This window comes from Furipterus horrens, unplaced genomic scaffold (assembly GCF_987537825.1).
Source record: "Furipterus horrens unplaced genomic scaffold, mFurHor1.1.pri manual_scaffold_13, whole genome shotgun sequence".
NCBI lineage: Eukaryota > Metazoa > Chordata > Mammalia > Chiroptera > Furipteridae > Furipterus > Furipterus horrens.
The window spans coordinates 32,213,029-32,455,472 of NW_028327183.1; the positions used below are offsets into that span (position 1 = coordinate 32,213,029).

The 242,444-nt window shown below is 51.0% G+C and overlaps 8 protein-coding genes, 1 long non-coding RNA gene and 4 pseudogenes across 21 annotated transcripts; 7 read left to right on the plus strand and 6 right to left on the minus strand.

Annotated features, from left to right (window-relative positions):
• The first annotated feature begins 1,371 nt into the window (after positions 1-1,371).
• LOC149994398 (ubiquitin-like protein 5 pseudogene) lies at positions 1,372-2,483 on the plus strand (annotated as a pseudogene).
• Positions 2,484-3,525: 1,042 nt separating this feature from the next.
• On the plus strand, positions 3,526-65,461 carry ZC3H18 (zinc finger CCCH-type containing 18). Of its 2 annotated transcripts, XM_090259005.1 has the most exons (19): positions 3,526-3,708; positions 10,318-10,916; positions 19,555-19,639; positions 20,429-20,500; positions 29,317-29,465; positions 29,694-29,786; positions 30,768-30,925; positions 37,529-37,646; positions 39,053-39,321; positions 53,664-53,855; positions 54,787-54,912; positions 57,369-57,470; positions 58,842-58,985; positions 60,141-60,200; positions 61,335-61,495; positions 61,723-61,922; positions 62,523-62,619; positions 63,744-63,840; positions 64,545-65,461. In XM_090259005.1, exons 2-19 carry the CDS (start codon positions 10,332-10,334, stop codon positions 64,750-64,752), a joined length of 2,916 nt encoding a protein of 971 aa, XP_090115131.1. In that variant the 5' UTR covers positions 3,526-3,708; positions 10,318-10,331; the 3' UTR covers positions 64,753-65,461. The 2 variants fall into 2 exon arrangements, with proteins under 2 accessions (XP_090115131.1, XP_090115132.1); XM_090259006.1 differs by lacking the exon at positions 20,429-20,500.
• A 5,859-nt stretch (positions 65,462-71,320) lies between these two features.
• IL17C (interleukin 17C) lies at positions 71,321-73,746 on the plus strand. Its single transcript, XM_090259554.1, has 4 exons — positions 71,321-71,381; positions 71,739-71,883; positions 72,206-72,540; positions 73,080-73,746. The coding sequence occupies exons 2-4, from the start codon at positions 71,881-71,883 to the stop codon at positions 73,339-73,341; spliced, it is 600 nt and encodes a 199-aa protein (XP_090115680.1). The 5' UTR covers positions 71,321-71,381; positions 71,739-71,880; the 3' UTR covers positions 73,342-73,746.
• A 2,031-nt stretch (positions 73,747-75,777) lies between these two features.
• On the minus strand, positions 75,778-84,365 carry CYBA (cytochrome b-245 alpha chain). Its single transcript, XM_090259555.1, has 6 exons — positions 84,191-84,365; positions 78,446-78,515; positions 77,879-77,953; positions 77,521-77,604; positions 76,836-76,917; positions 75,778-76,204 (listed from the first exon to the last, which is right to left on the minus strand). Exons 1-6 carry the CDS (start codon positions 84,246-84,248, stop codon positions 75,986-75,988), a joined length of 588 nt encoding a protein of 195 aa, XP_090115681.1. The 5' UTR covers positions 84,249-84,365; the 3' UTR covers positions 75,778-75,985.
• Positions 84,366-85,640: 1,275 nt separating this feature from the next.
• On the minus strand, positions 85,641-93,814 carry MVD (mevalonate diphosphate decarboxylase). 2 transcript variants are annotated; one of them, XM_090260358.1, is made up of 10 exons: positions 93,677-93,814; positions 91,546-91,616; positions 91,005-91,119; positions 90,536-90,679; positions 89,350-89,549; positions 88,966-89,040; positions 88,539-88,757; positions 88,049-88,164; positions 87,007-87,115; positions 85,641-86,382 (listed from the first exon to the last, which is right to left on the minus strand). In XM_090260358.1, the coding sequence occupies exons 1-10, from the start codon at positions 93,744-93,746 to the stop codon at positions 86,302-86,304; spliced, it is 1,200 nt and encodes a 399-aa protein (XP_090116484.1). In that variant the 5' UTR covers positions 93,747-93,814; the 3' UTR covers positions 85,641-86,301. The 2 variants fall into 2 exon arrangements, with proteins under 2 accessions (XP_090116484.1, XP_090116485.1); XM_090260359.1 differs by lacking the exon at positions 90,536-90,679 and having other exon boundaries at positions 93,677-93,813.
• A 177-nt stretch (positions 93,815-93,991) lies between these two features.
• On the plus strand, positions 93,992-128,501 carry LOC149994403 (uncharacterized). The gene is made up of 4 exons (XR_016507695.1): positions 93,992-94,716; positions 114,992-115,113; positions 126,138-126,797; positions 128,261-128,501. It is a non-coding gene; the product is annotated as an uncharacterized LOC149994403 (long non-coding RNA).
• LOC149994404 (PRELI domain containing protein 3B pseudogene) lies at positions 112,345-112,968 on the plus strand (annotated as a pseudogene).
• On the minus strand, positions 117,905-118,937 carry LOC149994405 (large ribosomal subunit protein eL43 pseudogene; annotated as a pseudogene).
• Positions 120,935-121,757, plus strand: LOC149994406 (GTP-binding nuclear protein Ran-like; annotated as a pseudogene).
• A 4,441-nt stretch (positions 128,502-132,942) lies between the features above and the next one.
• On the minus strand, positions 132,943-138,645 carry SNAI3 (snail family transcriptional repressor 3). Of its 3 annotated transcripts, none has more exons than XM_090260183.1 (3): positions 138,499-138,645; positions 135,520-136,128; positions 132,943-133,253 (listed from the first exon to the last, which is right to left on the minus strand). In XM_090260183.1, exons 1-3 carry the CDS (start codon positions 138,572-138,574, stop codon positions 133,072-133,074), a joined length of 867 nt encoding a protein of 288 aa, XP_090116309.1. In that variant the 5' UTR covers positions 138,575-138,645; the 3' UTR covers positions 132,943-133,071. The 3 variants fall into 3 exon arrangements, with proteins under 3 accessions (XP_090116309.1, XP_090116310.1, XP_090116308.1); XM_090260184.1 differs by having other exon boundaries at positions 135,520-136,260; positions 138,499-138,555; XM_090260182.1 differs by lacking the exon at positions 138,499-138,645 and adding an exon at positions 138,349-138,492.
• Positions 138,646-147,537: 8,892 nt separating this feature from the next.
• On the minus strand, positions 147,538-158,072 carry RNF166 (ring finger protein 166). 2 transcript variants are annotated; one of them, XM_090261217.1, is made up of 6 exons: positions 157,848-158,072; positions 152,468-152,624; positions 150,525-150,637; positions 149,889-150,003; positions 149,653-149,760; positions 147,538-148,624 (listed from the first exon to the last, which is right to left on the minus strand). In XM_090261217.1, exons 1-6 carry the CDS (start codon positions 158,000-158,002, stop codon positions 148,559-148,561), a joined length of 714 nt encoding a protein of 237 aa, XP_090117343.1. In that variant the 5' UTR covers positions 158,003-158,072; the 3' UTR covers positions 147,538-148,558. The 2 variants fall into 2 exon arrangements, with proteins under 2 accessions (XP_090117343.1, XP_090117345.1); XM_090261219.1 differs by lacking the exon at positions 152,468-152,624 and having other exon boundaries at positions 157,848-157,887.
• Positions 158,073-158,129: 57 nt separating this feature from the next.
• CTU2 (cytosolic thiouridylase subunit 2) lies at positions 158,130-168,597 on the plus strand. 3 transcript variants are annotated; one of them, XM_090261214.1, is made up of 15 exons: positions 158,131-158,248; positions 159,103-159,177; positions 163,743-163,821; positions 164,073-164,132; positions 165,253-165,313; positions 165,807-165,916; positions 166,084-166,346; positions 166,418-166,553; positions 166,738-166,869; positions 167,389-167,480; positions 167,565-167,668; positions 167,760-167,907; positions 168,050-168,116; positions 168,242-168,300; positions 168,393-168,597. In XM_090261214.1, exons 1-15 carry the CDS (start codon positions 158,184-158,186, stop codon positions 168,466-168,468), a joined length of 1,527 nt encoding a protein of 508 aa, XP_090117340.1. In that variant the 5' UTR covers positions 158,131-158,183; the 3' UTR covers positions 168,469-168,597. The 3 variants fall into 3 exon arrangements, with proteins under 3 accessions (XP_090117342.1, XP_090117340.1, XP_090117341.1); XM_090261216.1 differs by lacking the exon at positions 168,393-168,597 and having other exon boundaries at positions 158,130-158,248; positions 167,743-167,907; XM_090261215.1 differs by lacking the exon at positions 158,131-158,248 and having other exon boundaries at positions 159,107-159,190; positions 168,393-168,594.
• PIEZO1 (piezo type mechanosensitive ion channel component 1 (Er blood group)) lies at positions 168,561-233,934 on the minus strand. 6 transcript variants are annotated; one of them, XM_090261210.1, is made up of 51 exons: positions 233,753-233,934; positions 202,617-202,712; positions 195,895-196,017; positions 194,875-194,917; positions 194,622-194,760; positions 191,338-191,506; positions 190,976-191,189; positions 190,696-190,870; positions 190,487-190,576; positions 190,312-190,405; positions 189,508-189,608; positions 188,718-188,978; positions 188,033-188,144; positions 187,761-187,939; positions 187,535-187,587; positions 187,239-187,421; positions 186,713-186,831; positions 186,392-186,552; positions 185,778-185,954; positions 185,138-185,263; positions 184,843-185,043; positions 184,119-184,323; positions 181,081-181,185; positions 180,233-180,386; positions 179,748-179,991; positions 179,558-179,654; positions 179,168-179,339; positions 178,605-178,694; positions 178,433-178,521; positions 178,036-178,110; positions 177,361-177,461; positions 176,737-176,818; positions 176,605-176,661; positions 176,347-176,519; positions 176,048-176,154; positions 175,693-175,884; positions 175,354-175,612; positions 175,068-175,280; positions 174,621-174,924; positions 174,242-174,362; positions 174,003-174,150; positions 173,705-173,919; positions 173,405-173,563; positions 173,179-173,326; positions 170,393-170,581; positions 170,104-170,196; positions 169,833-170,005; positions 169,637-169,759; positions 169,483-169,562; positions 169,203-169,392; positions 168,561-169,117 (listed from the first exon to the last, which is right to left on the minus strand). In XM_090261210.1, the coding sequence occupies exons 1-51, from the start codon at positions 233,814-233,816 to the stop codon at positions 168,868-168,870; spliced, it is 7,488 nt and encodes a 2,495-aa protein (XP_090117336.1). In that variant the 5' UTR covers positions 233,817-233,934; the 3' UTR covers positions 168,561-168,867. The 6 variants fall into 6 exon arrangements, with proteins under 6 accessions (XP_090117336.1, XP_090117339.1, XP_090117333.1 ...); XM_090261213.1 differs by having other exon boundaries at positions 175,092-175,280; positions 187,535-187,683; XM_090261207.1 differs by having other exon boundaries at positions 187,535-187,683.
• Between the last annotated feature and the right edge of the window lie 8,510 nt (positions 233,935-242,444).

Below are 242,444 nucleotides of genomic sequence, written 5' to 3' on the forward strand. Positions count from 1 at the left end.
ATATTTTCATCACTCCTAAAATAAAATGTGTACTCATTTAACCCTATCCCCCCTCCTTCAAACCCTAGTAACCGCTAATCTACTTTGTGACTCTATGGATTTGCCTCTTCTGGATATTTCATGTAAATGAAATGTGTTAACTCAGGCTGCCACAACAAAGTACCATAGACTGGGGGGGGCCTTAAACAACAAAAATTTATTTTCTCACAATTCTGGAACCAGGAGGTCCAAGATCAGGATGATGGCATGATTGGGTTCTGGTGAGAGCCTTCTTCTTGGTTTGCAGACTCCAGCTTCTTGTGTCCTCGCATGAGAGACAGAGGGAGAAGGGTCTCTCTCTGATCTCTCTTCTTATAGACTTCATTCCTTTGTATGGCTGAATAATATTCCATGTATGCATAGACCACATTTTATATATTTACCCATCATCAGTTAATAGGCATCTAGGTTGTTTCCACTTTTGGGCTACTGTGAATAATCCAATGAACAACTGTGTATGAGTTTTTTTGTGCACATGTTTCATTTCTCTCTGGTTAGCTACCTAGAAGTGGCATTGCTGGATTATATGGTAACTCTATGTTAATGCCTTCATTTCTTCCTTTGCTCATTCATTTATTCAGATAACATGGGGCAAACAAATATGAGTTCATTTAGTTTTACTGTGGACCAGAACTCATATTTGTGGGTAGAATGGTGGCGGACTGCACCAAGGAGGACTGTTCCTGGAGGAGGAATTTTCCTGGAGGGGGAACATGGGGTGAGGAAAGGCCTGTCTGCTTACCATCCCCCCAAACCCTTAATTACCCCCCAAGACCAGCTACATAATTTGCAGGATTCAGTGCAAAATAAACACCGGGGCTCCTTGTTCCAAAACGATTAAGAATTTTAAACTGGGGCCCTGACTGGTGTAGCTCAATGGGCTGGGCATCATCCATTCAATTTCCTGGATTGCTGGCCACATCCCTGGTTGGGGGTGTGCAAGAAGCAACCAATCAGTGTTTCCCTCCCTCTTTTTCTCCCTCCTTTCCCCTCTCTCTAAAAAATAAATAAATAAAATATTTTTCAAAAAAATAATTTAAAGGTGATGAGGTTCTAGACGATTTGACATAAGGGGGCTAGGTGGAGTGGTTCAGAGCAGGGGAAAGCCAGTGGCACCCACCCATCTACAGTCCACAGCCCTCTGACAGGCTACTCAAAATTGGGAGACCCGTCTGCCTGTGGTTCAGAGTCCTGAGAACTTGGGGTCCTGGAGGGCTCTGCTCTGGAAGGTTGGGAACTAAACATAAGTCTCAACCCAAAGTCTTGGGGCCTGGGATCCCTGATGTCCTGACTATGCTGCCTCCCAACCCCTGCCCTGTAGCTCCAGACAGAATGATCAAGGCTGTTTACAACAACTGTTTGGGGAAGAAGGTCCATGTGAAGTGAAACACTGATAACACCACTGCAGCCCTTCAAAAGCTGATCACAGCCCACACTGGTACCCATTAGAACAAGATCGTACTAAAGGAGGCTGCATGGTTTTTAAAGGCCACATTTCTCTGGGGGACTATGAAATCCACAGTGGGGTGAACCTGGAGCTTTATCCTTTCCTTTGCTCTGCCCTCCCCTCCCCTCTTCTCTCACTCTCATCTCCCACACTGGTATGGATGTTTTCAAAAAGTCAATTTCATAAAAACTTAGAAGCAAAAAAGAAAGGAACACGAAGTGGGGCGTGAAGAAGGAGGAGAAAAAGAAGAAGAGGAAGAAGATTTTTAAGGCAGGGACAGCAGGGAATTCAATCAAGCCCAGTACTCTTCTAAGTGAGGTAATCTCTAAACGAGGAGCACACCTGTTTGTTCTTCTGCAGGCTGCCTGTACTGCTCCCACTGAGGGTCTGCAAAGGCAGTTGGCAAGCTGTAAAAATACCCCAAATTATGACATAATGTCCTTCCAAGTATGAAAGGTTACACAGAGTTAAGCTAATCACATTTTAATTATTTTTCATCTTCACCTGAAGACATTTTTTCATTGTTTTGAGAGAGAGAGAGAGAGAGAGAGAGAGAGAAAGAGAAACATCAATCAGGGTTCCCTAACTGGGAATCGGCCTGCAACCCTTTGGTCCAACCGAGCCACACCAGACTGGACTAAGCTGATCACATTTAAAAGACAGTGCTATTTAGTCTGATGGAAATAGTTTAAAATTTTTTAGCTTTGATATTTAACTCCACATCTCAAAAACGACTGATTTCGTGTTCTATTTAATAGAGTGGAAACTATTTAGTACTGTGGAAATAGTTTTAAATGTTTAGTCTTTGATGTTTAAATTCAGTATCTCAAAAATGACTAGTTTTTTTGTTTGGAGCTGATTATTATTATTTTATTGAGGGAACATTGGTTTATAACAATATAGCAGTTTCAGGTGTGCCACATTATAATTTGACATCTACATACTACATCCTGCTCACCACCAAAAGTCTGGTTTCCATCTGCTACCACAGAATTGACCGCTTTACCTGTTTTGCTCTCCCTCCACTCCCCTTCCACCCTGGTAACCACCAATCTGTTGTCTGTCTCTATGGGTTTACTTTTTTGTTTTTATTTTATATTGTACATGAGTGAAATCACTGGTCTGACTTACTTCACTTAGCATAATACCCTCAAGGTCCATCCATGTTGTTGAAAATGGCAGGATTTCACATTTTTTATGGCTGAATAATACTCCATTGAATATATATTCCACTAGTTCTTTATCCATCTCTCCACACTTAGGTTTCTCCTATATCGTGGTTACTGTAAATAATGTTGCAAAAACATGCGAATGCAGATTATCTTTTCAAATTAGTATTTTTGAATTCCACAGGTAAATACCAAGAATTGGAATTGCTGGATCATATGTTAGTTCTAATTTTAATTTTTTGAGGACTCTCCATACTGGTTTCCATTGTGGCTGAACCAATTCAAATTTCCACCAATAGTGCAGGAGGGTTCCCAGCTGATTACTTTTGAGAAAGAAGAAATAGTTAAAATTTTTACGTTTTTATATTTAAACTCACTATCTCAAAAATAATTTGTGTTGAACTGATTAACAGAAGGGGAGCTATTTACACCTACGAAAATAGTTAAAAACGTTGAGACTTCCATATCTAAACTTAGAAATATGATTAATTTCTTGTTGGGTGTTACGTTTAACAGAACGGAAGCTCTCTACTCCGACATAACCAGTTAAAATTGTAAACCCCAATAGCAAAGAAACCCACCTCTGCGAAGGATGTACCTCCACAACCTGAACGCACATCCGTGAGACAGGAACTCGGTGTGTCACGTGACTACGCCACGCCGTAAGCCCGCCCCTCAAAACATCGTTCAGCGGCTGGAGGTGCACAGGCTCAGACCCAGCCCCCGGGGCGGGGCCTTATGCGGCGCTTGCGCCGTGAAGGGCTTGGGCGCGCGCCGCGCGGGGATGAGGAGGGGCCGAATGGCCGCTCGGAGGCCGGAAGGAAGCGGACGGAGGGCGGGGTAAGAGAGGGAAGCCCGCCGTCCCGCAGGACGACCGTCGCGGCCTGATGACGTAGCACAATGGCCGGCCCCCGCGGGTAGTGGAGCCCGTTTGTTCCGCCCGCGTCGCGCCTCTAGCCGGGGCCTGTAAGAAGCGGAAAGGCCGAGGGACGTCTTCCCCGCGCCGCCCCGACCCCAGCGGAACGGTGGCCCCCTCCCCGCCCTCGCACTGAGGTAGGCGGCGGGGTGGCTGGGCCGGTGGGGAAAAGGCCTAGGCAGTCAGGCGGGGAGCGTGGTAGCGGCGCGGAGCCCAGGCCCGGGAGCCCTCTACCGCCGCCTCCGGGCAGCGCTCCGGGCTGCCCACACCCGCGGGGCCGAAGCGTGGCTCTTGGATCCGGGGTAGAAGACGCTGAGGTAGCACGATTCCGCGTTCCGTCCGCGGTGAGCTGGCCCGGGGGACCCTGTAACCCCGCGGTGGAGTTGACTTTCCTAGAGCTGTCATTTCTCTTCCTGGATATTCGCGTGGCACATGTTTGCAGCCCACAAAGGTGTGGTGGGGGAGGAACGCAGGTTCGCTCTCCGGAGGCAGCCAGCCCAAACTGAAAGTGGGCTCTTCGGGAACTTTGAGCTCTCTGCCTCCTGGAACTTGCTCTCTCAGCTTCCCGGTGTGCAGCGGTTGGACTTAGTGGCTGTGCCCCGAGACGCACGCCACTCCTAGAAATATGTAACTCCTTTGCCCCTTTGGTTAGGAGCCCAAAGAATGCCCGTCCTTGGTATAAACTTACTGCAGCTACGATGCTGGAAGAACCTACTTCCATCCAGTCTTGCTCCTTCTAAAACTTACGTTTTTCTAAATACTTTATTAACAGCTGAGTTTGTTCGGTAAAGCGGTTGACCATTTTAAATATCAGCAAACTCAATTGCATGAGTATGAGTGTGTTCACATCCATTTGAGGAAAATGGAAATGTGTTTGACATGGGAAGGACTGTACTCTTTAGGAGCATAGAGCAAGGACTCTCATCACTTCTCCCTAGACATTCACCTTCCTCCTATATCCTGTGGAGTGGTCCTTCCCCAGAGCAGAGGTTGGGATTATCAGGGTGAGCCTGGATGCAGGCTGATTCCCATTTCCAAGTCCTGGGAAGGGAGTCTTTGCTTGATAATTTTACAGTGTGAGACGTCTGGAGCCCTGCCAGCTATGGAAACCAATCAGATGTGTCCCTGAGGCTGGCACTCCTCTCCACTTTTGGGTGGGAAGTGCTCAGACTCTGTCAGAAAGCTTTGTAGAATCATTCCAGAGAGCAAACAGGTAAGCTGTGGTCTTGCTCGTGTTTAAAACTTTTTTTTTTTAAACTTCTCCAACAGCTACAGATCATTTCAAGGTGAGTGCTTCCTCCCTGAGTTTTTTTTCGGTGGTCAAACTTTGTTTGAGGGTGGTGTCTTTCACTAACCTTTCCATCTTTCCTTTAGGTGTTGTAAGTATATAAAGTTATGAATCAGAATTCTAACCAAATGTACCAGAACTTAGGCATTCAGATAGGGACTGCTCTATTTGAAGTTGTTATCGTAAGAGGTTATACGTGTATGTCATTGGTACTCCTTGGCCAAAACTTGTGAACTCCTCTGTTTTGGTAGTAAATACATAAGGCATTTGAGAAAATCTATCTTAATGGTTAACACCCTATGTTTGACCTCAAATTGTCTTGCCTGTCATTGTAACTCACCTCACCTCACTTACCAGACCAGGTTCTGAATGTCTTACTGCCCTTTAGCAAAGTGACCCACCTTAAAAGGAAGAAGATTTGTTTTCACTGAAAGCACCAAGAGAATGTCCTGCAGGTTCTAAAGGTCACTCAAAAGAGACATTCCCTAAATGTTCTGGGCTTTGACAGTGCTGTTGGAATCAGTGTGCAGCCTTCCGGGGTGATTGCTGGGACATGAGACAATAGCCACTATGCTTGAGTTCTGGTATAGTCTTCTAAAAATTAAGCACTTATTTCAAAGTTCCTTCTAGTATGCAACAGGTAGTTTATCAAGTAACGAGATTTTGTCATTCTTTCATTCAACAAACATCAGTTACCATCTGCCAAATGCAGTAGGTAGTGGAAGCACAGAGATTAATACTTCTTATCATGTTCTCTGGGCAAGTTGCCATTTTATGGATAAAAGGATTAAAGAATTAGTTCTAAACTGTGCCAAGAATCCTTGATTACTGGGTGATTGTGTGAGAACAAACTGAGTAAAATTTGTGCACTTGGCAGTTGGTGAAGACATAACCAGAGGACCCTCCATTTCATTGGCTATACTTAACAGGCCACATGGTTTTCTTAGCACCTAACAAAGAGCACACACTCAGATATTTGCCAAATTGAATTAACCTCAAGATAATTTAGAACATGGGTGCATAGAGAAACAGTTAACCTGCCCAGAAGAGACCCTGGAAGGCAAGCCATCTTCTGACACTCCTTTTTGGTGCAGCAAGGTATAACTCAGGTTACTTATAATAACAGGGAGATTCTTCCACATATTTCCCTCTGTAAGGTGTTCACCTGTGAGCAGCCTCAGATTGTGAATTCCCAGGTGATCCCACTGGGCCTCCCAGGGTGACTGGATGTCCCCGTGTGCCTAAGAAAGCCCTTATTCATACTTGTTGTAATTGTTAACAGTGCCCCCTTCCAGTCTCTGTCTCAAACATGTCCCAGTTTAGACAGTAAATTACATGGGAGCTCTGCTACTAAGTGTCAGATGTTTGTTTGCTGAGCCCAGGGGACATACAGAGGTGAGTCTGAACCCTTTCACTCAATCGCTTTGTGGGGAGCAGGAGGGCCTCCCAACAGACTTGGAAACAAATAGTCTCACTATAGTGTGGTATCGATACATAATAAAATGTACATTATACTTAGGGTAAGAGTTCTTAATCTGGGGACCACGGGTGGACCTCAGGAGGTTTTGAACTCCCTAAAGTAGAAGATAAATTGGGCGTGTCCAGATTTTACTAGAGAGGCAAGCCATCCCTTCATCTTAATTCTCACAGCAATCCTTGCTCCCTAAGGCTAAGCACCACTGACAGAGAGCCCTGAGCTGCCCCTGATAGTAGCAGGTGCACTCAGGACTTTTGGCTTCGCCACCTCTCATCAGTGCTGAGAACTACCTTCGAGAGTCAGGAAGTTACCTTTGTGTCCTTAGAATGCTGAAGTAATATCCATAATTCAGACTCTGGAGGGCATTCCTGTTTAAGGGTCTAAGATTGAAACTTCAGACAAGTTTAAAATCATAAAATGTGTCACAAGTTGAATCTCTATTAAGTCGTCACTTTTTCAACTAATAGTCTGTGTAAATATGTTAACTTTTCCATTAATATGAAAAGGTATGTCTTTGGTTCTAGAAGGGCTAACTAAGATAGGGTAGCTGGATCAACACAAAACTTTAAGAGGGAGGAAAAAACAGGCAAAATCTGGTGCAATAAAAGTCCCCAATTTACACATGGGCTATGTTCTAAAAGGAATTTATAAAATTAGTTTGAAACTCGGGTCCCATTTTCCTACAGCAACAATGGCAAAAAGGCAGGGGTTAGTTCCTAGACAGGGAGAAGAAGCTCATATCCTGCATAGTCCAGGGCCATGGGACTGAGTACTTGAGGTGCAGCTCCAAGTTGCAGTCCTGGGCTAGCTAATCAGTGGCCATGTGGCCTTGGTTTCCTTATCTGTGAAGAGGACCATCACTTATTGGGAAGGTTGATGTGAGAAAATTGGTCAAGCACCTGACACAGAGTAGTGGTATCTCAGTGGATAGTGGTAGCTATTGAATTTTTGCAGAAGTTGTTTTAATAATATAGTCTTGCATTAAGTAGATTCTCAGGTATTTGCTGAATAAAACAGTGAATAAATTACTCCTGAGTGCACCGAAAGACTTGAACTGAACCTGACAAGTGAGAGGAGTATTATTTTTGGAAGTTGTGAATTACCATTACTCACCTTCACATTAACTCAGTTTAGATTAAAATGTGCCAGGGAGCATTTGAGATCTTGCTCCCGGGCATATATTGTCAGTTTGGCTCAAATAAACTCATAAAAATTATCAAAAAGAAGAAAATTAAAATGTGCCAGGCACATTATCAGGCTCATCTCATCTAATTGTTGCAGTGGCCTTGTACAATAGATATTGTTGTCGCCATATTTTAACGAAGAAACTGAGTTCTGGCAAGTTTACATAATTTCCCCAAGATTCTAAAGCTAGGAAGCAGTAGAGCTGGGAGTTCAAGTTCTGTCTCAGAAGTCAATACTGTTTGCACTAGCCCATGTATCCATAAAGGTACAGCATACTAAGAGGTAAACATCCAACCTTACCCACTTATTCAGTTATTTGAGGTTTGATACTTTTTTTCCATTTCTTATTCTAAGATTGAATTTCAAGTTTACCAAAATATAAAAAGCAATTTGGTTGGATCTAATGAAACAGTAACACCAAAGCAGAAACCAATTTGCACCTGCGGCCAGGAAAAGGGCTGTTAATCAGGTTATGAGGGTTTGTGGCTATGAAAAGGATAGTATGTTGCAAGCCAATCACAGGCTGGGGGTAGGGGGTGCTGCAGACTTAGTTGCATGATTTTTAAACTAGTTTGAGAGAACATTCAAATGTGGTTGATTGATTTAAGAGGTAGCTTTGTGTCAAGGTTGCCATTAGAGTATAACATGTGAAAATTGGAATTTGTTTGGTTTCAAGTAGTGATGTATAAGGCTCAGTAATCGGTACCGTGTGACTGCCTGCCCACAAGGTGCCAGGTGCTAGCTTAAGCAGCTGGAAGATGGAAGTCCCTGCCTTTCTGTGGTGAAGATTTCTTACATACAATGTAATAAAAAGTATACAGAGATAGGCATAGGGTATGATACACAAGGGAAAATCTTAAGGTGTTTTATCAATATCATTAACCAAGGGCAGGGGAGGCTGCCAGTTTGCCAGTGGCCCTTGGCTGATTGCGGTAACTGCCCCCATTCTCTGTCTGGTATAGTTAAGAGTGTAAGGTGCCTTAGGAGCCAGCCGTGTCCTTGGTAGCTTTCTCATCTGCTCAGTGCCCTAGTCATTGAAGTCCGCCCTGTGCAGGGAAGCCACAGACTCACGGGAGTGGCCTTGAATTTTCATTTTCAACAAAGTATGTCATATTAAGACTGACTGTTTAATACTTTTGAATAGTTACCTCTATGTAGTGTAGTTAGAAGACCAGAAATTAAATCATTTTCAAAATTATGTACTTAAATGACTTTGAATGAATTGATTGGTTCATAAATTTATATTGCTGCTAATCATTTAGTTTATTTATAAAGTGGTGAATTTTAAGTGATTTGTCCTAATGTGTGCTCAATTATAATAATTTCCATTAATAGCCAAAACAGTGTTTTTACTTGTAGGTTCAAATACCAACTCTTGGTGTGTGTGTTTTTAAACGCAGGTTCTCCTTTTGAAAATGTAAAATTTTTAAATATGTATTTTTAATCTTTAGTTATATAAATACATAAAACAATTCTATATATTTAAACTTTGTAAATATATGTGTGTATGTTTTCAGATCTTGCTGAGATGCCAAACAGCATGACTGTGACATACATTATTTTAAATAAAAAAATTGGAAGTATCAAGTGACCATTGAACCCTTCACTTTACTATTATTTCAAACTACCTTAATGGTGGTGACTTGCTACACCTTTCATTGGTGAATGTGTTTCCTTATAGACTGGTGTTGGTTTCATGCATTCAACACTCTTATTCCACCTTATGCTACCTATGTTTAAAACAAATGGAACAGTGCACTGTCTTCCTACACTGAGTTGGGAAAACCAAAATATAATTAAATTTAGATTAGTAAAAATAGAAATGAAATCTAAAAATGACATATTGGCTTTTTTTAACCTAAGAAACTACAGTTGACCCTTGAACAACTCTGGGGTTAGGGGTGCTGATCTCCTGACCTGTCTAAAAGCCAAGGATAACTACAGTCGGCCCTTCAGATACTAGGATTTCCAACCACAGAGTTCACCCTAGAACAATGTGGGTGTGAACTCTGTAGGCCAAAAAACCCACATATAAGTGGACCCGTGCAGTTCAAAGCTGTGTGATTCAAGGGTCAACTGTACTTAAATATATAAAAAATTCTGCTAGAATTCTTTTTCACAACATGCCTGTATTAGAGTGGATTGTGACTTTCCTGTGAGAATCACAGGGTACATGAATGCCTTCTCCTGGGCATCTGTTAGTGGCTCCAACATACAGGTCTGTGATGAGGCCCAAGAGTATGCTGAGTGCATCTGATGAGGCAGTCAGGGCCATTCTTGGAGAAATGCATTCAGGAACAGGACACAGCCTACAACCTGGGGACTCCTAAAGATGGGCCAGGTTTCTCTTCCAGGCCCTTCAGGATGACTCCAGAAAAAATGGCTAGATGCATGCCTTCAAACATTGCTGCCTTATTTCTTGAATTTCATCAGCAGTCTAATCCCTTGCAATGCATATCTTATCACCTACTTTCTGTTGACCATTTGGGTAGCACTGGTGAGAAGAAGCAGTGCACCAGGTGTCTTCCTGCTGGGTCGTTGCAGATATGAAGTACTTAACATGCAGCATAGCAAGCACAGTCCATCTTTGTGAAGGTGGCGTGTCCGCCATGGTAGAACAGCCAGCAGTAGTGGTCTATGGAGTGGGGACTGGGGTTTGGAGGAGCTCTGCAGGACCAAGCAAAATGCAGATCCTGGTCCTCCCTGCAGGTCAGGAGTGAGTGTAGGGACAGGAAAACCAGGGCAATATTCTTTCCATTTCAATAAATGTGAATCTCTGGTCTCTTTATTTTGCAGAACTGTGGGTACCGATGGATGTGGCCGAGAGCCCTGAACGGGACCCTCGCTCTCCAGAGGATGAAGAAGAGGAGCGGCAGGGGCTCTCGGATGATGACATTCTGAGAGAAAGTGGGTCCGATCAGGATGTGGACAAAGCTGCGGGGAGGGCTTCTGATGTGGAGGACGAGGAAAATGCCGCCCTTGGACTGAGCCAGGAGGAAGAGGAGAGTCGCTCTGGTGAGGAGGATCAGGACCAGGACTCTGAGCCTCAGGAGCTGAACAGGGGCCCAACGAGCCCCCCACATGCAGAAGAAGGGGATGTGGGGGAGGAAGATCACACAAGTGACCTGAGGGATGAGGCTTCCTCGGTCACCAGGGAATTGGATGAGCATGAGTTAGACTATGACGAGGAGGTACCCGAAGAGCCAGCCCCCACTGGGCAGGAGGACGAAGCCGAGAAGGCTGGGGCCGAGGATGATGAGGAGAAGGGAGAAGGAGCTCCCAGGGAGGAGGGAAAGACAGGTGTCCACAGTGTGGAAGAAAAAGAGCCCCTGGAGGCTACCAAGGAGAAAAAAAAAGAAGATGACGACGGAGAGATTGATGATGGGGAGATCGACGTGAGTATGCCTGAGCTGCAAGTGTATATAGATAGAGCCCAACAACACCTTGGCCTGATAATCAGGAGGAGGGCTCTACCTAAGATTAATTTAGCCTCATCTCAGAACAAGGAGGTGGGATGGAGGAGTGCAGGAAAATGAGAGGATTGTTCTGGTAGCAGTCGCCATGGTAATTAGGAAGTGCTAAAAATCAAAGTGAAGTAGTCTAGATTCAGAAAACTTCTGTCTACCAGTTGGTAGCTGGTAGAATTTCCATGGACCCTCACTCATCTGTCTGATGCTGTTGATGCTATTGATATTAGAATGCCTGGCCCCAGTTTTGTTTTGTAAGTTTGGATTTTTTTTTTTTTTTTTACAAGTGAAGAGGTACTTTCTCCTTTTACCTTTGCTATTTTTAAATTCTGTTTGAGTTGGCATTCAACCTGACCATCATGGATCTTCAGTCCTTGTCAGGTTCTTGAGACTGAAAAGGCTCGAGAGACTTCCTTCCAATATTTATTCTTTTAGGCATTTTTATCTTTGTCCCACAGCCTGTCCTGTGGTGAAGGTCCCAGCTGGGCCAAATAAGACCCTCGAGACTGGATAAAATGGGGATGTGCATCAGAACACCTCCGCTTTTGATCAGACCATCACACTTATAATATATTTAATCTGGTCTTTAGGTTGAGAAAATGTTAAGACTGGTAATATGTCAGATATGGGTAGTTTGGGGGTTTATTACAGATAATCTTTTTTAAAGAACTTTAATCGTGATCTTTAAGAAGTTGAGTTTTGGGGGCAAAGAGCCTGAAGTTCTGCTGAGTAGTGCCTTTACTCAAAGGAGTTGAGAGAGAGACCGAGCAGATTGAAATAATCTGGGTTTTTTAAAAGTGTCCTGGGGAAGAAGATTCTGCTTATCTGACAGTCACCACAGTGAAAGGTGTGTGTAGTATCTCTCAGAAATATTTTGGGTTGGGAGGGAAAAAGTTGCTAGTTAAATACTTAACCAGAGATTTACTGTAAGTACCACACTTCTCTAATAGTGTGTTGGTGCATATGACAGTCGGGTCTAAAATGTGATTTTGGCCTTGGTGTACCCGGGGAATTTGTAGGGTTTTAGACATTGCTTATCTACTTTGTTCATAAGAACAACTTCATGGGGTATGGATGTGGTTAGAAGCTTAGGATTTTATATCTTCTCAAAACTAAGTGTAGATGATCTCTTGAGTTAATAACCCTCATTTAATACGTATTTTCTTCTTTAAAAGGGTGGTGTTGGGACATTATCATGCAGGTTCCCTTAGGTTTTGCCAGCTATGCTTCCGTTCCACTTTGGGAAAGTTCAGTTCTACCACAGGGGTGGTAAAAGGGAAAATAGAGCCATGACACTCCAGTTAATTCAGGTGAAATTTTGAGCAGAAAATGGTCATTGGTTGAGATTGACTATGAATTTGGTTTTTCAACCACCAGGGAATGTTGGGAGGGGGTCCTGATTGTGGTCCAAGGGTTCTAGACTGTTTCTTGTTAAGATGACCAGTTGCAAACTCATTATTTTTAAAGATTTTATTTATTTATTTTTAGAGAGACGAAAAGGGAGGGAGAAAGAGAGGGAATGAAACATCAGTGTGAGAGATAAACACCAATCAGTTGCCTCTCGCACACCCCCATCCAGGGACCTGGCCCACAACCCAGGCATGTGCCCTGACCAGGAATCAAACCGGCCACTTTTCAGTTTGTGGGATGATGCCCAACTGACTAAGCCACACCAGTCAGGGTGCAAACCCTTCTTGATTCAACTGTTGAATAAGGCTTAAGAGGAAATTCATGTACTCTTCTGCCTTTCCACAGTCATATGGGGTCAGATGTCTCCCTGTCAGTCCCGGAGGACCTTGGCATCATCACACCAGTGGGCTTTTCCACTGCATAGATATGATGGCGTGGGTCGTTGAGTTGAATTGAGCTGTCCCTGAAAAACACCCATCTTGTGCAGATTTGCTTTTTTTCAGTAGAAACAGCATGTGAAATAAAAAGCCAATTAGATTTTCTTGTCCACTCAGATCCTCCGGTTTTTTGTTAGATGGTCTGGCTTGTTTTGCCCTGCATGGCACCCTCTTGTAAGGGGCCCCACAGTTGGAAACAGCCTACTGCTGAGGAGGCCTCGAGAGCAGTTTGTTTCTGTTGCAGGAGGTGGTTTTCTTCCTGCACCACAGACCATACCTCCTACTCAAGTCACCCTTGCAGGTCTATTTTCTTGGACACAGCCCTGGTGGGCCCTACATTGTGTCAGGCTCATCCCGATGCTCTGGGGAAGTGACAGGGTAGAGCAGAGCCTGCCCCACCTCTGGGACAGGCAGACCTCACCGTGGTGGGGAGGCTCTGTAAGTGGCAACTTGGGCCTTCTTCACGTGAGCACACCTGCCCTGAGGAGCTCCTCTGGTTGCCTGACATCTTTCTGGTTTCCTTCCCATCCTTTAAGTGTGGACTCTAGCTCCTGCCCCTGCCTCTCTGTTGTGTTTGGCACCCCTGTTGTATCCACACAGTTAAATTAACTGGGTCATCAGTGTGTCTGTTTCCTTGTTTCCGTCGCTTCCCACCTCCCTCTTCCTACCTCCAGGAATACAAGTTTCCTAGTTCTGGGACCCACTCCTCCCTCAGTATCTCCAGACCTGGCACATGGTAGATAGCCAGGAACTTTCTTCTGAGCAGATAGAGAAACCTGTTGCTTTGGGGCACATTTAATTTGAGTGCCATTGAGATGCGGAATGGCAGTGAGCGGAAGGTCTGCACCGGGGAAGCCATTCCCATAGAAAGGGCAGTTTAGGCACAGGTTGTGGGTGACTGGCATCAGCCCTGACCACCATTGGAACAACCCAGTGTTAGACATGTATCAGCTTATATATGAATGACTACTGCTGGTTCACTTTTCCTGCTCTCTGTACCAGTTCTAACCCTTCATTTACTGTCAGCTCTCTGCTCGAGTGTGTGCCCTGTGTCCCCACCAAGCGTACTCTTATTTCTTTCTTTCCCAAGATGCCCTGTCCCCAGCTGCATTTCTCTGATGGAGCAGGAACCAGAGGTGTATACTTGGGTCCATGAATAGCCTGTTTCTGGCAGGCCTTTGGTCTGGTCCCCTTTTGCTTAAATCCGTCTAAAGTAGCTTCTGGTCCTAATGGAAACTATACAGCAGAGAGGGCTTTTTCCTTCTGGCTTTCAAGTGCAGCTCTGTTATCAGGGTGAACCACTTGGATATTCTTATGGAGAGGAAGTGTGCATTCAATGAGGCCCCTGAGCAGTTCCTTGCCCAGCAGGTGTCCTGCCAGCCTGGCTGAATCGAGAGGCTCACGGTTCAGAGGGCCCTTTCTGCATACATGGCTGCTCCCAACTCCTCCCTCAGTGTCTGGCCCTGCGTAGCCGGAAACAGTTGAAGAATCTAGACTGCCATGTGACATGTCCTCCTGTAACTGAGGAGCTCTTCCCTGCTGTCAGGTGCATCGTCCTGCTTTTCCCATTATGTTTTGGGTCACTGGGACAGGTGAACTGATTTTGGGGGGAATCATCCCCACTCTCCCCAACTTTTCCTCTCTAGGAAGCTTCTCTGGTAGTGATGTCAATTTGTACAATAAACTCTTGAAATTCTTTTATCTGAACTATATAATTTGTGACTAAGGTCTTGAATTACCTTTATAATGTTTTTGGGGTATTGCCAGACAGCTTTCAGATAAAAATGCCTTTTTGGAAATGCTGTGGTAGGGGTGGATTTTGCACACAGGGTTGTGGGCCAGCTGTTTCTAGCACCCTGGTTATGTGGAGTGGGGTCAGAGGGTCTCCAACAACTGAACTTGGTATGGGCTTTATTTAATCATTCGTCTATTACCTATTTAGGAAGCCAAACTTAAGAAAATCAGATGCCTCTGTGCTTTTCTTTGTACCTGTGCATCTCTCAGAAGAGTGAACCGAGTCACTGTAGTCAACTCCAACTGTGCAAAGGTCTTCCTTTCCTTCTCCAAACCTCTGGTTAGTCTTATCAGAACCATTCCTTCCTTTTGTGTTTCATGAGCAGATGGGATTCGTGGGTCTTTGATTCACCTTTATAGACCTGCTTCCTCCCATCTTTGGTCTGTCTGTCCTCTCCTTGGCTCATTTACTTGGTTCTGTTTTTATATCTTGTCATTCAGTTAACAGGAACTTCGACCACCTGAAGTATATCATGCTTTTGGGGGTATATGTTTTGTTCCATTCTTCTTTTCACCCATGATTCTCACACTGGTAGGGTAGCCTGTCGGAGACAGCAGGACACGTCCTAAGCGGATGGTCTGTGTGACTCCTTGTTCAGAAGTAGTAGCTCTCAGCCCACTTGCATACAAAAATACTTGGAGCATTTTCTTTGTCGATGGTATTTTAAATTCACTGTTCAAATATTGTTCCTTTTATGTCTGGATATATAGTGTCTTTACAAAAAGGTCCTCCTAAGCTTACCCTCATGGCTGAAGGTTTATTGTCTGCAAGTCCCACTCCTTTCAGGTGGTGCGTCCCCTGTGTCCACTCTCCTCCAAGTCACTTAGGTGAGGGATGGCATTAGTCCTCTACCAAAGCCTAGGAAGCTGGTGCCACATTTGAGAGGAGCCCATGCGTTATCTGGCACCTGAAGGACTGGTCAGCACAGCCACATGAGTAAGCATGGGCCACAGTCCTTATTCTTGGCTAGGAGAACCCAGAAAACCCAGAACCTCTGAGAATAGGTAAGGTTTTTTTCACAGCTGATACCATTCTTTTTTGTGGTCCTATATTTACCCCTTTGTGACACATCACCCCACAGGAAGATTACTGTGACTGTTACAGGGTCTGCTTTGGACCCCACTATATCACCTGTCTAAAACGAAAACATTTCTGAATTCCCAAAACATCTGGCTGCAGGGGTTTGGAGTAAGGGATTATAGACCTGTATAATTATCCCATTTTACAGATGCAGGATCCGGGGTTTAAGGAGGCTGTGGTTGACCCAGCTGGCAGTGTCAAGGTGGCGCCTAGGCTTCTGCTCTGGTGCGTGTGTTCACATGCCTCATCTCCTTCCATGCACAGCTGCACCGTGTGGTGGCCATCTCCCTATCTCCCATTGCTGTGGGAGCTGATAATGTTGGAAACAACTTCTTATATGATTGATATATGTGCTCTTTTTAAGGAAAACAAAAACCTGCTCAAAGTAGAAAGTAAAAATCACTTATGCAACCAAGTGCTTAGAGGTAATTGTATCTCAGCACATTGCCTCTGAGGTATTTTTCCATTAATAGTGATAGCTCACTAAGTGCCCATTGCTCATGGGTCTTTTTTGTTTTTTTTCTGATTCTAGAGGAGAAGGGAGGGAGGGAGGGAGAGAGAACTACCAATGTGAAAGAGAAACATTGATCAGTTGCCTCCTGCACGTGCCCAACCAGAGATCGAGCCACGCCCAGGCATGTGCCCTGACTGGGAATCAAACCAGTGACCTTTCAGTTTGTGGGACGATGCCCAACCAACTGAGCCACACTGGCCAGGACTCGCTACTTGCATTTTATACAAGGCACTACATGAGTGCTGAATGCGGACCTGTTCTGCTAGAGGAAACCAAAGTTCAATGTGGAAGGATGTGTCCACAGTCACACCATCAGGATTTGAACTCAGGCTTTCATGCAGTCAAATGTATTTTATAAAAGCATTGAAGTTGAATGTACTCTGTGCATATTGACCCTAGGAAGTGCCGATGGAGGTATGCCAATGAGCCATGGCTATTCCTTAGATTTGTGAACTGTAAAGGTCTTGTACACACCCCCAAGTTATATTATCTGCCCTGTTTTAGCCATTTGGGGTGATATTTTCTGAGAGCTTCACAGGCGCCATCCTTCTCGTAAACCCACCAGTGTGCTTCTGGCCAGATCAGTAGGGCCTCTCCTTGTCCTCTGCTATCTGCTGCCTCTGCTCTAGGTCACATGATCGGGAGGCCTGAAAGAATTCCCATTACACACTTGGTGGAACAGCCCTCAAAAACTGAACGTTGTGAGTTTGGCTCTAGAAGTACCTTTCTTCCGTTGTACTGGCATGTAACTCTGTAATACAGATTTAAGAACTTGTTTTAATCATTCATCATTTGAAAAATCATGTTAAATGAATGGTTGGTTGAAAATTCAGGATATTATATTGCTGAGTGATCTGTTTATTGTTTTTTGTTTGTTTTAATTAAAGGAGAGCCCATAAACCCAGCACACCAGTAGTATGTACAGCCTTGTCTATTTTGGCAGGTGTGGGGACTAGATGACAGTGGTCAGTGTCATCTAGATGCTGTTCTGTGCTTGTTGGTTTGACATATGTGCTTTACTGTGCATTTCTGGGTCTGTTTACTGATCGTTTTTAGAAGTTGCATATACTCCTTCATATGACTCATGTGACTGCTTACCAATCTTAAGATGGGTAGGTGGTTCTTCTTTTTGCTCTTGCGAATATTGATAGTAACACCTTTGCAGAAACACACACCTCTTTAAATCTGATCTAGTGCACTACTATGAATCCTGACTTCTGGAAAACTATTATTTCACTCCTGTGCATCAGTTTCTAAATGAAGCATCAAGATTTGAATGGGTTCTGACCTTTCAAAAGGGTTTGTTTGTTTTAATGAGAACAAAGAGAGAATATTCTTTAAACTCAGATTTAAGCTCATATAAAATACTACATTAAGACTTCAGTGTAGTAATCGTTACTATGAGAAAAGTCATAAAAAGCAAATACAGGCTAAAGGACTAGAGGAGAGAGGTGTTCTGTCACTTAGCATAAAAAAATAAGCACATGTTCTCTTAAGATTTAAAGAAATCATTCTGAGATTAGGGAAGATGTTCAGAGGATACAAACTTTCAGTTACAAGGTGAATTCTAAGGATTTTAAAAAATGAAGTAGAATACGATACTTAATCTCTCAAAAAAAAAAATCCTGTTGGCTTTCGTAAGGAATATAACTCTCAGGCATCTGTTCTTTTTGTTATAAGATGCTTTTTAGTAACTCAGATTTTCAGAGCAGAGATTGTACAACTATTACTTAAGTTTTAAATATAAGTCATTCTAAATCCAGGGTTTGACTTCAGCATTTCTGCATCCAGCAAATGCTTTCAGTTTACTACAAGCCCAACACTGCACTTGGACTGGCAACACACAGTGAGCAGACAGACACAGTCCTGCCTGGTAGAGCCTCCAGTTCCGTTGGGCAGGCTGTGATGGCCATGACCAGTGTTACAGGAGAGGGGGCTGTGCAGACCCATTGTGAAAGGAGATGGGGGGCCCTGAGGAAGGGGACTCAGCTGCAATCTGAAAATGAGATAAATGATGATGGAAAAGGGGAGGGAAGTTCTAACTGGGGCTCAAAAAAGTCATTGTGCATTGTGGGGAGTGTGTGGGAGAGTTCGAGAGACATTGGTGGGACACCAGTTAGGGAGTACTTTCCCTGACCAGGTTGGACAGGGCCATAGTCTAGAAAATGGTGGTGCTACAGGAGATGGGGGAGAGAGGTCCAGTGACTTCCAGACCTCTGCCCTTCAGGACTTTCTGGATTAATTGCACTAGGGCACGCTGGGACAGGCTGGGATATAGGGCAATGAGGACTTTCATCCTGGACAAACCAACAGAGATGTCAGCAGGTTAGCTGGGTACCTGCTTGGGCTGGGAATAATCCTGGGGGTAGGAGAGGGGGTCTCATCTGAGAGGCACAGGTGAGAGGGAATCTGCAGGTCATTGGTGACCAAGGGGAGCAAGTGGGAGTCTGCAGATCAGTAGTAACTGAGGGCCTGGGACAGAGAGGGCTGGAAAGGGCACCAGACAGTGGTCTAGGTCGTGGCTGCTCTTTAGAATCCCTGGGCTTTGGTCTTTTTAAAACTCCCATGTTACTTTCCCAGCCAACGTATACGAACTGTGGAATAAGAATGAAAAAAGAAGGGCCTAAATCTAAGATGAAAGGTGGGTCCACATACTAGCCAGATGGCATCACCAACCTGAGTCACCTAACTTCCCTCCTCCCCACCCCCAGACCTTTTTTTTCTTTTATTGACTATAGAGAAAGGGGAAGGAAGGTGGAAAGAGAGGGAGAGAAACATTGATTGGTTGCCTCTTGTACATGCCCTGACTGAGGATGGAACCCGCAACCCAGTCATGTGCCCTGACTGGGAATTGAACCCGCGACCTTATGGTTTTCAGGACAACGCCCAACCAACTGAGCCACACCAGCCAGGGCCCCACCTCCAGACTTTAAAATAAGGGAAAATTAGTGCTGAATTTTAAGAACATAAAATATTTTGTTCTAAATGTACAAAATATTTAAAACCTTAAATATAACCATTCCCTACCCAGAATTGCTAATTAAGAAAAATAATATAATGAAACCCAGGTTTGTCCCATGCATTATGTGCTTCACAATGTTTTCTCTGTTCTTTCGTGGAATTCCTTAGTCATTATAGGTAAGCTTTGAGATTTCCCATTGTATAGATGTTTGGAAAATGAACATGAATTGGTGAGTGGCTCAGACATGGGTCTTATGACCATATTTTTTCTGGTTTGGTGAAAGCCATGCCTGCTGGTAGATGCCCCTCTTGCCTCTTCCCTCTTGTGAAGACGATTCCCTCTGCAAGTCACATTGTCCTCTGTTTCAGGATGATGATCTGGAAGAGGGCGAAGTAAAGGACCCCAGTGACAGGAAGGTGAGGCCTCGTCCCACCTGCCGATTCTTCATGAAAGGTAATTGTCTGAGTGAAGGGTCTTTACACGGCCCATTTGTGTGGCCTCAGCTTTTCCTGGGACTGTGGTGGTGGTTCAGCCTTGTCAAGTGCCCTGGAGCCTGTGTTAGGCTGTTCTTGGGCTGAAGTATGACAGTTTGTGGTGGCAGTGGTGGTGGTTTTGATATGAAACAATAGTCTTTTATTGGTCTTTTCATCACTTTAATGACTAACTCTGAGGGAAGCCAGCTTTGTCATTTTCACACATGTGGTTCTAGGCTCAGTTGTTTATAACAGACCCTTGGCTTTAATGTAGACAGTATCAATCATTTTTCTAAGTGGTTCTTTTTATAAGGCCAAATGCCCCAGGCACCAGTTTCGACATTTTCCCACCTCTGTGAGGAAAATTACCACTGTTCCGCAAGATGTATCAGAAGTATATCCTTCTATTGAAATGGATTTCTAAATAACAAAGGGATGGCCTCTGAAAGCAGCAAGGCTCCCTCTCTCCTGAATAGTAAACGGTGTGAGTCAAGAAGCAGTAACAGGTGGCAATATGATAAAACGTTGTTGAAAAGTCTGGGCTGAAGTCTTGAGAGATTTGGAAATGGAAATGAGAAATTCCAATTTTAAGGTTTCTTTGATGTGCAGTAGTAGTTCGGGTATATGTCTTATAATTCAGCATTTTCCTTGGATAGTTAGGAAGATGTTTTTCTCTTAATTTTACTCTGACCCTTGATGACTTTGCTCACTGACCCGGCCTGCATGTACCATCTAAAGTTCACAAGAGCTTCCTGTACTTCTTTTCCAGATGTTGTGACACCATTATCCACTCTTCTTCCACCAATATCAAATTCCATACCATTCAGAGACCAGGTTAAAGGTACAAAATATACAATATTCACTCTCTTTAGTCCCTCAGAGTCCCCCTGCTCCAGAGGCCAGACTTCTTTCCCCTGGACCCAGAGTACTACTGTGAAGCCAGAAGGAAGGGGAGGCTTGGAGGGACAGAAAGCAGTTGTGAGCCTTAATACTTAGAGACACTTGATGAGGCTGGAGGGAACTGTGCGCTGACAGCATGGGGAGGGCAGGGTTGCAGGGGCATGCTGGCATCCCATCTCCTGAAGAGGCAGCTCTGCACTTAAAGTGGTCCTTGAATGACCCTATCCCTGTACTGAGGGATGGCCTGATGATGAGAGTACATGGCAGCTGAGGGACTGGCGCACTTGGCCCAGGTCAGCTCGCTCCTCGGGGCATGTGTACTTGGCCTGTGCTGTTTATGTGCTTATTGTTTCTGCTAAGCCAAAAACAGTTGGACTTGCCTGTGTGCGAGGGGCTCTACTGTGCCCAAGAGAGGGCAGCCAGCATAGTCATGATGTAGAGCAGACGTTACATAACGAGCAGCAGAGCCACCCTAAGGATGCAAATAAGCGTACAATACATTTTAGAAGATATTTGAAGTGTCAGTATTCAGAAAATTTAAACTTAAGCAGAAGACTTTTCCATAATGATTTGGGATCAGATGTCAATATATCTGACATTTTTAGATTAAATCAATGGAGATAAATGTATACATAACATGAATGTACTTACAGTCATTTGTAATTAGCACTGTTCATAAATTGGGGCTCAGAAGCCTGGCCGGCTTGTTAGAACTAGCCAGAGGCTCCCACAGCAGGGGGCAGCAGTGTCCACCATTCATGCCATGGAGGCGCTAGTCCAAGGTGCTGGGGTCACACCACTGGAGTAGTTTCCAGAATTTAGCAAGAGAAGCATGCATACAAATGAAGTGAAGTTGCTGGAACAGCAGATCAGCATCATCAGGAGAATCCCGATGGACAAGGACAGGACATCATCTCCATGGACGTCACGGGGTGACCTCACAATAGGAGTCAGGTGCCTCCAGGGTCAAACTAAGTGCTCATTTTGGATTTCAGGGAGTGAGACCAGTGGGTAAGGCTTTCTGCAGTAGAAAAATCTGAAGCTAGTAGCAAGTGGCCTTTTTGCAGCTTAATTGGGCATGATCAGTAACTTGTTTCAGGAATATTTTTAAAAATACGTATTTACCTTTCCTCCTATACTGTTCATTTATTCTATAGAGAATTGTGATATAGTACAAAAGGAAATGGTTGATTTTTTTCAGTGTTCTAGACATAGCTCTGCCTTTTCTTCGTTATGAGAAAATTTTGAGATATAAATGTTTTTGCTTACCTGCAATCCATTGATATGGATATTTTTACGTTGCCTCTAATTGTAGAAGTCACTTGAAAGATTAAGTTTGTTGTGTTTGGTGAGGATACAGAGAAATGGAACCCTCATACACTGCTGGTGGGTGAAAGATAGACCTACCATGTGACCCAGCAATTCCATTTCTGGGTATCCACGTAGGAGAAATGAAAACATCCACACTAAAACTTGTACATGAACATAATGGCATTATTCATAAGAGCCAAAAAGTGGAAACAACCTAAACGTTCCATCAGCTGATGCTGGATAAATAAAATTTGTTTTAACGATGCAGTGGTGTATGGTTTAGCCATAAAAGGAATGAAGTATTGATACTACAAAATGGATGAACCTTGAGAAGATTATGCCAAGTGGGAGAGAGAGAAGCCAGAAACAAAAGCCTGCATATTGTACATTCTCATTAATGTGAACTCTCCAGAACAGGCAGATCCATAGAGACAGAAAGTAGATTAGTCATTGTATAGGCCAGAGGGTAAGAACAGTAAGGGGGTGATGTCTCATGATACAGGGTTTCCTTTTGTGTTAGTGAAATATTCTAGAATTGGTGCTGATTGCACAACTTTGAATATACTAAAACTCACTGAGTTAAATACTAAGCAGTGATATTTTGTGGTATATAAGTTATATCTTAGTTTGAAAAAATATTTTTAATTTTGTTGGCTATGTTTCTATTACAAGTTGTGATCTTTATTTAATTGCCCAGGTGGACACATCAATATTTATGACCATTAACAACAAAATATACTTAGGAATACAAATTGAAATATTTTAAAGCACCAATACTACTTACCATATGTTTTTACCTCACATGAGGCCTGTCCAGAAAATATCCAGCCGCATAATGTGAAAAATGGAGACATTTATTTAAGAAGGTAGAAGAAACATTGTATGTAGGACAATGGTACCTCAGTCCCCTTCAAAGCAGGCACCTTGGGACGTCACAGTTCTCCCAGTGACCATCAGCTGCCCTGTCATATTTTCCTGAATCTCAGCAGTCTGAAATCTCTTCCCTTTCAAAGGTGATTTTAGCTTTGGGAAAGGCCAGAAGTTGCAGGTCACCAAATCTGGGCAGTAGCGGGGCTGAGTCACTTGAATGATTTGATATTTTGTCAAAAACCTCTACACATTACATGATACATGAGCGGGTGTGTTGTCATGATGAAGCTGCCAGTCATCAGTTGCCCAGAGCTATGGCCTTTGAATCATCTGAATAGTCTCCACTGAGGATTGTTCAAGCTTAATGCAAACTTTGATGCAGATTTGTCGCTGGGTCATTTTGAATGTGACGGCCACACAGTACACATGCTCACTCAACAGCGTCTACCGCCCCCACTGACTAGTACAGTGAAGTCATTTTTCGTGCATGCACATTCCAGTCCACTCTCCTGGGCTGCCAGGTTACATTGATGTCATGCAAACCATTCTCATTATATTAACAATGGCTGGATATTTTTCTGGACAGACCTCGTACTTTTGTTTGAATCATCAATACACAGAGTTATTCACAAAGGCATGAAAAGTATTTTCTTTAAACTGTGTCCTCCCTTGTGTTTCTGAACATCCCAGCTGTCAGTAGGGCCGAGACTGTTCTGTGAGCCAAGCTTCCTTGTTTCAGCTGCTTCCTGTTCTTTTTTTAATTGTAGTAAAATACTCATAAAGTTTACCATCCTGACCATTTTTAAATTTACAATGCAGTGGCATTGAGTACACTCATATTGTGGCCATGACCACCATCCATCTCCAGAACTGTTTTCATCTTATAAAATTGAAATTCTGTCCCCATTAAACACTTCCCTTAGCCCCTCCTCGTCACCACTCTGCTTTCTGTCTCAAAGAATTTGACTATTCTAGGTGCCTAATGTAAATGGAATCATACAGTATTTATCTTTTTATGACTGGCTTATTTTACTTAGAATAATGTTCTTAAGGTTTATCCATGTTGTAGCATGTGTCAGAATTTCCTTTTTAAGGCTTTGAAGTAATGCTCCATTGTGTGTATAGACCACATTTTGTTTATCTGTTCATCAGACAATGGACATTTGAATTGCTTCCACCTTTTAACTATTTTGAGTAATGCTGCTATGAATATAGGTGTACAAATATCTCTTAAGACCCTGCCCTCACATCTTTTGAGTATATACACAGAGCTTGTTGGATCATTTGGTAGTTCTGTTTTTAATTTTTTGAAGCCCTGCCATAACTGTTTTCTACAGTGGCTGTACCATTTTACGTTCTCAACAATATACAAGGGTTCCAGTTTCTCACATCCTCACCAACATTTGTTATTTTCTGATTTTTTTTTCATACTAACCATCCTAATGGATGTGAGGGTGGTATCTCCTCACCTCATTGTGATTTTGATTTGCATTTCCCTAAGGATTAGTGATGTTGAGCATCTTTTTGGGCATTTGAATGTCTTTGGAGAAATTTCTGTTGCCCAATTTTGAATCCCTGTATTCTCTTTTATGTTTAAAGCAGCAGTTCTCAAAGTGCAGTCTTTGGACTTCTAAGAGTCCTAGAGACTTTTTCAGGGGACCCTTGAGGTCAAAACTATTTTCACAATAATGTTAAATCTGTACTAATAGTCAGAATATTGACCATCATGCATTCACAGTTAAGTAGTCCAATTTTACATTAAGTCTGTAATAGAGCAGTAAAAATTAATAATTGTTTTACACTTGCATACTGGTCTTTTTTTAAAAAAAAATACTTTATTGAGGTATAATTTACATGCCATAAGGTCTGCCTGTTTTAATTCAGAAATGTTTTTAATATACCAAGTTGTGCAGCCATCACCACAATTCAGTTTTAGGACATTTTTATCACCCCAGTAAGTGCCCTCAGTATATGTTTTTTTTTATATTCAGTATGATGAAATTGGGAGTGCGCATGGAGCCCTCTGCTGCACGCTGAAGTGCAACAAAGGTTCTCTCTAAGGAGGGCATGTTCGAGGTTTGCACTGTAAGCTTCCCACAGCGCGTGTTCACTTGTGGGAAGGACCATGACACACCAAGGTGATGCAGAACCAAGTCTCCTCAAAGACTCACCAAGTGAGCAAACTGCTTCAGGGAGAATGGCTGACAGTGTCTGTTGCTAATGATGAAATTCGAGCTCTCAAGTGAAAATTGGAACTTTGGAAAGCAAGTATCTCTACTGTGGGATCAACAGCTCTTTAGTGTTTAATGAACTTTTCCAAATGACCACTGGGTGATAGTACAGAATCATACCAGAGTAGAAGATCCATTCACAGTTCAAGATAGACTAGTGCACTTTTGTGGAACAGAGTTGGAAACAATTCAGTATCATGATAGGGTTACTAATCCTGAGCTGTGGCTAACTGAAGAAGCCTTCACTTGTCAAGTTTGGTGCAACATCAGAGAGTGTCCAAGAGTACCTGAAGGGGCTATTAAAATGCCCCTTCCTTGTTTAGTTCTATATCTGCCTACAGCTGGATTTTCAATCAAAACAACCCGGCACAGCAAATTGAGTGCAGAAGCAGACATGAGAACCCAGCTATTTTCTATTCTGTGTCAGCATTAAAGAGATTAGCAAAAAGGAAAATAATGCTATTCATATCACTTAAGTATTTTCTAAATATAGCTATTCTTCATAAAGCATCTATGTTAATATTGTTAAATTACATATGTTAAGTATTGGGTCTTAAATTTTTCTCAGTTTTAATTTCTACAGTAAATGTCACTTGAATCTGTACGGTAAATATCACTTTAACCCATTCCAAGAAAGGCTCTTGGGCTCCTAAGACTAAAAAGTTAGTCAAGTCTATAAGAGGCAGTCCTGAAATTATTTTAATTTTTCAACTACCATAAAGTATTCCTTAAAGAAGTTAAAATATCTCAGAATACTGCTGGATGTGACTGGCTGTCTATCCATGTCTGTCTCAGTTCTCTGTGATATGGGAAAGGAAAGGACACATAAGTTCTTGGCATATTGCAACTTTGTATGCGATGGTTTGTTGGATTTATACCTGTTAGAATATGCATTTGTAGAACTCAAGTTTGTTCTTAGGATTTGATTATTAGACTTAAACATTCTGCCTTCCTGTCATGAAGTAGTTTAAACTGCTTTATTGTATATTCACAATCTGATTATTATCTATTCCTGTCCTTGTTTAGACTAACAGGAAATGGGAGTAAGGTATATTTAAATAAGACCACTATGTCTTATATAGAAATAAGGAGGTCTTTGTTTAAAATTCTAGTGTGAAACAAGTACTTTTGTGTGGAAAAAGAGACAGTGTAAAATTATTTCAACTGATCTAGTAGTATGCATTGCAAGTACGGTGAGTGTACCACCCAAAACCAGTAATCAGCACTGCACTGTGTTGATCACCAGTGGAACCAGCAATCAGAAATTTAAAGTTGTGGTGGTTCTGAACCTCCCACACACACATGCTCAAAAGTATGCCTGTAGACACAGCATGCTTTCTTCTTCTGACATTTCATATCATCGGAGAGATGGATTCCTTGGGCTTGTGTAGTGTGTGGTTGTGACCAGTGGGTTGCTGGCATGGAAGATACGGATTTCATTTCCTGTCATCTCTCTGTCTAGTTTCCTTGATTTCTACTGGGGCCCATTAGGTTTTCTGCATGTATTGTTTGTTTCAGTGATAGGTGTTTGGATTTGTTGCTGTTGAGCTCGCAAGCTCCTTTTTTTATAGAGAGATGTAAATTTTGTAGATATGTTACTTAGTGGGAAAAAAAAAGTAGGGTTCAGCCCAGAGTGTATAATATAACCAGGAAAAAATAGGGATGGGTACAGTGATTGATTGATTTCTTAATAAATTGATAACTGCCTCTGTGGAGGGCCCTGGAGGCATGGAAACCTCATTAAATACCTTTTAGAGTATTTGCATATATATACCTTTTTGTTTACATTTTCCTTTTATTTAGTTTTATTACAAAAAATGTATAATATATACTGTAATGTTTACACAGGCATAAATAATAATAAAAGAATAAAACAATTACTGATGTGCCCACCATCCAGTTAAGAAACGGAATATTATCAATGCCTTTGAAGCCCTGTGTTTGCCAAGATGAAGAAACTTATCCCATTGAACTGCCTGTCACAGTGTTTTCTATTTTCTTCTGTTCCCTTCTGGCTCATATTCCTGTCCTTATATAATTGTGAGCCTATTTATTCATCCAGTCAATCACAATCCTTGTAACTTTTGTGTTTGTGAAGTTTCAGAAGCAGTCCATACAATTTTTTTTTCTTAGTCTTCACCTGAGGATATGTTTATTGATTAGGAAGAGAGAGAAAGAAACATCAGCGGGAGAGAGAAACCTCAATCGGTTGCCTCCTGTACATGCCCCGAATGGGAGTCCTACCCGCAACCTAGGTGTGTACCCTGGCCAGGAATCAAACCCACAGCCTTTTGGGACACAGGACAATTCTCTAACCAACTGAGCCACTCGGCCAGGGAAACCAGCATACAATTTTAAAACCAGAAGATTAATTTTTGCTTCCATCTCCCAAAGAATTTTTTTTCCAAATAAATTTCTTTTAATTATGAAAGTAATATGCGCTAATGAGAATCAAGACAAAAGATAAAGGTCTTTCTCCTCCCACAGTCCCAACAGTTTGCGGTGTATGCTTCCAGACTTTTCTACACAGATCAGAATTCACTTCAAAATGGCTAATGGAGCTGTACTATTTTGACTGCTGTCTTTTGGGCTGTGCTTACTAGATATCTGTCCTCCTCTTTGGTGGCCAGGGGTGCAGACATATGCTCAGCATATCCAGGAGCAGGAGGTTCCAAAGGGTCGGGCTTCTGTCACCCACCAGTGTCTCCAAGAGGCATGTGCCCCTGCTCTTGCCTCTCACTTTCCTCATGTGTTTCTTCTCGTCCACCTGTTCCTCTTTCCTCCCCCTTCCAATATGGGTATAAGAGATCTTTTATATGAGTGGCTAGCTCATGGGCAATGTTTTGTTTTGAATTTTTTAAAAATAAAAACAGAATAGCAAATACCCATTTATATACCATCCAGATATATATATCAGATTAAAAAGTTACAGAAAAGTGGTTTATATTGTTATTACTTTTCTGTATGTGCAAATTTTCTACAATGAGCTTTTACTTTTTTAACTACAAAAGCAACATAGAATGCAATGAGTTTTGTAGGAGTCGAATAGCGAAGTTGGTAGTGTTTTGAAGTTTATTTAGTTGTGTGGCCACATAGTCTTTTTTTCTTTCAAACCCCCTATAGTACAGTATTTCCTCTTTGACTTATATGTGATTTCTCAAACACTCTTAGGCACTTTAAAAGTTAATCTGTCATTTTTGCATTCTCAGAGAAGCAATTTTACTCGTACTTTATTTCATATTTAACTTAATCAGTATATTAGTTCAGTTTTAATACGAGTTTACGTATTCATGTTTAAAAGGTAAAATTTTGTTTTTTTCCTAAATACCAAATGAGTACTTCTTTTTAATTTACCTTGTACAAGGAAAATCATGTTTTGTTGACAGAAATGTTCAAGTGGAGTATTTTAAATAGTTTAAAATTTAGCTACATGTTAACCCATTAAAAATGTTTTTTGAAACTAATATATTGTGTACCATATTTATTTTTGAGCTAAGTGATTTACCCACTGATTAGATTTAAAGCTTTGACTTCTTGCCTTCTGTGTTGAAAGGTAAGTGGTTACCTTGAATAACCATGATGTTCTCATCACTGAATAATACTAAATGATGATTCCTTCTTTTTTCTTGTAAAGTATAAACACCTAATTTATTCTAATTATGTGTTTTAAGTACCAGAAATATACTGAAATTGTTTGTGAGGCTTTTGATAGGAGAATTGCAAATTTAAAGAGCTGGTAAAGACTACCATGGGACAAGCTTTCAGAATTATGTTCATTTTTATGCTTCTTACTTTTTATTTCATTATGATCAGGTTTTAAGTCAGAATCATGGTATTGTATGTATGTGCACCTGTGAGCCTCACTGGGGATATAGTGTCTTTTCTCTGAGCAGTAAACCCACAGAGCAGGGGCCACCCCTGTTTGGGAAGCTCTTGAACTTTTCTGTTTTGAGGGGCTGTATTTTCTCTTAACACATGGCCGGCCCCCTTCTGGAATCCTATGGCAAGTACTGCTCATTCCCTGGCTGAGGGTCTGGCCTGCAACTGACTGTTCAGTCCTGCCTGCCAAAGACCTGGGTGTGTGTGCAGGTGAGGGTCGAGGGCTCAGGTGTGATGAGTGAGCCCACACACACTTGCACTGCAGCCAGTTGGCTTTGGCCTGTCCGTACTCAGGCTCATGTACCTTACAGGGTGGAGGGTGTCACCGGTCACCTGTAAGTGTGTTCAGCACACTGTCTAGCATATCATAGGCCCTTGGGGAAAACCCAAGCAAAGCATGCAGGAAGCTGGCCTCATGCATATGGGCTCTTGTAGACATATTCTGACCTAACTTTTGTTTTCTTAGGGAACTGTACCTGGGGAATGAATTGTAGATTTATACACCCTGGAGTCAACGACAAGGGCAACTATTCCCTAATCACCAAAGCCGAACCTTTCCCACCTAATGGTGCCCCGCCTCTTGGACCTCACCCACTGATGCCTGCCAACCCTTGGGTGCGTGAATATCTTTTTTTTAGTTGCTAGCAAATCAGACATCTAAACCGTTGTGGTTGTGGCTCTCTAGTTAAAAACACATTAATATGCTTGTGTAAAAGATATTTTTGTGGCATCATAGTCACAGAGCTGCCTTCCAGATGCTTCCAGGTATTTTTGTTCTCGTTTCTTTATGGATTTTAAAGTTTTGCTTGCTTTCTCAACTTTTCCCTTTTCGTTTTTTAATAGGGTGGGCCAGTCGTTGATGAAATTTTGCCTCCGCCCCCTCCAGAACCCCCTACAGAGAGTGCCTGGGAACGAGGACTTCGGCATGCAAAGGAGGTAACAGACTTCAGCAGAAAACCTGAGAAGAAAAATACTAGTGATGGTCCTTGCACAAAACTAGCATTTCCTTGATCCAAAGACAGAGATCAAAAACTCATAAAGCCTCCTAAGTGAGGTATATTTCTGCAATTTATTTGAAGAGCTAGAGAATGGAAAATGATTTCTAATTGTCTATCTGAGGCATGCTAGGCCATGACCAAGCTGAGAGAAACAAGGGAGTCCCAGTGTAGAACACAGGCCCCCTATCACTGTCTTCATGTGGCCTGGGCAGCATTGGACCACACCCAACTGGTGCTACAGCCCCTGACCACTCACTCAGAGCCACTCCCCAGAGTTAGTGCACACTGCCACCCATGAATGGCCTGTCTCCTGGAGAAGTCATCTTCTCCCTTGAGATCCACGAGGCGAACATAGGCCTCCCCTCTTCCTGCTCTTTTTCTCCAAGCCACACTTTGGCCCTGGATGTCCAGGCTACTTTCTTGAGCTCCCTACGTTGGTTGCTCTTCAGTGAAATGATAGACTAAAATAAAACCATTCTCCCTCCGATAGCACATACTTCACCACCCCTCCTTTCCTCTGAGACTTGAATGGCTCTTCTGCTGTGAGCAGACTTACCTTCCTCTCCACACTTGGTCATCATCACTGAATGAGTATCTGTGGTTCCTGAGTTGAATGCCAGGACTATTATTAGGAAGCGACCACCTTCATCACCCTTCCCAGAATGAGTAAGTCCCATGATGCTGCTTAGTGGGCCTGTCCTGACTGTCAGGTGCAGCTGTGTACAATGACAGAGTGCTCCAGTCCCACAGAAAGGCAGATGGGGTCCTGTGTCCACTCCAGGCATAGAGCTTGGGCACACTTGGCCTGCTAAGCACTCAGCTGTGCCACACTGGCCAAGCTTCCATGGGTCAAATCAGGACAGGCTTCCCTTTGTTTTTCCTAACAGTAACTGGTGTTGGCTTCTTCTCACAACGGTAGGTTTTAAAAAAAGCAACCATTCTAAAAGAACAGGAGCCTGATTTTGAAGAGAAAAGGTTTACTGTGACCATTGGTGAAGATGAACGGGAGTTTGACAAGGAAAATGAAGTTTTCCGAGATTGGAATTATCGGATCACAAGAGATGTCAGAGATACCACGTAAGGAATGGTTTATCTCTTCATTCCCCTTTGCAAGAGAATTAAGTTGTCCCCAGCTGTGTGGGGCTCAGGTCCCGGAGGGCAGTAGCACATGGGTCCACCGTCGTGTGGGGACAGGTACCTGTCCACACTCCCAGGACTGAGAACGACATCCCTGAGATCATGCCAGACGTCTTACAGTTGACTTTCCCTCAGTATTTTGCTTCCCTGGAGGAAACATTTTAGTTTTGTGTCAGTGCCTTGTCACTGGGAAGGGCTCACGTTCATTTGGCCTGTCTCCTCACCTCTTCCCAAGTTACCCAGGAACCAGGAAAGGCTATGAAATTCGTCACTAAATCCAGGAGCAAGGGAGATATGACCCTTTTCATTGTGAATGCTGTCTTTGTTATTTATTCTACCAGATGTTTTAATTACTGGTCTTTTAAAAAAATAATTACAGAGCTTTCACCAGGTGGCTCGGTTAAAGCATTGTCCCATGCACCAAAGGGTTGTGGGTTTGATTTCATGTCAGCCCATACATAGACTGTGGGTTCAATCCCTGGTCAGGTCGCATATGGGAGGCAACTGATAGGTGTTTCTCTCTCCGTCTTTCTCTCCCTTCCCTCTTCTCCGCCCCCCCCCCCAACCTCTCCCTTCCTCTCTCTCTACAATCAGTAAACATATCCTCAGGTGAGGACTAAAATAATGATTGCAGAGGAAGTACACGTAGTTAAAAAATGTAAGTCAAGTCTTTAGAAATTGTGTAACAGACTTCCAGCCAAGATGGAGGCATAGGTAAACATGCTTCACCTCCTTCCACAACCATAAGAAGGATCACATCTGCCTCAAAACAGAAAACAACCAGAACTGCCAGAACATCGAACTGCATGGAAGTTCAATAAAGATATAAAGAATCAATACTCATCCAGACAGGTAGATAGAAAGCTGAGGCAGAGAGTACATGGTGTGGCAGGCGGGCGCCTGCAGAAAGAGCAGTCACACAGTATAAAAGCTGGGAGAGACACCTGGGTAGCAATCCCAATTCCAAGCCACACTGCATAGCTCACAGTTCCAGTGCTGGGAAAATAAAGCCTCATTATTTCTGACTGAAAATCTGGGTGGTGGGGCAGCAGAAGAAATTCCTGGTGTCTCAGGAGAGTTTGTTTAGAGGGCCCCCGTGGTCCTAGACTATACACAAACCCACCTACTCTGGGAGCCATCACCAGGACAACAGCTAGAGGGGCGCTAGTTGCATACGGGAAGTGGGTAAAGTGACTGGAAAAGGGATGAGTGCCCAGCAAGCAGCACTGTTCTCTCGCTGATCCCTCCCCTACATCAAGCACCACAATATGATGAATCAGGTCACCCCACACCAAGGAATACCTAAGGCTCCATCCCTTACAACATAACAGGTGTGGCAGCTCTACCTAAGACACAGGCAAACACAGGAGGCTGTCAGATTGAGACAGAAGTATGGCCCAAAAGAGAGCAGATCAAGGCTTTAGAGAGAAAACTAAGCAACGAGGAGATAGCCAACCTAACAGATGCAAAGCTCAAAACACTGGTGATAATGATATTCACAGACATGATTGAGTACAGCAAACAGGGAAGAAGCGAAGGCTACACTAAGTGAAATGAAGAAAAATCCACATGAAACCAGTGGTGAAGGGAAGGAAGCTGGGGTTCAAATCAACGATTTGGCACATAAAGAAGAAATAAACAACCAGTACAGAATGAAGAAACAAGAATTGAGAAAACAAGGAGAGGCTTAGGAACCTCTAGGACAACTTTAAGTGTACCAACATCCAAATTGTAGGGGTACCAAAAGGAGAAAAGGAAGAGCAAGAAATTGTAAACTTACGTGAAAAAATAATGAAGGAAAACTTCCCTAATTTGGTGAAGGAAATAGACATACAAGTCCAGGAAGCACAGAGAGTCCCAAACAAGCTAGACCCAAAGAGATCACACCAAGACACATCATAATTAAAATGCTAAAGTTTAAAGATAAAGATAATGTTAAAAGCAGCAAAAGAAAAGCAGAGAGTTACCTACAAAGAAGTCCCCATAAGACTTGTTGACTGGTTTCTCAAAAGAAACTTTGCAGGCAAGAAGGGACTGGTAAGAAGTATTCAAAGTGATGAAAAGCAAGGACCTGCAACCAAGATTACTCTATCCGGCAAAGCTATTATTTGGAATAGAAGGGCAGGTAAAGTGCTTCCCAGACAAGGTAAGGTTAAAGGGGTTCATCATCACCAAGCCCTTATTACATGAAATATTAAAGGTACACATTTAAGAAAAAGAAGATCAAAACTATGAACATTAAAAGACAACAAACACAACTATCAACAACTAAATCTAAAAACACAAAAATTCAGCAAACAACTATAACAGGAACAGAACTATAGATTTGGGGATCATATGGAGGATTTATCAGTGGGGAGATGGAAGAGGAAGAATGGGGGGAAAGGTGCAGGGATTGAGAAGCATAACTGGTAGATACAAAATGAACAGGAAAGTTATGAATAGTACAGGAAATTGAGAAACCGAAGAACTTACGGGTGTGAACTAAGGGAGGAAGTGATTGCTGGAGGGAAGGGTGGTATGGGACAGAGCAGGGCAAAGGGGAAAAAATTGAGGACAACTGTGATAGCATAATCAATAAAATATACTTAAAAAACAAAAAGAAATTGTGCAACAATAAATACAGCACTTGCCTCCCAGTGCTCCCACTCCTGGGAGAAAGCCCAGGTTTGTTGCACTTACCTCAAAGGGAACAGAAACTGGCCAAGTTTTTCCTGAGAAGCCAGTTTAGTGTGAGCTCAGGTCACGGGACAACACGACCTGCGCCCACACTGCCGTCAGTGATCTGAACTTGCTGTAGCGCCCTGTTAGTCTTATAGCAACATTTGATTTATTTACATTTGCTACTGGAAAGTCACAATCTGGCTTCTGGCTGAAATGACGGTAAAAGGTGCACAGTAAAAAGGAGCACATACAATGCTTGTGTTTCAGGATTCAGTCATGTTGACTGGACCCACTAGGCTGTCTCCTGGCCCCCTGTTCCTTATTTACGCTCCTCTGGGCTTTCTGCTTACAGAGAGGAGAGGGGAGGATGCTCTAGTGTTCACGCCTGTCATATAGCTATCAGCTCAGAGGTCGAAGGGTAGAGATTTAAAGAGTAATTAAAACTTGGTTTTCTAATTTTGTATGTGGGAAAAGTACTCGATCACAGGAGTGTCTGAGTCGGGAGCGGTTGCCAAGAGCATATTGCCACAAGTCTTGAGGCCTCACCTCTTTACAATGTCAGTGAAGGTGATGACACTGTCCTCCTTGCCTCGGAGGTGTTTGTTAGAGTCACAGGAGCTAGTTTTTACAGAACCTTCTCTGAGTGTGGTTCTTGTGAGTGGTGAAAGAAAAGGCTGTAGAACCTCAGGGTGCATCCTTGACACTCTTGTTTCCTGTCCTGACTGGAGCATGGACCCAGAAAATGTGTTCAATGGGGAGCAGTCTGGCGGGTCTGGTTCTGTGGCGGCCTCAGCTGCGCAAGCAGCTGTGCTCTAGCCCTGTCCCATGTTTGGTGCCAGGCTGCCGATGGCTGCTGTGTCTGTTGGGGAAGGTCAGTGCGACAGGGCTCTCAGACTGAAGCTTCTGTAACGGACCTTAGAGCCAGGTTTTACTTGTGTTTTGTTTGTTTTTTCAACATCTGCTGTGCATCAGAATTAACCAAGGCTTTTGTAATATACACATGCCAGGCCCCACCCAGACCTGGTCCAGACCTCCGGGAACAGGGCCTGGTGTGTGTATCAGGTGAGAAAGTGCCCCGGCTATTTCTGATGGCACTCAGTGCAAGGGCTGTGTCAGCCAGGGTCCACCCAGCAGAAACCACCTGGCTATTTTAATGGAGAGCATTTAACATAAAGACATGCTTTCTAGGTGGCTACAGAAGTAGAAAGGGTAGCTGCCATGGTGGAGAGTGGGGAGGCGCTATTAAAACTGAAAAGCTGGGAGTCGGGCCTAGAATTCAGACCTCTGAGGAGGGGATGTGGGCCAGCTATGTTGGCATCTTCGAGGTGGGCGATGAGTCTGGGCCTGGAGAAGCGGAAGGGCGCTGCTGCTGTTGGCTGCAGAAGGAAGCCAGGGCAGAGCGGGCCTCTTCCCCACCCAAGTTGGCCAGCCCTCGTGTAACAGCTGGGAAAGCAGGGTGTGCTTTGCAGTGTGGAAGGGTGACTGAGAAACTAAATCAGAATTTTACAACAGGCTCAAAATGACCAAGCCTTAGTGATTCTCATCTACTGGGACCCTGCATGTGACTGCATTGTGCCCAGGTGCTCCTTACCTCGTGACACAGCAAACCTGTGATCAGCATTACAGCTCAAGTAGGGAAAGTTGGCAAAATAACTGAAAGGTGTGGCTCTCCAGAGGTGGTCTCTGGACCACCAGCAGCATCACATGGGAATTTGTTGGGAATGTATTCTTTCAAAGCTATCCTATCAGAAGTTCTAGGAGGGTGGAGCCCAGCACCCCCCAGGTGATTCTGGTGCCCACCAAAGTGTGAGAACCACTGATTTCAATTCCAGATATATAGGCCATCAGAGGTCCTGCTGCTGAGTTTTAGAGAAAAACTGAATAGTTGTCATGTAGAACCTCCTTAATGTGATAATGTTCTGGTTTTGTGGAGCTAGGTATTGGTTGTAGAAGCTGTGGAAAAGCTACCCATTCAAGAACTCCTGAGAAAGTATTCTGAAATGGTATAGAGAATGGGAAAATTGGTTTTTTCTTTATATTTATTTGGAATTAAACAATTTACCTAGCAGGATCACTTAGTAAAAGTAATGCTTTTTAGACAGACACATACCAGTTCGTAGCTTTTAAAGTTCTATTTCCACCCCCTCAGGCACTTTAGACACCACCTGACTTGCAAGACTTCATGTGTAGGAGTCATTAAGAAATGTCATCTTTGAATGGGGCTGTGGGGCACTGTACCAGGAGTACTCGACTGAGTCCCAAACAGCCTGTGATTCAGAAGACACAAGAGGCTCCCAAGGTGCACAGGGAGTCATCTTCAAGGAATGAGGTCATTGGCAGTTGCTCTGTCTAGAACAGAGCTGCATAGTAAACCAGGGCCAGACTGTCAGGCCACACCCCCCAGGCCTAGGAATGCACCCTTGCCAGATTTCATCCTTTGATATCTGGGCCCAAAGAGGCAGTGATTGCCAGGTTGAGTTCATGACAGCATTTTATGAACTCCTGCAGACCCAGACCCTGTGGGCTGGTGGGCAGCCCAGGCTTGGTTCTGAGGGAAGGAGGCCGAGAGAATGCCGCATGCCCTTTCCCTGTCCACTGTATCCTAAGACTGAAAAATCCTGAAGGAGAGAGGCCATTGTTATTTTGCTTAACCAGTTTCCGTCAGACAAAGTTGCTTGCACTCCCTCCTTTGATAGAATACGTACCCTCAGAGCACGTACCCTCAACACCCTTTTGGAAAAGTGTTTTCTGGGGTCTTCATTGGCTATGTATTGTGTTGGTTTTATCTTTTTAAGGTCACAGGATAAGTCTCTGCCCCAGGGACTGTATTCTCTCCTTTCTGTGTAGCAGATGCAGTCCTGCAAGCCTTTTCTCATAATTCCTGGTTGTTGTCATTAAATATTGTCTGAGTGGTGTGAGGGTTAGATTGTTAGAAAGATGTTTGGCTGTTTAGGATGAAAAAGAATGGTTTCATTTGGCAGAGCCAGCCTTGGGTTATCTCTGCCAGGGCCACTGGAAACACCAGAGGAGAGATTTCCTAGAAAGCAGCCAGCAGAGAAGGCCATGAAGATGAGTGGAGATGGCAGCGACTTTTGTGTCTTTCAAGAGCGTTTTAAAGTTTTTCTCAAATAGGTTCAACATATTTCTGGTTAAATGTATTTTGTTCCCAAGTCCTGTCTTTTCTTCTTTCTGCTGAAATGAAGTATTCTCTACCCTCTGTCTCCTAACTGGTTAATATTTGTGTATATGAAGGTGTTGGTTTCTTGATGTTAATTTTTCTCTGTCTGCCTTACTGGGTCCTTCTGGCTGTTTGAATTGGCTTTATCATCCAGCCTCAATCTTTCAGGCATAACATTATTCAGTTTGCAAATTGAGATAATATCTCTACTTTTCCCATAATGCCTCTCTAGGACACCTCGAGTCCGATGTCATTGGCAGTGCCTCCAGTATGATGGTGGGTCACTGGGGAGGCTGCAGTGACCCACCATCCCAGTCTTACAGAAATACTTCCCCTGTTCCCTCAAGTGAGATGTTAGCTTTATTCTAAAGTGTATACATATATTTTATCACACTAAGAAAGTATTTTTTCCTGTTTCCTTGAGTATTTTTATCAGGAAGTGGTATTGAATTTTTGTCACAGATGTTCTTATTATCTGTAGATAGAATTCTATGACTTTTCTCTCTAGGTCTATTATCATATGAGGTATACTCATAAATTTCCTAATACTGATTCACCCTTGCATTGCTGAAATAAATCCCACTTAGTAATGATATATTATTTTCTTAACGTGGTTTTGGATTCAGTTTGCCAACATTTTATGTAGTATATTTACTATACTATTTTTAAGTGAAAAGATTTACTTTTTATTTGTTTTTCAGACTTGAGCCTTATGCAGATCCTTATTATGACTATGAAATAGAACGGTTCTGGCGTGGTGGACAGTACGAGAATTTCAGGGTGCAATATACAGAAACAGAACCGTATCACAACTACCGGGTAAGTAGGACTTAGATTTGCAGATCTGAACTTTACCGATTGATTTGTTAAAATCACCTTCTTTTTCTACATATAGAACTTTATGTGAGCTTAATTATGTGGGCACAGTGTAGTAACTCAAGCCCAAAGTGACTCTGAAGAACTGATTCAGATCCACAGACTAAATTTGTGGTGATTTGAACAGAGACTTCCTTGGGTTTATCTGTGTTCTTGCTATATATTTTCTTTGGGGTTTTTTTTTGTTGTTGTTGTTGAATTAGATTTGCTGATTGGGTTGTTGATACAAGTTGGTAGGGAAGTGTGTTCCACCCCCTTAAGAGTGTTATTTTTTCAGACTCCTTAGTAATACCATTTGTCATGCTTAACCAATTAAGTACATTCTTTTGGTCCTCTACCAACCATGCCTTAGTCTAATAGAGAACTAGTCTATATTGGTAATTTTCTTGAGTTTAGTACATTTGTGAATATATGCCCTTCAGCCTTTGAGTCCCTAATCTTATGCTTTTAGCATGGTAGGAAAAATCTTCCACTAGGAAGAGATCCGTTAGACAATTTAGTAGTTTTTAGGCTATGACTTGTGTGACAGAGTCATGTGTTTTTAGGAAGGTGACAGGCCTGGGAACTCATCAGATGATGAGCTTGTAGAGAGATGAGGATCCTGGTTGACCATCTGTGCCCCTCTCCCCAGTACAGCAGATTCCTCACTTGGGTTGGGGTACAGGGGTGCAGTGCCTCGTGCCAGGCAGGGAAGCCTTGAAAGTAGCAGGGACCTGTTAGAGTCCCTTTCCACCACATTTCCTCACTGTGTCCAGGGGGGCCAGCATGAAGGTCAGGAGTGCGTTTCATTTCTTCGCAGGCCACCTAAAGCTCAAAACCTGTCAGTGTACTGTGATTTGGGCATTATTTACTTTTAACTGTGAATATTAGAGCAAATAAATGAATGAGAACAGAGTAATAGTTCAAAAAGGTGTTCAAGGATTGTTTTAGAAAAACAAGAACCACCATTTGTGGGTGTCCATACAGTTCCAGATACCACTATGCAGCTGGAGATGTCCAGGGTCTGAGCCTTTGCAAAGCCTATGTTGTCTCTACCCTACATACAGAGAGCTGAGCCAGGGAGGCCCATGGGATCATATGCTGGCAGCCAGAACTTACACCAGCCCTTGAAGCTGATTTATCTAGAATTAGTAGATAGAAGAGTTCACTCTTAGGTTGTGTTCCATTCTAATTTGTCATAGAATTCATTTTTTAACATTGTGTTTTAAGGAGAAACTGAAACAAAATTACCACCCAAGATTGTTCCCTAATCTTCATTTGCTTGCTCTTTTGCATTTTCTCTATAATTTCCATTATAAGAGTTTAAATTGCAGCTGGTGAGTCTATGTGTATTTGGCTTTTCAACAAAGGAACGGGAAAGGGAAAGAGAGCGAGAGAACAGACAGCGAGAGCGTGAGCGGGAGCGAGACCGAGAGCGGGAGCGCCGGCAACGGGAGCGTGAGCGGGAACGGGAGCGTGAGCGCGAGCGAGACAAGGAACGCCAGCGGAGGAAAGAGGAGTGGGAGCGAGAGCGAGCCAAGCGGGACGAGAAGGACAGACAGCACAGAGACCGAGACAGAGAAAAAGAGCGGGAGAAGGAAAAGGAGAAGCCAAAGCCCCGCTCCCCACAGCCACCAAGGTAGGCCACCCACCATCGGGTTCCGTGCTGGGGTCTTGCAGGCCAGGTTGTGGGGTCTCAAGAGGAGGAACCTCCAGCTCCACTGTGTTGGCCCTGCCTCCTTCCCACAGCTCTGTGCCCACAGTCTCAAAGTCAGTCGCTAAAGAAATGTTAATGTGTTTTGATGTGTAGTTGCTGCCCCATCATGTAACGTGTGTTATGAAACATGCACTGTGTACACCATCATATGTCCTAAATCAGGAAAGTGTTGGCTTCATAGTTCACCTGGGGCTTGGAAGAAGCAATTAGGAACTGTAGGGTGTGCATGTTACTGACCACAGTGTGGCACTCTAGCAGCTTGAATGCAGGACCATAGTCCCCAGGTGGACTGCTGGCCTCTCCACTTAGCTTGTCCTGTGTGGCAGGTTCCATGCTGCTCTGTGAGTTGCCAGTTGGACTGCTGTGGTGGGCAGTGAGGACATGCCCCACAGCAAAGAAAGGCCTGAGGGGCGAGGCAGGCTCTGAGGCTTCACACAGCTTTTCTTTCTTTTTAAACATATTTAAATCCGGAGCAGGACAGGTGGTCCTCATTAGACATCATAGAACTTGATGAACTGTGTGTGTGTGTGTGTGTTTTAGTTTTATTGAGATACAATTTACAGACCATGCAATACACCCATTTAAAATGTACAAATTCAGTGGTTATAGAGTATTCATAGACTTGTGGGACCATCACCACAATTTTAAAACACCTGTGTCCCCAAAAAAGAAACCTTATACCCATTAGTAGTAACTCCCCATTTTCCCCCAAACGTCCATCTGGCTCCTGGCAGCCACTAATTCACTTTCTGTCTCTGGATTTTTTTATCATAGATATTTCATATAAATGGAATCATATGGACATTTGGGTTGTTCCTCCCTTTTGGCTATCACAAATATGAACGTTAATGTACAAGTTGATATGTGAACATAGTTTTCATTTCTCTTGGATGAAAACCTAGGAGTGGAATTGCTGGATCATGTGGTAACTTTTTAACTTTTTGGGGAACTCTAGACTTTTCCAAAGTATAATAGCTACAACATTTCCCATTCCCACCAGAAATGTCTGAGGTTCCAATTTCTTCTTTATCCTTGCCAGCACTTAACTTTTTGATGATAGGTATTCTGTTGGGTATGAAATGCTATCTCATTGTAGTTTAATTTGCTTTTCTCTGATAACTAAGGATGTTGAGCATCTTTTCATGTGCTTATTGGCCATATGTACATCACCTTTGGAAAAATATTAATTCAGATCCTTTGACATTTTTAAATTTAGTAATATTTATTACTGAGTTGTAAAAGTTCTGTATATATTCTAGGTACAAGTCCCTTATCAGATATCTAGTTTGCACATACATTCTTCCATTCTCTGGGTTGCCATTTTCACTTTCACGATCATGTTCATTTTCTTTCTTTTTTTTTAAAGGAGTGGTCTCTTATTTTTTCCAGCTTTATTTAGTTACAGTTGACATACAATGTTACATGATTTAAAGGTATATAATGTGATAATTTGATACATTTATATTGTGAAATGATTACCATACTACGGTTAGTTAATATCAGCATCACTTCACATAATTACTTTTTGTGTGTGTGGTGATAAGATTTGAGGTTTACTCTCGTAGCAACTTATATATACAATGTAGTATTGTTAACTCTAACATATGCTAAATGTTAGATCCCAGAACTTATTTATTTTATAACTGAAAATCTGTATCATTTGAGTAACATCTCATTTGCCCCATGCCTTAGCACATGGCAACCACCATTCTACTCTGTCTCTGTGAGTTTGGCTTTTTTAAATTTCAATATGAGAACATACAGTGAGTCTTTGTCTGGCTTATTTCACTTAGCATACTGCCCTTAAAATCTTTCCATGTTGTCACAGATGTCAGGGTGTCCTTTTTCATGGCTGAATAATGTTCCATTGAGAGTGATTTCATCTCCTTTGGATATATACCCAGAAATGGGATTGGATTGGTGAACCATATTGTGGTTTTATTTTTAATGTCTTGAGGAACCTAAATATAGTTTTTCATAGTGGCTGCACGAATTTACATTCCCACCAGTAGTGCAACAGGGTTCCCCATCTCTCCACATTCTTTTTAGTTAGTTAGTTTGTTTGTATAATAGCCATCTTAGCAGGTGGGAGGAGATAGCACGTTGTGTTTTTGATTTGCATTTCTATGATGATTAGTGATGTAGAGCATTTTTTCATATCTTGATTGTATGTCTTCTTTGGGAAAATATCTAATCAGATCCTTTGCCCATTTTTTAAAAGTTTTTTGGGGGATGTTTATAAGATTTATTTATTTTTAGAGAGAAGGAAAGGGAGCAAGAAAGAGAGGGGGAGAAACCTCAATCGGTTGCCTCTCATATATGCCTCTCATATTTAGCCTTTCCACAGTGCAGACAAGTGCTCTGACTGGAAAGTGAACTAATAACCTTTTGGCTTTGCAGAATGACACCCAAAGAACTGAGCCACACTGGTCAGAGCTGTTCTTTACTTATTCAGTATTTATGGCTCCCTTGTAAAATATAAGTTGACCTTATATGCAAGAATTTATTTCTGGGCTCTCAGTTGTAGTCCATTGATCTATGTGTCTGTTTTTATGTCAATACCATACTGTTTTGATTACTATAGCCCTGTGGTATAGTTTGAAATTGGGAAGTGTGCTGCCTCCAACTTTGCTATTCTTATTTAGGATTGCTTGACTATTCGGGGGTATTTTGTGGTTCTATACAAATTTTAGGGTTGTTTTTCTATTTCTATCAAAAATGACATTGAAATGTTGATAGGAATTGAATTGAATCTGTAGATCACTTTGGGTAATATGGGCATTTTAACAGCATTAGTTCTTCCAATACATGAGCACAGAATATCTATTTACTTGTGCCTTTCATCAATGTCTGGTATTTTTATTGTAGATATTCTTCATCTCCTTGGTTAAATTTTATTCCTAAGTATTTTGTTTTGGATGCAATTTTAAACAGAGTTGTTTGTTTCATTTTCAGATAGTTTGTTGTTAGTGTATAGAGAGGCAGCTAATTTTTGTATGTTGACTTCGTATCTTGCAACTGTACTGAATTCGTTTATTAATTCTAACCGGTTTTTGATGGATGAATCCAGGTGGTCATCCCTCTTTCTCGACATTTTGATTAGACAAGCTCCTTTCTTGTGTATAGTTGTGTTTCTGAAAGTAAATGTCAGGACAGTAGTCATTCATTTTAGGGTTATTTATGGCTGCAGAAGGACACTCAGTTGTGATAAGTGCTAGTTTTGACTGTTTTCATCTAAATTGCAATGAGTTGGCCTCCCTAAATTAGTTGGGTTTTTTTTGTTTTTGTTTTTTTTTATGCTTTCCTGACTTTGGGCAAAGTAATGTTCTTAAAGGCCTTCCAGGGTAAATCACATATTTTAGGTACACTGAGAGGGTTTGTTCTTTAAAAGGCTGCTTTGTTGAATCTTTCTGTTACAGTAATCACTCTTTAAATTTGAATAGAAAAGCTTGATGTTGATCTTTCTATTGTTGGTTCTTTTGAAGCTCCTTACGGATATGCACGGTGTTCCCAGATTGGATTCAGGCCTAGGGCTGCGTTCCCACTGGGGCACTTCTGGGAGATGAGGCCTGGTGCCCTTCTGCTCATATCCACCAGCGACTCCCACCTCTCTGCTGTTCATCAAACGCATTCTAAGTCTCAGCCTTTGCTCTGCCATTCCCTCTGCCCCAGTGTCTTCAGGGCTTTGCTCAAATCCCACTACTCAGAGAGGTCCCCCCACTCACTCTACCTGTCTTCCCACGCTGCTTTAATGTCCGTCATAGCTCTTACCACTTTCTCATTCACTTACCGGTTATCACCTGTTTCCCTTCTAGAATGTAATCCCCGGTGGACGCTTCAGTCTCAGGGCTGGCACAAAGCTGGCACTCATGAACATTTGATGGAGCCATAAATGAGTTGGATTTGGTAGCAGCCAGCATTTTTACCTTATGTGACACAAGTGAGTGCTGTAGTGTTGGTAAAATTACAGACTGAGTTCTACAAACAGGACTAACTCAGTCTGCTTTCCAGATTCATAAATGGTTCTTCTCATGCATATCCAGATTCCTGGTCTTTGAATCAGAGGCACAAAGAGACTGACCCTGTGGCTCCGTGGTTTCCTAATCATATCAGCTAGTCCACTTCTGTGGTTTTGTAGTTTACAAACATATTTATAGTCAGGCTACAGACCCCTTCCCCAGCTCTTACTAACATGTTAGTCTTGCTTATTTCTAAGAAGCCAAGCAGTTTTTCCAAGTCAGGTGTCTGTATTTCCAGCTGAGGGACCCAGGAGGGGGATTTTATACCTACGAGGGTCCATTTTAGAGAACCATGTTGTAGGACAGCCACACAGTCAGCTCTGTTTCTCTGCTTGTTACTAATTCATGGTACAGATGCCCGTCTAGCGCTCACTCGTATCTCCAATGTCACCTGACCGTTTTAGAGGAAAGTACAGTACTCCCTCTCTATATTGCGGTTCACTTATCGCGGACTCACTGTATCACGGGATTTTAAAAAATATTCTATTTAATTATTTATCGCGATTTTTGCTATCTCGCAGGATTTTGCGGTACATATACATATGTTGTTAGAGTTACGTAGGTTTAAGAGTGTAAAATATGTTTAAGAACATAAGTAGTGTTTATAAAAGTGTGGAAAAGGTTAATAAGGGAGTGGGAAAAGTTAATAAGGGCCTGGGAACGGTTTATAAGTGTGTGGGAAGGGTTTATAAAGCCTTAAAATATATATAAATACTAAAATAAATGTAAGGTGCCTACTTCGCAGATTTTTACCTATCGTGGGGGGTGGGGGAGTCTAGAACATAATACCCGCAATAAGTGAGGGAATACTGTACATACGAATCCAAAAAAAAAGTGTTTTAAAAGCAGTGGCATTTATTGGTTTGGTCCCCAAACAGCAGATTGCTGTGAGTAGCCTTCAGATCCTACGTTTGCACAATCACAAGACTCTCAAGCAAGGAAAGTAAGAACTTGGCTGAACTAGTAGGTCAGGGTTCAGGAAGCCTAAGTGAGTTCTTCCTAAAATCAGATGCAGCTTTTCTCACCAAACTAGACAGGTCTGTTCTCCACCCTACACCCCCTTTCTGACCTAGTTTGTGCCTTCTTTTCCTCTCCAAACTCTTAGTTATGCTTCTGTGGGTCTCCACCTCCAGTGCCTACTGCCATCAGCAAAAGTGGGGCGCTCCCATCACTTGGTCTGGATTCAGCCTGTCTGACTGCTGATAGGGAACCTTGAACTCCATGTTTGATTTCCCCTGCCTGGAGCCCCATCAGCCTCACTACCAGCTTAAGGGCTGGGGTTTCACCAGAGCAGAACTTCCAGCTCACCCTCTAGTGTCTTTGCCTTGACCAGCCCGAGCTGGCATGACCACTTCAGGAGATGGCTGAGTTTCCCTGCAGTAATACTTTTATATGATCTCCTTTTTATAGAAGTTTATTTATTTAACCTTTGACAGGCTGGGAATTTTCATCAGTAGCTAGACGAAAAGAATTTTGTTCACCTAAAATGGGAGTACGACGTAACTACATTCAGAAAGAGCCACTTGTGCAGCTTTTGTCCTTAGCTGCTGTGTGAGGACAGAATCTGCCCTGGAGGTCTTACTCGCAGGGTCTAAGTGACCTACACAGGAATGGACAGTGATAAACTTTAATGAAGTATAGTGGTTCTTCCATTTCATCTGTAACCAGCAAGAGCTTTAAGGCCAGACACCCCATTACCAGGAGAGAGAGGCACAAACCAGCAAGATAACAGACACCCCCTTCTTCTTCCCCACCTGCCAGCTCTCTTTCCTGTGGTTTTCCCTCACCTGCCCAGTCTGTAGGTCTGTAGCTGTCTTCTGTCACACCTCTACCTCAGGGATTTCTCAGCCTTTCTGTAGTCCTCCTAGGCTAGATGCAGTGTCACTGTATTTAGTGACAGTATCACCCTTCACCCAGGTTTGCCTTTTGAGAACTTTCGTGTACTCCTATACTGCTGCTATTTTTAAATAGATCAGAAATTCCTTTATGAAACTTCTGTCTACTCTTCACAGCCAAGCCAGTGACTATGCTTTCTGTGTGGCATAGGCAAATTAATTTCATTCTAGATATAAGTAGTGACTGGGACCTTGCTGGAGGAATTTCTCAGACTGCCTGTGTGTTTGAGGTTTGGTGCCTCTTGAGGTTGAAATGGCAGGCTCTTCATTTCCTAGGAGATTTGCTTAATCCTTATAAGGAAGCACCTGTTCCCACCCCTTTTTTCATACTCACTGAAGCCTGGTTGTTTCCTGGTTTCCCAGATGGGTTTCTGGTCACCTCGGGCTGCCAGTGTCCCTTGCAAGGCCTGTCAGTTCCGGTGTTTGGTGGGCTGTCAATTCACCCTCACGGTTGCCCTGCTGTTAGCATGCTAACCTGTGGATCTCCAGTTTGAGGCACACCAAGGGTGTGTTGAGGAGCATGTATAGCCTTCTTCAAAGGGGTTTGTAACTGCCCCCACAAAGGCTTGGAACCACTGTTCTAGGGTCACCCTCGGGGGCAGGGAATACCTGAGGTCAGGGATGGTAACGGCAGATCACTACCCTGTGTGTTTTTGTCCAGCTCAGACTCGCCCTTATGGCTGTGACTGAGGTTGTGTAGCCTTCTGCCACTCTAGAGAGAAGTCACTTGAGTCTGCTCTGACTGGTCTATGAGACTGCTTTTTAAAGTATACGCACACACACACTCTTGGTTTCTTTGCTTTTTAACGTTTTCTCTCTCTCTCTCTCTCTCTCTCTCTCTCTCTCTCTCTCTCTCTCTCTCTCTCTCTCTCTCTTTCTCTCTCCCTCTCTCCCTCCCTCCCTCCCTCTCTTTCTCCCTCTCTCTCTCCCTCTCTCTCTCTCGCACTGCCCCCCTTCCCCGGTTTTCCCTCAACTTATAGTGACTTCTTTCCTCCCTGTTTTCTTGGGCCTCTGGCCATGCCTAGCATGATGCTGGTCCTCTGGGTTTTCTCTGCTTTGTCTCAGCAGTAGACAACTGATCACCACCTTTCAGTGCCATTCCATTGATATGCACATCTTAAATGGTGAAATTCATTGACTCCCTGAATTTGAGCACTAGGAGTTGGGAGCCCAGGTACAACCTAGGCTCACATGTTGGTGTCGCATGCATTTGCTGACACTGATTGCATCAGACAACCACACCTGGACTGTCGTCAGCAACCACACAGGATGTGCGTAACCTGAGGAAGCAGGACAGTGCTGTCCTGAAGCCTTGTGATGAGCAGGTTGCCGGGCACCCACTCCACTCAGACTGCTCAGGGCTAATTCCTCCGCACTTAGACTGGGCTTTAAAATAGTCACTGATCTTTCTATTAGCACAAAAGACACTCCCCTGAGGATTTAATAAACCTGTTTTACCTTTCTAATCTCTCATTCTGCTGTGTCCTGGACAGGGCTTAATTGCTTGACTTGGAGAAAGTTTTGTGCCCACAGCTTTTTTGAGAAAAAGTGTATCCTGTTTAATTTATTGACTCCTTACACACTGAACTGTCCAAAAGAGGCCTATTTGATAAAGATGAAAAGATAAATAGTTGTCTCTCATCCTCTAAAGCTGAGTATAGACATCTGATATGGGTAGGAATTAGATAAGTACAGATGAATACAAATACAATCCTGAATTAGAAAAAAGCATTGTTGAGCCTGTTTCCCTTACTCTGTTTATAGTTATAGCTGTGTATTCACTGTGGGGACCAAGGGTGGAAGTGGAGAAATGCCATAAAGTACCTAAGCTCGTGTTCAGAGTCTTAGAAATTCAGAAAATGTATTCAGATGACAAGTCCTCACCATGGAAACAGGAAGTCTTAATACCCACCACTTGAAACAGTATGGATTGTTGTTCTTGACCCAGAAATTAAAATGTAAGTTGTTAGTAGTTAGTTTTCTCAGGTTTACCTGCTTGTAATTAAGTTTAAATATGTTTTCAAAATCTAAGGATTGAAGTGATGGGTCTTTTCATCCCCAGGTGCCCCCTCACTGGGGAAAGCCTGTCTGTCCTGCCCCGACTTTCTCAAGCCTCACTTGGAAGGACTGTCACCTGCGATGGCAGTCCTTAGTGTAAGTCCACGGGCACTAGGAAAGCCGCACTCAATCAGGACCTCCCAGGCAGGGTTCTGGGACTTGCTCTGGGCCTCGTTGATTCAGTATGCATTGGCATGTGCTGCAGGCCTTCTCAGTCCTCTGAGGGACGCACCGTTGAGAAATGTGAGTAGGAAATACAAGTTAGATCACATTCTTACCTGTGTGTAGGTCCCTAAGAGAAGGCCATGCATCATAGTGGAGGTTGGAGGAAGGTTTACAGCCAGCTGGGTGGATCATAAAAAATAATGATAGTCTTGGGTGGGGAGTGCGCGGGACTTCACGCAAGATGGACATTCCAGAGGAAGGGAGGGATTGGGGTTCAGAGTGTCTTCTATTGGCAGGTGTCCACCCAGGTGAGCTGGGAATGGGAGCCTCCTGCCTTGTATGGCATGGGGCAGGAAGGGATTCAGAGGCTGTGTGCACTTGGGGTCCAGGCAGGAGGGACCAGTGGGGTATAGTCCAGGGAAGGGGCAGGGCAGCCCCAAGCGTATTTGGGGACTTCTGTGGGCAGTTCTGCTCAGTGTTAAGGGAAGTGAGCAGTGTAATTCTCCACAAAGGTTCCCGGATGAACTAGCAGAGAAGAATTGCTACAAAAGGTGTTCTCTTTCTCCAGACGTGGCTATGAGTGAGTTCAGTCGAGAAAGTCCATGTGCTTCAAATTCCCTTTTCTTGTATTTTTATTAGATAGTTAACCCTTTTGATTTCAGAAGAGAACCTTTATCCTTTTATCCTTTTATTTTTTTACCTTTGACCTCAAATCTGGCAGCCGCCCAGGTTGGAGTTTCCAGACACGCTTGCTGTGATGACCTTGCATCATTGGCAGTAACACCTCTGGCACTGTAAGATGTGAGCTCCTCCTGAGCTGACTCAAGGCCCCTTTATTGTGTTTTGTTGTGACATTTTTGTTTGACAGTCATAGAACAGCTGACCTCTGCTCCTTGGAGACTCTCTGTGGCCTTGAACAAGGATTAGGTGCCCGGGAGATAAGATTGTGTCTTAGCTGTGCCTGGTTAAGATCGTTTCCCCATCAGAGATTACTGAAGGGTTTTTTCCCTGTCTCTGTTTAGAAGTGTTTATGCAAATTCCAAATCTATTCTGCCAGCTCTTAATGCAAGTATTTCCTGACTGAGGTCTTACCTAGCCAGCTCTTTCCATTGAGCTGGTTCCTGTCCATGTCTTCAGCTTTGGTGGGTGGCATGTGTGGAAATGGTGGCAAGCCTGCTCTTTCACATTTGGGTGTAGTTTGTTTCTCTCTAGTTTTCAAGGCTATCCTCTGGGGTGTTGTCATTCAGTGAGAGTAGGGCTTCGGCCTTGAGTGTCTTGGGCTCTCTCAGAACACAGCAGCAGCCCCACTTCTCTGCCAGTGGGTGGAGGCACCAGCATGACCCCACTGCCTGAGCAAACCTGTCTGGCCACCCAAGGACAGGGCTGTGTATTCCATGGTCAGAAGTGCCAACCTCACCAGGATTTCCAGGGCACATCAGCCTAAGTCCTGTTTCCTAGTTACTGTTCCCTTAGTAACTGGGCCATGCTTAATTTGCTATGGTACACATGAGGACTTCTGCTGGCCCTGATGGTGTTTCATTTAGAAACTGTGAGGAGACTGACATCTGTGGCATTGTGCTCTTTATGAGCTACTTGACACTCCAGTGCCTCTAGTCAGCGGGCAGGGGCACTTTCCTACTACTTTGAGGTTCCTGTAAGAGATGAGAATACATCACTAAAACCAATTACTAGTAAAATTCCCGAGAGCATGTACTTGTCAACAGTATTAAAAGATTTTCTTTGGAGAAGTGGAAAAAATTTTAAATAACAGTTGGGGTGTTTTCTGTGATAAATGTAAGCCATGATGATTTAAGAAAGTTTGGAAAACTCCCTAAAGAATAATGAGAAATAGAAGAAAAGCTGACCTGTTGATAACTCCTGCTGTTACAGCTTGGCCACACTCCCGTACTGACTGACTGAGAGTTTGGGAGCATACCCGATCTTACCTCTTCCCCTTCTGCCCTTCCCTGATAACAATGTGAACATTTTTCCCAAATGGAATTTTATTGAAGTTTGTATTGATTATTAGTTTATTCAGTCATTCTTTTCAAAACATCTACCATTAAAATAGATACTTTAAGTTTTGCATCCAAGTCTGAAAACATTCTTTCTGGTTTGGGTGCCCCAAGTCTAGGGAGAGAAACTGCTTGAGGCTCAGCTCATTAGTATTTAACTTTGATGGTCTACAGAGTGACTTACTAACACAGTGATCCCTAAACTTCCATTTTGTGCCAACTGCATGATTTTCTATATCCAGTTACCAACAATATTATTAAAATATTTTCCCTTTTAAAGTGCAGTCACTGCCAGCCTTGTTAGGTCAGGGGGAAGGTGGCACCAGCTGTTTGCTCCATCTGTTTATGGCCTTTACCAGAGTAATGTGCATGTTCAGGCCCATCCATGGCACCAGCCCAGAAAATTAGAAACTTTAGGGACATCTCCAGGCCTTGTTCTAGCACTGTTAAAGAAGCCAGCTCATTTTGACACTCATAGTCAAATGAGTGAATGAAAAATTCTTTCTGGTAAGGAAACGTTGCCTCTAAAAGATAATGGACACCTGTGTTGGTTGCCTCTGTGTGACCTGAAGTGGTTTTTCCATTATGTGATGGGGTGAGGGTTCAGCATTCTTTCTCCTTTCTCGTCGCTACAGCAGAGACTTTCAGTACAGTCATGCTGTGTCATGAATCATTCCCTTGATTTCCATCTCTTCTCTCCCTGTGTGAGAAGGGCTGCCAGTTGACAGAGCTGGACCACTTTGATGACTAATGAAAAACCTAGTGACCAAGGTATTCTTTTCCTGTTGCATTTTTAGAACAGAAATAATACAGGAAGTATAAAGGTGAAAGCAGCTCCCAATGGCCTGTGACAGGCTGGATTTGTCAGACAGGTTTCACCTCCTTCCTGGATTACTCTTCCAGGCGGACACGTTTATGAGCTTATGTGGTAATAGTTCTCAGGGTTTGGGCCAAAGTAACAGGGATTTTATGCCTCAGTGTAGGGTGTCCTTAGGGCAGTTTTTAAATGTTGGGCATTGCTCCTGGTTTGGGACTCTTGGCAAATAGTAGGTATAGAACTTCTAGTTGGTGAATTGATTGATTAAACATATCAAGCAGTCATTTTTATATGCTACAATATAATACTAAGTAGATGCTAGTCATAGCAAGGCCAAGTATAACCCAAGATGCTGAAATGCTGGTGGTGGTGAATTCATAAGTAACTATTATAAAATTTACCCCCCAGAAGTAGAAAACTATTATTTCTATGCTGACACTCATAAAAGAAGACATGAATAATAGCAAGATGCTATTAATAAGTTTAATAACATTCTAACCCAAAGCCCAGTGGGACTGGGGGAACAGGGTCTGATTGTGTTACTAAGGATCTTCTGTAGATAAAAATAGGCAGGACATACCAAGAAATCTTTGCAAAGTAAGAGTATAGGGAATTTTAACTACAGATGTTCCTTGATAAACTCATTATAAATTGAAAATATCACAAGTCAGAATTGCATGTAATACATCTAACCTACCAAACATCTAGCCCAGCCTGCCTTAAACCTGCTTAGAACACTCACATTAGCCTACAGTTGGGTACAGTCATTTAACAAAATGAATACACTGTAATGTCTTGGTTGTTGACCCTCAAAATTTCATGGCTGACTAGGACCTGCCCCTGCCCAGCATTACAAGAGAATGATACGAAATATCACTAGCCTGAGAAAAGATAAAAATTCGAAGTACAGTTTCTCTTGAATGCATATTTCACACCACTGTGAAGTTGAAAAATAATAAGTTGAACCATTATAACTTGGGGATCATCTGTATATTGGGGACCTATCTGCAGATATGACTAGAGAATTGAGAGTAAATAGATTAAGGGGAGAGCTCAGCCCATGAGCACTCCCCCCACAGAATAAGAATTTATATTCATCAAAGGTGGCATCACGTCGCAAACCATGTGGAAAAGAGAAGCTGGTCAGTCAGTGCTCCAGGAGTGGTTGAAAGAAAGAAACTTCAGGGCACCTAGAAGAAAAATGCAGATGAATGTGACTTGCAATGGAGGAGGACTCTCTCTGTAAGCCTAAAAGAAGCTACACAAAAGAAGAAAAAGGAATTGCTTTGACAGTTAAAATGTTACATTCCATATGTCAAAGACAACCACCAAATACCTTAAAAAGCAAATAGCCTAGGGAGGTGTTCCAGTTCTTCATAAATGAAGAGCTTACTAGAAAACTTGCCAAGAACAAGGCAGATGACCAGAACTCACAGGTGGCAGGAAGCACAGAAGTCAGAGCCCTCTGGCCATTGGAGGTGCCACCCGGAGCAAACGGAAGCCCATTTCTGTGTGTGCAGTTGTTGGGATCCAGTCAAGCTCATCAGGTTACAGCTCCATCTGCAAACTACTGTGCTGCATTTTAACATTTAGCGAGAATCGCATTTAGTGTGAACCACCCAGACCTTGGAACCCTCATCCTGTCTTACAGTTTCCAGGATTTGGGGGTTATTTTTATCTGGTAGTGCTTATGGTGTTTCGCTGGTGACACAGGAGCCCAGCATTGTTGAGAAAGGTAAAATCAGCACCTCATACTGGTGGGGTTATTACAAGTCACTTTGACTTTAGGGGAAAATATTTGACAATTTACCACAAAATTGTAAAATGTTCATCTCTTTTGACCCACTGGTTTTACTTCTTAGGAATTGACCCTTAAAAAAAAAAAAGATGTCCATAAGATTTGTTTATAAAGAGTCATTTCAATGTTATTTGTGGTTTTTAAAAGTTAGAAACAGCTAACAGTGTAGAAATGTTCAGATTACATAACACCTGACAGTGATTACCACACAGTCGAGAAAGACCACGTCTCCACCAATGGACAGTGCGGAAGAGATGCTCCCGCTGACGACTGAGCAGTCACAGGCAGGTCCCCGCTGTGCTGAGCGTGAGCCATGTGTGAGTGTGCATCGTGGAAAATAAAAGGAGAGGTGGACGGGAAAGGCAGAAGTGCTAACTGTTGACTGTCCCTGGACAGTAAGATAGCAGGATTTTTATTTCTTTGTCTTTACTTTCTGTATTTTTTAAAAATTTCAAATGAACTTAAATTTTTTTAATTAATAAAAAATCACAGGGCCAGCAAATACACTGTTAGCAGTTCTGGGACTCTGCAGATTGGGTCGTGTTTAAGTGGGGATGTTTAGGTTGTAGGCGTTTCTGTTTCTGTGGGTGTTTGTGGCTTGGTGCTGAGCATCCTCTCAAAAGCTGCTTAGCCTCCTGCTCCCACTTTCTCTCCACCCTGAGCTCCTGGGCAGCGGTGGGTGGGCTTCCACAGTCAGGACTCAGTGACTGCCGCCTCCCTCCACTCCCAGGTTCTCCAGTGCAGTGTGACTTCGCCTTTAGGCCTTGATTCATTTGCAGGTAGTCTCATCTGCCCACCTGTACTCAGCGTTTACATAGTCCTGCCTGGATATGGGGCAAATTGCACTTGAGTCCAGCATTTCTTCTCCTGCTAAGCCACCAGTCCTCAGCCTGGACATTTGCAGTTAGTGGCTATTGTATAGGAGCCCCAGCGACTTTCTCTGGGCTGCTTTCTCATCTCTCTCTCTCTCTGGGTTTTAATAGGGATGTTCTCTGGGTGAATTAAATTAATCTTTTTTAAGACTCGGGTTTGATATTTCTCAAAATTTCTAATGCATTTGAAAAAAATATTTTATTACCCTTTAATTTTATACATGTTTATTGTGTACCCATTGTGTGCCAGCTCTAGAGAATACGTGTTGGATAAGGCTGTCTCCTTCCCTATCCTCCCCTAGAGCTTACAGTATAGTGGGGAAGATAGGAATTCAATAAGTAATTATCCTCAGAAAAGGAAACACCAGTATGGTTGGGTAGGGTAAAGAAAGACGGATGTTCCCCTGAAAAATACACATGTGAGCAGAAACCATTTATGGAGAGAGCTATGCTTGTCTTGTTCAAGGTGTATATTGTTCTAAGCGGAATATCTGCTACTTCTTGTAGGTGACCTTTTATTTTTCAGGCATTCCTCAAAAATCTCACTTCTCAGTTTCTTTCACAAAATAATAATACTGTCAAATGGAAGGTGACCTGAGAATTGCTAACTCCTCTGTGTTTTTAGCCGTCAAGCTGAGCCACCAAAGAAGGAGGCAGCCTCCACTGGGCCACAGGTGAAGCGAGCAGATGAGTGGAAGGACCCTTGGCGCCGGTCCAAGTCTCCCAAGAAGAAACTTGGGGTATCAGTCTCCCCTAGCCGTGCACGAAGGCGTCGAAAAACATCAGCCTCATCAGCCTCTGCCTCCAATTCCTCCAGGTAAGGAGACAGGCTGGTGCAAATGCCTGGTTCAAAAACACCGCAGGAGTTAAGTACTATAGTGGTCTGGGGAAAAGTCAGTAGGACTAAACAGGCGTTTGTTAGTTTAGCTGAACTTGCCAAGTACCTGGGAGCTGGAGCATCAGCAGCAAACAAGACTGGCGCTTAGAACCTCAGTACAGCTTTACATGCTGAGATCAGCTAGGATGCGGGCGACTCAGAGTGGAACACAGACCTGGCTGGTGAACCAGGGTGGGGGTGGGAGGTGTTTGTGAGGGGAGAACGCTTGCCTGGGTCACTCCTGGAGAAACACCGAGAGGAGAGACCAGCACAACAACACAAATCCCGTCATCCAATCCGTCAGTCTGTTTCTCCTATGAGTTAGGGTTAGCAGCTCTGAAATCTGTATGTACACTAGCTCTGCACAAACCAGTGAGGACGTTGTGGATGGTGATAGCAGGATCTCTCCCTGCCCAAGAAAGGCATTACAGATCAGGAAGGGGCGTCCAGGGCAGCCGCAGGGTGAAACGAGAACTGGAGATACCGGTGTGGATTCAGGGTTCGCTACATGCACAGATAGAGAAATTCACATACGTGTGTCTGCAGAGTCAGACACCTGCACGCATGGCACCATGTCCTGGCTCTGAAGACCTGGGAGCTGTGTACAGCAACAGTGGGTTACCCAGCATCCAGGTCTTGGTCTTTAAACACCATTCCCACTAGGGCAGAATGGGACTGCAGCATGTCCACAAAGGTGTCCGAAAGGCTGGTGTCTGTGTGAAAGTGGGGGGTATATCTGTGTGGGTGTGTCCGTGTGTGAGTGTAGCCATGTCATTCTGGGGCCTGCACCGAGGACAAGCAGGCCTGGCATCGGTGGGTAGGGCAGGGGTGGAGGAAGACCTGGCTTCTCTCTCCCCCTTGGACATTCTAGGTCGTCTTCACAGTCTTCATCCTACTCGGGCTCTGGTTCATCCCGGTCTCGGTCCAGGTCCTCATCCTACAGCTCCTACTCCAGCCGGTCTTCCAGACATAGCTCCTTCTCAGGCAGCCGGTCCAGGTACGTCCCCGAGGATCAGCAGGTGTGGTGAATGTGGGCACCTCTGGGTGTGGCCCAAGTCATCCCAAGTTGCCTACATGATGGCAGATCTCTTATCCTGACTAGGTTCTTCCCGGTACTGTTGTTTCTAGAACAGTCTCACCAAGCTACGTATCTTGTGGCAAATTCGGAAGAATATAGAGCCACATGCCAGCTAACTAACTGTGAGCTCTGGGAGAGCTTAACACACAGTGCATATCAGGAGACAGTTCAGAAACAGCACCTGTGTTAGCTTGTTTGGGGGTGTGCCAAAATCAGAAATAAGGCATCATACACAGAAATCCATCTACACTCACACGTATGCTTCTTTGGGAAACATCACCAGATATTTGGGGAATAGGCCAGTTTATCTTGCGGTGGCCTGTTTTCCCACAGTGACACCCCTTCCTGACAGCTGGTCTTACTTTAGGAAAGTTGTAGAGTGGATCAGAGCAGTATTAGGTCATTGGAGCTATTGAATCTCGTGGTCAGGTGAACACTTAAGTGGGCTGTGGGACAAACAGTAGATGATATGTGGGCCTGTTTTCCATGAATGTTGAATCTTGTGTATAGCAATAGCCTTGAAAAAGAAAAGCAAGCCTTTTTCTAAGGGTGTCTAGAAGGTCAACTGTGGGGCCTGAGCCTCACGATTTTCTTGCCAGAAGTCGAAGTAGTACCCAGGGATTATAGAACAGTTGCTGATCATAGGGCAGTCATAGAACGCTGCCTGTAGGAGGTGAGGGGAAAGGCAGAAAAGATACTGAGCAAGGCATCAACAGTGGGAAAAATCTTATGTGTGGCTTCATTTAAGAAACAAGGCTGGTGAGTTATGGGGCCAAGCTGGGCAAGTTGGAAATTTTGGAAATCACAATATGTGGAAGTTATCTACAGTTTTTCCTGTGTGTATGCAGTGGACCCTGGGAGAGATTGAAAAGAAGACCCCATAGCATAGAGTCCCTACGGTCAGGGACCGGGGCTGGGATAGCCAGGGCAAGGCCCAAGGCTACAGCAGTGGGGGAAAGAACCATCATCAGCCTGTTGGGCTTGCAAGGCTCCTCACGCTGAGTCAGGCACAGGACCGGGAGGCCTCAGCAGCAAGGAGGAGAGAGTGGGTGGGAACCGGCTCTCCCTTCAGGAGATGGACTCAAAGGAGGATGCTCAGCCTCCTCCTCACCCAGCTCTAAAGAAAGCCCACTCAGGACCCAGCCCTGTGTCCCAAACCTGTTCCAGGATATTTTCAGTTTGGACATGAACTTTTTAGCCATTTCCACAAAATCAGATACACTTTCTTCAACACTTAACCTTCCCCTTGGCTTGTGTTTGCACTGTGCTGATGTGTGGCTGGGGCCCCATTTCGTTGTCTGTCACTCAGCAGACCTTGTCCCCAGCTCCACACCTCACCTGGCTCCTGGGCTGGCCCTGTGGTCCCTAAGAACCTGAGCACAGCGCCTCCCCGCAGCACCGCGTGTGGGCACTGGCTCCACAGCAGCCTTCTGGGGAACGGGAACAGGGAGAAGGTGACGCTGTGGAAGCAACCCCCAAGTGGTGACTTGGGGCTGCACAGTGTTACAGAAGCTTCTTGGAAGTGAGCGTGGCATTCCTTCCTGTCCCTCCTGCGGGCAGCAGCGAGGGCAGAGAGGGTGAGCACTGGGGGGAGAAGCGGGCATTTCTCCCGTGCGACTCTGTCTGAAATGTCGAGTATCTTACAGGACAGTTTCTAAGGAGAGGGAAAACCAGCAAACCTATAAGCCTTTCAAAGGGTTGCCTCCTGTGTGATGTCGCGTGAACCCCTGGGACTGTGGGGTAGCAGCCTGGCCAGGCCGTAGCTCCTGGAACTCCACCCAGCCCAGCTCCCCTTTCCCAGCGCTTTGTCCATCCTACTGGCCCCTGCAACTTGTGTCCAAATGAGCTCATCACCGTGTCCTCAGGCCGGGCACTCCCCTGCCCGGGCCTGTCTCTGCCTCATAGCACTGCCATGTCTGCTCGTGGGCCTGTGCTGCTGGCGCCTCCAGGGGCCACCCTCACTGCCCCCACCCTCCAGCCCACTGGGTCTCAGGTGCCCCGCTTGGCCTTCCGTTGTTCAGGTGCCGCCACGGCCCGCTCAGGCTGTGTGTCTCCTCGTTGGGGTTTCAGAGCAGCCCAGAGGGCAGATCCTGTGCCCTTCCCATGCTGCCCACACAGCTCGCACGCCCCAGGGCTCAGGGCCTCAGGAGGGCTCACCGGTGTGGGTACCGGCTGTCACCTCAACATGCTCCTGTCCCTCTGGCGATGTAGTTTATGAAATGATCTAGAGATGTCTGAAGCCCATGTTTAAATGGAGGCAAACAAGTAGAAACTCATGGCACCTGCTCTGTGAATTGGAGGCAGCGTCCGAGGGTGCCCAGACTCGGTCCAGGGCACTGTGGTGCTCCCTCCTCACACCTCTTTTTGTTCCCTAGGTCCCGGTCCTTTTCCTCATCCCCGTCCCCATCTCCAACGCCATCCCCACACAGACCTGTCAGAACCAAGGGCGAGCCAGTGCTGCCTCCTGGGAAAACAGGGTAAGTGCCCAGCGGTCAGGCAGCTGGCAGCATCCAGCCTTCTCCCTCCCTCCTATCACTTGTATGGAGAAACCTGGTGGGAACTGTAGACAGGACCCCTGGAGGTGCATGTGTGGACCTATGGGCCACGTACAACATTTAGGCTCCGGCACCCCTGCTTGGAGTGTGGTAATGGCCGTGCTCCTTGGGGTTCCGAGCGAGCGCAGCACAGAGAAGCCACCAGCTCCGCTCTTACTGCTTTTACCAGGCAGGCAGGTGGGAGGGGGTCCCCTCCATGCTCAGCCCTGGGGCTGCGTCTGAGATGCATAGAAAGGAGCAGCCTCCAGACTGTCTCGTCTTCACCTTCTTTGCTGCTCCTGGAATAGGTCACAGTGATTCTTCTCAATGGATGTGACAAATGGAAGAAGTTAGAAACTAGCACTTATACAAACACCTGACATATACAGTACCTAAGGGGCAACACAGCCTCTGTGTGAGCAGAATGGAGCTGTCTGCCTGCCCTGGGGCCGTCCTTGCCATTGCAGGCCCTGTTTCCTCACTTGTTCTTAGGGTAGTTACTTGTTTAGCAGGAAATAGCCCCGACCTACCATATGGCGAGCACTGAAGATTTGCACACTGCAGGTTTTCATCCTAAATGAGTGAGCTAACAGGCCTCAGAAACATTTAGGGAATCCTGAGCAGCGCACTTTTTAAATGAATTGTGTTGAGGTATAATTTATGCCTAATGCACCGCATCCATCTGAGTGCTGTTGTTCAGTGGATTTAACAAACCTGTGAGACCACACAGTCCAGACACTCCGCGCCTTTTGCAGCTGCACCCCCACTGACTTCATACTGGGAGTTGCGCCGACTCATACTTCATTTCTGCATTTTCATCGGCACAAATTTGATTTACCCCCATCACTGGGCTGAGCAGCTTGCTTTTGACCAAGACTTTGTTTCCTGCTGAGGTCACTTTGTTGACAGAGTCTCTGACAGGACCATGCTCCATGCTCTCTCTGAATCAGATGTGCTCACCAGCACAAAAAAAAATTGACAGAGGGTTTTCCCACCTTTAGAGGCTGTTTTCTTTACTGCAGTGTGGTTTCCACATGTGAGCTGCCCCAGCACCCTCGAGGGGCCACCCCGACTTGGAGGCCAGAGGTCTGGGGGTGCACAGCACCAGCTCTCGGCTATTCTCGAGAGCTCTCAGATGAGCCTTCTTCTTGCTGCCTGTGAGGGGGAAGTGGGCTGATACTCTAGTTTCCAAAACATTCCAAGAGCCTGGTGTGATATGGGATCAGCAGCCCACCTGGCCTCCCGGTGGTATGTCCTGAGGTCGTTGACTGGGCCCCTCCACCAGGTCTGACCTCCTTCCATCTTATCAAACAGGGAGAAAACAGTGAAGAAGCCAGCCCCACCTCCAGCCCCGCCACAGGCCCCCAAGACTACTGCTCCTGCCCCTGAGCCTGTCAAGCCAGGAGACCCTCGGGAAGCCAGGAGGAGGGAGCGGCAAGCCAGGACCCCGCCCAGGAGGTGAGTACACCACTCTCTAGAACCATTGTGGGAATTTCCTCATCTCTGGTGCCAGGGCTGGGGTAGGGGACACTCCTGGGCAAAACAGCCCAGGCTAGGGTCCCTGTTTGTGAGGTTTTGTCTAGTCACCTCACCTCACTGAGCCTCAGTTTCCCCGTGAGCACAATGAGAGGCGTGAGCCCATCTCACTGCTCCACCTGAGGCTCCCTTGATATCTAGAATCTGCCCTGGAAAGAAGTGGTGTGGGGTTGCTGAAGAGAAGTTTGTTTTTTCAGTCTTAATTTATTGTTTTTCTATTACAGTTGTCCTTCTTCCCTCATTGCTCCCCCCCACCCATTCCCACCCCTTCTTCCACAGTCAGTCCCCACCCCATTGTCCATGTCCATGGGCCATTTATACATGTTCCATGACTAGACCATTCCCCTTCTTTCCTCCCTTCTCCCTCCACTCCCACAATCACTGTCAGTCTGCTCCCTGTTTACATGCCTCTGGTTCTGTTTTGCTCGTTTGTTTGTGTTGTTCATTAGTCTCCTGTATTATGTGGTATTTGTCTTTTGCTGCCTGGCTTATTTTGCCAAGCATAATACTCGCTATTTCCATCCATGTTATCACAAATGGTAAAAGTTCCTTCATTCTTTCTGCTACATAGTACTCCATTGTGTAAATGTACCACAGTTATTTGATCCACTCATCTGCAGATGGGCACTTAGGTTGTTTCCAGCATTTGGCTATTGTAACTAGCGCTGCTATGAACATAGGGGTGCATAAGTTTTTTTGAATTGGTGTTTCAGGATTCTTTGAGTATAATCCCAGCATGGAATTGCTGGATCAAAAGGCAGTTCCATTTTTAGTTTTTTGAGGTATCTCCATACTGTTTTCCACAGTGGCTGCACCAGTCTGCATTCCCACCAACAGTGCACTAGGGTCCCCGTTTCTCTACATCCTTGCCAGCACTTGTTGTTTGTTAATTATTTTTATTTTAAGAAAAAAGGTACACTTAAAAGAAAATACAGCCCAACCCACTCCCAAGTCTGTGGCAAAGTACTGGTTAAACATCTGTCTTAGGGCAATGATCTGCCCTGGTTTTGAGAAGAGGCTCTGCCCTCTGTCAATTTTGCAGAGATGTGAGTGCCAGGACTTTTGTTTGTGTTGCAGGCGGACCATCAGTGGAAGTGGCAGTGGCAGCAGCTACAGCGGCTCTAGTTCCAGATCCAGGTCATTGTCAGCATCTCTCCGGCTCCAGTCCCCATCAGCTTTTGCCCCTCTTCCTGCCCCCAGTCAGGGTCTGGGGACCTCAGGTGTGCGCTCTCCTTCTCCCTTGGGGAGCCCATGGCCAACTGCTGATAGCCCATTAGTCAGTGCTGTTCAGGAGCAGTGTGGCTGGCTGTCTCCACCTGGACTGACACTCACGTAGTAGGGAGCCTGGCCCAATGGCTCCAAGCATTTGAAGGGCCCAGGCGCCTTCTGCCCCATAAGTACCCGATGGGCTGGAGGAAGCCAGGGCACTTCCAGTTCAGTGGGACTCAGAGAGGTTGGCGCGGAGGCTTCATGCTCGTCCTTGTACAGAGGGCTGAGTCCTGCCCTGGCCTGTTGTGCCTCAGGCAGCCAGGACAGCTAACTTGTTAAAATATGAGAAAATAAGTAGAAAAGAATTCTGCTATTTAAGCATTTAAAAAGAAGACAGTATTGAACCAGGCCTTAGATTCCTTGAATCAAACTTTCTTTTATTTCTAGGCTAGCAGGTGGTTTCTATACATTTGACCAAATCTTTCTAAATAGGTTTTAAAGACCTAACTTTTAAAATAATGTTGGGTGTCTGATGACCTTAGGACACTGTGATGGGGGTTTTCTCAGAGCTTAAGACATAGTGCTCAGCAGAAACTGATGCATCAGCTTGTGCATTTCAAGTCCTTGTACCACTTGAGCTGTGACAGAGCCATGGTCCCATGAGGCTGGCTGTCATTTTCGTGCTTTCCTGAGACATGCCATGGGTTAATATGGTCTCCCATCTAGTGTCTGGTGTCACTACAGGTTGAAGCTCTCCCTTTGTTGTACGTATGTCATTAACTGGGACTCTCAGTTCTGTCCTCACTAACTCTCGGGTCACACTTAGTCACATGTCCCTGCCCGGCAAACAGCGTGAGCAGCTCTATACTATGTAGCACCTTTAAACTACCTAGAGTCCCCTCTGAAGTTTAAGGTTTGGTGGGTACACAAGGCTTAAAATCAAGAGTTGCAGAAAGTAGACATAGAAACTCTGCATCAGTACCCGCCCCCCACCAAGCCTCCAGCCCCAGCCGGTCTTCTGTTTGAGGACACGCGGGCACACACAGGCTCGTACATGTCTAGGTCCCTGAGTGTGAGCAGCGTCTCCTCGGTGTCCAGCGCCACATCGAGCAGCAGTTCAGTGCACAGCGTGGACTCGGATGACATGTACGCAGACTTGGCCAGCCCCGTGTCCTCAGCCAGCTCACGGTCCCCCACCCCAGCCCAGACCAAGAAGGAGAAAGGTATGGGGGCTCCTTGTGTCGTGGGTGTTGTAGCTGCAGAGGAGAGGCTGCATCTGTGGGGAGAGGGTGCATGTAGCCTTGATCAGCACTGCGTGCAGCTGGTCAGAGAAGGTGGTGACCTCCCAGTTTTGTCCCTGTTCACACGTTGCCTGCCTCCGTCCATCAAGTGGCACTTGGAAACTACTATGAGGTGTCGGTGATCGTGACCAAGAATTTCTTGTCGGCAGGAAAATCTAAAAAAGAAGATGGTGTTAAAGAGGATAAGCGGAAAAGGGATTCATCCACACAGCCACCCAAATCCTCAAAACCTTCCACAGGCAGTAAATCCTCCCAGCAGCCCACAACCCCCCAGCAGGCGCCCCCCGGGCAGCCCCAACAGGGTACATTTGTGGCGCACAAGGAGATCAAGTTGACACTGCTGAACAAGGTGAGGCTGTAGGCACTTCTGGTGGGAGCTCCAGGGAACCACACGCCTCGGGGTCATCCTAGGACTGAGACTGAGTGAGGGCCAGGACTTGGTGGCTGGATGGAAATCACCCCTGCTCATCCTCCTGCCTTGATGGACAGCCCTGTGGGAAATGGAGGGGCACATGGGCATGGGGTGGACAGCTTCCTACAGCACATGCTGAGACATCAGAGCATCTGGGAGTGAGTGTTGTCCCTGTTCCTGAGGGCCCACCAAGCCGGCCAGTTCCCACAGGGCAGCACTGGGGTAGAGAGCAAATCAGACCTGGCCTCTGTGAGATGATGTCCCCAAGGCCCCAGGAGACTGGAAGTCTGCTGGAGTCCTGTCCGTCTCGTGGCCCCCACAGGAGCACAGCAACCCTGCTGGCACCTTCGCCTCAGAGAGTAAGGACCCCAAATCCATGAGCCTCACTTCACTCAGGGCCACAAGGGTGAAGAGGGAGCCTAGAAGAGGGGCCTGTGGGAGCAGAGAGGTCACCACTCTGCTCTTTCACTGTGTGTTCCACCTGGAGCCCAGTACCTCAGACCCTGTGTCCTCACTGTGCTCCCTCCATTGTTTCAGGCTGCTGATAAAGGGAGCAGGAAACGGTATGAGCCCTCAGACAAGGACAGGCCAAGCCCTCCTCCAGCCAAGCGAGCCAACTTATCCCCAGACCGAGGTGAGCTCTTTCCCTGCAGGGTCCCAACAGGTGGACAGACCAGGAACTCGTCTGTTCTTTAAAAATATTAAGGACTCCTTCCCTAGCCAGTGTGGCTCACTTGGTTGGAGTGTCATCCCATAAACCTGAAGGTTGCAGGTTCAGTCCCCAACGGGTCCCTGTGGGGGTGCATATGAGATGGCCCTGGTCTACAGGAAGCAACCAATCGATGTTTCCCTGTCTCCAACCCCCTCTCTAAAATCAATGAATGTGTCCTTGGGTGATGATTTTTTTAAGTTACCAAAATATATGGGGGCGGGGGGGGGGGGGGGCTCAAGGAACTTCTGCTCTTTATTTACAGCATTAGAAGTCAAAACTAAGAAAAATGTTTAATATTTATTTTTAAATAAAAGATAAGCCACTATATTTTAGCACAAATAACATTTTTTATGAAAAATAACTATTTCCCAAAACAAAAATTAGTAGGTATGGCATCAGAGTTTTTCCATTTGTTTTTATTTTTTATTTATTGATTTAGAGAAGAGAGAGAGAGAAAAACATCGATTTGTTGTTCCACTTTTTGCATTCCTTGGTTGATTCTTGTATGTGCTTTGACTGGACATCAAACCTACAACCTTGATATATCAGGACGACTAACCAACTGAGCTACCCTATGAGGATGGCACTGGGTTTTGTTTTTGTTTCTTTTGGCACAAATTTCTAAAAGCCTGGCTGAGAGACAACAGCCGGGTTCTCATCTCTTGTGATAGCACAAAACACGGGCTCTGGAAAACCCCACCCTAGGCTGTGAGAACATGAGAGAGCGAAGGGTGGGCAGGATCTTCGTGTTACTGTGAAAACAGTCTTGACTGCTCCGTGGTCTGTTAGACACTGGCTCAAGAAACCTGGAACCAGTTTGAAGCTCAGCTTTCAGGGATTTCCTGGGCCTCACTCTCTGACACGATCAGTGTGCCCCCTTCCTCCCTTCTCAGCGGCTCTGCCCTTCTGCCTCTTCCTGTAAAAATGAGGAGGCTGTGCTGAGATGTCACGATAGAACGGTGTCACTAGCATCCTGTAAGGCTGCACCAGCCCTCTTTGCTGCCAGCCCCACGTATAACTGGGACCCTGGTCTTACATTGCTCCAGGTTCTCGGGACCGGAAGTCAGGTGGGAGACTTGGCTCCCCAAAGCCAGAGCGGCAGAGAGGCCAGAATTCCAAGGCTCCTGTGGCCCTGCCAGACAGGTGAGTGCCCCACCTGTGCCACAGACACACTAGAGGAGCTCCTTGGCCTTGGGGAGGGCCAGCAGACCCAGAGGCAGCTGGGGGATGTCTTAGATCTGGAGGTGAGAGGGCAGCCCCACTCATGTCTCACTCTACCCTATGGCTGGGCCCTGGAATGAGGAATGGCCTGAGGTGGGGGTGGGGGGGTGGGGGGTTGGGGAAAAGTGGAGTTGGTCGCAACTCTTCTGTATCTTCCATTTCCGGCACAGGGAGTAGGAGCATAATTTCCTTTTCCCAGGAAGTTGGCTCTGAGTCCCTGTGCACCTGCAGCTCGGTGTCAAAGGTCGGGTGAGGGAGGATATGGGGAGGGTAGGCACAGGAGTCAGAGTGTATACAAGCCTCAGTACACACCTGGGCACACACAGCCTCAGGGGTCCTCCTGAGTCTGTAGTGTGGGTTTTCCCTCACCACAGAGGGAGGTTGCATGCAAGGACCAGAAGCAGGAGGGGCAGGTTAGCAGGGTGCTGGGCTGGGGCCTGGTGCTCATCCACCATGGGGTGGAGGCCTCCATTCACTGGGGAGAGGGTGCCTTCTGCTTGGCAGGTACAGTTTATATATGGGGTCCAGGCCCCCAGACTGGACCTCATGTCCTCCGTCTGGCAGGAAGCTCACGGCAGAGAGGGAGAGGCACTCAGACCCCTCTAATGGCCTCCCCACCCCTGCAGGAAACGCCAGTTGTCACCCCAGTCCAAGAGTTCCAGCAAGGTCACAAGTGTGCCTGGTAAAGCCTCAGATGCCAGCACCGCCACCTCCACTGGCACCAAATCAGGGAAGGCCAGCACGCTGTCAAGGCGGGAGGAGCTCCTAAAACAGCTCAAAGCCGTGGAGGACGCCATCGCTCGCAAGCGGGCCAAGATTCCTGGGAAAGTGTAATGGGCCCTGCGGGCTCGGCTCCCCTAACAGAGGCAAAGACTCACGTGTTTTTATAAATAGGGTAAGCGCAGCCATTTTGGATTTTGCAGTCAATGTCTTATTTTGGCTGTGATTCTTTTTAAATATTAAAAAAGAAAAGAAGTTTCTCAGCTGGAAAAGAAGCCACACACATGTTATGAAGATGATGCTGAACCCCAGCCTTCCCCTGACCACACTGACCAGTCCCTTCCCAGAGCAGAGCCAGACAAACAGGCAGACAGGCAGATAGCACCAAGCGAGGACGTGGCACACTTTTATGTAAACTTGAAGTCCCAGACGCCTGCATCAGCCGGCCCATACATTGTCCTCCCCATCTTCTTTTCCTCCCTCTGCTAGTGAGGCCAGTTCTCGCCCTGCTGTCTGTCGTGTCCTCACCACGCGGCTCTCGTGCTGTCGACGGGAACACCGAGTGCTTCTGAGCAACCTCTTCCCTGTCCCTGCCCGTCCCCAGGATCAAAAAGTATATATATTCTTCACTAAAGTCTGACTGGGAAATATTTCCTGTCTTTTATTTTAAGCATCAATTTGTTTTAGTTGATTTGAAAATGAACAAAATACAAAAAAGACCAAAAAAAAAAAAAAAAAGGGCCAAGGGTATTGTTGGGCGTCTGTCTAATGTGGAGGGTCTTTTTTTTGAGGGGTCTCCTAAAATAAAATATTTTGATAAGCAGCTGTCTTGCCCAGGTGGTGGTGTTTGCATGTGCCTGGACCCCATACTCTTCCTCCCTCCCCCCACCCCATAGCACAGGGCGGCCACCTCAGGACACAACATCCACTATTTAGGGCTGATGGAGGCTGGGGACATGGAGTCTCCCCTGACACCCCTGTGCGATTCCCTGGGAGCCTTCAGCCTAGAACAGTAATTGCTCCTCACCCATTAGCACAGGCACTCTGCCCTCCAACCCGCACCCGCAGGGAGCACTGTGCCTCAGTTTCCTGGTGGTGGAACTGGCCCGGGTAGGGCTTCATGAATGCAAACCCATGGTCACCTCTCCCAGCAGAGGGCCCTGGGCTGGAGAGGTCAGAAAGGATGCTCCTTGGGCCAGGCCAACACCCATCCCCAAAGTCAGTTCCCCACTCAGAGCCTTAATTTGCCATCCAGCCCCCACACAGCTGTGCACGTATCAAAGCCTGAGAAGTCCTGGGCCCAGGACCACTGTCTGTCCACTGCAGAGCAGAAATGTCAGCCATTATGACAGCAGCAGGTTTTGTGGTGCCCACTGCAGCCTGGAGAGCCCCAGCAGGGCCATGACCACTTGGTGGGGGGACCCCAGTGCTCTCTTGGGGTCATTTCTGGTCAGATTAAACTCACAGTGGTACCATGGATTTCACGGTACCCCGTCACCCTCAGGTTACCATAAAGCAAGTACCACAAGGACTTGGGGACAAAACACCCCTCCCCCTCCCCAGAGCCCACGCTACTGCCCCCAATTCCAATTCTGCAGGAGAGCCCTGTGAAGCCAGTGGCGGGAGGCAGCAGTCTGGGGTCTTCGTCTGGTTACGTGACCTACTGAGCTGCGGCCAGCTTGCAGGGTGAGCTTCATGGCACTCTGCCCCACAGCTGTGTAGTAGTTAAACTGGAGAGGAGAGCTTGGAGGGAGCTCGTGCTGTGGACTGGCCACCCTCCTGAGCGCACCATTTTCCATTCCATGTCCACATCCCTCTTACAGCACAGGACACCGGGTTCCTCTTCCACCACAGCAGCCTCAGTCAAGTGTGTCCACAATTTTTTTTAAGATTTATTTATTTCTTCGAGGGGAAGGGAGGGAGACAAAGAGGAAGAGAAACATTGATCAGTTGTCTCTTGCAAGTCCTCAACTGGAGACCTGGCCTGCAACCCAGGCACATGCCCTGACTGAGAACTGAACCAGCAATATTTTGATTCACTGTCCCGCGCTCAATTCACTGAGGCGCACCAGCCCGGGCTCTGTTTAAAGGTTTATCTGGTTTGCCATCAGGTCAAAGCCAGGTGCAAATGGAACTCACATTTTCTGAATGCATGGCTTTCAAAGACATGGAATCAGAATCCAGGACATTTTGAGTGCCAGCCTGTCCCTGAGTGTGTGTCCCCAAGCCACTGGGCCCTGCAACCCAGCTGGGCAGCGACTGCTCCTCTAAAGCCAGGAGCTCACATTTGAACCCATTACACAGGTCTCTGCACTCAGCCCTCCTTAATCACATGACCAGCCCCTTCTGAAGGGTCCCAAGAGGCTGACATGACCCTGACCTCTAACATCTAGGCTGGAGCCACAGCACTAGGTACCCTTGACCCACTGTTTAAACTGTCTAGGGTTGTGGCTCACCTAGGCTAGGCTGGGGCAAGTGCCTGTCCTGGGAGGGGTGAGGGCCACACCCTGAGCCAACTCTCCCCTCCCAAGGTCTAGTGGAAAGAACATTCCAGGCCAGGCATCTGAGAAAAGGAAAACCTCTGTTGACTGAGATCTTGACAGATGGTTACCATGCCAATAGTGGGGATAATTATGAGTTTCTCAAGTTCCATTTCTGCCCACCACATGGCTTGAGTGTCCAGGTAACTGGGTTCCCCTGCCCTCCATCCTCACCCCACAGCTAGAGCAACCCTGCCGTACTGCAGATGCTAAGCCCTCACCCACCTGCTTGCCCTTCTCCCACCGAAGGGCCTTTGCACCTGGAACTCTTAATCTGGCTGATTCCTCCCACTTCCACTCACAGCTCAGGCAAGCTGGCCCCATTCTCTCAGTCCCTCCATTGTCTGCTGCCACAGTGCTGTCCTCAAGCTGTCACCTTGTTTTTCCTCAATTGTAACCCAGGGGAAGTGCTTGGCTCCAAGCTCCTAACACTGGTCTTTGTCAAGGGAAGGGACCAGATCTTGGTTTTCATCTCTCAGCCCCAGGGTCAGGCCCCTGCTGTTCCCCTCAAAGCTAGGGCCTCCACCTTCGCCTTCTGCCCCCAGATTTGGCTTCCCTCCCTCCACTTTCTACCATCCTCCCAGCTCCATGGCAGTTTCCCTGCGAGCCTTTAAGCCCCTCAGAGCAGAAATCATCCTCGTCAGCAGGAGAGGCTCAGGAGCTCTGGCTGAGGAAAGCCAGGCCCTGCCTTGGCCCTGGGAGAACAAGCAGAGAAACCCCCTCCCCTGGACAGTCCCTTGGACAGGGCCATGGACAAGGACGAGGTAAAAAGTCATTCCTGACAGTGCAAAGTGATGTGGGAACAAGAAGACTGGGCTGTGTGATAAACTGACCGCAGGCAGGGCTGCTTGGGGCCCAGTGGTCAAGGAGGCCACAGCCTCTAAAGAAGAGGGAGACAGTATTGTCACCCCCACTTAACATGAGGGGACTGAGCCCTGCTGCTGCCCTCCCCCCCCAGAATGAGTGAAAACTTCAAGCCTGGAGCCCCCAAGAGTCTGGAGCAAACCACTCCTGCAGGCCACCTCCCAACCCAGGCCCAGTGGCTGCTTCTATCCAGCCAGGGCTGTAAGGGCTCTGAGTCACAGGTTGGGCCACACAAGAAGGACCTGGTGTGTCTGTCCCTGTGTCTCCCGTGTTTTGCCTTCTCTACCTCAGCCTCTGCCTTTTTCTCTCTCCCCCACTTCCCTCTGCCAGTCTCTGTTCCTGGATCTGTCTGTTGTGACTCTCCCCTCCTGCACTGAAGTGCCCTCACAAGTCCTTCTGCAACTCCATCCTCTTGATTTGTCTCTGGGAGTTGGGGGCGTGGTGATCAGAGGTGTGGTCCTGTAGGCGTGGTTGGGGGGGGGTCTTCCCAGACATCACCTCCAGGATGCCCTCAGACTTTCCACTGGCGGTGCCTTTCCAGTCTTGCCCAACCTGGGACTTCTGTGCTTGCTTCAGCAGCCCAGGAATGAGGCTCCGCCCCTGCCTGCCCTTCCGGCCTCCCCCCACCCCAACTCCCAGTCCTTGTGCTGGCTTCCTTGGGGGTGGGGGCGGCCACTGGCGTTGGGGATGCCCCAGTCTTATGGTCAGGAAGAATAAGTGTGAAGTCAGGGTCCCAGTTTCCTCAACCCAGGACTGTGTGCGCCTGGTCAGCTGTTTAGAACAGACACGGGAACACGGAAAATGCAGACACCCCACAGGGGTTGGCCTGGGCGGGAGATGACTGTCCTTAACCCCTCCGCTGGACCCAAGCATCCAGTGCGTTCCTGCGGGGTGGGAACCCCCAGGAGCCCCTGTGCAAGCAACAGCTTTACAGCCATTTTTTCCCTCATTGAACACCTGTGTGAATGCAGCTGGACTTTGCAGCTCAAAGGAAGCGATGCTGCTGCCCACTGATCTCCCTAGGTTCTGGGCCTTCCTGCCTCCCCAGCGTGGACCTCCTAGGGGCCCAGCATGGGGGACATTGTCACCCTGTTTTCCCATGAGGTCATCCAGGCTTATCTCCTCTTTGTTCTGCTGTATGAATGGAGCACCTAGGTGCCAGGACAGGGAGTGCTGGGGCCATGGTCCCTGCCATCAAGGGGCTCACACTGCATTTTTTGGGGTGGCCGGAGGGGCTGTAATTTTTCTGAGACCTCCAGAAGCCCTGGCAGGGAGGCAGGTCTCGGTTCTCTCAACCTGACCTAATCTGCAATACAAGCACCCAGTACTCGAGGGTGTACTGGACTCAACTATGTCCCCCAGAAATTATGCTGAAGTCCTAGCCTTGGTATCGATCGGCAAGGAATGTGTCCTTATCCGAGAAAAGAACCGTTGCAGATATAATTAAGCTATGGTTCTTGAAACAAGATCATCCTGGATGAGGGTGCATGTCCTCATAAAAAGACACAGACACACAAGGGAGGGCCAAGTGAACGCAAAGGCAAAGGTTGGAGTGATGAGTCTACAAGCCAAGGACTCTTTAAGGATCACCAGCAGCCACACACGGCTGGAAGAGGCAGCAAGGATCCTGCTGACACTGTTTTTGGACTTCTGGTCTCCAGAACTGTGAGAGAATAACTTTCTGTTGCTTTAAACCTCTTAGTTTCTGGTAGTTTATTATGGAAGCCCTAGCAAATGAATGCAGTGGGTAAGTTCCACATTGCAGGAAGCTTGCAAGCAGAGGGTGAATAGGTAGGGGCATTAGAGGGGTAGTCCTGGGGACTCAATGTGTCCATCCATCCATCCATCCATCCATTGTTCAAAATAAGCAAAGAAAACAGTCAATGCACAGCACCTGTTGCAGGGGCATTTCCATCCAGCAATGTAGGGTAGAACCTGCTTTCCAGGAGGGCAGCTTAGCCCTGCTTACAAGTGAAAATACTGAGACCCACAGAGGGCAAGTCCTTGCCCAGAGTCACACACTGCTGTGTGGAGGAGCTGCCCAGGTGTCCCACTGCCTTCTCCAACACTACCCCTCTCAGCGGGTCTTCATGTCCATCAGATTTGTGGTTTTAAACTTAGAGAACAGTGCCCGTCGTAAGGGTATATACGTTCTGGCACCCACCAGCAGGCAAAGAAAGACACCTTTTCTTCACCCCCCCCAGACCCTCCAGCTGGACATTTTAGAATCTGATTTGAGAAGACCAGGACAGACAGGGCCCTCAGCCTTGGAGAGTGCCCAGGTGTCCAGGGATCCCTAGGCAGTATCTCCCCAGGGTGGCATTCAGACCCCATTCAAAGTTTTGCAAGATCTGGCTCCAAATTCTCTCTTTTTCCAAATAACAAAGGCATCCCCTAGGTCCTCTCTTCCCAGCCAGCAGCATGCGTGGGTGGGACACAGGTGGGCTCCTGGGGCCTCCTTAAACACAGCTTCCTAGGGTGCACTGCACTTTAAAGTTTCCAAGACATTTTCAACCCCTCCACCTCAGACATTTTAGCTTGAATTTTTGTTTAAAACACACACACACACACAGACACACAGAAGCCCGAAGGCAGAGTGGGACAAAAGTAAATTTACAGTAGTGAGTACAGTATTCCCTCACTTATTGCGGGTATTTTGTTCTAGACACCGCCCCCCCCACCCCCTGCGATAGGTAAAAATCTGCGAAATAGGAACCTTACATTTATTTTAGTACTTATATATATTTTAAGGCTTTATAAACCCTACCCACATACTTATAAACCATTCCCAGTCCCTTATTAACCTTTCCCACTCCCTTATTAACCTTTTCCACACTTTTATAAACACTACTTATGTTCTTAAACGTATTTTACACTCTTAAACCTACGTAACTTTAACAACATATGTATACGTACCGCAAAATCCCGCGATATAGCAAAAAATCCGCAATAAATAATTAAATAGAATATTTTTTTAAATCCCGCGATACAGTGAGCCCGCGATAAGTGAACCGCGATATAGAGGGACAACTGTATTTGAAACATAGTTTATTTTTGTTTTACTATTTTTTAATTGTTATATTATTTTTCATATTAACAACTGTAAACCTACTTTTGCCCCTACCTGATGACACCTAAAGGTGCTCACTGGCCCTGACTCCCCAAGTCTCTCTTGGTACTTCCCCCGCCCATGCAGATGGAGGCAGACACTGATGTTCACCTTATCTTGATCATCTTGGTAAAAAATGAAACCAACCTCATATCCACTGACGGGGACAGGAGAAAGCAACCCTGGAGGAGCGCTGTGCTGCCACGTGGGATGCATGAGCCCCGCCCCAGGTACTGGGTCACCAGGTCCAGATAGCAAAAACATACAGGTGGAATCAGAGAAGCAAGCTGAAGAATACTCAGCAAAAACCCTTTTACAGAAGGTTCCAGAATGTTACATAGGCAGGACCTGTTTGCAGCTCCATCACAAGTGCTTAGCCTGGGGTGGGGTGCCTCTGGGTGGGGGAGGGAAGGAAACAGGATGGGGTGACAGTTAGGGTGGCAGTGAGAGCGGGGCTGGAGGGAGGGGTGGGCTTCATCTGCCCTGGGTTGGGGAGAAGGGGACAGTCTCTAGGGACCAGAAGGGAGAGGAGGAGGAAGCGGCAGCTGGGCACTTCCCAAGGAGGAAGCTTGCCGGATTTTCCCTAGGTGTGGCCAGAGGTATAAAGGGTGCTGACAGCCAGCCACGGCCAGGTCTGCCACCTAGTGCACCCCAGGACCACAGCCAGGTGTGCCTGGGACTGCCGCCAGGCACACACGAGCCGCTCTGAACCCAGCTGCTGCCACTGAAATGGTGAGCCACCTCTCCCCACGCCCCGACCTGGACGGTGCCATTTGGCCCAGAAGGATTGGCAGTTCCCTGAGCTCTGGGCTAATGATGTTGCGATGCGGTCCAGGAAGTCCCCCCAAATCTTGGGACAAGAGGGAGCCAGGACTCAGGAACTCTGGTTTACTGGGGAACGTGGGCTGAAGGGCTAGCCCCTCTGGGCCTCAGTTTCCCCAACTGTAAAAGTGGGCTGTACCCCATCTTCTACAGGGAACAGGGCAAGCTGAGGTGGCAGTGAGGTGCCCCCTTCACTCGGTATACCCTGACTATCCATTGCCTGTTCCACCAGGTCCTCCTTGGCCTTCTGCTTCTGCTCTGGCTGTCTGCCAGTCTGGCTCTCCATGGTCCCCCACTCTGGGGAGGCCCCCACATCCACACCCATGGGACCCCACGCTGCTACTCAGCTGAGGAGTTGACCCTGGGACAGGCCCCCGCACACCTGCTGACTCGAGCTGCCAAGTGGGAGCAGGCTTTGCCAGTAGCCCTGGTGTCCAGCCTGGAGGCAGTGGGCCGCAGGAAGCGGCACGAGGGGCCCTCAGCTGCAACCCAGTGCCCAGTACTGCAGCCTGAGAAGGTATTGGAAGCCGACATCCACCAGCGCTCCATCTCTCCCTGGAGATACCGGTGAGGGCTGAGGGGCCCCCTGGGCACTGAGATCCCCGCTGTGTGGCATTGGGCTGCTCCCTCCCTTCTCTGAGCAGTAGCTTCCTGAAGTGCTCTCTGAGGCTCCCTGTGGTCACCAGTTACATGAAAAAGCATCCTGACCTCCGTCCAGCCTGCCCTGTGCCTCGGGGTGCGGGGGGGTGGGTACGGATCTCTTGTCTGAGATAGCCCAGACCTTGGGTACCAGGGTCCCCTGGGAAGATTCTGGGGTCCCCACTGCAGAGGTTGGGCTGGGCCCAGAGGTAGGGAGGAAGAGAGGCTCCTGGAAGTCCCCTACCCCCACTTCTGTACTCTGAGAGGGCACTGGAGACGTGGGCAGTCATCACTTATTGAGCACCGACTGCTTGCCAGCCCTCTGGGCTCCCTGCAGCCTGGTACCTCAGCTCCCACTCAGGCCAGGAATGCCCCTGAGTATGTGGGGCTGCCACGGGGTGAAGACAGGGAAGGAGGAACACGCCTGCTGAGGCTCTCAGCGGGGCCTCGCCATTCTGTCCCTGCAGTGTGGACACAGACGAGAACCGCTACCCACAGAAGCTGGCCGTCGCCGAGTGTCTGTGCAGGGGCTGCATCAGCACCCGGACCGGCCATGAAACAGCCGCGCTCAACTCCGTCCCGCTGCACCAGAGCCTGTTGGTGCTGCGCAGACGGCCCTGCTCTCGGGACGCAACGGAGGTGCCCACGCCTGGGGCCTTCGAATTCCATGTAGAGTCCATCCGAGTGCCCGTCGGCTGCACCTGTGTCCTGCCCAGGGTGGTACGGTGACCACTGGCCTCAGCTGTCCTTGCTGCACTGTGGCAGGGATCACCTCCCAGACTGGACAGTGGGGCCCCCTCTGCAGAGAGAGCCCCTCCTATTTATGTGTATTTATTAGTTATTTATATGCCCTGGGTGACCCTGCTTCCCTTACCCAGAGTCCCTGGGCAGGTACCAGGGCTCCAGGCCTCTAGTCGGAGGAAGAACAGTGGAGACCGGGCACTCGCTGGAAGGGCCAGGTGATCCTGCCCTAATCAGCCCCCTCTCAACACTCAGTTACCCTTTCACACTAACAGTGGACTAGAAAGAACCTTATTGCTCTCTAGAACTTCTTAAAACAAAAACAGAAAAGTGTTCTGATGGCCTCCGCCTTGGTGGTCCCAATGTAAATGCGTGTCATTAAATTGATAAACACCCCAAAAGCACAGCATCGGGTGTCAAAGAAACAGGGGTGAAGGCATGCTCCTCACCCTCGCCCCAGCTTGGCCCTCACACTCAGCTGGCCCTGCAGGGGTAGCCACAGGCCCCATATTCTGGTGTGTCCAGAAAGGTCTATGCATGAACCCCAAGTACATCCTGACAATGGCGCTGGGGCCTAGGGGTGAGCCCCGCTCCCACAGCCCAGCCATGATGTAGGTAGGCCCTCCTCTACCCACAGGCCCAGGACATGGCCAGACCTATGCTATGACAGTGAGCATCCTCCCCACCCCTGGGACAGACATATTTGAAGGTAACTCCCAGGGAATATCAGCTCAGGGAGGGCCATCACCTTCGGCGATCTGAGCCATGTTCCCCCAGCCCCCGCAGAGGCCCAGGCAGCTACAAAGGCCATCCCAGGGCCCTGATATCCCCTTGGGCTACTGTCCACCACAAGTGACAGACCAGGGGCAGCCAAGCTGGCCAGCATCCCCCAGCCAGGTGCCCGCTGGCCAGCTGACAATCCGGCCTGTGTTCTCACTGCAGAAGTCCTAAATCTGCACTTCAGGCGTGTTATTGTTGGAGGCATTTAGTTAAGTGGCCCAGGGGCGATTGGCCTCAGCAGATGTGGAAGGGGCCCTGGGGCAGTTGTGGCTCTGCTACAACCCCCACAGAAGCCCAGCTGGCTCTAAGGGTTGACCTTGGGCTGTGGGGTTTGCGGGGCAGTTGTTAGCACCTCCCTGCCTGACCAGTCATTCTTATCCATTGATTGATGCCTACTGTGTGCAGGACCAGGAAGGAGGGGGGTGACCTTGGTCTTGAGCCTGGAAGGACTGTGGGATCAACACATATTTGCTCAGTTTCTATGTGCCTAGTGCTGGGAATAGAGCAGTGAACAAAACGGATAGATCTCTGCTGCCCACATGTGGGGTGACTGACAACCACAGAACAAGCAGTAAAGTGCTCTGTCCGGAGGTGGTAAAGGAATTAAGGACAGTAATGGAGGTAAGGGGGAGGGGCAGCAATTGCAAACAGAGGGTCAGCACAGCCATGGAGGCCACCTGAGCCAAGGTCCGGATGGCCAGCCAGGGACCCACATTCCAGGCAGAAGGAATAGACTGTGCAAAGGCCCTGAGATGGCAGCGTGCCTGTGTGAGGGTCAGGGGTGGTCTGTGTGGCTGTAGTGACTGTGGGGCCAGGGTGCACAGGGTGTCTGTTCTGAACTGTGTGTGGGAGTCTGTGGGTTCTGAGTTGGGTGCCTGGCAGGTAAACTGCAGTGCTGGAAATGGCCTGCAGGGGACAGGGCAGAGTGGGGAGGTGACAAGTAACAGATTTATAAGACAGAGCCCTCATGGGGTGTGGGGGTGCATTGAGGGGGGTCAGGGGCCTGAAGTCTTATTGTCCTTCTGGGAGGCTGGAGCGGCCTTTCCTGGCGCAGGGCTGGAACCATGCCAAGTTGGCCCTGGAACATTAGAGGACCCCTAGTTCTGAGAGCAGGATTTGCTGAGAGCTGGTGGGGCAAACGGGAGGCAAGGGATTTAAGAACTTTTCCAGACTTTGGGGGAGTGGGTGCTTGGGGAAAGCCCATCAAGGAGGCTTCCCAGGCTGGGATGTGAGCTGAAGCCAGGCAAAGCTTGTGGGTCACAAGGCTCCCCACTGGGGAGCAACAGGCAGTGGCCAGGGGGACTACACCTGGCCCTGTCCTGGAGGGAGGGAGAAAGAGAGAGAGAGAGAGAGAGAGAGAGAGAGATGCCTGGTGTGTGTGTTTGCAGCCTCAGAAATGGAGGCAAGGGCAGGCCTGAAGCCTCCCACAGCTGGCCTGGCCATCCTGGGTGACACCAAAGTGAAGGGACGACAGGGAGAAGGCCTGCTGGGCTCTCTGGGGCTTCCCCTCTGCACTCAGCTCCTTGTGTGGGACTAGGGAGCTCCAGAAGGTGAGGCTGGCAGGTCCAGGAGAGCTGGTGGGGGGACACACACTCCCTCCTCCCAGGCCTGGTAACTTCATTTCTAGGTAGAAACTCAAAATACTTGGAATTCCAGATACTGTATTTCATGGAATAGAAGATACTCCATGATTTCAGGTGCCATGGAGAAAGATGACAGGCTTCTGGGAATGACACCAGAAGAAGGCCTGTGGTTCTGCCGGGCAGGAAATGGAGTGCTCTTGGGGTCTGGGTGGTGCCCCTGAAAAGCTACACAAGACAGCAGCCACTCGGGGAGCAATCTGAGACACCGGTCACACGACCTCATCGGTCACTGGGACAGGGTTTTCCTGGGGGCCGCTGGGGACCCCTGCTGCTGCTGCCTCCTCTTCCTGCTCACTGGGTTTCTTGCGGGCCTCAGCTGGGGGCCTGGGTGGGGGGTTGCTGGGTGGCTGCTTGATGGTACCCCCCACCTGCGGCCGTTCCTTGGGCTTGGACTCGATGGGTGTCCACTGCTCACCACGGGTGGCCGCCTGCCACAAACAGAGAGGCTGAGCCATAGGGGCCTCCAGGGTCCACCCCCAACCGGGCCCCTACCCCTGTATTCCCCGACCCCTACCAGGGGATAGGGCAGGACCCAGTCTGAATCTAATAAACCCTGAAGGGACTGTGGCTCAGAGGTTAAGCGACAGGCCAGGACCGAGCTCTGCCTGACCCCAAACTAGAACTATTTTACCACAACAGCAGGGGCCCCACAAGGCAGAGGGGCATAGAATCCCTGGGTTTTTGAAAGATCCCCTGGAAGCCACTTCCGGGTGCACATTCCCAGACTCCCCCCAGGAGCAGGACAGGGAGGTCAGGCAGCCTGTCCATCATGCCAAGTCAAGAGGCCTGCAGGGTGGGAGGGGTCCAGGAAGGGCAGGGGCCCACTCAGCCTGGACCCACCCTGGCCTGGAGCCTCCCCAAGCGCTCCCAGGCCTGTTGGGGAGTGAAGAGTGTGCAGCCCAGGGAACTTGCTAAACTGCAGGTTCCTTGACCTCTGGGTCACCCCCGTCCCCATCACATGAGCAAGGACATAGCCTCCTGGTCTCAGCTCAGCCTACAGGCAGCTGCAGGGACTGAGGTCGAGCATCAGCAGGGCTGACCACAGACGACACCACTCACCAGCAGGTAGATGCCACTCGCTATGGCCAAGCAGGCTGTCCCCAAGATGGTGGCAAGGAGGAAGCCGGCTGGTACTGCTAGCCTGGGGAGGGGGTGGAAGGATAGGAGACTCAAAAGAGCAGTCAAAGGGGGTCTGCAGGGGCTCCAGGTCTAGGGCAGAGGCCATAAGATCTCAGGACTAAACAGATCATAAGTGTGCTGTCCCCAGGACCCTGGACAGAGGGGGCACATGGCCCCGCCAAGGCTGGGCTTTTATGTTTGGGTCTCTGGAGCTGTCCTCTGCCTTGGCTTGTACCCTAACCACCTTGAGACCCTTGCTCTTGGCCCCACCCCCATGCTAGAGGCAGTCCAAGCAGCTACAGAGACATGAGGGTGATATGGTCTCTCTGCAGTCACCACCAGACATGTGTATGAGGTAGCAGACGACCCAGTTGGGCCATGTCAACCCCAGAACCCTGACTGATCCTGATTTAAGTCACTAAGTTTGGGGTGAACTGTTACATAGAAAGAGATGATAGATACAGGTTTGGGGGACCTCTGGCAGAGCCTGGGACCTGGATTTTTTTTTAAAAAACAGCTGGGCTGAGAGGGACCTAACTTGCCCCAGTGCTTCTGCCCAGGTAGCCAGACCCATGGGGAGGATCTGCTCCTGGCTGTCGTGCGCCCGAAAGCAGGCAGGACTCACCCCAGGTGCAGGAAGGCCCGGATGTAGTAATTCCTGGAGAGGGGCCCAAACAACTTCACCACTTTCGTCATGTACTTCTGTCCGCTAGGCCAAGTGAGGGAGGAAAGAGTTTGGGTCCTGCTCAGCAATCCCACCACCCACCCTGCCCCAGAGCCCCCCAGCTTCTTTCCATTCAGGGACCATGGGGCCACAGCAGCTGTGCAGGCACCAGCCTTGGTTTGCCAGGAGGATAAATGTGTTGGTGCTGGAGCTTCAGAAGGACAGGTCCAGGCTCCCTCAGTGCCCCCAGCCCAGAATCACGCCCATGTGGGTTCCACCCAGCCCCTGAGTTGAACCCCAGAGCAGGTAGAGGACTCACCATCTCTCCATGGTGGAGCCCTTCTTCCTCTTCCCCCGGGGATACTCCAGCAGGCAGACAAACACTCCTGCTGCACTGAGGCTGTGGTTAAGGAACAGCCCAGCTCAGCCCGAGGGGCCACAGTGAGCGCCTCTGCTGAGAAACAAGGAGGCTCAGCTGCCACCTGGACCACATAGTGGGGAGACTGCCAGGTGGGATCCCACAGGTCTAGCCACCTCACTGCCCTTCCTGCATCCTCCCTCCCCCATGCCCGTCTTGGGTTTCAAAATGCCTGGAACTGCCAGGCAACAGGGTGGCTGACAAAAGAGGATACAGACTGGATCCCTGGGGGTGTGACACCTCCCACTCCCTGCCAGGCACCAGACCTGTCACTTCCCTGCTGAGCCTGCTTCCAAAACTGCAGCTGAGTCTATCCTGCTGAGAGTCTAAAGGGCCCAGGGATATGAGCAGCACTCTGCTAGCTGTGAAGTGCTGAGCCCCAGAGGCTGTGGCATCTCTACTCTTAGCCCACTAGCGCTGCCCCTGGCAGTGCCGCCCTCCCCCGAGGAGTCTACGATGGGAGGATACATGGAATAGGCGCCAAAGTACCACTGGGTGAACTGGCCAGCAGTAGCCACGATGCCGCCTGAGATGAGGACTGTGGGCAGAAGAAAAGTGGGTTAGTAGGAGCCTCTGACTCAGGGGAGAGACATGCCCCCACCCTATCCCTGCAGGGCTGCGGTCCACATGAGGCTCTGACCACCTCCCCTTGTGCTCCCCCGTTCCATGGCTGGGTCGCCAGCCCACCACAGAGCTTCTCTTGAGTCTGTCAATCCTGTTGTCCAGGAGGTGGACCCAGGCAGCTGCAGACACGCAGATAATAAAGGGTGCATGAGCTGGGGGCCGAACCTGGTGGAGCTGGGCCTGTGTCCCTGGAGCTGTGGGGTGTGGGGACAGGCAACTTTGCAGACCTGGGCAGGAGCCTGGACTCAGGCCTGGACACTCACTCTTGAGCTCTGTGACGCCCTGTCCTTCTGGGTTTTGCATTTTAAGGCCACATTGTTGACTGTGGATTTTGTGTCGGCTCCACGGACTTCCTCTCCTCACTGCGCGGTGTTCCTGGTTGTCCCTCTTCCTGTGTTTCACCTTAGTTTCAGTTTGTCTGACGTGATAGCCCTACACCCTTCTTTGGTTTGGATTTGTCAGCTATTCCATCCCTTTATTTTCAGTTCAGTGTGGTTCTGCTGGATCTTTTCTCCCCAGTCATTTTTTTATTGTGATAAAATATACACACCATTTTCCATTTTAGCCATTTTAAAGTGAACAGTTCAGTGGCATTAAGTACACTCACTTTGTTCTGTATCCATCCCCAGGATTTCTAGCAATTTATTGAGGTATAATTATTACATACAATAAAATAAAGGTGTAAGGTTCTTGACTTTTCACACATGTACCCCAAATGACCTCCACCCAGGTCAAGATTCCCATCTTCCCAGAAAGTTCTCTGTGCCCCCATCCAGTCAACTCTGGAAACCTAGATCTGGCTTCTACTCTCATTCGAAGGTTGTCAAGGTCATTTGTGTGGTTTGGATGGATCACTAGCTCACTCTTTTTGTGAAGTTTTCTATTGTGTGACTCAACCACAATTTATCTACCCTTCTGTCTTTGGGAAATTTTTGTTACTTCCAGTTTTTGGCTATTACAAATAAGCTGATATAACTGAATTGTTAATATTTTAACCAATCTGAGAGTGAATTTAACAATTGGCTATGATTGCAGACAATTGGAACTTATTTTATCTTATTTTGTGTTTTCTCTTTAACAAGTGTTTTTGTTGTTCCTCCTGCTGACTTGATTAAACTTTAATTTTAAAATTCCTTTCCCTGAACCACAAGTGGACTTCAAAATGTTTAACTTCAATATCACCCCTAAATTACCCATTATTATTAATTATTTACAGTCAATACTTGGTTACCAATGCCTTCATTCTTGCATCCCAGTCCTTTCTTCTGGATTCAATTCAGCCCTCTTGCTGAAGTACATCCTTTAGTAGTCCTTTCCATGAGGGTTTATTAGCAGCAACTCTCTGGATACCTGAAAATTCCCTCATTCTGGAATAATAGTTTATCTGGACACTAAATTCATGTTTTTGCTCAACACCAAATTTATTATGCCATTGTCTTCTGGCACCTATTATTGATGATGGAAAGTCTGAAATCAGTCTGATACTTTATTCTCTGGTAAGTTTTAGGATTTCCTTTAATGGACTGTAGTTCCATTACAATGTGTCCCAGAAGAGATTTAAACAAATCCCTTTATTCTATAAGGAACTTTGTTTCCTCCTTCGATTCTGGAATTTCCCTTTTATATTGCCTCTTTCCATTCTATTGATTCTTTCCTCTGGAAATACCATTATATAGATGTGGGATCTCCTTGTACTATTGTACAGGATTCAACTTCTTTCAGCTACATTCTGTGGTTTCCTCAGATCCATCTTGCATGTCACTATTTCTCTCTTCATCTCTATATAGTACTTAATACAATCATTAACCTTCAGTGACTTTTTATTTTTGCACATCCTATATTAGTCATTTTTTGCATTGCCCTGTATAATTTTCTATTCGTTTACCTCCTTGAACAATTTTAAACATACCCACATGTTTGGTGTTTGTGCCCATATTCTCAAGTCTCTTCTTTTTTTTTAAGATTTTATTTATTGATTTTTAGAGAGAGGGAAGGGAGGGAGAAAGGGAGAGATACATCAATTGGTTGCCTCTCTCACGTCCCCAGCTGGGGACCTGGCCCGCAACCCAGGCATGTGCCCTGCCTGGGAATTGAACCAGCAACATTCTGGTTCACAGGCCAGCACTCAACCCACTGAGCCACACCAGCAAGGGCTCAAGTCTCTTCTTAATGGCACTAGAAGTTCTGGTGCTAAGGAGGCACATTCTTCTGTTTGTTGTCTGCTTCCTCAAATGGTGGGTGTTTGTGAGCTGTGCCCAACAGGGTCTGTCTGTCTTCCTGTGGCAGTCTGTGGGCCCTGGTTGAGGAAATGCTCTTACAAAATACTTTCATATTTGCCTTTTCTGAAGGCCTATGGGTTTCTCCAGTCCTGGATCGAGTTTACCTGAATTTCTTGGTCAGTGGTCCCAGTAACCCTGGCTGGTTTGGCTCAGTGGATTGAGCGTCGGCCTGCGAGCTAAGTGTCGCTGGTTCGATCTTCCAGTCAGGGCACATCAGAGAAGGAAAACTCTGTCTCCAAAAAACCTCCGCTGCCTTGCGGCATACCTCTTCAGGGGAAAGGCTAAGGGAGTAAACCCCGACAGAAAATCCGGAGCCGGAGTCCCTAAGGCGGTTTGACGTTGTAGTCAACACCGGCAACTCCTGCGGCGCACCTGAAGCCAAGCTGTATTGACTCCGTCTTTCCCTTGGACCCTTCAGCTGCGAAGAGAGGGGGGGTCTGCTGCATGGGCAACAGCAGACCCTCCATATCACCCTGCCCAGGCTCTGTAGCTTCAGCTTCACTGGAGAGGACACTCCAGCGTCATCGCAAGATGTCGATTCAACACGGGAGGAGACAGATACCGTGTCACTCCCGAGTTGGACTGCACAGCCATTCTCGGCGGTGCAGATAGACTCTTGAGAAGCTACACCATCGTCTCTCGAGACGGACGGCTGCCGACGACGACGATGGTCCCAGTAGCACATGGTAAGATTCAGCCCTCACCCCATGCACAGCACAGGCTTGAGTTTCTGGGGGTTTTGTCTTGTTTGTGACTTTCTTCATTAGGGGCCTGGCAGCAAATGACAAGCTTCCTTGGATGGGCCAGTTTTCTAGTCAGTTTCCTGTGCTGGCAACCTTTCCTGGTTCTGGCCTGAGGCATGCAGCTCTATTTCAGTCTTTTTCTTTTTACACAGAGGCCCCCGAAATCCCACTGGGTAAAAGCTGAGGCCCTGTTTGTCCCAGTTCCCTAGGCGCCCCTTCCTTTTGCTCCAGCCCCACCTCCTTGAAAGCTCATTGTGCTTTTGTTGCCAGCAGATTTCCTGTTCTTGGGGTTGAGCTCAGCTATGTGATTACTCTTTTGCTCATTAGCACTCCTATGAGTTAGAAAAGGAAAGGGTGCTTTCCCTATATATTCAGTCAGCATGCCTCTACTTGTCTTTAAGAGCATAATTTTCTCGTCCTGAGCAAAGACACCACTGGCATAAGAGCTGATAACTCTACTGTGTACTGGGTCTCTTACAGATGCAGGGAATGAGACAGGTAAGGAAGGCCTCAGCTCTCATGGGGCTTACGATCCAGGTGGGGACAAAAATAAACATCAGAGAGTAGTGAAGTAGAACAGAGGACTGTGACAGAGATACCTAGGTGCTCTGGAAGGACTTCTCAGAAATAAATGGAGGAGCCAGCCACAGATGCTTCAGACAGAGGAAGACCTGCAAAGGCCTGGGGTATTGGGAACAGAAAGGAGGCCTGGGCAGCTCGAATGAGAGTGAAGGGTGGGGGCAGGGGCACAACAGTCAGAATCTGTCTTTTACACTTCACAATGGGATCCACCGCAGTTTGACATGCTGATTAGATGGGATTTTCTACAATAAAAAAGAAGTCTGTTGGATGCACCTGCTAGTAGAGCCTAGCCAGTCCTGAGCAGCCCCAGGTGGCTGCAATCTATTCTGAGTAAGGAGAAAAAGTCAGCAAGAGGGGAACTCAGAGTGGTAAGGGCCCTGGGAGACCTTCCAACACACTGCCTCCTTTGACGGTGGAGGAAGCAGGGCTAGAGCTTATAAGTTCTCTAGGACCCGACTTCACTGTGTGTAACGTGGATGTAAGAACAGCTCCAGCCTCACAACACTGCGAATGTTAGCTAAGGCAACACAGTGGGCATGCCATGAACAGGGACACTGGGAGCGTCACTGTCTGCACCCCCTGGGACTAGAACCCAGGCCTCTCAGAGAGCTCCCAGTTTGGTGCCCTCTGTCACCTTCTACTTCCTGGGAGTGGAGCAGGGTTGGGGAGCTGTGGGAGGAAGGGAGGCTGGTCTGCAGCAGTCTAAGGCCTCACAGACTGTGTCAGGCAGGGGAGCAGCCTGTGGACAGCCTGTGGACAGCCTGGGGAGAAGTGAGAAGGACCCGACTCACTGAGTTCTCAGTTACTCTAGGTGCCAATAGGGTGATGACCAGCCTGGATACAGAACAGACCACTGGGCCTCATGCCCCAAAGTTGCCCACCTCACAATGTGATCTTACAGTTTGGGGCCAGAGGGACTTCCTCCATATTTACCCACTTCCCTCCCAGAGCTTCGCCAGGCTCCTCCAGTCCCCAGCAGGCATGAAGGGGCTCAGACTGGGTCTCAAGGGAAAGGTGGTGGGCTGGGACCCTCCTCATCACTACATTACCAACAGTCCTTCCTGGGACTGCCAGGTCCCCCGAGGTGGGCAGAGCCTCTGGGCAGCTTCCTCTTGCTTCAGACCTGCCTCAGACCTTGCCTCTTGCCTCAGTCTCACCCACGCCTCCTGAGCGGTTCCCCTTTCCAGTACACCACAGGGATGCAGACCCCACTGGGCCTTCACCAGGGCTCCTGAGCACAGGCTCAGGGTGACTGGGGGCCTACCGTACTTCCCCTGAGGCAGTCTCTGGAGGACGAGCTGGGAGGGGTCCCTCTGAGCAGGTGTCCGGTGGAAACTCAGGGCTGGGAGAGAGCCCCTGGCAACCCCTTGGAGGAAGCCCACTCCAGGGTTGGAGGAGCGGTGGGAGCAGGTGATCCTGCACAGTTTTCCCAATCCTGCAGGGCAGTGACTCACTGGAAACCACCCTGGACGACAGCCTCTTCCCCCCACGGCTGCAACTTCCTCTATTAGGGGGTGGGGGTGGGGGGTCCGGGTGGGGTAGAGGGATGAAGAGGGAACAGCAGACGGGGGAGAAGACGGAGCACACGACTGTGCAGGGGCAGGAGAGTCTCTAGACAACCTCTGCAGCCCTAGGTCTCCCACAGCCTGGCCACCCTCTAGGCCCAGCTCGCTCCAGGCCTGCCTCCTAGTCATGCAGCCGCAGGTGTCTGTAGGAGTCTCGAGGCCCCCACCTCCAGGCTTCAGCTTCCGCCTCCCGGCCCGCAGCCTGCAGCCTCTGACCCCTCAAGACTCTGGATCCCTGCCCCGTTTCCAGCCCACCCTGTCCCTCGGCCGTAGCCTGAGGTCCCGGCGCCCCAACTGCCCCAGCCTTCAGTCTTGTGTCCCTAATTCCCCACGTCCCTATCTCCAGCCCACCCCGTTCCGTTCTCGCAGCCTGAGTTCTCAGTGCCCCGCCCCACCCCATCCCGACCTCCGGGCACTCACTCAGGCCGGACGCCAGCGCCTGCTCGTTGGCCCACATGGCCCACTCGATCTGTCCCATGGCGGCAGCCGACACGGCTCGGCTCAGACACTGAATTCTGCGCGCCCGCTGCCTCCCAGCCCCAAGTTCCGGCACCACCTCGAGTCCCCTAGCTTCCCGGGGGCTGCCCCGCCCCACGGAATAACTTTGCCTCCCGAGTTCCGGCCCCGCCCCCTGGAGAGAGGACTGGCGCGAATCAGATAGAGGTTAGTGGGGTGCTCAGGACGCCGGCCCAGGCCCCCAGACCTGGCTTGCGTGTCTGAAGGGCCCTCGCCTCACCTCCTCCAGCACCCTCGGGCGCACCTCGGGCCCTACCCTCTTGGATGCCTGCTTGGTGCCAGGCGCCGGTCCTGCCAGCTTCACCCCCAGTTAACCTGGAGCATCCTAAGATATCTCATGTGGGGCTGGACACGGGGCAACCCAGTGAGATGGACACCCATTCATTAGGCAGAGACCCCACCCCCCACCCCCCGAATGCTTAATTCCCTCCTGTGCTAACAGGGGCTTCTTTGGAGGTGTGAGCAGAGCAGGTTCCTAGAGGGGCTTAAAGGTCCAGAGCCTTCACCATGCCCATTTGGGAGCTCCCCTCCAGGGAGAAGGCCTCAGACCAGGAGCCCCTGGGCCTGGGGGCTCCTCCATGGAAGTCAATGCCTCCTACTAAGGACAGTGGGAGGCCCAACCTCACTTCATTTGGCCCTGGGCTAGCAGGGGTGGTGTGCAACCCTCTGCTCACAGGACTCAGGGGGGTGGAACAAGGTGTGCAGAGATGGGAAAACCCAGAATGTAGGAGTGCTGGCTCCTGTCCCTTTGCCATCTTCCCCCTCTGTTCACCCCATTAAGGGTCAGTAGCAGCAGCATCTGACCCTCCAGCGGGAGAGACAGGAGGCAGGTCAAAGGGCACAGGTATCCACCCCTCCTCTTCCTTCAGGCTGACTGCACTGAAGCTGGCAGAGTGGAGGAGTGCGTTGACCTTCACACTAATGGGAACACTCATATAAGTACCAGCCAATCCTTGGTTGCAGAACCCGTAAGCTTCTGGGCTGAGGGGAATGGTCCCGAATCAGTGTTCCTGCCTGCAAATGCGCTTCCTACTTATGTGGACTAGGAGCTTAAGGCCAGACCCAAACCACATCTTCACACCTGTCAGAGCCCTGGTGACCCTGTCAGCCACGTAGTGTGGCCCATGGCCATGGGGGTGGCTGTGTGCTGAGCACCCCATCACAAGGTTGGGCAACTGAAGGGGAGCTTCGGTTCAGAAGGCAGCTTCTTCAGGAGCAAGTCAGCAAGTGGGCAAGTTCCAAGTTCTCCCGTCCTGCAGGAGAGGAGGCACATGGCCGTGGCCTCCCCGCTCCCGATGAGTGCTGCCTGCTGCCCACACAGAACACTGGTCACATAGAAGCACACCACGCCCAATTAGCAACCCTGGATTTATTCCCAGTGGCCAATTGATGGGGCTCCTGTGTGACAACGCATCTTGGGCTACTCTCCCACCTCCCACTGGAGACGCACTCCTGGTCTTTTTATGAAGAGACATTCTATTCTATCTGTACCCAGTGGCCTGAGTGCTGGCAGAGGAGCTACAATGACCGTCACGCTCAAAGCACATTCTGAGGGATCCTGAGCCTGCAGAGGTTGTTCCCTAAGCAGTGACTGGTCTTCCAGCTCCAGAGGCACACCCACTCCCCATCCTCTCAGGTGGAATAGTTCCCGTTTCGGGCAGTGGAAGTGGTCCCAGAGCTCAGGGTCAGAGATCCTTCATGGGGGGGGGGGAAATATCAGCAGCTCACCCCTACCAGCTGGAGCCACTGGGTCCCACATCCCATCCCAGTCCTCAGCACAGCACTGGCAGGGGAACTGAGGCACTTTGTGGGAGGCCTGCTCCTGGCCACCTGGGAGCCTGCAGGTGGTCACCCCACTGTCCCTACTCAGCCACGGCACACTTCCTGGCCTGGGGCCAGGTGGCCACCCACCAGTCCCAATAAGCACGGCACAGCCGCCACCACACCCAGCTCCCTAGTCCCAGCAAAGCAGTCCCTTCTGCAAGTGGCAGCCAGGGCTCCTGTTGAGGATGCAGTCAAGCAGTTGCCTTCAGGAGGCCATCGGGGCCCAGAAGGTGAGCATGAGGCTGGTCCAGGATTTGAGGCCCGGGCCCCACCTGGCAGGTAGAGAAATCCATGTTAGATTGTCGGGGTGACAGGGAGGGACAGGTGTACCCCTGCCCTCCCAGGGAAGCTGACCACTGTGTGGTGATGCCCTGGCACTGTGCCCAACTCCCATGTGGTCTCAGCCTCCATTACCCAGACTTGTATGAAAGATAGAGACCGGGGCCGGGACACAGGGTGTCATGAGGACTTAGAATCAGACGATCTGAGTGAAATCCCGGCTCACCCACTCTGAGCAAGGATCCTGATCTACTTTCGGTGGGTGAGGCCTGAGGCTCCCCAGGATCCGCAAGTCTCCATTCCCAGCCCCGCCCTCTCCCCTCAGTTCCATGATTCACAGTGTGTCCTGAAATGTCCACTTTGAGAGCAAGTGAGCAAAACAAACCAGTGGAGCAGATACCTTGAAAACACAAGGGTGGTGCTCCTCTTACTTTGCTGTCATTCTTAACAACTTTGCTTCCCACCTCAGATGAAGTAGAGGTGATGGGAATCCCTTCACCTGGTGCATACACTGCATCTGAGCCCGAGAAACCCGTGTGCTGGACAGGGACTTCCCCAGGTAGGCTGGGCCATGGGGCCCCAGGACCTTGGGGCTGAGGGCCAGTGCCAGGACTCACCTGAGTGGCAATGATGTATTTGATGCTGCCAGGGGTGGGATCCATGCCTAGTGCAGCTTTAAGCTCATCTGAGAGTGGGGCAGGCCTCACAGGCAGCCCCTTCAGAAACCTGGGGAAAGGAAGGCAGGAGGGTGCTGTGTGTCCATTGACAGGTGTGCAGGAGATGCCGACCTGACCAGAAGGGATGTGACTGCCAATGGGTACTGGGCTTCTTTTGGGGTGACTAAAAATTCTGGAACCAAACAGAAATGCTGGTTGCACCATAATCAGTGTACTTAATGCTGCTGAATTGTACGTGTCAAAGTGTTTCTCACCACCCACCCAAAAAACTGAGCAGGGATGACCAAGGGCTGGGCTGGGGTCACCATGAAGGGAGGGTTTCAGGAACCTCCCTGAGGTCTAGGGTTCATCCATGGCCCATGGCTATTGCTCTGCCCAGTGGGGTAACAACTTAAGAAGAAAATGCCTCAGTTCGAGCATGAGTCCATCACCCTGTCCCTCTGCACACCACCCACTGGGGTGACAAGGGCAGTGAGCACAGAGCTTCCAATGAGGGCCCTACTGGCCTCCAAGGTGATCTTGGCTGTCCCACGTGGTAAGGAAGTTAGTATCAGGCCTCCCACCCACTAGCCATCAGTACTGTGCCGATTGCAGGGACAGGTAAAACCACCTCTCCACTGCCAGCACCCTGAGCAAGAGGGTGTCCCTGCATTGAAAAGGGACCATTAAAACAACTAGTAGGAAGAAATCCAAATGGAAATCCAAATGCTCTGTCTCCACAGTAGGGCCACACAGGATCCAAGAGGCTGTGTGTGTGTGTATGTATCTCTGTGAACACGGGGTTGGGACATGTGCTGGGAAAGCGTTCACGGTCACTGCAAGGCGCATTGGTGACATACTGCCTGTGGGCCCCAGGGGGATCAACACTTCCTGCAAGACTCCCCACTCAGCACCACAGCCTTATGTGCAGCCGTCCCTGATCCCAGCAGGAGACCCTGCTCTTCCCTTCATGGCTTCCCAAATGGGGGGACCCACAACTCACTTGTCTCCATCTGGCTCAGGGGGGAAGCTGTGCTTCACAGCAGCCACAAACTCAGCCACAGTGTCGTCCAGGGTAAAGATCACGGCGTTGGGGCCTGCATCAAATGTGTATGCCACCTGAAACCCACGAGGTCAACATGAATGTCTGCACAGTGGCTCTGCCCAGGTCAGAACTTTTCGTCTGCTCAGAGACCCAGGGCCTCCCACAGTGCCCACAGGGCCAACCTGGAGTGAAAAAGTGGCTCTACCCAACAACTCAGGACCAGGTTGGGGCTCGGGGTCCCCACCCCAGTGCTTTGAAGTGCAGGGTGCGATCCCACAGTCACGGAACCAAAATGAAAGTGAGATAGAAACTCTTGGTGCTCTGGACGCAAACGCATAAAGCAGGTTCTGTGGCACTTTGTCACAGACAAGTGCATGCTGGCTTTACTGACGCTCACGGCCTGAGGCCCACCCTGTGGGTTTCCGGCGCTACCCTGGCCCCACCTTGCCTTGGTCTGCCCATGGTGGGCATTGAAGCGGTGCACCAGGTGTATGATACGCCTGGAAGTGTCGTTGAGGTAAGAGATGGGCGGGAAGGTGTCCAGGCAGGTGGCATGGAACTGGTTGCTGTCCTTCATGGTTAGCTGGCCAAAGCCATGAAAGTTTCTCTCTTTGACACAGCGGATCATCTCTGCCATGCGCGCTGGCACCACCACCTCAGCCCGGAACTGCAAGGCAAAAGTGCTTCCCAGTGAGGCACCTACAACTTCACAACACAGGCTCTGGGGCAGAGCCTCCCCCAGGCCTCAGCGTCCATTCACAAGTCCAGCAGAGCAGATGAGCTCAGCTTTGGAGGATGTGGGTGGAGCCTGGCGTGTGTGCCGACATGCACGTTGTGCCCTGGGAGGCTGGCACCTGCCCCAGTCCCAACCTTACCCTGAGCAGGGCACTGGTCTCCACGCTGGTCTGCATGCCCACTGTGCTGCCAGTCAGCTTCTTCTCAGCGCTCACCTGCACAGAGGGACAGGTGGCCCTGGATCTTACACCCAGGCCTCTGCCCTAAACACCCATGCGGTCCTGTCCATCCCCTGGGCTGGCACAGAGTAGGGTGGGGACTCCTGACTGTGGCAGGGATGACACAGTTCTGGGGAAAGAAGTATACAGATCTGCAGCCCCTTCACTGCATGGGAGTCATTCCTGAATGCTCCACAGAGAGCCATTTCATCACCTGCAGCAAGCTTGAGAGGCAGGTGAAGCCTTATCTCCTTCGGCTCCCAGTTGGCCCAAGAGGACCCCTCACTCCATGGCTGTCTCACTCACCACAAGAATGAGGACTCGGAGTTCAGGCCAGTGTGATTCAGGGGCCACCTGCCGGGCCACGCTGTCCTTCCCGTCAGCCCGCTCCCCCATCTGCCACTCCACGAAGCCTCCATATAGGCTCCGGCAGGCGCTGCCCGAGCCCTGGCGAGCCACTTCAGAAAGGTCACTCTCAACCCCATAGACTTGGGCCAGGGTGTACGCTGTGGGTACAGGAGGGAAGGTGAGCGGGGAAGGGGAAGTAAGGCATGCAGAGGATGGGGGTCCCAGTCCAGGCTGTGCTCAGCACCCTACAAGAATGCGCCCCATGGGAAACAAAAATTCTGAAATGAAAGACCGACTCTCACCGTTAGCACTCACCTACTCACCCACGCACCCATCCCCGTGCTCACGCACTCAGCATTCCCGAAGGCGCGCATCGGACATACAAAGTCCACTAGAGCCTGTGGGGCTTAGGTGGGGGGAGCCACGCCTGGGGACTGAAGGACTGAGTGCTGAGGGGCTGGAGTTTCTCCAAGGGGCGGTACAAAATTGGGCTTTTAGGGGGTGCTGTTTGGGGCAGAAACCAAGGCACAGAGGCCTGAAGAATGAACACACTTGGGGTAGCCAGCATGTTGGGCATGAAGCAGGGCTGGGTCTGGTCAAGGGTCTGATGTCAGGATGCACTGCTGGGGTCCATGAGGCAAGAGCTTTGCCGTGGACACTGGCACCCCTCCTGGCTTGGCTCATCCATCCCCTGTCCTGATGGTGGTTCAGGTGGGGATACATAAGCCAGTTAGCATCGTCCCTGGGGTTTCCACTGGGCCACTGTGGCTATGAGGACAGTGTGAGCCCACTGCCCACCACTCTGGTGACCAGCTTTGTGCCTAAGTGTGAGGGGATCCTACCAGAGAGCGAGCCAACACAGAGAACAAGCCAGGGTTTCAAGGGAGAGAAATGGATGCCCAATGAGGCTGTGGGAGAGTCTGGAAACAGCTACACCTGAAGCCAGCTGTGCCCCTTGGAATTCTGTTACATGAACCAAGAAATTGTCCCTACTTTCGGCTTCAGCCAGTCTGAGGTGGGCTTCTGTCACATACAACCTAGGGAGATTTTAATACTCAGCTGTGTGAGATGACCAAAGCCTGAGCCTCTGTGATGAGGGCTCCTGGAAGGCTGCAGGAGTAGGGGTCTCCCTGTAGGCACCCACCTAGGCAGGCATAGCCTGCAGCTGAGGAGGCCAGGCCTGCGGCTGTGGGGAAATTGTTCACTGATGCGATGTGAACCTTGTAGCTGAGGCTGAGAGGCGGCTCCTCCTCCTCACCACTCCTCTGCTTTCGGGCCAGGCGGCGTACTGTGGAGGGGGAGACAGCCACTGGGCAGAGCTGCCTTACCTGCTCCGGGCAACTTGCCTGCCGTGGGTCATAGGCACAGCTGACACCAGGCCTCTGCCCCAAGTTTCTGCAGACCTTCTTCTTGGGGAAAGTTCCAGACCTCAGACCCATATCTGGCTGGGCTAACAGGTGTCGCCACATCCGCTGGGGGCTCTTGAAGCCGGGTGGGTAGGGAAGAGGGAGCAGTACCTACTGTGTTCAGAGTCCTCCCAGAGCAAGGAAGGGATGAAGAGGAAGAAACAGGCTGTGACGGGCCCCCCTGACCCACACGGGACTCCCACTCACTCTCCCTCAGGCAGGCCTGGATGCGCGGCTGCCCTATGTCCTCCTCCTGGCCATTAAGCCAAATCTGGTCCTCAGTGAAGTCCTTGCTAATGACAGCTGTTGTAGTGGTTTTCAACTGAGGAAGAAAATGGACCACCTCAGGGGCAAAGCACCCCTTTCTGATGGGGAGGCCTTTCCTGCTGTGGCCCATCACTGTCATCCATTCAGGGGCAGAGAAGACTTGCTAGGAACAGGAGGTTGAGGCCAAGGCGGGGGGGGTGGGGGTGTACAGGGTCAGGCTGTGGGCAGGCTTGGCCCCAAGCATGGTCTCCCTATACAGGATGGGGCCAATGCTTCCCTCTCCCACAGCAGAGCCACTGGGCGGGGCCCAAGAGCGAAGGGACAGAACCTCAGAGGAGACCTGGTGGGGGGGCATTCTGATAAGCATTCCTAACACTGAGGCATGGTACACTGTTCATGGACTGGGGATTTATTGCTATCGATTGTTAAACGAAAGTTCAGTAACTTTTTATTTTGGTGTTCATTGCCAGTCCATACTAACCTGGTCCTGGTGCAAAGTGACACTCAGAGAGGAGTTGATGGGCAGGATCAACTCCTCATCTCGCTTTCCCCCTGGAACAGACAACCCAAGGCAAAGCCAGTCAGTTTCCCAGCCCTGCGAACCAGGGCACTGTTGCCCCCACCCACCAAAGCCCCACTCCTCTCCATCGTGTTCCATAGTCACCTCCACTCCCATCCCACAGTTCCCCCATCTGCCTAGACCCTGCTTTCTCACTGCAAATCTAAGTCCCCTTTCTGCTGTACCCACACCTTCAGGAAGCTCTCCTGGATTGCTCTGTACTTCACTGAGCTCCAGGTCTCAGAGCAGAGCTGGAGGCTTGTCATCTCCAGCTTCATTGTTTCTGTTTTATCTCCTTTCACTTACTGGACAAATCACCTTGGAGTGCCTACCAGGTACTGAACACTTGATTGTTAGGCTTTGCCTTCTCCTCCCAAACAGAAGGAGCCTCAGTTACTGAAAACACCTCAAATATGCCTGCTCGTACTCCCTGGAGACCCTCAAAATTGCCCCTACTTCTGCCAAGCACTTCTACTCCTGACATCTCATGGCAAATAAAGTAAATTTTCCGGAAATTTCAACACTCTGTTAAGCACACACAGTATGCTGTGCTTTTGGTTTGGGGTGCTGGCAGAGTTACAGGCGATTATAAAGATTCACATCTGGCAGGTGATCTATGAGAGCCCAGAAAGAGGCTCCATATATATGCCATACTGAATTCTGACAAAGGTGCAAAAGCAATTTCGTAGAGGACCAGCCTTTCTGGCAAACGCTACAAGAATAACTGGACATTCAAGGTCACCAAATGAACCTCGACCCAAGTCTCATTATACGAAAAATAACTCAAAACGGATCACAGAGTTAAATTAAAAATGTAAACCTTTTAGGAGAAAATCTTCAGGATGTAAGGCTAGGGAAAGAGATCTTAGACTTAACACCAAAAGCATAATCCATAAACGGTATAATACACTGGACTTCGCCAAAATTTTTTAAACTTTGGCTGTTTGGGAGACCCTGTTAGGCGGATGAAAAGACAAACTACAGAATGGGAGGAAATATTTGCAAACCATATATTATCCAATAAATGATTAGTATCTAAAATATAAAATGAACTCTCAAAAACTCAATAGTAAAAACAACAAACAATCCAATTAAGACATGGACAAAAAACATGAAGAGACATTTCACCAGAGGACAGAGAGAGAGAGCAAATAAGCCCATGAAGGTGTTCGGCATCATTGGCCTGTAGAAAAATATGCACTAAAACCACAATGAGGTATCACTTAAAACAAAAACCAGTGACAACACCAAATGCTAAAAAACAATATACATTGTTGGTGGAAATGTAAAATGGTACGGCCACTTGGGAAAACAATTTAACAGTTTCTTGCAACTACCCTAGGACCCAGCAATTGCACTCCTGGGCATTTATCCTAGAATGAAAATTTATGTCCATACAAAAACCCATACACAACAGTTTATAGCAGCTTTATTCCTAATAGACCAAAGCTGGAAGCAACCCAGATGCTTTTCAAAGGGTGTATGACCTGTAGCCAGCCCATCCTGATGCCACTACCACCTTAACGAACCTCCAGAAATTATAGTGAGTGAAATGAGCCAATCCCAAAATGCTATAAGCCGAACGATTCCATTTATGACGCGTTCTTGGAAAGAGAACATACTAAAAATGAAGAGCAGGACCCAGGCGGGTGAGGAGGGCGTGACCATGGGAGCTGAGCGCCCCACTTAGGGATGGACATCTAGTGTGGACCACATCCTCCGACCCGGGCCCCTGAGGGGATGGATGTCTTGTGTGGACCATGTCCATCAAGTGTCCCAGGACGCGCGAGGATGTACGTCCTATGTGAGCTGTGTCCCCACCCTGACGGGGACGGACTTCCTGTGTGGCCAGCGTCCCTCAAGTATCCTGACTGCAGCATGGGTCCGTGACTCCGCAATCACACTACCCGGCCTGAGGGAGGGCTAGGGGGTAGGGCTGCGGTGAGTGCTCACAACTGCACGTGGACCTCCAACCGCGTCATCACTTCGTCCATCTGCCACCCGCGCCGGGTTGATGACCCCCAACGCCTGCGCCCCCAGCCCGCGCACTCACAGTACTTGATGACCGCGATGTTAACCGGCGCGCTGCAGGTCACTGCCACAACCGGCTTCTCCGAGGCCATTGCTGAAGAACACTGCGAAACCAGCCCACAGCCGCCAGGTGTCGGAACGGGCGCGCAAGCAGGCCGTGCTATAGGCCCACTCGGTGCCCCCTGTTTGCGCGTCGTCCAATCAGTAGCGGGTCCTGCCCTCGCTCCAACTCTCAGCCAATGAGCGGGATCGAACGATAGGCTGCCGACGCTGAGCCCGCCCCCCCCACCCCCCGGACAGACCCGCGCAGACTCTGCATTGCACGGAGTGTGCGCAGGCGCGGGACCTTCTTTGGCCTTCTGTCGGGTGGGCGTGGGGTGTGCGGAGGTGAGGGGTGGCCGCCTTCCCGGAGCGCCGCGGACTTCGCTGAGGAACTTTTACCCCGGCGAGTGGGCAGGTGGCCGCACGCGGTGGTGAGGTTGGACCCAGAGCGTGTTCTTGACTAAGGGGAGGCTAAGTGGGGCGCCGGACGCCAGGTATCACAGCAGCTCGGGTCGAAAGGCTCGAGTGACCGTGCCGGAGTGCTCCCACCAGCACGGCAACTCACGACTCCCCGGGTCTTTCCCGCTGCCTGGGGTCTCCTGCTCCCCGCCATCCGGTGTCCCGCGGCCCATGTTTCCTCACAGGCCCCGTCACTTGGGGTTCCAGGGCTCCGCATTCTCGGGGCTTACTAGCGCAGCTAGGTGGCGGCGCTGAAGGATGAACTGCTTCAGGGACAGGCGCTTTCAAACCCCACACTCCGTGTTAAAGCCCCATATAAGCAAGAATTTTTTCAGGGGTTGAAATGGATCGCCCTATTTATACGTACATTGGCCTTTTAAATGTAGTAAAATACACATAACGTGCCCGGTTGTGGAGCGTAATGCACAAAAAAATAAAAAATAAAATTATGTTGCCGGGTGGGTTCCCCAGTCAGTGCACATACCGGGACTGCGGGTTCCATCCCGTCTGACGCAAACGGGAGGCAACCGATGGATGTTTCCCTGCCAGCTCTTGGCTACTGTGAGTAATGCTGCTGGGAACATGGGTGTGCAAATACCTGTTTATGTCCCTGCTTTCATTTCCTATGGTAATTGCTATTTTCAGTTGTTTTAGGAACTTCCGTAGTGTTTTCCACAGCAGCTGTACCATTTTACATTCTCACTAGCAATGTAGGGGGGTTCTGATTTCTCCACATCCTTGCTAACACTTGTCTCCTCCTCCTCCTTCTAGCCCTCATGAGTGTTTAGTGGGATCATTGTAGTTTTGCTTTGCATTCCCAGTTTTTGTTTTATTTAAGGAATTCTCCCAATGTTGATGAGAGAAAGTGTTGCGTTGGTTGTGATTTCGGACGCTGAAATAAATCCGGCAGGCAGGATGATTAGCCAGTAACGAACGGAGGGCTGTGGCTCGCTCAGACCATCAGCGGAGAGCGGGAAGCCTCATCCTCTTTTTATTAGGGTTTCAAAAGTTACTAAAAATAGAACGGGGGGGTGTGACATTCCAGCCAACAACAGGAGAATTTTACAAGTGAAAGAATTCTTACAGTGTCATTAATATGTAAAATACGGCCAGGGTAACTCCTGGTTTAGCTAGCACCTATCAAGGAAGCAAGGCAGATCCACTAATCCTCAAGGCCAGCTCCATTTTAAGACTTCATTAACAAGGAAGCAGATGGAGTACACAACAGAACCTGTTTTACCCAGGATTCCACGACTCAGTGGCCTCGACAGCCTAAAGCCGAAGGCGGAGACGAGAGTTGCTCATCGTCTCCTGAGTCACGGGATGCCACCTGGGTGGTGGGGCATGAGAATGCCCCTACCCAGAGATCTGTCTTCCTGCAACATCTCTCCCTTTTTGTTTTACAGACGTCTTATGGAGCATGACTGAGGAGATAGCAGACTTAACTTTCTGTCTTTTCTTATAGCGCAAAAACGCAATAACAATTACTAAAATGAAAATAAGGAATAAAGAAATTGTTCCAACATGAGTTCCAATGAACCCATTAATATAGGGAACAGGATCCATTTTATCAATTCCACTCATAACATCTTCAAAAATACTTTGACCAGATAATTGTTCTAAATGTTTCTCAAAAGTAGTATGAATTTTAGTTTGTAAGGTAATAATATGCTGGGTTAGATTATCATGATTTAACAAATGCTTACGAACCCGTTCCCAAGGGAATTCAGTTTCATTATAAGGAACAGGAGTAATACAATAAGAAGATTGGTTCCAATCACATTTTAACAATAACTGTCTTTTAACACTTTGTAGTTGATCACCTACTAAAACAACTGCTTGGTTTAAATCAGCTAACTCAGACTGCATTTCAGCATCAATTTGGCTTTGAGCAGTCCATAATTGTTCAGAATTCTGATGCCAAGTCCTTACAAAATCCGCAGTCTGCACAGACTGATGAAGAGCAACACCCGCAGTCGCAGCGGTAGCGGTGACAGCAATTAGTCCCATGATGACTGCAATAAGGAGGCCAATAAAGCGCTTGCTCCGGCGAAGCAGTCGTTCAGCCACCTTATGAAGGAGTCCAGAGGTAGGGCTGTCTTGCCATGCACGGCCAAGCTGAACAGGCATCCAGACTCCAGTTCGGGCTCTCAGGAGGTAGAGACTTTCCTTGGGAGACAAACTCATAGTATGATTAATACAGGTATGCAGAGTACAATTAAAACAAGAGATTTCGCCGGTCTCAGGAACTCAGGTAACTTTCCCTTTGAGTAGTAAATAGGGAAGTTTAACACAAGCCTGAAAATATCTGGTAACATTTTGTACAAAAATAAGGTTATGAAAACCATTGGCCTGATATAGCCGTCCCGTCCAGACATTAAGAGGTTCAAAAGCTGCACTTAATTTCCACAAATGAGGTTGAGAATAAAAGCCTTTCATATAGGGTAATGGTGGTGAAAAACCACTTTCTTGCCAAACAATGGAATCTCTGGCAATACCGATCATCCAAGTAATGTTATTGGTCCATTGTATATTTTGCTTAGGATCTGCCGTACGAGCGGAGCCATACGGACTCCAAGTAATGACGCTTCCATAGGAAGTATTAACAATAACTCGTACTTGTTCTCCCCTGCACTGAGTCCAATGGACCCAACCAGTTACTGAGAGGAACGTTGGCATTTTACAGAGTGGCTCATTCGATGGAGAACAAAATTCACAATGATTTGGAATATAACCAGTAGGAGTATAAGCAGAGAGCATTATTAACAGCTTATTGTATAACTCGGTGGTATTTCCTTCTACTGTAAGCCACTTTTGGAGACCAATATTAAAGCAGTGATAACCGGCACCAAAACAAATAGGTGGACCAGAAACTCCTGTAACATAATATGGAACCATTGTTCCTTCCTCATCAGGCTTTAAAGGACCACGTATATCAAAAGGACCGGGAAGCCAACCTGTTTCATTATGATATATAGGAACAGTAGGGTCCCACCATGAGACCCCTCTCATTAAAGGTGGATTAGCAATATAAGCCCAGTAAGTATAATTTTCAGCATTAGCTCCAGGGGCCTGAATAGATAAAATGGCAAGCATTGCCAAAAACAAGGCCTCAGCTGTAAGTGGGCTATGATTAGCTCGGACTAAGGCTTTTCCTTCATTTACTAAATGTTTAATTTGATTCCAAGTTGGTGGGTTTGTTCCTTGATTTCGTCTCTGGGCTGTGCGGAGGTGTCTCCTTCTCCGTTTTAGAGTCTTTTTCTGCACCCCGTCTGGCAGGTTCCTCCAGTCCTCCTCGCTGCTGTCCTCTCGTCCCCTCTTCTGGGAGGACATGACGCAGCTTAAGGCATTTGTCAGGAATTCATATATTCTGAGTGCCTGTGGAAATATAAGCATAGCCTCGGCCCCATCGAATAACAGTTGCTGGGAGCCAATTGGAGGTTAAAACATAATAATAATAAACAGGTTGATTTATTGGTGAAACGGTTTTCATTGCCCAATGCCTTTGAGCTGGAACGAGAGAATCATCACCAATTTGCAAAAAATTTAGAGTAAATACTGCATTCATTAATCTTTTCTTTGGGGAGTCCATACTATATCCCCCTTTTTGTTTTTCAAGAAGCTCTTTTAATGTTCGATTATGACGTTCAATGAGAGCTTGTCCAGTGCTGTTATATGGAATACCAGTAACATGTTTAACATCATGTTGAGGAAAAAATTACTGACATTTTTTAGAGAGATAAGCTGGAGCATTATCTGTTTTAATAGTTTCTGGCTTTCCAAGAACAGCGAAAGCTTCGAGGAGGTGTGTAATAACACATCCTGCACGTTCAGAAGACATTGCTGTAGCCCATGAAAATTTAGAGCAAGTATCAATAGAATGATGAACAAATTTAAGCTTTCCAAAACTAGGTACAATAGTAACATCCATTTGCCAGATTTGATTAGGTAGCAAACCTTTAGGATTAACACCTATTGGTAAGGAAGGTTGGTTAATAAGTTGACATGTAGAACAGTCCCTAATAATTTGACGTGCTTGACGCCAGGTAATGTTATGCCGGTATCTAAGCGACCGAGCATTATCATGATGGAGCTGATGTTCAGCTTGAGCTTTGATAACAGAACCAACTAGAGTGTCTATATAATTGTTGCCTTTAGTTAAGGGTCCTGGCAAACCTGTATGGGATCGAATATGGGTTATGTAGATTAAATGATGGCGAGTTCGAAGGAGGAACTGCAACTGTAAGAAAAGAGTATTAAGTTCAGAACCATTCTGAGGTATGGTTACAGTTTCCAGGGCTTGAACAGTATGGGCAGCTTACTGTGAATCTGTAATGATGTTTAAAGGAACTGAAAGTACATCAGTTAGAAGCATAACAATAGCAAATAACTCTGCCTTTTGTACAGAAGTTTAAGGGCTTTGAATAGTTTTGTTATTTTTCAGGTTACTATAACCAGCAACACCAAATTTATTAGCATCAGTAAAATATGTCTCTGCCTCAGATAAAGGTTGTGAGACAACATGTTTAGGAAGTATCCACTGAGTCCGCTTTAAAAACTGAAACCTTTTGGAGGAAGGATATGAATTATGAATTTTACCTAGAAAGTCAAAAAAGGCATTTTGCCATTCTTTGTGTCCCAATGCTTTGGCCAATGTTCCAAAGATATAATGGATACATCAGCTCCGGTATCTGCTAATCCAGTAATAGAAGTTCCATCCTCAAATTGTACAGTTAATTCGGGCCTCTGATCATTAATCAGAGTGTGCCAAAAAACTTGTTTATCAGTACTTCCAAATCCCCCAGTGCGTGTAGCAGTAACAAATTTTCCGGGGATGTATGGAAGAATTAACAATTGGGCAATGCGCTGCCCTTGCTCAAAAGAGCAAGGCTTTTCTGCTGTCATCATAACCTCAATTTCTCCCGTAAAATCAGCATCAATTACTCCTAAATGTACTATAATTCCTTTACTAGTCAGGCTGCTTCTTCCTATTAGCAAGCCAACACTGCCAGCCGGTAGTGGGCCATAAACACCTGTAGGAATTCTCTGGATTCCTTTGTCGGGAGACAAAGAAAATGTGGCAGGAGCTGGTATATCTAAGGCCGCGCTCGACCTGGTCGAGTGGTATAATTCTGAGATAAATAATTTAGATTTAGGTTTTAATTCATCAGCTGATGGGTTTGCCCCGAGCTGACAGGAAACTGAGTAGTTAGGCTCGTACTGTTTGATGGGCCCCGAGCTGGGCCCTGCTGCCAGTTTCCCGACCCTGCTGAAGGGAGGGGCGGCAAAGGATTGCCCTGTTTATCTTTTTTGGAATGGCATTCATTGGTCCAGTTGTTACAGAAACAGGGGAGTCCAAAAATCCCCAGAGTTTGCTGCTGGGGGATGGGGAGAAGTAAGCAGCTTTTCAAATGCTTCCACATGCCTGAGGCTGGTGGCTACTGTCTTTCTTATGCAAATGGCTTTAATGCATCCAAAGCCTCAGGCAGATGGGAGGAGTCTTGAACCAGGGGACGGTATGGAAAGCACACAGAGCCTACTGTAAGGTTCTGTGAATGGTCAGAACTGTTTGCAACGCCCACTGCGTCAGATGACGCAGTCGGGGATATATAAGCAGCTGCACACATTTTAGCTCAGACTCTCTGTGGCACGCTCGGGCTCTCACTCGCGCTCTGGCTCTGGCGCTCTGACTCTCTCTCACTCGCGTGCTCGCGCTCGCTCTTGCTCTCTCGCTCTCTCGTGTGCTCCCTCCACGTGGCTTGGTGAAGGGGCCTTCTCCATGTGGCTTGGAGAAGGGGTCTCCAGGCTGCTTTAAGAGACTCTCGCCATGCAGTTTTGAGAAGGAGAGAAGATCCACGCGGTTTTGCAGGAAGAAGGCAGTTTGCAAGGAGGCTGAGAATCCAGGTGGTTCTGCATTGAGAGCTGGAGGGCACCACAGCACAGAAAGGACCTCCCCAATCAGGATTGAATGATTGGCAGCTGCTGGTAAAGCTGAACTGTGTTTGGGAAGTAGGGAAACGGTTTCTCTGACTTTCCTAAAACTAGCCTGGTTTAGTAGTGGGGAGGCAAGGATATGTGTTTGTGGGTGTTTTAAAGAGCATAAGACTTAACAACAGAAATCCGCAAATAACTAAATCTGTATAACTGTTAAATAAACAATTCTTTTTCTTTTCACTAAACTCTGGTATTGAGAGTTATAATTTTGGCGGCGGGCAATCGGGCCCCTAACTAAAGAGCCCGTGGGTTTGTTTTCAACTGGAGCAGCCCAGGGGTTCTGTAACAATTTGGCGACCCAGATGGGACGTTAATAATTGCCCGTGGCAGGTCGACCCCCTTGAGAGACACCTTCTGAGGGCGCCGACCGCCTAAGTATGCCAGTGTGGTGAAAAGGAAATAGAACTGAGAAGGGATTAGAGAAGTAAGATTGTTTGCTAAAACTTATTTCTGTGTGTTTCTAAAATAATAGCATCGTGGATACTAGATTTGTTTGTCCGATTAGGAGAATTCCTGGACGTAAAAGAATTATGGATGCCGGAGTGGTATATATGTTTTCTAGTCCTTGGGATTGTTTTGGTTATAGCCATTAGCATGTATGTCTGGGTTAATAAGAGCAGTTCTGGGCAAGTCCCTGATGGCAGCCCACTGGAGAGAATTTTGGAAAATTGGGATATGTACTGTCGTTATCCTATGACTAAGAAAATATTAATTTATTACTGTAACACTGTTTGACCTGAGTATGTTCTGGGTGGTAAGAAAAGGTGGCCTGTGAATGGTTCTCTGAATTACCTTATGATTAATCAATTAAAGAGGTACTGTTTGCAATCGGGAAATTGGGAAGATGTATATTATCTAGATGCATTTGTAGAGTTGTATAATAAGGTCGTAACAGAAATGGAGGGCCGAATAATGATGCAGAGGGAAGAAGAGGCCAAAAAGCCTTTTCCTGAGAGTCAAACGCCGGAAGAAAGGGAGAATGAGGAAGTAGCCCTCTTTAACTCTCTAAATCCGGGAGACAAAGGCCCTAATTTGGCACCAAGCTAGGCACAGGTGGGGGCGGTTCAGGAGGCCCTAGCTCCACCTCCTCTGCAGGTGGCCCAGGCTTCCGGGGCGGCGGTTCCTGTGGCGCAGCGCCCTCTGCAGGCGGCCGCAGCTCCTGCAACGCCAGTGGCGACAGCACAGCACCCTCTGCAGGTCGAGGTTGCTTCCACCATGCCACCTCCAGAGATGGAAGTGGCTTCCGCGGTGCCCGCCCTTTTTCAAACTCAAGGGACTTCTCTCACACCACCCTTTTTGGAGCCAGCCTCTGAAGTGACTGCAAAGTCAATGACTCCACCCTTACAGGAGGAGGAGAGGGTCTCCCCCGCCAGAACCCGCCAAGGAACTCAGTATAGTCAGGGGGCCTCCCAATTCAGAGCAAGCCAATTCCCTCTACGGCAGTACCCAATAGGTGGAATAAATCAGCAAGGCCAGCCCTCTGGCTACTATTGGGCCCATACTCTGTTTTCCACTTCAGATTTGCTAAATTGGAAAAATTCTAACCCCTCATATAAGGAAGATCCTCAGAAAATGGCAGAGCTTGTTGCCTCCATTTTTGCCACTCATAACCCGAACTGGGCAGATGTACAGGCTCTCCTAAATATTCTGCTAACTGGGGATGAGAAGCGACTGGTTACAAGTAAGGCTAATGAAGAGGCTCAGCATCTCCATGGAGAGGATCCCCATGGGACCCCCGACCCAACTGTGGCAATTCCTTGGACAGAGCTTAACTGGGACCCAAATGGTGGAGGCCTAGTTCCTTTGAAACATTACAGGAAGTGTATATTGGAAGGACTTAGAAAAGGGGTACCCAAGCCAAAAAGCCTGAATATGGTACAGACTATTCAGCAAAAACCAGATGAGGATCCTTCTGAGTTCTTAGAGAGGATCTATCAAGCCTACAGTAAGTACACTGATGTTGATCCACAGGCACAAGAGAACTTAAGAATGGTGAACATGACATTTATTGGGCAGAGTGCCCCAGATATTAGACGGAAACTCCAGCATATAGATGGAGTATTAGGAATGAGCCCCTCTCAGTTAGTAGACATAGCATTTAAAGTTTACCATGCAAGGGGAGTAGAAAAGAGAAGACAGAACTTAATGTTCGTTAAAACAGGCTGGAGAGGCCAAAGGAAGAGACAGGACCCTAAAGAGAGGAGGAAAGAGCTGTTGGGCAAGGACCAGTGTGCCTATTGCAGAAAGAAAGGCCACTGGAAAAATGAGTGTCCAAATCGTAAGAAGGGAAGTAGAAATGAAAACCCTTGCACCCATTCGGACCTGGGGACAGAGTCTTACTGAAGACCTGGAAGACGCAAGGTCCTGAACAGCAGCTGGCTGAACAATGGACTGGTCCCTATGATGTTTTGCTAACGACACATTCTTCGCTGAAGCTGGTAGGAATCAAGTCCTGGATACACCACACACGGGTAAAACAAGCACCGCCTGAGGAGGACACAGACCCTGCTGCTGTGACTGACACCGAAAAGGAAAGTTGGACCTGCACTCCGGAAGAAGATTTGAAATTACTCTTTCGAAAAAAAGGACAGTGAACTGAAACACAGATTAAAAGTGTTTCTTTTGCTTTGGGCATGTGCTTGCAAATCTAGGGAATTTTAACTGCCAAATACTGAGTTTGGGTAGAGTCCTTTACAGTGTGGAAAAGAATTGGAAATGGGTTATGGTTAAATCTGAATGGGTAAATATATAGAAAGGTTGTGAAAGTTTTTAAACCTGGGAAAAGGGAAACCTCAACTACTTGTGGTCTAATTGTATGGTTACTGTACCTCTGTATTGGCATTTAGCCATTGGGGGCCTATGAAAGGTCATTTGGAATTCTCTGTGTTGGCATTTAGCCTTGGGACCTATGAAAGGTCATTTGGAATTCCCTGTATTGGTTTGGCATTAGCCACTGGAGACCTATGTAAGGTCTAGAATTCTCTGAGACCTAGGAAGTGTCTGGAATTCTTTGGTTTGGCATTAGCCATTGGTGACCTAGGAAAGGTTGTCTGGAATTCCCTGCATTGGCATTTAGCCTTGGGACCTATGAAAGGTCATTTGGAATTCCCTGTATTGGTTTGGCATTAGCCACTGGAGACCTATGTAAGGTCTAGAATTCTCTGAGACCTAGGAGAGGTCTGGAATTCTCTGTATTGGTACTGGCCATATAATCTGAAAGGAAAATTGAGGTTTCCCAGAGAAAGTTAAGAAAACTTCACATGTAGGAAAGTGAACAAAAGAAAGTATAAGGCATGGAAATGCAATTTTGGGAATATTAGAAGGACAAGGATTTTCCTTCACACTGTGTATTTTTCTCCTACCTGACCCCTCCAGAATTTGGCAATTTAAAGGAGTAAGTAATTACGTTAGGTTTCTTTGCATAAAACTAAAAAGACCAGTTGTTAATGAAGGTATTGTTAACTAAGACTTTGACTGGAATGACATGCCTGAAGGAGGCATGCTTAGGCTCTGGTTGTTACCAGAAAGTCCTGAGGAACTGGACTTGACTTTTGAAGCTAAGGAAAGCCCAGAAGGAAAAAGGCCTGACACCTTGGTTGGTTGTGCGGTTCATGGCAGTCTTTCCAGGGAAGGAACGAAGGTTGCTTTCCTGAAAGATGGCTAGAAAGAACCTTAAGGCACAATGGAAAACTCAGAGGACTTGGGAAAGCAGGTGTTTACAGGCAAGGCTGAATGGCAGGTGTGTGGCTCAGCTTCTGTGCCCTGATGGGCAAACTAAAAGTCAACATGAAGGTTCCTTGCGTAAGTTCCAGCATAGTAGACTTAAAGATCATATGTGATCAATCACTGCTCTTGTTGTGTTTATGCAAATGAACAGGCTAAATTAAAACTGGACTTAATGCAGTCCCTTTACTGGCAAGGAGGGTAATCTTAAGGAGAAAAATCGTGACTCAAGGAAAATCGCAATGCTCAGTGCAGCTAACTGTCTATAAAGTTTGTTTTCCATTTGAAAGTTAAACCAAGTCTGTGACATTATAAAGGATGCTTTATTTACAGGCAAGAAGAATGTCAAATGCCTTGCAACTGGAGGTCTTCCCAATAAGACAGTCTCTCAGATTAAGAGACTGGTTTGTGAACTGTGTTGTGTAAATTAACATGCATGTTCTTTCTGTTTTCATAGGACATAAGCCTATGATCTCTACCTGAGTGATTATCTGTACATATAGGCCTCACTTAAGAAGCCCATCTGCATTGCCACCTCCTGAGACTCAACGGTTTGGCTGAACTAAGTGGCTGAGTTGGTGAAGTATGGGGTGGTCTGCAGGCTTCACTTTAAAACTGGTTTCTTTTCTGTCCTAATGGCTTGGACAGAAAGGGCCCAGAGGTTTGAGAGGGGGGAAATCCAAAATTTATACCCCTCAGCCCAAGCTAAGTATGGTGGGCAAAAGGGCTTTGGACAGGTGTGACATGCCCTGCACACCTTCCTCCAAAGAAGCCATTTCTTTTTTTCTAATGTGGGACATTGAAAAATTAATCCCTGCCTTTTGTATATAGTGGTTGTAGGTTGAATTGTGTTTTTTAACCCTGTTGCCAAATCTGTTGCCCTCAGAATACGACAAGAATGCCAGCTTGTCCAGCAGTACCAGCCCTTGGAAACCAAGCATGCTGCTACCCAGGAATAGCCAACTGACCTGGACTCTGCAAGATTCTTCCCCATGTGGGAAGGGTACCCTCCCCTACATCCCCACTCTTATTAGGGATTTCTAGACCCAAGGGTAGGTAGGACGACGACCAAGTTCAGCAGGAAGCAGTTAGAGGAGCATGAGACCTTCGCCCATTGTCCTTTATAAGATTATAAAGGGTCTTAGTCTGAAAGGGGGGAAACTGTTACAGAAACAGGGGAGTCCAAAAATCCCCAGAGTTTGCTGCTGGGGGATGGGGAGAAGTAAGCAGCTTTTCAAATGCTTCCACATGCCTGAGGCTGGTGGCTACTGTCTTTCTTATGCAAATGGCTTTAATGCATCCAAAGCCTCAGGCAGATGGGAGGAGTCTTGAACCAGGGGATGGTATGGAAAGCACACAGAGCCTACGTAAGGTTCTGTGAATGGTCAGAACTGTTTGCAACGCCCACTGCGTCAGATGACGCAGTCGGGGATATATAAGCAGCTGCAGACATTTTAGCTCAGACTCTCTGTGGCACGCTCGGGCTCTCACTCGCGCTCTGGCTCTGGCGCTCTGACTCTCTCTCACTCGCGTGCTCGCGCTCGCTCTTGCTCTCTCGCTCTCTCGTGTGCTCCCTCCACGTGGCTTGGTGAAGGGGCCTTCTCCATGTGGCTTGGAGAAGGGGTCTCCAGGCTGCTTTAAGAGGCTCTCGCCATGCAGTTTTGAGAAGGAGAGAAGATCCACGCGGTTTTGCAGGAAGAAGGCAGTTTGCAAGGAGGCTGAGAATCCAGGTGGTTCTGCATTGAGAGCTGGAGGGCACCACAGCACAGAAAGGACCTCCCCAATCAGGATTGAATGATTGGCAGCTGCTGGTAAAGCTGAACTGTGTTTGGAAAGTAGGGAAACGGTTTCTCTGACTTTCCTAAAACTAGCCTGGTTTGGTAGTGGGGAGGCAAGGATATGTGTTTGTGGGTGTTTTAAAGAGCATAAGACTTAACAACAGAAATCCGCAAATAACTAAATCTGTATAACTGTTAAATAAACAATTCTTTTTCTTTTCACTAAACTCTGGTATTGAGAGTTATAATTTTGGCGGCGGGCAATCGGGCCCCTAACTAAAGAGCCCGTGGGTTTGTTTTCAACTGGAGCAGCCCAGGGGTTCTGTAACACAGTGCCTTCCTTTGTAACACCTTCGGCACAGTCCCGGAGGCTGGGAGGATTTTTCTACCCCCTTTTCTCCTTTTCCTTTCCTGCAATCTTTTCTAGTATGCCCAATTTTACCACAATTAAAACACCTAGTTTTAGAATTCTGAGAGTTTTCTTTCATAACCGAGGCTAACAAATTAATACCATAAGTCTGAGATCCAATTTCTCTACATGCTCTGATATAATCTTCAACCGTTCCACCCTTTTGTTTCACAGGAGCCAACACCCTTTTACAATCCGCATTAGCATTTTCATAGGCAAGGGTTAAGAATAACATATCCTGTGCTTCAATGCCAGTAGTGGCCTTTTTAATAGCACTTTGGAGTCTGGCAAGAAATTCAATATAGGGCTCATTGGCCTCTTGGAGGATTTTTACAAAAGATTTTGCCACCTCCCCAGGATTTTGTAATTGTTGCCAAGCAAAGAGGCAAATATCCTTCACTTGCGCAAGAGTCTGATTAGATAATTGAATTTGATTGTTAACCGCAGAAAAGGCCCCGGTACCCTAAGTTGCTCAAATGTCGCCCCAGGCGGCTGAAGGGCGGCGTTCTCACGGCTGACCCGCCTGGCCTCCTCGCTATACCAAGATTTAAATTGTAAAAATTGCGCGGGCTCCAGGGAGGACCGAGAAAGAACATCCCAATCTGCTGGGATTAAAAGATTATCATTAGCAAATGAGGAAATGAGACCGTACACGTAAGGAGAATTCGGTCCATAACTAGAAACAGAGGATTTAAGAATTTTTAAAAACTGAAACTCAACATTGCGATGGGCAACAACAACCTGGCCCTGTGGATGTTGATTATTCGGAGGTTGTTGAATTCTTAATACTGGGAATATTGAAGAAGTATTAGTCCACATTTTCGAGGGAGGTGTTTCCTCCTCTACCTGAAGCATGACCCTTGTTAAATTTGGAGGCTTAGCGAAACAAAAGGTTGAATCGGTATAATCAGAAGGATTTTTTGGAACAAAAGATGCTGTAGTGGCAGCTGGAGGCAACGTCGGAACAAAGGGCGGAGCCTCCTGAGCCAGAAATGCAGCAGGAGGAGCAGTAGGCTCCTTAGAATCCAAATGATTAACAAGTTTTTCAAACTTAGTATCTAGATTAACAGCAAACTTCTCAAACAATTTAGACATGTTGTTAAAGGCAACCAACAGCTGGGCATTCTCACCAGGAAATGTTGGAAGTGGCGACAAAGGAGGATACCGGGGTGGAGCCTCATCTGATTCAAAATCTGAAAGCGGGACTGGAGCCGCTGCCAGCGGGGGGCTGGGCGCAGCGGCTGCAGTCAGCGTGGGAGCAGGGCTATTGTTCCCGGTATCCTCTGCCGGAACAGACGGGGCCAAGACGGCACCCTGCATATCTCCCGGAGTTTCATTGTTAATTATCTCTGACTGGTCATAAATTGGAGGCGAGGGCTGACTACTACAAGCTTTTACTGAATCTGCCTCAGAGTCCGATTGAAATGGCTGCAAGGCCACAGCCACCTGGTTAAAGGCCGCCCATGTTTCGCCTGCTATAGGATGACCAGTCTGGTGTGCTCTTTTAAGAGCTTTACCAACTTGTTTCCACACCCTTAAATTTAACTGATTTCTTCTCTCTGGAGTAAACCAATAACAGTGTTTCTTGACCTGCAAGAATAAATCTGTTAAGGCACTCTCTTTTATTTGTACACCTGAACTTCTAAGTAAAGACTTTAAAAGCCTAATATATTCTTCCTTAACTGAAGGATTATTTCCCATTACTCCGAAGTGTTTTTCCGAAAAGTTTGCTTAGACCCGTGCGATTTCCTTTTCGGTCCTACCGGTCCCGGTTTTTACCTTCTGGTCCCTGTTCGGGCGCCAGATGTTGCGTTGGTTGTGATTTCGGACGCTGAAATAAATCCGGCAGGCAGGATGATTGGCCAGTAACAAACGGAGGGCTGTGGCTCGCTCAGACCATCAGCGGAGAGCGGGAAGCCTCATCCTCTTTTTATTAGGGTTTCAAAAGTTACTAAAAATAGAACGGGGGGTGTGACATTCCAGCCAACAACAGGAGAATTTTACAAGTGAAAGAATTCTTACAGTGTCATTAATATGTAAAATACGGCCAGGGTAACTCCTGATTTAGCTAGCACCTATCAAGGAAGCAAGGCAGATCCACTAATCCTCAAGGCCAGCTCCATTTTAAGACTTCATTAACAAGGAAGCAGATGGAGTACACAACAGAACCTGTTTTACCCAGGATTCCACGACTCAGTGGCCTCGACAGCCTAAAGCCGAAGGCGGAGACGAGAGTTGCTCATCGTCTCCTGAGTCACGGGATGCCACCTGGGTGGTGGGGCATGAGAATGCCCCTACCCAGAGATCTGTCTTCCTGCAACAAGAAAGTATAAGATCTTATTTCTCAAATATTAATGGAAATATGAATCATCTAGGGAACTTTTTAAAATGCAAATTCTGATTCAGGCAGTCTGGGGTGGAGCCTGAGAGTGTGCATTCCTATCAAGCACCCAGGGGATGTCAATGGCAGGAGCTGCTCACCCAGGGGTCACACCCTGAAGAGTAAAGATAGATGACAGTGAGCACCTGGGCTCTGGAGTCTGGCAGACCTGGTGTATAAATGGGTGTCAACTGTAGTGTACCTCAGTCTCCTGACCTGTGAAATGGCAGTAATGCTCCCTACAGACTTATACATTGCCAGTGCAAGGCTCTGACACCAGCACAGAATAAATGAGGAGCTTCATCACAGCTGCTATCTGGCCCATCCGTGTTGAGGTGAGAGATGAGACAGAGCTGCTGAGGCACAGATTAAGAAATGGGGGTCCTCGTGTGCCATTATCAAGCACCATGTGATGGGGCACTTCTGACTTGTTCCTTGAGCGTTTCGTGCCTTGGAAATACAGAGGATGTGAGGAAGGCTTTCTGCCCATTCTGTAAACATTCGTCACGTGTCTGCCATGCTTCATGGTACTTTGCTAAGTGCAGGTACACAGTGTGATGAGCAAGGATGGATTATAAAGCAGAAACAGGCAAGTTTGCCCAGGGCCTGAGTGCTGTCACGCAGCTGTCCCCCTTCCTCCCACCCGGGGGCTGTCGGGACAGCCAGCAGAGGGGACCAGAGAGCGGTGCTGCTGCAAGGCACCCTGCGTCTGATCCTCAGTGGCTTTGGCTACCTCACCCGTCCCTCTCTGGACACTTTGCCCCAGCCTAGGCATCAGGAACTAAAAAGACAGGAGATGACTTGAAAGGAAAGCCTGCATTTGTACATAGATTTCTTTCCTTTCATTTAAACTTAGTCTACTCCAGAGTGTTTCTGGAACCCAGCAGATGTGGAACACCACTGAGCTAGGCAACACCAGAGGGAAAGAAAGAAATGTTTCCTCTCCAGGGGTTTGCAGTTTGTGTGTGTGTGTGTGTGTGTGTGTGTGTGTGTGGAAATTTGATACTTATGTAAATGTTATATTGTAGATGTGATGGCACAGAGATAAACTGCAACTCAAGATCATACAAATGGTAGATAGCAGACAAACCAGTCCAGGACAAATATGTAAACAGGTGCTAAAGTGTGAAAGGAATTGGGGTGGGGGCCAAGGTAACCATGATGTAACACGGGTGTGATATGTGGATGGCAGAAGGTAGGGAAGGAACATTCTGGTGGTGTAGGAGGGTGGTAGCAGAATAATCTTCCCTCCAGGAGGAAATTCCTCTCCCTTTCTTTTTAAAAAAAATTTTATTGATTGATTTTAGAGAGGGAGAGAGAGAGAATTTGCAGGACAGATTCCCCTCTCTCTCTCTTCCAGGCAAGGCTAGGAGGGAGGAGGTAGCCAAGACCCTTATGTGTGCTGGTTGGAAGACATTCTGTTCCGAATGAGAAGGCCCAGTTCCTAGAAGGAGGTACCCCAAAATTTTATCCCCCTACCTTACTTCTCATTTTCCTCCTAATCATTCTTCTAAATTCCTTTGGGGTGTATTATCTTGGCCCTGGAGATAAAGTGTTTGAACTAGACCTCCAAAGGCCCAATACTCTGATCCTGTGCCTGCTTAGCGACCACAGACTCTCCCATAGGTTTCCCAAGCTGGCTTCTAGAACAGGCATTGCAGACTTTTCTGTAAAGGGCTAGATTGTAAGTATTGTTGGCTTTGTGGACCACACAGACTCGGCCTCAACCACGCACCTTTGCAGTGGCAGATCCAAATCAGCCATACAAGGTGGGTTAATGAATACAACTTTATTCGTGGACACTAAAATGTGAATTTCACATAATTTTTGGGTCAGGAAATCTTCCTCTTTTGATGTTTTGGTATATTTTTATGGTGGTAAAATATAAATAACACAAAATTTCCATTTTAACAATTTTTAAGTGTCCAGTTCAGTGGCATCAGGTACATTCATTGTTGTGCAACCATCACCACCAGACATCCCCAGACTTTCTCATCTTCTCAAACTGAAACTCTGCCCCCACAAAACACTAACTCCCCATTTCCCTCCCTCAAGCCCTTGTACTCACCATTCTACTTTCTGTGTCTGTGAATTCAGCTACTGTAGGAACCTCACAAATGGAATCATGCAGTTTTTGTCATTTTGTGACTGGCTTATTTTACTTAGCATAATGTCCTCAAGGCTCATTCATGTTGTAGCATGTGTCAAAATGTCCTTCCTTTTTATGGCTGAATAATATTCCATTGAGTGGATAGACCAGATTTCAGTTATCCATTCATCCATTAGCAGACACTTGTGTTGTTTTTACCTTTTGGCTATTGCGAATAATACTGCTATATCTTTTGGTTGTCTTTGACCCAACCATTCTTAACCCTTGGGCTATACAAAAACAGGTAGAGCCTGGCTTTGGCCCTGAGCCATGTTTTACCGAACCCTGTCTCAAACACAACGGTACCAAATCACCTTCACCAGTCAGCTCTCTTTCCTAGCTTGGTGTTATTTTTTATTTTTTTGGTACATTGAACTTCATTGATGGCGCATGACAGGTAGGACTCCATAAGCCCGTCCCCTTATTCAGGGTTCTGGGATGGAAACTGTTGAGGTCAGGAGCTTCTCAGTATGTTGGGGGATTGATTTGTGGCAAGGACTCTTCAACAGCTGAGGACCTCTCTTTGTCTTGCTGGGGCTAGTGGTCCAGGGGTTCTTATTGCTTGGAGGCCATGTGGACTCTAAGGTCCACCACTTTGTTGCTGTAGCCAAAATCATTGTCATACCAGGAAATGAGCTTAACAAAGTGGTCATCAAGGGCAATGCCAGCCGCAGCATCGAAGGTGGAGAGGTTGGTGTCATTGTTAAAGTAACAGGAGACAGCCTGTTCCTCAGTATAGCCCAGGATGCTATTGAGGGGGCCATCTGATGCCTGCTTCACTACCTTCTTGATTTCATCATATTTGGCAGCTCTTTCTAAGTGGCTGGTCAGATTCACAACCGACATATTGGGGGTGGGGACATGGAAGGCCATGCCAGTGACGTTGCCCACAGCCTTGGCAGTGCCAGTAGAAGCAGGGTTTATGTTCTTGACAGCCCCTCAGCCATCACACCACAGCTTCCCAGAGGGTCCATCCACGGTCTTCTGGGTGGCAGTGATGGCATGGAGTGTGGTCATGAGTCCCTCCACAATGTAAAAGTTGTCATGAATGACCTTGGTGAGGGGGGCTAAGCAGTTGGTGATGGGAAAAAAACATGAGATAACATCGAATGTTGAGAGCTTGCAGGTAGAGACCGAGGGAAAGAGATAGATAAAAGAGCATGGCAATTCCACTCATAAAAATTCTAAGAAATGCTAAACTAACCTGTAGTGGTAGAAAGTGGATCAGTGGTTACCTGCAGTGTGGCTGAAGGCACAGATGGATAATGAGGGGCACAAGGAAACTTACTGGGGGTGGATGTGTCTGTTATGTCGATTGGGCTGATGGCCTTACACATGTGTACAGATGCAAAGCTCATCAAATTGTACACATAACGTGCACTTGATTGTATGCCCGTTACACCCCAGTAAAGCTGTGTTATTAAGACTTGATGTCTGAGCTACCTGGTGGATGGCTATGAATTGAGGGCTTGGAGAAGCGAGGGAATCTGGTGAATGGCTGACTTTAGATTCACCGCCTTGAATGGGTTCTGAGAACATCCAATATGCTCATCATGTCTGAGCTGTAGGCATTGTCTTTGCTCAACTGCTCATCTAAAAATATTTTCCCTTCAAGTTTTGGAACCAAATATACTGTTTGAACCTGATATAAACACATTGAAAATGGCATTTTGGAACAAGGATCAAAGGACAATAAAAGCAACACAAGTGCTTTGCCTCTTTGCACCACCAAGACAACACACAGGTCGCCGACACCATGAAGGTGTAGACTTCAGAACACACCTTTGACCACCCATGGAAAACTGTTACAACAGCTGCAATGCAGAAATACCCTAACGCTAGGAACCCAAGTGTGGTAGGAGTTGATGTACTGGACAGACATATAGATACTACTGGAAAGTTACACAGCAGACTTCTCAGCACTGAGTAGGGACTGCCTTCTATTGTGAAAGCTCTTATTGGTGCAGCAAGAATCAAAATATATGTGTGAGAAATTCTGTAGTTGATTCTATAAACAATGGAACTTGAGTCCAATAATAGTTCATTTACAAATATGGTTTCAGGAGATGAGAGACCTATAAAACCACATCCTCAGGACCCAGCAAAAATTGTTTTGACTCATGGGGCCATAATCACCATGAAAAGAGTCAGTCTCAGTAGCTATCTTGAAGGTCTGATGGGAAGTACAATATTTTCAAATGAGAGTAAAGGCTGAGAAGCAGTGGAATGGGTAAATTAAATAAATTAAATGATGAGACTGAAGAATTGACGGCTTCAGCAAGAGGGAGCTTAAGGACACCGATGGCGGCAGCAGCATTTGTGGAGAAATGATGACAGTTGGTATGCAACACCTAGTCCTTCTGATCTCTGCTAGCTGGCATTATATCTATTTGTTATTTGAAAAATACAACTCTAAAAAAATTTAATAAACTGAAGAAAGGCTATGTGACTTGATCAAAACAAAGAGTACATGATTTCTAAATAAAACATCATCTGAAATTATTACTGTTTTGAAATGACTGGTTTTAAGGATTCCACTATTTATGTGAAAATTTAACAATTTTTGAAAGGTACAAAAAAAAGGAAAATACTTAGAAATTGGTGTTAGCATATTAAATCTCCTTATGGTAGAATTTTAAACCTTTTCATGCATTGGAACTCTACCTGGCTTTGGACCAACCACAGACAAAGCAGAGCCACCTCTAAATGGACACAATTGCCCTACTGTGATAAACTTCAAGAGAGAGCTCACTTTAAAAGGAGAAATTGTATACTTTTAAAAGATATATTAATTTGTATAAAATAACTTGCTCTGCTATAAATGACCATTAAAAACTACAGTGTTTTAATTTGGTCCTTAAAGGACATTTTTGGAGTGAAAATGATCACTAAAGTAATATATAATTCCAACAAAATATGATTTTATTGTATTAAAGAATACTGTGTTGATTTGCCAAAGTTCTGTATGTAACTTAGTGAAGGTATTACCTTTCTTGGATTCGTACTTTAATTAGTATGCTGTATTGTGGGCTGGTTATCCCACCTGAAAAAATAAAGTTACTACTGGAATTTTGCAGCACTCTAAACTTAAATGGAAGAACTATTTACATCTTTTAGCATTTCACATTTGCCTAACTTATAAATTGCCATTGTCAAAAACCTTGGTTCTGTAGCACTGGCTGTAGTGGCTCAGGTGGAGACAAACCAAAGGGTTGCTGGTTTGATTCCTCATCAGAGCACATGACAGGATTGCAGGTTCATTCCCCGTCAGAGCGTGAGGGGGGAGGGCAGCTGATCAATGTTTCTGTCTCACTTCAGTATTTCTCTCCCTCTCTCTCTCTCTCAAAAAAGAAAAGAAAAGAAAAATATCATGGTCTATAATTACTAAAGCATGTTGTCAGGTTATTTGAATATAATTACTTTTTGAAGTAATTGTGACCACAAAATATCTTTTTTACACGAGGAGCTATACATCATTTGAAATTACTCAAATGATGTCTTGATCTGAATCATAAATCCCAGGTACTTAATGTATTTAATAATAGGGTGCCACTGTGGGGTGTGGGGCTGAGGAAAAAGAACAATAGAGAGGAAAAAGCATTGACTTAAACTGACCACTATGTGAATTACTTTGCAGCTTTTATTTATGGGAAATCCTTATTTTGGGTGCCAAAGGGCAGCTGTCCTCTGAAAAACAATCCAGTAAATGTATTTTGTTTCTTATTTTGTAGTAGCCAATTATCAACCAGTAAATAATATCTTTGATACTTTCAACTGTTGCATATAGAGTATTTTTGTTAAAAAGTGGTTAGCTCTTGCCCTTATTTTACAATGGTTAATGTGATAAAATGCTAATAAGGTTTCCTATAAAAGAAACTAGGTAATATATATACATAAACCACACATATAGTATATACCAAACTTTAAAAAATAGTGATTTTTATATTTAAAATATTGTTTAGCTTAAGATGTTTTATAACAGTGGTTCTCAACTTTCCTTTAATACAGTTCTTTATGTTGTGGTGACCCCCACGCCCTTTAATACAGTTCTTCATGTTGTGGTGACCCCCAATCATAAAATTATTTTTGTTGCTATTTCATAACTGTAATTTTGCTACTGTTATGAATTGTAATGTAAGTATCTGATATGCAGGATGTATTTTTCATTGTTACAAATTGAACATAATTAAAGCATAGTGATTAATCACAAAAGCAATATGTAATTATATATGTGTTTTCCGATGGTCTTAGGCGACCCCTGTGAAAGGGTCATTCGACCCCCAAAGGGGTCGCGCGACCCACAGGTTGAGAACTGCTGTTTTAGGATATTTGTTAAAGCAAGTGAAATTTCAATAAGGTTTTTTTTTTATCCTCACCTGAGGACACTTTTTCATTGCTTTTAGGGAGAGAGAGAAGAGAGAGAGAGAAACATTGATTCAAGAGAGAAGCACTGATTGATTGCCTCCCTACACATCCAGACTGTGGATCGTGCACACTCGGACCAGGAATCAAACCCGCAATCCAGGTATGTCTCCTGACCAGGAATCAAACCCACAACTTTACAGTTAAAGGACAACGTTCCAGCCAACTGAGCCACACTGGCCAGGGCTCAATAAGGTTTTTGGTTATCTTTTTTTTTTAATATGCTTTATTGTTTATGCTGTTACCATTGACCCAATTTCTTTTCCCTTTGTTCCGCTCCACCCAGTGACCCCTCTCCCTCCACTTGTCCCCCCCCACCTTAGTCCATGCCCATTAGCTGTGCATATACTTCTTCTCAACATCTTCCTATCTACTCCAACCACTCCTACTATGCTTCTTAATTCCTGTACCATCTCCCTCTTTTCCCCTCTTCCCCCTCCCCTCTGACCTCCCTCCAAAATGTTCCCCATACCTATAATTCTTTTCCCACTCTCGTTGCCTACTTAGTTTGCCTTTGTTTCGATTCCCTAGCTTCTGTTGTTCGTTGTTGTGATACAGTTTTCATTTTAATGTTCAGTTTTGATCCTCTTTCTCCTAAACAAGTCCTTTTGACATTTCATGTAACAGTGGTTTGGATCCGATGAACTCCTTCAGTTTCACTTTGTCCTGGAAGCACTTTCTCTGCCCTTCTATTCTGAATGACAGCTTCGCTGGATAGTGTAATCGTGGTTGTAGGTTTTTGCTTTTCATTACTTTGAATATTTCTTGCCAGCCCCTTCTTGCCTGCCAAGTTTCTTTAGAGAAATCAGCTGATAGTCTTATTGGGACCCCTTTGTACGTAATTCTCTTCTTCTCTCTTGCTACTTTTAAGATTCTCTCTTTATCCTTAATTTTTGACATTTTGATTATAATGTGTCTTGGTGTGGTTCTCCCTGGGTCCAGTTTTTTTGGAATTCTCTGTGCTTCCTGGACCTGTAAGTCTATTTCCTTCCCCAAGTTAGGAAAGTTCTGCTTCATTATTTTTTCACATAATTTTTCAATTTCTAGCTCTTCTTCACCTTCTGGCAACCCTGTGATTCGGATGTTGGTCTGCTTATAGCTGTCCCATAGGTTTCTGAGCCCTCTCCTCATTTTTCTTACTTTTCGTTTCCTCTTTCTGCACTGGTTGACTGTTTGTTCCTTCCTTATGTTCCGATTTGTTGATTTGATCCCTGGTTTTCTTTCCCTCACCATTTGTTTTGTATGTGTTTTTGTTCATTTCAGCAGGACTAGCCATCATTCCTTCCCCATCTTGTTTAAGATCTGCTGTCAGATCTGTAAGCATTCTTATAACCAAAGCTCTGAACTGTGCCTCAGAAAGATTTCCTATCTGCTAAGCCAGTATATTAGACATTCGATGTCTGGTCAGCTGCATGATTGGGATCTCTATCATGATCTCTGTCATCCTGACAGTTTTGTGTTTACCTTTGCTTCCTGGGTGGGGCTGTCACACCTACGCTACAGGGGGCAGAGCCCCATGCGCTCATCACTACCGGGCGACCCTTCTCACCATGCTGTGACATTTTGCGTGAGGGTGGGGTCCAAGATGGATTCTTGCCGTTTACTCTCCGTTGAGAGACTGGGAGCTTCTTCCTCTGTTCTCACCCCCTCTGGCCTTCACATTCCAAGGCAATGGGGGTTTGCCTTCCCTGGCATTGGAATTGCAAGCTGACAGGTCTGGTCTACAACCAGAGTGCTCCCCAGGTGTTTCTTGCCTCTTTTTAAATACGGGTGTCTGTGATTATTGCTTTCCCACTGCCGTCGCCGCTGCTGCCGCCAACAGCACAGCTTGACTCCTTCGCCCCAGCTTCACCCCTCCTACCTGTCCAGACGAGCACCACTTCTTTATAACTTCATACATTGGACTTCCATGTGACTTTATTTTCTGGAACTTCTGGTTATTTCTGGTTTTGCGGTAGATGTAGTCCTTCTTAGTTGTGGAGGGAGACGGAGTGTGTCAGTCTAGGCCTCCATCTTGGCCAGAAGTCCATCTGGTTATCTTTTGTAACCAGAGGTTTTTTTTTTTTTAAAGGAGGGATTTATTTATTGCACCACCTCATACCTTTGAGGTAACCCACATGACTAAATTATTGATTTTTGATACACTAGAAAGTGATATTTGGGGGCAAGCAAGGAAGACAAACTGAACTCTACTGATTCTGAAATCTTCTCTGAGTCAGCCATACTGAATTACTGAATAGCTGCCACAGGTCATATTCTGAAGTTTTCCTTTCTGTCATGTCAATAGTCTGGGAGGATGTTCACATTAAAATGTTATAATATACATCACTATAAAAACTGATAGATGTTCCGTTACCATTGCTGGTATTACTACTACTATCACTACTCAGTACAAACTCTTGATAAGTTTGCCTTTTGTAAAAATATATGCCCACGTGGTGAGTTGGCTGGGAATAGCTGTATATCACTTCCTCTGGCCCCAAGGAAACCATTTAGAGCATTGCTACAAACCCTATGTCATCTCCAGATCCTGTCTAATCACATGGTTCTATAAAAAACATGATTCTATAAAAACAGTGTGTCATCTGGAGTAGTATTCCATTTCATCCAATCAGATTCTGTGCCATTTAGTATTCTGACTATACATTCTATTTCTTTTTTAATAGTATTTTTATTGATTATGCTATAACAGTTCTGATTTTTCCCCCTTTGACTCCTCCACCTGGTACCCTCCTTCCCTCCAGCAATCCCCTCCTTAATTCATGTCCATGGGTTGTGCGTGTAAGTTCTTTGGTTTCTCCACTTCCTATACTATTCTTAACATCCCCCTGTCTTTTTTGTTCCTACCAATTATGCTTCTTTTTTTTTATATGAATTAACCCATTTATTATAGGCTAACAATGTTTCAAATTGTGGAGCTTCAACTGATCTTTCAATTACTTCAGTCTTCTGATGGCAGACTTCACTGTGACAGAAGTGGTGTTGTAGGTTTGTTACAGAACCCCTGGGCTGCTCCAACTGAAAACAAACCCACGGGCTCTTTAGTTAGGGGTCCGATTGCCCGCTGCCAGAATTACAACTCTTAATACTCCAGTTGAGTGAAAAGAAAATTGTTTATTTAACAGTTACACATATCCTTGCCTCCCCCCCTACCAAACCTAGCCAGTTTTAGGAAGGTCAGAAACACCGTTTCCCTACTTTCCAAACACAGTTCAGCTTTACCAGCGGCTGCCAATCATTCAATCTGATTGGGGAGGTCCTTTCTGTGCTGTGGTGCCCTTCAGCTCTCAATACAAAACCGCCGGGATTCTCAGCCTCCTTGCAAACTGTCTTCTTTCTGTAAACCGCGTGGATCTCCTTCTCCAGAGCACCCCTGTGAACACCCGCCAGTGAGGGAGACAGCCCCAGAGCACGCCCCCGCAAGTGTTCGCAGCTGCCTATATATCCCTGACTGCGTCCTCTGACACAGTGGGTGTTGCCAACAGTTCTGACCATTCACAGAACCCCACGTAGGCTCTGTGTGCTTTCCATACTGTGCCCTGGTTCAAAACTCCTCCCATCCACCTGAGGCCTTGGAAGCATCCAAGCAATTTTGCATAAGAAAGACACCAGCGACCAGCCTCAGGCATGCGGAGGCATTCTGAAAGCTGCTTCCTTTTCCTTATCTCCCAGCCACAAACTCTGGGGTTTGTTTTTGGACTCCCCTGTTTCTGTAACAGGTTCAGTACCACTGGTGACTGTTTTCATGCAGGAACCACAGTGCCAGATCCCCACAGCTCACCTCTTCATCTTGGTTTTGCCACAAAAGGAGCAAGTGTACTTGGCATGCTAGCTGATCTCAATTTTCTTCACCATTTTCCTGAGGGAGGCGCCATTACAGGTGTCATATTTACTGACGATTCCAACCTTCTTGGTGCATTTAGCCATTTCCCTATAAAGTAGGTTGGAACCCAAGAGGACACAGTTATGCTTCTTAATCCCTGCACCATTTCCCCATTCTTCCCTTTCCCCACTCCCAGCTGATAACCCTCCAAATGATCTCCATATCTATGAGTCTCTTCCTGTTCTGGTTGTTTGCTTAGTTTGTTTGTTTGTTTGTTTCCTAGATTCATTTTTTGATAGTTGTGAATTTGTTGCCTTTTTAATGTTCATGGTTTACTTCTTTTTCTTAAGTATGTCCCTTTAACATTTCATATAATAATGGCTTGGTGATGGTGAACTTCTTTAACTTTACCTTGTCTGGGAGGCACTTTATTTGCCCTTCCATTCCAAATGATAGCTTTGCTGGAAAAAGTAATCTAAGTTGTAGGTCCTTGCTTTTCATCACTTTGAATAGTTCTTACCAGTCCCTTCTTGCCTGAAAAGTTTCTTTTGAGAAATCAGCTGATAGTTTTATGGGGACTCCTTTGTAGGTAACTCTCTGCTTTTCTCCTGCTGCTTTTAAGATTCTCTCTTTATCTTTAACCTTTGGCATTTTAATTATGATATGTCTTGAGTGGTCCTTTTGTGGGTCTGACTTGTTTGGGACTCTGTGCTTCCTGGACTTGTATGTCTAGTTCCTTTGCCAAATTAGGGAAATTTTCTTCTATTGTTTTTTCAAATAAGTTTTTAATTTTTTGCTCTTCCTCTTATCCTTTGGCATCTCTATGATTTGGATGTTGGCACATTTGGAGATGTCCCAGAGTCTTCTTATACTCTCCTCATTTTTTGGTGTTTTCTTTTTAAGTTCTTGTTTCTTCTTTCTGTTCTGGTTGAATGTTTATTTATTTCTTATGTTTGAAATCATAGATTTGAATCCCAGCTTCCTTCCCTTCACAGTTGGTTCCCTGTAGATTCTAATTTATTTCACTTAGTGTAACCTTCATTTCCTCCTTTGTGTTGTTGCCGTACTCAATGAGTTCTCTGAGCATCCTGATTAACAGTGTTTTGAACTCTTCATCTGGTAGGTTGACTATCTTTGTTTCATTTAGTTTTTCTGGAGGGTTTTGTTCTGTTCTTTCATTTGGGCCATATTTCTTTGTCTCTTCAATTTAGCAGCCTCCTTGTGTTTGTTTCTGTATATTAGGTGGAGCTGCTTTTCTCTCTGTCTTAGTAGTGTGGTCTATGTAGAAAAGGCACCTGTATATTGTGTGGGGCAGAGCCTTAGGTAATTGCCAGGGCAGGACAACCTGCTTCACCACTTTGTGGCTCTGTGTGGTGGGGGAGGACTCAGGCTTCTGGAGGTTTGCTCGTCACTTGCCCCATTTCCAATCACTTCACCCACTTCCAGTATGTAACTGGCACCGTTCCAGGTGCTGCCCTGGTGGTAAAGTCGAGAGTGGTGGGTTTGCATATGTTTTAAGTCTGTGTGAGCCCTTTAAGTGGCGAAAATCTGGCAGTTTCTTCTGCCACCCCAACCCCCACTGGCTTTTACAGCTCGCGGTAACAGGGATTTACCTTCCCAGTGCTGAAACCTTGGGCTGTGTGGTCTGGCCTGGGGCTGGGAGTGCTCACTCCCAAGGTATTCCTCCCAATTTTTATCCACCATGTGTGAATGTGGGACCATCTATTCTACCCTCCGCTGTCTCTCAGTACCACACCGCCTCTCTGCCCCTCTTGTGGCTCTGCCCCTCCTACCCATATGGATGAATGTTTCTTCTTTAAATCATTGGTTGACGGACCTCCATATATAGCTCAATTTTGTGATGGTTCTGGGTGTTATTAGTTTTGAGATTTGGTTGTAATTCTTTCTATGGTTGCACAAGGAGGCAAAGTGTGTCTACCTATGCCTCCATCTTGTTTAGAAGTCCACAGATGGATTTCACAACTGAACTAACATTTCAGCTAATCAAAACATTGCTACATACTGATATTTAGTGAAAAGTTGCCTTGAAAAAGGCAGAATGCCCTGATGATAAAAGATTTCTTAACAAAAACAACTTAAGATGGCCGCACAAGGAGAACCCCAAGTTTAGTTCAAACTTGTATTGGCTGCTGATGGTGGGACTGGGAAAACTACATTTGTGAAATGACATCTGGCTGGTGAATTTGAGATGTAGCTACCCTGGGTGTTGAGGTCCATCCCCTTGTGTGGGTCAGAAGTTCTGCAGGCTGAGAGATGGCTGTTATATTCAAGCCCAGTGTGCCATTATAATGTTTGAAGTAACTTCAAGAGTAACTTACAAGAATGTGCCTAGCCCTGGCTGGTGTGGCTCAGAGGATTGAGTGCCGGCCTGTGAACCAAAGGGTCGCTGGTTTGATTCCCAGTCAGGGCACATGCCTGGGATGCAGGCCAGGTCCCCAGTTGGGGGCACATGAGGGGCAACCACACACTGATGTTACTCTCCCTCTCTTTCTCCCTCACTTTCCCTCTCTCTAAAAGTAAATAAACAAAATCTAAGAAAAAATAATAATAATGTGCCCAACTGGTATAGAGATCTGGTATGAGGCCGTGAAAACATGCCCATTGTGTTGTGTGGCAACAAAGTGGATATTAAGGACAAGAAAGTTAAGGCGAAATCAATTGTCTTTCACTGAAAGAAGAATCTTCAGTACTCCAACATCTCTGCCAAAAATAACTACAACTTTAAAAAGCCCTTCCTCTGGCTTGCTAGAAAACTAATTGGAGACCTTAACTTGGAGTTTGTCACCCTGCCCGCTCTTGCCTCACCAGAGGTTGTCATGGCCCCAGCTCTGGCAGCACAGTATGACCACGGTCTAAAGGTTGCTCAGACCACCACTCTCCTGGGTGAGGATGACAACCTGTGAGAAAGGGAAGATGGAGCCCAGCGTCAGAAGTCAGTTTTATAGGCAACTGTCCTGTGATGTTAGTGGTGTAGTGTGTTTGCCACTTCATTGTATAGCTAAGCAGAACCTGTGCTTGATCTTTGGGATGCTGAAAGAGATGATAGGGCTTCAGAGTGAGTGTGGCAATTAAAAGATGCCTTGATTATTTTGGACCTGCATGTTTAGCTGTTTTGAGTACAGTTGTTTCCTTATTGGGTTTCAACTATAAGACTGCAGCATTTGCATCACAATATTCAGTGGTGAAACCTTGTTTGTTACTATCATTCCCATTCCTTTTCATTTAGAGTTAGAATAAAGTTATATTTTTAAAAAAGGGGCAGCACAAGAGTAAGTTCCATGAATGGGGACATGAAGATGATTTTGGAGGAGGGAAGAATACAAGGTCTGTTCAGAAGGTATCCGGCCATGTAATATGAAAAATAGAGACATTTATTGAAGAAGATAAAAGATATAAGATACCTGTATTTAAAATAATTACACTATCCTTTTAAACTTCAAGAGAACGAAGTTGTAGCATATTTACATGATGGCATTATGTTGTCAAACGTTTTAGTTTTTACATTAAGCTGAACTTTCCTTTGACTGATGGTGAGATAAACCTCTGTACATTATGTCTTTCTGTAGCCTCTGCAGACTACTGGCTTTCATCACACCAGCATACAGTAGCTAAATTTTTGGTGCAGTTATAGCAAATGATGTTCCCTTTTAAGCATATACATTTTGGCATGATATTTCAGAGTATTGTGGGACCATGAGACAAAATTTAATAAGTAGAATCATGTCCTTTATATCTTATTTTTTAAAAAATTATGTTGATTTACTTTTTTCCTTGTTGAAGATAGTAATTAGGTTTATCAACTGTATACTGTGTTTATTGGTGGCAGTGACACTAAAGATAGAGGCAATGGATAGAAATTTTTAAACTGGAAAGAAGCCATGAATAACGCTATATTTTCAAAGTCTCTTGTAATTATGTAGGATATTAAAAATTTGATTCATTTGTCTTATTCCACTATTAGTCTTTTAAATATGTCTTTAACACATTGTATCCTTTAATTTTTCATTAAAATCGATATAAGCAGGAAAAAAAAAAAAGGAACATTGTACATAGGACTGTGATGCCTCAGTCCCCTTCAAAGTAGGCACCTTGGGACCTCACACAGTTCTCCCACTCACCAACAACTGCCCCATCATATTTTCCTGAATTTCATCTATGGTCTGAAATCTCCTCCTTTTCAAAGGTGATATTAGTTTTGGGAAAAGCCAGAAGTCGCAGGGCGTCAAATCTGGGCTGTAGCGGGGCTGAGTCACCTGGGTGATTTGATAATTTACTAAAAAACTCTGCATGGGACATGATGCATAAGTGGGAACATTGTTGTGACGAACCCTCCAATCACCAGTTCCCCAGAGCTACAGCCTTCTGAATCATCCGAATAGTTTCTGCTGAGGAATGTTCAAGCTTAATGCAAAATTTGATGCAGATTCATTGCTGTACTTGCTCAGTCATTTTAAATGTGTCAGCCACCCAGTACACATGCTCTCCCAATGGCAGCTACCACCCCCACTGACTAGTACAGTGAAGTTGTCATTGTTCATGCATGCACATTCTAGTTCACTCTCCTTGCCTGCCAGGTTAAATCAATGTCATGCAAACTATTCTTGTTATATCAATAATAGCTAGAGTTTTTCTGGACAGACCTCATATTATACTGATGAAGTATTGAGCAGTCATTTGATTATTCATGTCTTTGTTAATTCATTCTTTTTTTATTATTATTTTTCAATTACAGTTGTCCCATTTTTCCCCCATTGCGCCCCCCCACCCAGCACACCCCTTCTCCCAGTCATATCGCCCCCATGTTGTCCATTTCCATGGGTTATTTGTACTAGTTCCTTTACTAAACCCTTCCCTTACTTACCCCCCTTCTCTCCCTCCCCCCTCCCCCCTGATAACTGTTATTCTGTTCCTTGTTCAATTTAGTTCATTTGTTCATCTTGTTCCTTAGTCTTCTGTATCAGGTGATATCATATGGCATTTTTCTTTCATTGCCTGGCTTATTTCACTAAGCATAATTCTCTCTAGTTCCATCCATGTTGTTGCAATGTTAATTCATTCTTGAGTGCAGAGACATCATTTGCAGTACCCATTGCAAATTGAAAATGTGGTTTCCTTGTTTAAAAATATGAAGAATTTGAAGATGACAATAGTGGAACATTTACCCAAGTGCAGCATGCCCTCTGCATGGCCTGTTACACTAAAGAAGAGATTTGAAGAAACTGTTTCTGTCAGTACCTTGGCCTGAGGCCTAACTCTGCCTGTTTGTAGAGTCCCTACTCCTCTCTCTTTCAAAATTATTTACATTTTTTCAGTACTTCAGGTGCCTCTTTGTTCCACTTCTAGATTCCATTCATAGCTACCTTGTCTGCCTCATTGGACTAAAGGAGGCTGGAGTTTGAATCCCTGCTCTGCCATTGGCCGGTGAGCCTTTCCTAGGTCGCAGCTTCTAAGCACTCCTGTTTCCCACTGAATCTTTTTTCTTGTGAGTTTGTTAGGAGGTGACATACCTGACAGGGAGCAAGGACTCAGCAAATGTCAATTGTCTCCCTTTCTCTCCATTAGCAGAAAAAGAACGGTAGAAGAGCGGACTTTATTTCTAGATTTTTAATTCCCTTTTTATTTATTTATGCTTAGGAATTGGTCCTGGGTACATGTGTTGGGCATGGAATTGATGTTCTAGTCAGAGCCTCCAGGGAACATCTGGGACAGGGTGGAGCAGCCAGGAGGCTGTGGTGGTGGCTCTCTCTCCTGAAGAGCAGAACTCCTGGAGGAGCTGCTGGAGAAGAGGAGGGAGGGCTAGACTAGAGGCTTCTAAATCTGCTCCAGAGAAGGCAAGTGACATACTATTGTAAAGATGAGAAACATCCAGGAGTCCGCCTGATCAGAGTCCACCCATCCTCTGAAAGAGCTGCTGTTCCCAGCAGGAAAGAGAAATGAGAAGGATTCCCGAGTCTGGAGGAGGCTGCTGGGTTCAAGTCTCAATCCCGCCACTGTAGCAGGGAGACCCTGGACAGGTTAGTTCACTGCCTATGCCAGTGTGTCCACCCCTGACGTGGGACTAGAACAGCACCACCCTCAGAGAGCTGAAGGGACTGACTCCTTGAAAGGAGCCTGGGGGCCATGCCAGTGCTTGGGAGGCCATGTCAGTGATTCATTTTTAAAATAAGATGAGCCCTGGCTGGGTAGCTCAGTTGGTCAGAGCATCATCCCGATATGCCAAGGTTACAGGTACAATCCTTGGTGAATGTATAAGTGGAACAACAGATCGATGTCTCTCTCTCTCTCTCTCTCTCTCTCTCTCTCTCTCTCTCTCTCTCTCTCTCTCTCTCTCTCCCCTCTTCCTTCCTTTTTCTCTCTAAAAATCAATAAATTAAAACAAAATTAAGATTAAATGGTTCTGAAAGGAAGCTCTTATTGGCTGAATTGTACCCCTGAAAGTTCATATGTTGAAGTTCTAACCCCCCAGGATTTCAGAATGTGGCTGTGTTTGGAGACAGGGTCTTTAAAGGGGTAATTAAGTTAAAAATGAGGTCGGTAGGGTGGGTTCTAAAGCAACCTGAGGGGGGAATAAAACAAGATACAGATATGCATAGAGGGATGATAACAGGAAGACACCTGAAGAAGACATCTGTCTACAAGGCAAGGAAAGAGGCCTCAGGAGAAACCAGCTAAGAGCAGGCATGTTGGCACACACTTAACTATAGACAGTGACAGGGATCCTCTGTAGTATCTCTACCGGCCTTGAGGTGGCCCCTTACTGTCCCTGCTCTTGCAATATTTTGGCAATCATCAGAGGTGCCTTCCAGCCACCTGTTAGCATTTAGCTGCTGATCTTTCCTTGAAAGGTTTGTGGTTCCAAAGGAAATGGCTGAAGGTCTCTTTCACTGTAAACTGGAAAGACTGGAACTGTGAGTCATAGAGTGCAGAGCACTGAACATTTATTAAGCACCAGTTGCATGCCAGGTGGTTCACTGGGCCTGTTATTTAGCTCCAAGCCGAGCTGTTAGTGGCTCTGGAGAAATCCTTTCCAAACACACCTTTGGAGCCATTGCTCCACTGCTGCCCTTTGACTTCCTTCTCTCCTTTGTTCTTTGCCGTTTTCTCTCTTGTTTCTCAAAATTCTGGTCAGCTCTATAACATTTTGAGCATTTCCTGTTTCTTAAACTTCCTTCCAACCCTATTTTCTTTCTGTTTATCACACCTTCTTTCCCCCCTCACCAGCAGATGAAGGAAAACCAGCTTCCCACTCTTGAATTCCAGAGCTCCGGAATGCTTTCTTCCAGGTCCAGGCAGCTGCCCTTCATGCACATCCTCATGGTTGCCCTGGACCATCTCACCGCATGCCCTGGCTCCAGTCTGAAATACAGGAGCTGCCATCCTGACCTGGCTCCCCAGTTCTGATTTCCAAGTGAAAGGAAAGCTCAGAATTTCTTACCGGGCGACAAAGATGACACTGTCTGGATCCAGAGTGCTTTATGCTTAAATCCCAGCTCTGCCACTGACCTGCTGTGTGACTTTGGACAAGTTGCTTAACCTCTATGTACCTCAGTCTCCTCACCTGTAGGAGAGGATAAAGCCTTAGCAGTGCCATGTCAGTGTCAAGCCCGTGTCAGTCCACAGGAAGGGCTGATTATTATTGGTCCCAAAAGAAGCTCTGGGACAAGTTCCATTCAGAAGAAGTAGCATGTTCATTTGGTTAAAGTAGTAAGTAACTCACATGGTTTATATAGTTTCCAGTTTTGTAAAACGTGGGCTCCAAACATGCCCTCATTGACTGTACACATGTGGGGAGGAAACCTCGCCAGCTGGGGCTGGCGAGCTGGCATCACCGCTCTGCACTTGCCTTGGCATCTTTCTGCCTGAGCCACTCACCCTGGAAAGTTTTTCCTTTATTAAGGAGACATGCACCCAGCTCATCTGCCTTCAAACACGTGCACCAATGGGTAAGTCGATCCAGGGCTTGGTTCACACAAGCCTGGATAAACAGGAGGCTGCTTGCCTCCTGGGGTTGATGTGGTCATTAAGTTGGTGCTAAAGAGAGCAGATTTCTTTCCAAGGGTAGGAAAAAGCCATGATTGTGAGATTAGCCCTGGAGATGGACTAAAGAAAAAAAAGTCTGGTTTAGATTGAGCCTTGCCATGTTCCCTGTTGAGTTTCCTTTATTCCCTTGATATTTGTCGAGTGTCTGTCCTGGATCAGATACAGGTTGGGCACGTGGGAGATGGAGGTTGCTACAATATGGTGGGGGTTTGTGGAAGAAAGTGACCTTGTGCTCAATGCCAAGGATTATGGGCTTGAACTTGAGACTGCAGGTAGTAGAGCTGCACTCGGGGTGCAGGATGGAAGGTGAATCAAAGATGGACCTTGTAAGAGTGTGAACTAAGGTGACAACCCTGAGGATCAAGATGAAGAGGCTGGTCTGAAAGACTCAGAGGTGAATTGACTGGACATTGGTGTTAGGAATGTAGAACCTCCTAGCAGTGGATATCAGGCCACTCCCACTGATGCAGTGGGTCTGTGATGAAGTTCCAGAATTCGAGGACAAAGCAGAATACACACATAGAGTTACCCCTAATAACCCCTGAAGTCACCCATGAGACAGAGAGCAGAACCGTCTCTCTGAGGCTGGAGCAAGCTTTTCTTCCAGCACTGGGCTGGATGGCTGTTTCTTTGGCATCAGTGGGTTCATGTGATCTTCTTGATTGAGATCAGCAGCTGGGCTCTCATGTCTGCTTCTGCCTGTGGATGCAGTGTAGCCTCCACTGTGTTTGCACTTTCAATATGTGTGCCAAACCGTAAGAAGTGTCCTTAAGCATAGCCCCCTGGATAGGCGTTTGAAGGCACAGGTGTGCTGGTTCTGTGAGAGGAGGTGATAGAGCCACAGAACAGCAGGCCACGCCTCACCCATGTGTGCCGGAGAGAGTCCTGGGGGACAGCAGGCCATCCTTCATTCCATGCTCAGTAAAGGAATGGCAGTGGGATCTGGCCCTGACTGCCTCAATCTCAGCCTCTCTTTTTGGCCGACTCAAAACATTTCGAAAGATAAATATGTAGATTTCACAGAAAAAGTCATCTTTGATTTCATGACCACCTTCATGCCTCTCATTTGACTAACCCATAAAGATGTCACTTGTGTTCTGGTGGAAGGAAATGGGGGCTGGGTGTTTTGAGCTGAATAAGCAAAACTGAAGTGATTAAGGACCAGTTACAGTTGATGGTTTCAGGGAGAACCAAGGAAAGCAAACAAGGGGCTCCCTGAGGAACAGAGGTGAGGGGAAGGGGAGGTGCGCTGTGCTCCAGTGCTCGGGTCCTTGTGAGGGAGAGCTGGCTATAAAACTGAGCGCGGGAGGAGGGGCAGCATTGATTTACGGGCAATACCTAAAGATGGCACACATTCACTCAAGAGGAGGGACCCTGTCTGAATTCCTGCCCCTCACCCCTCTCGCCCTCCGCACTATCCATATACTTCAGCTCTATCCAGAGCTGTGCTGGCACCTGTGGATGCCCTGGACAGGGGCCAGACCAGCTCTCAGGCAACTCATGGACTGGGCCTGGGCAGCAGGGAGCAGAGAGTTACTTCAGCCAGAACTTGGTGATCAAGAAATGGACAGATTGTATGAGGAGTTAAAGTTGAGGGTTTGTCTGAAGTTGGCAATTATATCTTATTTTCAGTATCCCAAGTGTCTGTTTTTGCTTTTATGTTTATTTGGCACTTTTTCTTGAATGCTGAAATAGAGATAAGCACAATTCATAGATGAGGAACCCATGTCTTCGTGATGGAATTGGCTCAATCCCCACAGACTCCCAGCGCTGGAATCAGAGCACTCCCCCTTCTGGATCTGGCAAGGACACCCTTGTCTGCTAAGGGCCCTGCAAGGGAGAAGGAGGGTGTTTCCCACGCCCCACATCAGGTCTAGCCTTTCTCTGAGCTCCTCTGAGTCTTGGCTGCTGAGGTGCTCTCCCTGGAATGTTCCGCCATCCACAAGGTGATGAAGGCCTGGAAACTTTTGTTCCATTAAACTTTGCCAGGGAGCTATACTTAGCAATCAGCTGGGGCCAAGAGTGGGTTCTCTGAATATAGATAGTAACAAGTGGGCTATTTTCAAACTTCCAGAGAACCCCCAAAATACTCAGGGCCTAAGTGATATTTATAGAGCCCTCTGGGGTCTGGAAGGGAAGGCATAGCCTTAGTGCATCTGTGGTTTCAAGAGAGATGTTTCTTTCAACAGGGAGTGCGGGAAGGGACCCAGCCACTGAGAGACTAGGTGTCCCTCTCACAGCTGTTTCCAGGGCTTGAGCTCATAGAGGCCAGGCACTCGCATCTGTGTCAGGAAAGAGTGGAAGCCTGCTGTGTCTAGTAATTTTCTTTCCTGTGCACACTGGTGGCATCCTGTCTGCCCATCACATGCCACCCTGGGAGCACTTTTTGTACTAGGAAACTGCTGTCCCCAAACTTGGAGAGCCCATTACATAGTTTTTCTCTTGTCCAGAATCCTCTTGATTTCTTAGGCTCCTGATTTTGCCCAGACTTAATGAAGCTGCAGTCAAAACACCTGCTTCCAATTCCATAGGTCCCAGACTCCCACCTTGGAGAGGATTCCAACAACATGCGTGGAGTAGTGCAGTCGAAAGGCTCTCTTTAGGGAGAGGAGTGGGAATGTGATGAGTAAAGATTTGAGTAGGAGGGGGGCCAAATAGCTGTCCCCCAAGAATAGAGTTGGTCATGCCAACATCACCTGGGAATGAATGTGAACAAGCCTTAGACCCCTTTCTGATTCTCATTCTGTAGGTGTGGAGAGAGGGCTCCAGAAACCCAAATGTTAAGTGGGCATCCTGGATTAATTCTAATGATCAGGCTAAATAATGAAGAAAGGCAGGTCAGGGTGGGAAGTTGTGAGCCCCGAGTGTGTAGCAGGCAGTGTGGCCTGTGGGGGACACGGTGGCCTCATGGTCTGACTGTAGCCAACTAGCTTTGAGTGGGGTGTCCCCCCCATTCATTGCAAGTCAGTTTCTTGGCAGGTGCCTGGGCCTTTCCTCACCCCTCTGCCAACCGATGCTCCACTACCCTGCCCTACACCAGATCAGACATAAATATAAGAGCATTTTCCATGGGCCAGCACAGAAGGGCAAACATTCAACTTTATTTTAGGCCTGTGAAATTCCCTTCCTTCATACCCAACAGGTGCATTGCCTCATTTAGATATTGGGGCCCAGAAATAGAACACAATTTACAATATAGCTTCCTTCAGGCATTTGGATGCTATTCAGGAAAAAAAAAAAAAAAAAAAAAAAAAAAAGCCTCCTGCTAGCTGGCCAGGAGCAGCACAAAGGCTGGCTGGAGCTTTCACCTTTCCCAGGCTTGGGGAGAGGCACCACCGGCAAGCAGTTTGACCCCCTCAGCAGAGGGGCCAGGCACCTCGAGAGACAGTTTGGGGCAGGATCATCCTGTCAGGGCACAGGCCTGTTCTGAGCCCTGCAGGACTCCCTGACATGGTGGAGAGGAAGAGAGGCACAGGCACAGACACTAGAGAGGGGCCAGGTACTGAGCACGGGGCCTCGGATCTTTGGAGGAGGTGTTTCTAGGAGCTCTGTCAGTAAGAATCCACTGACCCCCTCGGTGCTTTGTGGATTGGGGGAGGATAGGATTCAGCTCTCCTCACCTTAAGCCCAAGCAAATGGCCCACCTGGCATCTCTTGGCAAATCGCGTGTTCTCATCAGCTGTTGGGGGTGCGGTGAATGTTGTCCTTCAATTTATATGTTGATGTCTTAACCCTCAAGTACCTCAGAACATCGCCTTATTTGGAAATAGGGAAATTGCAGATGTAGTCAAGATGAGCTCATTACAGGGTGCGTCCTGACCCAATATGTCTGGTTCCCTTATAAAAAGGGGTAATTTGGACAAGGCAGACATGTATACAGGGAAGACGCCATGTGCAGATGGAGGCAGAGATGGGGTGATGCTCTACAAGCTGAGGAACATCAAAGACAGCCAGCAGACCAGCAGGACTGGGAGATGTCTGGACACATTCTCCTCACAGTGCCAGGAGGAACCAGCAGCCCTGCTGGCTCCTTGGTCTTGAACTTCTAGCCTCCAGGACTGTGGGAGGTTAAATTTCTGCTGTTTAAGATGCCCAGTGTGTGGGACTTTGTTACAGTAGCAAACTGATACATTAACTAAATTCCTAGTCTCAAAAGCACCTGTATCCCACCGGCTGAGATGGTCTGGTATAGGTTAGGCAGGGGCTCTCTTGGGTGGTCTGCTTCATCAAGGTCACCTTGATCCAAAGAAGCCCAAGACCAAGGTCAAGTTTCCTCTGGGATGCCCCAAGGCCCCTCCACAGGCTGTCATTAAACCAGCCACCCAGGTCCCTTCATCCTCTGAGGAGCATAAGGTAGAATCTACAGTGGGGGCCACCAGCGCTGGGACTGCGGCAGAGGTTACTGCAGGGTAAGATACTTGGCACCCAGTGTGGTCCTGGTAAATGCTCCCAAATATTCTCACATGCAGAGGAGGCTCAGCAGGTCTGGTGGCTCAGGGCCGAGAGGGGGAACTCTGCAGCTTGCTATGTGGCTCCATTCAAGGCCAGAACCAAGGGGCTTAACACTCCCTTTTGGTCCCAACCAAAAGTGGAGCTGCTGACAGCAGGCCATCCTTCCTGCAGAGAGGAGCAGGTGTCCCCTCTCAACCGTCAAGGACTCAGTCAGTCTCCATGGGACATAGGTCTCTTTCAGTCCTGGATGCCACCCTCCCTGAAGGGTCCTGCTGGAGACGGTTAAGACAGACTGGCAAAAAGCAGGACCAGTTCACGAGGTGATCGCCCAGAGGCCTGGGGATGAAAGGAGGCCACCTATGAGAAGGAAATAACACTACCATACTGGGGTAGTGGACACAGGACACTGGGGCCATGGGGGGTGGGTGCTTATGTGTTGGCATCTGAGTTGGTTTGGGAAGGCATGTATGTCTGGGGCAGGGTCAAAGGTCTGGGCCACTCACTTAGTTCATAAATACCTGTGGCCTCAAGAGAGGGGTGCAGAAAAAAGGTGACAGTGCTGTTGCAGACACAAAGATGTGGCCCTTTGGTGAGATGGTGCAATGAAGACATATCCTTTTGGTGACAGTGGAGAGGTGTGCAGATACAGCACTGGTTCTCTCTTCTTAGACCTTGGGGAAAATGAACACCCAGCCATGCAGCACTCACAGCCCTCTCCTGGCTCTTTCCCCCCACTGTGGTTTCCTCACACTTCTCTTGCAAGCCCTCACTCATCCCCAGGCCAAATTCATGTCCCTTAGTTATTCTTCCATGCTGTTTGATACCGTCCCCATCACCCGTCTCTTTCTTTCCGAGGAAGGCACCCCTGCTCACCCGGACCCTGCCTCCTGCAGCCTCACTCCCCCACACATAACATTGCAGCTTGGTGCTGTGACCCCTAGTCTCCTCCTCCTCTGTGGCCAGGAATCCTGCTACCTCTGGAAATTTCTGAGAACTTGGCCTCCTTTGTAGATGCAGAGGACTGGGAAAACGTAGACCCTCAGAGGACATAACAGCCCTGAGTGCACAGACTTTATTGCCCTGCAACTGTGGGTGGGGACCTAGCTGTAGGCCCTCCTGGTGCTGCTCCATGTCAGGAGATGGGGAGGGTGTGGGTGCGCACGTATGACATGAGGCAGCATGGCCCAGAATCCAAACAGCCAGGGGAGGTGAGCTTTGAGGTAGCTCTCCCCATGCAGGCTAGACTGTGCAATGTGCTCAACACAAGTCAGACTGTTCACGTGGAGCTGTGAAGAGATCCAAAGGCAGCCCTATTTGTCATCTTAATGGCAGGATTGTCCATGCTGGTGACAGTACCCCAACAGTCTTTAACTCTTAAAGGAACAGAAACTGAAACCAGAGCAAGTAGAAAACTAACTGGTGGTTCTTGTTTTGCTGAAAGTCGTCCCTTGGAGACAAGTCCCCTCCAAGTGGGCAGAGCACAGTGGGAGATCTGCACGAGCCCCTGCTCACCCTGACAGCCCTCTGGGCTGCACTGGGTCGGAATAGAAGCATGCTGTGGCAAACAGGGGAACACACCTGAGCGGGGGGGACTGAGCTCCTGCCCTCCAGGAACTTCTGGCTCCTCTGAGCATACCAGGCAGCATGAGGCTGCCAAGAAGGGTGCCAGCCGTGGTCTCTGGGATTGAGGTTCTGTCCCTCCTGCCTGTACTGAAACCATGCCTTTCAGGGACCGGGGCAGCATCCAGATTCCTCATGCCTCGCCAGGAGTGACATGCGGGAGAAGGTCTTGGCGCAGCTCTTACACTGGTACTTCTTGGTGTCAGAATGTGTCTGCAGGTGAGCTCGGAGATTTGAGCGGTCAGCAAAGGCCCTGCTGCAGTGAGAGCAGGCATAGGGCTTCTCACCTGGGGAGGAAAAGGGAAGGGACAGGTGAGTGACTACCTGGGGTGTACTGGGAAGGTGGCCTCAGGGTTCCAGTGTCCCTGTTTATAAATGAATAACCCATCCCTCTCCCTCTAAGTGCTCACTCAATTCCAATTCATCTATCTTCATCACCCCCTCCCTCAGACATAAGTGGTAGGGGCCTTAGCCCCAAACCCAGGAGGAGACTCTAAGGCCAAGAGGCCATACAAGCACCCAAGGTTGGGGCAGCTTGGAAACAGGGTGAAACGACATACCTAACCCTTCCTAAGAGGAAAGGTCCAATGCAGCTCTTTGCTACATCTGCCACAGCTGCTAGACCTTCCTCTGTTTCTGCCAGAGCTCTCCTGGGGACCTTTGCCACCCAGATCTGGATGTGGGAAGCATGGGCACCTTCTGGCAGCTGAGCCTGCCTACAGAAAACCAGGAGTAGAGACCAGCCAGCCTCCCACAGAAAGCAGACTGGAAGGAGTGAGCCCTCCTCCTGCACAAAAGGGCATTTAGGAATGACTAAAATCCTTGTATCCTTCAGGCCACCTCCAATCAGGGACCAGGGATTTGGACAAAGTCCTTCTGTTGGGACCTTGGCCCCAGAATGATTCTGACAAGTGTAAAAGGAAGTGTCATCGAGAGTCACCTGTTCACTGTGCAGAGTGGCTTCCAGTCCTGCAGCCCTACAGAGTCCTGAGAGACACCAGCCTTCAGTCCCCACTGCGCAACACTCAGGCATGCTCCCAGCCAGGCCACCCTCCTGCAGGGACTCCCACCCTCCTGGCTCCTAGAATAAGAGCACTGAGCCTCTGATGATGTGTGACATCCTTAGTGAAGGGTCAAGGAAAATGGCCCTTTCCAGTAAAACCCTTCTTTCCAGCCTCCACCCACATGTGACTCAGAAGATTCTAGTCATAGAGCTGTGACAGGATTAGGAAGGCTCCAGTTACAGAAAGTGTGTGTTGCAACTGTGGGTCTGTGATCAGGACCAAACAGTTATTCTGGGAGCTCTGTCTCTCTGTTTCTGTCTCCCACTCTGCACTGTGTGCTTGACGAAGTCCAGGCTCCAGGCGATGCCCCGGGCTGAGATCCATTTCAGCTACGGGCTGCTCCTGTATGTAGCAGGACCCTTTTGCTTTTTCTGGGCAGTGTATTTTGGGGGGGCCTCCTTCAGCTTCCTGTCCACATCCCTCTCTTTTCTCTGTTTCTTACTTTGTCTCCTGTCCACAGCTACTCTTCTCTCCTTTGTTTCCTGTAGGTTCCTGGGCATCCTCTTACCCATGGACAGGTTTGCTCCAGGTCTCGAACTTCTGAGTGAAGTCCCAGCTGTCATCTCTGCCCTTCAGATAGGCTATGACCCCTATGGTTCTTACCCTCAGACCAGGTCTTTCTCACTCCCGTCTCTTCCTTCCAGAATTCTGGAAGACTGTGGAATGTGAGAAGTCAGACCCTGCTGAAGCCCTGTGCATCCTATGCTTTGCTGGGTGTTATGGGTTGAATTATGTCCTCCAAAAAAGAGACCTAACCCCTGGTATCTGTAGATGTGACCTTATTTGGAAATAGGGGCTTTGCAGATGTCATCAGGTTAAAATGAGGTTATGCTGCAGTTTGTGGGCCCTGATTCAATATGACTAGTGTCCTTACAACAAGAGGGAAATTTAGACACAGACACACTGGGAGGGGAGGCCATGTGAGGTCAGAAACAGAGGTTGGAGTGATGTGGCCACAAGCCAAGGATGCCAGCAGCCTCCAGGAGCTGGAGGAGGCAGAAAGAATTCAGCCCTGGGACACCTGGACTTCCAGCTTCCAGACAGTGAGAGAGGACATTTCTGATGTTTTGAGCCCCCCAGATTGAGGGACTTTGTGCTGTAGCCCCAAGACACGGACACACTGGAAAGCAAAAGCTGCATCAATGTCCATCCTCTTGTTCATAAAATTTCCCCTTCTGCCATGGCTGGTGTGGCTCGGTGGATTGAGCGGCAGCCTGCAAACCAAAAGGTCTCTGGCTTGATTCCAGTCAGGGCACATGCCTGGGTTGCGGGCCAGGTCTCCAGTTGCGGGCACGTGAAAGGCAATCAATTGATGTTTCTCTCACACATCAATGTTTCTCTCTCTTTCTCCCTCCCTCCCCCTCTCTCTGAAAATAAGTAAATTTAAAAAACAGAAAAATAAAACAAGCCTCCCTTTCCCTCTTTCTAACTTCCAGGTTCTGCTCTTGCCTTTACCCAGATCTCTTTCGTGGACCCAATGCTGTCCTACCTGTGTGGGTCCGAATGTGGCCCTGAAGCAGCCAGGGCCTAGAGAAGGCCTTTCCACAGATGGTGCAAATGCATGGCAGCGTGTGCGTGCGGATGTGCATTTTGAGGGCACCCAGACTGGAGTACTCCTTGTCGCAGTACTTGCAGGTGAAGTAGCGCTGAGCCTGCAGGTGGCAATGCAGCTGCCGGTGCCTGGCCAACCCAGCCAGTGTGTGGTAGGGCTTGTAGCAGTGGGTGCACCGGAAGCCACCTGGGGAGCAGGGGGCCTGCTCAGCCTCCAGCAATCTGTCTGGAGCCCTATCCCCATCTGGGCCCAGTATTGGAGGCCACCGCATGGGCAGAACCAGCAGTGGGGGCAGATTGAGGTGGTTCAGGCTGTCTTTGAGGGATATGCTGGGAGCCTGGCCAACACGAGGGTCCATTAAGCTGACTTCCAAGGGGTCTGGCTCAGCAGCCCTCTGAGCTTCTGGGATGAGCAGGGAGATGCAAGTGATGACAGAGGTGCGGTCCCAGGGCTGGGCTGGGTCACCAGCCATGGGACGAGCTACCCTGTCTGGGAGGAGGAGGGGCACCACCAGTCCCCCACAGGCAGAACAGGAGCCATTGATTTCTAGAAGGGCAGAAGGAGAGAGAATGGAAAGGTGAAGACTCAGTCCCAAAATGTGGTGTTCTCAAACTTCATCTTGGGTCCAATTTCAAGCCCATCTTTAGGCCATCAGCAGCTTGGCATGAAGGGAAAGGCCTGAAAGATAGAGGTGTCAGCAGGGGAAGTGATGACAGCCCAGAAACCATGGGGTCTAAAGGAGGAATCTCAGTTCCTCTTTAGGAACAAAAAAGGAAAAATACCTTACAGAATCCCAAAACAGCCTTCATGGGGCCAAGGAAGGCTCCCTCACTGCCAGGCAAGGTGGACCCTCTCTCTGAGCTCCTCCCTGTCCCACATCAGGACCAGCTCACAGTGCACCTCCAGACTCCCACACAGCATTGATTCAGAACACTTGGCAGCAGGTCACCACATGTAAAACAACCAATTAACCTCCAGTCACCTCCCGATTACCCCTTGATATCCTGACATTGGTACACATAGCCTTCTGCCAATTCTCTTGGTCCAGTGGGGCTGGTCCTCTGCCCTCATCCTGTTGTGCCCATATTTGTGAGCCAGCACACCCCATGCTTGATCTGGAATGGCAGGCCCCCAAAGTAAACAGGTTAGTAGGTGAGAGTTAAATTCTGTATCTCCCAAAAGCCCAAATCTCCGAACACTCTGCAACCCATTTCTTATTCCTTATGTGTTAAAATAAATCTGTGCCCTCAGATTGGTGGGGGTGGGGAGGCAAGCAGAGAGAGCTAATGGGCTGCGAGGCTGTTCTTGGACAGTCCATCACTGGGCCTCGCAGAGCTGCCCATATTTGCATATTCAAATAGCGAAGTGGGTGCACTGTATGACTGGACTCTACACAATGGTGGTTCAACTTTTATAACTATGACCAATGAAAATTAAGTTTTCCATCATATATATATGAAACAGAAGTTTTCTTAGACAACCAAAGTGTCCTTTCGTAGGGGGAGAACTGAATAAAGATGTGGTACATATACACTATGGAATACTACTCAGCCATAAGAAAAGATAAAATACTGCCATTTGCAAAAACATGGATGGACCTTGAGAATACTATGCTAAGTGAAATAAGTTAGAAAAAGCCAAGAACCATATGATTTCACTCAGATGTGGGATATTAAACTGAAACTCATAGATACAACAGTATGGTGGTTATCAGAGGGAAGGGGGTGGGAGTAATTAAGGGTAAACGGAGCCAAATATGCGGTGATGGAAGATGATTTGACTTTGGGTGGTGGGAACACATTGCAATATATGGAGCATGTATCAGAGAAATGGACACGACACCAATATGACCCTATTAAGCAATGTCACCCCAATAAATTTAATACAAAATAAAGCTAGAAAAAATGTTTCCTTTATCAGGAGCACTGCACTCTGGTGGTTTCTATTCTATTTTATTTTATAAAATCGCTGGTGGTGACTCTACCTTGATTTCAGCACCCAGAAGTGAGACTCCTGGTCCTGGAAGGTGCCCCCTGGTGGTGGCCCTGTCTCGGTGCTGGTCAGAGAGTCCCCACGCTGGATTCTGAGAGCTCTAAAGGCTCTGAGGTGCCCTGGCCACCACAGTGTCCCTCCTTCCCCTCTCTCACTCTGACTCAGGAAGCAGCCCTCCAGGGGGTCTTCACCCCAAGAAGCTGCTGAGCTAGGAGGGACAGCTCTGACTACTGGAGTCCTTTACCCTGGGGCCTCTGCGTGTCTGCATGCCCAGTAGGGAATGGGAACGAGGGAACAGTGCTGGGTCCTGGACTCCCATTTCCTTACCAAGCCCTTTGGGGATAGGATTGAAGTCTCTTAGCCCAGCCTGCCTGGGCAACCTCCACTGAGGGGAGGGGAGGCCAGAGGGAAGGAGACCCTCAGGAGGAATGAGGAGGCACAGGAGGAGCCCTCGCAACGCTGGACAAGCTGGGCCTTGGCACTAGAGAGCCCATGGTCACTCTTCCCCGCCCCTGTGCTCACCACCCAAAACAGGATGTTCCTCGGGAGCCCTTGGACGTCAGCCCCCGGTGGCCCTCCGGCTCTCTTCCCACCATCCCTGGGACCCTCCCAAACCTCCTGCAGCAGGAAGATAGCTCCAGGTTCCCTTAGCTGGGATGGGCGCGCCAGGCCATAGGGGGACAGCCCAGAGTGATTGGGGGCCTAGAAACTTCTCTAAGTGGGGAGAGAATGCCCACGCGCTCTGCTGGACTCAGACTCGGACCACCAACCTACCTCCAGCCTCGGGGCCTCGGCCCCAGCCGTGCTGGTGAGTTAACGCCTCTCCTACCTGGGACAGGTGTCCCCGGCTCCCAGGGGCTTCCCCCTCCTGCCCCACGGGAGCTCGAGCCATGGGCGGAGGCTGGGGAGCCCGGCAGCCCCTACCTCTCTGCGTCTCCAGCTCCCCGTAGTTAGGGACTCTGTGGCTGGAGTGCGTTTTCACCAGGAAGGAGCGCGGCATTGTTCCTCGCGGGTGCGGGTCCCACTTGCGAGTCCACAGAACGCGGGCCCGCAGCGCCGCGGCAGGTGCGAGCAGGGTCAGGCTCATTAGCATAGCGCGCCTCCTCGGCCAACCAGCACGCTGCGCGGCCGGGGCGGGGTGGGGCGGGACCGCTGGACTGGGCTTTGGGGCCCCGCCCAGGACAGGTGCGCGGCGTGAGGGCAGAAGCGCGTGGCCGGCGTGTCGTGCCCACGGGATCTCCCTGGCGCGCGCCTGGAGTCACGTCGACCCCTGGGGCCTCACGCACCCACTCTCCGCCGACTAAATGGCGGAGGTCAGGACCGGGTGGGAGCCCCACCAGATCCAGTGCACAGGGCATAGGAGCGTGCTCGGAGCCCAGCCTGGGATAACCCTCGCTCCAGTCTGTTTGACCCGCCCCACCTCCTGCTCAAACCTGCAACTATAGGACTGATGAGCACAAGCCCTGAACTCCAAAGCTGACCCAGCTGATCAGCCATAATGGTAACCAGTGTGGTCAGCCGGCCTGGGGGAGCGGGGACCCTTTTCCAGTGGGCCCATTCCCTCTGGAGACAATATTTAGGAGTTGGCCCTAGGCATCCAGAAAGCTCATTTGGTGCAAGAAAGGCCACAGCCTGGAATTCTGGAATTCCAAGGGGTCAGACATGTAGTTACAGGAAATTTAATCAAAGAGGGCAAAGTGTGTACACTTTCCAACAGCCTGTCTGTGACTCTGGGCAGCCATGTTCCTCCTTCAGTGTCCTTTGGAATCCTCAGTGCCACAAAGAGCTAGGTGAATCCGTTCTGGGTGTCTGGTCCCTTTTGATGTGCACATTTCATGAATTCACTGGTCAGATGGGGCAGTCTCTGAGTGGGTGGACACAGCACCTGGCCAGCCCCCTGAGGACCACAAGGTGTTTTTATGGCTGTGCAGCAAGCCTGCCTTCCCAGGAGAGCCTTTGGGGCCCAGGTGCCGTGTTGGTGCTTTGGTGCTTTGGGGGAGGCATGATAGTTATGGGAGTGAGTCTGTAGAAGAACCTGTGCAGACAGAGGGAGGGAGGGCCATGTTTGCAGATGAGAAACAGGCTCTGAGAAGCTGGGAAGTGGTACAGCTGGGACCTGGGCCCACACTTCCAGCCTTACCAGAGGTGTGTGTGCCCCATCTGTTGCTTGGTGAGGGCATATGGGAGGTCAGATCAGGCACAGACAGAAGACACGAGTCTCTCCTATGTGCTACAGCCTGGCACCATGCTGCCACACATGTGGCTTTCAGAGGACACGTGACTGCCTTCTGCTTATTCACCTGTTCCTGGACCTCGAAATATTTCTATTTATACTCTCTCTTCCTTCTCTCTTCCCCTCCAAGACATAGATAACACTTTGCAGATACCTGGGTCAACCCTTTGCCCACACTGTTCTTCCTCACTCAGCCACCCATTGTGTGGCCACCGGCCAAGATGACCTCCTTAGTCCCCAGAGAGACACTCTGTTATTTAGGGAAGCTGGAGCCTGTGGAGAATCTGCTGATCTCATCTTGGAAACTCACCAGGGACCCAAGGGTCCTGAGAGAGCCTTCAGGTAGGGGCAGTTGATTCTTTTCCTGGGGCTGCCGTAACAGATGACCCAAAGGCAAGTTTTCAGTTCTTGCTAACATCTCAGAACTGCCCTCCCTTGGTGGCACAGACTGACTTTTGGCTGTAGGAGCCCAAGTGGTACCAACAGAGGAAAACCTCAGCATCTACCTGTCCCTTCCTCTGCAGCCCAGGGAGAGGTGCAGCTGTCCCCCTCTGCTCTGTTCTATGTCCTTCTGTCCTTAATGCAGCCACTGTGCCTGGTGGTGAGGTCTTACGCCCCGCCCTGTGGTGGGAAATACACTTCTCACCATCCCCCTCTCTCACCCAGCACAGGACTCACTGGAAACTGAGGTCTACCTTTCCTACAGAAACCACAGCAGTCTTCCCTAGGCACCTAGGCCCTGGGGGATGTCAGCTTCCAAGAGACGGGCTGCTGCCCCTCCCATCTGCCTCTCTCACTGTGGGAACCCCTATCCCCCTGGGCCAAATGGGAGTCAGCCCTCGTTCCTGCACAGCATCCATATGCACTCAGGTCCACAGTGGGTGTTCAGCAATACTTGTCAGACTAGATGGAAAAGCATTAAGTCCCCAGGTAATACCACCCCGGGCACGCATGTCCCTGAGGGTTTGGGAGTGAGCCCTTGTTTGTGCTCTGGAGTACAGACATATGTGTGAAGGTACCAGGAGACAGCCTGGCTCCAGGATGCTTGGAACAGAGCTCAGAACTTGGCCTTGAAGCTGGAGCTTGTCTGTCCCAGGACCCAAGCATCATGGCCCTCATACTGGGGGCACCAGGCACTGTGACAGTGAACCCTAGCATCAGTGTGTGGAGCATTCATTGAAGGAGGGTGGGCATCATTGGGAAATCCTGATGTGAGGTAACCCCATGCTGTCCAAGGTGATGGGTTTGTGAAAACCTGGATCCAGTGCTCCAGCTCCCAACAACTGATCAGATTGGTGGCCAGCGTGTGCTTTGTCACCCCCAGTGAAGGCAAACTCACTACTGCTTGCAGCTGCTCATTCCATTTTGGGGCCTGATTGTTAAAGGTGACACTGGATCTTAAACAGAGGTTCCGTGGACACATCCTGTGTGATATGGAGGTAACTGAGAGGGGACATTGTCCATCTTGTAAGATAAGCAATACAGGCCTAGATACCTTAGGGCGTGCCTGACAGTATGATGTTGGATGCTGAGGAGGGTCCTGGGGGCTGAGGCAGGAAAGGTGAGAACTGAGCAGTGACCAGGCAGGGATGTGCTGTGTGCACCTGTGTCAGTATGTGTGCATGCTTATATGTGCATGTGTGCAGACCTGTATCCTGTACATGCACACATACAATGCATGTGTATATGTATATATACATGTGTGCATGTGTGAGGTCGCAGGAGCTGTTCTCATGTGATAGAGATCAGACATCAGCAGGTGAGCCCTGGCCTTGAAGGGAGGGTCTGTTTGGTCCATAGCTTGGTTTCCAGCTCCTTACCCCACTGAATCCTTTCTGCACTCTTCTCTATCCACACAGTAGAGCTGGCCTCTAGTCCCCAGCAGGTTGTTGGAGAGACTCAAAAGGCCACGCGTTGGGTGGTTCTCTCTCACAGTGATGGACTGGACCTCTTGATGTGCTGATCCATCCTCAGCGCAGCGCCCGAACCTCGACACTCACAGTCTCGAGTTCACTTGGTCAGTGCGCTGTACTTCTCTTGCTCACCCAGCCACCAAGGCACAGAGAGCAGCAAGGTCTGTCCTGCCCTTGAGATTTGCTGGAGAATCATCCCAGCTGGCTCTAACCTCTGCAGCAGCTTCTAGGCAGGAGCTGAGCCCTGCCAGCCAGAACATGCCCAGGACTCCAGGATGTGCCTCCTGGTCCTGGGAATCCTGTTGACATTCGGCCAGGCCAAGACAGGCTCTCTCGAAGCTGCTGACTGCAGGGTCTGGAGTGCCTTCAAGGCACACCCCAAAGAAGCCAGCAGTGGGTCTGACAGGGTCACTGGCCTGGCATGCTGGTCACCACATTCAGCAGGACACCTGTGCAGAGCCCCATGGCTCTGTCCCGGGGCAGGGGCAGGGCAATGGGTCAAACTCTCAAGGGGACCTCAGCAACTCTGATGCCAAGTGGTGGCTCCAGCACACTCCAGAAATCCACAAGGCAATGGAAAGCAGGTGTAGTAAGATTACAACTACCAGTTGCCACCCCTTTCCAGGTGGCACCTAGCTGGAGCCCAAGCCTGGTTCTTCCCTATTTGGCGTGTGCTGACAATGAACTGGTAGACAGCATTAGGGATTGAAGCTATTGTCCTGCAAGGATGTTGAATGTTGAAGTCCTAATGCCAGAACCTGTGGTTGTGGTCTTATTTGGATACAGGGTCTTTGTAGGTGTAGTCAAGATGTCATTAAGGTGGCCCCAGTCTGATGACTTGTGTTCTGATAAAAGGGGGAATTTGGACACAGACACACACACAGGGCAGATGACGTGAAGGCTCAGGGAGAATGCTGTGTGAAGCCAACGGGCCAGTGATGCATCAATCTGTGAGCTAAGGATGCTGGTGGCTGCCTGCCAGAGCCAGATAGCAGCCGTCAGAAGGAACCAACCCTTCCAATACCTGGACCCCAGCTTCTGGCCTCCTGAGGTGTGGGAGAATTCATGTCTGTTGTGGAAGCCACACAGCTGTGGGGTTTTTTATAGCGGCCCAGCACACTCACCCAGTGGCCTCACTCTCCCCTATTTGCTGTGAGGGCCCAGTTGATGAAGAAGAACTAACTCAGCACAGTGCCACTAACCCACTCACCAAATGTGCTCAGAGTTTCTAGAAAAATACCACATTGTTGCTATTTGCACTTCCCAGTGACCTGTTCTTGCGCCCTCCTGCCCCTTCCTCTCTAACCGTTTCCGGAGGTTGGATGGCGTAGACTCGTGAGGGAGGTGCAGGCCCACGGAACAGCCTGCTGGCTCCTGCCTCTTCTGCTCCTCACTTGGAGAGAAGCTCGTCCCAGTAGCCCAGCCGCTGGCCGGACCTGTGGCTCTGAGGGGAGCACTCAGAGGAACTGACTTGTTCCAGGCCACCTTGTTCCCACTGGTCCATCTGTCCTTTTCCTGGCTGAAGCCCAGGCTGTGGCCAGGCGGCCAGCCTCCCCTGGTCCCTTCTGACTGACAGAGAGTGTGTGGCTAGAGATGCACTCCCGAGGCTGGTTGTGAGGGGGCACCTCGGACCCCATCAGTCCTGGATGTTTTGTCGTGAGTTTAAGGCCCCCTTCCCCATGAGCAGGCACACTGCAACTGTGTCATGAGGAAGTGCCCTTCCTGACACCAGACCCTGGAGGCAGAGGCATTTTGTCCCCCACAGATGCCTCAGGATTGTCAAGGTACCCCAGTAGGAAGAGTCCGTGTTGGAGCCATGGCTGTGGCATGTTAGGCCTTTTGCCTCTTGTGACAGGTTCTTGGAATTTCTTTCTTCATTCAGGAAACGGGACAGTGATTTCAACCAATCCCCCTGGGGCACCACACACCATGTCCCAGGGATTGGGGGAGGGTACAGGTCTGTGTGGCAGGTGTGCTGGGCCCCTGATGATGACGTGAAGCAGGTAGTCCACTTGTTTTCTGGTGCCAGGCCCCTGTACACATCTGTATTTCTGAAAGAACTAGCCTAGAGTCCCGCAGACCCAGGCTGAGCCACAGCTGCCAGGACGCTGCCCAGCAGCGGGCCTGCGTAGCTCTGCCAGCCATGCCCTGGATGTCCGCCCTGTGCCCAGAGCTTGTGGCCAATTCTCAGGAGCCCAGATACCAGGGAACCTAGAGTCACTTTCTAGAGGTGCCTAACATGAAAGAAAGGGCATGACATCTCCAGTCAGGGACACTCCAGCGCATAGGCATAAGGGGGCCCTGAACATAAGGACTCTTTGGCTTTGTGCAGAGAAGAAAAGCTGCTGGGGATTGTCCCTCCCTGCGTTTGTCGTGGAGGAGGGGACCCTGGCTTCCCCCTTAAAGCAGTGGGTTCCTGAGTCTGAGCTCACATGCTGGGCAGTAGGAAACCTGGGATGCAGCTGTGTGGCGGCTCTGGCTCTGGCTGCCCTGTGGCTTTGTGGTGAGACCTGGGGGAGGACACAAGGGGCTGGCCTGCGTGTATGGCTTTTATCCCAGCTGCCCTCTAGGACCCCATCCTCATTGGGAAGCCCCACTGAATGGATTTCAGACATTTGGCTCCACTTCAAATTTTATCCAAAGTAAGAGGAGGCTATTGGTGCCTCAGCTTCGCGCTGAGGTGTCCCCGATGCCTCATGGCAAGTCCACTGATCTAGGTCGCATGTGCCCCCACCACATGGGGTTCACAGGAATGCTCTCTCCCGGGAAGACTGTCTTGGACATCGTTTTGCAGCAATGGTGTGGCCAGTGTGGCCCCTGTGCCCCGTGTGCCTCATGTGTCCGTATGCCCCATGTGTTCTGTGTGCTCCATGTGGCTGTCTGGCCCCATCTGGCCCCATCACACAGCCATCTCCCTGATGGGCAGACAGCAAGCAAGGGCATGGTGAGGTCAGGACCCGCTGAGATGCCCTAAAGCCACCTCCAGGGCTCCTAGGCACTGAGGGCCATGACAACTAAGTGGCCTGGGCCTGTGGGAGCAGCACCGTCCTATCCCCCAGGAGGTGGTGGGTGGTGAGCTGCCCAGGTGAGGACAGGCCTGGCCGGTGGCCAGGTGGGGAACACACATGCTGGCAGCAGCCCTGCTCTGAGGCTTAAGGCCTAACTGGGGGCAGGACACATACCCCTTAGCCCAGAACCGCAGCTACTGTGTGTCCAGGCAGCTCTGGGGGAAGAAGGGACAAGGGTCCTGCAAGGGAAGGCTTGGCTGGCCCTGGAGGTTAGTGTTGGGTTCGCAAAAACTCCGTTTAGTTTCTTCTGTAAAATAAAAGACACATTTTTCATTTTCACCAATAACTTCATTGATTTGGATATTTTGACTATGTCGGCTATCTCCCACTATTGGCTTCCCGTGGGTAGAGGCCAAGGGTTCTGCTAAACATCTTCCAATGCATTAGCCCCACAGCAAAGAATTACTTGACCAAAATGTCAACAGTACCAAGAAACTTTGCAAACCACTTCTGACATGTACAATCAGTCACAGCACCTTCTCCACATACACTGCACAAATATTTTTTTGTATTTTAGTTGCGTTTTTACCTTTCTTGAAATAATAAAGCATAATATGCCAAAAATATGTATCTTCTTCCATCTTCAATATTAAAATGGCTGCACAACAATTCACCAATTTTTGGTAAGTTTATTTTTAATGCACACTGATATGAGAGCTGTCACGATACAATCTAACAAAATTGTTTCCAATGAAGTTAAAGACAGCTAAACACTACTAGAGCCATTGTATGGAAAAAACTAGATGACATTTTTGGCCAACTCAATACTGAGATCATCAGGTGCTGGGGGGAGGTTCTGGGAAGAGGAAGGTGCTGTGTTAGAGGGTGGAGCAGAGAGGGGACAGCAGGAGGGAGGGGAAGCACCAGCACTGAGTCTGCAGCCCAGCTGGCTCCACAACCCGATGAGCTGACTGGCCCCGGTCCTTTCCCCCTCAGGGAGGCCAGGGAACGAGGTCCTGGGTCTGAGTGCCTGGTGGGCCATTCAGCAGTGTGGGGCAAGAGGGCCTCACTGGAGCCATGGTCCTGGGGTTCCAGCCCTCCAGGCTCCTACAGGGGGGGGACCTTCGCTGCTGCACCGCCTTCCTTTGCTGCCAGCCCTGGGGGAAGCTGATGCTGGATGTAGACAGTGTCTCTGGGGCACACTGCAGCACAGGCCTCCTCCTGAAGGCGATGGAAAGGACAGGCTGGCAGGCGCCTGGAACCTGGCATCCTCGGCCAGTGCGGTCTAAGATTGGTCAGAGGGGAGGGTAGCTCCTAACGAAGGTGCCTGAGGCTGACCAAGTTATACTGCCCTCAAGTGACTGCTTGTGGAAACGTGTGCTTGCCCTGCCCTGCCACAGCTGTAAGCTCAGGAGACCCACCTCCTCCACAGAGGAATGGTCCAGAACACAGGCCTGCCTGGGTAAACAGCCTGGTGACAAATGGGTGAGAGCAAGGCAGGTGCAGGGCTCAGCTCTGATGACCAGCCTCCAGGTACTGGCTGGCAGGTGATTTTTGTCAGCTTTGAAAGGCCCACAGTGACTTGGGGAATAGCAGAGGCTGTGGCACCGATGGTGGCCCTGGAGTGCCAGTCCCTTGGTAGATGTTTCAGTGGAGGAAGGCGGGGTGCTAATGTCTAAATGGTTCCTCGTGACCCTCCAGTGGCTGAGTGAGGCTCCGGGGCCAAGGTCACTCTTGGGGGTACCAAGCAGGCTATGGGGTACGCTGCAGGGTGCCAAGAGACAGCAGCAAGGAGAGTGGCCACTGCATGGGGACTGCAGAAAGACCGCGGGGCTTCACCCCAAGGGTATCCTGAACACCACCCCAAAGGCTGCCATGGCTATCTCTGGGCTCCAGAACAGGCCCCATTCTGATCAGCCTTGGCCAGGGAGCCTGGGCAGGTGCCCAGCCAGCCTGCTGGCCTCAGTGAACCCCATCTTAGGACCAAGAAGGAGGTGAAAGCCACCAACATCCAGCAAACCTTTGCCTGGGTTTGTCGCAAGGGACCAGATGCAGTTCAAGAACTTGCTCTGACAGAGGCAAAACCAGGCCAGGGAGAGGGTCATGTACTGAGAAACCTCCAGGGCCCTAGGGAAGCACTGCACTCATGGGAAGACCTGGTCTTCCCAGTGACTGCTAGTGGCCTAGACCAGTAAGATGACTGATCCATGGCACTCCTCCCAGCCAGTGTCCTCTTCACGGGTGACCCCAAGGCCAGCTTCACTCTGAGCTGGACATGCCTGGGGACAGAAACACACCTGCAAAGGAAGGCCATGATGATTCCACCCAAGCCCTCCACTTTTTTTTTTTTTAAAGGTTTTATTTACTTATTTTTAGAGAGGGGAAGGGAAGGAGAAAGAGAGGGAGAGAAACATCAATGTGAGAAACAGATTGGTTGCCATTCATACCCCAACTGGGGACCAAACCTGCAACCTAGGCATGTACCGACTGGGAATCAAACCCGTGACCTTTTGGTTTGTGGGATGACATCCAACTGAGCCACACTGGACAAGGGCAATCCTCCGCTTTTTAATTAATATATTTTGAGAGAGAAGGAGCGAGAAAGAGAGGGAGAGAAACATGAATGTGTGGTTGCTTCTTGTGCACCCCCAAACTGGAGACCTGGCATGCAACTCAGGCATGTGCCCTGAGAATTGAACCAGTGACCCTTTGGTTCACAGGCCGGCATTCAATCCACTGAGCCACACCAGACAGTGCCAGCTCTCCGCTTTTAATATTCGCAGAATGAAACCTACCAGGCTGCTACAGATGCTTTGAAACATTTTATTTAAAATTTTTTTTAAAGACAGCAATAATTTATGCCATGAACCAAACAAGAGTACTGACAAGCATTTTCTGGCCCAGCCCACTATTGCACAGCTGCCCCAAGCTCTATCACTGCTGGGGTGGCCCTGCCTGAGGCAGGATGTGGTCAGCTTTGGAAAGGTGACAGCAGGGCTGAAGCCAGGACCTTGGGCAGGAGGAGGCCCCAGGACAGCCCAGCAGCCAGTGAAGTGGCCAAGGCGCTGGGATTTCTTCCAGGTCGTTATCAAAGGGAAATGACAAACCAACCACAGGAACCCTGGAAAACACTGCGATGACCTGGGACATGGCCTCCTCCCCCGTGCGCACAAGCAAAACACCATGGTTCATTTTCGCTCCAGCGTTTGCCCCATCTTTCTTTCCCTCCCCAGCTTGATCCCACAACTGTTTTTGAATTTTTTTAAAAAATATAATTTTGTAAATGTTCCATAAAAATACTATTATTCCTAGTCAAACACAGATATTGCAATATGAAGAGAACTGCTTTGTCTTTGCTCTATAAAATGTGAAAAGGTTATCACACTGGAATATATAGAAAAATGCCAGAATTTCTAGGTATCACAAAGCCAGTACCAGGTGCACAGGGGAAGCGTTGCCAGACGCCGGCGGCCAGCCGGATGTCGCTGGGGCTCCCCCTCTGCCTGGGGAGGACATCATGGCTTTGAGAGAGACAGATAGCTGACTGCTCTCAGTCCTAACAGGCTGACCCTGAGAGGGCCGCCTGCTTGGCCCGAAGCACCGAAGAAACCAGCCATGCTTGGCCAGGAGCACAGGCGGCCATCCTCTGATGGCGAGGGGACGTTGGTCTCTCCTGGGCCCTGGCAACGGACCACCTCTCTTTCTGACATGATGGAGGCCCCACCTGGCCCCGCAAGGTGCATTCAAGTGCAGGTGCCAGGCCACGGAGAGCACGGATGGCCCTGTCCCTTGAGGCCAGAGGGCTGGGTCCTAGCCGCTGGGCTGAACCTTCAGTTCTCAGAGAGAGACAGGGCCAAGGCGGCCTGGAAGGCGGCTTCCTCATCGATGCTGTAGTCCTGAAAGACAGGAAGTAGAGATGGGCTGGGGGATCAAGGCCTCAGACAAGAGGGCCAGCTGTGCTAGTGACCTCTCAGGACCTCTTCCTCTGTCGTTACCCCAAACAGACCAGTGCTACCACTTCCAGTCTCCCCACCTCCCTTCAGCATGACCCAGGACAAGAATGAGGCCATGCACAGTCATGGGGTCACAGGATCACCGCTGTCCTGCAGTGAAAGGTCCACTGGAGGTTAAGGTGGAGCCCACGCTGGGATCACTATCTGGCTTCTCCCAAGTTCTCTACCCTGAGGGCTGCACGGGGTCCCTGCAGCTGCCCAGTGGACACCTTGTCCAGCAGACACCTTGCCCAGTGGGCCTGTGGGAGGGGCACACACTCAGAGAAAGAGCTGTCCTTTTGCCTCAGATGTGAAAACTGGGTTCTGAGATGAGCAGTGAAGACAGAGAGCTCCATGCCTCCAACCACCAGGGCCCCAGGGGGCAAAGAGGAGGAAAAGTGATCATCCAGCACAGTCCAGGGACCTGGAGACTGGAGGCTGGCAGGGACAGGATGACAGGGCTAGGTGTGGAGGGACTGAGCAGGAGGAAGAGCGGCATGGTTCCAACACAAGCAGGTAGGAGAGGGAGAGCGAGCTGGAGGTTTTCAAGGTGGTGAAATCCCTCTGGCTTTTCCCCAGCAAGCACCCGAGGCCAGGCCGCACCCCCCCATGCAGCTCTCTGTTCTGGCAGGGCTGAGGAGACGGTGCCCTGTGACAGTCACCACACCTGTGGCTGCCTCTCCAGGAGCAGCTCCCCCACCCCCCGCAGCATGAAGAGAGCTTGTGGTGAGGGACCCTGAAAAACCTAGGAGCCCTCTAGAACTGCTCTGTGCAGTGCCAGAGCCCCTCAGGCCATCTAGCGGCCTGTGGACCTGACTGCTGTGAGACCCCGGCCTGTGGGCTCCCATAGGGATCCAGGGAGGCCTTTGAATTGTGGGCCTTAGGCTAGTTAAGGGCGGGTGGGGGTGGGGGTGGAGATGTAGGACACGCACCACGAAGGTGTCGTACGAGAACTTGTGCCGGTGGAGCAGGTGCTGCAAGAAGTTGGCACTCTTGTAGCTGGGGTCACCCCAGGGCATCGCCGAGCAGATGGGACACACCTGGAACAGGGGGTGCTGGGGTGAAGCTGAGCCAGAGTGAAGAGAGGCCCCCACCCCAGGATCCCAGGAAGGGACTGTGGAGGACAGTGGGGCCCGGGCACCCGGGCAGGCTGGCAACAGGAGCTCACCACACGGTTGGGATCGCTGCGGTGGTTGTCCACACAGTGCTTCACCAGCTCTTGCTGGTCCAGGTTGCGGGCGCCACAGTAAGGGCAGGTGAAGGTGGACCTGTTGGGGACGGCGCTGGGGCAGGGAGGGGAGGGGTGAGTCGGCTGGGTACTGCCAACCTTGTTCAGGCCTGGACCCACTTGCCCCAGTACCGGCATGCCCTGCCCTCCCCTGGGCAGTGGGCAGGAAGGAGGCCCAGCCAGAGTCCTGAGGACCTTGGCTGTCCAGGGACCGTCTGCCCTGCTCACCCCACTGCAACTGCTCTGAAGCCGTTCACTACCTCGTAAACTCCCGGTGCCTCTCCTTCCATAACGCGCTGGGAAAGCAGAGCGAGGACAGGCTGCCTGCCCTGACAGGAGATGTCTCCAGACCCAGCTATGCTGGGGACTGCACTCCCCTGTTGGGAGGTGATGCAGGAGCCTGGCATGGAACCTCCTGGGTTCCCCTTACTGCAGAGCAGTGAGACTCTCCCCAGAGGAAATGCAGAGCCCCTCCCACTTCCTCAGGGCAGAGCAGTGCTGCCCCCACCTAGTGATGCAGAACAGGAATTGCTCTAACAGGGACAGGGACTGAGTGCCCCCACGCGGGTAGCCTACCTGGGAATGGGCTGGGATGTGGGCACTACAGGGACAAACTTGGGACAGTTGGCCATCTGCTCCTGGACCTTGATGCAGGAAGAAACGTGCACCCTCATCTTGGCCAGCGTCACCTAGGAAGAGAGGCAGGGCAGGTGACAGGCAGTCAGGGAGTTGGGGGGCAGGCAAAGCCTCAGGCTCTGTTGGACCAAAGAACAATAAGCAAAAGCAGGGCTGGTCCTGCTCCTGCCATTCACAGCCCAGCAGCTCAGTATGCAGATTCTGGGGCTTCTTTCAGGGGCCCAGAGTCTCTGCTGGAGAAAAGGCCCTGAGGAAAGGAGACCGATTCTAGCCCCCAAGGACATGCTGCTGAGCTGTGCCCAGCAGCACATGTTCACTGCTTCAGCTGGGACCTCTCAGAGGGCAGGCCTCAGCCATCAGCCCCTGGATGGGAGAACACCCCAGCGAGGCTCCCTGAGGAGCTGCAGAAGGGCAGAGACAGTCCCTGGGGGAACAGGGAGTATGTTCATTCAGGAAAAATGTCCCTTGTAACAGGAACCAATAGATCAAAATCTTTTAGACCGTCAAACATCTGACAAAACTCCCTACCAAACCAAGCATAGCACAACCTTCTCCTTGGCTGCCTGAGTCACAAACTCTGGGGGAAGAGGGGGAAAGGGGTCCCAGCTCAGATCAGGGTTGGGGGAAGGGGGCACTGACAAGGAACCTTGCTCAACCCTCCCTGGGGAGTGGACACCACCTTCCTGCAATGTTGCCAACACCAAGGCTAAACATTTCACAAATAGGAGAGTAGTTCACAGAACTGAGGAAGTAGCCAAGGAGAGTGTGCGAAGGACAGCTGCCTCCATGAGACAGGGCAGGTCCCCAGGGCTGAGGTCTGACCCAGTGTCCAGGGTAACAGAGCAGCCTTCTGATACCAGCTCTGCCCAGGGCGGGGGACGTGGAGTGAACGGCAGGGCCACTTCACATGTGAAACTACAGGAGGATCGAGGGGAGAAGCAGGGAAGGGGCTACATGGGCTTGAAAGAAGCCCTAGCAGCGCCTCCCGGAGAGTCTCAGGGTGGCCCCAGCAGTTCAGAGCTTTGACCTTTAGGCAAAGCAATCAGGGGCTGTTTTCCATTGTGCTAAATTGGTACAACTGTTAACCAGACAGATTGCAAAGTCTCAAAATGTAAATTCAAAATCAGTTCCAGCTCCATCCACCAGGAAGGAGGGCCTCCCAGTCCTGGAGGAGCAGTGGGGTGTAGTAAGGGCGGTAGTGGGGTGAGCTCTGGGGCAGGATTCTAAGGCAGGCCAGGGTAGGTGACAGAGACCAGAAAGCTATGTGCTCCATTCAGCCCATGGCCCCAGCTGCCCTCCTCTCTCTCCCCTGCATCAATGACTGCAGCAGGCAAAAGATTCCTGGAGTGTCAAGGCTGTGTCTGGGGTGGGTTTCAGCCCAGCCTCTGTCCCTGTATCAGCTACAATGCACATAAGCAACCCAGGGCCCAGGCCAGGCAGTGGAGTGCGGGGGAGGAGGGATGCAACATGGGACAAGAGGCAGGGCCACCTAGAAGTGCTTGGTGTTGTGGGGGAGGGGCCGAGCAGAGCTTCAGGTTCTCAGCAGAAAAGGGAAGAGCCCAGCTCCTCTGCTGGGGGGCAGAACCAGGGCCCCAAGCACTCAATCACATCACTCTTCTGGCCCTGACTGGTGTGGCTCAGTTGGCTGAGTGTTGTCCTGCAAAGTGAAAGGTCTCTGGATCGATTCCAGTGAAGGTACATGTGGGTTAAGGGACCCAGTTAGTCCCTGGTTGAGATGTGTGTCAGAGGCAACCAATCAATGTTTCTCTCACATCGACATTTCTCTCTCTTTCCCCCTCCCTTTCCCTCTCTCTAAAAATAAATAAAATCTTAAAAAAATAAAGCCCCCTCCTGGGCCCAGAAAGCCCCTTGGGGTGGGGTACCTTCTTGTTGCAGCCCCGGCAGGGTGCTTTATAAGATGAGAGCTGCTTCTCCACCTGGGTGGCCTTGTCCACCTTCTTGGGGTCGAAGGGCAGGCGGCACAGCGGACACAGGGGAGATGGTACCTGCAGGCAAGGCTGGAGGCACTCCCCGCAGAACCTGCAGTGAGTGGGGCAGGGGACATGGGCCCGACGTCACAGGCCAGCCTGCTCCAGCACACGCAGGGCAACTGTGAGTTTCTGGAGACAAGCACTTCTGAGCCTGAGTCCCACTGGCTGGATTGGGTACCATTTGGCTAAACGATGACCCCAGGTCCCCTCCCAGCCATGGGCTCTTGGGACCCTCTGCTGTACCCTGAAACTGGGCAGAGCTGCAGCTGTAGCTCTCTAGGACCTGTGCTGACCCCATGGCAGTTACCAGCAAGAGCTCTGGCTACAGCAGGAGGCCTGGGCTCAGCCTGCCAGTCTTACACCACATGGTAATTACACCTCAGAGAGTTCAAAGGCCACAGGGACAGTACAGGAGACCCTGGAGACTCTCCACCCACTAAGCTCGTGGGTGTAAAATCACTCACAATGGTGGCAGAGGAAGCTGCAGGCCCCGAGGGCCCAGGACTCACTGGATGGGGCAGGGCCAAAGCTGGCAGGTGGTCAGCAGCAGCCTTGGAACGGCGCCCCGTCCTGAGGCAGGAAGGGCCCCTGACAGGCCTGCCTGGAGGCACAGTGACAGGTGGAACTGTGCTTGGGCTCCTGACTGTCCCACAGTGATTCTCCTGGCCCTGGGCATGCACTTGGGCACCTGAGGCTTCTTGTGGCCCTGAGCCCTCAGCACCGTCCCTGGAGATGCCCCGTCCTGTGCTGCATGCGCAGTGAGCACTCCTGCCCATGCGCCCTCAGCAGGAATTCACAACCATCCTCCACGCTGCAAAGGAGGATGCTGCTCATTAGAGAGCAAAGCTGGTCAGAGTTGGTGAGAGGGAAGGGGAGCTGGATTGTAGGACCCCATCAATCCTGCTTCATAGCAAGTGCTATGGGGACCACTTAGCTGTGACATGGGACCTGGAAGCGGAGACAGTGAAATGGAACCTCCACAGCCCCAGAAGAGCATGTGCTCAGTCTGATCACAGGGGCTCAGCCCAGATGCATGAGAGAGGTGGTAACTCTACCGACTGCAAGGAATCGGCAAGAAACCAGGAGGCGCACCCCTCTACTCTCTCCTGTGTATGTCAGGCAGGCTGGGCCATGGTGGGGACATGAGCTGTACGGGGCACAGGGGCATGAAAATGTTCCTGAATGTACAGAGAATGCAGCTAAGCTAAGGGGTCAGAGTTCCTTTTGTCATATTTTCACCTCGTTCTCCAAAAAAAGCAGCCAAGGGGGATTAAGAGTCCCTCATGCTGTCCAACCCAAGGCCCTCCTCCTATGTACTGGCCTCTGGTGCTGCCACCACCTGGCTGGTAACCTCTCACATTAACGTTTGTACCTAAGAGAAGTCCCAGCTAGGCCTTGTCCTGCAGAGTAAGGAGGTGGGCACATCCTGCACCTGGGGGGGGGGGGGGGGGGGGCAGGGCTCACCAGGCCTCACAGCAGGCATGCAAAGGAGACACCACGCACCCAGCCCTGGTGCTTCAGTGCGGAGTCTCAGCATATGCTTAGCCTAACAGCTGGGGGAAGCCTCTTACTTCACCCTGTCTCTGGAGGAAAGTGCTGGTGAGATTGTCACGACGAGGAAGCTGGTGGGGGGGGGACTCATACAAGTGTTTACCCAGCACCAGTCACAACAGCCAAGTGAGAACAACCCCGTGTCCATTGACAGGTGTCGGACATGCAGATCATGGACTATCCCTGCAATGGACTACAACTTAGCCATAAGGGGTGTGTGTGGTGACGGATGTGACCCCTGGAGGAACCTTGAAAATGTCATACTCAATGAAAGGAGCCAATCACAAAGGACCAGAGTATGATTCTATTTATGTGAACTGTCCAGAACAGGCAAATCCACCAACACAAAAAGCAGGTTAGTGGTTGTGGGGTTGGGGGGTATAGAGTTTGACTGTCAATGGAGATGAGGTTTCTTTTTGGGGTGATCAGAATGTAATAATCTTGGTTGCAGTAATGGTTGCTCAGTGCTGTGGATACAGTATGAACCACTGACTAACACACTTTTAGTCAGGGAACTGTGTCTCAGTAAAGCTGTAAAAACACATGCAGAAGGAAAGGGCGCAGGACCACACGTGGGGACGAGCCGTTACATCATCAGGAGAATGCAGGGTCCAGTGCGGGCCTCCAGAGGAGCAAGTCTCTGATGAGAGACACAGAGGCTGGGGTGAAAAGTGCCCCACTGTCTTCTGGTAGGAGGCAAGGGAACTTTGGGAGTCTCAAGAAGGCATACACTGACCCCCTACAAGATCCTGGACGCACCTGCCAACCCCACAGCACTGCTGTCTCCATGCCACAGTCCCTGAGGAGCTGGAGGCAGAACCAGGTGTCCACACAGTAGCTCAGCCCACGGCCTAGTTTTCAGCAGCATCACTGTGCTGTGCTGAGAGCCACACAGACGAAGAGTGCCTGCTTCTTCCACAGAACGTTCCTGCCCAAGAGGCTGGTGCTGGGCAGCTGCTCAGCTGAAGGATGCAGCGGAGGGGTCTGCTCTCTCACGTCAGGCCTGCAGGCACAGCTGCAACAGTCTGACAACCACTGCATGGACTGCAGGCTACAGCAGCACCACTCAGGAGCACCAGGGCAGGTCACTGTTTCAGAGACCCAGGAAGGCAAGCAGGTTGCGCCTGGAGCTGTCCTGAGCACGGAGGCCAGACGGTCACTCAATGGCTCCCATCCTGACCCTCTTCACTTGGCTCACCCACACACAGATCCGGGTGGGCCACCTGTGGGCCCAGGCCTCCATGGGTCTGTCTGAGGCCTAGGCTCTCAGGAAGCTGAGCAGGGAGTGACAGAAACTCCTGGGGCCTCTGGGACACCACCCAGAGAAGCCAGCTCATTGGCCTGGGGGCAGCTGGGCAGAGGGTTGTAAAGGCTCATTGGTCTCCAGGTCTGCAGTCACTCCTACAAAATTGCACAGGGAGGGTTGCTGAAGGTGGTGTGGGGAGAGTGGCTAAGAGGAGGGTGGGCCTGGCTACCCAAGCTCAAACCCTGGCTTTGCTGTGACACTTAGGAACTTTACTCAGTCCCTCTACCTCATTTTCCTTATACAAAAGGAATCATGACAGCACCTGCCTCACAGGGCTGTGGCATCCAGGGAGTACTCAAAAAACACTATTATTATTCCTTACAGTTCCCCTTAAACATGAGTTTGAAATTGTTTTATGACTTCTGTTCATTGACAAACTGTATTTAAGGATACTTTGACGCAGGGACAGATGTGACAGCACTGACTAGAGGGGATGAAAGAAGAGATATAGAGGCCAGAAGTAGCCTGGGCTGAACCTTGCCCCAAACAAACACAGGCCCTTGGGGGAGGGTCCATCAGAGAGTTAGAAACAGTCATGCAGTTTCTGTTTCCGGATGTGGCTCACTGCCCAGAATGTCCCTTGGGCGTGACAGAGAACTGGCTTCCTCTGGGGCCCCTGGGGAGTTCCTGGGAGCTCTTTCACAAGCTCCACTGAGGGGGCTGCTTCTGGAAAGCCCTGTAACTCCTCCTTCTTTTTGGGTGCTGGAGCAGGGGTATCTGTCCTATACAAAGCTGCTCTCACTGCCAGAAAATTTATTTTGCAGAAGGAAATTGCTTAGTCAGATAGCTGGGGGTTAGGGGGAATAACTAAACCACCAGCAATGTTTTCAAAAGGAAAAGCAGAACCTTTAAACCTTAGCTCATCTCCACAAAAGCCTTCACAACCCCAGGGAAAAGTTAGGGAAAGTAAGAAGTAGAGACAGAATAGCTAGGAACACAAGCCAGCAAGGAGAGCCAGGGAGTAAGTCTTTTTTTAAGGCAGAAGCTGTAGAAAAGGTTCTTGCAGGACAAGTCTTAGAAATAGGAGGAGTCAGATTATGCCCCAAAAAAGCATGGGGGGAGGAGTGTTTATAAGATGTTTCTCAACAATTCTGTGTAGTTCTGTATTCTGGAAACCACATTTTAAGAAAAGACGTGCTTGGAAAAGACAGATTTGTACAGACCAGAACACTGGCCCAGAGCTGGGTGAGCACTGGTGCCAAGGGGACACCACCTGAAGCCTAGGGAAGGCTTTCTAAAATTAGAAGCCCTACAGCTCTCTCAATAAGGAAATGAAAGATGCAGAACACACATTAAAACACCCCCTGGTATGTGTTTTTAAGAAACAAGTCCTGTTCAGAGGCTGCCTCTAAATGTCACAAGAAGCTTGAAAAAGTGAGGTGCAGTGCCCTTCAAGACAAGTCTGCTGTGCTCTCCTGTGCTGCCTGACAAGGGGGCGTGGGAACGGAAGCAAAGGCTTCCTGGATCCTGACCACTATCTCTGCCACCTCTCTGGGTGATGAAGAGTCACACACCCACCCAGCAGTTCCAGCTACCACTTTGTATCAAAAACCTCCCAAGTCAGCTATCTTTGTTTGCAAAATGTTCTAGGCCCTCCTACCAGCCTGGGTGCACCTCCGCTCAATCCCTTGGAGTGAAAGACCTGCGCGCTCCGCAGCCAAGCTCTCTAGCCTCCTCTCCCCATCTTGCTGATTTCAGTGGATACTCTGATCTCAGCTCCCTCCCAACCAGGCTGGCGGCACCGATTAGACTTGAGTGCAGCTCTCAGCTGGGAGGAGAACCACATCCCCAGGTTTCTGTTCCTGAAACACCCCGCAGAAGCCCGCTGTGGGCCCTGGTGCAGCAAGGTGCTTAGGGACTGGTCCCTTGAGGGCCAGCCTGCTTGGCTGCTCGTTAATCGATGTGACCCAAGTTCTCCATCAAAACAAAACAGCATCAGACTCCAAACAAGCCCCCCTCTTAACTTTAGGGAACTCCTCTCCTGAGCAGTCTAAACAGACAGCAGGTTCGAAAAAGAGTTGACAGCAAAAGCCAGGCATTTATTTACAACTGCCCACTCCAGTCTTCACGGGACCGAATCCAAGGCAGCTGGCGCAGAGGTCGCGCCTGCTGCCCTCTCACGACCCAGGGAGGCCCACTGAGGCCGTCAGCAGCCCCAGGGACCCCGGGACTCAGAGACGAGACAGGGTTGCGATCGCCCCCGTGTGCCGAAGAGGTGGTGGGGTCGAGCGCCCAGGACCGGCGGAGCCTTGGCTAAGGCGGATGAAGGCGTTGGGAGCGCAGGGCCGGCGCTGCGTAGGAAGCCCCACGCCTCACCCCCGCGTCCTCCGCGCAACGAGCCCTTCTCGGCTGGCCACGACCCCTCCCCGCGGCGGAGTTCAGACCCCGCGGCCGCCCCGAGGCCGGCGCACTCACGTGTGGCCACAGCTGCCGATGGCCACGGGCCGGTGGTACACCTCTAGGCAGATGGGGCAGCTGTACTGCGCCTCCAGGCCACTGTCACCGCTTGCAGGCCCGCCCGGCGGCTGCCGCTGCTGAGCCGAGGCCACCAGGCTGCGGAACATCGCCATCCCGGGGCCAGGCCCGCCGCTGCCGCCACCGCTGTCCCGGCCGGCCCGGCCCGGCCCGGCCTGCGCGTCACGGCCGCGACGGCGCCGCGCTGACGTCTGAGAGAGTCACGGCTGCGACGGGGCTGCGGCAACGTCATCAGTGTGCGCTGCGCCTCCGGGGGCAGCTCAATCCTGTGAAGCCATGTGCCAGGTGGGCGAGGACTATGGGATACCTGCAGCGAAGGGACCGCTGCTGCCGCGGTCTAGGTAAGAGCTGGACGCCACACCCGTCCCTCCGGTACCCGGCGCCCACACCCGGCAGCGAATCCTGCCCTGAGGGCCCCGTCGCTCTTTGCCATCAGTCCTGGGCACTGCGCCGCAGAAAGCCCAGAGACCGCTAAGGCCGAGCCCAGGAGCCCAGGACCTCGCTCTGCAGCACCCGGGGAGTGCCTGTCAAGCCTGTGGTGAACACCGGCAGGAAGGGGCTCCCTTTGCTCGCCCGCACCTCAAATTATTGCAGTCATTGTGACAGCTCTGCCACTGACCATACTGTCTGCCCTTACGGAGAGGTGAAGTCGGCTTCCCCGTCGTTGTCACCGAGTGGCTCCCTGTCTCCCGTCCAGAGCCACACAGAGCAAGTTGTCGCTTTTCTCGTGCCAGCCATGGAGGGATTGAGAGGTGGCCTTTATGTGCCCCCTGAGCTGGCTTTAACAGATTGACAATCTCCAGGGCCATTGTCTTTCTCTCAAATTGGTAGTTTGGATAAGACACAAGCCGTGGTTTATGTGTGTACAGCCCCCCACATTGCCTCTCTTCTATACCAGGTTAGGGTGAGAAATAGGACTCTGTCTTTCTGAAGCCTGCTGAGAGGTGTGTGTGTGTAATATGTGTTCTTTATTCTTTAAATTTTTTTATTTATTAATTTTTAGAGAGAGAGAGAGAGGGAAACATCAATTTGTTGCTCCACCCATTTATGCACTCATTGGTTGATTCTTGTATGTGCCCTGATGGAGGATCAAACCCGCGACCTTCGCATATCAGGACAATTCTCTAACCAACTGAGCTAACTGGCTAGGGCTAATCTACATTCTTGTTCTCTCTTCCCACACACGTCTCCAAAGCTGTGACCTAAAGTGTGTGAAGTGCAAGGAAGGCCTGCCTGTGGTGGTGATCCGAGCAGGAGATGCTTTCTGCAGGTGAGGCCTGGAGGTAGGTAGGAAAACCTGGCAAATGGTCTTGCTTAACCCCCAGGATTGCCTCCATTTCTGTGGCTTTAGTTCTTGCTTTTAGGAGCATGTAATATTAATTCTGCTTCTAATGGCACTCCGGGTGACTCTGGTGTTGGTGGGGGAAGTATTGGTTTCCTGTGTGGGTAACATTCTCCCATCATTCAGCTATGGATCAGGTGGCAGGAAGGTATGTGATGAACTTATCAGGAGAGTTGGCAGCGAGAGTGAGTCAACTGTAGGTGGGATGAGCATTTCTGGGCAGCTAAAACACATCTAGGAGTAATTTGGAGCATCCTGGGATCTTGGGCAGGTGCTCTGCTTGATGCCTGTTTCACTGGGTTGGTCAAAAAGTCCATATGGTTTTTTCTGTAAAATAAAAGACACATTTTTTATTTCCCCCAATAATTTTATTGATTTGGATATTTTGAATATGTCAGCTAGCACCTGCATAGTATAACATTGATTGTTCTCAATTAATGTCTCAATTTGATCACTATCAACTTCAACTGGTGTACCTGACCCTGGAGCGTCGTCCAGTGAGAAATATCCAGCATGAAACTTTGCAAACCACTTTTGACACATTTGATTAGTCATAGCACCTTCTCCATACACTGCACAACATTTTTTTGTGTGTTTCAGTTGCCTTTTTATCTTTGTTGAAATAATAAAGCATAATAATATGTTGAAAATGTTGGGTAATTTCTTCCATATTCAATATTAAAATGGCTACACAAAAATTCACCAATTTTGATTTTTTTAATGCACACTGAGATGACAGCTGTCACAATACAATCTATAACAAAATTGTTTCAAATGAAGTTAAAGACAACTAGGCTCTACTAGAGCCATCTTATGGAGAAAAAATATACACAGACTTTTTGACCAACTCAATACTTGTGAGGGACAGAGGAGTGGAAGGCAGACCTAGCCTTCGTCCATTCCTGGGGTCCTTTGGACAGGAGCAGAGGCTTATTCTCAGAGGGCCCTGGCCACCCCCATCAGGTTCTGTTTTATCTGAAGCTCTTTTGTGCCCCTGTCACATCGCACTTGAATCATAACTTCTATGTCTGATCACTTTTACTAGAGTCATAGCTCCATGATAGCAGGGCCAGTCACCCACTTTGTCCCTGTTAATTCCTGGTAATGTTGCATGCTTTGTATAGCAAATGAACATTTGCTGAATGAGTGACTGGCTTACATCTTTAAACTGGTCTCCAAGAGTCTGCTTTCTAAAATGTTCCAAAAAGGAAACTGAAGGGACTGAGTAAATTGTTTTCCAAAAACTTCCTCATCCCCAAACATCTTTTTCCCAAAAAGAGCCTAGTGGACTTGGTGTGTGCTTAGTAGAACGAGGTATAGTATATGCCACCAGGAAATACATTTTAGGCAAGGAAGCCACAGCTTTAATCACTTCAGAGCATCTAAAAATGATCATCTCTCCAATCTGCTTGGAGAACTCGCTGATGAGAGGAGAGGATGCAGGGCTCCTTTGGGCCCAGAGCTCCCCCACCTGTGCTTGCTCTATTCTTTTTTTTTTTTTTCAGATTTAATGTGTTTTATTGATTAAAATATTACATTTGTGCCAATTTCCCTTCCCTCTGCTCCCCTCCACCCGGTGGCCCCCCTCCCTCCAGTTGTCCCCCCCTTTTAGATTATGTCCATTAGTTGTGCATACAGTTCCTCCCAACCTCTTTCCGTCTATTCCATTCCCTCCTACCATGATCACCAATTCCTATATCATCTCCCTCCCTCTCCCCACTCCCCCTCCCTGTTGACCTCCCCCCAATATGCTTCCCGTACCCACAGTTCCTTTTCCACTCTCGTTGCCTGTTTAGTTTGCCTTTGTTTCATCTCCCTAGCTTCTGTTTTTTAAACCAGTCCCTTTAACATCTCATATAACAGTGGTTTGGATCTAATGAACTCTTTCAGTTTTATTTTGTCCTGGAAACACTTTCTCTGTCCTTCTATTCTGAATGACAATTTCGCTGGATAGAGTATTCGTGGTTGTAGGTTTTGGATTTTCATTACTTTGAATATTTCTTGCCAGTCCCTTCTTGCTTGTAGGGTCTCCCTTGAGAAGTCAGCTGATAGTCTAATTGGGACCCCTTTGTACATAATTCTTTTCTTCTCTCTTGCTGCTTTTAAGATTCTCTCTTTATCTTTAATTTTTGACATTTTGATTATAATGTGTCTTGGAGTGGTTCTCCCTGGGTCCAGTCTCTTGGGAACTCTCCTTGCTTCCTGGACCTGCAAGTCTATTCCCTTCCCCAAGTCTGGGAAGTTCTCCTTTATTATATTTTCACTCAATTTTTCAAGTTCTAGTTCATCTTCCTCACTCTCTGGCAAACCAATGATTCTTATGTTGGGCCTTTTATAGCTGTCCCAGAGGTTTCTGATCCTCTCATCGTTGCTTCCCATTTCCTCTCGCTGCATTGGTTGACTGCTTGTTCCTTCTCCATATTCCAGTTTGTTGAAATGAACTCTGGATTTTTTTTCCTCACCATCTGTCTCGTATGTGGTTTTGTTCCTTTCGTTATGAATGTTTTTCGCTTCTTTCTTATCTTTTTCCTGCTCTTTTGTGAATTCTGTAAGCCACCTGATAACAATGGCCCAGAACTGAGCCTCTGACAGGTTTCTTATCTGTTCATCTGTCAGGTTCTCTATCTGTTGCCTGGTGAGTTGTGTCACCGGGATTTCTATAGTTGTCTGCCTCATTTTGACAGATGCGTTTTGTTTTCTTGGGCTGGCTATAGGGGGCAGTGCCTGCGTACGCGTCACAAATCAGCGACCGGCGCCTGTCTGCGACCTATTTCGCAGCCCTGTGGTGCTTTCTTTGGGGGCGGGGGTCCAAGATGGATTCACACAGTTATTCAGCTAGGAGACCGGGATCCGTCCTCCCGCCCCCCTGGGCCTCACTGTTCAAGGCGATGCGGTGGCTGCTCTCCCCAGTGCTGGGGTCGCGCACTGCCAGGGGCTTGACTGCCGCCGGGATTTTTCGCCGCCCGCCGCTGTCTCAGGTGCGACCGCAAACAGCACTGCCCTCTTTAACTCTTACCTGCCCAAATGGCACCGCTGGTTTATAACTTCATATGTTGGGCTTCCGTGTAGTTTTATTTTCTGGAATTTCTAGTTATCCTTTGTTTTGAAGTAGTTGTATTCCTCTCTAGTTGTAGAGGGAGACCTAGCGTGTCCGTCTAAGCCTCCATCTTGGCCGGAAGTCCCGTGCTTGCTCTATTCTACGAAAAGGTGGGAGGCTGACTTTCTGGTTGTAGCTGTTGTCAGTCTAGGTTTTGAGATGTTCTCTCGGTGACTGTGAGGGTCAACACAAGTGGGAAACCGTGGCTGAGCCAGAGGGAGAGTGGTTTCAGGACACTAGTTGTGCAGAGAGGACACGGAGTGGGGCAGCCACAGGGTGATCCCCCCGCCCCCACCAGTGAGCATCTGTGTTTGCTGGGGGAGCCTCACCGCACCCGAGCTTCCTGGGAGTCACTTCCCATGGCTGGTCACTTGGGGTCCCTAGAGCTCCAGCATTTTCAACACTGGATTGAGTTACTGTCCTCAGAGGACCTATGGGGTGTTTGGTCGGCCCCTTAAAAAGAGTTTCTGTCCTGTGTAGGAGGCATTGCTGTGGACACAAAGATGTCTGAGCAGGTAGAAGGAAGCAGATGGGGCAGAGTCCCAGGCTGGGGCAGTGTTGCCCCTCTGCTCAGGGTGCTGGTCTCCACCCTGACTGCTGGAGTTGCCAGGCGTGTTTTAAAATGCAGGTGCCTCGGCCTTATCTCCAATATACTGTGACATAGTTGGTGATTCTAATGTGCAGTTAAGGCTGACAGCCTCTGACCTAGTGAGCCCAGGAATCAGCTGGAAGGTTTATCGGAAACACAGGTTTCCAGGACCTATCCTGGAAGTTCTGACCGATGAGTTTGGGGAAGAGCCCAGGACTCTGGTTTTGCAGGAGCTTCCCGGGCATTTCTGGTCCTGGTGGGATCAGAGAACTAGAGAAAGGCCTGTGTGGAGCTTCAGGATGCTGGGTCCTCACAGCCTGCCCAGTGCTTCCCCATCCACTCCAAGAGGTAGCACTTCTCTCTGTGGGAGTCTTGGAAGGGGTCATCAGCTCTGCTTAGGAGAAGGTTGGGGTGGCCGTGTCCTGCACATGCCTGTGTCCATCTGTTCACCAGCTGGGCCTTTCAAAGTGCCTGTGGGTGCAGGGGGCACCAGGCTCCTGGCCCCTTAGACATCAGTTCACACTGGTAAGGATTGTGGGGGTGACTCAGGTGGGCCTTCCCATGTGGTGTGAGGCTCATCCTGGGGCAACCATACCTGGTGAGAACCCCTTCACGCTGGCATCTGGGCAGAGCCTCAGTGTCAAGATGCTGCTTTTAGAGATGGAAGTTGGTACAAGAAGGAAAAGGTAAGTGAGCAAGCACCAGACTGCTGCCCTGCAGAGGCCAGTATAAGCAGCTTCCCCAGCTCGGCATGGAGGGTGGGAAGCCTGAGCCATGTGGCCGCAGCCAACGATGCTTTTGTTGCAGGGACTGTTTCAAGGCATTCTATGTCCATAAGTTCAGAGCTGTGCTTGGAAAGAACCGGCTGATCTTCCCAGGAGAGAAGGTATAGTGTGAGCCGACTCCTCTGTGGAGTCCCTGACTAGGCAGCCTGGCCACCTGGGCCCTGGCTCTGTGCCTTTGCCACCCTGTTTGCAGGCAGCCTGTTTCAGCTGCACCTTGCCAGCTCTTCCCTGCTGTCCTGCGCCTGGACTCTGAGGATGAACCCATGTTTGGGGCCGCCCACAGTGGTGGGGGTGGGCGAGCATGCTCATGTTGGAGATGTGGCATGCTCTAGCGATGTTCCTTCTCTCCCAGGTGCTCCTGGCGTGGTCTGGGGGGCCTTCTTCCAGCTCCATGGTCTGGCAGGTCCTTGAGGTGCGTCTCCATGCCATTCTCCTAGGCCTAGGCCACCGCCCAGCCCTGCTTGAGGGCGGGGGGTCAGCCCTGGAGGGTTCTCGGATGTGTATACAAGAGGTACACTAGCCAGGAGCTGCATCCAGAGTACCCAGCTGTGTCCCAGTTTAGCGCCCTGTCCATTTGTTCTACTATAGAAAAGTAATCACTGGGAAACGGATGTCTCAGGGGTCAGGCGGAGCATCACTCAAGGTAGCTCTGAAGCCATGGGCTTCCCCTCAGCCTGGGAGTGTGTCGGGGTCAAGATGTGGAAATAGGAGCAGGTGCCTTGGGAGATAAAAAGTGGCTTGGCCCTGGCAGGTCTGTTGAGAAGAGGGCATGGCAAGGGTGTTGCCAGGTGAAGCAGTGTTGCTGGAGAAAGCAGCTTATGTCAAGGTGGGGAGGGAAGAAGGAGGGCGCAGATGAGAGACAGCATGGGGCCTCTGTGCCGGCTGTGTCAGCCTGCCCAGATCCCAGCGCTGGGGGCAGTTATGGCTTCCCCCGGTGGTGCTGGGGCATCTTGGAGGCCTTGACCTAGGGGTGGGACACACAAGGACCTTCTGCACTCCCTGTGAGGGTTGCAGACTGGAGGTACTGGCAACATGGCTGCAGCCATGGGGTGGTGGTCTGTGCTGGGTCCTGGAGGTGCCCAGGGCTCTAGCGTGACACATCTGCTCTCACTTTGTGTCTCCTAAGCCTGGCCAGGTGACGCGAGATAAGCACCTCCTCCCCCAAACGTTTGGCATTGCTCTTCCTTCTGATTAGTGATGCCTTGCTTTTGTTGTCCTGTTCTATACTGAGCAGCCAGAGGGGCTGGGGCAGGGGGCACAGATGGCTGTGTGGGCCCAGCTGCTTTTCAGGGCCTTGCCAGGAGCAGGGACAAACTGGGACGGGCGGGTTTTACAAGGGAGAGCTCAGCTGCCCAGGCAGGGCCAGTCTGAAGTGAGTCGGCCACATGGCTTCCCTGAGCTGCCTGTCCACTGCAGGCGGGGGCCACTGCCCCTTCCCTGAGGGCACTCAATCCAGAAGAGAAGGGTCTTCATAGGCAAAGTGTCTGTGGCTTCAGGCTGTGAGGCTGAGGACCAGTCCCTTTCCTTTTCAGGGCCTGAGTCGAGATTCTGCCAAGAGACTGCGTTTTGTGCCAGGGGTCATCTACATTGATGGTACGTGTGGCCATTTTTTCTCCCAGGCCTCAGCTGCTTGGGGCGGGCCTTCTGAAACAGCTGGCTCTGTGCCCGGGTCGAGGCCCCCGTGGGGGCATTTCTCTGGAGACAATGCACATGTCCAACAACAGATGGCACTGCTGTTGTCATAAGTCAGACCATCAGAGAATCAGGCAGGAGCATCTGCCTGGCCTCCTCTGCAGGGTCTGGGGCAATCAGTGAGTGAGGCAGGCAAGTTCACTGCCCAAGGGGCCGGATGCTAACCTTCCCCACCCTTTCCCTCCCCGCCCTGCTCAGCCCCTCAGCCACTGCACAGAACCCAACACCCACTCAGAAAATGCTCCTCCAAGGAGAAGTTCTGCAGCCTGTGGTTTTTACAGAAACCTCTACCCTGCAGAGCACAGCCTTGAGGAGTTTCTGCTGTGTTGGCCTGTCCTGCCTGCCAGGGCACTTCTCCTGTAAGCCGTGACTCCATTCTGCCTGCCTGTTTCAGAGGGCGCAGCCTGTGGACAGAGCCTGGAGGACAGAGCCAAAATCCTTGCTGAGATGAAGCTAATCCTGCAGACAGTTGGCTTCCCCTGGCACATTGTTGCCTTAGAAGAGGTGTGTGGGCCTGCCCACGAGAAGGGCCCCTGGAGGATGTCCACGATGGGTGCCTGCCTACTTGTTGGGGTGTGGCTACAGGTCTCCTGCTGGGGCCCATTCCTCAGTATGTACAGAGGTGGGCCTGGGCCTCATACGACCTTCTCCGCCCTCCCCCGCCCTGCAAGGTGTTCAGCCTGCCACCATCTGTGCTTCGCTGCTTTGCCCAGGAGTCCTTGGGGACCAAGGGGGCCTACAAGGCAGCCGTGGACAGTTTCCTCCAGCAGCAGCATGCACCAACCCAGGGGGAGGTTCAGCTGAGCCAGCATGGTGCCCTGAACCCCCAGAACCCAGCTGTACCACCCTCAGCTGCCCAGACCGAGGGTCTGTCTAGGCTGTTCAACTCAGTGAAGACACTGACAGCCAAGGAGGAGCTTCTGCAGACCCTGCGGTGAGCCTCCCTCACCCCCTGGTCCTGGCCCTGCCCAACCTGGGTCTGAGATGCCTTGCTCTGCTCTGCAGGACCCACTTGATTCTGCACGTGGCCCGGACCCATGGCTACTCCAAGGTGATGACGGGGGACAGCTGCACCCGCCTGGCCATCAAGCTCATGACTAGCCTCGCACTGGGGAGAGGGGCCTTCCTGGCCTGGGACACGGTACTTGGGGGCAGGTTGCATAGGAGCCCCTCCCACCCTACCCCTTAGGCCTCACTTGAAAGTAGTCTTGTAAATCAGTCTTGGGGTCTCCCTCATGGAGGAGGAGGCTGTGACTCCCCAGCTGGCAGGGAGGGAGGGGGGCCGGGAGCTTGTCAGCTGGGTACCGTGAACAATATTCCCCCAGGGTTTCTCCGATGAGCGGCACGGTGACGTGGTGGTGGTGCGGCCCATGCGCGACCACACACTGAAGGAGGTTGCTTTCTACAACCACCTGTTCGCTGTCCCCTCTGTATTCACACCGGCCATTGACACCAAGGTAATGTGCAGGGACAGGACAGAGGTCACTGGCACAGCTTCAGTGGCCTAAGCTGTGTCCACACCAGTCCTCTGGCCTCAGTGCTTGCCACCTGATACCATAGAGGCGTCCCTGTGCCATAGTGGTGTCCCTGTGTCCCCCAGCATCCTTGGGCATGCCTTTGACTTGGAGGACAGACTGGTGCCCTCGAGGGGGTGGGGGCTCACAAAGAGAGGAAATTGCTGCCCCCAGGTGCTCCTGTCCCTGGGAAGGTAAGGTGCCCAGCTGGGGGGTCATGGACATGATGGAGGGGCAGGATGACCTTTGTCAGAAACTTGAATTTTTTTATGTAACTTAATTTTTAATAATGGCTGTGTATAGTAACAGGGACACCGTAGAAGTGTATGCCCTGGTTTGCTGCAGCCCCAACACGGCAGACTCTTGGGAGCTGACTGTGTGGAGAAACTTACGGTTGGGCCTGGGGGCTGTCCCTCTACACCAGGGCTGCTGCTGCAGCCCCCTCCCTCTGATTGTTCCTAGGCCCCCGAAAAGGCCAGCATCCATCGGCTCATGGAAGCCTTCATGCTCAGGCTGCAGGCCCAATTCCCGTCCACAGTCAGCACTGTGTACAGGTCTGTGTGTGGACCCATGGAGGGTGGGCAAGAGCAAGGTCCTGGCCCACCAGTGGTGAATTTATGCCGTCCCCACGCTTCCAGGACAAGTGAGAAGCTGGTCAAGGCCCCTAGGGATAATGATGCTGGTGGCCACCCAGACCCCCGCTGCCTGCTCTGCATGTGTACACTGGACATCGACACTGCTGGTCTGTGTCACAGCTGCTCGGGGCGCTTGGGTGGAGAGGGTATTGGGGTTCAGCAGTCCCTGAGGTCTCCTCAGTTCACCTCTGCTTGCAGATAGTGCCACGGCTTTCGGGGCCCAGACCTTACACCTCTCCCAGATGCAGCCCCCCACCCCACCAAGTGAGGCACCCACAACACCCTGCTGCTCTGCAAGCATGGGCAGAGCCCAGGGCTGCTGCCAGGGGGCTCGGCCCTGTGGGAGGTGAGTCCCTTCCCAGACCCTCCCACCCCACAGCTGGTCCCTTGCAGCTACACAGAGGGCGGTAGCACACCCTGGTACCAAGTCCTCAGGCCCTTTGCTGAAGGGCCAGGGCCAGGCACACAGGTCCACTCTGCTCTCACAGGGAGGAGCCCCGGGCCCGTGTCATCGAGCAGCTTTGCTATGGGTGCCGTGTGAACGTGAAGGACTTGGTGAGTGGACGCCTGTCCTGTGTTGGTAACAGGAGCCCTCCCACCCCTTGGGGTGAGGTGGCAGGGTGGCACTGGCTTGGCTTTGTGCCAAGCAGCCCCTTGCTCATGCCAGTTCTTTCTTGCAGCCCTCCCTGGACCCCCTGCCACCCTACATCCTGACGGAGGCCCACCTCCGCAGCCAGAGGTGCTGGTACCTGCTATGCTGGGAGAACCTGGGAGGGGCTCTTCTGGGCATCAGTACCTTCGGCCTGATTCCCACTGTGTGGCTTCTCCCAGGGCCTGGGTCTTGCAGGAGATGCAAGAGTATCTGGTTGAGGACAGTGATAATGATGTGCCGACTGGTGAGAGCTGAGCCTGAGGATGGACACCCAGGACCACAATGCTGAGACCTCTGACCTACTGGAGCGAGATGGCAAGGACAGGCAGGCAGCTTATTATCATCCATTTGTATAAATAAAAATGATTTTAATTAAAAAACTCTACAGTACGTGTGGGGGAAGGAGGGCTGGGCCCCCTGGCCCAGTGTGTCTGGGCCCGGGCCCAGCAGGGACGACGGAAAGGGACAGCAGCCCCGCGCTGGGCCACGGAGGGGCCACAGCTTCTTTCTGACAGCAGCATCAGGGCTCAGTGGGCCAGAAGGACCTGTCACAGCTCGCGGCCTTGGACTAGGGTATCTGCTCTGCGGCCCAAGGAGCACTGCCCTGCGTGCCAGGCCGGCTCCTTCATTCACGATGTGCAAGGAGCCTGGCTCCTACTCCTTCTCGCGTGTCCATTTGATCATGGTCTCCGGTGAGCGGTACAGGAAGATGAGCTTGGCATATAGCTCCTCTTCTAGCTCCAGCTCCCGCGTCTCCCGCACCAGGAAGATGTCCTGGCAGAGCTTGAGGATTCGGTCCACACACGGCAGCTCCTCGAACATGATGGAGTGCGATATCTCACTGAAGAAGCCGCGCACAAACTTGCCGATGACCAACACAATGGACACGTAGAGCCCCATGATCCTGCCAGGCAGGGGTGAGTGAGTCCTGGGGGCTGCTGCCCACAGCCATACCCCAGCCCCTAGGCCCCATGTCACCACATACTCACCCATAGCCAGCCAGGAAGCCTAGGCTGGGTGGGCTGACCTTGTCGTTGAAGATGACCATGGGCAGCAGGTTACAGTCAGTCTGGCAGTCCTGGAGCTCGATGACCCACCACTCAAGGAAGCCAGCAGCCCCCGAGCCCACACGCTCCCTCCGCAGCTGGATGCGCACACCGAGGTAGTCAGCCTCCTCATCTGGGTCAGAGTGGTGAGACAGTAAGGGCCACCACCCTCCTCCAGGACAGTGGCTGCAGCCCAGCACCACCCTCCCCTAAACACACTCACTGGGCTGCAGCTGCTTCACAGGGTTGGCTTCAGGCCCATTGGGGGCACGGATGTACTTGGGGAAGAGGTTAGGGATGACCCTATGGGAGGAGTCCAGCGGGTTAGGTCTGGCCCAGCCTTCCTGGTGCCCCCAGGCCCCCTGTTCTCCACTCACACTGACTGGTCCGAAGTGCCCTCCAGCAGGCTGGCCAGCTGCCGCCGCTCAGTGCTATTAGGAGCCAAGTCCAGGGTGTGCTTCTCGTTGGTGTATTCTACAGTGCCTCCCTTGGCCAGGTCCCTGCAAGCAGGGGTGCAGCGTGAACCACCCAGGGGCACACCCCACCCCGCCTCAGCCCAAGCCCAGGACATACCTCTGGAAATTCCAGGTGAAGCGCAGGGTGATGTCGGCAGTGCCGTTGTACAGCTCCCGCTTCATCTGGGCCCGGCTGGGTGGGCTGATGCGCCACAGCGCCCCGGAACTGCCCTCGATCTGTGCTATGACAATGTCCTCAGGGCTGTACTGGCTGATGAACTGCATGGCCAGCTGGGTGCAGGGCGGTACCTCAGTGGGGTGAAGCCAGGCCAACCCTCCCCCCAAGCCATCCAGTCCCCCGTGGGGCAGTCAGTGTGGGAGCTGCTTACCGGGTGGGGGTCAAACTGCCTGGACAGCTCCTCATAGGCCTGGGGTGTGAAGGGCACAATCGATGGCTGCTGGGCACTCATGGTGAACAGGGGCTGGGGGTGAAAACAGTGATGTGGTGCTGGCTCCTAACCCCCCAGGTTGCCAGCACCCAGGCCCAGCTCTGCACAGCTCATGAGGACTAGAAAGCAGAGGAGTGGGGTGGGGACTGGCTGGCCAGAGCCCTCAGTGTGCCAGCAGAGGCTGCACCTGCACTGCTTCCCCTGGCTGGAGCAGAAGGTGGCTGCTCACCTCATAGCCACCCAGCTTGAGGGTGACGGTGACATCAATGGGCTGGTTGACGACGCCAACAACAGAGCGCACCAGGGACATAAAGAGCAGTGGGAACCAGATGATGGCCACGAGGAACAGGATGATGAGGCCACCCATGCCATACTTAACAATCTTCTTCTTCTTCTGCCCCTTGGGCTGTGGGTATTTCTGGTGGGGGGCAAGATGCAGGTCACCTGCTCAGCTCTGCCCTTGCCCTGCCCTCCTTGTGCAGGTATCCATCCCTGCTCCCGGGCCACAAGCACTGCCCCAAACCCCTCCCTCCCTGCTGCTCCCAGAGCTGTCCTCCATGCCCTGCCACATCCATCCTCAAGGCCATGGTCTTGGGCTCACCCAGGGGCCCCATAAAGTCAAGCCTTGATTGAACAACCAAACTGGCTGCAGAGCTATAGCAGCTAAGACTGGTTTTGAACAGGACAGGCAGACATCAGTGGAATGGAGATTTTGAGCCCAGAAACAAACTTGCACATAGAGACAAAGGTGCCAACCACTCAGTGGGGAAAGGACAGCTGGACATTCACATGCAGAAGAATAAAGGTGGACCTTCATCTAACACTGTGTACAAAAATTAACTGTAAGACCTAAATCAATGAAACTCTTAAGGGCAAATCTTTGCTACCTTGTATCTGGCAAAAGTTCCTCAGATCTAACGCCAAAAGCATGAGCAACAATAGAAAAAAAATTAAACTAGACATTATAAAAAATAGACTTTTGTGCTTCAGGGGACTCCATCAAAAAAGTAAAAAGACAACTTCCAGAATGGAAGAAAATACTTGCAAATCGTGTATCTGATAGTCTAGTATCTAGACTATCTATAGAACTCTCAACTCAATGAAAGGTATCGATGTGCCCCCTTTTGTTTATCCAACAGTTGTTTAACACAAGGGAAAAAATGGGCAAAGGATCTGAACAGATATTTCTCCCAAAGATGGACATGGTCAATAAGCACATGAAAAGATGCTCATCATTAGCCAATAGGGAAATGCAAACCAAAACCACAAGGATGGGTAATAAAAAGACAATTAACAAGTGTTGGCAAGGATGTGGAAGAGACTGGTGGGATGGAAGTGGTGTTGTCACCATGAAAAACAACTACTTGAAAGTGAAACTGAGAGTTACCTCACGACCCAGCAATCCCACTCTTATGTGTCTATCCAGAAGAAATGGAAACTTGTGTTCACAATTTCGTAGGTGAATATCTATAGCAGCACTTTTTATAATAAGCCCAAATGTCCATCACCATTTGGAACTGTTGGACAAACAAAAGGTGGCATGAACCCTAGCCACAGACCAAGCCCCAGCGTTAACTGTAACCTGGGCGCTAACACTAGACTTAGCCCTTATCCAACACTAACACTAACCTTAACTCTAGCCCTAACCCTAACCTTAGATTTTGCCTTAGCCATAGCCCTAGCTCTAACTCTATCCCAAACGCTAAAAATAACTAACCCTAGCACTATCCCTAGCTCTAAACCTAACTCCAGTGCTATCCCTACCCATAACACCAAAAAAAAAAAAAAAAGAAAAAAAAACGGGTAGGAGGGAGTTGGCATATTTACACAATCAGCCATAAAAAGAGATGGGATTCTGACACAAAGTACAACATGGATGAATCTTGATAACACACTGAGTCAAAGAAGCCAGTCAGAAAAGGCCAGACATTGTGGATTTTGTTCATATGAATGTCCAGTACAGGCAAATCCATGTTAGAAACTAGATGGTGGCTGCCAGGAGCAGAGCCATGAGGGGACTGGAGAGCAACTGCTCATGGGTACATGTTTCTTTTTAGAGTAATGAGCATGTTCTAAAATTGACTGTGGTGATGGTTGCCCTGGCTGGTTTGGCTCAGTGGATTGAGCGTGGGCCTGCGAGCTAAGTGTCGCTGGTTCGATCTTCCAGTCAGGGTACATCAGAGAAGGAAAACTCTGACTCCAAAAAACCTCCGCTGCCTTGCGGCATACCTCTTCAGGGGAAAGGCTAAGGGAGTAAACCCCGACAGAAAATCCGGAGCCGGAGTCCCTAAGGTGGTTTGACGTTGTAGTCAACACCGGCAACTCCTGCGGCGCACCTGAAGCCAAGCAGTATTGACTCTGTCTTTCCCTTGGACCCTTCAGCTGCGAAGAGAGGGGGGGTCTGCTGCATGGGCAACAGCAGACCCTCCATATCACCCTGCCCAGGCTCTGTAGCTTCAGCTTCACTGGAGAGGACACCCCAGCGTCATCGCAAGATGTCGATTCAACACGGGAGGAGACAGATACCGTGTCACTCCCGAGTCGGACTGCACAGCCATTCTCGGCGGTGCAGATAGACTCTTAAGAAGCTACACCATCGTCTCTCGAGACGGACGGCTGCCGACGACGATGGTTGCACAACTCTCAATATACTAGAAACCACCAAATTGTACCCTTTCAACAAATGAATCTTGTGGTGTATGAATTCTCTCTCAACAAAGCTGCTAAAAAAGAACAAAAATTCAGCTAACATTATGGAGAGGCCTCTTCCACTGCGCATTTGCTCAGACCACTCTGCTGACTGTCCCTAACAGGGCTGAAGTTGCTCTCCCCTCTCTAAGAAGCCCCTTCTGGCTGTGAGGAAGAGTTCTAGAAATGTTCTGTGGCCACACAGTGGCTTTCTGGCCTCAGGTTGTGAACCCAGGGAGGGGCCACCAGTGTTGTCTGGTTCTCGCAGTGCCCGTCTGCCCCAATGGGGAGACCAGTATTCCCTCTCTACTGCCTTTGGCCTGGCACCTTTTCTGTCTCTCGGCTGCATTTGATGATGAAGATGTTGGCATAGATGTCCTCCACGCACATCCAGTTGGACAGAGACAGTGTGGTGTCTGTCCATACCCAGTCCATCACGGCCCGCAGCTCCACCAGGAACGGCACCAGCCGAAACCTGTCCGAGACCAGGAGACCCATCAGGAGGGGCCGAGAGAGGGCAGCCTGGATCCTCCCTGGGCCAGCCCACACTCACCCCTGGAAGAGGAAGAGGTTGAGGTGGTTGTACTTCTTGGTGAGGAAGTTGCCGAGGATGCGGGTAGGGTAGCCACAGCGGATTTGGTAGGCAGACAGGGCGAAGTAGATGCACTTCACGAAGTACCACAGCTGGGCCACTGCGTTCTGGCTGAACATCCTAGGGGGGGGCAGGAAGCCCAGATTAGGGCACCCCCACCTGAGTCCAGCAGCTGGAGCCCCACGGTCCCTGAACCCAACTCAGGCTCTGCCAGGCACCACAAGCATGTCTGCAGATTGGGCCTGACCCCCCGGCACCCACCTCTCAGTGACTGCTGGCAGGATGAAGAACATCCAGAGGTGGATGGCCAGCACCAGGACCACCTGGAAGGCCAGCTTGCCCAGCACGGTCTTGCGTAGGTAGAGGGCACGGTCAACGACCATAGTGCTGAACTGGACCAGCAGCATGACCAGGAAGGCCTCAGGTACCTGGTCATCCGACAGGGAAGACGTGATGTCCGTAGCCGCTGAGTGCTTCTGTGGCCGGGAAAGAAAAGGTCAGGGAGAGCTGCGGTGGCCTCTCAGCTCCGTGCTCACTGGGGCCCCTGAGCCTTGCTCACCCCAAAGGCCCAGAAGCCAAAGATGATGATGATGAAGTCGACCACATCCGCGAGGAACATGAGGGCATAGACATCAGTGGCTGCGCGGTACTTGGTGTGCAGGATATCGTGGAAGAAACGTCGCAGGGGCCGGTACACACTCTGGGCCCTGCAGGCGGGTGGAAGGGAGCTCAGCTCAGTGCCACCTTGATGGCTCCCATGCACCGCTCCCCTCAGCCGCTCCCAGGTCGGTCACTCACAGGGACAGGCAGAAGGTCTGCAGCTGGATGCCCACTGCCCTCACTCTTTCCCGGGGGCGACTCCGCCTCTTCTTTCTCTGAGAGGCAGCTGCTGGCTCCTCCTCGTCCTCAGTCTCAGCTTCTGTGGGGGAGCAGTCACCACTGATGGGGTTGGGCCTAGCTCAGCTGCTGACCACCCTGAGAGCCCCCAAAAGGGCTGCCATCACCCAATTTCATAGGCCAGCAAACTAAGCACAAGGCCTCCCAGGGCCACCAGTAGTGGGCCAGCTGGGGCTGCGTCATCTGGACTCAGAAGGTGTGGTTGGAATGTGGCTGGGTGGTGATTCTGGCCTGAGAGCTGGGTGTGCTGGGGCGGTTGTGGCTTGACAAGGACATGTACCAATGGCTGCCGATCCCCTGGGTTCTGCACTCTCCTTCCTCCTCTTCCTGAAGCGCAGACTAATGCGTCTCGTGTCATGGGGCTTGAGCTCCACTTGTGGCTCTGGGGGCCCATCCCTCACATCTTCTGGGATGTCATCGTTGGTGGCGGCCCCAGCCACTCCCAGCTCCTCCTGGGGCCCTGCACCTTCCTCGGTCTGGAGTCCCAGCAGGGCTGAATTCTCCCCAGGCTCCTTCTCCTTCCCGTGGCCCCCATCAGGCTCCTTGGAGAGCGGGTCCTCCTCGTGGTCCCAGAGGCCATAGCACTGTGGAGGGAAGGAAGAAGGGTGGTGGGCAGGCAGGCGGCCACCCTGGGCAGCTCTTGGACCAGGCGAGATGGCCAGGCCCCCCATGCAGCCCACAGCATCCAGCCTCGCCTCCGAGAACAAGACGACTGAGAGGTGCCCACCTGCCCCTGGACCCGGGCGCTCACCAGCAGCTGGGAACGGTGGAAGAAGAGGGCCAGGAGCTGCACCAGGTCGTACTTGATGTAGCCGTCAGTCTTCTCCAGGCCCAGGATGCGAGGCGGGAAGTAGGGCTTGTTTTCGTAGCGCCGCAGCACCGTGTGGCTGTTCCAGGGGAAGAAGCCAAACTGGAACAGGTACTTGGTGACCACCATGACCTGCAGGGCAGGGGGGCTCAGCACGGTGCACCAGGCCCACACCCCACCCACATAACCCCGGGCACCTGCTCACCTCAGTGAAGACAATGGCCGTCATCCAGAAGCGCTTGCTGGGCCGCGGGATAGACAGCATGGCCCATAAGAAGACTAGCACAGGCAGCACAAGGGAGGCGGCTGAGGCAGTGACCATGTGGTTGAGGACAATGATGAAGTAGCAGAGCAGCTCAGAGTGTGCGGCTACGCACTGGTACACGGCCTGAAGCAGCCGCAGCGTGCGGCCCTGCCCGGCCTCAAACTGCTCAGCCTCCTCCAGCTCTGGGATGCGCAGGCGCCTGCAGGGATCACGTTCAGGCAGGTCCTGGCCCCTGGCCTTGGCCCACCTGCCCCCCCACCAGCCACCCTTCGCACATACCTGTCAAGGATCAGCTCGCTGGCTGTGCGCATCCGGGTTCGAGCGCTGGCGGGAAGCTCCTGGGAGCCATGGAGGGAAGCCCTGGGCTCGGTGACTATCTCCTCACTGCCACTGCGGGTGTTGTAGCCTGTGCTCAGGGGGCTGCTGATGTCCTCGGGTGTGCTGCTTGTCGGGTCCTCGGCCCCCAGCCCACTGTGGCGAGAGGAGGCTGGTCACAGAGGCAGTGGGAGGGCCTCAAGGCTGCGTGCCCTTTAGTGCAGTGGCTAGGACAGCCCTGGCCCTGGGCCTGAGAACAGGCCCAGTGGGTGGGTCCTGGGTCCTGGCTCCTGCTTCAGCCCCTACGGCCCACACCTACCTGGAGCCTATGCTCGGTGCATCACGTGCCTCTGAGGGCCCTGTTGATGTGGCCTCAGCTTCACTTGAATACAGCTGGTCCAGCACGCCCCGGTCCACTGCTCCGCCCTGCAGGGCACACAACGGGGCTCAGGGCAGTGGAGCGGGTCCCAGTGTGGCTCCAGCTCCCAGCACAGGCGAGGCGGGGGCAGGGCATGCACAGAGTGGGGGTAGTGTGGCATGGCAGTGTGGCAGGGTATGGTGGCAGGGCTGAGGTGTGGTAGGGTAGGGTATGATGGGGTCAGGTGTGGTGGCACCCACCCGGAGCAGCTCCTGTGTGAGCAGGTAGCGCTCAGCGCGCAGCACGTCACTTATGGCTCTGTGGTGCCGTGTGAAGGTGTGCAGCCAGCACGTCAGCTCGTCCACCAGTGCCTGTCCCAGCACCCACAACAACTGCATGGTGCTCAGCACCCGCTGCATCACATGGCTGCGGCCTGCAGGAAGAAGGGTTGGCAAAAGGGCGCTGTAGGGGCAGCCAATGGGAGAACCCCAGCCCTCAACCCCTGGGGGCCCACACACCTGCCACCTGGTTCTCTGGACCTCCCGCCAGCTCCGCCTCCAGGCTCAGGCCACCTCCTAGGCATGAGGCTGGTGGTCAGCAACTTGCAGCCCTGCATTCCCCACCCCCTCCCCACACTCAGCCTAACTCACCCACAGGCCGTTGTTGTGCCTGTTCCTGTCGCCGCCCCCTTAGCACCGTCTGGGCATTGGTCACCCATGCCTGGTACGCCATCTGCAGAACAGGGTCTCGGGGTTAGCACCCTCCCTCCCAGACCATCTCCTCCCACTGGGCCACCTCTGAGCTCCTGAGAAGGAAAAGCCGTGGGTCAGACAGCCCAACTGGGGACCTTCAGCCTGAGCCTGGGCAGGAAATAGGCATCGTGGGACTGTTGTGGGAGGACAGGGCAGTTCACACGGCCCACCCAGCACATCATGGTTCTCACTTAGCACCTGGGCCCCATGCTAGGACCGGGGACCCAAAGGTAGATGAGAGGCTGCTGGCTCAGGAAACAGATGTGTGGCCAGCAAGCCTAATGAGCCCTGCTCAAAGGCCAGGCCACCAGTGGCCACCATAGGCCTGGGTGGTCAGAGTTGGGACCTCGGGAGGAGGTGGGCAACGGCACAGCTGCCATGACCTATGCCCAAAACAGACTGCTGGTGCATCTGACTTGTAGACTTGTGAGGTCTGGGTGGGGCTGGGCAGGCTCCCCAGGCCCTAGGGGCATCTGTACTCCATGCACAGGGGCAGGCAGGCAGAGGACCCTCCCACCTTACCTGGAAGGCACTCTGTGCCGATGGCCTGGGGTCCTCAGGCTGGGCCTCCTCTTCCTCCTCACTGTCGGACTCGAACAGGAAGTAGTCCCCAGAGTGGATGACTGTGGGCAGGGTGGGGCTGAGAGCTGGCCTCCCCAACACAGGGTTGGGCTCTACAAGACCCTCAAGTTCATGGGTTTGGGTGGGCCCAGTAACAGGCCTGGCTGTGCTCCCTAGCTGGGGTTCCATTAGCATCCTGTGACCCCTCAGGCCAAGGCCCACATGCCACCCTCCCCACCAGGGACAGCCACAGTGGCTGGAAGCAGGGAGTGGCAGGCTAAGGGGCGGAGGTGCATGCACAGGACACAGGCCAGAGCGGTGGGACGAGACCAAACTGGGCAAGAGGAACACAGAGGGAGCAAGGACCAAGAAGGGAGAGGGGCTGTGAAGATTCAGACTTCCGAATCCCCAAGTTAGAAGAGTACACAGCCTGCTGTGAAGGGCTCAGTTAAATCGAGACCCAGCCCCTTATTACTGCATGGCTCGGAGTGAGGCGTGACAGCCTGCACACAGGCTGGCGGTCAGCACTGGCAAGCTCTGTCCGCCCCAAATGTGGGCAGCAACTGAGAGAGGGGGACACTACCCAGCACACAACAACTTGACAATGTGGTCATGGCAGCCAGAGTGGGGCAGTACCTGTGGCGTGGTCCAGCCAGGGCCGCCACCACTGTCTCCGTGGCAGGGAGGAGCCCCCCCCTGGACTGCCGGGCCCTGTGGAGGGGAGGGGGTGGCAAGCATGAGCTAGCAGGGAGAAACACAGGAGAATGAGGGTGGCCCCTCAGCAGAGAATGACACAGAGCCACTTCAGTGACGAGCACCCTCTTGTGGCGCTATGGGGTAGAGACAGCCCACAAGTGCAGACGGACAATCACTGGCAGGTTGTGTGGGCCTGCGGGGACAGAGAGTGACCACATGGCACAGGACAGATGGGCTGGAAGCCCTATGTGACGTCACATGGCACATAATGCGGGCAGGCTCCAGCGGCACAGATACGCCAGTGCTCAGGGGCCCTTGAGGCTCCGTCCACACTCACCTGGTTCCTGGCCAGGGTCCGGGGGATCCTGGGGGTGGCCCGCCGGGCCCTGCCTGTGCTTTTCCTGCTTGGCACGGATACGTTCCATCCTGCGGGGGGGAGACAACTCTGAGCGCCAAGCCAGTCAGGAAGACACCCCTACACCCACCCTGGTGCCCCAGATGGCACCTACTGTCTTTTCAGCTGGGCCAGGGACTTCTCCTCAGCCTTGCGGTGGTAAGCAATGCTTTTGAGGTTGGCAGCGTTGTACAGGGCGAAGCCACTGTGGGGAGGTCAGTGAGGTCAGGGATGCCGAGCTCCATCTGCCCTCCCCCTCCTGTGGGCTTAGCCTACCCACCCACCCGGGCTCTAGCCCAGCCCAGCCCAGCTGCCCAGGTCCTCCCTGCTCACAGGGCTAGCTCTCCAACACGACACCCCCATCATGTGCTACAGTGAGAGGGAGGGGATGCCTCCTGCCACCTCCAGTCTCATGGAGTAGAAAATATGCAGATGAACAGGTGGCCACAGGAGCTGCAGAGGCCAGGGATAGGGGGACCTGCTGGCTCTCAGGCTAGAGTGCAGGATGAGGGGAGCAGGCCCTCCGGCGGGGTACACCTCAGACCATCACGGGGGCAATAACTGGACTGAAACACCAGCCACGCAGAGCCAGGGCTGAGGACCTCAGTTCTCAGGTGTCACATCAGGGAGGAGTGCCCTGCCCTAGAAGGGCCCAGGGCGCCCAAGTTCGGGGCTAACCTGGAAGCCTGCAGGGAAATGGACTGGAGCTCGGTCCTGACGTGTAGGAAGTAGTAGCTGAGGAAGATGCGGCGCTGCAGCAGCAGGAACAGGAAACAGACACTGTCCCAGAGGACGCCTGCCTCCTCTACAGGCAGCAGGCAGTCCTGATCCCTGCCCAGCATCTCCTTGGCTGTGGGACAGGCACCAGCATGGTCAGGGGTATGATCGGGGCAGGAGTATGGACTGGGGACCCAAGTCAGAGGCAGGGGTCAAGCGCTTTTGTTGGGGGTCAGTGTCAAGATGCGGGCCAGGGATACAGGGCAGGGGTGTGGGGAAGAGATAGGGGTTTGGGTCCTGGAAGCAGTGTGCGTCCCTGATGCCCCCAGCCACCTGCCCTCTCCCACTCACGGTCGTAGTAGCCTTTGACTGTGCACACAAGGCTGAAGAGCTGGATGACCCAGCAGAAGCTGTTCTGCATTTGCTCCACGAAGACACAGGACAGGAGCTGGGGGCAGGAGGAGGGTCAGCCAGCCTATGGGATTGAGCTTGGGGCTAGGGCTGGGGCTGGGGCTGTTGCTGGGCAGGCTGACCAGCTCACCGAGAGCATGTTCTTGGAGATGATGACAGTGATGTTGTAGAGAATGAGGCAGTCCCACAGCACGAGGCGGGTACGCGTCTCCTTCTGCAGCAGGGAGGTGCCGAAGAGCAGCAGGTAGAAACAGGCCAGCAGGTAACCCAGCCCGAAGACACTGATGCGCGTGGCCCCTGTGACGAACACCACCACCAGCACCAGCCAGAAGAGGTAGCGGAAGACGGCGACTTTCAGCATGTCGAGGTAGGACCTGCCAGGCAGGGTGTCACTGTGGGCCCCCTGTAGCCTTGGGCCAGAGGAACTCCAGAAAGCACCTCTGCTGCAAGGTCAGCATCTACCCCTTGTCTTGCCATACGACACCACTGGTAGCACCTGTCCCAGGCTCAATCCTAGCAGGTGTGTCTGACAGCCCTGCTGACCTGCTGCCTGCTGCCCCTGCAGCCCCAGTGAGCCCCGACCCTGACCAGCCTCTGCCACACCCTGGGACCCACCTGCAGTGGATGAAGTTGGGCACAGGATTGGGCTCCCCCCGAAGAGGCTCCAGGTGGTCCGTGTTGACACCGGCCATGTGCTGCCACTCCTCGGTGCACTCTGCCGAGAACACCTGCCACTGCTGGGAGGCGCAGAGCAGCAGGAGGAAGTCACCTGCGGATACCAGGAGGCCATTGCTTCACTAAGCCCAGGAACCACTGGCCAAGTGGAGGCCTGGGACATGACGGGCGCAGGGCACTGAACTTGTACCCAATCAGAAAGAAGCATGGTGTGTGTTGGGGGTGGGGGGCAGACACATATCTATGAGTGTGAAACCAGCAAGTGATGTCCATACATGGACATAGATATCAGGGACCACACCTGCCTGTGTACATGTTCTGCATATCTGTGTATGTACATGTGACTCTACGCACATCAGGAAATGAGGCAACAAGTGCCTGACTGCATACCCTGCAGGCATCAGTCTGCATACACCTGCATCTGTCCCTCTGCACACCCTGTACACACCTGTGTCCACAGCAGCATCTACCCCCACACCCACACCTATAACTGCCTCTGTACCCACACCTACATGCAAACAGGCAAGCAAATGGGCATCTGATGGCAGGGTATGCACATGAGAGGTAGCCTCAGTCCCATTGGGATATCCTGTAGGACTAGACACACTCATGAAAAAAGCCCCCCAGTCTGCTGTGGATCCACAGGGCTGGACTAGCTGGCAAGGCCTGGACAATATGCCCCTCTCTGGCTTGCCTGCTGTGCATCCCCATGGAGAACCTCCTTCACCTTCCATGGGACAGGCAGGCAGTGTGTGTGGACATGGGGCCCAGCTGGCACGGACACTCACTGATGAGGTTAGTTGAGTTGGGGGCCCTGAAGAAGTCAGGCAGGTAGAGCCACTTGATGAGCCCCGAATTCATGGGGATGGCCTGGCTCCAGCGCCATGGATAGTCTGTGGGTAGAGGGTGTGAGTCAGATTTCCCGATGTCCTGCCCCTTTCCCCACTTGCTGGCCCGCAGCCTCCAGGGGTCCAGTGTCTACAGAAGCGTCCTTACACCCCCACACACATTCACAGTCAGCCTCAGAAACACACCCACTCTCATTTGCAGTCCCGAGAGCATACAGGTCCAGAACTACCAGCACATGCTTTACATACACATTTCCCAGGCATGAACGCTGCCCCAGGACACTGTGGGAGGAAGTGAGTGGCATCTAGAGGGCAGGGCAGCCTCCCTGAGTGGTGGGCCACAGTATGGACAGACCAGAGTGAGATGTCGTTGTATACCTCTCAGAATGGCCAAAATAAAGAATAGTGACCATAGCAAATACTGGCGAGGATGTGGGGAACTGGGTCACACATATGTTGCGGGGGGGTAGGGGGGTGGGCGGGACGTAAAATGTGCATTTATCCCAGAGATATGAAAACTATGCCCCCACAAAAACCTATACACCAACGTTCACAGCTCCATACTAGAAACAACCAGGTGTCTCCCATGGGTGAAAGGTCAAACCAATTATGGTACATCCAAACAGATACTACCCAGAATGGAAAAAGAACAAAGCATTGATACATGCAACAACACAGATGCACCTTGAATGCTATGTGAAAGAAGCCAGATTCAAAGGCTACATGTTGTACAATTCCACTTGTATGACACCCTGGAAAAGGCAAAACTATAGGGACAGGAAATGCATTTGCTTGCCGGTGGGGTGGCTGGGGCGGGCCGACAGCAAAGGAACCAAAGCCAAGGAGCTCCCTGGGGCAATGCTGGGGCTATGCAAGAGGCCGCCAACCGCAACAGGACTGGAGCAGAACCCAAAGAACAACCTCCGGAGTCCGTACAGACTGAACTAAATAACTAAACAAATAAAAAATGGGGCGAAAAAGCAGCTCTTTTTCACAGAAGGTGCCAATTAATAACTATAAGAGAAATAGGGAAATAGTCACCATTAGAAAGCCAATGAATAATAATTCCAGCAGCAGGATCCACCAGGGGATGTGAAAATGTGTGGGTGAGAGCTTAAGGAGAAAAAGACATTTGTACAGTCTTAGGTATCTCCTCCCAAGTAAATACGTATTAGTCATAATGAGGAAAATACTAGCTTCACAGCAGAGAACCCTGCTGACAGCTCTGTAACCCAGTGATAGAGGGAAGTGTCACTGTGAAAAAGTGTCACACTGACCCTATATGATGCCCTGAGGTAGCCATGTCACAACCATGATATTCATGCCAAAAATGCATAACCTGGTCTAATGAAAACACACCAAACAATCCCAGATTGAGGAATGTTCTACAAAATAACAGCCCAGTCTTCCTCAAAAGTTTCAAGGTCATGACAGACGGAAAAAGGGAGAGGAGACAGCATGATGAAATGCACTGTGGGACCTGCATGGGGTCCCAGGACAGAAAGCAAGCAGCAGCAGCCAAGCAGGGGGGGCAAGGCCTGTGGTTCTGTCAGTAGTCGGTGGCACTGCACCCATGTTCTGCTTTCGGTTCTGGTCACTGGACCTGGTTGTGTCAGAGGCTAATGGCAGGGAAACTGGGCAAAGGGTGCTTGGGAACTCTGTGTGACCTCTTGACTGTAAGCCTGTATAAAAAGCTAAAAAACAAAACCAAGCAATCAAGGAATGAAGTGCTGATACAACACTGAATGTATTCTGCTGAGAGCAGCCAGACTCAAAGGCAACACAGTCTGACGCTGTTTGAAAGGTGCTCCAGGAAAGGCAGAAGTGGTCACTTCAGTGGTTGCCAGAGGTAGGCAGCAGGGAAGAGTGGGGGCCGAACACTTCTGTGTCAGACTGCTAGTGGTCACGTGACTGCAAAACTCAGGCCCGTGCACTAAAAAGGGGGCATTTTCCTGGGTCTGGATAGAGCCCCAATGAACCTGACATTCAAAGGCAGTGGTGGAGCACGTCAGAAGTGCCTGCATGAGGGCTCCCACGGGCCACATCTGAGATGCTCCGAATGTAAAAGGAATAACAGAAATGGGTTATGTGTAACACTTTTAAACAACTGTGGATCTGCTGATAAAAACAAACAGAAATGGGGAGGGTGAGAAATAAAGCCCTTTTCATGGCAAAGCCAACTAACAAGTGTACTAGGAATAATGGAAATGAAAACGTCCATTTTATAAAGTCCCACCAATGGAAGAAGTCAGTGAGTGGACGAGGACACCGCACATGTTGATGGCGGAAGTTAGAGCTCTGCCCCTCCACAGGGTGGGGTGGGGACCCAAGAACAGGCCACATGGCCAACTGGATTCCCACTCGTGGCCTGCATGAGGACAGCACCAAGTGTCATCTATGCATTTGGGAACCTGGCAAACCCACACTCAGAGCTTTCTGAAAATCCTCTGGCTTGGCCAGGGAAACTTTATGACAGATAGGCTAGGACAGTCAGGGCGAGAGGAGAGGGAGAGGGAGGGGGAGGGGGAGGGGGAGGGGAGGGGAGGGGGAGGGGAGGGGAGGGGAGGGGAGGGGAGGGGAGAGGAGGGGAGGGGAGAGGAGGGGAGAGGACAGCTAAATGCCAACGCCAGGTCCTGCATCAAAGCAAACAGCCATCAGGGACCTGGTCATGAGGACGGGCCACTGAGTAGGATGCACCTCTGATCAGCATATTGTCCAGGGATGGATAGCGCACATGGTCACATCCTGGGGCACAGAGAGCACCAGGGGCACCTGGGTGTGGCTGGGGGCTAAATGGGGATGGACTCAGGAGGCCAGGCTAGGGAATGGTGAGGGGGACTGAGGCCAACTCCAGGACCTCCAAGAGCCCAAGGTAGGTGGGAAATGCCCCTGTGCACTTCCATGCGGCCACAGCCACACACACAGGCTCACTTAATATGCATGCCCCACCTCCTGCCCACAACCCATGCTCTGCTCACCGATGCACAGCGCTGGGGGCATGCCCAGGCACAGCAGGTACTGGTACAGCAGGAAGAGCGTCAGGAAGAGGCAGTATTTGGGCCAGAGGCGGGCGATGGCCCTGCGGCGCCGGCGGGTGAGGATGGCCACCAGCCAGCAGCCATGCAGGATGACCATGAAATTCATGCGCTGCCCAATAACATTCACAGCCATCAGGAAGCAGATCTGGGGATGGTAGAAGGGGGAGGAGGAGATGAGAATGGGAGACGAAGGGAACCGGTGGAAGGGACCTTCTTGGACCTGCCTCTAGCAGTGTCGGGCCCAGCAGGCTGGCTCAGAGGGCCACAGCGTGGTCGGGCAGGCTGGGAGCAAAGCACCGCTGCTGCAAGCAAGTAAGTGTTGTACACAGAGTAGGGAGCTGTAGCCCAGACTCCAGGCCGCCCACGCCACCCTCCTGGAGGGATGGAGAAGCTGGACAAGTCTCCACCGTGCAGGGGGAAAATCAAGGCTAGAGGGCTCTGTGGCAAAGTCAACACTCAGTCTCCAGCCTGTGTCCTGGTCCCCCCGTCCTCACTCTACAGGCTGACTTCGCCTGGGAAAACCCAGTGCCCTTGGTGGGACCCTTCTGTACTCCCATGCAGCCCCTGTAGGCCTGCACATTATAGGTGCTCAGCCCAGGCCGCACAGACCTACAATGGCTGAGCCCCACCTGGGGAGGGGGTGAGGGCTGACGCCCAGCCTCACCTCTAGCCCAAATTTGTAGAAAAAGAAGTTGACGAAGTACTTGATGCAGCTAAGCAGGTCCCGGTCCAGCTGCTGTCGGGTGCCTTCAATGCAGACAGCCTGGGCAGGCAGCGGGGCCAGCTGGTGCTGCCGGCGGTGGTGCTCCTGGCGCCGGTACACAATGGCCTCGAACACCAGCAGCAGCAGGATCTGCAGATGGTTCTGGGGAGGGGGACAGTCAGAACACTCCAGCCCTGTCCCAGCATGCTCCAGTCCCCTTGGTACCACCCCCACCGCTCCTTGGCCCTGCTCTCACCTGGATGTAGCCGAGGTTTGGGAAGCCCTTCCGCACCCCAAACCAGTTGGCTGGGTCAACAGGCCCCCGGTATAGCAAGGACTGGCTGATCTCCGTCTTCTGCAGGTTGGTGCTATTGGGGAGGGGCTAGGGGACAGGGGCAGTGTCAGCAGCTGCTCCCCAGCTGGTAACTGGATGCTGATGCCAGGGACCACCAGCCTGGCCCACCTTGGGTCCCTGCTCCCAACAACATCTCCAGAACAGGTGTGTGGCAGACCACAGCTGCCCCCACCAGGGATATGGAGTTGCCCTCAGCCTCCAACCCACCTTAATGGAGTAGGGGCCAGGGCAACTAGGGGTGGGAAGCTTGTAGCAGGGGCTGAGCGGGGAGTAAAGAGAAAGCTCAGCACCACCTTACTCCATGACCTGTATTTCATCAGGGGCTTAGCAGAGTCAGGATACTTCTCTAGTCCAGGCACCTTGGCATGGTGAGTGGGTCCTCCATACACCAGGCTGAATGACACCTCCTCTAGGAAGCCCCTGGCCCTGGGGATGGCCCTCTGCATCTGTCTCTAACACCCTGAGCTAAGGAAGCAGCCCCTGCAATCCCCCACCTGCGGGAGGCTTACACAGATGGGGACACACTGCCCAGTGGCCGTACCTCAGTGCAGTTGCTGGAGTACTCGTGGGGGTTGACAACCTTGAGCTGGTAGAGCATCTTACACACGATGATGATGCAGGTCCACACAGTGGACAGACAGGAGGCCATGGGCCGGAAGCGGGAGTAGGGCAGGGCAAAGGCCCAGAGCACAACCAGCAGGAGGTTCATCACTGACACCTGTGAGACAGCCAGGGAGGTGGGGCTGAGCGAGGGCAGGAGGCACTGAGCCAGGGCAGAGGGCGCTGCTGAGCCAGGGCAGATGGGGCTGAGTCAGGGCAGGTGGGGCTGAGCGAGGGCAGGGGCTGCTGAGCCAGGGCAGGTGGGGCTGAGCCAGGCAGGGGGTGCTGAGCCAGGGCAGGGGTGCTGAGCCAGGGCAGATGGGGCTGAGCCAGGCAGGGGGTGCTGAGACAGACAGGGGGTGCTGAGTGAGGGCAGGGGTGCTAAGCCAGGGCAGGTGAGGCTGAGTCAGGGCAGGGGCTGCTGAGCCAAGGCAGGTGGGGCTGAGCCAGGCAGATGGGACAGCTCCCTCTCCTATGGACCTCGAGATCCAGGGAAGCCAATGAGGTGCTCTGAGACCCCACTGCAGACAAGGAGGGGGTGTGTCCTACTCGCACCTCCTTTAGGGCCACCCAGACAGTGTAGAGGGCCACCAGCTTAAAGATGTGCAGCTCCAGCAGGCGCCGTACAAACACCTGCACGCGGGTGAGGACGTTCGAGAAGCTAGTGGACAAGTCCAGCAGTCGCTCCGCCACGAGGCCCCATTTGCTGGCTGCAGCTGTGGGGCAGCAGGTGGTGAGAAGGGAACAGGCGCTCTGGGTCTGGGGCTGTTCTGTGCTGTATGACAAGGCTCCGGGGCTCACAGGGGACCCAGTGGCCCGGCTCCTTGGCACCCCACACTCACCTCTCAGGGGCTGTACTCTGCCCTTCCGACTTACCTTCCGGGACCTGCGTGGCCTGGTGGGGCCAAGCCGTGCCCAGCCTCTCATCCCTGGGGTCCCCCTCCTCTTCCTCCTCCTCCAGCTGCAACAATGGGGTCCTGGTCACTGCGTCCTGCCTAGGACAGGGCCCAAAAGTGTCACTTTCTAACCAGTGCTCCTGCCCTCTTGGGCTAAGAGAAAACCCTGCCTGCAACCCCTCCTGCCTCCGCTGGGTGAACCGTTATTTGTGCTGTAACTGCTAGGTGAGAGCATGCAGCCCAGCTGACATTCCACTGCAGAGATCTCCTGGGTCGGAGAAAACATCCCCTACCTGAGGCCCCCCAGTATTTGAAGGTGATGGCCAAGGACTTTCCACTGCCCTGGGTCCTCCCATCTGAATGCCACCAGCCTCCTCTCCCCTCCCAGATGAAGCCCTTCTCTGTGCTGGTTCAAGGTGGGGACCCTCTGCAAACACCACTGTGCCCCACCCCGCGCCAGCCAAGCCCCAGAGCCCACGCAACCTCAGAAGCAGGGGCAGGTGCACCTGTGAACCCAGCGCGGGCGGCAGGCGCCAGGCAGTGGGACGTGCTCCAGGTCTGTGAGCTTCATGAAGGGCTGGTGGAAGTAGTGCAGCTGCAGGATGCAGGCGAGCAGGAAGAAGCCAGGAATGAGGATGCTGGAGAAGAGCTCGGACACGCTGAACTGCTCCAGGCCCAGGTCCTCCAGCCTGGGGAGGGGGCACCATCAGCACCATCAGCCCCTGGGGCCCCCGACACAGCCTTGGCCAGAGGAGGTGAAGTGCCCATACCTCACCCACCTGCCCACCCGGCCGTGACTCACTGCTCATCAGTGAAGCCCGTCAGGTTTCGCCAGTACATGGGGAAGTCCTGGAACTGGAAGGTGTAGACAGCGATGAGCACCAGCATGGTGTAGGCCACCACCAGCCACCAGAACATCTTGAGCAGCTTCCGCCACAGGCTGTAGTAGACCTACAGGACAAGGTGTGTGAGGCCCCTCTGCAGTAAGGCAGGCTGCTTGAGAGTCCCACCCCGCCCACCCCAGGTACCTGGAAGAGAGTGAGGCAGAGCAGGAAGAGGAACATATAGACGATCTTATAGACGACAAGACGGCCTGCAAAGCTGACGACAATGAACATGCCCGCGCACACGTAGATCCAGTACTTGGCAGAGAGGCCCGTGACCAGCTTCTCCAGACTCTGGAGCAGTGTCCAAGTCTGTGTATGCTCTGCGGGCCAAGCCAGGGAATAGTGTGGGGGCAGGGTGTGTGTGACTTAAGGACCAAGCAGAAGGGGACTTGCCCAGCTGCCCGCCCACTCACCTGTGTCTGCAACAGTGACCTCCATCAGCTCAGAGTTGGTCTTTTTCCCCTTCAGCAGCTTCTCCTTGACAAACTGGCGCAGCAGGAGCCAGAAGGTCAGGGTGTACAGCAACTGAGATGGGGTGGGGCAGAGTCACTGAGGGGTGGGCAGCCTGGCACCTCTCTCAAAGGCAGGGTCCAGCCCAAGAAGATGTGGGCAAGGGAGAGACCCTCAGCAGGGAGGTGGTCAGCCAGGCCCCCTTCAGGGACCAGCTGACCCTGTAACATACACACCTGCACACAAATTCACACAGAATGCACACATTTACACATTAGGCTCATATATCTGCATGTGTTCACACATATGTGTGCAGAGGTCCACATATTTGCCCCACATCTACATGCACATGCTTGCACACTCACACATCTCACACAGTGAGATATGACCCACTGAGGTCCAGGGGCAGTGTGCAACACTAACAGAACCTGTGTTGGGCAGACAGGGATAGCACCCCCCAAAACACAAGGTTATCACTCATTCACTTAAGCAACTACTCTGGGCTGTTCAATAGGGACCCCGTGGTGACCACTAGACAAGGGCCTGCCCTCCTGGACTCCCACTGGACTGGCACCATCGCAGGTCCTCATATAGAAACTCAAGGCATCAGCACATGCTCACAGATGCCCTGGGGTGAGGGGCACTCACCATGGCACCAAGGTCCAGGCAGGGATAGCGGGTGTGCTCCAGCCCCAGCTGGCGCAGCCTGACAGGACCCAGGGCGGTGGGCAGCTCAGAACGCAGGTCCATGGCCCACACGTAGCGCAGGCTGCACAGTGCCAGCCCATAGAGCAGGATGAAGGGCGAGCAGAGCATGGCCAGCTGGTGGCGGCTGCGCACAGTCCAGATGAGGCAGGCCCAGAGCAGCAGCACGAAGGTCAGCCAGCTGTGGTAGGTGATGCTCCACACCTGGATGGCAGGGGCTGGTGGGCATGGCTGCACAGTCCCCCTGGCCCAGTCCCAGTCTGCTCCCCCAGGGTGTCAAGGGGGCAGGGCCCCCAGGGAGGGGATCAGATAGGAAGGCAAACATGCCCTATCAGCCTGGAGCACAGCAGTACAGAACTCATGACACCACCACCACACATATACACACATGATCACATGAGTCTACACACAACCCATAAATGCACTCATACACACTCACGTTCACACACACACATGTTCACATGCATCACACATGTACATGTTCACAACACAATTCACTCACACGTTAACGTATACATGCTCACACGTACACATACATTCACACATGCTGACACTCACACACATGCTCACATACACAGCTATGCACTGGCCAGGGTGGCTCTTGGCCCAACAGGACACAGTTCCATCCATTTCTGGGGAAGAAGCATCAGGCTGTGAAACATGGGCCACCATCCACCTCTCGCTACATATGTGGGAACCCAGGGAAGGGCCACCGAGGCCAGCTGCTACTTACCATCATGGCAATAAGGGCACACACGTAGCTCTGGTTCATGATGATGTGGCCCAGGCCATGAAGCGGGGATGTTGCTCTTGGTTCAGCCAGCCTGGAGCACACTGCAGGGTGGGGCAGGAGTCACCTTGGGAGCTCCCACATCAGTAGGCCAGAGCCCCTCACCCACACTTCGCCCTACAATGTGGCTAGGGTATAAAGCAGCAGCCCACTGGGAGGAGGGAGCCACTCGCCAGCCAGCGCTTGGTAGGCACCATGAGCAGAAAAGGTAGGCTCCTATATGACACTGCCCTCAACTGTCATGGGACCCTGGGCAGTCCTTGACACTCTTCAGGCGTCAGTTTCCAAGACTCTGAAAGGACCGATGAACCAGATGGCCCTGACTGCCTTCCAGCTCTGTGGGTATGCAAGTCCCCAGGGCACCATATCCTGAGGCCAGCGACTCAGCTGCTGCTTTGTGCAGGGGCAATTCACAAAATGGAAATCGAGGCTTAGTACAAAAAAAAAAAAAAAGATCGCCCAGAAAATTTCCCAGCCCTCCCCATCTGGCATCTGCCCAGATGATAGCCACCCTAGGTCTCTGGGCCAGCCCAAGGCACAACAGTCAAGTCCTCCAGAAACTAGAAGGCAGGTGGGGAGAGCATGAGAGACCTGGGGTCCCCCCACCCCCTGCAGGTCAGCAGCGTGGATTCAGACTAGAGCAGCTGGAGGCCAACGTGGTGAGACAACCCAAGGGCCACTAGGGGGCAGCAGCAGCATGCCCACGAAAGGAGGTGTCCCTAGGCTGCCACGAAGTGTGGTACTCACAGGGGCGCTGCTGCACAGGGCTATGGCTGGTCAGGTCATGCACGATGCAGTTGTCAGCCTCAGGGTCAGGCCCCGTGGGTGTGGGCATCATGCCCTGAAGAGATGAGCCAAGATCCAGTGAGCTAAGCCCGTGGGCTGGTGGGTTTAGCCCCACCACTCAACCCAGTCTCCTCACCTGGGCAGCCCTGGCCTGGCCCTGGGGCCACTGGTCCACTTCGGTCAGCTCCACCTCCCGCTCTTTGACACCACCAGCTGCCACTTCTGTCTGCAGAGACCAGAGCAGAGCTCAGTTTACCGCCCAGCCCAAGAGCCATGGCCTGAAGGAGGAAGGGGTGTCCAGAGGTGCGAAGACAGAGAAGGAGGGGTGCTGGCCTGGGCACCCACCTGGTCTGGGGCGTGGTATGTGCGGAGCTTCAGGAGTGAGGTCACAGTGTAATACAGGAGCAGCAGGATGCCAGGGCTCACGTACACAGGCCAGTCATGGCTGGTGTTGAGGACCAGCTTGTTGTTGGAACTGGAGCAGTTCACGTAGGCCACAAAGTCCTTAAGACCGAAAACCCTGCCCAGAGAAGGCACAGCACTGACCTCTGGCTGGGGAGGAGGGGCCAAGTGGGCAGGACCAGGATGAGGGGACAGAATGGGACCTGTTTAGGTGAGCTCTCACCTGGCCCAGATGCCAGCAGGTGGGAGCATATCCTGAGCGAAGGGCATCTGGTAGCAGTAGAGGCAGATGAGGTGGCCAGCACCAAAGCAGCCCACGATGACACAGAGTGTGCTGAAGCCCAGGGAGCTGATGGGAAAATGGCAGGCCCACCAGGTGCAGATGCCCAGGAAGAACAGGAAGTACACGCTGGAGAAGGCTGAGGGGTGGGCAATGCCTGCAGAACCGGACAGAGGCAGGCAGGGTCATGCCTAGCTGGGGCTGTGTGACCTCGTCTCATTGCTCAGCAGGGAGCTCGGCAGGTGCCAAAACCCCTCTCGGTGTGACATTTGGTGCTGGGATTCCCACTCCCTGCCCAGTGGTACCTGCCAGCGCAAGCAGCACTATGGCCAGGGTCCTCCCAGCAGCCACAAGCAGCCAGTGAGCCGTGATCCGGAACCGGGCGGCCAGCCTCGACCTCCTCTTGGAGGCCAGCACAGGGGCTCCACGCAGCCCTCCTGGGCAGCTGATGTCCACTTCCCTGTCATCATCATCCTGCCAAGGTCACGGAGAGGGATGGAGGTCAGGGGCATGGCACTCAAGTCACCAGGGAGGAAGGGAGGCTGCCCTACTGAGGGCGAGGGGCTGCCAGCCTGAGTTCAGGCCTGTGCTGCCCTTCTTGCCCAAGGTCACTCACCGCCCTCCCGCGGCCTCACTCAAGTTTACAGCCTGCAGGCCTTCCTGGGGGCAGCCCGCCCAGCCCCAGAACATGCTCCTGCCCAGGCCTGGCACCCACGATGACCAACCATGGGGGCTGACTGTAGACTATTCTAGAACCCCTCAAGGGTCTCTTCTTTATCTCCCCATCTAGACCAGGGGGCTCTTAAGGACAGGCAGTCCCCACAGATTACTGCATGAGTCCTCAAAGCCCTTGGCCTTGCTCAGTTTGGCTCCTGAGGGCCTGAGTAGGGATTTTTAGGAAAAAGGAAAGCAGTGCACGCATAAATGTGCACTTCACTTCACAGTATACAGAGCATCTTTACACCACCACACTTGGTTCCATGGGCTGAAGTAGCACTTTCCATACAAGGAAGTGGAGGTTCAAAGGGGACCCCCAAATTACACAGCTGTTTGCACCCTGCTCCCTCTTCAATGCCCATGGGGCCTCCCAAGAGTGATGGCTAGGTCCCCAGGAGCAGGGCCAGGGGCTGGAGTTTCCTGGTGCCCCCTCCCAATTCTTCTGGTGGCCAACCCTTTGGACAGACGGAGGTGGCCACTGGACAGGAGGAAACAGAACAGCCCTTCCAGGCCTCCCCTGCCCATGGTGGGGACAGAGATGAAACAGGGCCTTTTTTTCTCGCCCTACCTTAAGGTTTCCCAGAATGGAGCTGTTTCCTGGACAACAGGAAGAGCCAGGAAGAGGCAGAAAGAACCTGGATTCTTGACAGATGCCCTGGCCGTGCCCCAGGTCCCCATCTGTAAAATGTGCAGCCTTCCTGTGCCTTTCCCAGCCGTTGAGGCAGCACTAGGCATCTGGGCTGAGAGCACAGGCTCTGGAGCCAGGTAACCTGGTCACATTCCAGCTCTGGTCTCCGATCTGTGCAGCCTTGGGCAAATCACCTAACCTCTCTGAGTCTGTTTCCTATCCATCAAATGCAAATGGGGGAACCAGACAGGAGAGATGAACCAGACAGGTCCTATCATCACAGAACCTGGGGGCAGCGGTGGGGAGGCCCCAAGGAGGTGCAGTTGAGCTGTGCTTGGAAGGAGAGGGTGCAGGCTAGGAGAATAAGGCTACAAGATATCTAGGACCCTGGGTATCAGAACAGGACCCAGGGTGCTGAGGTCAGAACGCATAACCAGGGTTCCCTCTAGACCCCAGAATGCATACAATAGGAGGCACCAGCCAGCCGAGAAGGGGGAGATAGCTGCTGGAAGGTGGGGCAGCCAGGCCTGAGCTCAGCCCTGCCCACAGCCTGGCCCCAGCCCTGGGAAAGCTTCTGAGAAGACCCATGAGAAATGAGTATATCTGGGAGTGGAAAAACCAGAGGCAGCTGCTGGGTGGAAGGACAGGTGCTTGGGCTGCCCGTGGTGTCCAGCCTGGCCAGGCCTGACTCCAGCCCAACCCAGCTCCCAAAGGCCATCCTGGGAGGCTGGGCAGAAACATCCACCCGTCCCCTCACCCCCACCACAGCCCATCTTACCCTCTCAGAGCACGCCTGTACGTGGGTGTGACAATCAGGATGTGTATGTGCACATGATGTGTGCACCACGTATGAGCATGGGCCACTCCTAGCTCTGGGCTTTAAAACTGGGCATCTGAGAAGGGTGACCCCACCGCCCTGCTTCCAGGTCTGTCTATACCTGTCGCCCCTAGGTCGGCAGAGTGGCACAGGCTCTATGTCACTGAGGACACTTGGGTGAAGCTGACCTGTTCTGGTTGCCTGGCAGACCAGAGCCAGCCGTGATGGGCAGGATGGAGTGAAGGGCCCACACCCCTGCCCACCCACAAATTTCTGGAATAACCCAGCCCCTTCCTGGCAAAGTTGTTCCGGGAAGCTCTAGCTCTGCTAATGAGGAAACCAGAGGCAGCCCTGGCCCATGTGCCTGCTGGTGCCCACGTGCCCCTGTGGGAAGAAGGAGGCCGACCCAAGGGCAGGCAGGAGGGTAGTTCCAGCCCTGGCTCTACCCCTCAACGAAGGCCTGGAAAAGCGACTTGACCTCCAGCTCCTTGTTTCCCCTTGAAACGAAGGTGTCAGCCTTGACCTGCAGGTGGAGTGGCAATGGGTGGGGCAATAGGCTGGGTCGGTTGCAGGCTGAGTCACCCTGACCTGCTGTGGGAAGTCCCCGCCTCTCTAAGGGCTCTTCTGCAGGTCAAGACCCTCATGTCCCCAAAGCCTTAGCTATTGGACAAAGGAATGCTGGGGCTGGGGGTGGGGGGGAGCCCCCAGAAGGTTCTTGTGCCAGGACCCCTGCATGGTCACAGACCTTGCCCAGCCCTGGAGACCAGGCCCTACTGAGGGGAGAGCCCAGGCTGGCTCTTGACTGTAGCCCTTGTACAGGACAGAAGGGTGCTGAGCCTTCAACTGAGGAGAACATCAAGGACCCTATACTCACACCCTGCCCCTGAAGACCCCCCTCACCCATGGCAGGACCCTCCAAGGACAGTCTCTGATTTAGGGCCTTGCTGGCCTAAACCCATACAGCCCCCACCTTGCCCACAAGCCCACTGATGCTGTTGTGGGAGTGGCTTCTCAAATTTCCACCCCTATGTCCATCAGTCCATCTGTCTGTCAGTCCCTAGGTCTCCCTGATGGTTGGCATAGACCATCCTTCAGCACTGCTGACTCCCTACTGCCCGTGGCCACAAAGAATCTCCCCTAGGATGGTCTCTAAGGGCACAGACACCACCTGAATTCCCCGTATGTGTCCCCCAAGAGTGGGCCCTGCCAGAACCACACTATATTGCTAGTGCTCCCTGCCATGGGACAGGCATTTCTCTCCCCTCTGGTACCCTATTTTTCACTAACATTAGCACATACTGACTCTTACAAGTAAAAGTCCATATTTGTTATACAAGAAAAAAAAGAAAAGTAGTCTTCAACGGTCCAGGTTTCAGCTCTAGAAAGCCCCTTCCCCATGCAAGTGCACCCTGCCCACCACCGCTCACCGGCTCCTGGAGGCACTGGCTCCGCCGGGCTTCCTGTGTGAGGCGCCCACAGAGGCCAAGGCACACAGCAGAGACCACCAGGATGCCCAGGTCCGGGGCCACCAGACGCACGGCATTTGGGATGTCCTTCAGGTCCAGCCTGTGAGGGGCAAGAGAACCCATTGGTCAGCCCAGGAGGGCAGGTGCCAGCAGGGAGGGTGTGGACCCTCCCCTTGGGCCTGGAAAATCCCAGAGGGAGTCAGGGGCATCTTACCTCATGACCCCTATGTGTCGGGAAAGGTTCTCCCAGTGGCTGCCTGAAGAGAAATGCACATGGAACCAGGTCAGGCAGGTGGGCTCTGAACAACCCCCACCTGTCACCAGGAGGCCCTTGGAGCCTCAGAGTCATGAAACACCTGGTCTCGGGGGCACCCATGGTGGGCCTCAGGGCTGCTCAAAAAAAAACAAAAACTCTTTACTGATAGGGAAACTGAAGCCCAGCAGGGAAGCCAGGTGGGTCAAAGGTCCTTCAATTCTGCCTAAGTGGCTAGGAGGCTGGGCCAGGCTCTCAGGCCCATCAGCAGAAGCCAGCTGCTCACTGGTGGCTGGGGTTGGGAGGCCAGTCCTCAGAGCCACCAGGACCAGTACACCTGAGAGGCACCTGACTTCCCTCCAGTTTCTAAACTGCAGAATGACATGGGAAGAGGGGTGCTGCACCATGCCCGCCCATGTGGCTGAGTGTGGTGTCAGGAGGGAGCCTAGGGGACTTGGAGGTGGGAGACCCCAGCCAAGTGGGAGGACTAGGAGCCTAAGGCTCCCTCACCTGCAGACTGGGGTGTGGACGTCAATGGAGTCAGAGGGTTGGGTGCCAGCTGGAGATACCCACTGAGGGGTGAAAGGGGGAAGGGCAGTGGGGCTGAGTCTCTGAACCCCAGCAGGCATGGGGGGAAGATGCTGACAGAGGGAGAGGGGTCTGAGACCAGGGTTGGCCCAGAAGCTGGACTCCATGTTCTTGATCAGTACCACACCAATGCTTGGCCCAGCCCCACGGCTGGCCATTACGGGGGAAGCACGTTACTCAGGTCCTCTCGGCTGGACAGAGATCAGAGAGAGGCACTTGGATGGCCTTATTAGGCAAAGCCTGGGTGGGACAGGGCAGCCAACCTCCCCGAGAGGATGTGAGGTTCCTGAAGGGCTGCGGTGACTCTGTCCCCCTCTACCTTACAGTTAGCTGCTAGCTCTCCCCCAGGCCTGCTGCCCCTAGGCACCCCTGCCCCACCCCTCAGTAACTCACAGTTTGACCCCAGAAGCTGCTCCAGGCCAGGCACAGTATGTAGGCATATCTGGAAGGTGAGGTGGGCTGCCAGGAAGAGGAGGCTGATGGCCAACAAGGCTCGGAGGAGGCGGCCAGTGTGACCTGTGGGCAGAGGGGGAGGGGTGAGACCAGCATGCAGTCCTGGTCATTAGCCCTGAGCCAGGCCCCATCAACCAGCCCTGGACACACACTGAGCGTGTACATGGGGTCCCGTGGGGCTCCAGCAGCTGGTCTCATGCAGTGCTCTGTACCACTCTCCTGACTGCTCACAGTAGCCCCATGTGTAGGCACTGTCATGAATCTCAATTTCTAGACACAGAGAGGTGAGGTGACGTGACCACAGTCACAAAGCAGGGAATCAGCAGAGCACAGCACATCAGCCCACCTGCTGCCTGGGGGTACGGGACAGTTTGGGGCTGGAGCCAGCACAGAAGGGAAAGGCCCCTCATGCTTGGGGAGACACCTTCAGGTCTGTTCACGTGTCCAGCAAGCATCTGAGTCACTCTGCTCAGCCTTGGCCAGAGTGCTGGTTCACCTCACAGTGTGGACTGAAAACATACCCCAGAATCGGTGGGTGAAGGGGGACAGGACTGGGACTCTGGCTCTTCAAGAAAAGTGGGGAGAGAGCCTCACCTTCCTGGGGATTGTCATGGAGCTAAATGCTTCCCATATGGGAGGGGGGACGAGTCACTGCAGACAGGAATGATGGCTGCCTATGTGCCAGCACCGCTCTGCAGGTGGTGGGAGCGGGGCTGAGAGCCCATGAGCACAGGTAGGGGCAGTCCTAGACAAGCGCCCTCTGCTCCTCACACCTGGTGGGACATGGCACTCGTAACCAGGGCTGCACCCTGCTCCCTGGCAAGCAGGGCTTGGAAAGTCCTGGAGTCGCTTCTGCCCTGTGAGTGGGTGGGCAGCTCCCACTTGGTGCACAGGCCAGGACCAGAGACAACCACTTGGTTCTTATTGCTGTACTCTGAGCTCTGAATCCTGGGTTCAGAAACCCGCTGTGGGCAGCTTCCTCCTCAGCCCCTGGCCTTTTGGCAGGAGCCCGCAGTCCTCACCCTTGCTGGCAGGCTGATTTGCTAATGACAACTCAGCAGAGCAGCTGGCCCCTCTTTCAACTTCCTGGAGCACGGGGACAGTTGGGGTCACCATCAGACCAGCTCTTTTTCTCCTGCACAGAGGCTGACAAGCTCAGGGCCCATGTTTGTTTCATTCACTGTCTTTCAGCACAATCACTATTTGTTGCATAGCCTCAGAATGGGCCCATCTCCCGTCCCCTAGGGCTGGTCCAGCAGGTGATGCTTATGGACTGACATGCAAGTGCCTACGATGAAGGCTGAATCCTTCATCATTCACCTGCTATCTCATCTGATTTTACCAAGGGAACCTGGGCCCAGAGAGGGCCAGGGGCTCCTTCAGGCAGCGCAGAGAGGTCCCCAGCAGGGTCTAGACACCTTCTTTGCCTCACTCATTTCTAGTCCCTCCTAGCCCTGAGATTCTGACCCTTCAATTACAGCCTCTGACCTGTAGTGGCCAGGTGTGAGTGGGGTGAGTGAGAGGGAAAGCTGGGTGGAGCTGGTGAAAGAAACAGCCCACTGGAAGGAAGGAGAAATGGAAAATGAATGCGAGAGTCTGGCCCTGGGCCCTGGCTGGGCCCCTCTACTCAGAGCCCCAGCCAAGGGGAGAGAGAGGCCGCAGAAAGAACCTTCCAGGGGCCAGCCTGCTCCACCTCCCTACCAGGAGCCCATAGGAGCCACAGGGTGCAAAGGCAACACTTCCCCCCACCCCTGCTCAGCCTTCCCTCTGCCTGGCTGGCCTACATGGCTCCTCTCTTACAGATCTGGGAAGTCCCAATGGGTGATGTGGTGGGAGGGCACCTGCCCAGGGCCACCCCTGTCCTACTCCATGGACTCACCCTGCTCCCAAGCCACAAAGACCTGTGGCTGCCCCTGATGGCACTGTAAAGACTGATGGGCTCCTCGTACACGCCAAGGCCCATGGGTCAGGGAGGGAGCAGCAGTAGTAAGGCCCCTGGGCAGGAGAGGGACACCACCCCCTACCTGGATCACTCCTGACAGCCTTCCTATCCAGCACCCTGGACGTCTGTCCATCTGCAGGCACATCAGATAATCAGCACTTCCCAGGGTCCTCCCTCCCCTTCCCACTTCATTTCTCGGTTGGCCGCAGTGTCCCGGACCCTGTGACAGCTCTGCAGCTGTAGCTCCTCCTTCCCATCTGGGAGAGGCAGAGAGGGTCTGAGAAGCACCACTGATCTGTGGGGTCAGACGGAGGCCAAGGCCCTCTTCTTGGCGGTTGGCTGTGGACCCACATCTGCTTGCCAACACCCAAAATGTCCATTTCTAACACCACCCCCCACCACCCCAGCCCTAAGCTCCTGATGCCTCCTTGGGAGTCTGGTGGCATCTTGAATTCATCCATGAATTCATCCCTCTCGGGGCCCTGCTGAGCCCCTGCTCTTCCACCTCTAATGCTGGTCTCATGACCAGGAAGCGGGGGTGGAGATGGAGAGGGGGGAGGGCCTGCTTCGTCCAGGGGAGGCCTTGCCAGGCACTCAACACACCACTTCTCAAAGCTGGGATGCTCTCTTGCCTGCCCAGCCCCACTGAGCTGGGAGGGGGATGGCCGGCAGCAGGGATGGGCCAGCCCAGAGGACAGCTCTGGCTCTGGGTGAGCAGGGGGTCAGGCAGGCAAAAGGGGTGTGGCTGGGACCCATTAGAGGTGCTGGAAACGGGTCCCTGTAGACTCCGAGGTTCGGCCCTGACTACTGGAGGAATGAGCAGCTACCATTAGTGAGCAGAGAAGGAGGGAGCCGAGGGGAGCGGGGTGGAGGTCGCTGGCGCCCATCCGGTACAGCTATTGGAAGGTGCTGCCTGCCCTCTCCCCTGGGGACCTTAGTGTCATTCACTTGCCGCACAAGGCCTGCACAGGCAGGTGCCCTTGGGAAACAGGTGCCCCTGACCCCTGTCCATGGCAAGGGAGGGGTGGGCACAGAAATTATCCATTCTGGAGGTCCTGGGGCTTCCATTTAAGGGCCTCATGCTCAGGCAGGAAGTTCCAGAAAAACAGGAAGAGGGGCTGGGAGACTGAGGGCCCCAAAAGCACAGGAATGGGAGCTCCTCCCAGAGAGGTGGTTTCTAAAAGACCATCTGTCTGACCTAGAGTGGGAGCCCTGGGTCTGAGTCCCCCCAGATTAGTCTGATGGTGGCTGCTCAGTCTGCAAAGGCTCCAGAGTGTACCTGCCCTCAGCAGGGCCTTGACTCCCACTGCGCACCCCTCAGCCACAGTTCATGGACCCCTGGCCTTCTACCCTTGGCTTCCCCCTGAACTTCTGTCCACAAAGGCCCCACTCACACTCCCCTCTTCTGGGGCAGCCCAGGTCCCTTGCAGATGTGGTGCCAACCCCAGTGCTAAGTTCCTGGGCTGTGATGAGCCCCCCACACACACACTAACACACACGCAGTCTGGACAAGGGCCAAGCGGGGCTGGCGGGACACACATAGGGCTCCCTCGGGGTGGCACAGGGGTGTCCCAGGAAGTGCTCTGAGGAGCCAAGGGACGAAGAAGCGTCCCCCAGTCATCTGAGGTTGCATCTCACTGAGGAGGGTCCAGAGAGGTGAGGGCAAGGGGCAAACCAAAGTCCAAGCCACAAGACCCTCTACAGGGGGGTGGAGGGTGTATCACCTGCTAGGCTGACACCTGGGGGTAGGGCACCATCTGCTCTGCTAAGACCTGGAAAGGGACATCGCCTGCCCTACTGAGAGCTTGGCAGGGAGCATCTTCTGTTCACAGGCACGAGACTGTAAGATGTGTTGCCTGGGCACGGATGACGAGAATTACACGCAGGGGCTCCTCATCCCATCACCCAGCAGATGTCAGGGAGACTCAGGTGCACTGCTCTGTGACTTAGTCCATGCATGCGAGGCCCTCCGCAGAAGCACCTCCATTAAGGCAAAGCCCAGGGGCCCACAGGGCAGGGCAGCATGAGGTGGGTTTTGTTCTAAGGCAGGTATGGTCCTCCTTGGGTCCCGGGAGCTGACTCTGCAGTCTCCCTGAAGCTTCTGTTGCACCTCTGCCCTGCCCTGACCTTCCTGGGCACGTGGCCCACGCCCACCAACCCCGCCCCTGCTTGGCGACCCCTAGTGACTAATGTAGGAATTGCAACTTCCCTGAGGAAACACTGAGGCGGACACCTCTGGAGTCCTCCCCTTCCTGCACTGGGAGCTCCACCCTGGGCTCCCCTTGCATCAGGCTGACGCCCACGTGGGGGTGGGGACAGGGGTCAGCGCCCACATGGGCCCGGGGCAGCATCAGACCTCCATCCAGGTGCCAGCGCCAAGGCCCAGTGCTGTGCAATTCATGACGCATGGCCAGGCGCTCAGGCCTGGGCAGTCCTCCCACTTTCCTCTTTCCCACCCAGAAAAACCCAGTCTCTCTGTCCCTGAAGGGCCTCTGAGGCCGGTAGATGGACAGACAGAGGCCAGGAGGGAAGTCCCCCTAGTGCCCCTCCCTCTGTATCCTAACCCTCCCTACTTCAGACCCCTCTGGCCTAGGCTCTGGCATCAGCCTGCGCTCCCTCCGCTGCCAACCAGAGGAAAGTGTTTCCAGTCATGTAAAGGGCATGAAATATTTACTGAAATACTTACGGGACAAGCAGCTTTTAGCCAAGATCCTGGGAACAAACAGAACTGGCTCCACAGAGAAAAGAGGATGGCCCGGGTAGCAGACTCTGCCCAGCAGATCCTCCCCGGGGGAGGAGAGGGGAGAGGGGCCAGCTGGCCTGAGCAGGGAGTCTTGGGCAGACAGCTGAGTCAGCCTGGGAGGGGTCTGGCTTCATCCCCAGAAGCTCCCCAAACTGTGCTTGTGCTGGGGCCCCTCCCCTTTACGCACCTGAACTAACCCTGTCTTCCAAGACCAGTACTCTCTGCAAACGCCCTGAGCAAGGAGGCAGCATGATAGAGCAGTTAGAGCCAGTGTGACAGGCAAGAAAGGGAGTGACCTGTCCCCCTCTGGGAGGCAGAATGCTGCCTCACGGGGCATCCACGCCCCCGTGCCTGGACCCGTGAATAAGTTTCCTTACACAGCGAAGGGGGAATCAGACTGCCAACCGTTAGCTGACCTTAGAACAAGCTGATCCTGGGACCCTGGGTGTGCTCACTGTAATCACAGGGTCCTACAGGGAGAGGGGCAGGAGGGCCAGAGTCAGGGTGACAGGGTGACAATTGGGAGGCCATTGCCAGCTTGGAGGATGGAGAGAGGAGGTGAAGGACAAGAAGCAAGAAAAGACAAGGAAACGGGTTCTCCCCCTGAGTCTCCAGGGGGAACCAGCCCGGTGGCACCTGATTTTAGCCACGAGAGACGGTGCTGGACTTCCAACCTCCAGACTGAGAGAACCGAGGTATGTGGTTCCCGCCCCTCAGTGCAGTAACTGTGCCAGCAGCCACAGGACTCAGAGGCCCCAGGGCCCCCAAGCAGCCAGTCCGCTGCAGCCAGCACCCCTGAGGACAGTGCCTGGCCCCCTTCGCAGCCTGAGCCAAACCGTCAGGTGTCTGGTGGGCCCACTTTTCACCCATGTGACAGGCATTGGGGCTCGTGCTGCAGACCACCCACTTCCCTGGGACCCTCTTTGAAGCCTGGGTGCCTCTCTTCACCCTCTGAAACCTAAGGGTCCTTCCCACCAAGGGACACAGGACAATGACCTTTAGGGACAGGTCCCAGAACACATGCCCTGACTGGAAAGCTGGGACAAAATGGACACTGAAGGCTGAAGTACCCAGAGAGTGGGTGGCAGGAGTCCCTGAATGAAAGGGTGGGGCTCTTCCTGCCACCTGTCCCCATGTAACCCTGCTGCAGCTCAGCATCCCCAGCATGCAGGACCAGCCTCAGGGCATCTGCTGGGCAGGGAGGAGGGAGCCTGCACTTACTCTGTCCCCCTCTGACCCGGGATCCTGAGATGGGGCAAGAGCCTGCCGGGTCACAGCCCCTCTTGCAGGGGTCCATGCTGTGGGCCCCACTGTCTAACCCCTCCAGTGGGCAAAGCTCCCTGATGGGCTTTCCTACCTCTGTCTGTGTGGTGGACACAAAAGCCTGAGACAGTGCCCACCGTCCAGGAGCTCAGGTATGCTACGCTTCCTGAACTATGAGGTGGCTGGAGGTAAACCAAGGCCCTACAGAGCGCCAAGTGAACACAGATGGAGCCTGACTACGCGCGGGGGCAGGAAGGGCCGATACAGTGGCTGGACTTAAGGGTTGGCTGGAGCCTCATGGGGCAGAGGGGATGCACAGAGGGTGCTGAAGGCAGGGCAGGGGGTGGGAGAAGGAGCTGGTGGGGAGACTGGCCGGCCCACAGTCCTGGGCCTGAGCCTCCAATGTGGAGGGCACCTCAGGGTCAGAGGAATCCACCCAGTGCCCCCCACCCTATTACCTTCAGCATGCCCCTTTAAAACATAGTCAGAAAAGAGGCTCTGAAGTTAACAGGGGTCTGTGATGAAAATTAGACTTGGGACCCCAGCCTCTACCCACAGTTGTTAAACCACAGAGAAAGTTCTTTGCTGCCCAGTGTTTCTGAGGAGTACTCAATGCCTCCCTCCCACTGGGTGCCTGGGCTGGGGGCACAGAGACAAAGAGCTCTGAGCCCTGCGCCTCCTGCCTCCAGGCAGGGGCCACTGCCTGGTGCTCACCTCGGATGCTGTGCTGGGAGGGGCCCGGGAACCAGGGCAGCAGCAGCAGGAACAGCAAGTAGACCAGCGAGAGCGCGTTGGAGCGGAGCAGACAGGCTGCAGGGGGGAGACGCATGGTTAGCATGGCTGCTTGCAGGGGATGGCCACCCCACACCCCCACACCATCCCCTGGACAAAGGCCCCTGAACATCACCCCCCAAGAACATCACCCCATACCATCGTCCACCTCCATGCTGTGCTCATCATCCCTGCATGGATGAGCCACCCTGTTCCACCTGTGATACGTCACCTGTCACTTGGTACTCACATGCTGTCACACTGTGTCCTGACAACATACAACATGCCACCTGTTACTCAGCGCATGTCCACTGTCACATTATGTCCCCAGACAACGTGTGACACTTTCCATCACTCACTGCATGCACTGTCACTCAGTCCTTCTAATAGTCTGCTCACCAATGTTACATTTTAGCAAATGTTCCCTACAGAAACGTGTGGCTCTCATCATGCCGGTATGTCTCAGGCACACACCAGAGAGCCGTATCCATCCTCCTGTGGGCAGACACGGAGATGGTGACTGATCTTCCTAACTTGCTTTTTCTCCTTTTCAAAATTTTATATTTTTAATTAACATAGAGCACAATTGACTTTTGGGGTCTAGCTCTCTGAGCCTTCACTTGTGTATAGCCATGGGGACTGTCCCCTGCCCTCCCCAGAGGCAGGGAGCCACCTCTCCAGCAGCCCTGACCCTACTGCTCAGTCCCTCTGTGGCTGTGCCTTCCCCAGCACATCCCCCATCACACGAGTGGATGCCTGGCGTGGAGCGTTTGGCCTGGCTCCTGCCTCTGTCTCTGTGTCATTAGCTTGCTCCTGCCTTTCCTCTTATTAACTCGACATGTCTTTCCACCCCGTGGGCAGTTTGTTGAGTCTCACCCTGTTTGATGCTATCTTGACAAAGTGCAGCAGGGTGGCCAGGGGAACATCCTTTGCCCCCCAGGAATTGAGAGTTATCAGGAGATAATGGGGACATGCAACATATTCGAAGCTGGTCTCATCACAGGAATTGAGGGCCCACTCAGCCTTTCCTGGGATGCCTGAGAGGTACTGCACACTACCCAAGGGGCCAGCAGCACACAGGCACCACTGGTGAGGCACCCCAGGCCACAGCCCCCTCTGCCCGTTACCACCGATAACGAGCAGGCCCATGCTGACCCCAGCACTGCCCACCCAGGCCCAGGAGGACAGCACAGAACTTGGCAGGCGCCAGCACCCTCCACAAATCTGTGACCTCTTTAATAGCCCAGCACCATGGCCCAGATGTCTGTGACTGAGCAGGGGAACCTGACTCCTCTCCTTCCCACCGGGGGAGGCAGCAGGGCCAGGTGCAGTGTGCTAAAAATAAACCAGGGCCGGGTGGTCTCCCCCAGGGACAGAATGGACCAGAATAACAGGCCTCTAGGGAGAGGCCTCTGCACCCCACCCACACCTTCCAAGCACGGGGGCTCCCAGGGGGTGTGACCCAGGCCTGCCTGCTCCACAGCTTCTGGCCTCCCAGATCACAGCGACCTCCCTAGGGGCTTCCGAACAAGGGGTGTGAACCACTCTGAAGGCAGCACTGTTGCAGACACAGCGCTATTTGCTGCCAATCACTAGCTGGTGATGATGGCTTCCCCTCCTGTGCTGGAAAGCTTTGGTTCTTGGGGTCCCTGCAATTAGGACAGGCTGTAGCCGTCCTACCCCAGAGGTGGGGACAAAGGAAGAACTCCTCCCTGAAGAACTCAGACCACCAAAATCCCAGCAGCCTGCCTGCCAACATGCAACGCCACACCCAGGCCCATGGTTGCTGGCAGTGCCAAGGGGGTGCTGTCCACACCTTTTCCTGCCCCCCGTCCTTGCCAGGACTTGGGACCCCAGGACGTCTTCTAGAGGGAGCACAGCCTGGCTCACACACACACTCCTCCCTCCTTGATCTCCACCTTCACCAGAGCCCCCTGGACCAAGTCCCTCACCCAAACCAGCAGCTCAGGCATCTCACAGGAAGTGAGAGGACAAGCCAGCGCTCCCTCGGCAGAGCTGCTGAGTCGGGAGCCAGGGCTGCAGCCCACACGAGGCCAACTCTTATCCCCAGCCCTGTGGCCCCTGTGGTCAGCTCGCCGTCCCTCAGACCTGTTTCCACATCTGTTTAATGGGGTTAAAGCGACCTGTCATCAAGGGGGTTAAAGGGAACCACAGATGTGAGGTGCCCAGAGCAGGGCTGAGATGCAGGGCTTTAGCTCCTTCCCACCAACCCTTTAACTAAGCCCCTTCTATGACCACAGTAACATGGGAACCCAGAAGATCCACATGGTCAGCCCTGTGGTTCCAAGTTCTGGGTCACCCCCCTTCCTCTCTGGACACTGCAGCACGCTCCAGTCCCTGGGGAGCTGTCCATGAAGTTAAGACACCTCCTCTTTCCATTACACACACGAGCTATAACAATCAGCTCAACTCTAAATCTAAAGTTTATCAATAATTATACATTTTCATTAAAAAAAATCAATCTGATCTGGCCCAAGAGGCAGAAGGGAAATGCACTTATGGAAAAGGCTTCTAAAGTTCCTTTTTGTTTTCTAGAGCTGTGCTGTTCAGGCCACTGGACTCTGCCACTTTCTGCAGCACAGCACCAGCACCAGCCCCAGCCTGTCCCCAGAGGTGGCACCCTTCCCCCTCTGTCCCAGCCTGGTGAAAGCTTCCCCAGCCAGGTGCTATCCATCCAGCCGCCCACCTACCCATCCATCCACCCTCCATCCATCTGCTCCTCCATACACTTACCCACCTAGCCATCAGAGTCACCTTCTCCCGAGGACCTATTCTGCAGGTCCCTGCCCTATGGCACTCATGTCCTGGTCTGCCAGGAACACCAGGCACTGAGCCAGTATACATGCACCAAGGGTGGCTGGCATTCAAAGCCCATGACAGGGCACCTAATGTGAAGTAGGCAACGGGGAGGCTTCTGGAGGCAAAGGCACAGCTTCTGAGGAGGAGGAGGGACAAGCCCTCACCTCCAGAAGTCTCCTACAGTCTCCCCAGCCTGGCTCTCTAAGAGGCCCTGAGGCTGGGACAGGGGGAATGCATTCAGTGTTTAATGGATACAGAATTTCAGTTTAGGCTGATGACAAAGTCCTGTGGGTGGATGATGGTGATGGTGGTGCAATACTGAGAACATATTTTATGCCAATGAACTATACACTTAGAAATGATTAAGATGAGCCCTGGCTGGTGTGGCTCAGTAGATTGAGCACCGACCTGTGAACCAAAGGGTTGCTGGATTGATTCCCAGTCAGGGCACATGCCTGGGTTGTAGGCCAGGTCCCCAGCTGGGGGAGCACGGGAGGCAACTAACTACACAATGTTTCTCTCCCTTTCTCCCTCCCTTCCGCTCTCTCTAAAAATAAATAAATAAGATATTTTAAAAAACGGTTAAGATGATACATTTTATGTTATGGGTATTCTACCAAAATAAACAAATGACCCCTGAAATCAGTGAAAGGTTTCAGAAGCCAGAGCCCAAGGGGCAGGGCTGCTGCCAGTGGAGCCATGAGCAGGCCTTGCCTCTCCCCACTCCCAGGCTGAGCAGGAGGAAAAGAACCTCCGAGAAGCTCTGTCTGCCAAAAGCGGGAAATGGGAGATGAAGAGGCAGAGGGGAGTATGCGGAAAGCACTTTGGGACAGACTGCCCACCAGCCCTGTCAGCTGCATCCTGCATGGGCTGCTGCCCCACCCCCCTTCCACAGGGAGGGACCCCCGTGGGCCCAGCATGGGGCCTGCCATGGCATGAGGAACAATGTGCCCAGCAGAGTCCTTCATTCTTTCACTTATTCATTCACCACACAGCTGACCTGCTCCTCGGAAGATACCATCAAAGCTGCAGGAGCACATCGCACAGTCAAACAGACAAAGGCAGTGCGTGCTCTGAGAGGTGGGTATTCACCCACACAGATGAGGAAACTGGGGCTCCAGCCCTCCAAGGGGCCCCAGGATGTCTTCAAGCGCAGCCTGTCCAAGCCCTGCTGCCTCACCAGAGCATGCCAGATCGGCCGAGACAGGCTGCGAGAGGGCCGGCACTGGCTGGCTGGTCTCCCTGACTCCATCTGTCATCAGCCCTGCCAGGGAGCTGCCACTGGGCAGGCAAGTGATGCCCGGACAGCCCTAGACGCTGGCCTACAGGATGTGAGCTGGGAAAGCTGGGCAGCTGGATACCAGCCCCAGCAGAGCAGGCAGGGGGAGCAGGCTAAGAGAAGGGGCTGGCTTAGGTTCCCATCCTGTAGCCCTCCCCGTCATCAGGAACTGAGGACAGGGCGAGAGGCCAACCAGCAGAGCAAGAGTGACCTCGGGCCAGCACGGGAGCAGAGGCAAACGGGCCTCAACAGCAGAACCTTGGCCAACTCTCAAACTCCCCTATTGTTCGGATGAGGAAACAGAGGCTCTCGGAGGGAGGGCCTCAGTGGTGGGTGGTGCAGCCAGGCCTTAGCTCCAGAATCCTAGCTCCACATCCCAGGCTTTCACAACACTCCGAGTCTGCCCACTGAGGTAGCTGGTCTAAGGGCCATGAACATGGCTTCAGTGTGACTGTGCATGCCAAGGAGGCCCAGGACGTCAGAGCAGGCTGCCCGAGGAGGTGGTGCTGCTTCTGGCCTTGAAGCCAGGCTAAGACTCAGGGAAGGCTAGAGGAGGTTTCTGTCAGCCCCAGGCTCCAGCAGAGAAAGAACTCAGCTGGGGAGGGGGTGGGAGCCAGAGACATCGGAGAAGGGCGAACAGGGCCTGGCCTGCCCAGACAGCTCCCACCTCCTCTCCAGGAGCTGCTGGTGGCCAGGATGGTGACCTCATGGGGGAAATATGCCTCTTCCTGAGCCAGGAACAATAGGATAGAGGTGGGAGGAGAGAGAAAGCCATGCTGGGCAGGAAAGGGCTCCCTTACCCCCACCCATCAGCACAAACTTAACCCCTCCCAGACCCTCACCCAGCACACAAATCCACGTCCGGTAGATGAGGAAACTGAGGTCTGGAGAGGGGACAGGCGGCCCCCTGGTCTCTGCTGGTGCCAGGTGGGGATGGGAAGCGGGGGAGGTCTAGGGACAGTCACAAGAATCCGGGACAACTCAGCCAGGAAGGACATTCCATGCAGAGGAATGGACACCACAGCCAGGGCCCAAAGGGAGAAAGGAGCCTGCCAACGGGATGTTGACATCCAAGACCCCCAGGTCACATGCAGCTCCTGGGACAGTCTGCCAAAGTCTCGCCTATGCCTCAGGGAGCCAGGCCCTGGAATCCGCTTGAATCTTCCGAGCCCAGTCCTATGAGAGCTCAGGAGAGGGCTACCTGCTCTGAACCTCAGTTTCCGCATCTATAAAGTGGCAGGAACCACAGCACAGAGGCTCCGGTGGAGATGGGGAGGCACCTCACCCGCAGCTGCTCACAGGGTGGACGTTTTTAGCACGATTTGTAGGGAGGCCCCAGGGAAGTAGAACCAGCAGCCTGGCATGCCACCACACTGTTCTGCAACTCACAGGGTGGGACAGTGGCCCTGGAAGAGATGGCTAGAGCTGCCAGTGTCCCAGGGGCAGGTGATGAGGCTTGGATGAGAGGCGGACACACACACCATGGCCATCACTGTCACTGTCCCCACATACCTGTGAGGGGCACTGTTGTTAACTCTACTTTGCAGGTGAGGAAGCTGAGGGAGTCCCTGGGACTGGGGCTGACACCCCCTGGAAATGGCGTGGGTCTAGGCGGCCCAAGTGCAGAAGGCACTGGGACAAGGCTCATCCCAGGCCAGGGTATAGTGGCCACCAAACTGGCCCCAGACAGATAAGGAGGGTTGGTCCAGGACTAGCAGGGTGAGCAGGGGACCCAGCCAGCAGGCCCAGCGTAGGAAACCAGGACCAGGGCATAGCTTCCCACACTCCCACCTGTCTAGGGGGACAACCATGCCCTCCCAGAGGCAGCAGGGCCTCGGCACAGAGGGGGAAGGGAGTCGAGGAAGCAAAGGAGGACCCAAGGGCTGCTACCCATCACACGTCACTCCCTCCGCTTCCCACTGTGCTCCTGTTGGGGTGCTCCAATGGCCCCAATGGCCAGGGCCTGGCCTTCTGGATCAGAGAGAGAAGGGCTGATTGTCAAGGCGTAAGTAGTCAGGAGGAGGCCCTGTAAGGAGGTGGCCTAGGGGCACATAGCCCATGCCAGGAACCAGAAAACATCACAGCCTTCCACCAGGCCTCAATTTCCTCCTCTGTGATCTGGGGGTTCTGCCCAGCTTTCAGGAGATGCGGGCCTCTCTGTGCCTCACTTCCCTCAGCTGTTAAGTGGGAGGGTCACAACCTTTGCCTGTCAGGGGCTGCAGCTGATACGAGTGCCTGGCACATATTAGGGAGAACTAACATAGACCAATTGCTAAGGCGCTGCTAGCCGCCACAAGCCACAGACACCCATTATGCACAGTATGATTCTTCCTGTGCAAACCTAAAGTGAAAACACAAGCAGTGTTGCTGTATGTAGACTATAAAAGGGCCCAGAGCTCTGCCCAGGTGGCTCAGTTGGTTGGAGTGTCATCCTGTACACCAATTTCGGCTTCCATTCCCGGTCAGGGCACTTGCGGGAGGCAATCAATCAATCAATCAATCAATCTCTCTCTCTCTTTCTCTTTCTCTCTCTCTCTCTCTCTTCTACCCCCACCTTCCTCTCTCTGAAAATCAATAAACATATCCTCAGGTGAGGATTTTTTTTAAAAAGGCCCAGAAAGATCAACACCAAGCTGATGTCAGTGTTCACTTGTGAACACTTGGCCCTACCTGTGAGGTTCCCATTTTTATAAGAACATTCTCATGTGATACTGGAGTCATTACCAAGCAGAAGGGGGGAATGGGGCACGAGAGAACTGGAGGAAATATACCACAAAAGGGGATGGGGTCGCACAGCCCAGGCCCTCCTTTCACAGAAGGGGCTGGAGGCTGGGAAGGACACCAGTCATCTGTATCTCCCCAGGCCGTGACAGCAGCAGGACAGGACTGGGATTTCCTGACTAGGCAGGCACCTTGCAGGCCTATGTTCTGCCACCAGCCAGGTGAGGCTCCTCGGAGGCCAAGTAGGGCCCAGAAATGGGAGGCCCAGGGTCCCCAGATGACAGCTGTCAGGCCAGGGCAGCTGCCGGGGGTGAGGGTCCCGGTTCCAGCCCCTCCCCCAGCCTGCTGCATCTCCTGAGTGCTCCCTCTGCCTTATTTGGCTTGGAGGAGAAACACATAAACACTTCCTGGCTAGCTCCTGCCAGCAGGCAGGCGGGGCAAGGAGAAGAGGAAGAGGGAAGACAGATGTGGCAGAGGGGGCACTGGGCAGTGACTGGCTTCCCCCTGCCCTCCACCAGAGTTGGCCAGGCAGTTGGGCCATATACTCCCACAGTGGCCCTCACAGCACCCAGGCAATCACACCTGCTATGGGCCCAGGCAGGGTGCAAAGACTGGACCCAGACCAAGAGGTGACCCAGGACTTAGAGCAGCCCCACTTTCCTGGAAGAGGAAGCTGGCAAGGTTGGCCTAGAGCCCAGGGGGTAATCAAGTGTCCCTTACCCTTAGGGATAAGAACGATGCTTGGGGTCAGCATGGGCAGTGAGGCCTCGCGTCTCAGAGCTCCAGGCACGCAGGGACCCTTCAGGAGCACACAGACTGTGGAGGGTGGGATGCGGAGCCAAGGGGGCCTGGCCAGCCTAGACCCTCCCTCACCCACCATGCCCACAGCTCAAACAAAGCCTGCCAGTCTACCTGAAACACCGGCACTTCATCCTTCACCCTTCAAATCCTGCTCTTCGCCCTCTGTGACCCACTTTGCAGCACATGCCCGCCCAAGCCCATGTTTGTGAGGGGCTGGGCCCTCTGTCCCCTTGGCAACTCCAGCACTGGCCACACACTGGCATTCCTGGGGGCTTAACTCCCGCAGCTGCTGGGCCGTCAGTGGGGAGGGACCCCGCGTGGCAGTCCCACCCCCCCGCCCAGCCCAGTTTCACAGGACAAGGAGAGTTGAGAGGAACAAGGGCAGTGTCCCCCGCACACCCCTCTTAGAGCACAGCACAGACATGGGCGCGGAGAGAACCAGAGTCTACAGCACTTCACGGTTTACAAAGCTCTGAAAACTCGAAGATCTTCACAGGAACCTCTTTCATTCCACAGGAGAGAAGACTGAGGCCCGTGGCAGAAAAGAGGTCTGTCTGCCTGAAGTCAACAGAAGATGAGGATGAAGGAGCCCACACGGCGGGGGCGGGGGCAGGGGCGCGGGGCGGGGGGGGGGGGAGGCCAGGGCAGGGGGCGGGGCCCTGGGACAGGGCCAAGGGACATGTTATCTACTTGGAGCCAGGCCACAAAGCCTGGGCGCCGAGGCTTGGGTTTAATTAGCACATGTCCAAGTTAATTAGTATGGCGCCTGGGACACCTGGCCCATACAGGGGAGGACAGCCACCCCTTCTCTGTGAAACACGGTGAGTGCCCAGGGCCTGGGAGGCCACAGGAGCACCACAAGAGGAAGGAGGCAGCCATAGTGCCCACCACAGTCCTCCCGCTCAATCCCCGCAGGTTTGGAGATCGCCTGCGGTGCCGCCTCCCAGCCACACTCGGCCCCAGGCTGTTGGCAGACCACCTATTTGAGGGGTTGGGGGGGCAGTGCTGACAGGTGACAGTGCAAGGGACAAAGGGACAAAGTGAGTGATAGGAGAGGATGGCCACCTGCCCAGGAGCCCAGTAGACATTACAAGGCCAACACTTTGCAGAACGGGGGCCAAGAGGCCCAGGGGTTAGGTACTGTTCCGGCAATAGCCCAAAAAGGGGGAAGGGAGACTAAACCAAGTCTTGGGGGTTTCGACAGCCCACCAGCAACACCACAGGCACCACCTGCGAGACTCCCACACCAGCACAGGCCAACACTATTATGCCCATTTCACAGATGAGCAGGTTGAGGCTGAGAGGAGCTGGTTCCCAGAGGTGTGGCAGGTGGAGCAGGGGAATGTGAACACCTGAGCCCCAGCTCTCAGCCTGCGCGGCCTCCTGAGGAGCCCAGGCGGGGGTGATGTGTGCTGATGAGAGCCGCCTCTCGGGGGTGCAGGCACCCTGGCCTCACTAACTATTTACAGGCCTCCCAACCCAAAAGTGTCCACAAGTGAGGTTGCCTCCTCCTCCCCCATGGCAGGCAGGTGGACACTGCATAAGCGAACAAGGAAGGGCACTTTGTACTCCTCAAGGCTGCTCAGACCCCCCTCCTCAGCACTGCCAGGAGCCCTCTTCCCTGCCTGTAAAACATTCCCCTCCCGTCAGACCCACCCTGCTTTCCTAGGACGCTCCCCACTGCCAGCATTCCTCCCCTAGAGCAGCGATGAGCAGCCACGCCCACTGTTGGAAGCGCAGTCTTCATGGGCTGCGTTCCCCTGCAGGGTCAGCACTGGGTGCCCTGCCGCAGCAGCCGCAGCGGATTCCGGGATTCCAGGGCAGGGGTGGGGCCCCTTCCACAGGGAGGGATCTCCGTCCGCCAGTGCAGAGACCCCACCACCACCCCCGCCTCCCAGGGCAGGCGGAGACCAGGCTCTTATCTGCCTGGACATCTCTGCAGCTGACACAGGTAAACAGGCGGAAGGCAGGGTGCCCAGGAAGGGAGTAGTTTACGGTGGGGCCCTGATGTGTGGTGGGCCCCGCCTCTGCATGGGCTGTGGTTTTGAACAGGCCACCGCTGGGGCCTGTATGGAGGGCCACATTGCTGGGGTGACACAGTCAGCCTACATAGTGGGGCCCCAAGGCCAGCCACCAGCACAGGGAGCCTTCCTGCCACACGAGGGAGGTAGGAAGCTGGGGCCCTCCACCTCTCCAAGTGGGTCAGCCCTGTTCAGGGCCTCAGCCAGATCCCAGGTCACTGCCCTAAGGCTCCCCAGGGACAGATAGGACCCTCCACTAGCCTTAAGAAAAGGGGCTCCCACCTGAACTGTACCCCCAGGCCATGAAGGGCAGCCCCCATGCACGGTGACTCTCACCAGGTCATATGGGTCCTCACTGCTCCCTCATGAGCGCTTCCATGCCTGACCCTGGGCTCTGTGCCAGCAAGGGGCTCCTCTTGTGTCATTTGCCAGAGCATCCACAGGTGGCCTTGTCACAGAGGGTGCCAACCTGGGAGGCGTGCAGCCAGAAACAGACGAGGTGACAGGACAGTTGGTCCTCTCCTCCAATGAGGTTGCAACAGGGTGCAGCCCCTTGGGTAGGTGGGGCCTTGGTGGCAGTTGGTGTGTGTGCAAATGGCTCCTCTCTGAGAGGCCAAGGCCAGGAAAGGTCCACGGCCGGCTGACAGCACGGCTGGCCGTGAGCAGAGCTGGACTCAGGCCCCAGGCAAGTACCTGCTTCTCCCCTACGACCCTCCTTCTCTCATGTAGAAAGTGGAGACATTTCTGGCCCTGCCCCCCCCCCCCTCAGGTGACTGTGACGACCTAATGGGATAGACCACACGTGTGCTCATGTGCTTGTCCGGGATTAATGGTGGGAATCTTTCAAGCACGAGGGTGGATATGGGTGGATATGGGTGGATAGGTGAGAGGGGCGTGCTGGCTTCAGCAATTAGTTCACGGTAAAACCTGGTTTCTGGAGTGTGCAGAGGAGGCGGTCTGGACAGTCCTCTCACACTACCTCTGACCCCATGAGGGCAGAGGCCTCTAGGACCACGCTGATAAGCAGAGAGGGACTGGCATTAGGCTCTAGGTCAATAAAGACCTGTTCATGACCTGGAGCCACTCCCACACCCACCCTGGCCCCTGAATTCCAGGCTAAATGATATGATTGGGTTCCTACAGAGGTGGCCCCATTCCACAGCATGGAGATTCCTACAGAGGCAGTGTCATCAATAGCACCTGAAATGATGGGCATGATGAGGACACGCTGCACAGAGGACTCTCCTGGGAGAGGACACAGGCCTCTCACCCAAGCTGCACACCTCGAGGCCACATGCCCAGGATCCTCTCACACAGACAGAACCCACCCAGCACTGACTACCAGAGAGGGCCTCTTTGGCCCTCAACAACTACCCTACCCAGAGCCATTCAGGGCCCGGGGCAAGGGCAGCCACTTCGCTCCTCCTCAAAGAGGACAGAGGACAAGAGAGGGTGACACAGAGCTCCTACAAGAGCACCCACAGCCAGTCCAGTGAGCTGGCTGTTATGCAGGCATGTATAAGCTGAGAGTTAGGACAAGGGTCCAGATCTGCTGCAGGTCCCCAATAACAAGCACATGGACCAGCCCGCAAGTGTCAGGTGTGGTCATAAACCCAGTAATGCAAAGAGATGGGACCTGAGCTAGGGAATCCACAGAAGAATGTCCAATGCAAAGGCCCTGGGGTGGAAATGCACTGGGAGCTGTCAGGGGACTCGGAGGAGGGCAGGGGCAAGCAATGAGGCAGGACATGCTGTGACACTTGGCACAGGCCATATATAGTCTCTGGGTCTCCATCACAGGAGATGGGACCCTCCCAAAGCCCCCATCAGCCAGCAGGCCACTGCGTTTTCCCAACAAGTTCTTTATTGTGACAAAATTTAGCGTGACCCATCTCATAGAGCTGTGGCCATCAAAGTGGGGTTCCGAGGCCACAGCATTAGTATCCCCTAGGAATTTGGTGGCAATGCAGATTCTCAGGCTCACCAGACCTGTGGGGGTGGGCCCTGCAATCTGCGTTGTAACGCACCCCCAAGGAGACATGGAGAGCCCTACAGAGGGAAGATGACCTCAGGAACTGGAGGGATGCGGGTGCATGCCTCTTCCAACTCAGAAGGAACAAGTAACATAATTATTCATCACAATCAATTTGCCACAACCTTTCTTTTGATGGGTGGTGTCCAACCTGACAGCGTGACCTGGGCCTCCCCTCTCAAGACAACAACCTTCTGTGCTGATTATATGGTAGGGGGCCCCTGTCCCTTTGGCTCTCTGTCTGCTGCCTTCTCACAAGTCTCACCTCTCCACAGAGTGGACACATGTCCTCTTTAAGGACAGCCCACAGCAGCCAGGCCCAGAAGCAGCAGGGGCTTCCAAAGAACTTCTGGGCTGCTTAGCCCTTCCAGTGGCCACCTGCCCAAATGGGGGGGTCCACCCCAGGCAGAGCCGGTCTCCCCCATCTCCTCCCCAGCTCAGGACACAAGGTTGGGGTGCTGACTCAGAGCCCTGCCCTGTGACTCAGCAGGCCCCAGCACCCCAAGTCCCTTGGCCTGTCAGGTATGGCAGGCCCTGTTCTCTAAGGTCCCTAACAACACCAAGGGAGGAATGCCACCTGGCCACCTCCTGCTGGCAGGTGGAGGCGGGGTCACAGGCTCCTGAGAGCAGCCTGGCCAGGCAGGAAAGGGGAATGGCAGGCCCCTTCAGAACCCTGACCTGCCCAGGGATGAAGAAGCTGGGTGGGGCAGGTGTCTCTGTCTGGCTGTGAGGAAGTGGCTGTCATCACTTGTGCGTATTTCAACAGGAGACTCAGCCTGACTGCCCTGTGCCATGGTTTTCCCTTTGGTAAAACAGGACATTGATAGGACACTTGCCCTTTGACCATCATGCTCCCCAGCAGATGCCCACCTCAGCACAGCACATGTCCCCAGGAGTCACCCCACAAAGATGTGACTGAGAGAGCACCTTGTGGAGGCAGTGTGAGCACCAGATGATAGGTGACACCTGGGTGTCCTTAGAGAACCTAATAGGCCACCTCCATTCTGGATGAGGGCATGGGGTCAAAGGACTTGCCTGAAAGCTTGGAGGCATGGCCAGAGATGTCACGTGCAGATCAGCTGATAGTCTGTGTTTCTTAGAGTAGCAGGCTGGGTGCCTTTATAATGGAGCAGCCTGAGTGTGGTGGTTCATTGTACATGTCAACTTAGGTACCAAGTTTAGTCCAACACGTCTGTGTTTGCTGCAAAAGTATGTTTTAGTTGGGATTAACATTGCCCTGGCTGGTGTGGCTCAGTGGATTGAGTGTCAACTTGCAAACCAAAGGGTTACTGGTTCGATTCCTAGTCAGGGCACATGCCTGGGTTGCGGGCCGGATCCCCAGTTGGAGGCACACAAGACGCAAATGCACATTGATGTTTCTCTTCCTCTCTTTCTCCCTCCCTTCCCCCCCCTCTAAAAATAAGTAAATAAAAAATATTTTTTAATTAAAATTAAAAAAATAAATCTGTCATTCTAAGTAAAGCAGGTGACCCTCCGTAAGATGGGTAGCTCATAATCAGGATGAAAGCCTTGAAAACAGACTGAGGCCCCTTGAGGAAAAAGGAAAACTCCAGGAGGCTGCCTTGCAGAATTCGAACTCAAGATTGCAACATCAATTCTTGCCTAGATTTCCAGCCTGCTGGGCTGCCCTGTGTATTTCAGACTTGCCAGCCCTGCAACTGTGTGAGCCAATTCTTTACAATAAATCTCCTTTCTGTCCCGTGCGTTTATAGGTATGTATACACACATATAAATGTATACGTATGTATCTATACCTTACTTAAGACATCATAACTATCTGTATCCTCTTGGTTCTGCTTCTCTGATGAGCCCTGATTGAGTCTGTTGATCTCAAGGTTCTGCATTGTGAACACCAGCCTGGCCCACCTGCCTCTGAGGTTCAGGCCCAGGTGGCAGCTCTGGACAGCTGTGAGGCTTCGGGGCCCGGGGTGGGAGGGGTGCCAGGGGCCCCACACGTTCTCTGGAAATTCAACAAGCTCATGAAGTGACCAAGGGAAAAATCAACACAGTCTGCTCATAACAACCAGCGTGGCCCCACCCCCAGGAAACCAGCCCCTGGAACAGAGACCCAACCCTTGCCACTCTGAGCATCTGAAGGCATGACCAGCAAAGGCCTGGAAAAATGGCTGGTGGCCTCCCCAGGCTTGAACCCTGGACTGCGTCAGGCCAGAAGTGGGCCTCAGTTTCCCTTCTGCAGGAAAGGTCACGGACCAGCTCATATAACATCCACTTTCCTTCTCAAAAATTTTTTTTAGATGCAGAGAATTACAATAAGTAATAAAAATTCAGTCCCACTCCTACTGGAACCATCTGTCTGTCTCACAAGATTCTCCCCCTAATGGATATTTTACCAAATGAAACATCACTGATTACACTGCAGTTCCCTTTGCTCATCTCCCCACAGTTCCTCTCCCCTCCTCTAGAAAAGAACAGTCATGAATTTTGGGATGATGTTCCAGGACAGAGCCACTTCTGAGCTCTGGAATTCCACCCGGGGACATTTCTATGGGGCATTGCTGGCCTGCGCTGTGGTCTCTCTGGAGCCACAGAGCACGCTGGCCTTCCTGAGCCAGGCCCCATGCCACCAAGGAGGTGCCAACCTCGCCCAGGTTCCTGCGAACCCAGCTTGGTCACTCCCAATTTTTGAGAGACTAGAACACAGAGGCCCCAGCTGGCTGCCCAATGAAGTCCTGCTGAGGGGGCAGAGGTCCGGACAGCTCAGGAAGAAAGCAGAAGCGGGGCAGGCCCTGTCCTTCTGCATAAGCAGGCCACAGGGCTTTCTCCCCTCTTAAATCAGCTTTGAAACTTCCAGAGGCACGAAGGCTGGGCCTGCTGAGAAGCGGCTGAGGGGGAGCTGGCTTTGCTGGAAAACACACTCCTCTCCCCTCATTGCTCTCATATCCTTGAAAGTGCAAGGCCAACAGCCCTCAGCCTAGGCAAGGCACTGGGCCCCGCACTTACCAGAGGAGCCTGTGGTGGAGGAAGGCCCCATGGCTATCTGCTCATAAGTGGGGACTGTGTTTGGGGAGGGAAAGGCCCCACAGATCACAAGCCAAGGGCACACAGCCCGTGAGTGACAGAGCCAGGCTAAACCAGCTCCCTCTGAGTTGGGTCTTTAACTGGGGGACAATCACCCTCATGGGACACAGAGTGAAGAGGGAAGCCCCAGGATCTGACAGCTTCCATCATGGAATGACAAAATCCACACTCCCTAATAGGTCCCCCACCCCTCACCAGCCTTCCCATACATGCCCATGGCTCCCCAACAACTGGACTCTTTCCTAAAGCGGCCATGCAGCTCCCACATGGGCCCCGTCCCTGCATTAGCATACCCCTCACCCCGCCTAGCTCTCCACCATCTCCTCAATTCAATGAACCCTCCAGACTAAGACTTGCAAAGTGGGACCCACGAACCCCTGAAGTTCTCTGTTGTCTTGGGACTGTGCTCCTGGGGGGAGGGGCCAAGGTGCCTGCTAGCTCCCACAGACCATCATCACACAAGGAATGGTCCAGCATCGCAGACTTCCAGACAGGGCCAGCACAGGGTCCTCTCCTCAGGCGCAGCTCGTTTCAGTGCTTCCCAGGAGCAGGAGTGGGAGCCTGCAGCCCCTCCTCCCACACCCTCCTGGGCTCTAAGACAAAACCACCATGGAAGTGCTGGCTCTTGGGGCTAGAATAAGCTCCCCAGATAGAGGAGAAGCTGATTAAGCAGCCACTTAAGAGCAGAGAGCGACATTCCCTCCACCCTGGGGGAGGCAGCGGGTGGGGACAGGGCAGTCCTGGCTAAAGCTATACATTCAATTCCTGGAAAAAGAGAGAGAAAAAAGATCGACAGAGCCATCTCACCCACCACATCCTGTTTTTATGGAAAACTAATCTAATTCCTAACAGCAAAGCAAGCAGTAGGCATCCTCAAGGGTCCCAGGAGGCCATGATGAACGGGACCCAAGAGATGGGAGGGCTCCCTTGGTTTAGTGTGGCAGAGCCAGCCTCCCTCTCCTGCCAGCCCCACCCCATGCTCAGAGCCCCCACACCAGGGAGGCCAGTGATCAATGGCCTCTTCCCAGCAGCAAGGACCAGACCAGCTCTCATCCACACACTCCAATCTCAGCTAGACCCTGCTCCCAAAAGGCCTCTGTCCTTTCGGGGCTGTTCCCCACAATGGCAGGTCAGAAAGCACCAGAGGTGCCACAAGTCCTGAGGACCTGCTTCTGAACTGGGTGGCCTAGTGGCTACAGGACTTGGGCTTTGGAGTCAGAATAGCCTTGGCTGGAGGCCTGGCCCCACTTCCGTGGGCTGTGTGACCTCTCTGAGCCTCAGTTTCCTCACCTGTAATATAGGAATGCTAACCCCGTCCAGCTCCGAGGCGCCAAATGTGATGCCCTGGAAAGAGCGGGGGGGCACGCTGGTGGTATTTGCTCCAGCATCAGTGTTATTTTCATTATTAACACGAAGAGTACTCTCTGTCCCCAACCTAGGGCTGGGGCTGAACCTGAGTTCCATCTTGGAGGCTGAAGACTGGACTCAGAAACGGCCACCTGCCCAAAGCCCCAGAGCCCTGGGACTGGAGTCAGGCCTCATGCCCACACGCCCATCACTGCCCCTGACCACAGACACCCTTCCAGGCCCCTTCTTCTCCTGCAGGGCAGGGACAAGCCTTCGTAAACTTGCAGATACCAGTCAACAGGAGGACAGAGGCCGAAAGTGGCAGTGGCTGGCCCCCGCCCCTGGCCTGCAGGGTGTTCCTGGAGTCTCCGTGAATGCAAGGACAGGACACGTGCTTCCTGTGCGCCTCCTCCAGCTGCTGCAGCTGATGGCAGGAAACCCATGAGGGACAGAAAACAGGAGGGCCAGTGAGCCCAAGACGGGGGCCAGGGAGGCCTGGCATCTCCTACACTCACTGGGCGCCCAGAAGGCCACAGAAACCCACTCCCAACACTTCCCCAGGTCGTCCCTCTCACCTGGGGAGGTGCTTGAGGCCAGGGACAACCCCCATCTACACGCAGACATGCTCACTGGCAGCAGCCCCACTGGCTGGGGTCCTTCTCCACCCACTCTGCCGGCCAAATGTGACATTTCCATCCTCAGTCTTGATCTGAGCAAGCCCATGGAAACTGCGCAGGAGCCTGCAGGCAAACAACTCACAGGGACAGCGTGGCACCCATTCCCAGTGAGGAGCCCCCTGGTCCTCTGTGCCCTGATCCAACCACACAGCCACCCTCCTAGGACCAGCCACACAGGCCCCAGAGCTGACTTCTGGCTCCTGTCCTTCCCAGCCGTGAGACTTAGAACTTGCTTAACCTCTTCAAGATGTGACCTTCGTCCCTATAACACAGCTGACTCAGCAGCTTCCCTAAGAGGCCATAGGAGGACTTCATGGCTGACAGGCTGAGAAGCTGAGAGGAGGGCTTACCCTCACTCAGCCAGGGGCCCACTGATGGCAGGGGGGCCTATGGGGGTTGTACAGGCCACCCCTGATTCATTCTTTCCATCAGCCAATGTCCAACCCTGTCCTGGGAGCAGGGACCTGCCTTGTGAGGCCTCATTCTTTGCCCTGGAGCTTCCCAGCCAAAGCTGGTGATGGTCCCCAGGGTGTGGAGCCAGGTGTCTTTCTTCAAGGAGGGCATAAGAAAACACTCTCCTGCTCTAAGGAGCCAGGAGAGGTGGCCCTCAACACCACGGCTCCAGGTCATGGGCGGGACGAGCTCACCTGAACCACTCCCGTCCTGCCTGGGCTGGGGAGGACCCTCTGCCAGCAGCCCACAAAGTGGGCCCCTCAGTGCCTTCCCCGCTGTCCTGGCAGAACATCCAGCAGCCTGTGACTCAGACAGACCGATCCAACTCCACTGTTCCTGCCTCAGCAGGCCTAAAGCTGGGTGCCATCACCCCACCAGCCCCTGCCTTGGCAGCAGGACGTCACCAAGCTGCTGGACAACTCTGCCTCAGATTATTCACTGGTGAGGCCACTGACATGCCCAAGGGCTCCGAGGAAGGGTTCCTTGGTCACGGGACATGGTGTGCAGCTGCATCGTAGCCGGGCTTCATGATGATGTGGGACGCAGCCCTGTGGTTCTGAGAGGTGAGTGACTAAGCGGCTGGTCATCACATTTTCAGCAAATGCAGTGAAGGTATGGGAGAGGCAGCTCCTCCCCCGCCTCTCACTCAGGTGAGCTTCACAAGGTACCTCTACCCACAGCACCTGACAGGTTGCTCCCAGGGCCACAAGGCTAAGCAGAGCAGACACTAATCTTATAAGTGGGCATTAAAACAACTTGGCCTCAGAAAGACCGCTTGGATGGAAGGGTAGCTGCTGGTCCTGGGGGCCTGATGGAGCAGGCCGAGCAAGGCCCACCCGCAGCACAGCAGGCAGAGGAAGACATGTGGTCTCTTAAATCACTGATTCTGAGACTCTCTCCCTGCTCAGCCACTGCTGGACATACAGACCATACATACTCAAGCCTGAATCCCAACATGGCCAAACCCTGGAGTGCCCTTAGTGACCATTGTAGGGTTTTAGAATGAGTCACCCCAAGATGTGCCTCTATGGTATGTGGATTATTTTGAGCTAAAGGCAAGTGAGACCCTGGAAGTTCAATAGAAACTTCTATCTCCCCTTAACTACTTAGAAGAATTTAAATTAGGGGCCTTGCCCATAATAGAATATCAGAGGTAACCTTTTTGACCTATCTATATGCAGGGCAAACTTCTTATTACTGACTATCTATGCTTATCATCTGGCAATGACCTTCCTCCCCTCTGAAGCTCCAAGGTGCCTTACCTCATCCTTAGCTCAGAATATCATATATACATTATTCTCCCTTTCTGTCTCTGAACCTCTCATGTATGTAGGGTCTCTGACTCCCTCGTGTGCAACATGTGGGGTTCCTGTACATACATATCTAATTACATTTGTTGTTTTCTCTTATTAATCTGTCTCACGTTGATTTAATTATTAGACCAGCTGAAAAAATCTAGGAGTGTAGAAAAGTTACTTCCTCCCCCTGTTCAGGATGAGGCAGAAGTCGGGATCAGCTGAGGTCCCAAGGCTGCCCCAGTGGGCTGCCACTCCCCACCTGTGCACAGAGCGGGCCAGGCCAGCAAGGATCCACAGAAGTGGCACAGGCGGTGACTAGGATCAAACAGCTGATGCCCTGGGGCGATCCTGGCTGGAGAACTGACTCCCCTCATGGCCACCAGAATGACCATCCCACTACAGGTGAGACCCGAGATCCAGCATCTCTGTCCCCACAGGCTGACATCGCTCATCTGTGATGAGAGTTGGGTAAAATTCCGGCCCTCGGCAGGGTGGCAAGTGAGGAAGCTATTGATGCTCCTATTGCCTGGTGCCTAGGACAGCCAGGCGGGCTTCTAGGACCGGCCACCAGCAGGACCTGCCACTAAGAACACAGTGCAACAAAGAACCAGCCTCAGGTTGCAAGTAACCAGCCTATAAGGAGATGCTAGGGCCTGAGTCCCCTGGAGGCTGGCTCACACCACCAGGCCCCTGGCTTCCAGGCAGGCCCCAGTCTGGGGGGAGGGGCAAGGAAGGAAGCACAATTCCAGGCTTTCCCCATGAAATGACTCCAGCAACCTGTCACCTCCTCCTACTCTGAAGGCTGACCTTCAGCAGCTCCAGCCCACATCATTACAGTCACCCTGTGCAAAGGCCAGCTCCTGAGGCTGCCCTGGCTGAGAAGTGTCAGCAGCACAGCCCCCCAACAGGGGCCACTTCATCTCAAAAGCCCTCAGCCCTCCTGCACAGGGCACTGCCCCACAGACACACAGGCAACAGCACACACATTCTGACCCAGGCACCCAGCCCCTGGGAATGCCTGGAAGTGTCTCTCAGGCTCTGGAATGTGATGCAGCCTGTCCAGCCCAGAAGCTTGTCCAGCCTCCTCAGGAGGCAGCAATTAATCACTCCTCCATTTCCTCCACCACATCCAGTCCTGGAGGGTCAGGGGGTCTCCTCCAAGTGGGTCTCTTCGACTCAGAGTGGACCTCCAAGAGAGCACTTTCCCCTCTGGTCCTTACAAAAAACTCTTGGCTTCCAGCCTCCATCCCTTGCTCTCCAAGGCAGGGACCTGAGGGGTGGTGGGGTCCACAGAGATAAGAGTGGAATAGCATAGTGGTCCAACAGCAGAGAACTAAGAGGGATGCCCAAACAGGGAACCATGGGAAGCAAGATTTACCCACCCAGTTTGGGGGCAAGGGAGGAGATAGGCGGGAGAAGAGAGGCCTGGCTCTGAGAAAATGGCTGAGCGGGTGGAAGTCAGGCAGGAGGCCAGGCTCTGGTGAGTGGAGCAGACTCCCTCTGTGTGTGGTCTCCCAAAAGCCTAGGTTTTGTTTACTTTGTTTACTCAGAATAAGCCAGGCCTCACTCTGGAGGGACTGGGACAGCACCCCCCTCCTCCCCATCCCCAGCTGGAGTGTCTCCACCTGTCACCCCAGGGGTGCAAAGCAACAAGGGCAAGAGTCTAACAGGGCAGAACAGAGCAGTGGGTTGGGAGGTGGGCACCGCTCCATGGGAAGGAAGAGCGCTCGGTGTCCCTTGGCTTCTTTAGGCAGAGGATACATGGACAGAGGGACCTTAAGTTTACCACCCACCCTCCAGATCCAAGGCCCATGCAGAGTGACCTGCAAGCTGGACAACACTCTGTACTTTGCTTCTGCCCTAATCTCATCATCATGAGGTCACATATGTGCCCATTTGCCAGGAGGAGGAAAGAGGCAGGACAGGTTGTTGCTAAGGTCACAGAGCAAACAAGCTCAGGTGCCGGGTCACACAGCCAGCCCCTGAAAAACTGGGGCTGCTGCCCTGAGTGTCCCCTCGACCTCCACCCCTGGGCCCACAGGGGGCCTCAAGCCCCTGTCCCTGGCTCACTCATCCCTCCAGCACTGACAAACCCCTGCACCTGACCTTCGGAGATTAGGGCACAGCCTAGCCGCCTCTCCCCTCCTCGGAAGGTGTGCGCTGGCTGATAGGCCTGGGACGCAGCTCCTGCCGTGAGATTGGGGGCGCCCCAGGCGGGCTCTGGAGCCAGTGCAGCTGGTGTGAGTATCAGGAAGCACAGTCCCTGCCTATGTTCCACTCCCACCCCCCCACCAGGCCTGACAAAGCCATAATAACATCAGCAAGGACATGCGTGTGCCCAAGGGGAGCCACCAAGACCTCTAGGGGTGAGAAAACCCAACCCAGGCACTGGTCTCTGGGAAGCAGGTGGGTGTCTCTCTGCACAAAGTGGAAGAGAAACAGGTGCAAGTGTTTGCTGTGCCACTGGGTGCTGGGAGGACAGAAGAGGAAGCAGGACGTGCAGTGCTGACCCCAGGGAGGTGCGCCACCCTAGACAAGGACAGGCCCCAAGAACTCACATGGCAGCTCACATACTAGGGAGATGCCGGAGAGTGTTCGGGCCGCACAGGGCTCCCTGGAGGATCAAACAAGACCAGGCATCCAGGGCTAGGTGGAGGTGCACTCGTCAAGCACCGGGCACAGCATCTACTTGGGCACTGTTTCTGAGGGGAAACAGTCAGAAGGAAATTTGAGCAGCACAAAAAGATGGGTGCTGCACCCCTGAGAACCACAGGGGAGGGTAGGCCAGGAGGCCCAGCCCATCACTTTGCAGAGACTGAAAGGAACCCATTTCATCCAACAGGTAGCCCAGGGGAGGCCATGCTGAAGACAACACAGAGAGTCCCAGCCATGCCCATGACACCCAGGACAAGGGTGGGTGAGCAAAGAGTGGTCCCCACAGACAGCAGAACAAAGACCCTGGGAGGGGTCCTGAGAGCTGAGGGTGAGGGATGAACAGAGGGCAGAGGCGAAGGAAGGAAGCAGGATGCTCGGGAGCGGATCAGCTCCGCTGTCGCAGCAGGCCCACCCGTCAGGAAACACTGAAAGACGCCTCCATGACAGGTGCCCAGCCACAGCTGCCCTCGCAATGTTCTGGCATGGGAAGCTGGCCATCTAAACAAAGTATGTGATAAGCTAACGGTACTTCCAATTAAAACACCTGCTCTTAAAAAGACGTCATTCAGAAAATGATTAGAATCAGTAAGCCACAGGTGGGGAAGACACAGGAGTGGGCAAAAGTAGGTTTATAGTTGTTTGTATGGAAAATAATACAACCAACTGTGTTTCACATACTCACAACTGTAGACCTACTTTTGTCTCACCCTGTATTTGCAGTGCATATAGATGGTAAAGACCTAACACCTAGACTCCCATGAGTCAGGTATAGAAAGACAAACAACAAATTTTTAAAAGTGGGTGAAAGACTTTCAGACTCATCACAAAAGATATCACCAATATATCAAAGGTCATTAACATCAGGGTGATAGAGATTAAAGATACTACCTCAACCTACAAACCAGCTAAAATTAGAGGCCACGTGTGTGGGAGTGGAAACAGTGTGACCTGGAGAACTAGGCAACCCCACGCCCAGGAGTGTAGGAGCGAATGAAATTCAGCGTATGTTCACAGAGAGACATATACAACCAGCAGCCTTGCCCACAACCGCCAGCCCAGAACAGAAGAATGGACAGCCGTGGCATGCGCAACAGGAACACTAACGAGCACTAAAATAGAAGGTACCGCTGACAGCCTGGGCCAACTGCAGAAGCTGCGCTGAGCAACGGCACCAGACACAGAAGCATACAGCCCTGGTGGTCCCTCGAACATGAACCCCAAATATAGGCAAAACTGACCTAGGGAGACAGAAGGCAAAGAGTCGTGGGAGATGACCAGAGGAGGGCATGGGGCAGAGGTGACCCCTATCTTATTTGGGGAAGTGGTTATACGAATGTACTCAGCTGTCAAAACTCACCACACAGGACACATAGGGTTTGGGCACTTCACTGTTACTCACGATATCATGGCTAAAAACACAATACATGGATTAAGTGCTGACCTCCACTGGGGACTGTGTCAAGACCCCCAAAGCTTAAAGCAGGACCTGGCTTAAAGCAGTCCCCAAACACATTTGCCAAGTGAATAAAGGTGGCAGAAGGCATCAGAGTGCCCCAGTGACTGGAAGGAAGGAGGGGCAGCCACAAGAAGATGGTGGCAAAGGGAACAGCCGGCAGGGTCCCAGGGCAAGAATGAGCTCAGGGTGTTGAGGGGCAAGACAGAAGCTGGGTTTTTGTAGGGGAGGAGGCACAGACGGATGAAGGAACTGGGGAGTCACCCAATACATGGACAGGTTGAAGGCACAGGGGCCAGGGCTCCATGAGAAGCAGGAGTGTCACGGCAAGAATCCTGGCTCTGGGGACAGGCAGACCTGTTGCCAACTACCATCTGCCTCTAAGACCTCACCGCCATGTCCTCATCCATGAGATGGGGTCACTACCTGCCACTGTTACGAGAAGTGAGCATGCTCACTGACTGCAGAGTGCCGATACCAGCAGGCAGGGAGTGGGGATGCACTCTGAGTGGAGACTAGAAAACCGGGAGCTGTGTCCCAGGCTGAGCATCAGGGCTTCCATGTGGGCAGTGGGCAGTCCTCAGGGCTGGATGTGGAGGAACCACTACCAGATATCTCAATGAGGCCATCTGGAATGAATCTGGATACAGAGCCAGAGCCTGGGGCGGGGAGGGCAGAGGCTGCCATGTGCGTCCCAGCCTAGGGTGTGATGGCAGCGGACATGAATGGAGGTTGCAGGAGACATGTGGCACTGGGTTAGAGAAACGGTGCCAAGGTTTGTGCCCAAGTGGCCCGCCAGCTGGAGGAGGCAGCAAGACAACTTCAGGGGCTCAGAGACAGAGCGAGGTCAGGTCCAGGCTGCTCACACGGCAGATGGAGAGCAAGGCCAGGGAGTTTGGGAGGGGCTGGGGAGCTGCTGCACTGTGGAGACCTCACGAAGAGGCTCCTGGCCCACTGGGTCCCAACTGCTCCTGGACTGTACGTTGCCAGGGCACAGTCACACCTGTGGGCAGACCTCAGGCAGTTTGGGAGACCAGCTCCTTTGCGAAAGAGCACAAGAGCACCCCCCACACCAGGAGGGGAGACAGGCACACACATAGCACAAAACCTGGTGCTCAGGAGCTCCTGACAGCCACTGGACTGTAGTGGTCCTTCCTATCCCTGGCCATCAGGAAAGGAAAGAGAGAGATAAACAGCTTAGTTAAGAGTAGTGAATGGATGGTTTAGTTTCCCTTTTAAAAACTCCTTTCAGGCCATGGCTGATGTGACTCAGTAGAGTAAGCATTGGCCTATGAACCGAAAGGTCACTGGTTCGATTCCCAGTCAGGGCATACGCCTGGGTTGTGGGCCAAGTCCCAGGCTGGGGGCCTTTGAGAGGCAGCCAACTTTTGTTTCTCTCCCTCTCTTTCTCCCTCCCATCCCCTCTCTCTGAAAATAAATAATAAAAATTTTTAAAAACTCCTTTCAGGTTGTTATAATGACATGCTGTTTTAATGGTGTTTTAACCATAAACAGAAATCAAGTGAATGCGAGGGAGGAAGGGAGGTGGCAGCAATGCCTGCACAGAGGCAGCACTGGGGTGTGATGGGAGTCCCAGCAGATAGGCCACAAGCGCTAATGGTTCCAAGAGGTGAGACTGAGACCCAGGCCTGAGGCCACTCAGTGGGACTCCTCCTCAGAGGGTCCCCTTCCCGGGGATCCCACACCTGGCCCTCTCCTGCTCTGCCCTCTGGTCCTGGCTATAATCACAAGCCTTTGGTTGCTTCTGGAGGCCTGAGGAATCCATTTATGTGACAATTTTATTATTTTGTTTCCTTCAGAGGATATAAAGGAAGGCCTTCAAAGGGCAGGGGAGGCAGGGAGAGCTGGGGGAGGGACAGGCCTAGCTGGCACACCTGGGCGCTGCTGGGTCTGAGCTGAGCTAAGCTGGGAGCAGCCTATATTCGGCCTGAGGAAGCATGTCCCGCCCCAGTCTCTGCTCTCAACTCCCTGCTCCCTGCTCCCTGTATGGGCCAGCTGCTCCCCACCTGGTGGCTCATGGACCTGAGATGGAGGCATGGCACCCCGAGCCCCTGCCTGCTCTGCAGAGGCTGGCTGGCTCTTGGGCCCATCTCAGCTGCCCATTCACTGGCAAAGGAAACCACAGGAGGTGGCTGAGGTGGCCACAGTCCCTCTTTAGCCTGAAGCCAAGGAAGGAGAAGTGGCTTCAGCTATATATACTTCCAGAGAAAACAGTGTGCAGATAGAAGCCTGGTAAACAGCTGGCTTGTTGGAAGGAACCTAAAAATACTCCCTATAATTATGTTATTAAAACACACCAGAAAAATGGACCCACCCCACTGAGCAAAGGCCCCCAGGCGACTGCAGGGAAGCAGGAGGCCACGCACGTCAGCCTGAGGGTGCCCTGGCATCACCCGGGCGCTGGTCTGGGCCCGGGCGCTGCCCCATTTTGCTCCCAGCCAGCGCTCACCTCCCGCAATGGGCAGCCCACCAAGCCAGCCAGTGTCAGCCTGCAGCTGCTCATCTACAAAGTAGGAAGCTCCTGGCCCCGTGTTCACCTCCAAAAAACATGCAGAGCAAAAGGGGGCACTGCTGTGATTTCAAAGGGCCAGGAGCAACCTCAGCTCCCACGAGAAGGGGGAGCACAGTGACTGCGGGTGCCTGCCTGAGAAGGACAGAGGGGAAGCCGAGTCACGGGGCTGTGGGCGGCACATGGCAGAAATGTTTATACTCTGACAGAAGAGCAGACAGGCCTGGACAAAGGGCTGCTACAGGGCCCACGGTACACTGGCCAGTCGCCTTCTCAGAGTGGGCGAGGGGGAACAGGCCTAAAGGGTTAAAACAGAAACTTCACTTTATCTGATTTAAAATTTTACTATTTTATGAAAAGTATTCATATGTTACTTATATAATTTAAACTAAATTAGAAAACAATCAAAACTAGGGGTAGGGGATCAAGTCTCGGGTCCTTCTGGCCCTAACTGTCTACTTGGCTTATCCAGCCCTTCTCCTGCCCCACCTCTACCTGGTCACCACCAGGGGGTTTGAACCTAGAAAAAAATGCACCCCTACAACCTCCCCATCCACCAGGCCACCCACCTGGCTCCTTCCAGAGACAGAGGGTAGGGGGCTGCACTGGTCTGTTGCGCTGGAGCTGTCATCCTGCCTGGCTGCCAGTTTCTCTCCCTCCGGCAAACTGGCCTTGCTCAGTGCTCACCTGACTGCTGCCCTGCCCAGCCCCATGCCAGCCTGGACCTTGTTATGTCCGGCAGTATTTTGGGACACCATCTTGTGTGGCTTATTTGTTACACTGTGTTTCTTGCCCATCTGTGTCCAGCACACCACTGCATGAACATGAACAAACACAGCAAAGGCACATACAGAACCAAAGCGCCAGGAGCTGGGGGACCCCAGACCTCCTTTTACAGCTAAGGAAACCACAGCCTGGTTAGAAAGGGAGGACGTACTCTACTCCCTCCCACGGCCACCACCACTGGCCCTGAACCAGAACTTAGGCCCCTGGCTCCTGCCCAGAGCTCAGTCCCTTGAGATCTGGATAGGAGAACCCTTGAGTGAATCTGGGAAACACCAAGGAAAAGGTCCTGTGTGAGCTGACAGGAATCTGTGCAGGTGGGCGTGGTGTGTGCTGGCAGAGGGCCAGGCCGCAGATACCCAAGGTCCCTCGGCCAGCCTTGGACACCTGCCCTCCCCCTTCCTGGGACCTGCTTGCTACTGGCTGGGCAGCCCCATGTACATGGACCCCAGTGGTGGGCAACTCCTTCCATTCTGCTACCTGGAAGCCCAACCTGGCCAATAACCACTAGCACGTGAGCCCAGCGTGCTGGCACATGTGGGAAAGCGCTCTAGTGCTCCTGGCCCACCAGGATGGTGAATGGGAGCTGCTGTGCCTCTGCTGGCATCCAGAGCCCTGGAGTCCAAGAACTCAGAGGTCTGGGACCAGCCTTCAAATTTTTACTGTCTTGTTTCCTCTTCAGGTGAGGAAACTGAGGTCAGAAGAGAGGGGTAAGGGTCTGGCAAGTTCAGAGCAAGACAGAGGCTGCTGTGGCCCACAAAGTACTCCAGCAAAGTCAGCTGAGCCTCCCCCATCTACCCTGTCCCCTCCCCCTCCCCCCTGTTCCCTCCGCTCTCTGTCCCCAGGACTTTCCACCCTAGGGTCTCCCACAGGTGATATCCTGTCAGCAGGTATGGGACTCACCTGCCCCAGGAAGGAAAAGATTTCATCTCCAGCTTCCTCACTTCCTACCTATGTGATCTTGGGTGGGTGAAATAAGAGCCCCAACATCCAGGTTCCTCTTCCAGAAAACAGGCTACACTCAGAGGGGTTCAAAGGTCAAGAGTGTATAGCATGTGGTCCTGCCCTGCCCCATCGACCTCTCCAGGAGACTCAGGCTGAGGGGCACAGGGAGCCGGGGACAGGGCTGCCAGCCACACTGCACCCCTTTAGGAAAAGCTTGAGGCAGGCACTCCATAAAGGTTCACTGCCCAGCAGACATGTGCTGCCTTACCAACTGCTTTCGGGATGCTTGGTTCTCACCATGAGGAAGGACCAAATTGCTTTGGCAACCAGAGAGGAAAATCTACATTTAAAAAGTCTATATATTTCTAAAACAGATAAAGAAAAGCCCAACATTTTGCTGAATTTTAAAGACCAGGGGATTTCTGAGGACCAAAGTGGTCTAGAGTGGTTTCCTGTAAGAGGATACACTGGACCCTGAAGATCGTGGTGATGGGAGTAGAGACGTCCACGACCCCTGCGGTGGGCTGGCCCCGTGTCCCACCCACCACAGAAAGCAGCCCCCACGCCTGCACTCACAGCAGAGGGAGTCAAGAACGCCTGCTCTCCATCTTTCGGCACTGAAAGCAAATTCAGTGCCCCGTCAGAACAGGGGTGACAACGCCCAGGAAGCAGCCCATGGGGCCAGAATCTGAGACCGGGCACTCCTCCCACCTCCAGAGACAATAATTCCTCTGTATGACCCTTCAAGGCTGGGCCCTGGGCTCTCCAAGCCTTGGCTGCCAGTGGGATGATGGCCTGCAGATGACCACAGATGACCCATCCTCAGCTCCTGGGCAGACCCTATCCCCTCTCCAAACACACACAAACACACCACTCAGTCCTGTCAGCCAGGCACCTTAGTCCTGCTAACTCATTCAGTCCTGCTGGGGTCCAGCAGAAGGCAGCGTCTCTCCCCCAGGGCCACCGAGGGAAGCAGGACCTACCCCCAGCTCCATAGCCACTCAGTCTGGGTGCTTTCCTTCCTAGTGGGCACTGCAGAGCACGGCCTCTGGACAGGGCTGACCCGGGATCTGTGCTGCTCTGAGAGCCAGGCACGGTGCCATCCCTAAGGGGTCACCAAGCAAATGAGTCCTCAGACCTGAACTGCTAGCAAGGCTCCAAGGCCCACGCTTCATTTTCTCATTGCTGAGAGAGAAGACCCCGTCCTGCCTCTCACAGGGGTGTGGATACATGAAGACAACACTATGAAAAGGAGGAAGTGTTCCATTCTAAACGGCAGCCCTTCTCAGTGACAGTCAGTCTGGTGCAAGTGACGCCCCAGTGTGGGTGGGCGTGCCTTTGAGGCGGGAGGCCCCATCCCACAGGCAGAAGCCACGCACTGCATTACGAGTTCTGCCTTCTAACCACCACCCCTTTCTAACCCCCCCCCCAACCCCCCCACCCCCACCCCCTGCTTTCAGTGGCCAGTTTTGTTTCCGGCTGCCCCATGAAGTCCAGAGTCAGGAGGTGTGGCCTCTTCTATGGGAATCACAAAACGTCCGGTCCTGACATCTCTCTAGAAGTTTCCAGCTTCCAGTCCTGACCCTCCAGGGCTTCAGGGACAATAGGTGAGCCAGCCACCTGAGGCCTCTACCTTTCGCAGGGGGAGTCGGGGAGTCTATCATGACGAAGAGGCTGGGCTGGGCTTTTCAGGCAGTAAGCCTGTGCGACACAGGGAGTGGCATGGGGACGAGGGACACCCCAGGATGACTCAAACCCTCCCCACAACTGCTGCCTGAGCCAGCACAAGGCACACGTCTGACTAATATCCTCTGAAGGCCTTACCTAGCACCCACCTCTCACTTCCAAAACTGAAGAAATAGCCGTTTCCAGCCAGAGCTTGTCAGAGAGGAGGCGAGGGGCTCAGGAGACAACAGACTGAACATTCCACCTCCCGCCAGGCAGCACGGCCTTGAAATCAGCAGGACGGCCAGTGGGTCCCAAGGGATCAGAGCTGCCCATGCTCCAGACTCAGAGTCTCAGGTATCACCCTCCAGGCCAGCTCAACATTACCCTCCCTCAAAGCTTAAGAAAAACTACTGAAGCTCAAGCCCCACAACCAGGCACAGAATCGGAGTGGGGTGTGGCCCAGGCATCAGGGCTTTTTTTTTTTTTTTTTTAATTAATAGACTATTTTGGGGGCAGTTAGGTTTATAGAAAAACAGCAACAAGTACAGAGAATTAGTCATCAAGTTCCCCAGGTGACTCCAATGTGACCCAGATGGAAACCCTGAGCTAGTGCCACCTCCACATCCAGGGACAAGAGAACTGTCCTGGTCACCATGTGAGGAGCAACTGAGACCCAGAAAAGAACTCAGGACCCCTACCTAATTCCTGGTTAACAAACTCTGGACCTTGAGCCAAAATCTGGCTCCACCACTTGTTTTGGCAGAGCCCACAGCTAGGAGTGGTTTTTACATTTTTGAATGGTTGGAAAAATATCCGAACATTTCATGATGTGAAAATACTTACTATCTGGCCTGTTACATAAAGTTTGCTGATCCTGTGCAAGGAGACTCCACCATCTAGGAGACGCATGCCCTTCAGGAAGGACCCCCACCCCTACCTTGCAGGCCTAAGTGATTTGATTCTCTCCCTATCTTGAAGGGCCAGACCAAGGAGGCTACAGGTGCACTGTGGGCAGGACAGGTGAACCTACGCCTTTCAGAAACTTACCCATCCCTCACTACCCCTCATGTCACCAGCTTCTAAGCCAACCTCGAGCTGGGTCTGTCCTGCTGTCTGCACCCTTTGGCTCTCCAGAGCACCGCACCCAGCCGGCTGACACTGCACTCTCCAATGTGCATCCCAGGCTGTCCTATCCACACAAGGGAGGACTCAAACCTTCTCCAACCTCAATGTTTTCATTGATTCCAGTCTTGAAAATTTTCCCAAGCTTCACCACCTTTCTCTGCTACAAATCAAAACACAGTCTGTCTTGGAGCCAACACGCAGGCTGCTGTGGATCTCCCACAGTCTGGCCCCACTGGGATCCTGCCCCTACCTATAACGGAAGTTGGCAGAGGCCTACCAGGAGTGTGTAAGGAGGCTCTGGAAAGACTTTCAAAATAAAAACACCCCCACCCACCATAGCCTGACAGATTTCCATCCAACAGACAGACATTTGCGTCTAAGGCAGACATTTCCATGGTTCTGTGAATTAATTTAACCAGAGTACTTTCCAGCTCACACCCCGTAGACAGCCCCACGTGGAGGGAGCTGAGGACAGAATGAAGGGTGGAATGTGCTTCTGGGCACTCAGCCCCGGGAACAGTGGAGGCAGGGAGGGTGCCAAGGGAAAGGGCTTTCTGAGAGGGGCAACACTGATGCTGGGGGCGTTTCCAGGGCGACACTGATGTCAGGGTTGGGTACCTTCTGCTCTGACACCAAGGCCAAGGCCTCGGCCTCCTATAAGGTGTTCCCTCTCCCAGCCCAGGGCCCAGCTGCCCAGGACCCTTGCCACAGCACTACAGAGACTGATGGAGTAAGCCCGGGCACCGAGAGGGGAACGGCAGGGAGGAACCCGAAGTTTTTTTTCCAAGGCATGGAGCCTGCCCTAGTCCGGTGGGGTGTGGGGACAAGCAGGGAAGAGTGGGAGGGCCGCGCCCAGGGCACAGACGTTAGTTCTGCTCCGCAGGCTCCAGATTAAACAGCTCCAGGCAGGAAGCCCGCCTTCTCCCACATTGGTCAGGAAGTCCTGATGCAAGTTTGCTCTTTTTTTTTTTTAAACATAAAATAGAAAAAGAGATTTGTGCCCCCTCACCAGCTCTTCAGCCGGTTCCACAGGGGCATACAACTCCCTCGCGGAGGCCCTTCTCCCTGGTGCCCAGGCAGAGGCACCAGGCACGCTCTCCCAGGGCGCTCCCGGGGCCACACCGAGGGCGCCCGGTTGCCACCCCTCCACCACTCCGCCGCCGCCGCCCTCCCAGCCCAACGCTAGGACGGGGATCCTGCCGAGACCGCCCTCGCCGCCCCGGCGGCCCCGGAGCTCTCATGCTTCTGGAATGCGGGCGCCAAGGACCATGCGTCCTGGGAAATCTACACGCCCACCCGCGCACGGCCCCAGCTCCAGCCCCAGCCGGCCTGGCTTGCGGTGGGGCCGGGAAGTGAGGAGCCGGACACCGTCGTGTCCCTACTCAGAGCTCGCGGCGCCTGCGCTACTCACCGGCCAAGAGCGCGAAAGGCAGCAGCAGCCAGTAGAGCACCACGCCGAGCACGTGCGGCTCCATGCCCGTGGGACCCGCGGGATGCGTCCGGGGTCGCTGGGCCACCTCAGCGCTAAGGGGCGGCACGGAGCATCCAGCTTTGGCGCGCCATGGTGCACAAGGCTGGGCCGCGGCCAGCACCCCTGGCTTGTCGGCGGGAACCCGAGCGTCTCTGTGCGCTAATCCTCGGTCAGGGCCCCGCGTCCACTCCCAGGATCGCTCTGCCTCACGACGAGTGCAGCGTGCGGCTACCAGCGGTTCCCAAAGACTCCGCAGGGCCGGCCTGCGGCTTGGCGGCTGCCTCCCGCCCTCGCCGCCCGCGGGCCTTTATAAGCTCGGCCCCCCCGCCCGCTTGCCCGCCCTCCGCAGCGTGCCCGCCTCCGCGCTGCCTCGACGACCCAGCGCTCCCGGCACTCCTCCTGCCCCACGCGCCGGCACAACCCCTCAGCCCTCGGAGCTGGGGCTAGCAAGCGGGACCGAGACTCCCACCCCCTCAATAGCCTTGGCACTGCCCCTGGGTGTGCACATGGGGGCGGGCATGTGGCGCCTCTCCCCTGTGGATCCGGCCGCAGCGCTAAAGAAACATTCCCTAGTGCTTGGCTTCCTCCACAGCACCCCACGCGCAACCGTGTCCTGCGCGGCCAGAGAGACTTTCGCTTTGCTGCCAGAGAAGTAAGGAAGCAGCGCCCCCTAGGGACCGTGGGCCGGCTCAGAGCCCCAGCCCAGAGGACCAGCACCGGGCCAAGCTGGGACAAGCTGTGGAGTGCCTGGGGCAGCTCCCAGCTGCACGGGCCACCACCACTAGCTTTGCACTCATCACTTTGCAATAAGGCAGAAGTGATAACAGCCAGAGCACCCGCCGAGGTAGACAGGCCAAAGTCTGAGTCCAGGGTGTGCTGGGCATTTCACCAGGCCACCTCAGTTCGACTTTTGCCACCCTTGAGGTGACTGGGAAAGGAGAATCAGGAAGGGTTCCACAGGGTCAGAAGCAGAGCCCTAGGGGTATGGCTGTACTCTGCCCAGCCTCCCAACTTGGCAGCGTGAGGGAATAAGCATGCTAGGGGGTGTAGTGGGGCCAGAAAGCCTGCCGCCGACACTGACCCAAGCCATCCAACTGAGGCCAGCCAGAACACAGGCCCAGGCACTCCCATTCTTAAAAAGCCAAAAAGGCAGAACTTCATGAAGTCTGGTGTTTAGATGCTGACTGACTTTCCCCACACCTTTTCTGCTGCTCCTTCCTGTCTCATTTCCTAGCTGGAGACATGTCTGACTCTGGACTTTTCCTAGCCTCAGGGTAACTCTTCAGCGTCAGGGGGACATTGGGTCCAACTGATTGTGAGTCCTAGGGCCTCCCTGCAAATGTGCCTGTTCCAGACTCTGGGAGAATGGCTGGAGCCACCATCAAGGAAAGGCCCAGATCTGGCCACCTTGGGCTGCATCAACAGAAATGACTGGAAAAAAACAGCCCACAACAGCTCCTCTAACTGCCAGCTTTATGGCCCCAACAGGCCATGACCCCCTTTCTGTGCCTTGGGAGTGTCTATGAAATAAGGCAGTGTCCCCAAGCCTTGGAGCTGTGAAGATTTAAGAGGAGACCATGTCAAAGTAGATGTGAAGCAACATGTCTACCATCTGGCCCCGTGGTTATCCCCCATTATCATTCTTAGGCTGGGGACCAGGGAGAGGTGGGCAGGAAAAAAGAGAGAGAAAGGTGTGCCAAAATGCCACCAGTGGGAATGAGCAGAATGGACACAACATCAGGACTAGGGCTCCCATCACCCCTCCTCTGCCTGTCCTGTCCTTGGGATAGTCATGGAGGCAGCTGGGGGGCTCCCCTACACCAGCACGGGGCCTTGAAGTGATATAAGACAATCTTGTTTACATAAGAGGTTTAAATGCAAAAAACAAAAAGTTTAAAAAACACTCCTTTAAGTTAAATTCTTCTACACCCTAAGATGTAAGGTTTTAGACCCTCTCCCAAGAGTATGATCTGTACGGCAGCAAGAAGACATAATGATGAGGAGGAGGGAAGAGGGCAAGGCATGTCCAGAATCCCCAGACCCACCCTAGCAGTTTTGGGTACCTGGCTCACAGAGCTTCCCACCCTCAAGGCTCCAGCATAGTAGCTCCAAAGAAAAGGGGAGTCTCAGAACTTGCCTTGCAGGTGTGCTCCCAAAGGAACAGAATGTAAGTGTTTCAGGATTGTGAGTAGCAAAAGACTGAGAAAAAACTAAGTGTTCACTCACAGGGGAAGGTAAATAAATTGCAGTGTATCCAGCAGTGGAGTAGTGCCCATGGTTGCAGAGAATCAAGCAACTCTCTGTGTATCTATATGGAACAATCTCTAAGATACAGTATTACAACTGGGAATATTGGTCTCTAAGATATAATGTTACAACTGGAAAAAAGCAGCAGGCTAACACCCATGCCTGCTGGACACTGTATCTCTGGGAGAGCATACAGGACCAGTAGGACTGGCACTGTGCTTCCTGGGTGAGAGGGACACATTATGGTCACTGAAATGCTCTTTGGTGTTCTCTTGATTTTTTGCTATGTATATACATGTATCATCTATTCACAAAATAAGTTTAAAATGAGCACAGCACAGACAGATTCTCAGAAAAGGGCTTCCCAACCTACCCACTTGCCAGGCAGGTGGCAGCAAGGAGCCCTGTCTGCCCTGTACTCCTGGTGGATCAGTAACTCCTGCCCTAATCCTTTGCAAATGAAAACACAAAAAGGGTAAGGTAGGGGCTGGGGGGTGGGGGGTATTTGCCAAAGGAAAAGCCAGGCCTTGAGGCCAGCTTTCCTGACTCCAAGTCCAAAGCCATTTTTCTCCTACCACACTGCTGCTGTTGATTAAAATAGTAGTTTAGTTTTGTAGAGTAAGACAGGTCCCATAGAGAGCAAAAAAAGGGCTACAGCAAAATGTCATCAGAGGGGATGTTACCCCTGAGGTTTAACTTTGTCCCAAAAGAATTTATAGTCATTACTTGTCTATACTTAAAAATTAATGTTAAAAGGAAACAACCCCAGTTATCTATTAACAGAGGAATGGATAAATAAAATGTGGTCCAGCCAAACAATGCAATACTATTCAGCTATAAAATGAAATGGACTTCCAGCCAAGATGGAAGTGTAGGTAGACATGCTGTGACTTCTTCCACAACTAAGAAGGAATACAACTACCTTAAAACTGGAGACAATCAGGAGTTCCAGAAAATCAAGCTACATGGAAGTCCAACAAACAAAGATGTAAAGAAGAAATACTCATCCAGACAGGTAGGAGGGGCAGAGCTGGGGCGGAGAGGACGCAGTGTGGCAGCAACAGCGGCTGTGGCTGGCTAGTGGAAAGCACAGTAACACATTTTAAAAAGTAGGGAGGATGCATCTTTCAGATCCACACAAGCAGGATTGACGCTGGCTGATGACATGACACTGGACGACTTGATCATGGCTAAGGATGACCTCTCTGGCGCTGACATCAAGGCAATCTGTACAGAAGCTCATCTGATGGCCTTGAGAGAACATAGAATGAAGATAACAAATGAAGACTTCAAAAAATATAAAGCAAATGTTCTCTATAAAAAACAAGAGGGCACCCCTGAGGGGCTCTATCTCTAGCAAACTTCAAGAAAATGGTTGGGAGTGCCCGACCACTCAGAGGGAGGTTAGGGAAGTTGCCCAGAGGAGCCCCATTCCAGTTGGGCTCCATTAGCAGCATGTCCTGTGCACTGTGTACCTTTCTGAGCGTCATGTGTGCGGTGCCCATCGTGCAGGGCTCCCTTCCCAATAAAGCGTAAAAAAATAAAATAAAATAAATAAAAATAAAAAAGTAGGGAGGGACACCTGGGCCGCACTTCCAGCCCCCGACCAGACCCACAGCTCACAGTTCCAGTGCTGGGGAAAATAAAGCCTCATTGCTTCTGACTGTGAAACCCAGTGGGGGTTGGGGCAGAGGAAGAAACTTCCGGTCTCTCAGTGGAGTACGTTTGTTTAGAGGCCCCCACAGTCCTAGAACATCTGCACACCCACCCACTCTGGGGACCACAACCAGGACAACAGCTAGAGAGGTGCCAGTCCCATACAGGAAGTGGGAGAAGTGCCTGGAAAAAGGACAAGTGCTGAGGAAGCGGCATTGTTCCCTATAAGCCCCCTCCCCTACATACAGCGCCACAATGTGGTGAAACGTGTTACCCTGTACTGATGAATACCCAAGGCTCCGCCTGTTACAATTTAACAAGTATGACAGCTCTACCTATGACACAGAGGCAAACACAGGAGTCTGTCAAGTTGAGGAGATAGAGAAGTATGGCCCCAAAGAGGGAACAAGTCAAGGTTCTAGTGGGAGAACTAAGCGACAAGGAGATAGCCAACCTAATACGTGCAGGATGCTCACACACTTGACAAATATGCTTGGGTACGCAAACACATAAGGGAAGAAGTGAAGGCTATACTAAGTGAAATGAAGGAAAATCCACACAAAACCAATGGCAAAGGGAAGGAAACTGGGGTCCGAATCAATAATTTGGAACATAAGGAAGAACAAAACAGTTAACCAATACAGAATTAGGAAACAAAAACTGAAAAAAAATGAGGGGAGGCTTAGGAACCTCTGGGACAACTTTAAACGTGCTAACATCTGAATCACAGGGGTGCCAGAAGGAGAAGAGGAGGAGCAAGAAATTGAAAGCTTATGTGAAAAAGTAATGAGAGAAAACACCCCAAATTTGGTGAAGGAATAGACATACAAGTCCAGGAAGCACAGAGAGTTCCAAAGAAGCTAGACCCAAAAGGACCACACCAAGACACATCATAATTAAAATGGTCAAGATTAAAGATACAGAGAGAATCTTAAAAGTAACAAGAGAAAAGCAGAGAGTTACCTACAAAAGGGTGCCTATAAGACTAACAGCTGATTTCTCAAATGAAAGTTGCAGGCAAGAAGGGGCTGGCAAGCAGTATTCAATGTGATGAAAAGCAAGGGCCTACAACCAAGATTACTCCACCCAGCAAAGCTATCATTTAGAATGGAAGGGCAGATAAAGTGCTTCCCAGAAAAGGTAAAGCTAAAGGAGTTCATCACCACCAGCCATTATTACATGAAATGTTAAAGGGACTTACTTAAGAAAAAGAAGATCAAAACCATGAACATTAAAATGACAACAAACTCACAATTATCAACAACTGACTCAAAAAGAAAAAAACAAAAACAAACTAAGCAAACAACCAGAACAGGAACAGAATCATAGGTATGGGGATCATTTGGAAGGGTTATCAGCTAAGAGAGGGAAGGGGGAGAAATGGGGAAATGGTGCAGGGATTAAGATGCATAATTGGTTGGTACAAAATTGACAGGGGGAAGTTAAGAATAATGTAGGAAAGGGTGAAGCCAAAGAACTTATATGCACGATCCATGGACAGGAACTAAGGAGAGTGGGATTGCTGGAAAGAAGGGGGGTACTGGGTGGAGGGGAGCAAAGGAAAAAGAAATTGGGACAACTATAACAGCATAATAAAAATATGTACTTTTAAAAATGAAGCTAACACATACTGCAACATGAATGAACCTTAAAAACATGATGCTCAGCAAAAGAAGCTAGTCACAGACAAATATTTTGTAATTGCACTTATTTAAAAACAAAAACAAAAACAAAAAAACTAGCCCTGACCAGTGTGGCTCAGTTAGTTGGGCATCATCCCAGAAAACAAAAGGTTTCTGGTTTTATTCTTGTCAGGGCACATGCTTGTGTTGAGGGTTTGATCAGGGTACATACAAGAGGCAACTGATTGATGTTTCTCTTTCACATCAATGTTTCTCTTCCTCTTTCTCTCCTTCCCTTTTCCTCTGTCTAAAAATAAATAAATAAAATCTTAAAAAAATATATCTAGAAGAGGCAAATCTATAGAAACAAAGGAAATGAGAGGTTCCCAGGGGCTGAGGGGATGAAGGAATGGGGAGTTAATGGGGACAGTTTCTGTTTGGGATGATAAGAAAGTTCAGGAAATAGTGGTGGTGGTTACACAACAATGTGAACATGCTTAATGCCACTTTTGTTTCCCCAAGTACATTCCCTTTGAGTTACCCCAGCCCCCTTTCCTGGAAACAAAGAATAGGAATGGATCCAGTGGAGAATTAGCATACATCCTGCTCCCATTTGTCAGAGGATCCCAAGATTTTCCTAAGGGATACATCCCACCTCAGCACAGAACTAACCTTGAGTGACTGTCCCTCCCACCCATCTACCCACCTGGAATCAGCCTGGTGACCACCATGCTTCCTTGCAGCCTGAATGCCCAGCATTCAGCTCTGCCTGCTCAGGACATGCCTGAACCAGAATCACCAGTGGCACCTGGCTTCACTCCATGGTTCCAAGGTGGGTCTAGAACCCACCTGCTGGCCTCATGGGCCCGTTTGAGTTGGAAGGTTAGGAACTGGGGCCAACTACTCAAAAAGTGCCAACAGGTGCCTGTGACCAGGGGCCTTTTACAAATGGTGGTCCGGAATCAAGCTCATTCCTGCTGAGGAAGTTGCAGTAAGGTGGCCTGATGAGTACTTGGCATCTTACGCAGTAGCCCAACTTGTAGAAGTTTGTCAGTGGTGGTTCTACCCCCATCTCGGCAGTAAAACTGAAGTCCAGATGACTGGGATGATGGGAGGGACAGGGCCAAAATCAAGTGGAGGCTGACAGCCCAGACCTGAGCAGCAGACACTATCTGGATCTGCAGTGATCAGCCTGATAATATCCTGTGCCTACTGGGGCCAGTGAGGGTGAGGGGCTTCAGAGAGGGAACACACACAGCTAAGACAGGGCTCTGCCCAGCCCTCCATAGCTTGACCCACACCAGCATCTGGGGCCTCTCCAGCTCTGCCTGAGAAGGCTCAGAGGAATGACTGTCTCCGGGAGCAGTGCGGACAGGGCAAAGAGGGAGTGACATGGAACAGGAGAGAGCAGAGGCCAAATTGGCTGAGTGAGTGGCCTGAAGCATGACTCTCAGTGCCAGAAGGCCATGGACTTCCTCTGTGAAATGGGATCACTTCCACCATTCAGATAGTTTTTAAGACTGGGGGTGGTGGGACTGTAAAAATGTTTACTATTCAAACTTGAACAAAGCAGGGCAATGAAAGAAGAGAGGAAACAGATTAATCCTGGAGTGGAAGCATGGAGAAATTCCTTGTCTGGCAAGACTGGAGGTCCCTCCAGCTCAGCCATCCTCAGAGTGGGCTGGGCTCTGCTCCTCCCCAAGCAGGACAGACATGAAAAGACTTGAGGGTGAGATGGGCCATCACCCATTAGGGTCTGGGGGCCAGATCAAAGGTGCACCAGTGGTTTCATAGAAAACAAATAAGCCCTGACCATTGTGGCTCAGTTGGTTGGGCATTGTCCCACAAAGCAACCAGCCTTCAAAGTCTTTGTTAAATGAGGGACACTTACAGGTTCCTCAAGAATAGTCCATTGGCCATGGCAACAGTAAGTGAGGGATGCTGTTAGAAGGGCAGATCCCTACCTTCACTATGGGTGGAGTGAAAAACCTAGTGCTTGGCTGGGGAGAGTCTGGGGTGGTTCTGGCCTTCTTCTGGGACATGACTCTTGGTTTCAGGCTCGGCCTGTGCCGAGTTTCTTAGGTTGTTCTTGTAGTTCCAGGCATCCTTCCGTGGATTCTGTGGAGGACTCCTTCCAAACGGAGGGGCCACCCCTTGAGCGCACCAAGTGCTCAGGAGTGTAGCAGCTGTCAGGACAGGAGGTGCCTGCAGCCTAGCCTCACACGGCAGGACCCTCGGGCCGCAGTGGCCCAGAATGACTCTGGCGACCCCCGGGGCTGGAGCCCGCAGGGCCTACCTGTGGGTCTGTCTGTGGGAGCAGAGCTCAGAGGAACTCTGGAGCCTTGGGAACCATCCCGGTTTCATCAGCCCCCGGCCTTGCCCTGTGGCGAGCCTTGCCCCGCCCCCAGCCACGCCCCTAGCCGACACGCCCCCCTGGACGCTAAGCCCCGCCCACCAGGGGAGCCGCCGCTTGGACAATACTGGCCCCACCCCCTCACGGCCACCCCACCCCCACTCTGTATCCTGGGGGCTAAGCCCCACCCCATACCTCCTACTTTCGCTACCGCGTGATTGACCGATTAACAGACAGCACCAGGTGCGTGCCTCAGGCCAGCTCTCGCGTTCTGTGCGGACTGGGGCCGGAGGCCCGGAGTCCTCTTTCCGGTCGCCAAGGGTGCCTCACTGCAGCTTCAGGACCCTAGCACCGTCTTTCCCGTGTGGCAGGTCGCCTGGTCGCGAGCGCCCGCGGGTTGAAGGGTCGTCTATTGTCCGTTGCACTTGCTATACCAGCGGGCCCGGGCCCGTAGACCTGGTTTGCCCCTGCAGATCCTAGCAGGGCCGCTGGGAACTGGGTTTGCACTTGAATTTACTTTTAATTAATTTTAAACACCCTATGGAGTTATTGGAAAACGCCTAAGTCTATTTAGAACAACTTGGACGTGTGAGGCTACTTTTCCAACTGTGAATTTCATGAAATCTAAATAAAGATCAAGTATTTCAATGAACATGCTCCAAATTGAGATTTGCTGTAAATATAAAGTACATAGTACAGTACACTTGTATGATTAGTGTTAGTGACAGTACCTAGTAATGATTATAATGGTTGT

Bases quoted from the DNA above. Each gene is read 5' to 3' on its own strand.
- ZC3H18 (XM_090259005.1), top strand. From the start codon at position 10,332: ATGGATGTGGCCGAGAGCCCTGAACGGGACCCTCGCTCTCCAGAGGAT. The intron at 10,917-19,554 runs GTGAGTATGCCT...CCTCTGTTTCAG, and splicing joins TTGATGATGGGGAGATCGAC to GATGATGATCTGGAAGAGGG. The intron at 29,466-29,693 runs GTGCGTGAATAT...GTTTTTTAATAG, and splicing joins TGATGCCTGCCAACCCTTGG to GGTGGGCCAGTCGTTGATGA.
- IL17C (XM_090259554.1), top strand. The intron at 72,541-73,079 runs GTGAGGGCTGAG...CTGTCCCTGCAG, and splicing joins ATCTCTCCCTGGAGATACCG to TGTGGACACAGACGAGAACC.
- CYBA (XM_090259555.1), bottom strand. From the start codon at position 84,248: ATGGGACAGATCGAGTGGGCCATGTGGGCCAACGAGCAGGCGCTGGCG. The intron at 77,605-77,878 runs GTGAGTCCTCTA...CACTTGGCCTAG, and splicing joins GGCTCCACCATGGAGAGATG to CGGACAGAAGTACATGACGA. The intron at 76,205-76,835 runs GTGAGTGGTGTC...TGTTTGTGGCAG, and splicing joins CGAGTGGCATCTACCTGCTG to GCGGCCACCCGTGGTGAGCA.
- MVD (XM_090260358.1), bottom strand. From the start codon at position 93,746: ATGGCCTCGGAGAAGCCGGTTGTGGCAGTGACCTGCAGCGCGCCGGTT. The intron at 91,617-93,676 runs GTGAGTGCGCGG...TGTCTGTTCCAG, and splicing joins CATCGCGGTCATCAAGTACT to GGGGAAAGCGAGATGAGGAG. The intron at 89,041-89,349 runs GTGAGTGAGACA...CCCTCTGTGCAG, and splicing joins TCCGAGTCCTCATTCTTGTG to GTGAGCGCTGAGAAGAAGCT.
- SNAI3 (XM_090260182.1), bottom strand. From the start codon at position 138,466: ATGGCTCGAGCTCCCGTGGGGCAGGAGGGGGAAGCCCCTGGGAGCCGG. The intron at 136,129-138,348 runs GTAGGTTGGTGG...CTGCCCTTCTAG, and splicing joins CCGAGGCCCCGAGGCTGGAG to AAATCAATGGCTCCTGTTCT. The intron at 133,254-135,519 runs GTAGGACAGCAT...TTTCCTCCCCAG, and splicing joins CCACATTCGGACCCACACAG to GTGAGAAGCCCTATGCCTGC.
- RNF166 (XM_090261217.1), bottom strand. From the start codon at position 158,002: ATGGCGATGTTCCGCAGCCTGGTGGCCTCGGCTCAGCAGCGGCAGCCG. The intron at 152,625-157,847 runs GTGAGTGCGCCG...CACTCACTGCAG, and splicing joins ATCGGCAGCTGTGGCCACAC to GTTCTGCGGGGAGTGCCTCC. The intron at 150,004-150,524 runs GTAGGCTACCCG...TCCCTGCCCCAG, and splicing joins ACATCCCAGCCCATTCCCAG to CGCCGTCCCCAACAGGTCCA.
- CTU2 (XM_090261214.1), top strand. From the start codon at position 158,184: ATGTGCCAGGTGGGCGAGGACTATGGGATACCTGCAGCGAAGGGACCG. The intron at 164,133-165,252 runs GTGCGTCTCCAT...TTTCCTTTTCAG, and splicing joins TGGTCTGGCAGGTCCTTGAG to GGCCTGAGTCGAGATTCTGC. The intron at 166,347-166,417 runs GTGAGCCTCCCT...TCTGCTCTGCAG, and splicing joins GAGCTTCTGCAGACCCTGCG to GACCCACTTGATTCTGCACG.
- PIEZO1 (XM_090261207.1), bottom strand. From the start codon at position 233,816: ATGGAGCCGCACGTGCTCGGCGTGGTGCTCTACTGGCTGCTGCTGCCT. The intron at 190,577-190,695 runs GTGGGTGCCCAG...TGGTCTCTGCAG, and splicing joins CATACCACGCCCCAGACCAG to ACAGAAGTGGCAGCTGGTGG. The intron at 187,422-187,534 runs GTGAGTCACGGC...CCCCCTCCCCAG, and splicing joins ACGGGCTTCACTGATGAGCA to GCTGGAGGACCTGGGCCTGG.